The following is a 263362-nucleotide window of genomic DNA, read 5'->3' on the forward strand; positions in this document are numbered from 1 at the left end:
ACAGTCAGCCCCTGAGCTGGTTTTCATAGCCCCTCCCCGATCCTGCCCCTTCGTGCTGAAGCCCCACTTCGCAGAGGATGGACAACAAGACTGCAAGAGGCAAGGAAGTGGCTCAAGGTCACAGTCAGTATTCTGGACTTCCAGAGCCTGCACCCTTCCCTTCAGCCCCAAGGCCCCCGCACTGCCCCGATAACAGGCTCCCAAACCCTCTCTAGTTCCTACCACCTCCCCCGTTCCGATCTTTCCCCTGAGGCTGTGGCTGCCACATTCAGGGGACATTTCAGGAGGCAGCATTGCACCCCCATGGCCTCCCGGAGGCTCTTCTCACCCACCCCCAAGATTCCTCCTCCAATCCTGGTAGTCTGTAGATCAAAGCCAGCCCCAGAGCCAGAGGGTTAAGGACCTGCCCACTCCTTCTTGTCCTTGGAGAGGAAGGCCAGGCCCGCTGCAGTGCTGTGAGTTAATGGCTGTCAGGCCCCTGTGGTGTGGGGTGGGGCAGACAGGCGAATAGGAGTCTTTCCCGACTCCCTCCTGTCCTGCCCAATTCCTCCCAATCTATCCTTGTCAGTTTAGCTATTCATTGTCCTCTAGGTGCTGCTTTAGTTGCATCCCAGTTCTTCGTTGCTATTTCATATTTATTATTTATTTATCTATTTTTAATATTTTATTTTTACAGAGAGGGAAAGGGAAGGAGGAGGGAGAGAAACGTCAGTGTGTGATTGCCTCTTGCCCCCAACTGGGGACCCGGCCCTGCAACGCAGGCAGGTGCCCTGACTGGAAATCGAACCTGCAACCCTTTGGTTCATAGTCCAGTTCTCAATCCACTGGGCCACACCAGCCAGGGCTCTATTTGCATTGAAGATGTTATATTTGGGGTGAATGGGTGGTCCCATTTATTTACATTTTAATTTCATTTTTCTTAGATTTTATTTATTTATCTTTAGAGTGGAAGGGAAGGGGAGAAGGAGAAAAATATCAATGTATGGTTGCCTCTCATGAGTCCCCTGCTGGGAACTGGCCTGCAACCCAGGCATGTGCCCTGGCTGGGAATCGAACCGCGATCATGTGGTTCGCAGGCCCGCGCTCAATCCACTGAGCTACACCAGCCAGGGCTATGTTTTAGTTTCTTAAAGTCACTTTTTTATTGAGGTATAACTATTCACCAAAGTGCCCTAACCTTAGGCTAAATGAATTTTTTGTGTGTGTACACCTGAGTAACCACCACCAAGGCCAAGATAAAGAACATCTCCAGCACCCCAAAAAGCTCTCTTATTCTCCCTCCTAAGCAACGTCCCTCTCTTTTTCCAAAGGAACCAGTATCCTGCCTTTTAACACCATGTATTTGCTTTGCCTGTTATTGAACTTCATATAAATAGAATCATACAAGAAGCTGTCTCTTTGGTCTGAATTTTTTTGATCAACATTTGTTGAGATTTGTTTATATCGTCACATGCAGCAATAGATTGTTCTTTACAGGGTTTTTTAAAAAAGATTTTTTATTTATTTAGTTTTAGAGAGAGCAGAAGGGGGGAGAAAGAGAGGGGGAGAAACATTGATGTGAGAGAGAAATATCAATCACACGCTCCTGACCAGGGACAGAACCCGCAATTCAGGCGTGTGCCTCGACCGGGAATCGAACTTGCGACCCTTTGTTTGCAGGATGATGCCCCACCAACTGATCCACACCTGTCAGGGCACATACTCTGATTGTTGGTTACTTCTAAATACTTTATAACTTACATTTTCATTTCTTCTTTGTCTTGTGAATGGCTTTTCAAAAACCTTTATATTAATGGCCCCAGCTGGTGTGGCTCAGTGGATTGCGCGTGGGCCTGTGCACCAAAGGATCGCGGTTCGATTCCCAGTCAGGGCACATGCCTGGGTTGCAGGCCAGTTCTTAGCAGGGGGTGTATGAGAGGCAACCGTACATTGGTATTTCTCTTCCTCTCTCCTTCTGTTTTCCGCTAATAATAGATAAATAAGATTTCTTTTAAAATGTTTATATTAATGGATAAAAGATGAGCCATCCCCCAAAGGAATAATATGCAGCTGTTTAAAAGAATACAACGAATCCATATGCACTACTTTGGGACAATTGCCCAGTGTCTTAGTTCTTTTGGGCTTCCGTAACCCAGAGTGAGCGGCGTATAAACGATAGAAACCGTTGCTCACAGCTGTGGAGCCTGAAGTTCAAGATCAGGGCGCCAGCACAGTCAGGTGAGAGCCCTCATGGGGACGGACTGCAGACTTCTTGTGCCCTCACGTGGTGGAAGGGACACGAGGACATTAATCCCACTCACGAGGGCTCCACTGTTACGGCCTCATTGCCTCCCAGAGGCCCCGCCTTCTAATTCTTACCTTTGGGGGTTAGGGTTTCAACTTGGGGTTTTTTTGGGGGGACACAAATATCCAGACTATAACACCAAGATACACTGGTAAATGGGGAAATACCTATCGCCACAAAAATACTGTGCAACACACCATCTCAAAATGCAGTAGCTTTAAAATGGATGTGAGTTGGATGAGAATTGGCTGGGCTGGGCTGGGCTCAGCTGGGCAGCTCCGTTTCACACTGTTAAAAACAAGACCACAGGCCCTGGCCGGTGTGGCTCAGTTGGTTGGGCGTCATCCTGCAAACCGGAAGGTCTCAGGTTCAATTCCCCACCAGGGCACATGCCTGGGTTGCAGGCATCGATCCCCCATTTGAATGCCTACAAAAGGCAACTGAGGATGGTTCTCTCCCACTTCAATGTTCCTCTTTCTCCCTCCCTTCCCATCTCTCTTTTTTAAAAAAGACGCGGGCCTAAAATGGACTTCTGCTAAGCCCCATGTCCCTAAGACTTAGTGACAGTTTTGGTTCTCCCAGAAAGGGATTCTTGAATCAGGCAACCAGGAATCATCTGCTCGGCACTAGTTAGGTCATCTGCCTGACACTCCTACCATCTTTTTGTTTCTTTTTGTAATCCTCACCCGAGGATATGTCTTTATTGATCTCCGAGGGAGAGAAGCGTCCATCAGTTGCCTCCAATACATGTACCCACCCACAAGGGATGTGGAACCCATGACCTTTCGGTGCGGGGACGACACTCCAACCAACACAGCCATCAGGACAGGGGCTCCAGCCATTTTTTAAAAATTCCCTGGCTGGTGTGGCTCAGTGGGCTGGGCATCGTCCTGCAAACTGAAAGGTCACCAGTTCAATTCCCGGTCAGAGCACATGCCCGGGTTGTGGTTGCGGGTGTGTAAGAGGCAACCGATTGATATTTTTCTCCCTCTCTTTCTCCCTCCCTTTCTCTTTCTCTAAAAATAAAGAAATAAAAAGCTTTTTAAAATCTTATCGAGCCCTGGCTTGTGTAGCTCAGTGGATTGGGCACGGAGCTGCGAGGCAGGGGGTCGCCGGTTTGATTCCCAGTCAGGGCACATGCCTGGGCTGTGGGCCAGGACCCCAGTAGGCACGAGAGGCAACCGCATATTGATGTTTCTCTCCATCTCACTCCCTCCCTCTCTCTAAAAATAAATAAATAAAATCTTTTTAAAAAACTTATTGAGTTGAGGGAGGGGGAAGGGGGAGAGTGAGAGCAGCATTGACTTGTGGTTCCACTTACCTGGGCATTCATTCATTGATTCTCCCCTGCGTCCTGGCTGGGGATCAAACCCGCAACCTCAGTGTAAGTGGGATGCTGCTCCAACTAACTCAGCTGCCTGGCCGGGGCTCCTGCTATCTTTTAAAGCAAAGTGACTTTGCAATAACTAAGCTGCTTTTCCACCTAGAATAAGTTGCTTGTTCCCACTCCCTTCTGCCTGTAAGCCAATCCTTTTGTATGGCTCCTCGGAACTGCCTCCTGTCTGCTAGGTTGGACGCTGCCCGATTCGAGCCTGTGTGTCTGCTCGCCTAAACTCATGCGATTTGGAACATGCCTGTTCATCTGTTAACAATATGCAGGCAATGTGGGGTGTGGGCCGAGGTGAGCGCAGCCACACGGGGAATCCTTTCTCAGGCCTACGCGTGGACTCGCAATGGGAAAAGCTCGGAGGGGGCCTGCCACTTGTGCCCCTCAGCCAATGTCCAGAGCAAGGTGTATGACACACCCAAAGTCAAGGCTATCGCTCAGTCTACTCTATGGGTAAGATGTTTTTCATTCTTGCTTTTCCTAAGGGGGTGCTCTCGCTCATACATCAACACGCAATTCATACCCACGGAGTGTCTCTGGGAGAAGGTCAGAGAGTGGTGATGCGTTTGCTTCTGGGAGGGGCGTCTGGGGCTCAAGGGTTACAAAGGCTTTTCACTCAGTCTCTCGTTTGTTCCCTGTGATCATGTTTCTGACAGTGCACTGCTTTGTAAATTAAAAGAAGGACAGGGAACCCCGGCTGGTATGGCTCAGTCGGTTGGACCATGGTCCTGGAGAAGGTTGCAGGTTCGATTTCAGGTCAGGGAACATCCCCAAGTTACAGGTTCAATCCCCAATCAATGTCTCTCTCCTCTCTCTTGCCCTTCTTCTCTCTTTTTATGGGAAGGAATGAAGGGAGAGAAACATCAATGTGTGGTTGCCTCCCTTGTGCCTCCTAGTGGGAACCTGGCCCACAACCCAGGCATGTGCCCTGACTGGGAATTGAACCAGTGACCCTTTGGTTCACAGGCCGGAACTCAATCTACTGAGCCACATCAGCCAGGGGCCCCTTCCTCTCTCTAAAATCAATGAAAAAAAATGTCCTCTGGTGAGGATTCAAAAAACAGAGTGGAGCTTTTAAAAAATCATAGCCAAGAGGTGAAAATAGGAAAGCTTACAACCCATCCACCCATTTTTATGACCTGGCAAACTAAGGCCTAAAGTGATAGAACAGAGTTTTATTGAGCGCCTTCTTGGCTGTGGTCTTGGGTGAGGGATTTCTCCCCTCTGAGCCTCAGTTTCTCCCTCTTTCTATGGGGCCAGTCATAGTGCTCACTTCAGGGGGTAGCTGTGTGGCTTCAGGGACTTTGCCACACCTTGATCCTGTCATCTCGGACGACTCCCTTGACCTGTCTGTGCCTCATCTTCTCCTGTGAAATGGGGATAATCATAGCATCCTACGGGCTCATGTGAGGATTAAGAGTTACAAGACTTGGCATAGGGCCCATCCTGCGTAAGATCTCAAGATACTCCGGCCCTCGTCAGTGTGCGAAAGTGCTTGGCCTAAAGAACCGGTCCCCTTAATTAACATTTTATTTCCACCTCTGGGTCCTTTAATATTCTCTGCAATGTAATGAGTGTGATCCTCCCAGTTTTAGAGATGAGGAAATAGGTGTCAGAAAATCACCCCTTACCCCAGGTTACACGGAAAGAAAATAGCAACAGAAGGATTTGAACTCAGATCTTATCTGGCCCTGATTCCCTCCCACACACTGTGTCTTCCGGGGCCATTCCGCAGCTGGACCTTTTAGGAGATTACCCATCTATCCCCACGTCAGTCTCCCAGAGTAGGTTGCCTTTGTGAGTCCTGTGCTGCAGGCACACCAGGAGCCCGAGGCCCAGACAGGTTAGTTCCTGGCTCCAGGGCTGCCCAGCCAGCAAATGGCGCAGCAGGGGTGTGCACCTGGGCCGCCTGCCTGCAGTCTCCGCACCTGCAGCTTCCCCATCTCTTCTGTTCCCTCAAAGTAATCAGGAGAACCCTGGCTGGCATAGCTCAGTGGATTGAGCGTAGCTCTTCGAGCCAGACGGTCACAGTTCGGTTCCCAGTCACGGCACATACCTGGGTTGCAGACTAGTTCCCAGCGGGGGACACATGAGAGGCAACCACACATTGATAATTCTCTCCCTCTCTCCTTCCCTTCCCCTCTAAAGATAAGGAAATAAAATCTTAAAAAAAATAATCGGGAGAATTTGGAGCGTGAACTTGAGTTTCATTTTCTATCATTCAATCAACACCCACTGTCCCGAGGGCCTCCTTCTCTGTGTTCAGCACTATGGACACAATAGTGAGCCCAGTGTGGGAGCCCATGACCCACGGTGGGCGGGGCTGGGGTGTGGGAGTCCAGGAGGCGGCAGGATCCCGGAAGGAGCGTCTCCTGCAGCCTGTGGGGTGTCAGAGAAAGCTTCTCAGAGCTCCAGAGCAGGGAGCATTTGCACTGGAGCTTGGAGAACCAACGCGGAGCTTCTGGCGGTCTGGTGCACGGGACAGTAGCGCCCTCTGCCGGATGTATTTTGTAGTGCAGAGACTAGGGTACTTCAGGGTTTCGGAAAAGCTCCAGGTGAACCAAATTCTCTGATTCGAGAACCCGTGAACCCAGTTTTGGGCCAATTTACTTTTCTAGGACTTGATTCAGTCAGCCAGTCACTCGACAAATATTTAGGGAGCACCTACTTTGCGCCAGCTCTGTTTTAGCGCTAAAGATACAGTACTGACCACACAGGGCCCTGCCCTCAGGAGTTGGCATTCTAGTATGGGGTGAAACGATAATATAATACACAACCAGACTAAAATATATGTAAAACAATAATAATAATAATAATAATAATAATATGCAATCGGTAGTTAATATTTGCTAAGTGCTTCCTATCTTTTTATTAACGCATTCGATCTTCACAGCCTTTGACTATCTCCATTTTATAGATTAGGAAAACCGAGAAATTCAGTTCCTTGTCCAAGGCCTGCACAGCCAGTAAGTGGCTGGAATGAGATTTGAACCCAGAGCCCAAATTTTAGCCATTACATTCCGTCGCCAATAACGCGATGTGACATAAAATAGTTCTAGGCCCCGAAAATTTTGTGAACCAAATCCAAAAGGGAAAGTGTTTTGGTGGGGGGGGGGGTGTCATTTAGAAGGGGCAGTCACGGAAGGCCTCTCGGAGGAAGCGGCCTTTGCGAAGAGACCAGACAAATAATGAGCTCCGTGAGAAGAGAGGTCCAAGCAGGAGGCACAGCCAAGGCAAAGGCCCATAGGAAGAAACCTCAAGAAGGCCATGGGTCTGGGATCCAGAGTGTCCCGGATTCCGAGTTCTTAAGGTTCTAGGTCGCCAAGGCCCGGGTTTCCAGCTTCGCGCACGCGGGACTCATCCTGATTCGAGGGGCGCTGGAGGCTCCGGGCTCTGCAGTCGAGGTGCAGAAAGTCCCTCTGGGCTCTAGCCGCCGGCCTAAACTTTCCCCGGGCCGTGGGCGGGGCCAGCCTCACCTGCGGGGGGCGGAGCGCCAGGCCGCCCGGCCTCTCGGAGGACCCGCCCACGGCCCGGGACGCCGGGCACAGCTGGGAGCGGCGGAGCGTGCGTGGCTTTCGGGGCGCCGCCGGGCACCACGCAGCGGAGTGAGTCCCGGGACCGGCCGCGGTCAGGTGGGCGCCGGGTGAGCGGGTCCGGGGTCCCGGGGACCTCGAGGATGGAGGCAGGGGCGGAGGGTGAGGTCTGGGCCTGGCGCACCCCTGGGCCCGCTGTCTTGGCAACAGGGACCGGCCCGGGGGGCCTCTGGACCGTCCCTGCCCCGTCCTGGGGCTCCCCGGGCTCTGGAGGCCCAGATGGGGCCGCGCCCCCTCCCCCGTGCTCAGGTAAACAGGAGAGAGGGCGGAGCTTCGGGGGAGGGAGGGGGCCCTTATGACGGCTGCCGGGAAGCTGGGGTGCGCGGGGCTGGGCAGGAGAAAGTTGAGCTCTTTGGGTGGCTGAATGTGATGGAGATAGCGTGTGCGTGTGTAGGAGACGGTACAGGAAGCTGAGGGGTGTGTGCGATGGTGTGGGAAGCTCAGGGGTGTGCAGAGATGTCAGGCTGTGAGTATGGGTGTGAAGGGGAGAGGGACGTCTGTGGGACCCGGAGTCACTGTGTGAATGATGTGGAAATGTGGGTACCCTCTGATTGTGTGTTTGTGATCATGTGCGTGTGTGTGGCTGTGTGTATGAGAGGGACCTGAGCTGTGCATTAGGTGTGAGGGCGACCAAGAGGTGGTGTGGCTGTGGTTGTCTTTCTCCCTGTAAAGTGGGATGAGTGGCAGCGAGGTGGCAGTGTGTGTGACAGGATAGCCGAGTGGGGCATAACTGTCGCTGTCAGCCCTGCGGTTGTGCACACAGGGCTGAGCACGTGCAGAGAGCCTCACTGACTGGGGGGCTGTGCAAGTGTGGAAGCCGTTGTGCGTCCAGGAAACAGCCCCAGCACTGTGTGGCCGGGCAGGTCCCTAAGGCTGGTACTGTGGTGTCAGTCGGACTGTGGGTGGTGCAGGTGAGGCTGTGTCTGGAGCACGGGGCTCAGCTGCCTGAGGTTGTGGGTTGGTTGTATGTGTCGGCGGAATTGCGTGGATACTGTTGTAGTGGTCGGTGGTTCTTGACCTTGTGTGGTTGTGTTTGGCTGTTTCTGGGACTCCTGTGTGACGTATGGCACTAAGGATAGTGTGACACACACACATACATATAGAAAAGGACTGACAGGTGCACAAACATATACGAAGAGAGAGACTGAGGGTGATGACGGTGGTGGCCCAGCTGGTTGCCGTGTCCTCCCGTACATGGAAAAGGTTGCAGGTTTGATTCCCAGTCAGGGCGCATACCTAGGTTGCGGGTTCAATCCCTGATTGGGGTGTGTATGGGAGGCAACCAGTCGATGTTTCTCTCTCACATCAATGTCTCTCTCGTCCCCCTCTTCCCTCCCTGCCCACTCCCTTCCTCTCTGTCTAAAATCAATAAACGTATTCTCAGGTGAGAATTTAAATCGTTAAAACAAAGACCCACAGGATTACAGGCTGCCCTCCTGTGTGTCCAAGTGCATATGACAGTGAACTTGCAAGCAGGGGCGGAAAGCTCGGGCAGCTCAAGGTGCACACCCCGGCCTGAGTGAAGTGCGCCTGAGAGGGCGTGTGTGGAAACCAGGGCACCGCCTCTGCGTGTCTGCACAGCCACCTGTGCCCTGGGCACCCACTTGGGACAGGGTAACTGAGTCTGAGTTCAGGGGGCCATTTGCATGCCCGTGTTTGGAGCTCTATATGTATATCTGTGTGCGCGCCGCATATGCAAAACCCTGGCGTTGGAGGAAGCTGGGAGACAGTGGCCTGTCCATCATCTGGGAGTGTGTGGGGTTGGAGGAGGCGCCGTGGGGCGACACACAGGGGTGACTGGGCTGCGCGAGCGTGGGAGGGGCCGTGTGTCGTGGGCCTGAGCGAGGAGACAGCCTGGATGGGACACATTTCGGGTTTGGTTATATTTTTGCAGGTGGAAGAGTTCGTGTCTGCATGTGTGGCGTGTTGGCGTTTATTTCTGAGAGGAAATAAAATGTATCTGTGCGTTGGGTCGTATTCCCAGGAGGGGAGTGTTTGTGCGCGTTTGCCCAAGCTAGTGCGTTACATACGTTAGGTTGTCCTTTGAAAGGGGAGTGTGGCTGACGTGAGTGTGTTCATGGAGTCGTGTGCTTCTCAGGGGAGGAAGAGTGTGTCCGGACTGTGTTGTGTTTCTGAGAGAAGGAGGGTGTGTCTCACGTTGTATTTCGAGAATCCCTTCCGAGGGTGCATGTTGAGTCGTATTTCCGAGAGCGGGGTGTGTTTGTGTGTGTGGGTGCATCCGAGGGTTCCAGAGGCACGGCCAACTGTGTCATTGGCTTTGTTACCCGCACACAGCCACGTGAAGTCCCACGTGCCAGACCCCCACCCATTATGATCTGGGCCTAAGACCCTCAGCTGTCACATGGCCAGTGACATCCATGGGCCATGCCTGCCACACGTGTGTCCCAACATGCCTTGGGCTGCCTGGGCCCCTCCATAGTGGAGGGCAGAACCCCCATTCCCTCAGGCTCCGTCAGCTCCTCAGGGCCCAGGGGCCCACACATGGGGCCCCCCTCTCTGAGCCCCGCCATTGAGAGGCCTCCTCTGCTTCCGGCCCCCAGTCCCTCGGCCCTGTCCTCCTGTCCCAGCCCCCAGCCCCAGTGGTCTGACTGGTTCCCAACAAAACACCCTGAGAATGAGCTCACAGTGAGGCTGCCGCCTCCACACACCCCGCCCCACACACCCAGCAGTGAGGCGCCTCCAGTGCCAGGCCACCCAGCCAGGAGGGCTGGGCCAGGGTACCCGGGGCCCTTGGGGCGGCGAGGGCTGGCCAGGGGGGGCTGGGGCGGGTGGGAGGCCGCAAGCCAGCCGTTTGCCCCCTTTTGGTTAGTCACACCTGGGTCTGGGAGCTGTTCTCAGGGCTGGGGACGGGCAGATAGACTAGCGTGTTCCCAGCTGAGGGCTGGCCAGGATGGGTGTGGGCCAGGATGTCGGCTGGAAGGCGGAGGGTACGGAGGCAGAGGGCTGGCTGGGATGGCCAGAAAGGGAGAGAGCTGGGGCGGGGGGCAGGGGGCGGGGGGTGTTCTGCTGCCTGCAGTGGCTTAGAGGCTGAGGGGCTGGCTCGCCCGGCCTTGACAACGATTCCACAATCCTGGCCGCCCCCAGGAGCAGCGATGTCTGTGCAGGTGGCAGCCCCCGGAAGCGGGGGGCTGGGCCCGGAGCACCTGAGCCCCGAGGAGCTTGTGCGGCAGACGCGGCAGGTGGTGCAGGGGCTGGAGGCCCTCCGGGCAGAGCACCGAGGCCTGGCCGGGCACCTGGCGGAGGCCCTGGCAGGACAGGACCCGGTGACTGGCTTGGAACTACTGGAGGAAAAGCAGCAGGTGGTGGGCCACTCACTGGAAGCCATCGAGCTGGGGCTGGGCGAGGCCCAGGTATGAGGGGCCCGGCCCTGGGGGAGACACAGACCTGGGGGGAGGCCTGGGAGGAGGGCCCACATGTGCAGGGGATAGCCTGGGGTCGGGGAGACCTAGAGAGCTAGGTCTGGGAGGGGGCAGCTCTGGGCCAGAGATGGGGTCCCTGAGTGGTGTTGGGGGTGGCTTTGGATGTGACAGGAACCCCTGAACCATATGGGGGGTCCTTCCACAGAACTGTGGGTCCTGGGGAGACTTTGGGGTGCATGCATAGGACACGAAGTCCCTGGGTGTGTAATTTGTGTGCCTGGGTGAAATCAGAGGGGTCCCTGGGCAGGGTTTGGGTTTGTCCCTGGGGGTCTCTGCACATCCTTGGAGTCACCCCAGAGGGCTCTCTGTCGCATCTGGGGGGTCCTTGATGGAACGGGGATGCTCTGGCCTGAACCTGAGCCCCGACTCTCGCCACCGCCAACCCCGGGCAGGTGCTGCTGGCCCTGTCGGCGCACGTGGGCGCGCTGGAGGCCGAGAAGCAGCGGCTGCGAGCGCATGCCCGGCGGCTGGCCCAGGAGAACGCGTGGCTGCGGGAGGAGCTGGAGGAGACGCAGCGGAGGCTGCGGGCCAGTGAGGAGGCCGTGGCCCAGCTGGAGGAGGAGAAGAGCCACCTGGAGTTCCTGGGGCAGCTGCGGCAGTACGACCCACCTGCAGAGAGCCAGGTGCTGCGGGGCCAGCTGCTGCGGGGGCCAGAGTTTGCTAGGGGCCCCGACCCTCCTTAGACACCCCATAGTCCCCCCAACCCTCCAGGGAGCCCAGGGCTGTAGGCCCTCAGAGAACCCCCCCAACCCACTAGAACCCCCACAGAAGCCCTCAGCTGTACCACAGAACCCCCAGATCCCGCCCCACAAACCCTCAGGAGACTCTGGAGGCCCTGACTGCCATCTCCCTCAGACCCCAAGATTCAGGCACCCCATCTCTGAAACTGCCTGCCAGCCCTCCTGACTCCCCCCTTTCCTGTCCTCTCCACAGCCGCCCGAGTCACCCTGTCGCCGAGACAGCCTGGCCTCCCTGTTCCCCGTCGAGGAGGAGAGGAAGGGTGGGTGCGGTGGGGGGTGCGGCACGTGACTGTGGAGGTCAGCCGTGCAGGGCGCAAGACTGAGGCTGGGGAGGGACTGCGGGACCCCATGGTCTCTGAGCAGGGGACAGGGGAGGTCAGTGCAGGGTGTCAGGAGGATGCAGGTGGGTGTGGGAGGTGACAGCGGTCAGGTGAGGCTAGAAGGTGTGAAACCAGGCAGGTAGGCACCTGTATTCGTGTCCCAAGGGCCACTTAAATACCCGGGGCCCCACGATCCCGAGGGCCAACTGGACAGTGAGGTGGCTGTAGCTCTTGGATGTTCCTGTCCCCTCCTGTGAGTCTTGGGCGGGGGTTGGGGGGGTAGGAGGCCTGCAACAACGGGGTCCCCACCACCCCCAGGTTCTGAGGCAGTGGGGGCAGCAGCAGCTCAGCAGGGCGGCTACGAGATCCCAGCGCGCCTCCGGACGCTGCACAACCTGGTCATCCAGTATGCAGGGCAGGGCCGCTATGAGGTGGCTGTGCCGCTGTGCCGCCAGGCCTTAGAGGACCTGGAGCGGAGCTCAGGCCACTGCCACCCCGACGTGGCCACCATGCTCAACATCCTGGCCCTGGTGTACCGGTGAGGGCCGCAGGGGGGCTGCAAGGGTGGGAACCGTCGCCAGGTGCAAGAGAGGAGACCCCGGGGTCTGCTCCGGCAGCGGCATGGGTTACAGGTGTGGTGGAGAGCAAACAGAGACCTGGAGGCCACTTGGATCCAGGCAGAGGTCAGGGAGTGTGGGTGGCAGAGATCCCAACCGAGTGGGGCCATACAGAGGGGGGGCGGGGGGAGCAGAGGCTTGGCGGTGATCTGGAGGTATGGGGACCCCGTGCTAGACTTAGGGGGTGTGGGGAGACCCAGATGGGACCCCCAGAGGGTGCCCGCACGCTGGGCTCGGCCCAGGCCCTGCTGCCCCACCCCGGCCAACCGCCTCCATCCCCCGACCGCCCCACAGGGACCAGAACAAGTACAAAGAAGCCACAGACCTTTTGCACGACGCCCTGCAGATCCGGGAGCAGACACTGGGCCCCGAGCACCCAGCGGTGAGTGGGGCCCTGGGAGGCCTGGGGGCTCTGCCTTCCTGCCCCTGACCTGCCTCTCCCGACCCCACAGGTGGCCGCCACCCTGAACAACCTGGCTGTCCTCTATGGGAAGCGTGGGCGGTACCGGGAGGCGGAGCCCCTGTGCCAGCGAGCCCTGGAGATCCGTGAGAAGGTCCTGCCCCTGCCCAGCCTGAGTCCCTTGTCCCAGGAGGCCCTTCCCACTTCGTCCTGAAATGCTCCGCTCCGTGGATCCCACAAGGATACTGACCCTGGGCTGCCCCAGTGACCTTTTATGCCCTTCTCACTGGGTGTTACGGTTCCCGTGACCCACCACACTTGACCTCCCCTGAACTCCATTTGATCTTGACCTTTGACCTCTCCTTACAACTCACCTCACACACCTCCAACTTTGTACAACCCCCTCCCTGATCTACCTATTTGACCTTGTACCCCAAGGTCAGGGTGGTTTCTGGACCATCATGACCTCTGACCTGACGACTCTCCAGTTTGGTGGAACTTTGGTCCACTGGCCCAATCCCCCTTCGATCCCATAACCCCTAACTTGTGATCCCCCTTATGGCTGCTGGGTCGTGTGGCCTGCCAGTTCTGGATGACCCCAGTGACCTGTGACCCCTACAACCCCTAGGTCCTGGGCGCCGACCACCCGGACGTGGCCAAGCAGCTCAACAACCTGGCCCTACTCTGCCAGAACCAGGGCAAGTTCGAGGAGATGGAGCAGCACTACGCTCGCGCCCTGGGCATTTACGAGGCCCTGGGCGGGCCCCACGACCCCAACGTGGCGAAGACCAAGAACAACCTGGTGAGGGCGCCGTGGGCCCTGGGGGCACTCACAGGTCACGTGCCGGGGAGGCCCCTTTGCCTCAGGGTGGCACGCCAGAGGCCAGGAGCACCCCACTCTGCCAGGCCTATGAAGGGGTTCCGAGCCTCGGCTTCCCAGCTGGGCCCGGGACCAGGGCAGGCGGGAGGCACAGAGCACATGCAAGTGGCAGGAGACAGGCAAGCGGTGGCAGCGGAGAGACTGGCCTGGCGCAGATGACAGCATCGGACATTTATTAGGTTCCAGATCCCCTGCTCGGTACTCTCTCTGTAACATTCCATTTCTGAAAAGACCCTGTGAGGTAGCGTTCCTGTGGCCCCCATTTTGCAAATGAGGAAACTTAAGGCACAAAGAGGCTGTGTCACTGGCCTAAGGTACAGCAGGGACGGGGCTGAGCCAGAAAGTCCCCTGGGGTCAGGCTGCAAGCTGGGCTGTAGGTGAGGCCTGGTGTGGGGGTTGGGTCACGGGGGGGGGGGGGCCCTCCCCCGCTGTGCTGGGAGGCGGTGCTGGGGGCGTTCCCAGACCTGAGCCCGGATCAGCCAGGCCCCACCCCCTGCAGGCCTCAGCCTACCTGAAACAGAACAAGTACCAGCAGGCGGAGGAGCTGTACAAGGAGATCCTCAGTGGGGAGGACCTGCCTGCCCCTCTCGGTGAGCCCCCAGTCCCTCCCCACCCCCAGGTGGCTTCTTAGTGTCCCCACCACAATGTCCCCCATCTGTCCCCCAGGAGCCCCCAACACAGGCAGAGCTGGCAACGCAGACCAACAGGTGAGGAATGACTCCGCTTCGGCTCCTGGGGTGGGCACGGGGACTGGGCGGGGTGTGGGGACTGAGTGGTGTCCCGGGGTCCCCAGACCCTCCGGCGGAGCAGCTCGTTCTCCAAGTTCCGGGAGTCCATCCGGCGAGGAAGTGAGAAGCTGGTCTCCCGGCTCAGACGCGAGGGCACAGCGGGAGCAGCCGGGTGAGTGTCAGACTGGATCCACGAAGAGCCCCGGTATCTGCATCCCCTCCCTGTGTCCTGCTCCAGAGCTGTCCATGGCTCCCATCTCCCCTGAGCCAGGGTGGTCTTCCCAGGGTGGGAGCCAGGCCCCCCTGGGCTCACTCATCCCCCTGCAGGATGAAGAGAGCTGTGTCACTCAACACGCTGCACACAGATGGCATCCGGGCTCCTGGGACCCAGGTGAGGGCGGTGAGCTTGGGGACAGAGTGGGGGCCACTCTGACAGGCCCGGAGGCAAGGGAAGGGGGCGGGCAGGCTGGTGCTGGGAGCCAGGAACTGGTAGGTTGGAATGGACCCGAGGACAGAACTGATGGGTTTTCCTTGGGAGTCGGGTGGGGACGGGAGGGTGAGGAGCAGCCACCGAGACGGACACGCCGGCAGCCAGGCCGCTGAGGCAGCTCCAGCGGCAGCTGAGGCAGGCAGGTCCCGCCCTCACCCACCCCTGTGCTTGTCCCCAGCCCCCCAGCCGGCACCTGAGTGAGGCCTCTCGGGCCCTCAGCACCAGCACCCAGGACCTGGGCCCCCGCTGAAGTCAACAGGACCAGCGGCTGAAGCTCTGGGGGCACGTGGGGGAGCAGTGGGCACAGAGGGGTCCTTTCTTCTCCCCGCCTGGCCCCACGCCTCTTGGGGACGGCCAGTGGATTGAGTTGCCCTCCCCTCCTGCAATTAAAGGCTGTAGATTTGGCTACCCAGAGTGTCTGCCTGAGGCTGCCTTCCTTGAAGGGCCTTTCGGCGTCTCCCTGAGGCCCCTCCACGCCCCCGGGACTCGGGGCCAGGTGAGACACAGGAGCACTGGGGGACAGCTGTCATGGCCCTGCCCCCACCTGGTGCTACAGCTGCTGTGCGATCTGCTCGATCCTCCGCAGCGTCTCCTCGGACTCCAGCTGCTCCAGGCTGAGCAGGGACAGGCCCAGCTGGTCCTCCTGGAGGGGAGGGACAGAGGGTGGGGTCAGGCCAGGCCGGGGGACAGCTGCTGCACTTCCTCCCACGCCCCCACGAGGAGATGGGGGTGCACAGCGACAGGAGGCAGCTGGCACACATGGAACCACACGAGGTTGGGGGGACGGCGCGCCGGAGTCTGGACGTACACACAGGACGCAGGGCGTGCTGTCCCTGCAAACAGCAGGGGGACCAGGGGTGGCAGCCAGACAGCCCCGTCCTGGCTAGAAGAGGGTCAGCTGCGTGGAGGCTCCACCTGCCTGCTCACCCAGGTGCCCCCGCCCCCCTCGGGGCTGCCACACACTTGCTTGGCTGCAGTCCTTGCCTCCGGGCACTTCCCAGGCCGGGCACGTGGGCATACACACAAGCCTCTTTGTCGGGGGCAGGCTGGGGTTAGGGTGTGGGGAGGAAGCCCACCTTCCCAGAGGAGGAGCTCTGTTGGGGGGGTGAAGGGAAGTGGGGGCGGCCACCTCCAGCTCACCCTGTGGAATGGCTGCGCCATCTGCCGCAGGAAGTACTTGGCCACCTGGACTCCCTCGTCCACGGTCAGGTTGAGGTTGGCGTCTGTGAGGTGCTCCTGGATCCAGCGGGGCAGCTTCCCCCGCTTGTCGGCCCGGGCAAACCGCTTCCAGGAGGAGGGCGGGCGAGGACGGAGGGCATCAGGACCCCGGGGCGGGGGCTCAGGCCACCCTGCCCAGCCCTGCCCACCTGGACCGTGATTGACGGGGGGAACCGCTGGGTTGGAGGGGCCCCGAACCCACACCTTGTCTGCGAAGATCATGAGGCCGTAGTCCGTCTTGCCCCTGATGGCCCGGCCCACACACTGGGCTGCGTGGCGCATGGCATCGAAAGTGAGAAAGTCGTTCTCTCGGATCTGGAACTGGTCCCGCAGGTACTCCAGCCGTGCCTGGAGCGGGGAGGTGGGGAAGCCGCCCTAACTGGACGCCTGCCCTCTGCGCGAGTCCCGAGGGAGGGCCCGAGGGAGGCCCTGACACCCGTGACCCTCGGCGCGGCTCACCTTGAGGATGCGGCTCTGGGTGTAGACGTAGGGGACACCGAACATGATGACGGCCCGCCCAAAGTGGTGCACTGTGTGGGCAGTGGGGGGACAGGGGGACAGATGAGACCAGCTGCAGAGAGCCACCGCACATAGCCCAGGGGTGGGGGGAGAGGGGCGTGCTGAGGGCCCCGCCAGCACCCGGGGATGCAGGGGAGTGGAGGCCCCTGGGGACGCAGGAAAGGCCAGAGCCCCAGGAAGGCTCTTGGGCAGGGGAGAGCCCAGTCTACTCACCGAAGTCGATCCCCTCGGACACTTTGCCCCGAGCCACTGACAGAAGGATGGCCCCGCGGCCGTTCTCGCAGGCCTGTGGGGGGAGGGGTGGCCAAGTCAGGGCTGCAGCCCTCAGAGCTGCTGCTTTGGCCCCCACCCCTGAACCCCACACTCACCTCCTGGTACTTCTCCAGGGCGACACTGGTCTCGGCCCCATCCTGGGTCTCGATAAAGAGCAGCTTGTTCCTCTGGATGTTTTCGAGGATGCCCTGGGGAAGCACACTCAGCCGGTCGGGGTGCGGGGCAGGGGTCCTGGCCGAACGCAACTGTGCAGATTCCCAGGAAGCAGACCACCTCCCTCCCCACTGGAGACCCACAGGGAGGAGGCACAGGCCAGGCTCGCTTCTTTCGGGGGAAACCCCATGATCCTGGTAGGGAACTGACCCCCATGGGTCAGAGAAGGACAAGTGGGGCAGGCACGTGGCCCAGGACGGCCAATCGGGACGCCCTCCCGCCCCCTGCAGTGACTGGTGGGGACGCTGAGGAAGGCCAGGCAGAGCCCATCCGAGGCTGCCAGGAGGCTGTGACAGAGACCTGTGACCCAGGACAGAACCCAGGGTCTAGAACCACACCCCCTCGCAGATGGACACCTGTAGCCTTCAGTGGGGAGAGCTCTTTGGAGCAACTGGCTTCCCACATGGGAAAAAAAAACCCAAGGTACTCAGACCTTGATGTGACGCTGAAACTACAGAGCTTTCTAGAAGCAAACACACGAGACCGCCTCTGTGACCCTGGGGCAGGCAATGCTTTCTTAAACAAAAGGCACTCCGGACGGGGGCTCCGGCTGTGTGGGGAGAGCCTGTCTGAGGACAAACCGAGGTCGTGGCCACACATGGAAGAGATGCCCACCCCCACCACTCTGTGGAGTGTGGATCAGCCACGTTCACCCACCTGACCCCACAGGAGTGTTTGCTTTCACCGACCCCCAGAGCTGGGCTGCTTCCCTCCCCACCTCCCACCGCCGCCCAGTGCACGGGACCTGTCTCCACAATGCCCTGTGACCTCGCATATGTGCTCCCGGGTGCAGACTCTGCCCCGAGTCTCTATCCTGTTTTAATTCTCTGAAACCTTCCCCTAATGGCACCCAGCTAGGGTCACGCCTGCTACCCAGTGTCTGCAGGTCAAGCCATATATGCTAGGGGGACAGCCATGGTGGTAACTCCCCCAAAAAGCAGCATGGGAACAAGGGACCAAGAGGGTAGGGGGTAGTTACCTCCCCTGAGGGGTGGCCTTTGAGGGAAGGGCCCACAGGGGCTGCTAGAGTCTCTGGTCTTGACCTGGGTGTCGGGGGAGGGGCACAGGGTCACACACTCACTTTTTCAAACTGTTCATTTCGTACACACACCTGTCGCCATTTACAACACAGGTGATGCCAACACAGCAGCAGGGCCACGACCTGAGAAGGGAGCCTTCCCTGGGTGCCGGCGCAGGGCGGTGGGCGTACCTGCTCGTACCAGGAGGCCACAGTGCTCTCCATGTACTGGTAGCTGGTGAAGAAGGCCACGATGCCGTCGGGGACCACGGCGGACATCTCCAGCAGGAGGTTCCCGTAGTTCCGGATCACCGCTGGCAGGGGTCAGAGGTTGGGCCCTCCGCTGGCCTGGGCCCTCCTCCCCACTCACTCCCTACCAGAGCATTCCTGTGTAATGCCCAGCCTTGAACCCGGGCTTCCCAGAACCCCAGTAAGCCGCGTTCGGGCTGTTCGCACACACATTCCACTTCTCCGTGCAGGCAGGTGGGAGGAAGGCACCCCCTGCCCATCCCCCAAAGCTAGGCATGGCCACGTGACCTGCCATGGCCAATGAAATGAGTGCAGAAGCGGCCGTGTGTCACTTCCAAGTGAGCCCCTTTGTGAGCCAGTGTACAGTCCACCGTGGTCACCATGCTCCCTTCGGCCACATCTCACCCACAGCAGTGACGTGTCCAATGGCGGGAGTTCCCAGGGAGGTGACGTTGAGCAGACCCCCACCAATCCACGATGCACAAACCGTGGACAAGAAGCAACCCCTGTGTGAAGCCATGCTGACTGGGGTGTATTTGTTACTGCAGCAAGACTTACACTGTACTGACTGATAACCCAGCCTCTCAGAACCCACATAAACCACCCCCAAGCTTGGCATACCAATGTCGTCCCGGGTCTCAAATTTGGAGCTGATGGCCACCTGGTCGTTGCCGCGGCCGATGATCTGGAGAGAGCGAGAGAGGTCACAATGAGCGCAGCAGCAGCAGTGACCCCTCCAATGTGTGTGTGCCGGCTGCCAGCTGGTGCTGGTCTGAGCTTTTTAGAGATGCGGTATCACTGAATGAACCCTCGGCTACCCGTTATCTGTGCTGCACAGAAAAATGACCTCAGGCTCCAAGGAGGTGGGTCGCCGACCCAAGGCTGAGCGGCAAGTAAACGCCTGAGACAGAACTGCACCCGAGCCTGCCTGAGTTCCCAGCCAGCCAGCACACTGCAGCCGGCCCCAGCCTCCGGCCAGTCAGTCCCAGGATCACACCCCTGGCCATGACCTTGAGGGACACCGGTGCACCCTGACCACCACCTCACACACCCATGCTGCAGCGCATGGTGGCTCCAGCCGCAACCCCTGGAAGACAACTCCCAAAGCCACCACAGTCTGGGAGCCCAGATGTTCTATGCGGCACAAACAGAGCAGCGAAGACTGCCCTGCCCTGAGTCCATTCAGAGCCTGACTGATGTCCCTCTGTGACCCTTTAAACCATCTCGCTGCTGACACAGGACTCTGACAGGATACTGCTCGGGCCCCGAGGGGCTGCTGCACAGCAGGCAGCACGCGCCTGGTTTCCCACTTTCCCCGAAAAATACTTGGTTGGCAAACACACCTGGCCCCGGGCTTCGGATGAGGGACTGAGGGCTGGTGCTAAGCTGCCCAATTTACAGAGACCGAGGCAGAGCAGGAGGGTCACTTGCCAAGGTCACAGCCAAACAACAAACCGGGCAGAGCCAGGTTAACCAAGGGCCGGGCACTGGCCCACGTGAGCCTTCCACACCCATTGGCTCGCTCACCTCCGCCGCCTTGGGAGGCGCAGAGGCGGCACCCAGTTTACAGACGAGAAGCTGAGACTGGGGGAGCGCGCCCACGGGGAGCAGCAGCATCCTTCCCGGGCCTGGGTGACCCCAGAACTGGGCCCTGAGCAGCAGGACTCTCCTGCCCGATCGACAGACGGAGCAGATGGAGGGAAGCCAGACCCTCACACGCATCTGCCCACCCCAGCACCCAGCTTCATCCCACGCACCATGGGGCACAGGCAGACCCGGGCCAGCGTCATGGTGAAGGTGGCCATGGTGACAGGATGGAAGTCCAGGATCCGGGGGTAGATGTCCAGTGGCGACAGCGTCTGTGGTGAGGACAACAGGAGGGATCTCAGCATGACTGGGCGGGTACTGGGGGCCCCACAGCAGCGGGCTGAGGCCTGGGCGGCCGAGAAGGGCCCTCACCCCAGACGTGATGATGACGGACTGGAAGCGCTCGAACACGGGTTTGATGGCCAGCGAGGCGTCCATGCAGCTGCGGGAAGCAGGCCAGGGTGGTGACGGCCGGGCCAGGGCCAAGGCCAAGGCCCCAGAGCCCACTTATGTCCCCACTGGGGTCAGCTCTCACCTGAAGTGCAGGATGGGGTTGGCGATGGTGGGGGTCCTGTCGTCGAAGGGCTCAATGATGATGGTGAACCCTGCAGGGGCCAGGGAGAGTCCAGGGCGCCGGTGATAACTGCGCCCACCTACCCGGTCCCCTCCCCCGCAGTGAAAGAGACCAGCCACCTGCAGCCCAAGCCTTAAAACCCAGGCACCTGAGTCCAGAATACACCACAACCTGCCCGCTCCTCCCTAGGACCAGAACCTGTGCAAACTTGCATGGAGGGTCCTGGGCAGAGAGCACCCAAGGGTCCCGCCTCAGTCTCTCCGAGGGCCACAAGGGACCACCCTGCCGCTCAAGCCTCCTCCCTCGATCTTTCTGTCCAAGCTGCCAGGAGGCTGTCAGCTCTGCCTGCCCCGACCCCGTCCCCAGTGCAGCCGCCAGCCCCTCCTGCCCGAACCACTGTTGTCTCCTCTACACGGGGCTCCCAGCTCCCACCACCGCTGTCAGGGGGCCCCGTGAAATCCCGAGTCGGGTCACATTTCTTCCAAAGCCCCTCACAGCCCATGCCACACCACACCCCTCCTGGGGTCCAGAATCAACTGCGGGGCCTTGCACCCTGACCCCATCTCCTCCTTGCTCACAGGCCTCCTGCCTAATTTGCAAACACCACCAGGCTCACGCCCCTGCAGGGCCCTTGGGCTTGCTGGCCCCCGGCAGCTTTCAAAGCAGCCGGCTCTGCTGGGTCATTCGGATTCGGCTGGGACCTCAGCTCCTCCAAAATGCCCTCCCTGGCCACTGCCAGTCGGCTCCAACATGGCGGCCTCTTTGTTTCTCGTGAAAAACGATCACTTTCGAGAACTACCCTCGTGGTGTCTTTGCCACCATGCTTCCCCTCCACAATATGAGATGCAGGGGGTCAGGAATGAGGTCTTTCTCCGTTCCTGCTGCTTCCCCAGTGCTGGGCTTGGCCCATTAGTTGAACAAATAGATAAATAAAGTCACATATTGAATTTCACGTCATTAGGGAAAAAAAAAAAGGTCAAGTCTTCTGTGCCCAGCTCTGTGTTGGGGACACAGCAGTGACCAAGACAGTTCTAGCCCTGCCCTCTCAGGGCTCACACCTCAGTGACAGGGACACAGAGCTGCCTGCAGACAGGGAGCACCCAGAGTGGCAGGGCTGGGTTGGGAGAGCCCAGAAGAGGGGCCGGACCCAAGCTGGAAGTCAGAGAGGGCTTCATGGAGGAAGGGACGTTCCTACTAAGCTGGGACCTGAGGATGAGGGGGTAGCTGGGGGCTGAGAGAGTGGGGGAGGAATTCCAGGCACAAGAAAGTGAGGTGCTGGCAGATGGGGAAGTGGGGCCGAGAGGAGAAAGGCAGCCCCAGAGGGAAGGGAGCAGGGGCCGGAGGGACGGACGCTGACGGAAGCTTCCAGCGGGGCTCACTGCGGGTGGGCTGGCCCTGTGGTGCAGGAATGGACTCTCGGCCTCCTGGCCAGGCAGCCGCAGGATATTAGGCAGGCCTGACCTGGTTTCCTGAGAGGGGAATAATCCCCGGGGGATCACACGGAGCCCTGGGCCTGCCTACAGCCGGGAAGGGGAGGGAGGGCTGACCCGTGAAGGCGAGGAAGCCTCCGGAAGGCTTCCCCCTCCCTGGCGAGCTGAAATCGGAGCATCATCCCCAACTGCCCCTTCCCACCCTGCGCTGCCCACACGCAGGCCCCAAGTCCCCGCCTCTTTACCTCCCACATCTCCCTCCACCCCTCCTTGCCTTTCTCTTTCCGGGCTCTCATCCAGCCCTGGCCCAGGCCCGGCTACCCTGCCTCCAGTCCCTGTGGGAAGAATCTTTCTAACTCGAAAATCTGCCTGGGCCTCTCCCTTGCTCAGAACCTGCCACGACTTCCCAGTGCCAACGGGAACAGAAAGACCAAGTCCTTCCCACACCCTAAGTGTGAGGGGACCCCACAGAACTCCTCTGGCCTCGTCTCCTACCAGCACCCGCCCCCCACCGCTGCCTCCCCAGTCTGCGGCCAGAGGGGCCTCTGAAAATGGAAACCTGCGCACGAGACTTGCCCACACAAACCTGTCAGTGGCCCCCCAGTGCCCTCCAAGCCCGAGCCCCTGAGCCAAGCTCTACAAGGTCCTGAGTGTCCGTGTCCCACAGACAACCCTCTGGACTGCTCAGGGACCCTGCTCCCCGTTGCCAGGGGGCCCGGCAGGGGCAGGACGAGGTACACTTACCCTTGGCGTAGGTGCTGACTAGGGTGGCAAAGTTAGCCAGGAGGGTGAGCGGGGAGAAGTCGGCGAGGTCGGCGATCTCCAGGGTGTGCAGGAGGGAGCGGAGGCGCTCGGCGCAGAATCTGGCCAGGGCGGTGGACGGGGTTACGGAGGACAGACGGCACCAGCAGCCCCTCCTGCGCTGTCGGAGTGCGTGGCCATGCCTCTGCCTCCACAGGTGACCGGGTGCTCAGAGAGGGCAGGGACTGGGGCCGTCTCGGCCACCTCTGCGCCCGCAGGCTGTCCAAATGCACAGCAGGCAGAGCCGAGAGCACACGATGGCATGTATAGTGACAGTCACCCACCACCCAAGTCATGGGATCCTGTGTCACACACGGTCACAGTCTCAGACACGGGTTCTCCGTCAAAATAGGAGAGATGCAGCCACACCTAGGATCCCAGACACGTGAATCCTGCACGGCCACACGGCCACACACTCACGCCCAGAACCTCACACCATCTCAGGCACACCTGGCTACCCTGGTGACACATCAGCACCGAGTCCCACATGCTCACTCACCCTCACAGTCTCGCACACACTGCATCACACCCATGCACACACGAGGCCACCCAGCCACAAACAGTGACCATCAGGCTGGAGGCTCACACCCTGGGGACAGGGCCTGGAGCAGTGCCGCCCGCCTCCCCAGTTTGGAACCTGCTTTTGAGTGTCATTCTTCAGGCCCGTCTTCCACGCCCTCCTCACCCCATCTCCACGCTGGAGCGGGTGTCCCTGTGGGTCCCCCACCCCAGCGCTTCCCGATCTGGTTTGTCCCTGTCTGGAGAAGGGTGGGTGTCCCCACTGGACTGAGCCCTGAAGGCAGGGCCAGGGCTGTCTCGGTCCCACTGTGCCTCCAGCACAAAGCAGGCCCTCAGAGAACCTGTGCTGAGTGGCGACGACCCTGTCTCCTGTGGGGGAGACAGGCCAGGTGGCCCCAAGGGCTGCCTCACCCCTCAGAAGTGGAGCAGCCAGGAGCTGCAGGGCCCCTCAGACCTGGCTGTGCACAGCTATCCCCCCAGTATCATGTGACCCTGGGCCACCGTGTCCTTATCTACAGCACGGGAGTATAAAGGGCTTAGTTCATCACTGGTGCTCCAGACAGAGTGGGCACTGAAATCACTGCTTTCTCTCTCCACCCCCGGAGAAAGCTGCATGGAATGGAGACGCCCCCGCCCATGCCCAAAGTGGAAGACAGAAGGTCAGAGAGCACCACTTATCCAAACCAGCCAAGGGAAAGCGGGAAGCCCCGCCCTCTGGCTAGACCCATTCTCTGGTCCTCAGGGTGAGCACCGGGTGGGGCAGTGAGAGGCACTGCAGGGAAGACACGAGGTCCAGGGGGCCTGGGGCCTTTCCTCCAAGCTCCCACCTGCTGGGTCTTGTCAGGAGCCCCTCCTCAGGGCCCCTCTCTCCCCTGCCCTGTGGCCCGGGGTGGAATGACCTCTGAGCGCTTACAAGTGCCCCTGCCCAACCCCTCTGTCGATGGCGTGGTCCATTATACTCTCTTTGGGTGAAGTCTCTGCTCAAACCACATACTGCCTGCCAGGCCCTGCCCAACACGGGGACCCCAGGACCAGCTCTGACCTCGCCCTTGGACCTGCCTGCTCTGGGCAACAGGGGTCATGCATGCTCCCCCCACCCGCTACTCCTCACTTACTCCTGACACCGGCAACACGATGACCCCAGGCCATAGGTGCAGGGGATAAGACTGCCACCAGGGACCCGACCTCTCCCCCACCCCCAGCTGGGTGGGGCTGCACCTGAGGGGCTTGCGCTGGATGCACACGCGCTGGGCTAGGCCGCTCAGGAAGGCGGGGGGGCTCTCCTGCACCACGTGCTGCACGCGCAGCCGCCACTTGACGTACTCCAGCAGGCGCCGCAGGAAGCCCAGGAAGTGCTCCGCCGTGCGGATGGAGCCCGGCACCGCCTCTGCAGGGAGAAGGGGTCAGCCGCCACGCCACGGGAAAGGGGGCCAGGGAGCCGGCTGAGGCGGGACAGCGGCTCACCCTGCAGCACCTCATCGGGCAGCACGGGGTTGGCCATGTGGGCGTCGGTCTCCCGGGCGACACTGGCCTCCCGCAAGCCCTCCACCAGGCGCCGGTACTCCTCCCGCAGACGCTCTGCATCCGTCTGCTTGATCCTGTGGGGAGGCCGGGTGTAGGACCAGCAGGGGACGCTGGGATGGGGCTGGTGTCCCTGGAAGCACGTCAGGCGAACAGGGGCTCGGGAGAGGCAGGGGCAAGGTGGGCCCCAGGGTCTGCAAGCTTCCCGCGCCCCCACCTGAGCACTGTCTTCTGCAGGGTCTCCAGGTTGCCCTGGCATCTGTCGAGGGTCCGGCGGGTGAGGTTGACGCTCATGGAGTCAATGCAGACATTGTCTGGAGAGGGTGGGGCAGAGGGCGGGGCTCAGATGGGCGGAGACTCAGAGGCAGACCAGGGGCTGGCCCCGCCTCCCCGGCCCCACCCTCACCGATGTTGTGGGCCTCGTCGAAGACCACGACGGCCTTGCGGGCCAGCTCCTTGGACACCAGGTCTGCAATCTTGGGGTCCAGGAGATAGTGGTAGCTGTAAACCACCACGTTGGCATGCAGGATCTGGGGGGCCAGGAGGGAGGGTTAGGCCTGCCACCCATAGTCCCTGAACCCCGCTACCTCCCAGCCACCCACAGTACCACATCACTTCTTCACAGGCCCAAAGAGGTGAGGCAAGGACAGACAGACAGACAGACAGACACAGGCAGACATGACACAGGCAGGCAGAGGAGAGGCGAGGACTGATATACACAGGCAAGGCACAAAAATAAGGTGACAAATAGACATATGCATGGACCCATAAGGAGATACAGGCATACAGGCAGACAGAGAGACAGACACAGGCAGTCAAACGGACAGGCAGCCTGGAACCCTCACACACGCCCCCTGCTCACCCCCTGCCAGCCTCCTCACCGAGTAGCGGGCAAGGAAGTACGGGCACCAGCCCTGGCGCCGCCCCATGGCCTTCAGATCGTCCAGGTTATAGATGCCAGCAGGGAGGGGCACCTGGCGCCCATGAATGTCAAATTCCTGGGGCAGGGCAAGAGGGAGCCTGGGGGTCAGGGACGAGGGCTATCACCCGCCGTCTGGCCTGCCCTCCCTCGGCCCTGTCCTGGCAGGCACCTCATAGAAGCGGCAGTGGGGCAGGCTGGTGTCCTGCTGGTACTGCGCCCGCACGTAGGAGGCGGTGAGGCTGTGGCATTTCCCGTCAACATCTTTCCCAAAGCGCAGTGGTGTCACCTGGGGAGTGGGGCGGGGTGCAGCTCAGCACTGAGGGGCCAGGGAGCCCAACCACTGGCGGAACTTGGCACCTGCCCCTCACAACTGAGTCGGGTGGGAGGCTGTCTGGGGTGAGATGGGGGGATTTTTGGAAAACTCGGTCTTTTTCAATAATAGACAGTAAAGACACTTGAGTGGCAAAATCGTTGCCCTTAAATTATTAGTTTTAAGACATTAAGCCCTATATAAAATGGAGTATTATGCAGCCATGAAAAAGAAGGCAATATTCCCATTTTCAACATGGTTAGATCTTCAGGGCATTATGCTGAGATAAGTCACACAGAGAAAGACAAATTACTTGTGATCCCACTTATACATAGAAACTTAAAAAAAGAAAGAAAAAGGAAAGAGAAACAACAGAGCTCATAGATACAGAGAAGAGATTGGTGGTTACTGGAGGTGGGGTTGGGGTGGATGAAATGGGCAGAGGCAGCCCAAAAGTACAAACTCCGTTATAAGTCATGTGGATGTAATGCACAGCATGGTGATGGCAGTTCACACTATATTGCATATTTGAAAAATTGTGAAGACAGCGCCGGTTGGTGTGGCTTAGCAGACTGAGTACCAGCCTGCAAACCAAAGAGTTGAGGGTTCAATTCCCAGTCAGAGCACATGCCTGAGTTGTGGGCCAGGTCTCCAGCAAGGGGTGCTTGAGAGGCAACCACATATTGATGTTTCTGTCCCTTTCTCCCTCCCTTCCCCTCTCTCTAAAAATAAATAATTCTTTCAAAAAATATTTATTGAATAATTTATTGAATAATCATACGCCCCCTACTGGGGACCTGGCCCACCACCCAGGCATGTGCCCTGACTGCGCATGGAACCGAGGACCCCTTGGTTAGCAACTCACACTCAATCCACTGAGCCACACCAGCCAGGGCTATGGCTTAATCTTTTAAAATGCTCACACAACCATGCCTGGGGCAAGGTCTAGGCATCAGAAGAGGGTCTGAGCACACAGCAGGGCAAGCCACCTGGCTCAGAGCTGCACTGCGCCCCCTGAGGCCCTGCCGCGGCCCCCGACAACCCGGAGCTGCCTTTCCCCCAGACAAAGTCTTTCCTTCACTCACTAGAAGGCCCTGAGGTGGCCAGCCCAGCCTTTTCCCTTTCCTACCCCGGCAGTTGCCAAGACCATCATGTGTATTATTTCTCACATACTCTTACAGATAACATTATAGAATGTGTTACCACAGGTAAAGTGCTTAGAAAACAGCCTGGTGCACAGGCAGTCCTGTGGTTCTGTAATGTAGTTTTAAAATAACAACTAATATTCTATATGTCCTATTTCTATTAATATTGTGACAACTTCTAATATTCTTTTAGTTCTTTGTGTATGCTGAGTTACACCTACATGATTTCACCTAATCTTTTTTTTAAAGTAACTCAAGGTAGATTTTGTTGCTGTTGTTTTTTTCAAGATTTTACTTACTTATTTTTTAGAGAGAGGAAGGGAAGGATAAAGAGAGGGAGAGAAACATCGATCAGCTGCCTTTTATATGCCCCCAGTGGGGGACCTGGCCCGCAACCCACGCATGCGCTATGTGCTCCTAATCGAACCAGCAACCTTTTGGTTTGCAGACTGGCACTCAATCCACTGAGCCACGCCAGCCAGGGCGTCTCACCTAGTCTTATCAACAACGGTACGAAGCAGGTACTTATTTATCCTTACTTTACAGAGAGGAAAACTGAGGCCCAGACTGCAGAAATCACCTACCCAAAAGTACACAACTAATACGTTTTAGAGCCAGGAAATCAGGCCTGCTAGACTCCAGGAAGTGCCTTTTTTTTTTTTTAGATTTTACTTATCTATTTATCTTTAGAGGGGAAGGAGAGAGGGAGAGAAACATCAATGTATGGTTGCCTTTTGTGCATCCCCTGCTGGTAGTTAGCCTGCAAGGAACCAGCCTGCAACCTAGGCATGTGCCCTGACTGACTGGGAATCGAACCGTGATTGTCTGGTTCACAGGCCCGCACTCAATCCACTGAGCTACGCCAGCCAGGGCCAAGAAGTGCCTTTTTAACCTCTCCCAGGCTGGGGGAAAAGCAGGAGGGCTCTCTGGAGGAGGTGTGCTTGCCTTAGCCATGAGCAATGAGTGGAATTTAGTGAGTGAGAAGAGGATTCCGTGCGTGGCCCCTGCATACCTTGTGGAGAGCTCTGGTCTCGGGTACTGAGGTCAGATGGAAGAGTTTTCTCAACCCTGGAGCTTAGGGCGAGGGGAGGAAATGGGCGCTCACCTCAGGAGAATACACAGGTTCTTCCGGGAGCTGAGAGCCAGCCCCAAAAACGACAGCTTCTCACCCTCCTGCTTCTCATAGAAGTTGAGCAACTTCCGAAGCTCTTCAATGACCTGTGCCAGTGGAGGAGGGAGGGGGGCTTCGCCTCAATGAAAGCACAAGGCCCTGCCTCACAGGCCCCAGCCTTCTCGCCAACTTCGCCAACACCCACCCCCCAACCTGTGATGGCCACCACCAGGGGGACCAGTGAGGTCCAGCGAAAGTGGAGGAGCATTCGGATTGGCCTCCGCTCACCTTCTCAATCTCGGGCACGGTCCTTGAGCAGTAGATGAGTTTGGTCACCTCCAGCGGGTGTGCCTGCCAGTGACAACCAGCTCAGCCCCTGCGTGGCCCCTTTCCCTCCTCCCCCGCCACAGGCCCAATGGGCCCCTTACCCGCTGGTACGCCATGATCAAGGCCAACAGCGACACTGTCTTCCCGGTGCCTGAAGGCATCTCCAGGACGCCATGACCCTGCATGTTAGGAATAAGAGGCACAACACATAGGCTCTCAGAACTTCAGGGGCACAAACTCTGGGGATACCCCACCCCTTCAGGAGGCCACCATCTGGGAATGGCAGGACAACACAGCAATTGAAAGTCTGGGACCCAGGAGTAGCGGGTTCGAAGCCCGCTCCTGCCACCTCTTTTTGTTGAGCCGTCTTTGGCAAGTACCTTCACCTCTCTGGCCTCAGTATTCCCATCTCTAAAATGGGCCTAATAAACCGAATGAAAAACTGGGTTACACATTTAGCACAGTATCTGATATAAGTGAGCCTTTTTTTCTTTTAACTTAGCAAACCTTTCCACAGCACTTACTCTGTATCTGGCAGTATTTCTAAGTGTCTTACGTAAGGGTTTGTCAACCTTGGCTCTGTTGACTCTTGGGGACGGGATAATACTTGGTTGGGGAGGGCTGTCCTGCGCACTGTAAGATGTTTAGAGGCATCCCTGGCCTCTAACTACTAGATGACAGAAGCACCCCGATTCCCCTAGTATGCCAACCAGGAATGTCTCCAGACGCTGCCAAATGTCCTCTGGGGGTCCAGATCATCCCCAGTTGAGAGCTACTATCTTAGTGAATCAGCTCACATAACCCTTACATTAACCTCTGAGATAAGGTACTATTACTACGCCCATTTTGCAGAGGTGAAAACTAGGGAACAAGGAGGGTGAGTGATTTGCCCAAGGGCACACAGCTATGGATCCAGGATTCCAACTCAGGTAGCCGTCCCCAAATTCTGCATGTTCCTCACCAGGGCGCGGTGCAGCCTTTGATAAATGTCAGCTGCTGCTATTATTCACTATTATTATTTTAGACAACAGGAGGTTCAAATTTCTAGCTAGACCTCCTGCATTTGCAGCCCGCGCGGCAGCCTCACGCACCTTGGCATCCAGCGTGCGTTTGAGCTCCAGCATATAGGAGAACTGCTCCGGGTAGATGTAGTCGTACGGGAAGTAGACCAGCAGCCCGTCCACGTTGAGCCTGGAGGTGTGGGCTGCCCGGTCAGTCCCGCGTCCCCTCAACCCCTCTCCAGCCCGTATACTCCCCAGTCGTCGGGCCGAAGGAGGCTACCTGACGGGCTCGGCCCGCCCGGATATCCTCCAGTTCCCCAGGACCCTGCGGGTCCCCTCGGCATCTCCTCGCTGCCCATCCCCGTTACGGCACCCTGGGTCCCCGCGGCTGTCCCCACCCCACCCTTCAGTTGCCCCTCACCCCGCAGGGGACCTGGGCACGCCCACCGGCCCCCACCATCTTCCACGACCCCTCGCCCACTAGCGAGCCGCGAACCCCAGCCCCCCTCTCACTTCATGGCGCCGGCCGTAGCGAGAAGCAGCGTCAGCCCGCCTCCCTCGTGAATATTCAATGAGGCAGGATCCTTGGGGCGTCCAAGAGGCGCCGCTCCACCTTTCTCCTGATACCATTGGCTGATCGTGCTCGTCACTCACTGGAATAGAGCCAATCAAGATAATGCGCGTGCGCATGGCAATGCGAGGGCGGACTCACGGGAGAGGCAGTGCCGGAGGCGTCACTGAGGATCCCCGAGGACCGAGAACAAAACCTGGGAGAAGGAGAACCGAGAGAGTCGATCCCACTTATTAGGATTCGGTCTTCAGGCATCAGCCCAGATTATCTGAGTAGCAAAGAGAACCTAAGGGGAAGTAACAGGCAAATTGGTGACTCATTTAGGTCCCACGTGTTAGTAATAGCTTCACCACACCAGACAGACACGCACTTAGAAAGAACCTACTGTGTCCTAAACGTCTCTGGGATAAATACCTCCTCTCATTTATTAAGCTCCTGCTATTTGCCAGATACTGTCTGAAGCAGGCAGTAATAAAAAGGCACCGTGGCTTGGTGGTTAAGTGGTGGGCCTTGGAACCAGAATGCCTGGGTCCGAATCCTGGAGTCCCTGTCTACCACCACCTGTGTGACCTTGAACAAATTACGTCACTTCTCCGGTGCTCCGTTTGGCTTTCTGCGCAGTTAGGGTAATTAGGTTATCTACAGAGAGGACCCTTCAACTAATCCACATAATGCAGTTAAAACTGGATTTAGCACATACTAAGCATTCAACAAATGCTACCTTTTATGCATTTGTTTCAGAAATAATGATGGGGCCCTGGCTGGTGTAGCTCAGTGGATTGAGCACAGGCCTGAAAACCAGAGGATTGCGGTTCGATTCCCAGTCAGGGTACATGCCTGGGTTACAGGCTGGTTCCCTGCAGGTGAGCCTCCAGCAGGGGATGCATGAAAGGCAACCATACATTGATGTTTCTCTCCCTCTCTGCTTACCCTCTAAAGATAAATAAATAAAATATTTTTTAAAAAAGAAATCATGATGGGGCATGTACTGTGTGGCCTGACCCTATGCTAAGCCCTGGGTTGCCACTTCATAATTGCCTTGATTTGTTTCATTCATTCATTCATTCATTCACTCACGTATATTCCCTGAGCCCCTGCTTTGCACATCCCGTGGTGGATGGTGGAAGGCACACAGCAGTGACTGACGAGACAGCCTCAGCCATGGCCTCTAAGAGCTCAGTTTCCCGTGGGGAAGACAGGCTCCTCCATAGACGGTGAGGACCCAGTGTGTGCAGGGCTGGGATGCAGATGGGATGGGGAACAGCCTCTGACCCAGCTGTAAAGACAGGCAAGTTTTTCTCTGAGACTGTTTCCTCACCTCTAAATGATACGTACACCAACAAATGACATTTATTATACAGCCACACAGACGAGAATATAATTCCAAAGTCAGACAGAAGCTCTGAAAATAGGTCCTGTGGAGCCAGAACTCATTGTGGTAGTGATGGCGGGGGCAGGTGTTGGGCTAGTTCACGAGGTCACCAACCTGACCTTGAACCTTAGCTGAAGGAATGCTCTGTGGGAACGGCTACACCCAGAGATGCTCCATGCAGTACAGAGTACAAAACAAACTGGGAGGAGCAAACCCACGTGATGGTGGGTGGTTGGGGATAGACCCTGGTGACGCCCTCTGCTTAGGAAGGCATTCCCCCTGCCCCCCATTCCAGCCCTATATCGCTGCTTAGTCCTGTTCTTCACTTGCCTCCTGGTGTCCACCTGCTTGTGCATGGTCTCCCCGACCTTGCCCTGCCTCCTCTTACCACTCACCTTCAGTTCTCAGAGACGTCGCCTCCTCCAGGAAGCCCTTCCTCACCCCTGGGCTGGGTCAGGCAGCCGATCAGGGCTCCCCCAGTCCAGCCCTGTCTACTCCTTTCAAGTGCGGGGAGGGAGGAAAGGAAGGAGGACATCCTCAAACCAAGAATAAAAGAAAATGGATCCAAGCATTGGATTTACAAGCGCCAGGCACTGTACACCTGTCACCTACCTGACATCATTTCCTAATGTCCTCTTTTGAACGCACTCCTCCCAGCCACGCACAGCCTCCTGGCTCTTCTCCCCAGGCACCAGGCCTGCATTAGCCAGATAATCTGTACAACAACTTACCTGCAAATGTAATGGTTGGAGAACAGCATTTATTATGCATGTCAGGAACTGAATAGAGCTGCAGTCACCCGGTGCAACTCGGAAACGGTCCAGTACTTAGCTCCTCTAGCGGTTGCTGGCAGGATTCATTTCCTTGCTGGCTGTGAGCTGGGAGGCCCCTCAGTTCCCCGGCATGTGCGGCATCTCTGGGGGCAGCTGGCTTCATCAAAAGCGCAAGAACAGCCAGAGAGACAGAGATGCAAAGGTGGAAGTCATTGTCCTTTATATCTCATGTCAGAAGGGACAGTCCACCCTGGCTGGCGTAGCTCAGTGGATTGAGCGCGGCCCTGCGAACCAGACAATCGCGGTTCGATTCCCAGTCAGGGCACATGCCTGGGTTGCAGGCCAGTTCCTTGCAGGCTACCAGCAGGGGACGCACAAAAGGCAACCATACATTGATGTCTCTCTCCCTCTCTCCTTCCCCTCTAAATATAAATAAACAAATAAAATCTTTAAAAAAAAAAAAAAGAAGGGACAGTCCATCACTCTTGCTGTATTCCTTTCCTTGGGCTAGATCACTACCTCCAGCGCATGCTCAGGGGACAGGATGCTCCAGCGCGTGAATACCAGGAGGCAGGGTGGTGGGGAGCCATCTTAGAATGACTGCCTCCTGCCTCCCCCTGGCCTTTGCAGTCGCCCCTCCCTCTGTGAGGACCCCTTGTATGGCAAAAGGAACTTTGCAGGGGCGAAGGGAAGGATCTTGAGATATCCAGTGCTCCCTAACTGGAACCAGAGGGAGGCTGGACAGAAGCAGAGGCAATGTGTAACACTGAGGCCAGATGCACCACTGCCAGCTTTGAAGACGGAGGAGGGCGGCAGAGCCAATGAAGGCAAGGGATGCAGCTCTGGAAGCCGGAAGAGGCAAGGGAACTAATGGATTCCCCGCCCCCCTCCCCACCAGATATGGAGGGAGTGAGCCCTGCCAACCCCCTGGTGTCAGCCTGGCAGAAGTGAGTGCTGACTCCTGACCTTCAGAAGTGAAAATAAGTGGGTGTTGTTTTAAGTCACCAAGTTTGGGGTCATTTCTTACAGCAGCTGCAGGGAGCAAATATAGGCATGTGACCTGTCAATCATCAGCCGCATGTATGGCAGGTCCCATAAGATTACAACGAGCCCTGGCTGGTGTAGCTCGGTGGATTGAGCGCGGGCCTGCAAGCCAGAGGATCCTGATTTGATTCCCAGTCAGGGCACATGCCTGGCTGGCAGGCCAGTTCCCAGCACGGGACTCCCTCTCTCCTTCCCTTCCCCTCTAAAGATAAATTTTAAAAAAAAAGACGCTCCAACCAATTGAGTCACCTGTCCAGAGCCCACTAGTCAGTTATTTTAAGGCAAATTCCAGACATCATGTCATTCCATCCATATTTCGTAAAGTGTATCTTAAAGCACAGGCGGCAAACGCAAAGCCCGCAGGCCAGATTCAGCCCTCCACCTCGTTTTATCCAGCCCCGCACCTTGTTTCTACCTGGGGGCAGCGCTAGGCTCTTGCTTAGCTGTTAAAGAGTAGTTACGTTTATATGGTCCTAAAGTTACATTCAGCCCTTTGAAGGCAACCTCGAGGCTGATGTGGCCCCCGGGGAAAATGAATGACACCCCCGTTTTCAAGATTCTTTGTAACAACATAACCACAATATCATTAGCGCACCCCCAAAATAGTACTACTAATTGCTTAATATCACCAGAGATCCCGGGAGTGTTTGAACTTGAGGGCAGTGAGTTGTCTCCTTACTCTCGTGGTCTCCTTGGCTCGTTCGCATGGCAGGAAGGACTTTGCAAATTCGATTAAATGAAGGGTCTTGAGATGAGGAGTTCATTCTGAATTATTCGGGAGGGTCCAATGTCATCACCAGGATCCTCACAAATGAAAGACGGAGGCAGGAGAGTCGGAGAAGGAAACGCGACCATGAAAGAGATGGAAGAGATACAAGTACCGGCTCTTGAAAGGGAGAAGGGGCTTTGAGCCCAGGAACGCAGTCAGCTTCCGGAAGCCAGAAAAGGCACGCATGGACAGGGCTCCTTCCCCAGAGTCACTAGTGGCTCGTGTGATTGTGGAACTGGATCCAAAAAATGTCTCGTTAATTTTCACTAACATAAATGTATTTATTTGTTCATTCATTCTTAGGGAGGGTAGCAAGTGAGAAAGAGAGGCAAACATCAATGTGAGAGAGAAACATTGATCAGTTGTCTCTCATACACACCCCAATAGGGGACTGAACCCACAACCTAGCGATATGCTCTGACCACTAATCGAACCAGCAAACTTTCACTTCGTGGGACGATGCCTAGGAAACGGAGCCACTCTGGCCAGGGCTAATTAATGTAAATTTAAATAGTTACATGGGGTTGGTGGTGACTGTATTGGTCAGCAACCAAAATGACAGTGATGTAGCTTTATGATTCATCAGAAACTATGCAGAAGAGATAGATGCTCATGCTTTGTCAGAAATCTTTAAGGAGCAGTTTAAGAAATAAAGAAGTGGGCCCTGGCTGGTGTGGTTCAGTGGATTGAGTGCTGGCCTGTGAACCAAAGGGTCACAGGTTCGGTTCCCACTCAGGGCACATGCCTGGGATTTGGGCCAGGTCTCCAGTAGGGGGCGCATGAAAGACAACCACACATTGATGTTTCTCTCTCTCTCCTTCCTTTTCCTCTTTCCTTCTTTCGGCTTTGAAGACGGAGGAGGGCGGCAGAACCACTTTTTAAAAATAAATCATTTATCTTTTTAAAAATAAATAAAATCTTTTTAAAAAGAAAGAAAGAAGTGGAGTAGAAGCAAAGGAAAATCACCCTTCAGGGCCGTGTTCTCAGCAAGGCCACATGGATCCCTAGTAGTTGGAGGCCCGACGGAGAGGACCTCACAACCCATGTCAACACGCAGGAGGAAAAAATCCGCCATGATCATAGCCAGCAGACGCAACAAATTACAGAAATGATGGTCCCTAATATCAGATGACTGAGTTGTCAGACATACTATAATATCAAAGAGAAAGGATTGGATTTACAGGAAGAGGTGACTTGAAGGCTGCTTTGCCAAAAATATAGGAACAGTCGGCGATCATTTATCAAGTCAGAATGGAATTCAGCAAACTACTTTTATTTATTAAGAAAAACTTGCCCATTTTGTTATCAAACCGGCACTGTGTGAAGAAGGCACGTGGTTGGGAAGAGCGGGAGCAGGGGTCATGTGCCTCACCTGGTCTCCGCAAAGGCTGCTGGGAGAAATGGGGGCAGAGGTGACTCCCAGGTAAAGCCAGTGGAGGTGGCCCGTGGGTTGGCTTGCTTTGAGGGGTGTGGGGAGGTGTCTGCAGTTGGGGGGCACTTTGGGTGGTAACAGGTTTGGAGGTGTCTGCAGTTGGGGGGCACTTTGGGTGGTAACAGGTTTGTCCAGTATGGGGGGTCTGAGTTGGCAGACGGAGGGGGGGGTCTCTTGCCCCCAAGGATTCCCAGCTTCACAACGAGGTCCCACAGCTAAGGCAGATTTCTATACTTAAGGCTAAAGTTCTCCTCCTCCCCTGGGCTTCCAGGGAAGCAGAGAGCTGGGGGCGAGAATTCTGCTCCTTGAAGGGTTAGGGGCGCAGGGAGGCGCAGCAGTAACGGAGCAGTCTGGAGCAAAGGCGAAGGCGAAGCTGCTTCCTCCTGGATCACCGGAAAACATCCTTCTCTCCGGCTAGACTTTATTCCTCTGGGCCTTCACCCTGGGGAAGAGCTGAGGGAAGACAAGAGTTTCAGGCGCCAGGGGCCCCCGACCCCAAACCGAATGCGGTCACCCATCCACCCCGAACACAAGTCAGTCCCCATCATCCCATTTCTTCCTAAGGGACGGTGTCAGCATCTCCCACACCTCTCTGGAGCCCCCAGAGCCCCTGTCACCGTCAGGCACCGCATAGAGCCAACGAGCAGCCCGGCTAATGGGATGGAACGTTCCCACCGTGCCTCTCCCTACTGCGGCTGTTCGGTGGGGCCCCACCTCCACGGATCCCCAAACCAGAAGAATCCTCTTCTTTCCTAGATACAATGGGATCTTCCTGACCTCCTCCACTAACCTAGTAGAATCTCCTTCAATTCTACTATAAGTTTATTAATGGATTCTTTCTCACCCTGCCCAAGTCAGTGGAATAAAAGTGTCCTGGCCCGTAATACACAGACCTTTAATTTTTTCCTGCACCACTAAAATACATTCCCCTTGCTTAAATACATTCTTTACCTCCCATTAATAAAATTAGGGGGAATAATAAGAATATTTGAGCACGAACCATTCAAATAACCAGTAAGAGAGTATTGGTGAAGGGCCCACAAGTAAGGGGCTCTCCTTTACTCCCCCATTACTATAATGGGCTTTTCCTCAACTCCCCCCCCGCAGATATGGACTCTTCTGACCCCGCCCACCCTCCCGCCCCCTTTTCCTGTGGGAACGCCTCTTTCCTCAAGCGGCCAGCAGGGGGCGCAAAGACAGTTCCTCCGGACTCACCCCGAAGTAATTTCGCGGCACGTAACCCTCCTGGCCGTACAGCGTGGCCCACCACCAGTCCGTCTCCTCTGGCCCGTCCCGCCGCAGCACGGTGACCGACTCGCCCTCGCGGAAGGACAGCTCGTCCCCGAACTCGGCGCTGTAGTCCCAGAGCGCGTACACCACCCCACTGTGCATCAGCCCCATGCTCTGCTCCACATCTGGAACCCAAAATGGGGTGATGAGGGACACGGGGACACGAGGAGCGCTTGGGGACAGGGGCAGGCCCTGGGATCGGCAACCGTCCCTCTGGGGGGTGAGCCACCGGAACAGTCGAGTACTCCTGTCTGCATAGGGGCGCTTGAGCTGGAGTCCGCTGCTGGGACTGGCAGTGTCCAAATTCGAGAACACTGGGGTCCATCACGTTGGGCCACCCCCCGAGGCAGGGTCAGTGGTCCCATTCCCTCTTGTACGTCAGGCCCCCGTGTCACTTCCAGAGACACAGTTGTCTCAGTTGTCTGCACCGCCCCCACTTTGGCGTTACAGTCTCCATAGAGGTCAGCCTCTTTAGCTCCCCTAGGAGGGGGTCCCATCGCCCCCTTTCCAGAAGGTGCAGTCCACCCTGCTCCCCCTCCCCAAGTGATGAAGTCCCCCAAAACGCTGCAATAACTTTTCCAGATGGTACAGCCCACCCACACCTTCCCTCCACAGTCCACCATGCTCTTCCTCTTCAGTGGTTCAGTGCCCGGCCTTCCAATTTCTGCTCCCCCCACCCCGCTCCCACCAGCTGTGCTGTCCAATCTTCATCCTCACTGAACTCTTCGTGTCGCTGACAGGTAGGACGGTAGGCTACCTGTGACGAAGGTGTAATGGCCCAATCCCCCTCCCAAAGGTCACAGCCCTTCCTCTCTTCATTGAACAGTCTACTTCCCCACAGGAGATCAAATCCCAGCCAGCCCCCATCACCTGTGAGGAAGATGATACAGCCCTACCCTGTCACCACAGCCGACCGCTGCTCTTTCGTGTAGCCCCTCTAGGCTCCTCTCTCAAATGCCATGCCCCTCCAGGTGTGCCCTGCAGAACCTGGGCACAGCCCCAGGTACAGCCTACCTACTTCCTCCCATTACCTGGTTAAGTGATGTGCCCCGCCCTCCTGGAGATGTAGGCTACATACAGCTCATGTCTCCCTACAAGTGGAAGAGCCTCCAAGCCCTTCCACAGAAGCCATGGCCTGCTCACCTGCCAGCTGTGTGCTGCTGCATCTCCCCAGGTGGCAGAGCCCACCTGCCCAGCCCCATCTGTGCCAGGTGGGTGGTGTAGGTGGAACGCCCAACTCGCCAAACCCCAGGTGAGAAAGCAGATGAACTGCGCAATCTCCAAAACCACTTTTCTCCCTGCAGGGGCCCAGCTTGAGTGGCACAGCCCCCACGGGCCCCTCATCCTCCAAGGTAGCATATTCTGTTCTCCACCCCTACTTGCACACGTGGTCCATCCCGCCACCCCTTCTTAAGGTACCTGTGCCACATGGTTGGAACAGCCCCCAAGTCCTCTCTCTGGTGAATGTGAGTTGCAGTCCACCGCCTCCCCTACTCCCAACACCTGCCAGATGGGCGCCCAGGACCCCACGACCCCCTCCCCCAGAGGAGGCCCAGCCCACCAGCCCCGCTGCCTCGCACCTGCTAAGTAAGTGGCGCAGTCGGTGTAACCCTCACGGTAGGGGTCGCACTTTTCGATGGCAGTGGCGCCGTCACTGAGCGTGGTGGCGAAGATGGCTGCGCCGTGCTGCACCAGGGCCGTGCAGATGGCCGTGTCGTTGCACGACGCTGCGCAGTGCAACGGTGTCCTAGGCGCGGGAGGCAGGTGTGAGCCGCAGCGCGGCTGCCCGCGGAGGTCTAGGCTGCAGCGCCGCCCCCGCCCTAACCTCGCCCCGCGCGGGTCCTGGCTCACCAGCCGTGGCTGTCGGGGGAGTTGACGTTGGCTCCGGCCGCAATGAGGAAGTCCACGATGGGGTAGTTGGCGCCGCAGATGGCGTTGTGCAGGGCCGTGATGCCCTCCTCGTTGGGCTGGCTTGGGTCATTCATCTGGGCGGGCCAGACCAACAGGCTCAGCACCCAGCCGCCCTCCCGTTGGCGCCCGCGCCCCCTGCCGCGCCAGCCCGGCTCTGCCGCAGCGCTCACCTCCTTCACCGCCTGCTGCACCACGTCCAGCTCCCCGGTCAGCGCGGCGTCCAGCAGAAGCACCAGCGGGTTGAGACGAGCGCGGCGGCCCTTGCGAGGGGATCCGGCTTTCCGCAGCACCGAGCGCATCTCCTGGGGGGGCAGGGTGAGGGACCTCAGTGGCTTGGGGGGATGGTTAATATACCCTTTACTCTAAGCGGGAAACAGAGGTTCAGGGACCAGGCGGCAGCGGCCTCAGCAGGTTGTGGAGAGGGTGGTGGCTCACTCAGTTCTGTGTTCCCTGGTCCCCTACAAGTCAGGGAATCCAGTGATTTGGAAATCTCGGGCTCTGAGAACTCGGGAGGAAGCTGGGAGTGAGTGGGTGATTGTGGAAGCCAGGTGTTCGATCCACACAGTCTCATTTTTTTAATAAAAAATAATAATAAATGCTATGAAACACACGTGGCAAAACGTCACCAAAAGCTAGTTCCAGATGTTTGGAATGGTGTATTTACCGCATATTCCTTGTGCTTTCTTGGTTTTGGTTTTCACGAGGTTCATTTATTCTGAGCAGGAAGCATTTGGGATTCTGGTCTTTGATGTCAGTTAAGTTCCAGGTTCTGGAATTCGGAAATCCCCAAAGCCACCGATTCCAGAACTCTGTCGCTCAGTTATTTCAAGTCCCCACACTGCTGTGAGCCCCAAAATGCTAAGTAGTTCTGTTCCGTACTGCCGAGGACCCAGGGCATGGCATTCCCTGGTTCTCCAGTTGAGAACTTTACCATTATGTTGTTAGAATTTCCTTCCAAAGGAGTGCACGGAAATACTCAAAATGTTGAGTCCTGGTTCTCTCTCCAAGTGCTGTGATTTTTTACCTCTTCATTCCAGTTTTATCTATTTCTTCCAAGTTCCTATGGTGTTGGGTTACTTGATAGTGGAAGTAATCATTTAAAATATAAACCTGCCCTGGCTGGTGTAGCTCAGTGGATTGAGCATGGGCCTTCGAACCAAAGAATCACGGTTCGATTCCCAGGCAGGACACATGCCTGGGCTGCAGGCCAGTTCCCAGCAGGGGACACATGAGAGGCAACCATTCACTGATAGTTCTCTCCTCCTCTCCTTCCCTTCCCCTCTAAAGATAAATAAATAAAATATAAATCTGTGTAACAACATATTACTGCACTAATTTGTGACTTTGTGACTCCAATGATGAGTCTTTCATTTTCCGTTTTGGTGACTTTAAGCACCAGGAATAACCGAGCTCTATATTACTTTTGAATTCTGAGACCTCAGCCTTTGAACCTCCAGCGCTCTCGGCCTCCGGAGTGCCACTGTTCCGGGATCGGGAGGCCAGGGCTGAATTCTCCAATTCTGTGGGTTTGCAAGTTTCTCCGTGGCCAGGATTTATTGAGTCTACACTGAGGCAACTGCGCTATTTCAAGACAAAGTTATCCTTCCATTCTTGATTTCAAGATCCTAAGCCGCAACGGTTTTGGTTCCACCCTTGGGAGTAGGCATTTCGGGGTGCCCCCACTTCTTCTGTGGGAATTGTTCCCCTCCCTCCCTCTCCCCCAGCACTGAGAGATCAGGCCTGCTCCACGTGACCACACCCCCCGCCCCCAGCCAGGATGCAGGGACTGGACGGAGATCCAGCAGGAGCTCACCCCCCACCCCTGGCCAAATGTTAACAACATTAATAGTGGTTAACAAGCCCTGGCTGGTGTAGCTCAGTGGATTGAGCGCGGGCCTGTGAACCAGAAGATCAGGGTTCAATTCCCAGTCAGGACACATGCCTGGGTTGCAAGCGAGTTCCCAAGAGGCAACCATACACTGATATTTTTCTCCCTCTCTCCTTCCCTTCCCTCTAAAGATAAATAAATAAAATCTAAAAAAAAACCAAACAGTTAACACCTAAGTGCTAGGCAGTATTCTACACAGTATGCTAATATATGTAACCCCCACAGCAGCCCTATGGTTATTCTCTTATTCTCATCCCCACTTTACAGATGAGAAAATTGAAGCCCAAAGAGACTAAGTGTCGTGCCCAAGGCTGCACAGCTGGTTAGTGCTGTGGAGCTGGGATCTGAACCCAGGCAACTTAGCTGGACACTTAACCACAGCACCCACAGCACCCACAGCACCCACAGCCTTGGCAGCCAGGGACTTGCTCTCGGAAATTGGAACGGAAGACGCTCCGAATAGACTCTGGGGACCCCGTGGGCTTGAGCTAAGAGGTCATTTTGAGTCAGAGCTGGCTGGGCCATTTCTAGCTATGGTGTGGGCTTGTGCAGGTATCAAAGGAGAGAGGACATCTCCAAAGAAGGCAGACACGAGAGCCTGTGTGGCCACCAGGGAGTGAAGTGGTGACTGTCTTGATTCCGACAGGGTTTCCTGGTCCCAGGATGAACCCTCTGCCTGCCAAGACGCACTTATTTCCAGGGTGTAAGACTCCACAGTTCCTATCCAGGTAGCTCATTTGGTTATGAGTGTTGTCCTGATAGGCCAGGGTTGTGGGTTCAATCCCCAGTCAGGGCACATACAAGAATCAACCAAGGAATGTGTAAATAAGTGGAACAACAAAATGATCTCTCTCTCTCTCTCAAATCAATAAAAATAAAAGACTCCATGATTCCTGAAAGGATGACCTGGCAGCGGTGGAGGGACATTGGAGAGGAGCAGGGAAGGCTCTGGGTGGCCAACACCTTCAGATGCCCTGCACATGTGTTCCACCTTTCTTTTGAACGTGGGCAAAGTAGATTAAAGACTACATTTCCCAGCCTCCCCAGGGGCTGGGTTCTTAGCCAATGGGGTGCAGCAGATGTGGTACGTGCAATTTTCACGTTCTGTCCTAAAAGGAAAGGGGCGCTTCCCTTGTGCTAACATTCCCCACTTTCCTGCTGTATTACTCACCATGCTCTGCAGCAGCTCTGGGGGGCTGCTCTGGGGCGGGGCCGGGGGCGGTACTGGAGCTGGTGGGGCAGGGGCAGGGGGCCCTGCCCTGGCCTCGGATCCTTCAGAGATGGAGGACAGCTCGGGCTCAGGCCCCCCTGGCCCGCCGTGCCGATGGAAGAGGCGGCTGATGATCTGTTGGTACTGCTTCTTGTGGGTGGGGGGCAGGGCTACAGCAGGGCTCTGCTCCATGGAACCCCTGCGTTTGAGGGGCCGCGGAATCTCCGCCAGCACCCGGGCCACCTCCTCCAGCTCGGGCACCGACTGTGCCTCTGGTGGCAGCGCTGGCTGCAGCCGCGTGGGGCTGAGGGGCCGAGCCACAGTGCCTTCATCCACATCACCGGCCTCCAGTACTGGCGCCAGCAGCCCCTCCAGCTCTGGTTCAGGGTCCAGCTCAGCAGGGGCTTTGGGGGTGCCTAGAGGGAACAAGAGCCAGATCAGAGGAAGGGCTCTCAGGAGACCGCCCCCCCCCCCTCCAAGACTCCTTCCCCACAACTTCCACAACCTTCGAGCAGCACCTGATTTGCTGTGTGACCTCAGGGCAGTTCCTTGTTCTCTCTGGGGTACACTTGCCCTGGGCTGTGGCTAATATACAATGACACGTGCCATTTATCAAGCACTTAGCCTGTGGCTGGCTGGTGCTTTACATGCCTGTCTTATTGAAGTCTCACCGCACTGCGCCATAAGGTAGATGTGGCTATCGTCTCATGACGGCAGGGGAAGCCAGGTCTCAGAGACAGCAAACCAGCCACCCGATGACACGAAGTGTGGACTTGGTCACTGCCCTGACTCCGCACTCCTGCCATGGAGACTGACTGACCATCTAAGGTTCTAAGATTTCTCCCTCCTGACACAGCAGGCAGAGAAAACTCTCGCAGGCAGAGAAAACTCTCGCTGGAACTAGGGTCTTGGTTGTGGTAGCCTGTTCCGTCTGTCTGATACCTCTCCTTCACAGCTCTTGAAGCAGGCAGATCACTTTCCATACATTATTATACATCCAATGCCCATCACAGTCTGTGCAGTAGATACTGTCAACCTCTCTCTCTCTCTCTCTCTAGTTTTATGTATTTATTTATTTTTAGAGAGAGAAGGGAGAGGGAGAGAAACATCAATGTGTGGTTGCCTCTCCTGCGCCCCCTACTGGGGACCTGGCCTGCAACCCAGGCATGTGCCCTGACTGGGAATCAAACAGTTGACCTTTTGGTTCGTAGGCTGGTACTCAGTCCCCTGAGCCACACCAGCCAGGGCTCAACTTCCCTTCACAGATGAGGAAAACTGAAGCTCAGATAGTTAACTAGTTTATCTGGAGTCTCACAGCAAGTCAGTGGTGGAGAGGGGCTCAAAACCCAGGCTGCTTACCTCCTAGCCCTGCACTGGTCTCTCACCAGAAAATATTAATAATTATTATAATGAATATGATTGTGATAAGCCAACTATACATCAGGCCTTATTTTAAGGACTTTACGTGGATTAAATAATTGAATACCATATCCCCAATAAGATAGGTTCTATCATCTTTTACACTCAAGGAAATTGAGGTCCAGAGAGGTTAAGTGACTTGCCCAGGTCACAGAGCACCGCGCCAAGCAGTCTGGCTCCAGTCCATGCTTAACCACTGCGCTGTCTGTATCTAGCTCCCCAGCAAACTCCCAAGCTTGTGGGGCCTAGCTCTCTGCAGGAACCTGGTCTGAAAACAGGTGCTCGGCTGTGATGGCGCCCCCTGCTGGTCGGATCCCCAGCCATTTGCCCTTCCTTCACCAAGCCCTCTGGAACCCCAACTGCAGACTCACCTTCACTCCAAGTTTGTTGGGGAATCTGGGGCACTGGGGCAGGGGGCTGAGGCTGGGGCTGGGGCTGAGGCTGGGGCTGTGGTTGTGACTGGGGCTGTGGGGGCAGCTGGGTCTGTGGCTGGGGCTGGGGCTGTGGCTGGGGCGGGGCCTGGGACTGGGGAGGCAGCTTAGGGGGAGGAGCTCTGGAGATGGAGGAGCCAGGGGACATGGTTCTGCTGGCTCCGTGCTCCCAGAAGGCGTTCTGCAGCTTAAATATCATGCTGAGCGGAATGGGGCGCTGGCGGGGGGCACCACGGGGCTGGGGGTTGGAAGGGGGCATGGGGATGCGGCTGACAGGCTGCCAGCTCCGGGGCAAAGTGCCTGATGGCCCCACGGAGCCCAGCGATCGGCGATAGCTGCCCACATCAGAACGCCTGTCACTGGCCAGAGGGGAGACCTTGTAATTGCGGGGCAAGGTGGCGCTGGTGAGGTTGTCCTGGGGGAGAAAGAGGGAGGAGGGAAGGAAGAAGGGGCTCAGGTGGGAGGAAGATAAGGAAATGCTAAGGGAAGGGAGGGCAAAAGATGAGAATGGAGACAAGGAGGTGAGGGAAGCTGGAGAGAGGGAGGGAAGGAGGAAAGGGGAGGGTTGGAAATCCGGGATAAAGAAAGAAGAACTTGAGGAAGGGCAGAGAAGATGGGGGGCACAGCCTGGAGGGGGAGGCCAGACCTGACCCCGCCCCCCGCCCTTGCCCACCAGCCCCCTCCACAAGCTTCGCCTTCTGCTGCTCACCTTGCCGGTGGCCCCCAGTCCATCCAGACTGCTCTCTCTCCACGGTAGCAGCTGCAGGCTCGGCGAGGAGGGCCTCGTGAAGACGTCCAGGCCTGTGATGGGGGGATCATTAGGGTCTGGGTGTCGCCTCTCCGGCACCCCCCACACTCTCCCTGGCCTCCCATTACTGACGTTCGTAGCTAGCTGTCCGTGAAGACTTCTTCTCGTACGCCACGTCCAGATCCGACTCGTTCCAGGCTTTGGGAGGCCGCCGTCGCAGCATCAGATCATCTGGAGAGAGGTGGCAAATGAGGATGAGAGAGGGGTCTAGCCCTGGCTCCATCGCCCCACCCCACCCCCACCCCAGAGGGGTTCGACCCCGGCGTTTACCCTGGGCGCGCAGAGGCGGGGCGAGGGCGCTGCCGCCCATGCCCAGCAGGGGGCTCCCAAAGGCAGCTGGCGCGTCGTAGGTGGCCATGGGGCGGGGCGAGGGCCCGCGCTCCGGGAAGAAGACCTGGGGTCCCTCGGCCAGGGGGCTGCCACGTGGGGAGCTGGCGCGGCCCAGGAAGTCGAAGGGCGTGGGGGGACCCTGCTGGCGGAGCGGGCCCGAGCCGGGCCGTGGGGAAGGCGCACGGCCGAGGGAGCTGCCTGCGCCATCGAAGGCGCGGGGCCGGGACGAGGGCGCGTGGTCCAGGCTGCCGTAGGCGTCAGGCTGCAGGTACAGCGGGGTGCGCGGTGATGACGGCCGGCCCTTGGCGGACAGAGAGCTGTAGGGGAGCAGAGTCGGGGCGCTCTCCGAGCGTCCGAACGGAGTGTCCATGCCGTCACTGGGCGCCCTCCAGGAGGCCCCGCGGCTGCTGAAAGGTTCGGAGACCGGGCTGGAGCTGTACCGGAGCATCTGAGGCTGGGACATGGAGGGGTCGATGGAGACATTAGTAGAGGGTTGGGAGGAGGTCAAAACTGGTCATCGAAAATCAACCCAGGCAGGTCGGACCGGGGTGAGAGATTCGGGTACCGAGAGCCCAGCGAGGGCTGTTGGGAACAGTGCCCTGGAATCAGGACGGAGGCTAGCCCACCCATACAGTGCTTTGGAGCCTCTTACAAAAAGGCCATTTTCCTTCATGGGTCCTCTTGGGTATCCACTTCCACGGGTCCCCTTTTTAAAGTGTCCTTAAATCGCCCACAACCCGCACAACACTACCCACCAGCCTTGCCTGAACTCCAGGCAGAAAGAAGATGACTTGGGGGCGGGGGGAGGGGGTGCCAGGATGGGGACCAGGCGAGCAGGCTCACCCTAAGGGGGGCTCCAGCCTGAGAGCCAGGTGGCGTCGGAGAGTCTGACCACAGCGACTCCAACTGTTTGGTCAGTTCGTCGACCTTGGCCGCTGCCGTGTCCAGCTCCATCTGCTTCAAATCCATATGCTTCATGGCCAGAGCTGGGTGGGCGGGAGTGGTGGTAAGGACTAGGACCTCCAGGTAAGGACCCGACTCCGCCCCCGGCCGCCCCCCACCCTCCCAAGCTCACACTGGAAGTTCAGGTCCAGAATGTCCCCTGCGCTCTGGAATGCCTCGCTGTCCATGGTGCCTGCCGGAGGGGGGCGCCTGCGTTGGAGGGGGGCGAGGGAGGGAGAAGAGCCTTAGACACCGCCCCTCCGGGCGCCCGAGACGGGCGGAGAGGAGCAGGACAGCGCCTTTACCCTGCCAAGTTCCTTCCACTGGAAGCGCTGTGCCCCTCCACTTCCCTGGCTGGGAATGCCAACTCCTTCAAATTCCTCCTGAAAGACGCGGGTCAGTTCGCTCTTTACCTGGCTCTTTGTCCATGCGTTGCAGCCCTAATAAGACTTGAATCCCTCCTTCAAAAGTTAATCCACTGATCGCCTACTGTGTGCCAGGCATTATAGCGAACAGAGGATGCAATGAGACTATCTGTCGATTACTGAATGCCTACTACGTACGGGTCAGGAGGCACTGAGCCAGGTGCTGAGGATATTTTAATAAATAATAACTGTGCTGCCTCCTGAGCACCAGGATCTGGGCTAGTGGCTTGATACAGTAAAGTAAAACAANGGTGGGCGGGAGTGGTGGTAAGGACTAGGACCTCCAGGTAAGGACCCGACTCCGCCCCCGGCCGCCCCCCACCCTCCCAAGCTCACACTGGAAGTTCAGGTCCAGAATGTCCCCTGCGCTCTGGAATGCCTCGCTGTCCATGGTGCCTGCCGGAGGGGGGCGCCTGTGTTGGAGGGGGGCGAGGGAGGGAGAAGAGCCTTAGACACCACCCCTCCGGGCGCCCGAGACGGGCGGAGAGGAGCAGGACAGCGCCTTTACCCTGCCAGTTCCTTCCACTGGAAGCGCTGTGCCCCTCCACTTCCCTGGCTGGGAAATGCCAACTCCTTCAAATTCCTCCTGAAAGACGCGGGTCAGTTCGCTCTTTACATGGCTCTTTGTCCATGCGTTGCAGCCCTAATAAGATTTGAATCCCTCCTTCAAAAGTTAACCCACTGATCGCCTACTGTGTGCCAGGCATTATAGCGAACAGAGGATGCAATGAGACTATCTGTCGATTACTGAATGCCTACTACGTACGGGTCAGGAGGCACTGAGCCAGGTGCTGAGGATATTTTAATAAATAATAACTGTGCTGCCTCCTGAGCACCAGGATCTGGGCTAGTGGCTTGATACAGTAAAATAAAGCAATCGCTTATTGATGAGCCCTGCCTCCTAGAATTGTGACAACTGCTTTGCACCCAATACCCCGTTCCATGGTCAGAGAAGCATAAGCAGGCAAGAAGGTGGGGCCTGGAGACGTCTGTCCAAGGTCACCTTGCAAGAGACTGAGGGTACCAGGATTCACGCCTGGATCTACATTATTTTGGGTCGTCTCCACCGGAATGGAAAGGTCTCAGAGGGCAGGGATCACTCAGCCGCCTGTCCCCTGTCCCGAGTCCCCACCCAGAGGTACTAGTTCACAGGGACCCAGTGTTCACAGGAAGAACAGGGAAGTGGTCGGGGGAGGCTGGGCTGCTGTGGTCATCGGCCCACAGGCCAGCAGGAACCGGTCAGGCCGGCACTACCCCCGTCCCCACAGTAGCTGCCACACCCACCGGCTCTGCCACTTCCCCGGGCCTCACGTACGGCGTGACTTTGGCGGTTCAGGTGTGGGCAGCGGGGCAGGCTGGGACATGCGGATCCCAGCTTCTGTCTGAGAAGCCTCAGAACAGAACCTGTTGGAGCTGGTGGCTTGTTTGGGTGTGTTGGGAGTGTATAACCTTAGGCAACATGTCCCCTTTCCTCCCCGGCCTCAGTGTCCCTAACAGTGAAGGGAGGAGGTACTTCGGCTGTCCTGAGAGGCCCCTTCAGTCTCTCAGCGGTCCAGATTCTAACAATTGAGATTGTTTCAGACCCCAAAACCTTCAGCTTGAGAGTCTACTGTTGGAAAGTTCTGAGTCCCAGATTCTGTCTTTGGAACATTCTAGAATTCTCCAATTTGGCTAGCCTGGGTTGCCCATCCCCCTGCACCACGTTCACTCTGTCCGAGGACCCTACTGTCCCAAAAGTCTGGTGGCTGTGGGATGTGGCACAGTGGCCAAGAGCAGAAGGAAGGATCTAGGCTTCCAGGGCCCTAAGCCGGTAGCCCCACTGCCCCACCCTGACAAGGCTGCCTCTGTCTCCTGATCTATAAGATGAGGAGGAACAGCTTTCTACCCCCGAGAACGGAGGTGAAGATCCCACCGGCCAGAAGGTGCCAAGAGGAATTAAGGCCTCAGGTGGAGGAGACTACGGAAGTCAAATCTCGGGTCTTTTAGAATTTCAGAGACACACAGGAAACATTTGCAAGTGTCTGGTAAAATATAAAAACGGATCAATTCTATGCAGCCCCCGGTGCCAGCACTGAAGGCAGCGAGCGGTTCTTTTGGGGATGTCATAAGTTCCAGATTTCTAAGACTCGCAGGTCCCACGCTGACATCCTCTGGCTCGGACGGAGGAAATGCCTAGGCTGGGCGTGGGGCCCGACCCGAGGCTGGTGCGGACCGAGGCACAGCGGGGGCCGCTAGGGGGCGCTCCGGGTGACGGCCCGACCCCCAGCCCAGCGGGCGGACACCTCCTGAGCTCAGACCCCGGGAATGCGCGGCGGGTCCGGGCAGGTGAGAAACCTCCTGCGGCAGGGGAGCAGGGGGCGGGCGGGGCCTCTGCTCCCGGGCCTTTGCCCTTCACCCCCAGGTCCTCTCCAACCTCTCCCCCACCCCGTCCGCTTCCGCTTCTCCCCTCCCATCCGCCCCTAGCTCTCTTTTCCAGGCCTTCTCTGCACCCCAGGCAGGTTCTTTGGGTTAAGAATCCGGACAGGAGGGAGGGAGTCGGCGCTTCCTGGAGGAATCATCCTCAGTAGAAACCAGGTCAGAATGCCAGACTGGCCTGGGAATACCCAGGCTGTAATGCTACAGCTCTGTGCGCTCAGAATGACGCTGGCAGTGTCCCCATCCTCTCTGGGACTTGGTTTCTCCCTCTGGAGCCAGCTGTGGACTGCGCTAGGACGTCCCCTCTCTCAGCCTCTGTGCCTCAGTTTCCTCGAATGTATAATGGGGGTTTAAACCTTCGCCTCAAAGGGGTGTGAGATGTGAGTAACATCATTTAGGTACAGTGTTTATTTTAGAAGGGTGCAGGTCACCGAATGAAGTGCACACATACAGGATTCTTCATTACGGTCTCCCCGTGCTGGTCACTTACAGTGAGGGCTCAATACCTGAAGTACTATTTTTCTCCCCAAAAGGGCTCTTTCAACTCTTTTTGAGATTCTAAAAGCCCCGTTTGTTGTTTTTTATCTCTGGAGTCTTGACTTCCTGACCCCTTAACGCTCCATGTACATTCCTGAGTCCTGGCCAGGGGTCATCCACAACAATTTAAGTACAGGGACATGAGGAACCCTGGAAGGTTCCAGAGAGAAGGTGGCAAAAGCCCAGAGTGTGGGCTGTGTCTGCTCTCCAGCCTCAGTTTCCCCGCCGGAGCAGGGAGAAGTCATTACCTGAGGTTGGGGGGGGGGGGTCAGCAAACCTTACTGGAATTGACAGCTCTGAACAGTTGCCCGGGACAATGGGAGCCATCCGGTCTACCCAGCGGCCCTGGGCCTGGCGTGCGTGAGCTGTGTCTTGGCAGGGGTGGCTATTATTGTTAACGTCCTCGCGGGCTCTCACCAAATGCCCGTCAAGCCCAAGACTTTTAGGAAGTTCTTACTGCTCTCTCGGGGTCTCCCCCCACCCCTTGTTTAATCCCCTCACACGACACTTGGGGGTGGAGAGAAGGGGAAGACAGAGGGAGGTGCCGGGCCCCACCCTCTGCCTGCTTCAAGGACAGACACTCGCCTCCAGAATTAGCCTCTACCCCTCCCTTATCTCCCACGCTACCTCAGGTCGGAGAGATAGGGGTGGAGGTGACATTTCTCACCTCGGGGTCAGGGCGAGGAACCCCTACGAGGGAGGTTGGTCAGAAAATCTGGTGGGAATGGATGGAATTCCGCACCCCAGAGAGCTGTGGAGGGAGAGGGACCCAAACCCTCACCCCTTCTCGACTCTGACCTCTAAGCCTCGATTTACTTCCATCCTCTCTGGTTAACCACTGTGTACTGGCCGGCCATGCAAGCCTCCCAGAATCCTACCCCACCTTCCGGAATTCTGCCCCTGGTTCTATCTGGGACGCCTGCCCTCTGCAAACCCCAGCTGTCTCCCACCTCCATGGGGCAACCGGCGGCACCACGCCCGTGCCAGGGGGCGCTCTGGGGCGGAGGTCCCATCTCTGGTTAGGCAGGTCTGACGCCTCGGTTAATGACATGTTGGGAATCACCCAGCGGCACAGAAGGGGTTGTAGAGCTGCCGCCCCTGTCCTCCCCCTCAGCCCCCAGCCCAGAGCCGGAAAGGGCTCGGGGGAGGCAGGGACACAGTCTGCAGAGGATGGTATTTGTCTTTGCTCCATTTCAGCGACCCAGGTTCCACTACCCCCACCCCACCCCTAATTCTTCTCCGAGACCTACAGGCTCAGTGGAGAACAGGAAGGCAGTGGGGATGGCCGCCCAGTTCCAGAGCCCCAGCCATCTGAGCCTCCCATTTCTGTCCAAGACTCAGGCATCTTCCGCCCCAATTCTACTCCGGGAACCCCCAATTCGGGGAGCTCTGGAGTCCCAGCCCTAACACACTCCAGGACCACGGCGACCCGGCCCTCTATTCCCCAAACCCTCTTTACTTCTGCTCAGTACATCGAGTATCCGAGTTCTCTCCTTCCACGCACCCTGGCGTGTGCGCACCCCTAACTTCGCGCTAGGACCCCGCGTCCGAGTCCCCTCCCAGTCCTTCCAGAGACGCGGGTATCTGCTCTTCCAGAGCCGCTGGACCCCATGGGGTGAAACTCACGGATCCGGGGCAGATCCTGGCACCAGGGGGGTTCCTCCGGCTCCGGCTCCGACTCCGGCGGCGGGGAGCGGAGGACGGGGCGGGGCAGGCTCCGGGAACAGGTTAGACAACGTGACTTGGGCTGAAGGGAGGCGGGCCCCGAAGGGGCGGGGGAGCCGGGGTCGCCTCCAGCACCTTGGGACTTGTAGTCCCGGAGGAGCAGGGCGCAGAGGGAGCCATTCCCATTAGCAGTCAAGTGAAGTCCATTTCACAGACAGGAAGGGCGAGGCCCAGAAGCCTAGGGCGACCTGGCCACGGAAATAGAGTCCAGCCTTTTTCTTCTGCGGCTGCGGTGACGAACTCCTGAGTCCCTGCCCATTCCTCCCAGCTCACTTTCCCCCTTCTTTTATGGAGATTTGCACACCACCAAAGGAGTAGAAGGTTAAAGGCTGGGGAAGACCCACACGCCACGCCCCTAGAAAAAGAAGAGAGCCTCGCTAAATCGGCATCCCCTCAGGTCTCCGAGCCTCAGTCTCCCCGTCGGTAAAAAGGGTGGTTTGGATCTTTACGGGTTTCCCAGCGACGGCACCCAAGGCTGGGACTACAGTCCCTAGCAGCGTCCGGACGTAGGTCTGGCACCTTCCTTCCTCGCGTCCTCTGGGAATTGTAGTCCGGGAGCCCACAGGGGCGAAGTCCCCGTGTTTCGCCCACGCGCGGAAACTGTCCCACGACCCCAGGATGACCCTCCCTCCGCTCTGGGAAGCTGCTGTCTTTGAGAAGAGGGGTACCCCAATTCAGGAGTAGGATCCGAAATCTCGGCAGAGGGGGCGGGAAGCGGCGCTGACACACCGGCTAGGAATGCAGTTGGGTCACCCTGTCTCGCCGCTGTCTCCCGGCTCCGCCCACCGCCCCACGCGATGCAGTAACTGTCGGAAGGGGCGTGGACGCGTCCCCCAAATCTGGGCCCACGTGTAGCTGTTTACACGCGCCCCAGGTCCGGGAAGGGGCTCTGATCCACTCCCTCTCCCTTCTTCAAGGCCTTCGGAAACGTGCCCCCCGCACGTGACTAAATCCTCCGGGACGTATATCCCTCTCGCTGGACCCCCAAGTCCTACCCTTCAGCCTGCACCACCCCAGTCGGGTCTGGCTCCGGAGTCTGGAGGCTCCGCCCAGAGATCAACAGGCTCCGCCCCCTATGTTTCCCGCTTCCCCAGACCCAGAAGCCCCGCCCCTGGATGATAATTAAAGCCCTCCGGAGAAACGACCCCTTTCCTCCATTTCCCCACTCCTCCCAGTCAAATTCTTAACTCCCGAGGCACCTGGGCCTCCCTAGAAGGGACTGTAATTCAGAAAGCACAGGCATGCCAACAAGACTCTTACCTATCTCTTTAAGAATTTCAGACCAATCGCCCTTCCTGTCTCTTTAAGAGTTAGGTCCCATCAATGTGACTGCCCCTTTAAGGCGACGTTGGCGCAAATAATGTCTGCGAGGCCAAGGGAGATTCCCGCCGGGACCAGGTGGGGCTCTGCCTCCCGCTAGACATCGGATCAGGTGCTCTAGCGAGCACATCTACAGCAAAAGACGTCTTCCTCGGTTGTCTGCTCCGCGCAAAGGGAAATTTCCCCCAGTTCTGCTGTCAGAGTGCACGAGCTGCGAGCGACTCCCCCGCGCTCGCGCGCTCCGTCGGCGCTCCCGAGCGAGTCACCACCCCTTTGGTTCCACGTGGTCGGCGGCGGCGGGGCCAGAGCGGCCCTGGCTGGGGGTGCTGCGCCAGTCGTGGTTACGAGCATGGCAGGGACCCCGTCCGGCGGTGAGTTGCTTCAGAGGGCCGACGGGGTGCAGAGGGCTAGGTGGCGGGAGGAGAAAGGGGAGGCCGGACGGAAAAGGGGGCATTTCCGGAAACAGGACCTGTGAAAAGCACGCCGGTGGAAGGAGGGAACGGGAGGGAGTTCGGGAGGAGAAAGCGTATCTTGGGCGGGGGGGGGGGGGGGGACAGGGGNCAGTGGAGAGAAGGGTCCCCCAGGGGTTGGATCAGTGGAGATGGGGGGATTTCCGGGGAACAGATCGTCGGAGGTGGGAGACCAAGTGAGGCGCTCAAGAGGTTGAGCCCAATGGACCAACAGGCGCCCAGGAGGATCAGACTTCCAGGAAATGTCAGTACACCCCCGTTTCCCTTTCTGCAGGTACTGCTCGGTTCTCTTGTCCCCCCAACTTTACTGCCACGCCCCAGGCCTCAGAGTCCACTCGTTTCTCTTTGGAGATGCTGACAGGCCCAGATACGGAACTGTGGCTTATCCAGGCCCCTGTAGACTTCGCCCCAGACTGGTGAGTGGTCGTTCCCATGTCACCTCCCTGGAACACTCCCCACTCCAGTAGCTGAACTTGGGGGAAACTTAGAGGGGTTTATCCTAAGGGACGTAGACAAGCTGCTTCTCATCTCCCCTCCCCTGTGCGAACAGAACCTGAACCTGACCTTCCACCCCTCTGCTTTCTCCTTGTAGCCTCAATGGGCGGCTGGTGCCTCTCTCTGGCTCCCAGGTTGTGAAAGGCAAGGTGGCAGGGAAGCGCCACCGCTACCGGGTCCTCAGCAGCAGCAGCCCCCAAGCTGGAGAAGCAACCCTGCTGGCCCCCTCCGTGGAGGCAGGAGGTGGCCTCACCTGTGCCCCTGCCCCCAAGGGCAGCCTAAGGATCTTAGAGGGTTCCCACCTGTCCCTATCAGGGACCCCACTGTACCCCATTCCCACAAGCCCTCCACCACAGATCCCCCCTGGCCTGAGGCCTCGGTTCTGTGCCTTTGGAGGCAGCCTGCCAGTTACAGGGCCAGCATCGGCCGTGGCACTGGGGTCTCCGGCCTCAGGGAAGAGGAAAAAGAAGAGGCACATGCTTGAGGCCTCCATTGCCCAGGAGGCAGTGGATGGGCATGGGACCCTGGAGGTGGACACAGCCTGGGGGTCCTCGGACATGGATGTGGGGAAGAAGAAAAAGAAGCAGCAGCAGTTGAGGGGACTGGAGGTGATGATGCCGGTGGCAACAGAGCCCACAGCTGAGATGCTGGAACCCCTGGGCGTGCCGTTCCCATCTGCCAGCAAGAAGAAGAAAAAGAAGGCTAAAGAGATGGAAACGGCAATGCTGGAGCCAGAAGAAGAGAAGACTGTGGAGCTGGAACTCACAGTTAAAACTGAGCCTCTGCAAGAGACAGTCCTGTCCCCCAGCAAGAGGAAGAGACAGACCGGGGCAGAAGGGATGGAGCCAGTGGAGGGGATGAGGGTTGAGCTACAGGTGAAGGAGGAGCCTCAGGAGGAAGCCATCCCATTGCCATCCTCAAAGAAAAAGAAGAAAAAAGGAAAGGAGTGCAAAGTGCTGATGGAGCTGGGGACTGAGGCTATGGAGCCAGATGGGAGACCCCTGCGGGTCCCGGGGGAGATGATGGAGCCTGAATCGGCACATGAGATTGAGCCATGGGCTGAGGCTGCTCTGGCACCCACCCAAAAGAGGAGGAAGAAAGAAAAATGGCAAGACGCAATGATGGAACCCAAGACACAGGTGGTAGATCCCAAGCTGCCAGGTGACCTTGAGCCTCAGGCAGCACCAGCATCCACCAAGAGGAAGAAAGAAAGAGGGCACAGAGTGACAGAGCCAGGGCCTGAGACGGCTGACCCACAGGGCAAGGCGATGGAGCCTGAGGCCAGGGCAGATCCAGCATCCACCAAGAAGCAGAAGAAGTGGCACCTGGAAAGCGAAGTGCCAGCGACAGCTTCCCAGGAGGAGATGCCAGAGCCGCCAGTGAACCCGGAGTTTGGGGAGGTGGCGCCCCCGAGACGGGAGAAGAAGCGGAAGAAGAAGCTTCTGCAGGATCCTGCGTAGTCTCCAGCGCAACTGACCACTGCTGGGAAAAGCCGAGGTGGCCACTGGGCCATCAGAGGACGAGAGCAGAGGACACCTTCCGGGGGTGGTACCAGCACAGCCGCAGGAGCCCACACTGGGGAAATGCTTTATTGTGACTGACACACAGGGCCTCCCTGGCAGCGGAGGTCACCGGGGCACTTTCAGGAAGGGCTCGTGTAGGACGTCGAACAGCCTGCGGGCCTGGGCAGGGGGAGAAGGGAAGGAGCCAGTCATTAAATGAGCATCTGTCTGGTGCATCCAGAGTGGGCTTCGGTTCTTCTCCCAGCCTGGCTGTGTGAGGCTGGGCTGCCCTTCCCCCCACCCCCCAGGGCCCCTCTGAGCCTTGGTTTCCTCCATCTGTAGGGCAGGCGCCGTGGGACTTCTGAAACCTCAGAACTTTGGGATCTGGGTTCCCATCGTTTGGGGGGCCCCCTCCTGCCCCTGACCCCTAAACTCACTGCCAGAGTTCGTACCTTCTGAGGCCCCAGGCCTGGACACAAGGCCAGATCTTCCCTCGATGCAGCTATGAGCTGTTCCAGAGACTGAGAAAGGTGGGAGGGAGCAAAGGGTCAGGGGGGGCGAGCACCAGGACCTACGCTGCCCCAGCTTGGGCGGGGCCTGACACACTCCAGACAGGAGGTGAAGTCGGCGGGAGGGGCGGTAGTCGGGGAGCAGAAGGGAAAGGGTCAGGGGGCTTCCTTGAAAAGGCGCGAGGGTAGAAATGACAGGAAGGAGACACAAGAACCCCTCCTTACCCCGAAAGTAGTCAGGAGGGTCTGACTGTCAGTTTTGTTGACTGACTTCACGGTGGTCAGACAGTCCGTCACCTGGAAGGGGGAGGAGGCAGCGGTGTGTTGGGAGGAGAGCAGGACTGAGACCCTGGGGGCGGCGCCAAGTCCCAGCTGTGTCCCCAGGCTGCCTTGCATGTGGGAGGTGCTCCGGAAACACCTTTTTGGACTGATGAAAAGATCATCTCAGAGTGACCCCCAAGTAGCTGAGAGGGCCGGTCGCATGATGAGATAAATGCCACTCACCCCGATCTGGGTCAACCCTGGGGAAGACCATGGGCTCTGAAGTTGGAGCCATGTTCAAACCCAGACCCCACCGCTTACTCCCTGGGCCATGCTGGGCACAGGAACTGACCTCCCTGGGCCTCCATTTTCAGGCACGTGGGGGTCCTCATGGTACCCACCCACCTCAGAGGCAGCTGCAGGCACCTACCATTACTCCAGTCATTGGAGCCTGAATTCGACAGTTCACTCAGCAAATATCCCCTGAGTGTTGGGGTGCTTGGGGACACAGCAGGGACCAAGAGCCCGGCTCTGCCCTTCTGGGGCTCCCAGGACAGAGTGGGAGGCAAATTAGTTCCAGACAGTGTTGACCCAGGTGGGTAGGGATGGGGAAGTCCAATGGGGGCCCTTGGCCTGGCCTGGGGATCAGGGAGGGCTTCCTGGAGAAGGGAGCATCAGAGCTCAGATGTGTACAAGGGGATCTGGTGGCCCTGACTGGTGTGGTTTGGTGGGTGGGGTGTCGTCCTGCAAAGCCAATGGCTGCTGGTTCGATTCCTGGTCAGGGCACGAGCCTGAGTTGCCAGCCAGGTCCCCAATTTAGGGTGTGTGAGGGGCTACTGATTGATGTTTTTCTTGCACATCAATGTTTCTCACCCTCACCTCTCTAAAAATAAATAAAACCCCCCAAAAAAGAAAGATGGGATCAGACAGACAGCAGAGGGAACAGCATGGCCACACTTAGAGAAGCGAGCTGGGAGAAGGGACAGAGCATGCAAGGGCTGGGGACAGACGGGGCTGGCAGTGCCTGGCAGAGCGCTGGGAGGCCAGGCTTTCCCTGAGGGCACTGGGGAGCCACGGAAGTGTTTGGAGGGAGGGAGGGCAGGATTAGGTTTGCATTTAGGAAAGCCCCTTTCGCTGCTGTACCAGAGGGGAGGCTGGGAGCTAAGGGTGGGCCTGGGGAGGAGAGACCTGACTTGAGATCAGAACTGAAGCTCAAATGCCCAGGAAGAAGCTGGGGGAAGGCCCCGGCAGGGAGGGGACATGGCCTCACCCGGGAGACGAAGTCCTGGTCCAGCTTCTCCATCAGGAGGTCGGCCGGCTTCTGCTCGTAGGCCTTGTAGGTCTCCAGGTAGCGCCCGGCCTCCTCGGGGCTAGGGTCCGAGGACAATTGGGTCAGCCAGGGCAAGGAGGGCTCATGCTGTAGATGCATTCTTTAGGGTGGAAGTAGCTGCTGACGCATATTTCCAATATGTAGAAACATGAACATTCTTGGCCTCCTCTGAATGCCCCGGGGGCAGCAAAGCCTGCTGGGTAGATCGTCACCCATCTTTTCTGGCTAAAGGCCAGAGCTTGGGACCCTGACCAGTTGGGTTCGCGGCCCACTTCTCATCTGAGTGACCCTGGGCCAGTGATTTTAATCTCTCTGGGCCTCAGTTTCTCATCTGTGAAGCGGGATGGTTGGCAGAACTGTGGCAAATACTGGTAAGTGAGTCAACACTGTAAGCGCTTGGCACTTTGAAGCCTGTTGAAGAACTGTTAGCTGTTCTGGAAGGGAGGTCAGCGCCGGGAGCTTTTACATGGGCGAGGGAAACCCAAACTACTGTCTATTTTCCCTGAGGCAGGAAGCCGGCCTCCTGAGCTTGCAGCTTCCTGCCACCAAGGAAAGCAGCTTCTGAAAGCGTTTAGGTAAAGCCCACTTCAAAAGGAAAGCCCCAGGGGCTGATGGCTGAATCTTTTATAGCAACAAGTGTGACTTAACAATCACCATTAATTTTCACAGTGCTTTGTTTGATATGTAATTCACTGTTTCAAAGGTAGTGGAAGCAGCCCTGACTGGTGTGGCTCAGTGGATTGAGTGCCGGCCGCAAAGCAAAGGGTGGCCGGTTCGATTCCCAGTCAGGGCCCATGCCTGGGTTGTGGACCAGGTCCCCAGTTGGGGGTACAGGAAAGGGAACTTCTTCCTCCCTTCCTCTCTCCTAAATAAATAAAAATCTTTTTTTTAAAAAAAATATTTATTTATTTATTTTTAGAGGGGAAGGGAAGGAGAGAGGAAGAGAAACATCAATGTATGGTTGCTTCTCGTGCATCCCCTGCTGGGAAATGGCCCCTGCCGGGAACTGGCCTGCAACCCATGAATGTGCCCTGACTGGGAATTGAACCTCGATCGTGTGGTTCACAGGCTCAATAAATAAAAATCTTAACAAACAGAAACTTGAGAAACAGCTGGCCAGCTACCTCAGTGGGTCTGTCTTACCCAGCCGGCCCTTAACATGACCCTCAGCTACTTCCCCCAAACAGAGTAATTTTTATATTGGCTTTTGTTTTCATATACAACTAATATTTTCCAAATACTCAAAAAGTATAGAGGTAAGCCCTGGCTGGTGTGGCTCAGTGGATTGAGTGCTGACCTGAGAACCCAAGGGTCACTGGTTTGATTCCCAGTCAGGGCACATGCCTGGGTTTCGGGCCATTCCCCAGTGCGGGGCACATGAGAGGCAACCATACATTGGTGTTTCTCTCCCTCTCTTTCTCCCTCCCCTCTCTCTAAAAATAAATAAATAAAATCTTTTAAAAAGATGTATAGAGGTACACACCTGGAGGGAGGGCACAAAATTACAAACACCCTTTGGCCTAATAAACCTATTCCTGCCCTGGCTGGTGTAGCTCAGTGGATTGAACACCGGCCTGCAAACCAAAGGGTCGCCGGTTCGAGTCTCAGTCAGGGCACATGCCTGGGTTGCAGGCCAGGTCACATCCCCAGTGGGGGGCACGTGAGAGGCAACCACACAACCTAGAGAGAACCTGATGTTTCACTCCCTCTCTCCTTCCCTTCCCCTCTGTCTTAAGTAAATAAAATCTTTTTTAAAGTATTTAAAAATTTTTAAAAAGAACACTCCTGAAGTTCAGGACAGAGGTAGGAGTGTTGCTGGTAACAGCAAAAGGCAAAGAGATCCCCGCCCCCCCAGTAGGGGTTTGACCTGATCCGTCTACACAGGGGAATAATACTCAGCAGCTGGAAAAGCGTGTGAGTCCAGACAATGGGATGTTAGTCACCGATTAGGGACAGTCACCAAACCCTGACCGGTGGGGCTCAGTTGGTGGTGGTGTCCCATAAACCGAAAGTCAACGGATCAATGTTTCTCTCCCTCTCGCTCCCACCTCCTCTCTTTAGAGAAAAATCAATAAGCATGTCCTGGGGTGAGGGTTAAAACAGAACGAAACAAAACAGTTGCCATGCCCTGGCCAGGTGGTTTGGCTGGAGCATGGTCCAGTGCACCAACAAGGTTGCGGGCTCGATTCCCGGTCGGGGCACGTGGCTGGCTTGTGGGTGCACCGGCAGGAGGCAACCAGTGGACCTTCCTCTCACACCAACACGCGGGAACCGTAACAGCGCACTGCTGAGTGGAAGGTGCTGATCTGAAGGGGCCACTGCCAGGCAATGGGAAACCTACGCAGACCCTGCCCCTGGTTCCCCGCACGGAGCTCCTGAAACCCTGGTACCTTCCCAAGTGGTCAGAGCACTGGAGCATGTTTTGTTCAAATGAGGTGACTCTCAGTGAGCCCTGAATGGGGGCTGGTCCCCACAAAGTCCAAGCCATGATTAGAAGCTCGGAAGTTTCGGCCCCTCCCTGGTCCTCTAGAGTTCACAGGTCTGCAAATGGAGTTAATAATTGATCGTGAGGGAGCCTCCAGGATATCGAGACAGTGCAGCGGTCCGAGAGCTGGCCAGCTGGTGACCACATCCACACCTCGGGGCTGACTCACCCCTCTCCATGGGGGGGGGCACACTCCTACCCTTGGGACCCTCTGAGATCTCTCTCTCTTCATCTGGCTATTCATCTGTATCCTTCACCATATCCTTTAATGAGCTGGTAAACAGAAGTCAGCGTCCCACTCTAACAGATTAGTCAAACCCGAGGTGGCCACCGTGGGAACCTTCCATCTATAGCCGGTAGGCCGGCTATAGCTAGGTGGTTCCGACAGCGTCTGCAGTGTGTGTGTCGGGAGATCTGGTGGCCCTGGGCCCCTGGATCAGACTCAGTCTCCAGGCAGACAGTGTCCGAATCGGGTTAAAGTGAAGGACACCCAGCTGGGGGCTCAGAGAATGGCCTGGTGAGGGGAAACCCCCACACATTCAGTGGCTCGAGGTGTTTTGTGAGTGGGAACAGGAGAAAGACCCGCAGGGGGGCAGAGCTGGGTTTTTCCCTACACTCGAGAACCGTGGTTTTTTTCTATTGCTATGTCCGCTACACACTGTAGGATCCCAGTGGGACATTCTGGAAAAGGCAAAACTATGGAGGCAGTAAGGAGGCCAGTGGTCACCAAGGCAGGAGGGGGGCGGGAGAGGCAGAGCACAGGGGATTTTTAGGACAGTGAAATATTCTGTAGCATGCAGGAATGACAGGCACGTGACACCTTTGTCAAGACTCACAGAATGAGCAACACAACGAACAAATGTACCACACTAATTACACTAATTAATGCACGATGCGAACAACAGGAGAAACTGTATGTAGGCGAGGAGGGGTGTGTGGGAGCTATGTACGTTCTCATCACTTTTTCTATAACCTTAACATTGCTCTTACACAGTGAAGCCTATAATTAGCTTAGAAATGTGGACACTGTGCTAGGATACTACACAGCTGTTAAAAGAAAAAAGAGGCACCCTGGCCGGTGTGGCTCAGTGGGTTGGAGCGTTGTCCTGGGAGACCAACAGGTTGGGGATTTGATTCCCGGTCAGGGCACTTGAGAGAAGCCACTAATTGATGTTTCTCTCTCACATCAATGTTTCTCTCTCTATAAAAGCAATGAAAAAAAGGTCCTCGGGTGAGGTTAAAACAAACAAGCAAGAATGAGGCTGCTCTCTCTACGTCGACGTGGTGAAGACTTCCAGATAGTGACGCCGCCGGCCGCTGGGCGCAGAGCAGAGGCAGACAGCACCGACCTACAACGGTGACTAATGGTTTTTGGACTTGACGGTGCTGCAGAGAGTGATGCACCCTCAGTAGAAAACGGCCAGGCTAAGCTACGATGTTCTGCAGGGTAGGTGTATTAAACGAATTTTTTAAAATATTTTATTTATTTTTAGAGAGAGGGCAAGAGAGGGAGCGAGACATCAATGCAAGAGAGAAACATTAATCTGTCACCTCTCACAGGTGCCCCGACCGAGGACGGACCCTGCACCCAGGCGTGTGCCCTGACCGGGAACCCAGCGACCTTCTGCTTTGCGGGACAACACCCAACCCAGTGAGCCACACTGGTCAGGGCTCTTAAGTGCATTTTCAGCTTACGACATATTCTACTTAGGATGAGTTTATTGGGTTGTATAACCCCATCATAAGCCGAAGAGCATCTGTACATAGTATGCTTACTCTGTCTAAGAAAAGAAAATGAAAATGTTTTGCACATGCTGCTTGCATCTTCTAGAAACAGTGGAAGGAAACCAAGAAACCAATGACAGTGATTACCTGCGGGGTCAGGGAGAGTGGAATGGGAGGGAAGGGAGGAGAGACTTTGCTGTATATATTGCTCATTTTATATATATATATATATATAAAGTATATATATTAGTATATATATATACTAACACACACACAGCGTGTATGCAGAGGTTGGCAAAAGTTTACAGTTGTGAGTATGCGAAAGTGTGCGTGAGTATAGCAAGTAGACAGTAACAATGTGTAAATAATGAAGGCCAGCCATTCGGGCACTTCCGAGACTGTGCCTCAGTGCACTGTGCCCATGACATTATTTTGAGTTAATAAAGCTACTATAATAATTAAACCTGCATGTCTTCTACCATACGCACAACTGTACACCTACTTTTGCCCACCCCTTAAATATGCCATATATTACACACGTATATATATATACATATACATACATATGTATATATACACATACATTATGTTTTTTATCTTTTTTAAAAATTTATCTTTAGAGAGATGGGAAGAGAGGAAGAGAAACATCAATGTGTGGTTTCCTCTGGAGCGCCCCCTACTGGGGACCCAGCCCACAACCCAGGCGTGTGCCCCAACTGGGAATTGAACCTGCCACGGTTTGGTTCTCAGGCCGGCACTCAATCCACCAAGCCACGCCAGCCAGGGCTGAAGTGTCCAATTCTATACTGCATCATCTGTATACTGCATCGTGCACTCACCACCAAAAGCCCAGTCTCCTTCCGTCACCATGTCTTTGCACCTCCCCCTGCCCCGCCCTGGCCCCGCCCTCGTTACCACCTCCCTGGTTTAACAGCCAATCACGTCCCCTGCCGGGTGCCGCTCCACCCTCTCCACCTTGAAGTTTCCACCAAATCAATGGGTGAAAAAGGGCTCCTCGCGTTTCCATTGGTACCTGTTTCCTGACCATCTATATGGCTGATGAATTTTCCTGTGAGTGTTTGGCCACCTATATTATTAGACTGTTTTAAAAAAAAATGGGGCACTCTGTTCTTATTGACTGGAAGGGTTTTTAGATACAGGGTCCGGCACAAATGACCTTCCTAATTTATTACATAAAATCTTTTACTACAAAATCATAAGCATGCAATTCTGTGACATAACAGTGTCACACTCTAGCACACCATAGGACGTTTTAGGTGACGTGTTCAAATTGCTATCCATTCATGCGAGACACTCACGTACCCCACCAACCACACGCAATGACGCTACTTCTGCCGGACGCTGTAGGGGTGTGTGTGTGTGTGTGTGTAATGAACATTTAAATATGTTCATGAGTGCAAACATTTAAATATAGTTTATCACATAAACATAAATTACATGTCCACATATACATTGGGGGCCTTGAATCTGTTATATATGTAACGAGGCTTTTTTTTGTTTATCACCAGCCTTTCAACTTTATTTACAGTATCTCTTAACTTCTGGAAGTTTCAAAGGATCATTTTTTCAAACCAGCTGACCTTGTCCTTTATGGATTTTGGGGTTTGTGTCTTGCTGTGGGAGACTTTTCCTACCCCAAGATCTCTTGTAACATTTTTCTTGTACTTTTTAAAAAACCGTTTGTCAGGACGGACGTTTTTCGAGCGTGACAAAGGGATTCTTTTCCCCCAGCTGGAGAACCCGTGTCACTGGCCTCTGGAAGCCTGGGCGTGGAGCGAACTGTGCAGCCAGATTTCACATCCCACTCATAAGTGACTAACACGATCCCAGGGGTCTAATCCACACTACCTGCCTTTGTGCCCGAGCCCCTACAAGATGGAGATTAGGGCCTGACTTTACAGGTGAGGAAACTGAGGCCAGAGAGCGGCGGCGCCTGGCCCAGGCCCACAGAGTTGGAGGGAGGCAAAGGGCAGGGACAGAGGAATGACTCAGGGCAGTGCCGGCCCTGGGGCCGGAGCCTCAAGCTCACCTCCAGGCCAGGACCAGTGTGCAGTCCGCCAGGATACACATCTTGGCCAGCTCCTTCAGCGCCTGCTGAGGGTCTTTCTGGGTGGAGAAGAAAATCAGAGTGAGAGATCTTCGAAGAAACAAGGAATTCCAGTGTGAAAACGCAGGAGCTCCGGCGGCCGGGAGCCTTCCTTTCCCCCCGGCCCGCCCTGGGTGCTTGGCCCATGCTGGGCAGGATAGGACCTGGGACAGCCCTGGTTCCATCCCCCCAGGGCTCACAGTCTGCAGAAGGGACACACACCCATCCCCAGACAGTGACAACCACAGTGGCCCAGGGCTGGGGCGGGGGGCAGGGCCCCTGCTCACCACGTCCACATGGACCAGCAGGACCCGCAGGGCGAAGTTCTTCCCCAGGCTCTGCAGACGCTGGTGGATGTAGTCTGGGTGGAGGTTATGGTAGCGGAGGCTGAGGGCAGGGGAGAGGAGGGGATCAGGAGTGCTGGTGTACCCAAGGTCCTGGGAGCCCCTCCTCACTGGCATTAAAATGCAGAGAGCTGAGACGAGGGTGCTGGGACCTGAGGCTCAGAGAGGCAAGCGACCTCACGCTTCCGGGAAGGGGCACAGAGGGGCCTGGCAGCAAGGGCAACCTGGCTCTGGCTTCCTGGAGGGGTGGCCCCGGGCCATGCACTGAGGAAGGGAGAAGACTTGGGCTTCAGAGAGTGAAGAGGAGACCAGTGCCCTAAGGAAGAGTGTGCTCCGCCCCCCCCACCCCCACCCAGCCCTGGCCAGGGAGCCCAGTTGGTTAGAGAGTTGTCCTGATAGGCCAAGGTTGTGGGTTTGATCCCTTGTCAGGGCACATACAAGAAGCAACCAATGAGTGCATACGTAAGTGTAACAATAAATCAGTCTCTCAAATCAATAAATTAGCCCTGGCTGCTGTGGCTCAGTGGATTGAGCACCAGCGTGCAAACAAAAGGGTCGCCAGTTCAATTCCCAGTTAGGGCACATATCTGGGTTGCAGGCCAGGACCCCAGTACGGGGCACACAAGAGGCAACCACATATTGATGTTTCTTTCCCTCTCTTCCTCCCTTCCCCTCTCTCTCCAAAAGAAAAAGAAATGTAAACAAAATAAAATCAATATATATATATATATTTTAAAAAGCGTGACTGGAGACATTGCACAGCTGGTCTTGGGAAGCAGGACCCACCCTAGGACTGTCGGCTTCAACACAGGGGACAGTGGAAGCGCAGGTGTGGGGGGATGGGCTTCTCCTCCTAGGAATGAGGAGACATCTTGGCCCAGGAGCCGCCAGCTCTCCTGCCCAGAGACAGGACAGGAGATTAGAAATTTCACGCCCCCGCTTCTGTCTGGAGAGGGGCCCCTGGGCTTATTGGGAGCAAAGGTTAGAGAAGCCCTGGCCCTCATCAAACACGGTCCCAGAGGCTGGAGTCACTCATCTGGGACATGAGAGAGCCAGCCCCCAGCTCGCTCAGACACAGGAGTCTGGAGCCACGGGGCACCTCCAGGCCCAGCACTGTGCCTGCCACGCAGGGTCACAGCGAGGCCCAGAGTCAACAGGGCCATGCCTGGAGGTCTCTGTGGAACAGCCCCCAGCACCGGAGCATACCCGGCAGGCCCTCCTGGAGGTGCAGCCGCTGCCCACGGCTCACCTGAGGAAGAGGGCACAGGTGCTCTGACCCAGCACGTAGTCAGGAACCACGTCGCCGAATTCCCAGGGCACGTTGCGCACAAACTTCAGCACAGGGTTGCCCCTCTGCGAGGAAGAGCCAAAGCCATCAACAGGGGTGACTCTGGGACCACCACCGCCCCAGGTCCCCGCCCCCACCTCTCCCAACACCTCTTCGCCCTCCCCCTGCCGTCAGCCTCACTCTCCTCCTCTGAGCCTATAATGTCCTTGGCTCCCCAGCTCTGACACGGGTCCCTCTCCCCCAGCCCCAGGCCTGAACTAAAGGGTCCCTGGGTCTGTCTCTAGCCCAGCCCTGCCTTCCAGCCCAACCTGGTGTCATTTGGTCCACCAGGTACTTCCCCCTGGATGTCCGCCTGTGTCCAAACTGCCCTAGACACCCACCCCCACACCTACTCCTGCTCCCAGCCCCATCTCAGGGACAGCCCGACGGCCCAGAGGCCCAGGCTTGCTCCTGGACACTCCCCCCACCTCCTCCGGTAGGTACCCCCCCCAAACATCTCCTCCTCCACCACCAGCACTGCTGCCAGGCCCCCACCCCGATGTCCTGCCCCAGTGGTGTCCCTAACTGACCATCCTCCAAAAGTGGCCACAAGGATCTTCCTATAGCACAAACCTACCCCTCCCCTGCTCTAAATCCTGCTGTGGCTCCCCAGTGCCTCCAGCAGGAAGCCTCATGTGGCTCCACAGGTCAGCACCTGCCCAGCAGACTCCTCTCACAGTCTATTCTGAACATACCCTGTAGCCCCAGACTGAAATTCCCTGAGCAAGCTCCAATCCATCCAGCAAGTATTTAATGAGTGCCAGCTGTGTGTCTCAGTGTGCCCTGCTCTCATGAGGGACACAGACATTAAACAAAATAATCTCAGGGATGAACATGTAGTTGCCAAGTGAGAAGGGATTTAGTTTTGCCCTGGCTGGTGTAGCTCAGTGCTGACCTGCGAACCAAAGGGTCGAGGGTTCGATTCCCAGTCAGGGCACATGCCTGAGTTGTGGGCCAGGTCCCCAGGAGGGGGTGCACAAGAAGCAACCACACATTGATGTTTCTCTCTCTTCCTTTCTCCCTCCCTTCCCCTCTAAAAATAAATAAGTAAAATCATCAGGAAAAAAGGGGATTTGGTTCTAAGAAGAGGTGAGACCCCCTCTCACGGTGGGTGCGGACTGATCGAAGTGGCCGAGGCAGGGAGGGTCTGCAGGGGTCCTGAGTCCCACAAGCCCTGAGCCACCTGACCCATGGCAGCTAGAAGCCATGGGAAGGCTTTGTGCAAGGGAGGGGCGGGGTCCTGTTTTATTTTTTCTAAAGTTAGTTTTTTAGATTTTATTTATTGTTTTTAGACACAGGGGAAGGGAAGGAGAAAGGAGAGAAACCTCAGTCAGCCTCTCACACGCCCCCAAGTGGGGACCTGGCCCGCAACCCAGGCAGGTGTCCTGACCGAGAATCCAACTGGCCAACTTCCAGTTCCCAGTCCAGTGCCTAGTCACCTGAGCCACAGCAGCCAGGACTCCTAATTTAATTTTTAAAAGATATGACCAGTCCTGGCTGGATTAGCTCAGTGGCTTGAGCGCGGGCCTGTGGACCAGAGGATCGAAGTTTGATTCCCAGTCAGGGCACATGCCTGGGTTGCGGCCAGTTCCAGGCAGGGGATGCACTAGAAATATCAACCATACATTGATATTTCTTTCCCTCTCTCCTTCCCTCCCTCTCTAAAGATAAATAAAATCTTTAAAAAAAAGATATAACCAAAAGCAAAAGGACAGACAATGACAGGAGGGGAGAATATGGAAACTGGAACCTTCACACACACTGCTGCTGGGACTGTACAACAATGCAGCATTTTAGAAGATAGTTTGGGAGTTGCTGAAAAGGTGAAATGGAGCATGGTCATGTGACCCAGCAAAGCCACTCCCCAATGAGTTCTCAAGAGAACTGAGAACACACAGCTACACAACAACGCGTACACAAGTGTTCGCAGAGGCATTCTCACAGCGAGCAAAATGGCTGAAGGGCCAAAGGGATTGCCCGCCAATGGGTGAATGGATGAATGAGATGTGGCAAATCTGCGGGATGGAATACTACTCGGCACTGAAAAAGGACGAGGCCCTGACACACACCACAACATACAGACAAACCTTCAATAAGCCAAGGGAAGGAAGCCCAGCCACCAGTTGATGGACGTCTGGGCTGCGTCCACTGCCCGGCCAATATGAATAACACTGCCCTGAACAGCTGTGCCCCAGACTGTGCGTGGACGTGTATTTTCATTTCTCTTGGACACGTACCTAAGAATGGACTTGCCAGGTCAGGTGCTCACTCTGTAATTAAATGTTCTAGAAACTGCCAGACCGGTTTCCGAAGCGGCTGCACCAGTCTGCATTCCTCCCAGCAGTTTCTGAGGGTTCCACTTCCTCCACAGCCTCACAGCCCTTGTTACTGTCTTTTTTCTCCCAGCTGCCCGGCTGGCGGGAGTGGATCTCACTGTGGTTCTGGTCTGCACCTCCCTGATGGCTGACGACACTGAGCACCTTCTCACACTCTCGGGTCCTACTCTTGTCTCTGTATAACCCTAACCCTAACGCCAGCTCCGTCGATTGTAGAGACTTTGTCTATTTCTTTTCCATCACTCCATCCCCACGGGCTATACAGCGCCTGGCAACCTCTGAACATACCTGTGGACTATAAGTGGATGAGCCCCCATTTTAAAAAAAGATTTTATTTATTTATTCTCAGAGAGAAGGGAAGGGAGAGGAAAAGAGAAGGAGAGAAACACTGATGTGGAAGACACATCGATCGGTTGCCTCCCACACACACCCTAATGGGAGACCTGGCCCACAGTCCAGGTATGTGCCCCGACTGGGAATTGAACACCAGGAACTGAACTGGTGACCTTTTTTAAAATTTCTTTAATTTTAATTGTTATTCAAGTACAGTTTTCTATCTTTTACTCCCATCCCAGCCTACCCACCCAGCCCTCCTCCCTCCCTCCCTCCCTCCCTCCCTCCCATTTCCACCCCCCCCAGTCCCTGTCTTTTATACTCTGAACTAGTGACCTTTTGCTTTGCAGAATGACACTCAACCGTATCAACCATGCTGATCAGGGCTAAGCCCCCATTTTATCTTATTTATTATTTTATTTATTTATTTTTGAAGATTTTATTTATTTATCTTTAGAGGGGAAGGGAAGGAGGGAGAGAAACATCAATGTGTGGTTGCCTCTCGTGCACCCCCTGCTGGGAACTAGCCTGCAACCCAGGCATGTGCCCTGACCGGGAATCAAACCGAGATCCTTTGGTTTATGTTTTTTATTTTTTTAAAAGATTCTATTTATCCCCTTAGAGACATGAGAAAGGAAAAAGAAAGAGGAAGAGAAACATCAATGTGTGGTAGCCCCCCCACATCCCCAACTGGGGACTGGCCTGCATCCCAGGAATGTGCCCCAACAGGAATTGAACTGGTGACCCTTTGGTTCACAGACCAGCACTCAATCCACTGAGCCACAGCAGCCAGGGCACAAACCCTCATTTTAAAGGCACAGATGGGGTAAGTCATTTGCCCAAGATCACACAGCTGCTCTGTAGCAGCGCAGGATTTGAACTTGGGCCTGTGTTCAACAAACAGGTTTTGAACAAAGGAACAAAACTGGGACAGGAAACACAGCTGCAGTGACACAGTCACACCCCCACAAGAACGGCGGATGTGCTGTGGACTGAATGTGTCCCACCAACACTGAAATCCTAACCCCCAATGCGATGGAATTAGGAGGTGAGGGGAAGGGATTAGGTCAGGGGGTGGAGCCCTCAAGGAGGGCATTAGTGCCCTGTAAAAAGACCCCAGATCTACCGCACCCCTTCCTTCACTAGACACGGATTCTGCCAGTGCCTTAATCTTGAACTTCCCAGCCTCCAAAACTATGAGAACTAAATGTCTGTTGGTTAAGCCAAGTCTATGGGAGGTTTTGTTATAGCAGAATGAGACATGTGGGGCAGCCTCAACCCACACACAGTAGTTGAATGCATGAATGAATGCATGCATGAATGAATGAATGCATGAATGAATGAATGAACCGGGCTGCTGAGAGTACAATGGCTAGAACTCAGACCTCCTCCCCCTGCCCAGAAGAATGCCATCCCTATTACTGTTTTCTCGCACCAGATCTTCAAAACCCCACTTCTCTCTGCCCCTCCTCACCTGCCGGGGGCTCACAATGATGCTGTTGGATTTTGCCCCTGGTTTGGGAGCCTGGCCAGGGGCCTCCCCTGCCTGGGGCTCTGACCCTGTAGGGTGTGTGGCTCCAGCTCCCCCTGCAGGTCCCGAGATGGCAAACTCAGCGTAGGTCTGCGGGGCTGCCTGGGCAGAGGTCTCCGTGGTGGGACAGCTCTGCGTGGATTTGAATAAGGGCTTGAGCTGTGGGGAGAAAGGAGGGGGTGGGGTCAAAATCCGATCCTACCTACTTCTCCCCAACCCTCAGCCTGTCCCCAGGTCCCAGGCACCATCTTCTCTCCCTTGGACCACTGTCATCACCTCCTCACCAGCTCCCTGCCTAACCCTCCCCCTCCTCCCCAGTCCAGTCCATTCCCCACACTGTCTATCAAGTCCCTCAGCTGCTCACAGCCTGCCTCAGAATAAAAGCCACAGCGGCCACCATAGCCCACAAGACTAGATCTGTCCCTGCCTCTTGCCTCAGGGCCCTCCCGTCACCTCCCCCCTTGCTTTCTCTACTCCAGCCCCACTGGCCTTCTGGCTGCCCTCAAATTGTCAGACTGTCTCTGACCTCAGGACCTTTGCACTGGCTGTGCCCTTTCCCCACAGATGTCCCATAGGTCACTCTATCATTTCTTCACGTCTCTGCCAAGACGTCACCTCTTCAGAGAGGCCGCCCCTGACTGTCCTACCTGAGACTGCACCTTTCCCCCATCACACCCTGTCTTTTTATTTATTTATTTATTTAGTTATTTATTTATTTATCTTTAGAGGGGAAGAGAAGGAGAGAGGGAGAGAAACATCAATGTATGGTTGCCTCCCATGCGTCCCCTGCTGGGAACTGGCCTGTAACCCAGGCATGTGCCCTGACTGAGAATCGAACTGCTGTTGTTTGGTTCGCAGGCCCGTGCTCAATCCACTGAGCTACACCAGCCAGAGCACACCCTGTATCCTTAGCTCACTTTCTCTTCTTCACAGCACATAAGCAGCCTGCCGACTGTTTTCCTTTGGGACGGAGATCTCAACGTTGCCATATCCTTTCTTTGACTTACCAGTTTTGTTTTATTTTTTAATGCAAAACCTTCCATTTCTTAAATGTCAGCAAGAAATTCACGCCTTGCAGGGTGCTGGCCACATAAACACATCCCGGGGCCACTTGCTCTTTGCCAGTTTGCGGCCTGTGCGTTGGCCCTCTCAGAATAAAATGCCCCACGGTATTTTACAGACAGAGAATCTGAGACTCACAGAAAGCTGTCCCAGGCTCCAACATTTCCTAATCCGCACTGTAGCCCCACGCGCCCTTCCCGTCCCCCTTCCTCCACAACGCCCCGCCCCGGCCTCCCAGCGGTCCCCCATCTCCCAGTCCTACCCCAGCAGGAGGGACCTCATCCCCGTCCAGTGGTATGAAGAATTTCTTCCTTGCGGGTGGCCCAGCGGGCTGCCGGGCTCCCTCTTCGTCCATTCCAAGGTTCTCCCGGGGCCTGTAAGTGATGTGGAGGCGGGAGAGAGTGAGACATCAGCGTCTGTCTTTCCATCTCCCAGAAGGGACCGCCACTCACAGCCATTCTCGCCGCGCCACCCCCACCCCCGGGCCGGTAAAAATATATATATCCCAGGTCGCCACAGCATCAAGCTGCAAACACCCAGAGCCCCAGGTTCTACAAAGCCCCGACTGGAGGGAGCCTCCACCTGCGCCCAGCCCGCCCACAAGGCCCATAGGTCCTATTCATCCTGCTCACAGTTTCCCGCCTTCCTGGTGCCGGGCTGGGCTACTGTGCCCACCTTTCGTCCGTCCCGCCCCACATATCGCACCTGTATCCCCGCCCCTCGATCGCTCTGGTCCATCTCTGACACCCAAGTATTGATTGGCTTCTACGGCTGCCAATCGCCACCAGCGATCTCCACCCCTCCACTCCTCCCACTCACCCTCCGCGGCCAGCCTTGCTTTGCCCCCCCCCCCCCCCCTTNTTTCCCCCCCCCCCCCCCCCCCCCCCCCGGTCTTCGAGGCAAGAGGACTCACCTCCCTGCCTCTAAGCGGCAGGGTAAAGACCCAGAGGGAAATCAAAGCGGCCGCCCGCCCTCACGGTGTGCACCGCCCTATGCTCGCCGCACTTCCGGCCTCTCTAGCCCGCCAGCCCGCCCTCACCGTCCCCCAGAGAGCCGTCCCCGCTCAGCTCTCTATGGTCGCGGAGGACTGCCGAGTCCTGGGTGGAGAGAGCTATTTGTTGTTCTTTGTCCCTGAGCGTCTCTGGTTGCCTAGCAGTTCAATTTCAAAGCCCTGATTGAGTGCCTATTGTGTACTCGGACTCCGGACGGGGTTCAGTGAAGAAGAGATGGTGGCAGATCAAACTAAGTCCCTTCTCTCTGCACAACCTTGGGTTTGAACCCCGACTCTGCCTCTGACTTGGTCTCAGTTTCCCCACTTACTCTTTTATTCCATACATGTGCTCCCAAGGGCCCCTCTGTTCCAGGCCCTGAGCCCAGCGGCGGTAGTGACACACAGGTGACTAACGATAGCCCTGAGCCACCCTTCTGGAGCTCGCAACTCAGTGGGAAAGACACACCAGGTTCCGGTGACGACCCGGAGTGGGCAGGGCTGGGATAGGATACCTCAGTGGGCCGTGGCAGGGTGTGTGTGGGTGTGTGTGCGGGAGGAGAAAGCTAACCCAGGCAGAGGGTCAGAAAAGGTTTTTCTGGAGGAAAGGACATCTGAGCAGAGACCTGGTTGATGAGTTAGTATTAGTCATTTCCTGAAAGGATGGTATCACGCTGTTCTAACTTGCAACTCTGATTACTAAGGAGAGAGAACGTGTCTTTGTGGGTTTATTGGCCTTATATATTTTGTCTGTTGTGAATTGCTTGCTCATATCCTTTGCCCATTTTTCAAAATGGCATGCCTTTTTTTATTACTATTAATTTGTAAGAGTACTTTATGGTTTCCGATTCTCTTAGTCAGTTACATTAGCTTCCAAATATTTCCTTATAGTTTGTACTTTGTGTTTTAACTTTATTTTGTCACGGAGAAATGCTTAGTGTTTATTTACACCTATTGATCGATGTATTCTATCCTGACTTTTGCTTTTGGTGTGTTGTTTAAGAGGCCTGCCATACGACAAGGTCATAAATGTATCTTATCATTTCTTTTGAGACTCTCCTAGTTTTGATTTTGTCTTTAACACACATGAGACATTAGAAAATGCGCTGAGGCAGAATTTATGATGAATGTAGCAAATTGTCCTAACGCCATTTATTTTAAGTCAGTCCTTTCCCCGGTCTTAACATTCCAGCTTTTCCTTGTACCAAATTTCCATGTAAATATACAGGTATATGTCTGTTGTGTCTGTTGTGTTTCATTGATTTCTATATCTGTGTCTTGCCTTCATGCCATACTGCTTCATTCTTTTATCTTGATATGTTTTGCTGTTGTATGAGGCAAGTTCCCCCTCTGTTCAGTCTCAAATCTAACTTTACCCTTCTCATGTATTTCCTGTTCTGGCTGGGTTTTTGCAGTTGCTTTCCTAGGTCTGGGAAAAACCCTATTGGGACTGAGGTTGGAATCGCACTGAATTGATGGATTCATCGCACGAAAATCAACAGCTTTTTCATATCCATGAATAGGTTGCGACTCCCTCTCCACCAATTCCAGCTTTTGTTAGGAGCCTACTCTAAAAGATTTTTTTCTAATTAACTTTTACTTATTGATTCGTGAATACATTTCTTATGCAAGGTTCCTAGGACTGCTGCAACAAAGTACCAAAAACTGGGTGGCTTAAACAACAGAAATTTTTTGTCTCACAGTTCTGGAGGCTAGAAATCCAAAATCAAGGTGTTGGCAGAGTCATGTTCCCTGGACCCCCACTAGGAAGGCTCTGTTCCAGGCCTCTCTCCCAGCTCCTGGTGGCCTTCCGTGTTCCTGGGCATGCAGGTGGCCATCTTCTCCCCATGACTCTTCACTTCATCTGCCCTCTGCACGTCTGTCTCGCCACGAGCATGTCAGTTGTATTGGATGAGGGCCCATCCTAATGACCTCTTTTTGACTTGATTACCTCTGAAAAGACCTCATTTCCAAATAAAGTCGCATTGTGAGGTTAGGCCTTCGGTGTATCTCTGCGATGGGGACACGATTCTACCCATAATGATTCTGTTACTTGTTTTAAAGATTTTATTTATTTATCTTTAGAGGGGAAGGGAAGGAGAGAGGGAGAGAAATATCAATGTATGTTTGCCTCTCATGCATCCCCTGCCAGGATCCGGGAACTGGCCTGCACCCTGACTGGGAATCGAACTACCATCGTGTGGTTCGCAGGCTCGTGCTCAGTCCATTGAGCTACACCAGCCAGGGCTGATTCTGTTACTTTTTATAACCTCCTTTCCTCTGAGTTCAGTTGACTTCATGCTAGAGCACGTTTTATTCTTTCACCAATTATTGTGGGTAGTAACTCTCTGAGTGTCTTTTAATTTTTTTTTAAACGTATTGATTTGAGAGAGAAGAAGGGAAAGGACAGGGAAGAGAGAGGAACATTGATCTGTTGTTCCACTTACGTATGCACTCATTGGTTGATTCCTGCTCGTGCCCTGACCCAGGATTGAACCGGTAACCTCGACTGACCTGGAGGATGCTCTAACCAGCTGAGCCACCTGGCCAGGGCCTGTCTGAGTCTTGCTCATCTGAAAATGCCTTTATTTCACCCTCACGACTGGAATCTCAAATTCTGGGTTTCTAGTGATTTTTCTTGCAAAATTAGAAGATATTGGTCCTTCATTTCCCTGACTTCTGGGTTGCTGATGAGAAGTTTACCTGCCCCGACCCCCACCCCCAATTCCCCTTCCTTTTCTAAGCAGTGTCATCACTGGGTGCGATTTTCCCTGGGGTGACTTACTGGCAGCGTGACCTTGGACCAGCCACTCAGCTGCAGCGTGCGCCAGTTTACTCATCTGTAAAATGGGGATGATAACAATAGTATAATTATCGCGAGAATAGAATGAGTTATGTGCAAAGGGCCTAAAATGATACTTAGCATGGTGCTCTCTTTGGGCTTGTCATAGAAATGAAATAGCCCAGGGCCGGCAGGAGCTGTCGCAGAGGCTGCTGTAGCACAGTGCCCTGTACACAGGGCCTGGCACCCCGAAGCGGCGACCAACCTGGATGTTCTGTGAAGGAATAAAAGGCGCAAGCCAAGCCCTAAGGCAAGCAACTTCACCACTGGGAGCCTCAGTTTCCCCATCTGTAGTTGCTGAGGTTGTGAGGATTCAGCAAGACCAAGCAGACCCATCTTGAGATGGATTGGTTCACACATTCCATGAATTGTTATGTATCGAGCACTTACTATGCGCCAGGCACTTTATGAACAAATCAGACCAGGTCCCTGTCCTGTGGAGCTGACACTCTCACGGGGGGTCATAGACCATAAGAAGGAAACATACAAATAAATTTCAGACAGCCATACCTGCTATGAAGGAAATAAGACACAACTCTGTGAAGAGCGGGGGGGGGGGGGGGGGGGGGGGAACGCACTANGGGCACACAGTCACAGGAAGGAGGGCTCCATAAGTTATAAATAACAACATCGACTAGATTACCATCAAAACACAGTAGTTTCCCCTTATCTCCGGTTTTGCTTTCTGTGGTTTCAGGTACCTGCGTTCCGCTGCGGTCTCAAATATTAAATGGAAAATTCCAGAAATGAGCAATTTGTAAGCTTTAAATTATGTACTAGAAAAGATGGTCTCTAATCAATTTTTACTTATACAATTGATTCATGAATACATTTTCTGAAGTGTCCTGCTGTGACCAAGTACCACGAATTGGATGGCTCAAACAACGGAAACGTATCGTCTGTCAGTTCTGGAGGCTGGAAGTCTGAAATCAAGGTGTTGGCGGGGTCACGTTCCTTCTCACCGCTCTAGGAAGAAGGCTCTGTTCCGGCCGACCCGCCCAGACATGAATCATTCCTTTGTCCCGCGGGTCCACGACGTATACGCTCTCCACCCCTTAGTCACTTAGTGGCTCGCTCTGTTATCAGATCAACCGTGAATTATCACGTTGCTTGGGGTCAAGTCACCCTGACTTTACTTAGCAATTGTCCCAAGGGCAGAAGTAGCAAGGCTGGCGAATCAGACAGGCCAAAGGGAGGAGGATTGAGCACTTAATATGAGCTAAGGCCTCACAATCACCTCCCCCTTAGGTGTCCTTAGTTCTCTTGACAAATGAGGGAACTAAGCTCCAGCGACATAGAGGAGGACCATTGAAATGTGTCTTTGAGTCCAAGGGCAGAGAGAGTTTCTCGAGAGTACAGCCTGGGCAGGACTCAGTTTCTCCCGCTGGGGAAAGGGACTTCCAAGCAGACCTGCAACTCACGCCCATTCCGCCAGGGGGCAATGGCGCCCCACGCGAGGATTGGTGGAGTCGGGCCCTCGGCGGCTGCTCTGCCAGGACCCACACGGGACCAGACTGCAGAGAACGCGGCGTGCTTCACTTCTCACGACTCGTTTTCATTTCGCAAAAGTGAGGCAAAGACGTCGCCGTGTGCGGTTAATGTAACTCTGAACCTATTTACAGTAGTTTTGGGGAGGGCGGATAGTTGCCCTCGTTTCAACATTATTTGCAAGTTTGATTTCTACACACGATTCGCAAATTGACCTTTCTCACCCCGGATTCGAATCTTCCCGCGCCCAGAGTTGCGTGTTCGAATCCTCCAGAGGCCAGCCGCAACCCAAGTTCCCCCGCGACTGCTGAGTCTGGCCCCTGACCCACTCCCAAACTTTCCTCTAATCCCAACTTTGAATTTTCTCTGCGCCCGGTGGGGGTGCTGTAGAGATGGAGAATACGGGGACCTCCGCCCCTAATTCCGTCCAAGAGGCTCTGGGCGGGGGACAGACAGAGGCCGGAACGAAGGCTCTGGAAGCGGGGACGCAGCCTAGGGACGCAGTGACCGGGCCGGCGTCCCCTCCCGCCTCTAAACTTAGCCGCGGTGACGCGCGGCCCGGCAAACGCTGCGGGGTTGGAGACACAGGGTGGGGGGGCCAAGCCAGGGCCACAGCTCCGCTCCACGAACCTCTATTTATAGCGCCCAGAGCCCGAAATAGCGCGGAGTGGAGCGGCTGGGATGACGCGGGAGCTGCGGGGACTGACTCACCCGGACCCGAGCAACGCCCCCCCCCACCCGTGAGGGGCAGTAGAGGCGCCTGGCCGGACCCCGCGGCCCTCCCGGGCACCTCTGCTGCTGGGACATCCCAAATTTCTACTGTAGATGAATATAGAGCAAAAGAGAGGATCTGCAGCATGAGAGACTGAGGTTAGATCGTAGGTGGGACTTCCTACAAAGAGCACAGAATCTAGGGACTAACTTACACAAGAACAGAGGTTGGGAAGGAGGAAATGAAGCAGATAGACACACCTCTGTGTCACCAGCAATAGGATAGAGGCATCTAGGGGGACAGAAGAATGGACACAATAACCTGGCCAACTGCCAGGCCAGAGCATGTCCTCTTCTCCACTTGCCATGGCTCCTTGCATGCCATTCCCACTCTCTAGAATGCCCTTCCCTGCCTACTCAGGCTTAAGACCTCATGCTTTCCATTGTCCTTTTGTGAAGGATAATCCCTCACAAAAGAAAACTCTGTGACCCACTAGACTGGGAGACCCATGAGGGCAGGGCCAGGCCTTTCCCAGTTATCACCAAGTCCCCATCACTGCCCATCCCAAGACAGGTCTCTGGAGAAAGTAATTGCAGAATAAAAAGCGTTGGTAATAAAAGAAAATGATGTTTCCCACATTGTAACAGCAATGTGGGTGGTAAGCAGCAGGCCAGGGGGGATTCTGAGAGTTATCTCTTGTGGGTCTCCCTACAACCCTGGCGGGAGGTTGTAGGGAGACCCTCCCCATGTTAGAGATGCAGAAACTGAGGCTCAGAGATACCTGAGGTCACCTTGCTAGTAGTCACAGCTGTCTCTTGGACCAGGTCCCTTGGCCCCAAAGGTGTCCAGTTCCCAGGATACCATCTCTAGACCCTAGAGGACCCAAAGCTAAGGGGGGATTCTCAAAGTGCAGCCCACAAAATCTGGAGCTGGGGGGTGGCGGAAGCCAGCCCTCCAAAAGATCTATGAGGTCAAAATGATTGTCGTAGCAATATTAAGACACTTACCTGCCTTTTTCACCCTCACTTGTTCCTGAGTGTGTGTGCAGCCTGCACAGTATTGTGACATTGCAACAGACAAACCCAGAAGCAGATGTGAGGAGCCAGATATTTTCTGTTGCACCAGACATTAAAGTAATTAAACATTTTTTAAAGATTTTATTTATTTATTTTCAGAGAAAGGGAAGGAGAAAGAGAGGAACAGAAACATCAATGTGTGGTTGCCTCTTGTGTGCCCCCTACTCGGGATCTGGCCCACAACCCAGGCATGTGCCCTGACTGGGAATTGAACCCGGGACCCTTTAGTTCACAGGCTGGCACTCAGTCCACGGAGCCACACTGCCTGGGCAAAAAAAAAGTTTTTAAAGATTTATTTATTTATTTATTTTAGAGCGAGGAGAAGGGAGGGAGAAAGAGGGAGAGAAACATCAATGTGTGGTCACCTCTCACACATCCCCTCCTGCGGACCTGGCCCACAACCCAGGCATGTGCCCTGACTGGGAATGGAACCAGGGACCCTTTGGTTAGCAGTGTGCACTCAATCCACTGAGCTACACCAGTCAAGCCAAAATTTTTTTATTTAGTAATTAAATTTCTAATTATTTCTTCTGGAAAATATGATCTTTTAAAATTTATTTATTTATTTGTTTGTTTGTTTGTTTGTTTATTTTTAGGCAGAGGGTAAGGGAGAGAGAAAGAAGTATCAATGTGTGGTTGCCTCTTGCGCAACCCCTACTGGGGATCTGGCCTGCAACCCAGGCATGTGCCCTGACTGGGAATCAAACCAGTAATGCTGTGGTTTCCAGGATGGCGCTCAATCCACTGAGCCACATTAGCCAGGGCTGGAAAGTATGATTTTTAATTAGAACTACATGATTTATGTTGTCATCATATTAGTTTTTATCACTTTAAAAAAAATTTTATATCCCCTAGCTCTGGCTGGTGTGGCTCAGTGGATTGGGCGTGGGCCTGGGAACCAAAGGGTCCCTGGTTCCATTCCCAGTCAGTGCACATGCCTGGGTTGTTAGACAGGTCCCCGGTGGAGGGTGTGCAAGAGGCAACCACACATTGATGTTTCTCTCCCTCTCTTTCTCCCTCCCTTCCCCCTCTCTAAAAATAAATGAATAAAATATTTTTTTTAAAGATTTTATTTATTTATTTATCTTTAGAGGGGAAGGAGAGAGGGAGAGAAACATCAGTGTATGGTTGCCTTTTGTGCGTCACCTGCTGGGAGTTGGCCTGCAGGGAACTGGACTACAACCCAGGCATGTGCCCTGACTGGGAATCGAACCGTAAATGAATAAAATATTTTAAAAAATAAAATAAAAATAAAAATTTATATTCCCTAAATATATATTTAAGATAGTTATTTATTTTTAGAGAGAGGGGAAGGGAAGGAGAAAGGCAACCAAAGGTGGTTGCCTCTCATATGCTCCCCACTGGGAACTGGCCCACAATCCAGGCATGTGCCCTGACTGGGAATCGAACCAATGACCCTTTGATTCAAGGGCCTGCACTCAATCCCCTGAGCTACACCAGCCAGGGCAGTTTTTATTACTTTAAATGAAGCAATTATTTCTGAACTACATTAGTTTTCATTTCCAACACAGTGAATACGGATAGGTCTAATTCACATCAACAAAACTCTTTGAGGTCCTCAATAATTTTTAAGACCATAAGAGACCCTGTGGCCAAAAAGTTTAAAAATCATGGAACTAATTAGTAATCATATAGACCTGACATTGGCCATGAAGAAGAAGAATGCGGAGATAGGGTTTTAATTGGAGGTGGGGAATGGGAGGGCAGCAAAGTCTTCTCTGTCAAAGGAGCATTTAAGAAGAGAGGTAAGAGATAACTGGAGGGAGAGATTTCAAGGCAGCAGGAACAGCTTGTGCAAAGGCCCCGTGGTAGGAAATTGCTAGCTGAGCTGGTGAAACATAAGCAAGGCCTGTGTAGCTGGAACACAAGAAGAGAGAGAGAGAGAGAGAGAGAGAGAGAGAGAGACAAGAAATGAAGCTATGCAATCAAGGGACCAGATTGCTAAGGACTTAGCAAGGCTGTAGTAAATATTTGGGACTTTATTCTGAGTGGAGAGTGCATGGTAGGGGGCAAGGATGGAAAGAGGAAGCCCAGGGAGGAAGAGACTGTAATTGTCCAGGGAAGATCAGATGGCAGCCTTGACTAGGGTGATGCTGTCGAGAAGAATGCTTAGGTATGAGGGACTAGCAGTAACATGAACCAGAAGAGCAGACTGGGGAAGGAGGCTGAGAATTCTGACAGAGCCCTTGAGGGTTGGAGACACCTTTGGGATGTTAGTGGGAATGTCAAGTACACAGGAGGGAGCTTGGGGCCCAAGATTGAAATCTGAGAGTCACCAGTGTACATGCACATAGTACTTTTACACTTTATTAACTCATTATTTTATTTCTATAATTTATAGTTGATTACTGCTATTAAATATTGTTGGTTGACCCTCTAACAGGCAATATAGCCAAGTTCTCATATTAAAGTAGTTTGTTGATTCTCTTAGGTTTTCCTTGAAAATGGTCCAAATGGCAGTTTTATCTCTTGCTGTCTGATGTTTACACGCCATTTATTTTTCTTTTCTTATAGCATTTGCAAAGACTTCCAGGACTATGTCCAATGGTAAAGTCCATCCATTCTCATATACTCCACATCACAGCTTTCTGAGATAACTTATCTCCTTATCCCCTTTTTATAGAAGGAGAAACTGAGGCACATAGAAGTTAGTCTCTTACCCGAGGCCACACATCAACTAAGCAACCAGACCAGATCTCCAGGCAAAGCTTGTATTCTCAACCACCGCCTTAAAATAAAACTCACTAACCATTCTATTTTTTCTTCAAGAAAAGAATCTTTTATTTTGAAAAAACAAGCCCAGCACAGCCCAGAAGCAGCCCATAACTGTTCAACTGCTATCTTTTTCTTTTTAAGAGTTTATTTATTTATTTTTAGAGAGAGGGAAAAGGAAAGAAACGTGATGTGCAAGAGAAACGAGGATTGGCTGCCTCTCTCACGCCCCCTGCTGGAGACCTGCCTGGCAACCCAGGCCTGTGCCTTGACCAGGAATCCAACAGCCAACCTTTTGGTCTGCAGGCTGCTGCTCAGTCGTCTGAGCCACACCAGCCAGGGCCAGTTGCTATCATTTTTTTTTAATCCTCACCTAATGATATTTTTCTCTTTTGAGGAAGGTGGGGAGAGAGGGGGAGAGAGAGAGAATCGATGTGAGAGAAGAACATCAGTCCATTGCCTCCTGTATTCACCCTTGATTGGGGAGCAACACACAGCCTTTCCACGGACCCGAGGACGTGCCAGATGCCTGGGCCACCCCACCAGGACCGTCATTCTATGTTTTTTTTAAATATATATATTTATTTATTTTTAGAGAGAGGTAAAGGAAAAAGAGTGGGAAACATCAATATGTGGTTGCCTCTCGTGCGCCCCCTACTGGGGACCTGGCCTGCAACCCAGGCCTGTGCTCTGACTGGGAATCCAACCGGCAACCCCTTGGTTTGCAGGCTGGTGCTCAATCCACTGAGCTACATCAGCTAGGGCTCTATGTTGTCTTAATGGGCAAATATCCTGCAAGTTTCCACTGAGACCCCGCGGTGCCTGGTGAGCTTCTGAGGGCCTGAGGTCTGGTTTCCACTCTGCCTTGTTTCCGAGCCTGCTTCCTCCTGTGATGAGGCATCTGAGAGGCGCAGAAACGCTGCCTTCGTGGTGGAGGAGACAGGCCCACAAACAGATTGTATTCATTTCCTGTGACTGCGGTAAGCAATGACCGCAAACTGGGCGGCTTAAAACGACAGAAATGTGTTCTCTCTCACAGTGCCGGAGGCCGGAACTCCGAAATCCAGGTGTCAGCAGGGCCCTGCTCCCTCCAAAGGTTCCAGGGCAGGATCCTTCCTTAATCCATCTCTGCCTCCGGGTCCGTGTTTCCTCGGCCTTCTCCTGCGTGTCTGTGTCCAATCACCTTCTGCCCTTCTCTGGGAAGGACACTGGCCCTTAGGTTTAGGGGCCCAACCGGCTAATGCAGATCTCGTCTCCAGATCCTTACCCGAATCATATCCGCAAAGACCGGTTTTTTTCCCCCAAATCAGCTCACATTCACGAGTCTCAGGTGACACGTTTTGGGAGGGGAGGGGCCATGCTATGCAACCCACTAGACAGATCAAAACAGAAAAAACGAGAGGAGGAAAATATGCGACCGAGTTTAGACTGAGAAGCGTCCAAAGCTTTGCCATTGGCCATGGCCGTTCCAACGCCGAATGTGGGCGCTCCTTGCCCGGAGCGGGCGGCAGAGTGGCCAGCACGATTACGCGCGGTTGTCAGGGGCCACGCACGCCCAGGCTCTCCTGGAAATGTCCGCTTCGAGGATGGGACGTCTCAACGATGGCTTTTCATCCTGCAGCTGTTCAAGAGATTTTTCTCTTTCACAGAACTCCAGATAATAATAAAAGCCAGCACATACTTAAAGCTACTAGGTCCTGTTCTAAGTGTTGCGTGGCTGCGACCGAGTTTGCTCATCAGGAAATACCCTAGGAGGTCGTGTTGGCGACTCCTTTTTACAGAGAGATAAACCGAGGTGCACGGAGGTTGGATTGCGGCTTGCATCCTGGATCCCATTCCAGAGCTATATTTGAAGCCCACAGCTTAGAGAGTCTTGGGCCTTGATGGTGAGCCGTGCTGTCTCCCAGAGACACACTGTCACTCGTTAAGTCCGGACTTTGAGGAACACGCATCCCCAGATCCGTGACCAGGCCATCACCCATGGCTCTGCCACTGGCCACGGGAGGCCCTTAAGTGCTTAAAACACGGCTGGTCCACACTGTGAGTGAAAAAATCCACACCTGATTTCAAAGACTTGATGTGATAAAAACAATGCAAACTATCTCAACCTGGCTGGTGTGGCTCAGTGGCTTGAGTACCAGCCTATGAACCTGAAGGTTGCCGTTTCGATTCCCAGTCAGGGCTCACGCATCGATGTTTCTCTTTCTCCTTCTCTCTCCCTCTCTGTCTAAAAAGAAATAAAATAGTTTTTTTTTTAATGTGGCTTCTAAAGGACACTGAATTTCCTGCTTTCACTCTACCTAAATGAAGAAGGTAATGAACTGAGAGAGGCCACAGTGCCACACAGGACTCGGTGGCTGCTCTGTATGTGAAATCTATTTTTATTCATAAATTACATACCTGTGTGCCCCTACTGAGGATGTTACAAAATAACTTACCAAACTGAGATAAGTAATCACTAGGACTGGCTGAGCCAGGCCGTCGGCGTGAGGGCATGACTTCAAATCCTGACTCTGTCCCCTGCTTAGCCTGTGATTCCTTTGCTGAGTCACTTGTTCCCTCTGAGTCTCAGCTTCTTCATCCAGAAACTGGGAGTGTTTGCTCCCGTCCTCTGAGGGTGCTGGGGAAACTCCTTGGGACAGAGCTGCAAAGGACCCCGCAGGCACTGCCGGGCCCCTCCCCCCGAGAAACCTGGCTGGGTTTCTCCGGGGGAGGGGCCCGGCTTAGGTGGACGGAGCCGCTCTAGGTTTCTCAGCAGAGGGAATGGGTTGAGTTGCACCTTGAAGGACTGAGACCTAGCCACTAGGTGAAGTCAGATGAGAGAGGTATTTCAGAGAAGGGAAACCAAATGTTCAAGAGGCACGCGGGAGCAGGGTGCGTTTGGGAAAAGGCACCGAGTTTGGGTATTGCTTCAGGGCAGAGTGTATTGGGGAAAGGGGGAAGGTGGCAAGTGATGGGGTTGAAGAAGGCAGTCCCATTGAGGTCACGGCGGGGGTGGGGGGTGGGCCTTGTGGGCCAGGGGACTGGAGCACTAACTGGGGAGCCAGAGCAGGCCCTGGCCCTGCTCTGACAGGCACAGCTTTGTGGGTTAGTGAGATCCTTCTGGAGAGACATTGGGACTGGGGGACTGGGAGGGAGGAGTGTAGGACACAATGAAACAGGGCGCGGGAAGAGGGAGAACCTACGAGTGTTTCTCTCTCCCATCGATGTTTCGCTTTCTCCTTTCTTCTCTCTCTCTAAAAGCAATGGAAATAACGTCCTGTGGGGAGAATTTAACAACAACAACAAAAAAGGTCAAGGAGTAAACTCTCTAACTTCAGTCATAGCTTGATCCAGGAGCTCAAAGAGGTTATGAAGTCACTGTTCAATCTCTGGGTTCCATATTTCCCTGATTTCCCCCCCTCAAGAAGACTTTCCCTAAGGTAACAAAGAGGACACCAGCAGCTCTACACTCACACCTTACCCTCTTAGTGACTCCGGAGGAGCCAGAGTCCTGCCCAGTGGGTCCATCAGAAGAAATGAAATGCTCTGATTGGCTGGGCTCAGGTCGAGTTCCCTTCCCTTCCAAATGGCTGAGACGAAAGGGAGGTGGGGAGACAGGTTTCCTCATCTTAGTGAGGCGTGGAAACAGTACCTCATCCCCTAGGGTTAGGGTGAGGGTTCAGTAAAACAAGGCAGGTGAAGAAGCATTTAGCAGACTGCTCTGCAAAGAGTTGGCGCTAGTTAAATGATAGTCATTATTATTTTTTTAATCTATTGATTTTAGAGGGAGAAAGGGAAACATCAGTTTGCTGTTCCACTTATTTTGGAGCATTGGTTGCTCCTTGTATGTACCCTAACCAGAGATCAAACCCACAACCTTGGTGTATAGGGACGACGCTCTAACCAACTGAGCGCCCTGGTCAGGGCTAGCCATTATTTTTCAAAATAGTAATCAGCCCTGGCTGGTGTAGCTCAGTGGACTGAGCGTGGGCCTGCAACATTATTTTTCAAAATAGTAATCAGCCCTGGCTGGTGTAGCTCAGTGGACTGAGCGTGGGCCTGCAAACTAAGGGATTGCGGTTCAATTCCCACTCAGGGCACATGCCTGGGTTGCAGGCCAGTTCCCAGCAGGGAACGCACGAGAGGCAACCATACATTGATATTTCTCTCCCTCTCTCCTTCCCTTCCCCTCTAACGATAAGAGAATAAAATCTTAAAAAATAAAAAAAATAACCTGGCTGGTGTAGCTCAATGGATTGAGCACAGGCCTGCGAACCAGAGGATCCCGGTTCAATTCCCAGTCAGGGCACATGCCTGGGTTGCAGGTCTGTTCCCTGCAGGCCAACTCCCAGCAGGGGATGCATGAAAGGCAACCATACATTGATGTTTCTCTTCCTCTCTCCTTCCCCTCTAAAGATAAATAAATAAATAAAATCTTTAAAAAAATAAAATAGTAATCAATATTACTACTGCTAATGATGAATGGTATCTATGCTCGTATGCTGGGAGGGAACAAGCTCCTGGAACAGGATGGGACCAATCTGAAGTGAACGATCACAAAATATATGTTCATGCAATCTACATTATGCAAGTCCAGTCCCCAGCTGGGTCCTCTCCAGGTTTCTGCCTCCAGAACTGTGAAATGGGACGAAGGGACTGAATTAAACCAGATCTTTTTAGATGCCTGATCTCATCATTCGGGTTACAATTAAGAGTCACCTCCTCAGAGAGAGACCTTTTATCCCCTTTATTTTTAGATTTTATTTCTTTATTTTTAGAGAGAGGGGAAGGGAGGGAGAAAGAAAGGGAGAGAAACATCCATGTGAGAAACGGCCATCGCCAGGCATGGGAACTGACCAGGATCAACCCACGACCTTTCACTTCGCAGGAGGACGCCCAACCCACTGAGCCACATCCGTCCAAGTTCCCTTTTATTCTAATATATCACTACATTTTACTTCCCCCTCAGTGCTTATCATAATCTGAAATCATCTTATGCATTTACTGTCTCCCCCACTAGAACTTCAGCACCAGGAGGGCAGACATCTCCGTCTGTGTAGTTCACGGCTGTGTCCCCATCACCTAGCACAGAGCCTGGAACACAATCGACCCTTGAGAATTTGTTGAATGAGGAGATAAATACTACTAATAAAAAGAAACAGTACCTAGTTTTCTGATAGGTAATGAGGTCTCCATCAAGGGAGGTGTCCAAGCTGGAGCTTGAACGGTCGCACTTTGTGATTCAGATTGCAAGGCCCCAACCAGTTCCTCTCCCGGCCTCAGTTCCCTCATTCGGAAAATAGGTGTGGGCGGTGTCGTGGGGCTAGGGACTGGACTCTCAGGGTCCAGATCCCGCCTGCGATCCCCGCGGGGGCCACCAGGGGGCGCCGCTGCCTCAACGTCCGCCACCAGCCTCCGGAGCCCCCGCGGACGCGTCCCGATCTTCCTAGAACATTCTGAGCGCCGCGGGCTTCCAGGCGCCTGGGAGCCCGGGAGGCTGGAGCGGATGCGAAACGTCCGGAGCCAGCGTTCCGCGCTCCTCGCGGTGCGGGGGGGGCGGCGGGAGGCGGTGACTCAGACGCGCGCCCCCGGACCCCAGTTCTCGCGAGGGGGCGCGCACGGCTGCGGGAACCCGCGCGGCGCCGGCTCCATTTTTACCCGAACGCTGCTAAAAATAGTGGCCTTACTCTGAGCCGAGCCCGAAATAGCGGCCCCCAGATAAGGCAGGACGACTCAGCGCTTCCGGGGAGCGGAAGGGGAGCAGCGTGGGGCGGCGGGGGGAGTGGTGCTGGACTCCGGAGGGCCCCGCCGTGCCCACCCCGTCCCGGCTTTCGGTCCGTCCACAGCAGCGACCCCAACCCCCATCCCACAACCTGTCACCGGCCTTGCTTCTCTCCTCCAGTCTCCCTGCCTTCCCACCTCGTTCTCTGTCTCCTGGCCCTGGGCCTCCATCCTTCATCGCCTACCAGTATGCCCTTCTCTATCCTAATCTTCGTTTCAGGCCATGTCCCTTCCCGCTGAGCCACCCCCCCCCCCACCTCGGTCCCCAGCACACTGACCCGAAACCCTGTCTCTGCTCTCCCTCCCCACCCACAGCACCAAGCTCTTGCCTTTCGGGATCTGACCCTGCGGCATTTCTGCTGCTAGGTGGGGAGAAGGGGAGGTCACAGGAAGAGGTCACAAGACCGGCACGCCGAAGGCTGGGAGTGAGGCTCTGACTTCATCGTTTGTTTCTAGGGTGGACGGGGTGGGCTTAGGTCTGGGTCTGCGCCAGTTTCTTCATCCTGTGACCAGCCTCGGGCTTCAGCCTGGGGCAAGGTGCAGGTCTGCAGTCACCAAGGTTGGGGTCCCTGAGTCACCAGAGCCAGGGCCTAAGCTCTGGTGGAGCCAGGGCCTAAGCCTGGCTCGGAGGGTTTGGTTCACCAATTGCAGTTCCATTATGATTCTTTCCTGCTTTACAAGTCAGTGATTGGACAGAACAGCTCCAGGCAGTGGAAACTGCCAGAACCATGCCCTGGACCTAGGTTCCCTCTTCGAACTTTCCTCTAAGGCACCTTCCCATTCTAATAATCCTGTGACACTTCCAGTGTCTACTCCACGACTCAGCCTCAAGGACCTTACCCTGCATTTCCCTGAGACCAAAGGCAACACTGTCAACATGTCCTAGTCTATGATATCTCATAGGACAGAGGAATGGCCCTGTCCTATGTGTCCCCAGGGAGCAGGGTGTAATAGACAGATATCAGTTCAGGCAAAAGTACTTGGCTGTGGTGGAAAGGAGCCTTAAGGTGGTAAAGTCCCCCTTCAGTAGAGAGCATCTTCTTTCAGCCAGGGGCACAGCTGTTGTGTCAGCTGGGTGGCTGGAGCTTGAACTAGAGGGTCCTTTAAGGCAAGAAGAATCATGTATTTGGGGTCAAGGAATTAGGAGACTGGAAAAGTCAGCAAGGCACAGGCCAAATTGGGCCCTGTGGGCTGTGGTGAGAAGCCTAGACTATTCCCCCAAGGGCACTGGGGAGCCAGAGCAGGTCCTGAGCAGGGGAGGGACAGGATTTGTGCTTTACTAACCTCTTTCTGGCTATCTCCTGGAGGTGGAATGAGAAGTAGACGGGTGACATCTCAGAGACATGACATTAGCACAGCCAGCTCTTGTGATGTCTGANTGTGTTTGGGGTCAAGGAATTAGGAGACTGAAAAAGTCAGCAAGGCGCAGGCCAAATTGGGCCCTGTGGGCTGTGGTGAGAAGCCTAGACTATTCCCCCAAGGGCACTGGGGAGCCAGAGCAGGTCCTGAGCAGGGGAGGGACAGGATTTGTGCTTTACTAACCTCTTTCTGGCTATCTCCTGGAGGTGGAATGAGAAGTAGACGGGTGACATCTCAGAGACATGACATTAGCACAGCCAGCTCTTGTGATGTCTGAGGGATTCGCCAAATCCCTGTTACAACCAGCATCTCTAGTCATGCCTATGTGGGGGTGGTGGTGAGGACAGGAGGAAGTGACTGGCCATGGGGTGGGGCTTGGGGTGACAGGGATGCAGCCACACAGAGACCAGGGACTCAGGAGCTGAGAGGTGTGCCCTGCCCCCCTGCACTAGGGAAGAGTCTCTCAAGGTTGAGTATGAGGATCCACATTTGCTGGCTGTCTGGTGAAAGCATCCTACCTTCACCCAGGTGTGGCTGGGATGGCGTTGGGGCTCAGAGTCAGAGGTCGGTCCAGGGACTTCTATTTGCTGTGGTGTCCCCCTCACCTAGGATGGTAACTGGCACACATTAGGGGTTCGATACATCTTGATTAAATAACTCAAATAAAAGGAATCAGTACTCTTTAGGGCTCAGTTTACTCTCTTGTCTAACAGCCTGGACCATCGGCCACTTCAGTCAACCCCTAACCCTACCCAGGGCCGCGTCCCAGTTTCCAAGGGGGGTGGAGGTGAGCAAGAAAAGGAATTTGCTCCTCTGGTGAACTCCGCCCACTTATGATCTCACAAGCCACTCAGGAATCCCGACCTGTGTCCTTCCCTCGGGACGGGGCGTGAAAAGGAACCCGGGAGTCCTGACTCCGGCCCCTCCCCCGAGCCTGGCGTTGTCGCGTCCCCAGGGGTGTCACCGGACGTCCTGGCCGGCCGGGGACAATGGGCAGGGAGCGCAGGTCCCGCCGGGAGCCTGGAAGTGGCAAGGGCGCCCCCTCCTCTGATTCACCCTTGTTTCCGGCCTCCTCCTCAGGGATTCTTCTGTCCTCCAAACCCTTACTTCTTGTACCCTTTACAATCCAGTTCTTTCTTTGACCTTGCAAATCTGTCCTCTGCCCCTTGCCTGCCCCAAACTCCGTTTTCTTATACCTTCCACTTGTGATTCCCGGATGCCCTACATTTCTAGTTTCCCATGCCTTCCTTCGCCCCATCTCGGGGCCCCTCTCCTGGCTTCTTCAAAATACCCCCCTTTCTATTCCCACCCTTCCCGTGGCACACCAAGCTCCCCCCACGATCTGTCTTTCTTAAACCTTTCCCCACTTCCCTTTAAAACAAACCCCTAGTACTCTTTCTCGTCCCCAGTCCCCCCAGTCCGCCAGGCCCCTCTTGTCTCCCCGAAACTGCCCAGCGTCCCCCAGTACTCTCCACCCCACCCACCGCCCGAAACGACTTCGGGTCCAGGCCCCTCCCAGCATCAGGCCCGGGCCAGCCCGAGCCCCTCCCCGGCCTGCTCTCACGCCCGGCGCAGGTTCCCAGGCCTCCCCCCTCCCGCGGTGGCCTAGAGACCCAGTTTGCGGAGGCAAAACATTGGTCTCCGGGCAACAGGCCCCGCCCACCCCGGGCAGCCCAGAGCGAGTCCCGCTGAGGCTGCTCACGTGGGTGGGGCTGGGCGCCCGGGGCCCTATCCCCGCAGGGCGCGGAGACCGGGAGACCCTGAGACAGCAACGAGGAAGCCGCCTACTTCCTACTTTCTGTGAGAGAATGAGGGGTGGTCCCTACAGGGACCCCCTCCGCCAACAAGAAACTGGGAGACGTTCTGGAGACCGAAGGCACGTGGGAGCTGTCTGGGGCGCAGTGATTAAGAGAGACCGCCAGACCTAGTGAGCAGGGACCCAGCCCGGAAATAAACACGGAGGTAGTGAGATGAGCACAGACAACCTCAGGCCGGCAGGGACGCTCCTGAAGGCAGGACAATCTACCTCTGGTCCTCAGGGCCTTTTTGCTCTGTCACAGGGAGTTCCCTGGACAGTGTTTCTCTCTGAAAAATGGGTAGCATTTAGAGGCTTTTGTGACAGTGGGGGTGTTGAAAGGACAACTCAGCACATCAGCCTACTTAGAGCTCGTAGTACAATTCCTGGCACCTACCATTCCTCGTCCATTCTTTCAACCGATACTTACTGAGCACCTACTATGTGCCAGGCAAGGCACTGTGTGGTAAGTGCTGGGTGTACACAGTGAACATGGCAGACCCCTCTGTCCTCCTGGGAGCTTACACTCTGGAGGTGGGAAGGGGGTGGGGTGCTGAGCGAAACACCAACATAAATAAGCAAATTATATAGCACTTGAAAGTAGTTAAGTGCTGGGAAAACAGTGAAGGAGGCATGGGGTTGGCATTTTATATATATTTTATATCACATGTATATTTGCCATTACATATCTTTTTTTATTTTTTTAAGATTTTATTTACTTATCTTTAGAGGGGAAGGCGGCGAGAGAGGGAGAGAAAAATGAATGAATGGTTGCCTCTCATGCGTCCCCTGCTGGGAACTGGCCTGCAACCCAGGTGTGTGCCCTGACTGGGAATCGAACTGCGATCCTTTGGTTCGCAGGCCCACGCTCAATCCACTGAGCCACACCAGCCAGGTCCATATCTTTATTTTAAGGTATTACTATACAGCCTATGTTCATTACATGTGGCATAAGAGGAAAAAAAAGATCCCGCACTTTCTTTTTTTAAAAAATTTTATTTATTTATCTTTTACAGGGGAAGGAGAGAAGGAGAGAAACATCAATGTATCGTTGCCTTTTGTGCATCCCCTGCTGGGAACCAGCCTGCAACCCAGGCATGTGCCCTGACTGGGAATCAAAGGACCCTGCACTTTCAAGTTGGAAAAATATATAGATGGCTCATTTTGAAAAAATCTTTTTTAAGGCCCTGCCTGGTGTAGCTCAGTGGATTGAGCGCGGGCCTGCGAACCAGAGGATCGCGGTTCGATTCCCAGCCAGGGCACATGCCTGGGTTGCAGGCTGGTTCCCTGCAGGCCAACTCCCAGCAGGGGACACATGAAAGGCAACCATACATTGATGTTTCTCTACCTCTCTCCTTCCTCTCTGAAGATAAATAAATAAAATCTTAAAAAAAAATAAAATAAAAAATCTTTTTTAATTTAATGGGAAAAAAGTTCTGGCTGCATGGTTAGTTCCTGAGAAAATAAATGCACAATGGAATGGTGTGAGCTCACGCGATGGGCAGGAAAGCGATGTGAGGTGGTAGTCAGTCAGAGGTAGCAGTCCTTACACTCGGCCGTTTGGAATACAACTTGAAAAGAAGCCCATTCAGGGCTTGCCATTTAATTTATCCTGTAATAAAATTTTTAAAAGACTATATTTACTTTTAGATTGAGGGGAAGGGAGGGAGGAAGAGAAGGAGAGAAGCATTGATGCATGAGAGAAGCGTGGATCACGCGTGGCCTAACCATGACTGGGCTGCAACCTGCACCTGAAGCCCAGGCACCTGCTCTGACCTGCTCTGACCGGTAATCAAACTGGTGACCTTTCTCTTCGTGGGCACGACACTCAACCAGCTTAGCCACACCAGTCAGGGCCAGGGGTTGCCATTTTAAAGAGGTGGTCAGATCAGGCCTACCTGAGAAGGTCTTGTTGGAGCACGGGCTGGAGGTTGGGGAGGGAGAAGCCATGCAGGTATATGGGCCAAGAGTGGCCCTGCCCAAGGGAACGAGCAGCAAGTGCAAAGGCCTTCAGGCAGAACATGTCTGGCGCGTTGGAAGAACAGGGGAGGCGGCTGGTGTGGCTGGAGCAGAGAGAACAAGGGGAGGGGAATGGCAGAGATGAGGTCAGAGAATAAGGGCAGAGTGTGCAGGACCCTAGGGGTCACCGTGAGGCCTTTGACTTTGACTCTGAGTGAGTCAGAAGCGATTGGAGTGTTCTGAGCAACATGAACTGACCTTGATTTTAACAGCAACCCGCTGGCTGTATGTGGGTGGGAAGTCAAGGTGGAGGCCCCAGGAACAGCCAGGACCCCAGGCAAGAGGGGGATGGTGACTGGGTCTAGGGGTAGCAAGGATCGGATTCCAGAGGCGCAGAATTGGCTGACGAGCACATTCATGGCAAGCCCTCAACAGATGGCAGTAGTTACCGTTATGGTAGGTGGTGCTCACAGACTTCTTCCATAGAAGTTTCTATCATCCGCATTTGACAGATGCAGAAACTGAGGCCCAAAGAGGCCACTCAGCTTGCCCAAGGACTCACAGCTCAATCTGGCACCAAAGATGGTACCTCTCTCTGAGGGAGGCTACTCCCAAGTCAATACACTCAGACACAACACCTTTAGTACCTAGAGGTACACCAAACTCTTTCACATGGGCCTTGGGACCGCTGGATCAATTCCCTGGTCAGCCACACCCAGTGGGTGTAGGATGTCGTGGCTCAACAGGAGAATGTTGCCTGGCTGGTGTTCAGGTTGTCAGGCAGTCATCCACACCAGCCTGGGACACTGGTTCAGAGGCAGGTAGGTACTCGTAGAGAAGGTCCACCCAGAACCTCCCAGCCCAACGCCTGCCTCCCACACTTAATCCCAGCACTGGACCTGGCACACCCCAGTGCTGCATGCAGTGACCTGTTAAACAGTCACACGTTTGCACGCAGATGGGTACGTGGCCCCCCACTGTGAAGGTGTGTTTTCAGGATGTGTGCCAAAACCACACACTTTCTCTATCTTTTTAGGTCTCTGTATCTCCCTGTCTCTGTCTTGCTGTCTCTGTCTCTCTCTGACCCCGCTCTTACCCAAAGCTCTGTCTCACTCAATCCCCACCCTCAGCCTTGTCTACCTGCAGTAGAAACCACTCTTATCCCTGGCTCTGTGGCTCTAAGGAATCTCACTTATTATGTGGCATCAGAACCCGGCAGCCAGCGGAACAAGTGTGTAGAGGCCCCGGCCAGCAGATTCTGACTGCTCAGAATCACCCAGGATCTTGGAGGATCTGGGAAGCTCTTGCGGCTGGAGAAATCCGCCTTTAAAAAGCTCCCTGGTGATTGGGGCCCCTGGGGCTTATGTTAGTTACTGCACTTCATTTTGAAGATGGAAAAACAGAGGCCCAGAGAACAGAGAGCACGCCCCAACTCCTCACAGCAGTTAGCTGCATGGGGCTCCATGCTTCCAGAGCCTCCTCTGAATTCCTTCAGGTGTAAGTTGGGGAGTTAAGTTAATCAATAGAAGGGAATCACAGAGGCAACACAGAGAGACCCAAATGTGTATAGAGACTTGGAATCTAGAGACCCAGAAAGGACTCAGGGAAACAGAGACAGAGGTGCACAGAGAGGCTGAGACAGACGGAGAGACAGGGGTTAGTAAGGTGCAGCATGAAATCGAAACCTTTTAAGAGACGAAGAGAGACAGGTAGCCATTTAGGGGGATAGACCCCAAGGGGTCTATTTTCTTTTCAACAAGACAATATGTACTTGGCCCATGTTTCACTTTCTAGAAGCAGGTGGCACCATAGCTTGGCAGTTGTCCCCTTCCCAGGCCCAGTTTGTAGGATACACATTAAATACGTTTATATAACGTGCCCTCTGTTCAGAACCTAGGAGCTTTACATAACATGGCCCCATGAGTCATGCTGTAGACACAGGGCACCGAATGGACATGCCCGAGAAAGCGACTTTGTGAGATGTGAGGGATCGCCGGTTTCACTGAAGAGGAAGCAGAGGGTCAGAGAGGGCAAGGCACTTGCTCCACATTGCACAGCTAGGATCCCAGCAAGAGAAGGATTCCAGCCATTTCGGCCTGATTCTATAACCTTTGCACCCCAAGACACCAAGGCGGAATGGCTGCCAACAACCCATCACGTGCTCCTTCCCAGAATGGGGGTAATACTAAAGCACCAATAACAAAACAGCCCCTATGTATGGAGTGCACTGTGCAGCGGTAAGTACTTTAGAAGTAAAGACAGAACTCGGTAAATAACATAATTACACCAGTTGTATACAGAGCGCTTACTATGTACTACGTCCTTAGCAGGATTTCATACGGTTACAATCCTGGAGGTCAGTGATGTTATCACTCCCATTTCAGGAAGGAAAGAGGCCCAGAGAAAGGAAGGCACGTGTCAAGGTCACAGAGCGGGTATTTGAACCCAGGTCTTGTTAGCCGCGTATTTCTGCCACCCATTCCCCTGCGGACGTGCCCACAAGCATGCCTACAATCTAATTATCTAACAGCATCTCAAATACTTTAGTTCAAATACCAACAGCTTCGGCCTCATATTCTTTCTCTGCTCCGGGGGTCTAACCCAGCCTGTACTCCTCTACACCTCCCTGACGTCTAGGGAGCGACCCTCTACTTTCCCCTAAACACTCAGTCCAGCCGCTGGGCGGAAGACGGAGCCTGTAAAATGTTCCTGCCGCTTTAAGAAAACGAACAGTCGGCCGGCATTGCCCAACAGTGCCTCGATGGTTGCCAGGCAACGTCAACAAACGACTGGGCCGCCGTCTCCGCGCGGCACCCTCCCGCCCGCGTAGACGTGGTGACGCTACGGGCTGTGGAACGCCGTCGCCTAGCAACAAAAAGGCTGTTTGTCCCAGGCTCTGCAGCCCGGCCGCACGGGGCGCAACCAGAACCGGCCCCGGCAGACGGAAGGGCCGACGGGGAGCCCGGGGTTGGGGGGGATGGTCTGCGGTGATGGGAGTGGGGGAAAACTGGATCCCCAAATTGCCGGTTTCCCTTTAGACAGCCGCCGTCTGCTTGTCGCCGGCTCCTCCTGTCTGACCCCGACCGCCTCCGCTCCGGTATCTGTCCGTCTTGCGCCCCCTCCTCCCCAGCATGTCTGTCTGTCCCCCAGTTTGCCGCGCCGTGGCTGTCTCATATTCTCCCAAAGAATAACAACCAAAATAAATATAAGCACACTTGTCTGGTCTGCCGCTTTTGCCTCAGACTCCTGGTTGCGATTGGAGTCCCAACCAGTGGAGACACAGACGCATGGGGAACAACCTGTACCCACACACATACTAGGGGGCACTGCCCCGAGAGCTCCCTCCTCCCGTTCCTCTCCCCCGCTGTCCTCGGGTTCTCTTGCCTGTCCTTCTGGAGCCTCCTTCATCAGGCAAGGCAGTCGGCGGTCCTTCCATCCTGTGTCCGGGAAGCTGTCCACAGCTGGGAGGTTCTCATAACTCATCCCCAACACACACCCCCACCACCCCTATCCAGTAGCTTCATGTGATCAGGGCCGGGGCGAATCTCCAAGCACAGAGAAGAAATGGGGTGTGTGACAGTGTGAATGGATGTGACTGTAGGTGAGTGACTCTGCCAGTGACAGTGTGTACATCTGGTATTTCCTGTGTGGCAGCGTGATCGTGAGGGCTTGCTCTGTGTGAAGGAGCAACTGCCAGACTGAGCAAGTGGTTTCTGCAGTTTGCATTTGGGTGTCTGGATGTATTTGGAGCCCTGCTGACTGTGTGTGTGTACGGTTGTGAGGCTCAGAGTGGTCCTATTTGAAACGGTGAGTGTGTAAGTATCACAGATGTGTGTGGTTTTGCCCCTAGCTGGCCTTTCTGGATCTCTGTGTACTCATCGGTGTGTAACTTTTCAGGTACCTGGGTTTGTGAGCCCATTATCTCTGGGTTTTCTCTTTATCACTGTTACCGCATTTATCACAACCTCAAATCCTGTGTTTGTTTGTTTACTGTCTGTCTGCCCCACTGGACTCTGTGCCCCATGAGGACAGGGCCCAGGGCAGTTGTGGTTCCCAGCACCACCCTGCACACAGTAGGTACTCAGTAATTATTTATTGAGTAAATGAATCAATGACTCCTGTGTACAAGTTAAGTGCACATGTCTGTGTAACTGTGTGAACCCTTCTGTGTTTCTCGTGGATGGTCTCCTGTGTGTGCCCTTGTGGCTCTGAGCACAGGGGGTGTCGAGACAGCTCTGTCTAGCTGTGTAGCTCTCAGTCCGGCGCTCTCCTTGCTGTGACACATTACAGGGCTTCAGTCAATGTTTGTGGACTTGAACTCTGTGGCTTCCTTGGTATTAGCGTTAGGACCTCTCCATACCTTAGTTTTCTCACCTGTCAAATGGAGATAAGAATCATACCAATTCGAGGGTCTGTGAAGGGGACTAAGTAAGTTTCATATAGAGAGCATTTAGAAGTGTACACAAACAGTTACAAAATCTCACTTTGGATTGTCAGCAGTATTCTTACTTCCTCTTTGTGTCCCCTGTATACATGTGTCCAGAACTCAAGTCACGGGTCCAGGCGTTAGCTGTGTGGTCCAGAGCTAGTGAGGACCGACCTCCTTCCGGGCCTCAGTCTCCGTTCCGTTCAATGGGCACGATAACAGGCCTCCTCCAGGGGTGCTGGTGACCGAGTGATGCCGCGTCTGGAAGCCTCGACCCTGGTGTAAGTATGCAATGAGCACTCAGTGTCTACAAGGCCCAGTCATGGTCATCCCTGAGCTGTTCAGATTCCAGGGAAGGCAGACTTGGGGTGGCATTTGGGGGTGGAGGGAGAGTCACATGATTCCCTGGCACTGGAGGTGGCGAAAGTCAAAGAGGGAAGAGCGAGCACCGAGCACCGGCTGAAGCTGGCTGGCTGAAGATCACATTCCAGGAGGGACAACCTCCAAGGACCCTCTGGGGCCTGAGGATGAAAAGACACTGGAACTGTTTGGAGAGCTGCCTGGTGGGAGAGAACCCAATCTGAGTCTTGCAGGCTGGTGGAATTTGAGGCACGGATAACAGTAGCAATAATAATAACACGCAGTGTACAGACTCTGCTGGGTCTTTCTGAGGATTTTCTGAGAGCTTGTTCCCAGCTCTGTCCCCAGGGCCTAGAGTGCCTGACACAGGGAAGGTGCAGAGTAAATATGTTTGAATAGCTGATTGATTGATTGAATAAATGAATGAGTGAGCTTCATCCCAAGACAATCTGTGAGTTCTGGTCTTGGGGGCAGGTGGGGAGGGCCTGTCAGGCCTAGCAGGGGGGCCCTAGCCCCCAGGATCTGCCTCCTGCCTCTCCCCCAGCCCTCTCTGTTCCCACAGTTCAGGGCTGCAGAGGGTGTGGAGGGGGCCAGGAAAAGAGCAAGAGAGCTGAGAGGCCACCGCCTGCCCTGGATATTTGCCCAGAATGTCTTCAGGATACAGAGAGTAGCTCAGGCGCCTGAGTCACCTCGGAGAAAGCAGAAACCCCAGCCGGCCGCATACCTGGCCTCTGACATCATCCGGTCAGGGCACCCCCGGCGGCCCAGACAAGCGGACTGAATCACAGGCAGAATTCAGCCACAGTGGGAGCGGGCACGTGGCCTATTGTGACCTCCATAACACCCCCGCGTGGCCGTCTGGCCGCGGGGCCTGGGCAGGCCGCATTGGGGTCAGTGAGGGGGCAGGGGGCCTGAGTCAGGGAACCGGCTGGCTACCGTGGAGACCACCAGCTTCAGGCGCCTGTAAGGAGCCTGTGGTAGGAGAGCCAGTGGGGAGGCCCCGGGCCCAGAGGAGGAAGTCCTTGTGGGTGTGACCCGGAGGCTGTGGGTTGCGGGTCCCGGCCGGATGACCTGCTATTGCGCAGAGAACCACGGGGTCCGCGAAGGATGGAATCGCCATAGAGTGCGTAAACGCAAGCACTGCACGCACACTCGGAACCAGAGTGAGAAGGCCCCGCCTCCCTCCACCCCAGGCCTCTGTCGCCTCACTGCCCGGTTTACCTCGGGTGTTGGGGGGGCACTCCTTAGAAGCCTGCAGGTTGGGCAAAATCCCTGAGGGCTCAGCCCCCCACACCCGTTTCCTACCCTGTTGAATGGGGGCAATAGAAATCATCACTGCTCAGCGTTGGCCAGGTTGATGGAGTCTCAGATATGGCAGCTGATTGCCTGCTCTGGGCAAGGAGGGCTTGGGGGCAGGGTGTGGCGGGGAGCTGGTGGCCTCTGCTCGCCTTGATGACAGACGCTTCAGTTCCTCCCAGTGTGCCACTGGTACCTTCCAGCTGCTGCCCCGCTGCTGGAGCTCGGAGGGAGTGAGCCCGAGCTCTTAAGGGGTAAAGTCTGAGCCGAGGTCTAATGAACGCACTTGCTGGATTCCATGGGAAAGAAGAGGAGGAGATGGGCCCAAAAGTCCTTATGGAAAGGGCTTGAAAGCCACGATGTGAGCTCCTTGAGAGCCAGAATAAAGCCTTGAATTGTCGTGGCAGTGCAAGCCCAAAATGGTCCTACAAGACATAGAGTTGCTTTCCAGAGACAACGGCCCCAAAGCACCTGTCCTGCAGCAGAGCCCGTGTCGAAGAGAGAACTTCAGCCTCCAGCTGCACCCAGACTCGAAGTCTTGTGCCCACTGCCCACCCCTCAGCCACTCCTACCAATCAAAGTGCTGAGACATAACCCTTTCAGAGGCAAAGGCTCCGGGTGTCCAGAAAGATGCAATGCTGATGCCCCTTTACGGTAAATGGCCAAGTTCCAAGGTCTTCCCATGGAGACTTGCACACCAGCACTCCCACACGCCTGTCCCCACGCATTAAAAGCCCTTCACCTAGTCCAGCGGGTAAGGTCAATCTGCAGCACTATTAGGCCTTCTGTCTGGTCAGGTGGCACGTTCACAATCAATAAACCCTTCTTTACTCGAAAGAAAGAAAAGTGAGAAAAAAAATGAAAGAAGAGAAAGAAATTGTTGTCGCTGTCATAACGTACACTCGCAGGGGACATACTTTCAGGCAGGCACTGCTTCAGGCATTTTACACATAAACTCATTTACTTCTCAAAACGAGGCAAGGGGGGATGCTGTTATTATTCCCACTTAACAGATGAAGACACTGTGGCTGAGAGAAGTGACCTTATTTGCCCAGGGTCACACAGCTAGTGCCATCCTTATAGGTAGTGTTATTGGAAAGGTTAAGCAAGAAATATGGATCTGTATAATGTAGCCCCTCACATATAATTTTCTCAAGTGACTATCAGCTATACTGTTAACACAACACATATTTTCTTCATCCTAAGACCGGCTGCAAAGATCTCCAAGACAGTTTTCCTCACCACTGGGTCTGGTCCTTCCTCTTAGCTTCCCGTGGCCTCTCCAGCTTCCACTTTTTTGGTCTTGCATGTCCACATTAGGCAAATAATTCTCTTGCGGACTTCCTCCTTAACTAAATTTTTTCAGGACTTGACATAGTTGGCCAGACCCACCTCCACCAGAAAGCCCTCCAGGCTTGCTCCAGCCTTACTGAGCTGAGCAAGTGAGTGAAGGCTCTTTGTTCTCATGTGACTGTGGGTGGACCTCACCTCTGCACAAGTGTGGATACCTGAGAAATTCTAGAAGTCCACAGCGCTGGGGGGTCTCACTGTGGCAGCAGGGGTGCCTGGCTCTGCCAGTTGTGAGTCTCTGCAGACAGAGGTGTGTGTCTGTCGGTCGGTATATGTGTGGTTTGGTGTGCATACACCTCTGTGATGTATATGCACGGCAGTGTGTGTTCAGCTGTGTGTGTGCAATTAAGTGTTCACTTAGTTATCCATGTGTTGGTGCAGACAAAGGTGTAAGGTGTGTGAGTGTGTATCTGTGTTTCATCTGACTTTCTGCCTCCCTGGTTTGGACTGTGCCGACCATGCCCCCTTCTTCCCACCCCTGACAAACACACCCGATCCCATCTCACTCCACTCCTGGGAAGAAAGACCCTGGGTCACCAGCTCAGCTCATTTCCTCCTTGGGAACAGGCAGGCCGGCTGTTCATCAACACCTGGAGCCACACCCCAACATCCACATAGAGACTCCGTGCCTGTAACTAGTCTCTCTCCCCCATCAACCAAATGTGATGGCAAAGAAACAGAGAGGTTGAGATAGGTTTCTCTCTGAGACCATCTATCATGAGTTCATAAAAGAATAAATGAGTGAATGGAGATTCATTTAACCGAGTATTTATCGAGCACCTACTAGGTGCTAGCACTGTGTGAGGGGCACGGTGTGACTAGGACAGCCACAGCCCAGCAGGGGAGGCCAGCCTCTCGCCATGATGAACCCAGATTGACAGAGCTGGGAGGGGGATCCTGGGAGGTGGGGAACTGCCCCAGCCTGGGGACCAAGGGGATTTTGGAGGAGGGGATACAGGAGCTAAGACCCGGAGGAAGACAGCAGGAGCCAGAGGAGGCAAAAGGAAGTATTGGAGGCAGAGGGAAGCGCATGTGCAGAGGCCTGAAGACAGAGGAGAGCTACCATGGCACTGAACACCAGAGTGGAGAGAGACGAGACCAGAGTGGTCAGCGCTGGCCAGAACATGCCAGGCCTCGTGGACCCTGGTGAGTGAGGAGTTTTGATGCAGAATGCTGGGGCACTGGGAGGGTCGAACTCAGAGAGGCACCAATCTGAACCATCCTGCTGTCCTGAGACTCCTGCAGACACCCCCGACAGGAGGCCTCCAGGATTGCTCAATGGGGAGCTGGCCCAGCCAGCCAGGAACGCTCACTATTCAATGCTGGGCAGTGAGGGGCCAGTAGTCAGTACTAACCAGCCTGGTTCTGCCGTTATGGAGGTCACAGTCACGGCAGCAAGACACAAACCTGCACAGCCCCTCCTCTCATGCCTTAGAAAGGCTCACAGACCGTTCTCTTGGAGCCAAAGCCTGGGCATCACCCAGGGGCTTGCTGGGAACACAACAGACTACACCAGATCTGCGGCGCTGCCAGATCCCCGGGTGCCCGATCATACTCACAGCTGAGAAGCACCGCTCTCGGTTTCCTCCTCTGTGCAATGGGTGTAACAACAGAGCCCGTCTATGGGGCCGCAGTGGTGTGAGGATGACCTGAGGTAGTGCGTGCAGAAGCACTGAGCATCGCTTACTAAGCGTTTGCTTTCAGCAGCTCCTCCTCCTCGTCATTCTCGTTATTAAATCTTAGAGCCCGCTGTCATCCAATCTCCACGCCCTGTGGATGGGGAGGCTGGGAAACAGGGGAGCGGGCATCTGCCAGGGGTACGGTGGAAGGACTTGCTGAGGCCTGCTGGTGGAATTGGCCCAGGGCTATTTACAGCCTGTGCTGAGTAAGCAGGGCTGGCACTGCCTGCCCCCCACCTGTGGGGGTGGAAGGCGCAGGGTTTTCCCTGCCTGCTCCCCACATGAAGCCAAGCCCTGGGGAGCCAGAGCAGGGGTCCTGCCCTCTCTCCTATAGTCAGGTCCTCCTCCTCCTGGGAGCCCCCCAAATTGAGCTCCATGGAGAAAGACTTGCTTTGCCCACCCCATGCTCTGCGGGTGGGTGCGCCTGTCTGTGTGTTTGAGTAAGAGAGAGTGTGTGTGTGTGTGTGTGTGTGTGGCCAACTTTTCCCTCAGACACAGTTGGTGCAATGCTAGGGCCCACAGCAATGTTTGGGGCCCAAGGAAATGTTCAATGTATTTTAAAATCTGAAAAAAAAACCCCTGAATTTATACAGAAGAGAAAGTGTTTTAATATATAATGTTATTTGACTTTATATCATTGCAGTCATGAAATATAATTTTAAAGATTGTTGTTTTGTTTTTGAGGAAGAGACCCACGAGGGAGGAAGGGCCAGGGGCCTGTAGGAGTTGTAATACTTACCGATTTTAGAGAGGAGAGAGAGGGAGAGAAACAGCGATGTGACCAACTGGACCCATAGCCCAGGCAAGTGCCCCAGCTGGGAATGGAGCCCGCAAGCTTCCGGTCTGAGGGACAATGCTCCAGCCAACTGAGCCACACCAGCCAGGGCAGGGTGGCGTGGTTTTGACAACAAAACAAGCCCCTCCGATGTGCCATGTGTGTTCTGGGAGTTTTATGGATATTCACACAATCCTCCCACCAGCCCCACCAGCCAGGCACTATTCTGTCCTCTTCCCCAGTGAGGAGACAGGCTCTGGACAGCAGTAGCCCAAGTGCACCCAGCCACTGACTGACCCGTGGGGCCCGAATGTGAGCTCGGGTTGCCGAGACTCCGGGCCAGTCTGTTGGGTGTAAATGCCCAGTGTTTACCTGAGTGTGACCATCTGGGCGTGCCTACACTGACACACATAATGACTGTTAACTCCTTTAACAATCATTAAAACCACGGGCTCTGAAGTCCTATAACACTGCGTTCTTATCCCAGCTCTGCCGCTCGGCCGCTGTGTGACTCCAGGCATGTGACTCTGACTCTCTGGGCCTCCCAGACTTGGCCTGTAAAATGACCGGTCCTGCCTCACAGGAACGTTAAATAAATGGATATGAGCGCTCATGGTTACTGTTGTGTGAAGACACCCATGTGCACCTGCAGTGAAGGTGTACCTGTCGCATGTGTCCTGTGTGCTGGCAACCATGTAACACTGTGTGCTTCTATGTGCGGGCATGTGTGAAGCTGGTTCTCCACGTGGCCATGCAGGTAGCTGGCTGCGCATGAATGTCTGCGTGCCGGAGTGTGACTCTGGGAGTATACACCAGGGGTCTGTGGGCGTACGCGCCACCTGGGCGGGGGTGACGGTCTTTGGGCAGCCAGGCTACATATTTGAGCATCTCCTTTATTCCACTGAGAGCAGATGAGGGACTTAGACGGGACAGGGGAATGAGGGATCACTCCCTGTCTGATGCCAGGGCCGAGTCACTGCCTGCTGGTGGTTGGTGTGTCATCTCCTAGTCCCCGTCCCTACTTCCAGACTGGTAGCAGACAGAGGAGGCGTGGAAGAATAAGGTAGAGGGCAGCCTCGAGGCTGGGATTTGGTCTGGAAACCTCTGCCTTTCCCTATTGCCCTCTGTGCCCCTCCAGCCTTCCACGACGTCTCCGCACCTCCTCCCAAGGATTGAGGCAGACAACCGAGATTCTCCTGGGAATCAGGAACCACCCCCTCCTGTTTTGCCTCAGAGGTTCGGTGTGACTCTGAGCCAGACCCTCCCCTTCTTGAGCTTCTGGGATTCAACAGTTTTAAGGTGATTCTCCCCTTGTGCGCTGCGCTGAGCCAGGCTCTGCACTTGGAGGGAAGTGCCGGGATCTCTGAGGTCTGTGAAGCAGCTGCTGGGGCCCTTTCCGGGGGGCGCTTAAGAGTTGGGCCTGTAGCTTCCAAAATACCCAGACTAGACTCTCAAACTGGGCAGCCTCAGGTAAGCAGCTTTACGGCTCTGAGCCTGGAATGCAGGAATGTACACTGGAGGCAGACAGGGGTGGGTCTGCAAGGCTTATAGCTCAGGAGGACTGGAAGCGACTATTACCACCATCGTCACTTAAACAATCCCAGCACCCAGGTTTTTCAGGGAATTTCACTGAACCCAGCAGCTTTCGGAAAACGGGAACAGAGTAGGAGTTCTGGAATTTGACAATTTTGACTGTCTTTCTATGGGACCTTGGACAAGTCACTTAACCCTTCCAAGTATCATTTTTCCTCTTTCAGAAAATGAAGATTTTCCTCCTTAAACCTTCAAAAGTTGTTTTAAGGAGTACAAACCTCGTCTTTAAAGTTTTCATATAGGAGCTAGCACTTGGTTAAATAACAAATGGCATTATTATTATTATTATCATCATCATCATCCTTAATCCCATTCTTAGTCTGTGGATTAATAATAAAGCGAGTAGTCGAGGTTACCAAAACAATCAGCAGGGACGTGTCACCCTTCGTTTCATTACCTGCCCCTTCCACGCCTTCATACCTCCCTCACTCCGGACCTGGGAGGCCTGGAGGGTCCCACACACACATCCTTTGTCCAAGCTGGGAAAACTGAAGCTGAAGCTTAAAGACGGAAAACATTTTCCCAAGCTCACACAGCTGGTCCGGGCAGAAGCTGAGCAGAGCCTCGGAACTCCACCTCACCTCCACTTTCATCTGGATAACCCCAGCCCCTCCCACCCGGCTCCGGACTCAGTTTCCCCGCCTACGTTACTACAACACCCTAGCCAGAATCTCCTTTTGGGGACCTGACCTTTCTGTCAAGTGGGGGCGCTGCACCACTAGGAAAGTTGGGAGGGGCTGCCAGAGGGGAGGGGGACCCTTTAGCTAGGGTCTCCCCGGCCGGGGTCCTTCCCAGGACCTTCCCGGGATAGTCTAGAAGCCTATTAATACCAGTACCCCGGGCGACACTGCACTGCGCAGGCGCGGGCGGGTTCCGCACGCGCGAGGGGTGAACGCGCCGGGGAGCGAGGGATTCCCTCTGACGTAATTGCTAGGTTACCAAACAAACACTCAGCCTCGCCGGCCGAACTCCTTATATGGCTAATTGCGTCACAGCAGCTTCGGGGAAGGCGGGGCCGGAATCCCCTCCTGCTGAGTGCTTGGGAACGCAGCCCCCGAGACCCCCAGGGCCACAAAGGTGATGCAGGTGACTAGACCGAGGCTAGGGCAGACCTCTTGCCGGGCGGCACGATCTTTAGTTCAGCCAGGCCGGAGATATAGGGAAGGTTCTGAGCGCTGGGCGGGTGACGAAAGCAGAGGGGAGGCGGGTCCAGACACATAAATACAGGCTGGCGGCTTTGGGGTTCATTCATAACACAGAGAACTACGGCCACCGCAGGGACACGCGGAGCTGGGACTTGGGGACTTTATTGTTGTGGTTTTTGGGGCTGTGGAATTCAGTTTGTTATTTTTTTTGCCGAAGAGAAAGTTTTTGGAAGGATTCTTCTCGATAATTCTACATTTTATTTCGGAGGACCCACTTACTTCTTTCGTCCTCTTTATTACTCCTCGACCCCCGTGGGACCCGCCGGACGCGTGGAGGAGACCGCACCCGAAGCAGATTCTATACAGCAGGACAGCGCTTTCCGCCTCTGGGGGAGCGATCTCCCCCGACCCCCGCCGCGCTCCTGGGTCCTACGGAGCCTGGACTTTCAGGAGGCATAGCGGCATCTTGTGGGGGGCCTGGACGCCGCAGAGGAATTGCACAGAAACTTTGCCATAGTTGGAGCGGGACGCTGCCCCCTACCCCGAATTTCCCCGGACAGCGCACTTTAGGGACGCGCTCGGCTCATCCCGGACTCGCATCTTTCTTCTCCCACCCAGCCATAGCCTTGGCTTCCCGGCGACCTCAGCGTGGTCACAGGGCCCCCCCTGTGCCCAGGGAAATGTTTCAGGCTTTCCCCGGAGACTACGACTCCGGCTCCCGGTGCAGCTCCTCGCCCTCTGCCGAGTCTCAATATCTGTCTTCGGTGGACTCCTTCGGCAGTCCGCCCACAGCCGCCGCCTCCCAGGTAAGTTCTAACGGGTTGTGGGGTGTAATTTTTTAAGTCAAGGGGGAACAAGCAATCTCCCCGCTCCAAATAAAGACGCATCAGAACCCAGGATTTGCGAGGGCATAGGCTCACAATGCACTTTGCAAACTGCAGAGTCGGGACTTGGCAAATGGTCGTGTGACTGAAGCGCGGGAAGGGAACGCGGAGGGGTAAACTTTGGGGATGAGGAGAATGTGCCGTTTACAGTGCGTGTTTGCGGTAGCAGGGCTGAGAACTTTTAGCTGGTTCCGGGACTGTCCCCGACCCAGGTCCCCAACCTGAAGCTAGCGCGATTAGGCAGGTGGGGGAAACCCCGGGGAAGCTTCCAGTAGCCTCCTTCCTTTACCTCCTCCACTGGAGCGCCCACTCCAGCGCTGGGTAACTCTCCATCCAGCGGGAAGGTGGGCCTCGAAATCTCGGCTCCGCTGCCTCCGCCTCCTGCGCGGAGACGTAACGGGGGACCCGTGCGTAACGGCTGACGTGCTGGAACCCTCCGTCTGACGCGGGGCACGCACGGCGCGCGGCGCCCCCTTCGTCCGCCCCGCCCCTGACGTCCTGGGAGCGTTCTATTTTGGAACGCCGGGCCTACGTTGCTAGGGAGGGCGCAGTCCGGCTTTATGATTGGTCGCCGTGCTGCGAGCTTTAGCCAATCAACTTTCCCTTCCTATTTGCAGACTGCAGTTCCCTTCCCCCGCCTCTATCCTGGGAACCCGTGGGTCCTCGGCGCTAGGGTCTTTTTTATGGGTCTCTAGAGGCAGATCGGGAGGGTTCCTCTGACGACAGGAGCAACACGATGGGTCCGCGAAAACCAGTCGGGGTCCCGGTCCCTCCGGTCTCAGGGGCAGGGAATGTCCGCTTGCGGGTCGGGGTTTCTTCGGGAGAAATGGTGACCGTCACCCTCTTGTCCAGGCACACACTCCCACTCCCACTCCCTCAGCGCCAGATGCCGGTCCCTCCAAAGTGTCCAAAGACAGGACTAGAACCCCTAACTCTCGGAAAAGCAGCCAGGTGGTCTCCGGGAGCTCCGCCCCTTCTGGGTTTCCAGAACGCTGATTGGCCAGCGAGCCAGCCCATCCCTCACCACGCCCCCTGGGAGAGTAGTTCGGCGCTGCGAGCAGTTCCAGGATTCCATCTGGGGTTGGGGGAGATGAGCGATGCTTGGGCTTGGGGGCTCAGGATCCACACCATTTTCCCTCCGCGTCGGTCTGAGGGGTCCCGAGTTGTCACTTTCTCTTACCTGTCCATTAACCTGTCATTGTCAGCCTCACTCTGAGAAGAGACGATTACTTGAAACGTTGTTCTAAACTCCTAGGCCCGTCTCCCAATACCCTTTTAACTGGGACCCCCGGCCCCTGCACGGGGGCGTCTCACAGACCCTGCAATCGCTCACCCCCTCACGCAGAGGGTTGTGTGCATGTGTATGATTGTAGAGGAAGGCTTGGCCTAAGGCCTCTCCCTCTCCCTCCCCTTGCCTCTGTGGTGGGGGTGGGGTGTTGTGGCTGTGTGTGTGGCTGTGACTCCTTCCCGGGAGTTCTGTCACCCGGCTGTGTCCAGCCTCCCCCCAACCCCCCACACCTAAGAGTCACCAGCTCGGGGTGTGATTCACCACCCGCTGGAACCGTGCAACCTTTCCCCGAGGAAGAAGGAGGAGGTAGAAGCCAGTTGAGCAGAGATCCTCTCATTAACCACTGCGTCACGGTGTAGTGGAAGGGTGGGTGTTGTGGCTTTTTGCCTGTGACACACACATCCACACCTGCTCACCCTGTGCTCACTCACAGGGTCGGTGTGTATATGTGTGCTGGGTGCGTGTGTGTCGGTGTCTCTGTTTGTGTGTATACGCCTGTGTGTGTATGTGTCACCCCGTAGGAGTGCGCCGGTCTTGGGGAAATGCCCGGTTCCTTCGTGCCCACGGTCACCGCGATCACAACCAGCCAGGACCTCCAGTGGCTCGTGCAACCCACCCTCATCTCTTCCATGGCCCAGTCCCAGGGGCAGCCACTGGCCTCCCAGCCCCCAGCAGTTGACCCCTATGACATGCCTGGAACCAGTTACTCGACGCCGGGCATAAGTGGCTACAGCAGTGGCGGAGCTAGTGGCAGTGGCGGACCTTCTACCAGCGGAACCACCAGTGGACCTGGGCCTGCTCGCCCGGCCCGAGCCCGGCCTAGGAGACCCCGAGAGGAGACGGTGAGTAAGAGGCATCAGAACTTCATCTGGGGGAAGAGACAAAAGAGGCAGGAACTTTCTCACTATTGGGGTGAGGGACCACTCAGGCCTCAGTAATGCAGAAACCCTATAGTCCTTGCCACAGTTGGTGAGGACTAGAGGGTCCTTTCCTGGCTTCTGGAAGAAGAGGAGGTTCGGGATGGGTGGAGGAGGTGCACCGTGTTCCCAAACCTCATGGCCTCTATCTGCCTTACTCAGCTTACCCCGGAGGAGGAGGAGAAGCGAAGGGTTCGCCGGGAAAGAAACAAACTGGCAGCAGCTAAATGTCGGAACCGTCGGAGGGAGCTGACTGACCGACTGCAGGCGGTGAGGATGGGCCCTGGGGTGGGGTGAGGGTGTGCTGGAGGGGGCGCTCTCTCCCCACCCTCTGTCACTGCTCCACCTGTGCCCTTATCCTGGGCTGAGAACCAGAGGTTCCCTATATGGAGCTAGGGACCAATGTGGCTACATGGGGTAGCCCTGTGCACACACACAGAACCTCACACGTTCGTGTTGGCTCCTGGCCCCTCTGCCCAAGTGTGTGGCCACCCCCACCCCCTCCACACACACATACCACCCTCCCAGCCTTCACTCCTCCCCGAGGAGACATAGAGGGACCTTTAACAGAGGGGAGCTCCAGGCATTTCTCCCTTTTTGGTCTTGGGCAAGCAATAACCCATTTTGCCTCAGTTTCTCCATCTCTTCCACCCTTCACTGAATCTCCCAGGTTTCTCCCAGCCTTAACAGTCTAGAGGGTCTGTGAAATGATCCTCTCTTATCGTAGGCCAGTTCCCCACCACCGGTCCCAGCCACCCATCATTCTCGGACTTGGGCTGACAGCACTCGAATGCCCCTCCCCTTTACTATCCTCCCTCAGTCGGGGGATTTTTAGTCTTAGACTTTGCAGCGTGACTTGCTGCTCCCAGAGGACCTCAGGGCAATTCTGTCCTTTCCCGCGCCACCTGTTCTCTTCCCTGGGAGACAGGGGGGAGTGGGGAACTGAGGTGGCATTAAAAACCTATAACACTCACGTGTTCATTCAACAAACCTCTGAGTGCCTCCTGCAACCAGAGGCTTCCGTGTGCCTTGCGCACCTGGCTGCTTCCCGGCCATCCACCGGGCACATGGGGGAACTGTGGCTTCTAAAGGGCCAGACCCCAGCCCCGAGTTCCACGGCACACCGGGACTCCACTTCAGAGAGACTTTCCTCTCAGTCCGGGGCTGCCTCCCAGCCCTGGGCCTTGGCAGCAAGCCTAGGGGTGACGGCTTTTGCCACGACCCACCTTCTCTAGTCGCTCATGGTCTTCTCCTTCCTTCTTTCGTCTCCTGCATGGCCTGGCAACTGGGGGCTCAGGAGACAGATCAGCTGGAGGAAGAAAAGGCGGAGCTGGAGTCGGAGATCGCCGAACTCCAAAAGGAGAAGGAGCGACTGGAGTTTGTGCTGGTGGCCCACAAACCGGGCTGCAAGATCCCCTACGAAGAGGGGCCGGGGCCGGGCCCGCTGGCGGAGGTGAGAGATTTGCCGGGGTCAGCATCCACTAAGGAAGATGGTTTCAGCTGGCTGCTGCCGCCCCCGCCACCACCGCCCCTGCCCTTCCAGACCAGCCAAGACGCACCCCCCAACCTGACAGCTTCTCTCTTTACACACAGTGAAGTTCAAGTCCTCGGCGACCCCTTCCCCGTTGTTAACCCTTCGTACACTTCTTCGTTTGTCCTCACCTGCCCGGAGGTCTCTGCGTTCGCCAGCGCCCATCGCCCCAGCGGCAGCGAGCAGCCTTCCGACCCCCTGAACTCGCCCTCCCTTCTTGCTCTGTGAACCCTGTAGACACAAAACTGACAAACACACAAGGGAGAGAGACTTGGAAGAGGAGGAGGAGGACAGAGAGGGGATGAGACTAAGCGGGTGTGTGTGTGGCTTCCCCGCCTCTCCTGCTGGACTCTGCAGCCCATGCCACATGCCACCGGCCAGGAGGACCTCCTTGTGTTCTTGCCGCCTCTTGTTTGTGTGGCCGCTCGAGGACAGGAAGCTGGTGACTTTGGGGGCAGGGGGCGGGGCGGGAACGGACACGTCCAGCTGTGTGTGGGTCTTCTCACTTCAACCCGATGTCTGGGGACGAGCGGGTGGGCGGGGGATGGGGGGTGCCCACCGGTGGGCTGTGGGGTGGGCGGGAGGCTTCTCCAAAGAGGCCCAACTAGGAAGTGCCACAGAGCTGCCCCCCTAGGTCTCCACGCCCGTGCTCCTGGGAGCTGATTAGGCTGGTTCTCCCTGCTCCGCTGACCTGAGCTTTATTTATCCAACATTTTCATGTGGTTAGCCTGTCCTCTGAATTGAGCCCCGATTTGGAGGGAAGTTGATGTCCCCCTATGATATATAATCCCCGCCCCTCAAACCCAGACTTAGTCTGAAATGTGAACTACCCTCGCTGACTATCCAGCGGCTCCCTCCCGGCAGAACCAGCTCTGATTGAATTTTTCGCCTCCTAAGAGTCTCCCACATTCAGCCCCGGCCCTCCTGTGTGATTACAGTATTATTGCAAACCGCACCCCCCCTTCAGCCTCCCCTCCTGGCCTTCCTTGTTGGGCCTCTCTGATTCAGGCAGCAGGGGGCGCTGTGATGCCTGTCCTGCTGGAGTGTTTATACTGTGAAATGAGTTGGCCGACTGTGGGGAGAAGGGGGGCAAGAGCCCAGTGGGACAGAACCCTTCCGGAGGGGTTGTGCATCCCCCCACCCCCAAAGCCTAACCTTGATTCCTCTCTTCCAGCCCCCCATCTGCCCCCTCCCTACCCTCAAAAGTGAGCTAGACTCGAGGGGGTGACAGATTGGAGGCAGGGTGGGGCTGGTGACAGTTTTCCATCCCCGTGGCCTCTCTCCTCAGGACCCCTCGCTCCCAGACCCGGTCTTTTTTTTTTANTGAAATGAGTTGGCCGACTGTGGGGAGAAGGGGGGCAAGAGCCCAGTGGGACAGAACCCTTCCGGAGGGGTTGTGCATCCCCCCACCCCCAAAGCCTAACCTTGATTCCTCTCTTCCAGCCCCCCATCTGCCCCCTCCCTACCCTCAAAAGTGAGTTAGACTCGAGGGGGTGACAGATTGGAGGCAGGGTGGGGCTGGTGACAGTTTTCCATCCGCGTGGCCTCTCTCCTCAGGACCCCTCGCTCCCAGACCCGGTCTTTTTTTTTTTAAGGCCTGTCACCCCACCCCTGCCTAGGACGCCAATTTCTCCTTTCCCTTGGCATACCCACATTCTTTCTAGAAAGGGAGATTGCCAAGGGAGCCCAACATTATTCCGGAGAAGATGTAAAGGCTGAGGCTTTGGCCCCCAACCCTCAATATTTTTGGCCTGGAGAACTCAAAGGGGCTGGGCTCCCCATGCCCCCGGCTCCCTCTCCCCGTCGCCCCCCAGTCCCAGATCTTGGTTTTGGCCCCCATCCCCACACTTCCTTGAGGTTCACCTCATGAGAATTTTCTTGTGAGGCAAAATGATATTTTTTCGAGTCGGGTGGGCCAGGCCGCCCTCCTGCTGCATGGAGAACATTCCACGTGCCCCACCCTGCGCCTGCCGCCCTGAACCCAAACCCCTCCCACAGCTATTTATCCCTTTCCTGGTTCCCAAAAGGAACTTATATCTATTATGTATAAATAAATATATTATATATGGGTGTGTGTGCGTGTGTGTGTGTGTGCGCGTGCGCGCGCATGTGTGAGCGCTTCTGCAGCCTTGGCCTAGGTCTCGTTGGCCCCAAAGCCATGCCCTTGAATTGGAAGCACGGCTTCTGGAGACTTGGAGGCAGCCTGTCTCTTAGAGACAGCCAGCTCTCTCTATTGGCCTGTCTCTAGCTGTGTCTCTTCTGACTGTTTCAGCCCATGCGGTTGTTTCTGGCGTTCTCTGGCTGTCTCCTTCCAGAGTGACTCTCCCCTCTGTCTTTTATCTGCCTGTGTTTCTCTGACCATTTCCATCTGTCCCCTTTCTGACTTTCCCCGAATGTCCAGCTGCCTTCTGACTTTGGGTTCCCTGGGGACATGAGATTTTATTTTTGTGAGCCCGAGGGATCATAGACTTTTACAATCTGTGTCTTTGAGAATTCTGGGTGCAAGTGTGAGACTGTGAGCAAGGCCTGCTTCTGCAGACCTTGATTTATTGAATTCCCCCACCCCATTCTGTATTTGTGATTCTCTTTTTGTATTTTGCACCTGACCCCAGGGGGCTGGGACTGGCTGGCCCTGGGCCACTGCCCTCCCCCCACGGTTCTGCACTGTCGCCAATAAAAAGCTCTTAAAAAAATGCATCCACCAAGCCTCAGCATCTATTTTCTCCTGATATCCATCGCCTGCCTTCCTTTCAAACTGGGGGAGTGAGGTTCACTGTGGGGACTATATATACATAGTCCAGCATACATATATATCTCCTACTAGCGAATCAGCCTACAGCAGGATGGAGGGAGGGTAGACAGTCAGGAGGACTTTCCACACACACAGGGTTGTGCCACCTGCTGGAAAAAAATAAAGAGACAGAATATTAGCTCTGAGGTGTGTAGTGCTGGAATACTAAAGGGCCATGGTGGTTTCCTTGTGAGGGAGGAACTTATATTGGACCCTGTGTGCTCTGGGGATGGTCTAAGCCAAAATTTCACAGGTAGAGCAGCTGGAAGTATACATCCTGATTTCCTGAAGAACTTAAGTTGGGCTTTGGAAGTTTACGGACCATAAAAATATGGGTGACGACAAATATGAAGATGAGTTTCCTCTTGCGCTTTGCATGACTACTTCTGGGTTATGAACATATCAGAGTCAACCCAAGATGGACTGAACCAGAAATATTGTCCCTTTGTCAAAAGATGCAGCCGAGCCATTCCCATAACAAAATTCAAGCTTATGTACATAGCAGCAAGCGCTCTGGAAATGGAACTGATGGTCCAGAGGTCATTTCAATGCCTAGTGACATAAATGACCAGGCCAGGGACACTGTCATGGTGGAATCACTTAATTTACTAGTTCATTTTTTAAAATCTGCTGAGCACCTGCTGTGTAACCCAGCCCTGTGCTGGGCGGTGCTGGGGACTCTGCAGGGACTGAGGCAGGCCCAGGTTATCCCTTCCTGGGGTTCACAGTCCAGTGTTGGACACTGTCAGGTATGATCCAAAGTTATAGGACTGGGAGAGTCCATGGGCCTGGACTGTGGGAGGGGAATCTAACAGGCAGGGGAATCTAACCTGGTCCGGGAGTCCAGAGAGGTTTCTGGGAGAAAAGGACAGCAAAGCTGAGTCCTAGAGGATAAATAAGGGATACAGAAGGCAATATGAAAAGACTGAGGCTGCAAAACACTGAGTGCAAAGGGCTGGTGGTGGAGAGAAGGCTTGATATGTTGAGAAAGCTAGAGATTCATGGTGGCTGGGACAAAACCTGCAGAGAAAGAGGTGAGCAGGGACTGCATTCTGCAGACATCGATCCCAGACAAAGAATTTGGAGCTTCTTTTGAGGGAACTGGGGAGCTGTGGCAGGTTCTGAGCACCAGAAAGGCAGGGACAGGTTCATGGTTTAGGGAGGCCCCTCTAGCCTTCAGCTTGAGGGTAACTGAGAGAAAAGGGGATAAGACTGGTACTGGAGACCAGGGAGAATGCTAGGCTGGGGACAGTGGGGTCAAGAGGATCTTGTAAGAGGGTCGGGGCTGTGGGAGAGAGAGAAAGTGAAGAAAGTCATTTAGGAGGCAGGAGAGACGGGACTTGGTGAGGAGCTGGCTTGGGAAAGACAGCGCAGGGAAGTGGTAAACAGCATGGACCAGGTGTCTGCGAGCCTGGGACTAGAGGTCTACCAAAAGTTGGGTGACCTTGGACAAGAAACTTCATCTCCCTGAACCTTAGTTTCTTCAGCTGCAGAATGGACCTGGAGTGAGGAGTCAGGGAACTCATGGGTAACAGCGCTTAGCAGAGTGAAGGGGCAATGATCACCATTCCTGTCGCGAGTACTGGGGCCACCCAGACTGTGACCAGGAATATCTATCTCTCCCTCAGCTGGGTAATCAATCACCCCTCACCCTTCAGGTGTCTGCTCAGATGTTACCCTGACACCCCACCTGAACTCAGGTCTTCTTATTTGATAATCCCATATGATTCGGACTTTTCTCCCCAGCAGTCATCACTTCCTAATTGTTAATCAAATATATAATGAATGATTGTTTAATGTTTGTTTTCTCTACTGGGCTGGGGGTACCATAAGGCCAGGGCCACCAGGGTCGTCATCACCATTGTGTCCCAGCACGGCCCAGTGCAGGTCCGGGCGTAGAGCAAGTACCTGTTGCATAAGTGAATGAATTAATGAACAAATGAATATGTATATGACTGGTTAATAAAGTGCATGTGTGATTAAGTACGTGAGTAAGCAAAGAAGACAGAGCGGGTGAGTAAGCGAACGAGAGAAATCCAACATAACTCTCAAATTAAATATCCTAGAACAGAGGGTAGAGGAGTATTTTTTTCGTCTGTTGGAGTCGTCTTTGATATTCCCGGGAAAGATGTAACCACAGGAAGAGACCCGAAGAGCTTGTGATGCGAAAGACTGCAGCGACCTCTGCAGGCACTGGCGTCAAACCGCACTGTAAGGTCCAGTTTTGGGTGAAGGAAAAGTTTATCTACGCGCTGGTTTGACGCCCGAAAGGTGGAATTGAACCACTCTGTCGCCAGACAGCTACAGGTTTGAAGCCTGCACCCCAGACCACTGAGGATCATCCGGGCAGTTAAATGGCGTACATACTCAGCTATATAAAGACCATAGATTCATTATTTTTTAGATTTATGGTGGTTTAATTTGGCAGGATATGCGATTATTTACTTTAATATCTACAGATTATTTCCGTTTATTAAGGCAGATAGCCTTCCAAAATATTATGTTTGCTCACATGCTACAAAGTATCTTCTCTTCAGAAACCTCTCATTTGCATAGCGCTGCGCATTCTGGGAACTGACTCCAGAGATCCTGGCTCGTGCCTGTAGTTGTTAAAGGGCCAGAGCCTCTTTTTCCATGTGAGAAATTAGTTTCTCAAGAGAAGAGATACATAATTCAGCCTTCGGAAACTCCTTACCCTGGGAAATCCGAATTCGAGTGAATGGGTTCCTGCTCGAGTCTGACTTAGTCGAGCCCTGGAGGCTCCGGCAGGCGGTTATAGGGCTGGTGCGACACCTGCTGTTCTTTTGTGGAACTTCAGCGATTTACGGGACCCTGTGTTAATTCAAGTATTCACTGAGTGCCTAGAGTCCCAGGCACTGTCCTAGGTACTAGCGATGACAGAGATTCCGTTCCCATTCAGTTTAGCCTCTAGAAATAATCCATTTCTGTGCGTGCATTTTATGGTCGGGGAAGATGAGGCTTAGAAACAAACAGTACCGTACTTCCCGCAGCCCACCCACTTGGGGGAATCGAACTTGTGGCATCAGAATTATTATTACCCAAAAGGTTATCCTTTTATTACCAAAGTCAATGATCCTTTGACAACAATATCTCTCCTAGACTTGAAACCTTCCCATGGCTCCCATCTCAGAGTAAAAATCAAAGTTCTCACCACAACCTTACAAATAAATCCCTACAATCTCACCCCTTTCACGCCTCTGACCCCATTCGCTGCTCTTTCCTCAATACTTGACTTCTGGCATAAATATATTCTGCTACACACAGCACGCATGCTCCCTTCTCAGGGCCATTGCGTTTGCAGATCCCCGGGTCTGAATCTCCTTTCCTCCCCATGTTCACGTGACTCACTGCCTCCCTTCACTCTGGCCTCTGCCCGAAAATCACCACTTAGTGAGACCTTCCCCGACCACCCGTTTAAAATAGCAAGTCCTGTCATTCTGTCCCATTACCCTGCTGGCCTCTTCTCCATCACGCTGCCACAGTCTATGTCTACTTGCTTCCTGTCTGTCTGTTCCCAGTAGAACATTAGTGTCATGAAACTATGGACTTCATTTTGGTTCATTGCTGAATCCCTAGTTCCTAAAGAGTGCTTGAGCATGTAGCATACATACGCTTAGTAAATATATGTAGGATGAGTAAGAGATTATTATTACTATTCTTCTCTGAGCCTCAGTTTTCCCATCTGGAAGACAAGACTAGTACAAGTGATCTTGCTGGAGGAATGGTAATAAGCAGATAGATATAAAAGTATGGCACAGGGCCAGGCAATTAGGAGGCTGCTCAGTAAGGGCTGTTCAATAGGCAACCTGTTTCCTGCCCCCCAGATGGGGATGGTGGTGGGGGTGCCAAGGATGGGCTTGGAGACTTCAGCCATTCCTGGACCCATAATTTCAACTGGTCCTGCTGCTTCCATTCTTTGATATGGACAAAAGAACACTTTGTCTAATTGAAAGTGTGACTAGAAGTATGTTATTCTTTTTATTTGGGAATTTAAAAACATTGCCTCTGCTTAGCAAATCCAGATTCGAGAAAAGCATCCCCCCAACCCCCCTTCCTTTTAGTTAGATAGTAATGGCTAGGCAACCCCTGTATACAAATTCTGGGGCTGAAACTACTGCTCCTGTAACATCATCTCTCTCCTGAAATGTAACGCGTTGCTAGAGGCAAGTAAGACAATTTTAGGTGATGTACAACAAACATTTAAAATAAGAACAATTTTGTTTGTTATTACTGTTACCTTCTATTTCTGACAAGTGATACTGAGGTCCTTGGTGGTGAAGTAACATTTCCTTTAAAAGGATACTTGTTTTGCCCTGGCTGGTGTGGCTCAGCGGACTGAGCATCTGCTCTGCGAAGCAAAGAGTCTCTCGGGTTTAACTCCCAGTCAGGGCACATGCCTGAGTTGCAGGCCGGATGCCCAGCAGGGGGCGCTTGAGAGGCAACCACACACTGATGTTTCTCTCCCTCTTTCTCCTTCCCTTTCTCTCTGTCGAAAAATAAAATCTTTAAAAAAATACTTTAAAAAAGATATTCGTTTTGTCTTTTTAATAAACCAAGTTAAAACAATTGTAGGTAAATAGGACATGTGACATCGTAATCGTGAAGGTAGGAAGAAAGGACTGAGGTTTGGGAAAGCATGCCTAAGAACAATAGCAGCTTCTGTTTCATAGACGTATATTACATGGCAGGCCCTGTGACAAGGGCTTCACATGTAGATATGGTTGTGGTGACCCTTTTTCATTTGAGGAAACTAAGGCACTAGCTCAAAGTCACACAGCCAAGAGGTAGTAAAACTGTAAACCTTTAGACTCTGGTGTCTTTTCTCTTCCTCCCTCAGGTTCCACGAACCTGAGGCCCAGAGAGGCCATGAGGCCCGGTGTTTGGTCCCAGCGCGGTTGGAATGGGAAGAAGAGGATGGCTGAGAGAGGTTTGGGAGATGGAATAGACATGGCTTCCTGACCGATCAGATGTGGGAGGTGAGGGAATAGAGGCCCAGGACCCAACCCGGTCTCAGGCCTGCTGACGATGTGGGCACAGAGAGCATCCCTGAGTTGGAAATCAGGTAGGATAATTTAGGGATTTGGTTGTTTGCAGGGCAGTGGTTCAGAAGGCAGTTGGACGGGTCTGGATCCCAATGAGATGGCTGCGCAGCGGGCAGATGTGGGGATTGACTAGTGATGTCTGCCTTCCCCACACAGGTATTGAAAGTGGCTGCCAATGCGCAGTTAGCCCTGGGATGGGCAATTTCTCAGTATCCTCCCCTCAATCATTTCATAATCTGAACAGACAGTAGAGGGGGCTTCTTTCGCATAGATGGGTAAGGGTCCTCACTGCATATTGCTTCGGTACTTTAAGTGAAGGAAGGTAAAAGCTGGAGGGCGCTTGAAGCACAGGAAGCCTTGGGTTTTCCACAGAAGTCTTTATTACAGTGTAAATCCAAGCTCTGCCCTCCCCTGAGCCCCATGCAAAGCCCCGGCGGCGTTGGGCCCAGTGGCGTCCAGAAAACACCAACCCCTCACGGCGCCTCCATCGGCGGGTTCGCGTAAGTGCAGGGCAGGTGCCCTGGCTAGGTAACTACAAGTCCCAGCAGGACCCTGGCCAAGGTGCCTCGTTTTCCCTGGACTCTTAGAGCACAGCCTCATGGGAAATGTAGTCCTGACCGCTCAGGCAATTTGCGCTAACTCCCTGGTGGGAGTGATCCAGACACCCACCCGGAAATGGCTGGGGCTGAGAAGGGAAGAAGAGGGTGGAGATGAAAGGGAGAATGAGGGGAGCAGAGGGCTGTGCAGGGGGTGGGGGCAGGTGTCCCGCAGGCAGAGACACCCTCTTCATTCGGCTTTGGCTTTGGATCCAGAGACTGTGGCTGCTGCCGAGGCAAGGGCTCCGGTCCCTGGGATCTTAGCTCGGATCCTGAGGGAAAACACGCAGAGTCAGGTGGGGCAAGAGGCGGGGTCGGTATCTGACAACGAGGGGAAAGCATGTTGGAGGAACTTGCCCAAAGCCAGCCCTGCCCTCCATCTAATGGCCTGCGTTGGACTTGTGTGGCACCCTCCCAGGAGATTTAGGGACAGGGAAAGCGATGGGGGTTCCCAGTTCCCTGCTCCCCATCTCATCCTCCTCCACCTCAAGCCCTTACTTAGCTTTGATGTGGCTCAACTGATTGGTCACCAATCCCACATACTGGTCGATCTGGGCCTGTGGGCACCAAGAACATCAAAGGAGAGATTAGAAGGGAGTTCCTCTCCCTGATCCACTCAGAAGGCTGCTTCCTCCAAATCAGGAGCTGGGGGAAGTGGCCCACCTTTAAACCTGATACAATACCCTGGAAGACAGAAGTTCAAGATGAAGCGTCAGCTGGTTGGGCCTCGCTCTGGGTGGGGAGTGATGTCAGAATTGGACAGTGAGTCTGTTACGGAGGCCTGACTGTTAATCTCTGGGTGAGCGATGTGTATGTTTAGGGGTAGGGTGAAAGTAGAGGGCGTTGGCGCTGGCTGTCATTAATCTAAATACTAGATTAATTCAGTGTTAGTTGACTCTGAGGTCTCGATGCTTCCGGCATGGGAAGGAATTAGAACGATCTCGCTGGCTGGCACGGACGTGTGCTATTGGGCCCTCAGCCCCCTGTCCCTGAATAGGATGGATGTGAGCTGGCCTTGGTTCTGTCGGCATTCTGGACCATGGTCATCCTCCCGATTCCAGCTGACAGGCCAGTCCCTGGGACTGGCCTCAGGGAGTGAGAGCATCAGTCGGTTCAGCTGTGTTGGCTGGGATGGTGTCTATCAGACCCAGACTAGGTGTAAGGATAGATAGCATCAGTTTGTCTGTCTGTCTGCAAGTGGAATATGTGTTTGTCAGTCTCTGCGGTGTCAGGAGGAGAAGGCATTCAGCTGTCTGCTTGTTTCTGGCTAGGATGAGTGTGGTGCCATTTGAGTCAGGGAGAGAAGACACCAGTTAGACTGTCTCTGTGGCTAGGACATGGCAGCCAGACTTTGGACGCACTGTCGGGGAGGAGCACCGGTTGGTTTCCCGGTCTCAGGTCAGGGCGCGTCAGCCAGATCCTGGCTCTGTTAGGGGCCGCCAACCAAAATGCCTGTCTTTGGCTGTTGAAACATATTAGTTAGATTTTAGCTCCATGGAGGGGCAGCAGCCTCACCACCAGTGTCCGGTTGGGACACACGTCAGTTAGATCCTAATTCCTTCAAGGGAAGAAACACCGGTTCATGCTCTGTCTCTGGCTGGGACATCTGTCACTGGGACCCTGGCTACAGAGGTGGGGGTGGGGCAGACAGACCACCCACGCTTGGCTGGGGCGCTGCTACCCAAGGGCCCATCACACCCACCTGGTGCTGCCGGTATAGCAGCGGGACGGTGAATACACAGATCACTCCTGTGGGCACAGAGACGGAGATCAGGGTCCTTCCAACAGATTCACAATTCCACCCAGAGCCCTGTTCACCATCCACCCCAGGGCCCACTTGTCCGCCCAGCCCCCACAGCCTTCCCAGCTCACCCAGGATGAGAAGAGTCAAACCATTGAAGACGGCACCCACGAAGGTCAAGATGTAGAAGAGAAGGGCCAGCTGGGGGTGAGGGTCAGGGTCAGCAGAGCCTATAAAGCACTCCCCAGGCTGTGAACTTACCCAGAAGTGACCCTCTTACCCCCGACCCCTGCCAGGGGCAGGGAGGTGAATGTTGGGAACCCAGGAGGGAATGGGGGCTGCAGAGCACCTTCAGAGAGTCCACGAGGTCTTCTACCAGGAAAAAATGACGCAGCTGGGTGGCCGCAGAGACCACCTGGGAGGCCATCTGCTGGGACAAATGTTCTGTCTGCTCCCGAGTCAGGGTCAGGTCCACGTCCAGATAGGCCCTGAGAGGACAAAGAGGTGTGAAGTGACTCACGGGGTGGATGGGGCCCAGGCTGAGAGGTGTGGCTGGGACAAGGGCAAGAAATGGGGGTGGGGGAGAAGGCCAGGTGTACAGGGCTAAGGTCAAAGTCAGGATCAGGAGATGGGATCAAGGATTCAGGATAAGAGGTTAGGATCAGAGGTTAAAGCCAAAAGTGAAGGGTAAGAGTGCCTTTTAAAGTCAGGGTCAGGTTGGAGTCGGAAAGAGGAGCAGGATGGTTCAGGACCAGGGTGGGAAGTCGGTGCCTGACCTGAGGTCAGGGGTCATGACTTAGGTCTGGCAGTGGGGTCTGGACAGAGTCAGGGTGAGGGGCTAGGGGTCCTCACTGGAAGGGGTTGGCACCGTCCCCCCGGTGCACGGCCTGCAGCACTTTTCGGTAAACCCTGAGAGAGATGGTGCCACAGAGCAGCAGCAGGGCCACGTGGGCGGCCACGGACACGATGCTAAAGTGCAGGAGGCACAGCAGGGAGACCATGAGGCCCGTGAAGACGGCTCCCGAAGTCCTCGTGTCCTTCCAGTACAGCAGGTCCGCCACTGTGGAGGAGGGCAGCAGTCAGGCCGGGGCTCCACCTGGCCTGGATGACCTCCTGACCTCCCATTTCCTGCCTCAGGGCAGCCCGGAGACCCCCTGACACAGTCCTTGTTGCCTTCCCTCTTCTCCTCTCGGAAAACCCAAGTTAACCATCTAGCAAGTCTCTTTCTTACTCCTACCCATAGATTGAGTGTGGACATAATTTTGGGCATTATGTATGAAGAATGGAACCATATAGCCCTGGCTGGTGTGGTTCAGCGGATGGAGTGCCGGCCTGCAAACCAAAGGGTGGCTGGTTCGATTCCCGGTCAGGGCACATGCCTGGGCTGCTGGCCAGGTTCCCAGTAGGTGAGGCAGGAGAGGCAACCACACAGTGATGTTTCTCTCCCTTACTTTCTCCCTCTCTTCCTCTCTCTCTAAAAATAAATAAGTAAAATTATAAAAAAGGGAACCATATATTTTTCTGCTTCATATATATCTCATTCTACTTCCCCTCCTAGAATTCTCTGCTAATCAACTGGAATAGCTTTTAATTCATTCTTTTTTTTTTTAAGAGAAACTTTTTAAAAATAAATTTTATTTATTTATCTTTAGAGGGTAAGGGAAGGAGAGAAGGAGAGAAATATCAATGTATGGTTGCCTCTTGTGGGTCCCCTGCTGGGAACTGGCCTGCAACCCAGGCATGTGCCCTGACTGGGAATCGAACCGGTAACCCCTGGTGTTCGCAGGCCAGCACTCAATCCACTGAGCCACACCAGCCAGGCCAAACTCATTCCTTTTAAGACCACCGTGATATTCTGTAGTGTAGCTACACTACCGTTCATTGCATCCAATCATGTATCTATTGTTGGACCGTTCATTTTATTCCATACCCTTCTTCTCCCGATAGTACTTGCAGGCACTAACCTTCTACAGATACTCTTACCTCCCAGAATTTCTTAGAAGATAGAATTCCAGGGGTGGAATGGCTGGGTGGACTAGTTATGGATTTATGAATGTCATATTCTCAGATTGCTTACTAGCAAGACCGTAAAGGATTCTTATCTCCATGAGCAAAGTGAGAGTGATGCTTTGCCAGCATCCTGCTCAGGAGTGGGCGTTACTGTTCTTTTTATTTTGGGGCAAGTGTAAAATGGTATCTCCTTGATACCCCTACCAACATATTTTTCTAAGTCCTCAAGGTATTCATAACACCATCATTGGTTGCTTCTTGCATGTGCCCTGACTACAGGTGGAAGCTGCCACCTTGGTGGACCGGGGCCGTGCCCTAAGCAACTGAGCCACCCAGCCAGGACCCAGTTCTGGCCTCTGTCTGAGCCCCTAAACTCAAGCCTGAGCTGAGCCCTGACCTGTGGCCTCTGGCCCCCTATGTTTCATCTCACCCAAATAAACTTTAGCAACCCTCCCAATAATCCAATCCCATCCGAGCCCTGAACCAGGAACCCAGAACCCCCAATTCTTCCAGACTTTTCCCATCCCCTCACCCTCATTCCAATGGAACTGACGGTCTGACGCCCCTCCCTTCCATAGCCTCCCAGGTACACATCCTCCCATCTACATCTAACCAGGGCAGGCCTCTCCCCAACCCCAACGCGTCGGGCCTTCCCCCGCAGTCTCCCCGAAGCCCCATGCCAATGGGTGGGGGAGGAGCCGGGTCGCCTGAGGCGGGGGCTAAGTTTAGGCACGCTGGGGGGAGGGGGCCTCGCCTGCAGCTGTGCTGGCCCATCCAGCTACTGAGTGACAGCGCCGCCTGGGCCTGCGGCTGGGGGGAAGGGGCCTCCCCGCCCTTAGGCTCCAGAGCCCTGTCTTGGGGGAGAGGGTACCCCACGCTCCCTCCACGCTCTCCCTAGACAGCCCCAAAGTCCCCCAGCCCCAGTCTGCAGCTCTGGGGAATCTGTGACCAATAAGAAACATCCCCCTAGATTTGAAGGCTAGAGCGAATCTAGATTCCTTTCCGCCGTCCCCCAGCCCCCATCCCATTCGGCCCCGCAAGCCCACCTTTACTCCCCATCTCGGCTCCGAGTGAGAGGCTGCGGACACCGTTGATTCTCGGGGATTTTGCCCACTTCGGTGGAACCCGGAGGGCGGGAGCGGGGGGGCGGGGCCCCTTTCTATCCAGCCAATGGCTCTCCATAGAGGTGGGAACAATTCCAAAAAAGGGTGGCTTTCTTTGTAAACAGCCAAAAGCAACGAAGTCCGTAAGCAACCCTTGGCGGTTCATGGAGGATGAACACATTATAAAGTAAGGCAGGGTCTATTTGCAACTGACTAATTGCTGTGGTCAGGGTAGAGGGGAGTTTTTAAAAGGCACGGAGTTGACTTATCAATGTCTCACAGTCAAGTTTAGAAGACGGCCTTATTTTTTCAGGGATTTGGCCTATCCAAAACCAGCCCCTAGGGGGAGCACTCCAGATTATTTTTTTAGCAACTACCCCGTCTTAATGTTTGCAGGCAGGTGGAGTTTATATTGTCTAGCCAATAGTAATATACCTTCTTCCTTCTCCACTCTCCTCTGTTCCTTCCCGAAGTTGGTCCCTTTAAACTCCAGTCCTCCCACCCACGCTGTAATCCAAAAATGCACTTCCACTCAAATAGTTTACCTAGAAGGTGTGGTTCCAATGTGAATTCTGATTGGTCCGTGCAAACGAGGCATTGCCCCGTGATTGGCTCCCGATCCAGCGGCCCCCATGGCTCTTCCTCTTTCTGGTCCAGCGACGGCTCATCAGGCCAAGAGTTCGAATCCCGGGATCCGGGTGGGGAAGGGGTACGGGCCTGGGGGTTCCCAGAGCCAGGGCTGGACTGTGGAGTCAAGTCTTCGGGCGGCGAGGACTGAGCGAGTCCGAGTTGTACGTCCAGTTCTGGTGCGTTAGAGAGAGAAGGCCGTGAGCTTTTGCTTTGGAGGTGCCCTGAGAAGAGACTACCCACCCTCGTGACTTTGGTCCCAGCACCTCAGGACATCTCACCTTTCCCAGCCTCTCTTGCCTCTGATGCTTCGGGCTCCTCGTCTTCCAGCGGGGTGGAGCTACCGGTGGCAGAGTCCTCCCCGGATCCCGCTCCCCGGGCCGCCCAGTCCAGCTCGCCCAGCTGGAGCCCCAGCTCTTCCAGAGGGTGCTCAGCCAGAGGGGCAGTGTCGGGGTCTCCCCGGCGCACGGGCTCCGGAGACTGGCTCAGGCTGGGGATACTCTCCAAGCTGTCGCCCAGGCCAGGCTGAGGGTGTGGGTCCCGGGGTTCAGACACTGAGCGGCCCTGGGGTCGGGGCCGGCGGGTGGCTGAATCCCGGCGCGCGCCGGAGCCCGCCGCGCCGTCGAAGGCAATGTAGGAGAAGGTCAGCTCGCGGGGGGTGCCCCAGTCCTGCGACGTGGTCTCTTCCTCCTCGTCCTCTGAGAATTCCCGGGCTGTGTGCAGGTCCCGAAAATCCGAGTCGTCGTTTCCTCCTGCAGAGTGCAAAGGAGGGCGTGAGCTCCTCGCGGCAGGACTGGGACCCAGTCTGCTCAACCCTCCTACCCAGCTGCGACCGCCTTTCAAGTTACAGTCTCTCGTCCGCCCCCTCCACTTACCTTCCGTGGAGTCAGGGGTAGAGGAGGCTGTTGATGGAGCTTCTTCTGCAGGAGGGGAAAAGTCAAAGACTCTCAGAAATTTAGACTCTCTGAATCACTGACGTGTTCAATTCTGGGAACTTGGATGGCGTAAATTAAGGAATCGTAGAATATTTGAACCGCGGGGCCTTTGAGAGCATTCTGCATACAGGCTGTAGAACCTGTCACTTCTAGCAGAAACTCAGTCTTAGAAATTCAAATCCAGGAGCCCTAACCTCAGAATCTTCAGGTGAGGAATTTTAGGAAGTTTCAATTCACTCATTCTTTCAACAACTGCTTGTTGAGGGCCCACCACGTGCCAGGCAGTGTTTTAGACCCCAAGGACAAGACTGTGAACAACACAGACAAAATCCCTGCCCTCATAAAGCTTACTTTCTATGGAGGAGGCGGGCAATAAAGAACTAAATACATGACGTTGGGTGCTTTAGGGGTGTGAAGAAAAATAAAGCTGGGTTAGGAAACAGTAAGGGAGAGGGCGCTGTTTCAGACAGCGTGGTCAGAAGACTTCTCTGATAAGATGGCATCTGAGCAGAAGTCTGAATGAAGTGAGGAATCCATGCAGATTCTAGGGAATCTAGATATCTAGGGAAGAGTCTTTTGGGCAGATGGGAAACTCAGTGCAAAGGCCCTGAGGTAGGCATTGGTTGGCATGTTTGAGGAACAGCGTGGTGCAGAGGGGAGGGGAGGGAAAATAAGGTGGAGGAGGGAGATCCCGTAGGGCCATCCTTTGAAAGCCAAGATAAGGACAAGATCTTAGAATTTGGGGATGCTACTCGAAAATGTGGAAATAACAAATTCTTAGGATTTTGGCATCTGGACTTCCCAGACGTGCAAGTAGCTAGATCTGCAGGTGTCGAACCCCCCAGCTGTCAGAACCCCAGTGGGTATGGGGCAGAGAGTTAGAGAAGGGATGTTAGAGCTCTGGCCTCAGAGATCTCGAGGATCAGACCAGGCGTTTTTGGGTGTAGAATCCAGCCTCTCAGAGCTACGGAGCCTGGGGCTTTGCGTGTGGGAACCGCTCAGTGCCCCTCAGAAATTGGAATCAGACGCCTTCCACCGCCCCCCCCCCCCCTTTCCTTAGCCGGGGACCCGAATGCCGGGAATCCGAGGCCCGGAGCAGAGTGAATCTCCTCCAGGATCACTCCTAGTCAATGGTAAAGCCCGCTGTGGACCCAGGAGCCTTGGCGCCCCCCCCAGGAATGGATGCTTCTCAGGGACAGGAGGTTGGGCAGTTTGGGCGAGGTCGGGGCTGCCTGCGAGTCCGCGCATTAAATAGAGGTGGGATGCGAAGGTGGGCGGTGGCGGGGGGGTCCGACCCCTTTTCTCCATCCTGGCTCTTCCCCTCCGGCTGCGGCCAGCACCAGGGAAGGGGACAGCTCCCGGGGAACGTGCTCATCCCAGGGCGGGGCCCGACCGCCCAGCCCGGCACCCAGGGCACCCCACGCCGGGTCTCTCTGCGCCCCCAACTCCGCCCTGTCTCACTCGAGTCCTCGGGGTCAGGGCGCCCCCGTCGCCACTACGTCGCGGGGGAGGGGAGAGCTTCCTTTGTCTCCTTCGCTTCCTCCCCCTTCCCCGCTCTTCCGCGGCGGGACGCGGAGAGGAAGCCGAGGACGAGCCCTCCCGAGCCTCTGGGCCCCGCACCAGGCCCGAGCCTGCCCCTACTCACTGCAGTGGGCGAAGACCGGCAGGACCTGCCCCATGGCCCCCCTTGGGACTGCATCGGGACCCCCGCCCACTCCGGCCGCGCCGCCCTGGGCCTGGGGCCGCGGGCACTCATCTCCACCGAGCCCACGCCGCCGCCGCCATCCCTGCCGCCTCCTCCTCCCGGGCTGCTCCGGCAGCCGCCGCCACTGCCACCGCCCTCTACTCCGCTCGGCGGCGGGAGGGGCCACCGTGGGGAAGGCACTGCAGCGCGGGGCTGGGGGCGGGGCCAGAGGACAGACGGGGCGGAACCTGAGGGAGGGCATAGGGCGGGACAACTCCGCGGAGCAAGGGAGAAGGGGCGGGGCTTTTCTACGAGAGAGGCGGGGCTCGGAGGAAGGCTACGGAGCCCAGAAGTGGTAGAAGGCGGTCTAAGGGGCGGAGTCTAGGTGGAAGGGGGCGCGGCCAGTAGGGGAAAGGGGGCGGGGCCTAGGGTTGGGTGTGGGTCTCGGGAAAGGATGGAGGGGCGTGGATCTCAGAGGGGCGGGGTTAGGGATGGCACTGAGTAGAGGGTATAAAGATTACTGCTTTGAAGTAGGAATCGAGCCTAGATTTTCAGAGGGAGTGAGAAAGAGGGCGGATAGAAACTACCCAGAAAGTTCTGAGACCAGTGGAGAATCTCAGACATGGGTGGTGCTTAAGCCCATTTAGAATTAAGGGTTCCGTAGCAGGGCAAGTGGAGACAGAGGAGCTAGAGGCGTGGCTTAAAAGAAATAGAACTGGCACGGAAGGGGCGTGGTCCAGGTGGGCGTGACCTGAAGGAAGGAGGTAAGCTTTGGCTAGACAGAATGTGGGGTCTGGCCTATAGTTAAGAGGTGGGGCCAGAATTGAGAAAATTGAGAGTTTGAGGCTGTCGGCTTGTGTGAGTGGCAGGACCTGGAAAAGAAGCAACCTTAGCTAGGGGGCGAGACCAAGAAGGGGTGGGGTAAAACTAAAAACAAATGAAGGATTTAGAGATTTTAAAACGGGGGGCTGGGCTCACTGAGGTGGAGAGATTGGGCAGAGCAGAGCTGGGGACTGAAGCCAAGAGTGTAGAGTGAATCCCTGGCTGGTGTGGTGGATTAAGTGCGAACGGATTAAGTGCGAACCAAGGGGTCGCCGGTTTGATTCCCAGTCAGGGCACATGCCTAGGTTGTGGGCCAGGCCCCCCAGTGAGGGTTGTGCGGGAGGCAACCACACATTGATATTTCTCTCTCTGTCTTTCTCCCTCCCTCCCCCTCTGTCTAAAAATAAATACATTAAATAAATGTATTTATTGACTAATAAATAAATGTAAGTAAATTATATTTTAAAAAGTGTAGAGTGGAGAACAGGGATTCTAGAGTTCGTGTTCCTGCTTGTTCTGCGACTCAATTTTCTCTTCGGTAAATCGGAAATGGTGATGTACAATAGTGTGTAGCACATGGTAAACGCTAATTTTCTACTGTTATTTTTCCGTGACCCTGATCCCCAACCTCGCTTTGAAGGTGAGAGAAAGGCTACCCACGAGTCCAATCTCTTCTAGTGATTCGACCTGAGTGCAGGTCAAGGGCACAGCAAGGAGATTTTGGTGGTTTAAAATCTCACGGTGGAGGGGATTAATGCAGTGAGGGGGGGGCGGCAGGTGCGGAGGGTGGAGCCTTCCAGGGCGGAAGGATGGCGGCCCTTGCCCGCTTGCTGCAGGCCTCCTCTGTTCAGCTCGCAAGGAAGAAGAGCAGGAGAGAGGGCGCTGGGGGAGGGGGGGCGCAGGACTCGGGATGGGTCTCGGTTCCTTCCGGACGCGCCGCAATGCGCCTAATGGCCGCACGGGGGTGAAGCAGCATCTTGGGGCCTGTGCTTCGCGAGCGCAGCTCAAGGCTGGCGCGCGCACATGGAGGACGCGCATTGCGCGTGGCTCCAGTTACCCTGGGTGCCCGCGGGCTGGGCTTTTTTTTTTTTTTTCTGTTCTCGACGGCCACGGCGGGGCTCGACCTGCCCTCTTCAGCGCGAGCCACTTGCCAGGCCACGTGCTTGAGGAGCTGGGCCCGGCGCCTGGCGAGCCCGAGGGCCTGTGCGGGACGCTCCCCGGTACCTTCTTGAGCGCTGACGCACACCTGCGCTTGCTCAGGTCACGCGGCGAGTCCGGAGGCTCCACCGCGGTGGCGTTGCTCGTCTCCCCGAGATTTTTGTAACTGGCACACTGCGGTGACTTTCGCGCAGTGGTGAGCCGCGCGGGAGCTGTGGCCTTCAGCACCGAGGACCATCGACCCCTCCAGCCCCAGGAACGTGAACGTATCCAAGACGCGGGCGGCACCATCTGCCTCCGGAGTCTCGAGGGCTCTTTGGCAGTGTCACAAAGCACTGGGCAACATGACAAAGAGGCTCCGGGAGGGCCTCCTGAGCTGCAGCTTGTTTCCGCTCAGCCTGAGGTGACCGCTCTGGCACAGCGTGCGGAGGACAAGTTCATGCCCCTGGCCTCCGGTGTGTAAGACGCGAAGTTTGGCCCTGCCCTGGCGGCACTGTTGACATCACGCCTCTGCTTGGGCCTGGCCCCAGAGCTTCTCTGCCCGCAGCTGTTGGACAGTTGCCTGTGCGCCGGCCTGAGGCAGGGCTTGGGATTACCGAGGGGAAGAACCTAATGGTTTTAGGGAGGAAGGGCTTTAATGGAGAAGCGAGAGGAAAAGTAGAGAGGGGGTGGGGCCCTACTAAAAGGCGCCTGCATTAATAGGACAAGGCCAAAATATGGAGAGTGTGGAGGCTGAGGAATGCCTTGAAGCAAGACGGGAAAGTGGTTGGAGGAAAAGAGGGACCCTAAGAGGCAAGACATGAAGAGCTAAATAAGTAAGTGGAAGGGATTTAAGAGAAAGGACGTGGTCTTTAGGGATGGGACCGAATAGGTCTTGAGCCCTGATTGGCAGCTAGATAGCAGAGTAGGAGGTGCTTTGGAGAATGGGCGTGTTTATCTCGGATGGGGCGGGGCTAGAACAGTGAGGGGCGTGGCCTAGAGGATTAGTACGGGTGTGATGGCTAGGTTTAGACCCACAGATTGGAGGGACTTGAGAGACCTGGGCCTAACTCAGCTGGGGAGAGAGGCACAAGAACACGAGGACTGTTGGAACTGTGCTTCCAAGGGGATGGAGCCCCGTGCTGGGGCATTCAGCCACATTCCACCAGGCGCTCGTTTCTCCACCTGCTTCAGGGCAGCCTGGACATGACTTTGCATCCTGGTCTGCTTCCCGGCGGGGGGGGGGGGGGGCGGGGACACCAGGCCTTATAAGGAGGTAATGTTGTATGAAGCCCTGGGCCGGCAAACTCTAGCTCAGCGGGAAGCATGGTCGGCAAGCAGGGGCGCTCCCGTAACCCTTGTTTCCCTCTCGGAGCTGGGTTCCTCTGCCCAGGAGTCCCCATGCTGGAACACGGTTTTCAGGGCTCTGGCCTCTGAGGACATCCCGGATTTACCACCTGGGAGAGGGCTCTACTGCATGTGAGTCTGAGTGGGTTGGGGTAGAAAGTGGAAGAGGTGGCCAGAAGAGTCCCCTCCTGAGGGCCTCTGTCTGTTCTACGGGACAACTGTCCTTGCTGAAGTTTATTCTCAGTTCTCTCAGACCTTGGGGGAGTGCTGAGAAGTAAGGACCCTATGATTTAAAAAAAAAAAAAACTTCACCCAAGGATATATTTATTGATTTTTTGAGAGAGGAAAAACATTGGTGTGAGAGAACTTTCCACCGGTTGCCTATTTACTTTTAGAGAGGGGGAAGGGAGGGTGAAAGAGAAAGAGAGAAACATTGATCAGTTGCCCCAGCCCTGCCCCACCCCGACTAGGGACAGAACCCAAAACCTGGGCGTGTGTTTTGATGGGGAATCAAACCCGCCACCCTTTGCTTTGCAGGACAACGCCCAACCAGCTGAGCCACATGGGTCAGGGCAGGACCCTGTGTCTTGAATGTTTCTCTCGGCAGCATGTAATCCAGCCCACTCCCTCCTCCTTTAGTGATAGGGAAACTGAGGCCAGAGAGTGGACAAGGGGCTTGCCTAGTATAGTAACATTCTCACTCCTGTCCTGAAGCATTGTGCTAGGTACGATGGAGGAACAAGCGGGAGCAAAAGAGACCAAGCTTCTCCTCCAAGAAATATGGCCCCTGCCATGCTCCATAAAGCCTCATCATTCCAAGCGACACCCCCTCCACCCAGGAATTAAGGCAGAAAAATTCAAGGAATGTTGCTGACCAGGCCTGGATGTGCTGCAGACCAGGACATCCCGGAGGATGGTCTGGATCTTGGAGAGATTGTGAATTGGGCCCTGAAGCCTAAGAGCATTGGAGACTATGTCCAAAGAGGCCATGGGTGGGGCTCAGGGAGGAAATGGGAAGGAGGAAGCTGGGGTCAGAGCCCAAAGATTTTTCCATAGCAGAAAAGAGTTTGGTTATTCCCACTTGCAAGAGGGGGTTTGTTGGTAGTTTCTGAGCAGCAGAAGGAGGTATTTGTCAGCATTATTTGAGGTGTGAGGGACAGAGACCCAACTAAACCTGGGAAAGCAAAACGGGGAGTTTACTGAGCCATGTGACTGAAGAGTTCAGGGACAAAAGGCAGGACAGCGTTCAGTTGTCAGTTGATGTCATCAGGAACCGTCTCTGAGTTCCTCCGACTTGGCTTCACTCCCAGGCAGGGTCTCCACAGGAGGCAGCAGCTCCAGCCTCACATCCCACAAGCCTACCGTCCTCAGGGCAGAGAAGGCTCGCGTTTCCCAGTGGTTGCTGCAAGGGTTCCAGAGCTGGTGCTCATTGGCTGCACTGGGTCACATGCCTGCCAGTCACGATGTTTCTGGCCAGACTATGGCCACAAGCCCACCCCCTAGAGCTTAGGGTTGGGGTCCAGTGCATCCAAACCTGATGGACTGAGATGTGGGGAACAGTGGTGCCCCGGATGGAAATATAAATGGTGTTTCCAGAATATAGGGGAGCAGACACTGAGAGAAAAAAGGGGAGCTTATTTACCGTCTATTATACCTTGTGTTACAGAAGGTGCAGAACGGGGCTGGGAAGGCCACTGGCACCCATTCAAGCTCTGCCATGGACTTCCAGGCCTGACAGCTGTCGTCCTTTGGGGCCCCAGTGGAACTTAGAAACCACCCCCTCCGCTGCTACAAAGCAGCGGATGGCGGAAACCCAGAATGTTTATTTCCCCTTCTCCTACTTCCCTCTCACAAAAAGGCTTATGAGAGGGGAAATTCCACCCACTATCTAGACAGAAAAAAAAAAAACCCAAAACCCCAAACCGAATGTTTGTGAAATATTTAGAGCTGAACAAACGATGAGAGCTCACCCAGTTCAAACACCTCTTCCCTTTCCCTTTTTCATCTGTTTTGGGTAGGAGGAAGCAGAGAGTTTTATTAAATATATTTAACTTGTAGAAAAAAAAATACCCCAAACAACGTTTGCCCAATCATTTGGCAAATATATTGAGCACCTGCTCATAGCCATCAACTGGGGTAATCGCTGAAATTCCTGCTTATTTGAGGGGCCCAGCTCCTACTGTGTGTGGGGAGACAGCACAGGAAGGCTAACTAGCCCTGGCTGGGGGGGAGGGGCTCAATGGATTGAGTGCTGGCCTGCGAACCGAAGGGTCAGCATGTGGATTCCCAGTCAGGACACATGCCTGGGTTACAGGCCAGGTGCCCAGGAGGGGGCGCGCAAGAGGCAACCACATTGATGTTTCTCTCCCTCTCTTCCCTCCCTCCCCCCTCTCCCTAAAAATAAGTAAATAAAATCTTTTAAAAAACAACAAACCCTGTACTTACTTATGCATGCACTGGCTGATTTCTGCGTGTGGCCTGACCAGGGCTCAAACCCACAACCTTGGTATATCAGGACAATGCTCTAACCAGCTACTCAGTTGGCTCTAGGTAGTGCAGGGTTCCTGTTTTGCACGACACTTAAGCTAAGAATGGTTCTTACATTTTAAAGGGCTGTGAATAAATAAATATATAAATAATCTAAAAAAAATTTTAAATTTAACACCCTGGCTGGCGTAGCTCAGTGGATTGAGCATGAGCCTGCGAACCAGAGGATCGGGGTTCTATTCCCAGTCAGGGCACAAGTCTGGGTTGCAGGCTGGTTCCCTGCAGGCCAACTCCCAGCAGGGGACGCACAAAAAGCAACCATACATTGATGTTTCTCTCCCTCTCTCCTTCCCCTCTAAAGATAAATAAATAAATATATAAATAACCTAAAAAAAATTTCAGGGGCTGTGAAAAATATGTAAGAGACTCTCTACCTAATATGCCTAAAGTGTTTACTAATTGAACCTTTTAAGAAAAAGTTTGCTGACTGTAGTGCAGGTGACACAGAAGCACCATCCTTCCCATTTCACAGATGGGAAAGCTGAGACCCAGAGAGGAGAAAGTCCTCGCCCAAGGTCACACAGAACGGGGGTTCTCTTTCAGTCAAATAAACGTGTGTTGAGTATCTGTTCTGAGCCTGGCTGGGTCAGTGAGACACAGAAATAGATCAAATTGACCCCTGTTCCCAAAGAATTCATAACCCGAGGAGACAGACACACAGAGAAACCATTATAACCCAGGCGGAGCAGGGTTCAAGGTCTCCCAGGATGAGGTGGAGAAGGGGTGCGGATCACTCGATTCCGCAGAGAATGATTAATGTCAGAACATGTCCTAGAAGCATGAGGTGAGGTCAGGACAGCATCCAAGCAGAGGATTTGGCTTGGTTGGACAAAGGCTGGGAAGGCTGACTTCCTCACCTAGTCAACGGGACCCTGAGACTTATTTGACACTCACACCTTGTCCCAGGCACCACTGGAGTTCTGGGAGTTCAGACAAGAAGGCTTATAAGCCCAGATTTATTCCCTGCCCCCAGGCCTCAGTTTACCCATGTGTAAAACTGGTGATTTCCCGGGCTTCTGTCCCTCGCTAGGGCACCTTACCTAGGCCAGGTGGCGCTGTGCCGGGGAGGCGGGGCCATGTGGGTGACGTCACAGGGGCGGGGCCGGGCACCCGCCGTCGGAGCTTCGGAGGGTGTCTGGGTTCAGCCTGTAGCCCGCGCGTGGGGGAAGGGGCTTGCGGGAACCGGTGCTAGGGAGGGTCTCCCCACCTCCGTGCCCTCCGATTGCAGGAAGATCCTGCCATTCCCCGCAGGCAAAACGGAGGAACCTGCGGGGCGTACTTGGGGAGGGAGCCTGCGGCTTTATCCGCACTGGAACCCGGAGTCTGATCCCCACCCAGGTCCAGCGCCGCACCCCCACCCCCTGCGGCTGTGAGTCAGCGGCCGGCCGCGCCCCCTCAGCCCACTTCCTCCTCACCTTCTCGGCCCGGGCGGGGGGCAGTGAGAGGAGTGGGGCCCTTCCCACTGCCCCCCTCCCGCGCCAGGGAGACGGTTCACCCTTAGTAACCCCTCATACATCGGCAAAGAAATGTTGGGGGTCAGAAAAGGAGGATTTAACGAGAAAATTTGAGCGAATTTATGCTTAACCAGAGGGTCCTCCGCGCCCCCTCCCCAAATCGAGCAGAATATTAAGAAATGGAGAAATACAGGGAGGATGAGAACAAATTGTGTCCTCATTGAGATACCCCTAAGGATTCGCATCATGGGGGAGAACTAGGTGAAGAAAGGACCCCTCCACCTCCACCGAGCTTCCTCCCCCTGAGGTGAGGGTGCCCCCCGGCATGCACACCCAGGAAATAACGTTGGGGAAGAGAGGGATAGCGGGTCAAGGGTTCCGCGTCGTCCTTTTAAGCGCCCTCTGCCGCGCCCCTCACCGCTCTGAATGGCTCGCGGCCCCTTTAAGGCGCAGGGCATTGTGGGTGCGGGGAGTGGAATTTTGGAACGAAATGTAGCGAAGAGAAGTACAGTAGTAAGAGTACCAGTGCAGCCGCCGCCGGCCGAGGGGGCGCGCCGCGGAGGGGACGCCGCACTCCCTTCTGCCGCGGGGACCCCGATCACCGCCCCCCCTCCGGAGGGAAGAGGTGCCCCCAGGACCCGCGTTGGCCGCGTCCACGTTTTCCCCAGGAAGCCGGACTCTATGGGGCGGGACCCCGGGGGAGACTGAGCGGAACCTGGAGCCGACCCCGAGCCCCTGAACCTCGAGCGAGGGGCGCCCCGGGAGCACCCGCCCTGTGGGCGCGCCGCCCGCCTGCGGAGCAGCCATGAGGTGAGAGCCTCCGCCGCCTCCAGACCCTTCCACCCGGCGCCGCTACCCGCCCCGCCTTTGTCCCCTCCCCCCAGCGCGCTCGGGGCTAGGATTCGGGGACTGGGCGCCGGGGGCCTCGGGGGGGAGGCCGGGCCCTCTTGGATGAGCCCCAAATACTGACCCTTCCCCCACGACTCCCCGGGCCCGGAGTGTTGCCTGGGAGGTTCTCCTGGGAGCCCTCACATTTGGGGGCGTTCCGAGGACTCCCGCATTTTTAAGACTTTTTCAGACAACCTCCGAGTTGGCGGACACTCCCCGCAGCGGGGCCGGGACGGAGGCAGGGCTCAGGACCCCCGCCCCGTCCCGGATCTCAACTCGGGCGCCTAGAAGGGCTGTGGGGGCCGGTTGGAGGGTCCCCGGCACCTGGGGCGGGGACGGGACGCTGGACCCTGGTGTGCGGGGCTCCCCGTCGCGCGACGCCGGAGAGCGTCCGCGTGGGACCTCGCTCCTCTTCAACTTGGAGACACTTAAGCCCCGACGTTGGGCGGGTTCCCGTCCTCCGGGGAGGTGGGCACGGACGGACCCTGACGCCGCCTCGAGGGTGTTGGCAGGACTCCCATCCCCCGCCGCTCCGTGCCCACCGTCTGCTCACACCAGGCCGTGCCCAGGACCCAGCGGTTCGCTCGGTGCCGAGGGCGGTTCCCCGGCCGTGGGCCAGAAGGGCGGCCCCTCTCCCCCACCTGCGCGGCCCGGGGAGCGAGGGGGCGCGGCAGCTGGGGGAGTGGGGGGGGGTCTTTGTCTTCCTGACTCACCTGTCGAGACAGCTGGCGTTGGGGGGGGGAGGGCGGGGCGGGGGCGCCGCGGGCCGGCTGCTTCCCCTGCGCCGCGCCTCCCCCTCTCCTGGCGCCCTCCCCTCCCGTCATCGAAACTGGGGGGGTTGGAGAAGGGGCGCACTGGGAGCGTCAAGGTCATAGCCCACGCCCCTTGGGACCCAGGCTTCCCAGATGGTTCCAGCTCTCTGCCCAGGAATTTAATCCTGGGGAGGAGGGTTCAAGGGACCCAGGGATCTTGTCTTACCCGGGCCTCCCTCAAAACTCCCGGGCTCACCTGAGGGCAGGGCTGGTGCGGGCTCGGGGATCCCGTTGGACCCACCTCCCCCTCGCCTCCCCATGACCCCCCCCATAATCTCTCCCGAGTGGCCTGAGCCTGACAATACTATCTCCCTTCCTCCACTCTCTCAGGGACTTCCTGCCCCAAAGACCCCGGCTTGAGGGGGAGGCCCCTGGGGACAGCTGGGGATTAACCCCGTGGTGCCCACATCCTCCCACTTCCCCCGCATTCTCCGTACTCTTGCCCTCTGACATGCAGGGTGGGGGCGTTCCTTTTATACAACCCACCTCCCGCATGTGTTCATTCTGATGGGAAAGGGACGGTTGGAAAGTTTGGAACAAGGGGCCCCCACAGACACTATCGAGACTTCCCGCCTCCCCTCTCCCCCAGTACAGCGATAGCCCTTCCAGGTCTGCTCCGGGGAGCGGCCAGTTTTGGGGGGGGCCAGGCTGTCTTCCTTCACCTTCTTCCCCGGGGGAGTCTCCTCTCCTACTGGCCCCAGCCACACCCCTTGCCCCTGCACCCCCCGCCCCCCCCCACCCCGCCACATTTCCGGTCCCAGGCACCGTGGAAGGCGGATGGCGGATGTCCGAGTTAATGCTGCTTCACTCAGTGAGACCGTAAAAGGGCAGGAGCTATGTCTGGGCCGGCCTCCCACCCCCACCCCCAAACCCAGGCCCGAGGCCCCAGCCCTCCCACTGGCCCCCTACTAATGTTCAGGGGCTGAACCTCCCCACCTCATGGGGGGCAGGCAGAAGTGGAGCAGTAGGCTGTACCCCCAGGGGTTACTAACACTTCCTGAGAGGTCTTCCCTGTCAGTGACCACACCCGACTTTCTGCGCTGTTCCTCCAAAGGCAGCTAGGATTCAAATCGACCCATGCCCCCTGTACCCAGCTGGGGAAACTGAGGCTCAGAGAGAGAAAGGCCTGGCAGCAAGATCCCTCAGAAACTCCTGGGCAGTGTTGAGGGAGGGGAGGGGAGGGGACAGGGATCCTTGGATTTCTGGCTGCTTTGGATGGGGGCAGTTGGAAGAGAGGATGTTAAGATGGAAAATTACAAGATAACAGTTTTCTTTCTCCCAGTTTGACAAATATTTGCTGAGTGCTCTGCCTGGGACTCTGAGCTGGGATTCCGGGAAAGCTGGCCAGCCAGGCAGAGGTCTGAGGCACAGGGCGGGGGGAACCCCAAAGGAGAAGTTGAGTCCATTTCTTGCCTCTTCTCGTAATAGTAAACACTGTTATTGATTTTACTTAAAAAATAAGAGACCGTTCAATCAAGTATCTCCTTTGCTCAGGCACTGTCCTGGGTGCCCGAGTCAGTCCAATCCCCACAGCAAGTCTGAGAGATGGATACCATGTCACCTGGGCCCCCGCCCCAACCCCAGTTTACAGATGGGAAAGCTGAGGCCCGACAAATGAAGCAACTTGCTTGGAGTTTGGAAGTGGGCAAGTCTGCATTTGAGCTCAGGGCTGTCTCCAGAGTATGATGCTATTAAAGAAAGAGGAAAATAAAACCTTTAATGACCTTAAGAATCCATAGGTAACATGCTTCCACGGTACAAATAATGAACAGAATGGAGATGCGAAAACAGAAACCCAGAGCGGGAACCTTTGCCTTCGGGCTAGCTTATGGGAAACGGACGCTGGTTGGTCAGCAGGGATGGTGGAGCCGCGTGAGCCTGCACCCGCCCCATGGACACTAGATCTGGTTCCCTTTGCAGGGTTGTTTCAAAGGTTTGTGGCGTGGAGAGGTTGTGTGTGCGTGGGGGGAGTGTGGATCACGGGTTTTGTGGTTGAAGGAAGCTAGAGGGTAAGTCTTAGGATGGGAGTGAGGGGTACAGGGAAGGGCAAGCCTCTGACTTGGAAGGTCTGAGTAAACCAGAATGACTGTGCTTGATTGCCTCCGGTGATGAGAAGCCCTCTCCCCTTGTTTTGCCTCGCAGCTGCCTTGTATGGAGATTGTGCCAAATTCCAGAGCTTTAGGGCTTTTCTTATCTCTTTGAACCCTTACAAGGAACCTGTGAGTTCTGGTTTTCTGGGCTGGAAACAGGCTCAGAAAGGTGAAGGCACACTGCAAGCGGTCAACTTGAACCCTCTCTCATCCACGGCATGCTTGAGTTTTCCAGAATCCGGGGACTCGTGTGGAAGGGTGGACCCCGGGCTGGCCAGGGATTCAGGCTCTCTTCTGCGAGACCCTGCAAGACTGTGCAAGGCCCTGGGCCGACCCCCTGTGAACCTCACTCTGTAGCTTCCTGGTGGTGGGATTTTCCATGGCAGATTTTGCCTGGTTTATAGTTTTCTTTTTTGTACTTAAGGAATGAATGAGTTTTTTATAGGTAACACACCGGCCCATGGTGGGGGAAAAAATAATAAGCAAGCGGTTCTAAACAGTGGACATTGCACCCCTCCTCAGGTGCCCAGGCCCATCCTGAGAGTCAGTCACCATCAGTGCCCTGAGAAGCAGCCTCCGCGTCCGTCACCTCTGTGTGCGGATGTGTTTATAACCTCCCACCTTTCCTTTTTTAAAACCTCTGATACACACCACTTGGCTTTTTCAAATCTCAGCCTCGCTGTTTCCTCACCTTTCAGTGAGGTGAAGAACTGGGGCAGACTCGGTTTCAAATGGGAGCCCCTCTGCCCTACTTGCTGGGTGACCTGGGGCAAGTGTCTTCCGCTGTCTGTGCCCGAGGTTTCTCACTGGTAAAAAGGGCAGGGACTGGAGTCCCTCCCGTGAGGTCGTTGCAAGGTTCTCTGTGGCAATTGGCGCTCAGCACCCGAAACAGTGTCTGGGACACCGGCTAACTAGTCACCGGCAGCTGCCATTGCTAAGCGTTCCCTTTTTATAGATGGCTAATTTGACAATAGTGGAACATCTCCTCTGCTGGGCACCATTCTAGGTTCTGGGGACACAGCAGTGAACAGTAAGGATGCAAGTCCCTTCCCTTGCAGGCCTGACGTTTCGGTGGGGGAGACGGGGGTCTGTCAGGTGGGACGTGTGGCGAGAGGGAGAGGAACTCTTCGGGTGGTCAGAGGAAGCGCTGACCACCGAGTGGAGACCTGGGGGAAGCGAGGATCCAGGCTGAGGAAGAATGAGTGCTTAGGCTGCAGGCTAGGGCCTGCGGGTCTATAGACGGAGCAGCTCGGGGGCGAGGCCGGAGGGGCTGGAACAGCGAGCTGGGGGAAGGGAAGGGATGAGATCAGAGAGCACAGGGGTCGTGGAAGCCACGGAGTGCTCTGGGCTTTCTTTCTGCCTGAGCCAGGCGAGCTTCCGAGGGACTCCTTCTGACTGGTGTTTTAACTGAACTCTTCTGCTGTAAGGGGGACACCGTGGCCAGGGAGAGGGGCAGGACCAGCCTGGGGTCACCCAGCAGCAGGCGTCCTCGGGCCAGGCCAGAGCCTGCAGGGCAGGGCAGCTGGGGAGAGCAAAGTGCAGCTCGGGTGGGGCAGTTGGCTGGCCAGAGTCTGCCCCGGGGGTGGGTGGCAGGTGTGGGCGAGGCCTTAACCCTGCCCCCCCGCCAGGGGCAGTGGGAACCAGATATGGCCCCCGAGGCGGTGTTTGTCTGGGAACCGCACCTGGTGTGTGGGCAGGGCCCACACAATCCCTGGTGGTTAAGACTGTGGGCTTGTCACCCAGGTGGCCAGGGGACAGATCCTCACTCTGCTCCTTGTTGGCAGCTCTGTGCCCTCTCTGGGCTTCCTTTCTAAGTCCTCCCTTCCAAACTGGAGGAAATGGTGCCCGTCTCCAAGTGCTGCGGTGAGAATAAAGTGAGATAGGAGAGGGCTTCGGGGGCCTGATCAGTGGAAGCGCCTCCTAAGAAGGAGGTGCCACATTATGTAAGCCTGGGGATGTCCAGGGCCCAGCTTCCAGGCCGGGGAACCCAGAGCTGGCTGTACCGAGGGGCTTTCCCTGCCCGGCCTTCCACAGACTCCGCATCACGCCCCAGCCCCCAGGCCTGGTACAGGCAGAGCCATTTGGGGGTGTAATTTCTCTCCCCGGAAACCTCTGACCACCAACTTCCCCTTTTCAGGAAAATAGGGGGGAGTGGGGGGGTGGCGACCATTGCTTCCCTCTGGTCTGTGTGTGACCTTGAGCAAGTCACTTCCTGTCTGGGAATCCGAGTTTCCGCATTGGGGGAGGGGAGATTGAATGCCCCCCCCCCCCCCCCCAAGGACTGCTGCAGGGTCTGGAGGGATCCTGGGTGTTCAGGGTGCCTGGGAAAGGGATGGTGACGGTTACCGAGTGCTCCATACGTGACAGGCACTGGGCCAGGTGTTCTGCTTCATGTGCCCAGACTCATCTGCTCCCACTGTCCCGACAGGGGGAACTGTCATTTCTCCAGCTCGCAGGTCTCAAGTGGGAGGGTGGCTTGCTTGAGTCATAGGGAGTATTTGAACCCAGATTTGTAGATATCAGATCCTGAACTCTGATCCAGTCTCTTGACCCCTCCCCCCAAGGCTGAGTCAGATGTCCCTTGTTCCAGGAGTCCTCTGTGACCCCGGCCCAGGGAAGGTGTTCCTGGGCCCGCATGGGCTGTCCCTGTCTGGGGACCGGAGGGCCTCCTGCACTTGAGGGTGGAGGCCAGGAATGCTTACAGTCCTGGGGGGTTGGGGTGGGGGGTGTTTGGGGGCAGGAATAGGAGAATCTAAGACAGGGGTGTCAAACTCATTTTCACTGGGGGCCACATCAGCCTTCCCGTTGCCTTCAAAGGGCCGAATGGAATTTTAGGACTGTATACATGCAACTACTCCTTAACTAGGGGCAAGGAGCTCAGTTCTGCCTTGAGTAGAAACCAGGTGCCGCGCAGGATAAAACAAGGTGGAGGGCTGTTGGCCTGCGGGCCTTGTGGTCGCCACCCGGGAGCGGGGAGGGGCGGGGGGTTAGCCGGGTGTTGGGGAGGGTAGTAGCGTTGTGCCCCAGCTTACTTCGGGCCTCACGCTTCCCCTCCCTGCGCCTCAGCTTCCTCCTCTGACCTGAGCGGGGGGGCGGGGCAGAGGTCCCAGCACCCTGGCAGAAACAGGGAAACTGAGGCTCCAGGAGCACCAGGCAGGGGCCACCTCTGGCTCCTGCTCTGTACTTCCTTGCATCTCTCCCTGACTGTCCAACTCTCTGTCTGTCTGGTTCTCCACCCCACACCTTTCCCTCACCTGCCTCTCCCCTTTGTCGATCTGAACTCTCCTTCTCTGACCTCTCTCTGTTCATCGGCCGTACTACGTTCGTTTGTCCCTTCCAGTCGGCCTGTCTGACTTCCTCTCCCTGTCTCTTCCTCCCGGCTGCCTGTCCTCTCTTTCCTCGTCTGTCTCACACCCCCTGTTTGTGCCCGTGTCCCCAGTGTGCCTGTCTCGCTCTGCCCGGTGTGTTTCTTCTCTCTCCCTCTCACACCGTCTCTGCATCTCCGAGGGGGACCAGCCCCTGGGGTGGGGTGCCATGCTCCCCTTGACTGACCGGCCTCCCTCCCTCTCTCCCCACTTCCTGGCAGTGAGTCGGTCATCTGCTCCAGCCGGGCCACGGTGATGCTTTATGATGACGGCAACAAGCGGTGGCTGCCTGCCGGCACGGGCCCCCAGGCCTTCAGCCGAGTCCAGATCTACCACAACCCCACAGCCAATTCCTTCCGGGTGGTCGGCCGGAAGATGCAGCCAGACCAGCAGGTGAGGCCCCTCTGCCTGTGCCTCCGAGGGCTGCCCCCCCCCCACGCCTTCACCCCGACCCTCACCCACGTTTCCCCTGCTGCCAGGTGGTCATCAACTGTTCCATCATGCGGGGTCTCAAGTATAACCAGGCCACCCCCAACTTCCACCAGTGGCGCGATGCCCGCCAGGTTTGGGGCCTCAACTTCAGCAGCAAGGAGGACGCCGCACAGTTCGCCGCAGGCATGGCCAGTGCCCTAGAGGCGTTGGAAGGTTAGACTCGTGGGCTGAGGGGATCTGCCCGGCCCTGGGCTGCCCCTTCACCACGCAGGGCCTCCCCTCTCTGACAATGGAGCTAATGCATTGCTGCTGTGACTGTGGACAGTTATTCTAAGGATTTAAAAAATACATATTTTAGCCCTGGCTGGTATAGTTCAGTGGATTCAGCACGGGCCTTCAAATCAAAGGATTGTGGTTGGATTCCCAGTCAGGGCACATGCCTGGGTTGCAGGCCAGTTCCCAGCAGGGGGCGCACAAGAGCAACCATACATTGATATTTCTCTCCCTCTCTCCTTCCCTTCCCCTCCAAAGATAAATAAATAAAATCTTTAAAAAGTATATATATATACTGCCTCCCAGACAAAATGGAGCTATTTCCAGCCCTCAGAAGGCTCCCTCCATGCCCTTGGCCAGGTAGCCATTGTACTGGCTGATTGGTTTTAGACATCGAAATTAAACCATCTCCAGGCGGTAGTTCCTAGCCTGAATGTGCCCGCCAATCGTCTGGCCCGCTGGGTAGAATGCAGATTCCAGTTCAGTGGGGCGGAGGAGGGGGCCGAGCCTCTGTGGTTCGAATGCGCTCCCTGGTAGTGCCAGGTGCGTGCACCAGGGTCTGGGGTCCCTGCTGCAGGGGACTTCAAGTCACCTAACGGCCCAAGTGTTCACTTCCAGGAGCCACTTCAGTGCACGTGGGAGGGGCTCCCTTGTCTGAAGGTACAGAGAAGAACATGGGGTGTGGTGTTGGGTCCAGGGGAGTGGGAGGCCTTGAGGGGCGGTGAAGGGTGCGCTGTCAGCCCTCCCGGGGTTCTCAGGCTTGGGGGTCTGAGCAGCTGGGTCAGGGGTTTACACTAGATGCTGGGTTCAGCCTGATCCTTGTTCCCGCAAACTCAGCGTCTGTGGGGCTTGGCGCCGTTGACTGCTCGCTTTGGGCCTTTGGTGTCGCACCTGCCATTTGGCCAGCTCCCCAGCACCCACCTCATATCCGCTCAGTTAAGGGAAGCTGGTGCTGACCCTCGTCCCAGAAGTTTGCCTGGTGCCCACAGCCCGGCCCGGAGTGTCAGGGTCGAGGAAGAAGGAAGTGAGGCCTCTGGACGGGGCATCTGAGAGCCCTGGGAGATGAGGGAAAGTGCCCAGAGGCGGGGCAGGTTCCAGGGAGGATTCACTGCCCTTTTCTCTTCTCACCCTCCAGGAGGTGGGCCCCCGGCACCGCCACCGCCGCCACCGTCCTTGCAGCCACCCGCAGCACCGGCCACCTGGTCTGTCCAGAACGGCCCTTCCCCAGAGGAGGTGGAGCATCAGAAAAGGTGGGGCCGGGCCCTGTGTGGGGAACCTGGCCGCTGTGGGAGTTCTGGGATGCCCCACAGCCCTGACTCCTAGAATTCAGAACTCTCCAACCTTCAGTTTCCAAAATGTTTCAACTCCCGGGGACTAGAAATTGACAGCCTTCAGAAACTCCTGCCTCCTGGGGTTTGGGAAACTCCTGACTCCCGGGAATTACAGAATCTACTGACCCTTCAAATCCCCCCTCCGCCTCACCCCACACCAGATTCTCAGAGTCCAGAATTTGGTTGTTTGAAGTGTGTCGGGCATTTGGTAATTTAAATGCTTTTGACAGTCCGAGGACTAGCATGTTTGCATCTTGGCCTCACCCTGCGCCCCCAGCCCCCTGCCCTTTCCTGGGCCCCTGGGGGAGGAAGCCAGGGTAGGGATGAAGAGCAGCCTAACTGGACACCTCAGGGAGAGGCCAGGGGTTGCTGGCCGTCCTCAGGGCCCTGAGCGACGGGAGCTCCACCTTCCCTCCTCAGGCAGCCAGAGCTCATGGAACGGGAACGCCGGGTCTCCAATGCAGGTGATTGTTCACAGGCCTTGGAGGGAGTCAGGGGCCCTCCCCGGAGGAGGGGGTGGGCCAGCTGGATAGCAATGAATGCGGCTTCTCTCTCAGCAACCCCCTTTTCTGTGTCTGTTTCAGGAGGGCCACCTGCTCCCCCAGCTGGGGGACCACCCCCACCTCCGGGACCGCCCCCTCCTCCAGGTCCTCCCCCACCCCCTGGCCTGCCCCCATCTGGGGTCTCAGCTGCAGGGCATGGAGCAGGGGGAGGCCCACCCCCTCCACCCCCTCTCCCCACATCATCGGGCCCCAGTGGTGGAGGGACTGGGGCCCCCGGCCTGGCCGCAGCCATTGCCGGAGCCAAACTCAGGAAAGTCAGCAAGGTGAGGGGGCCAGACATGGCAGGGTGTGGGGAGACTGGGGCCCTGATGGAATAATGGGAAATGAGGCCAGAATTGCCTGAGAGCATCACAGGAGGGGAGGGCCTGGAGGCCAGGAGGCCTGCCCGTAAAGCCCCCTCCTCTTTGTAATTTCTCCAGCAGGAGGAGGCCTCAGGGGGGCCCTCAGCCCCCAAAGCTGAGAGCAGTCGAAGCACAGGTGGGGGACTCATGGAAGAGATGAACGCCATGCTGGCCCGGAGGTGAGCCTGAGCGTGAGACTGGAGCGCTGTGCACCCCTGGGAAACCCTGAACAGCCCCCCAGACCATCAGTGATCACCTGGTCTGTAGAGTGGGTGGGGAAGGGGGGACCGAGATTCCCACTTTCTTGTTTCCTTGGATGAACATTCCCCTTTGGTAGCCAGGTTTGGGACCGAGTGCTGGCGATCTCCTGAGTTGTCTCAGGTTTGCGGCCACCTGGGAGCATCTAGAATGTTCCAGATTCTAGAACCTTGGAAATTCCTGCCTTGGCCCTCCTCGGGTGGCTGGGTTGGTTGGAGCATCATCTGAACACCAAAAGGTTGCAGGTTCAATTCCTGGCCAGGGCACAGACCCAGGTTGTGGGTTCAGGCCCCACTTGGGGCGCATACAGGAAGCAGCCGGTCTATGATCCATAAACATATTCTTGGGTGAGAAAATAAATAAATTTCTGCTTCAGAATCTGGAAACTCAGGTTCCTAGAAGCCCGGCATCTAAGATAGAGAGCCCTACGCCCTTAGTATTTTGTAATTCCCAAATGTGAGAATCGTAAAACCCCCACCTCAATTCGAGAATAGCACTCTCTTTAACTTTTTAAAAAATTTATTGATTGGAGAGAGATGGATTTGTTGTTCCACTCATTCATGCATTCATCGGTTGATTGTGCCCTGACCGGGGATCGAACCCACGACTTTGGCATTTCCAGACAGTGCTCTAACCAACTGAGCTACTCAGCCAGGGCTTACATTCTCTTTAACTCTAAAACTAAAGTGTTCTTACCTTTCACACATCCCGTAACTCTGTACCTAGAATCTTGGGAACCCCGGGAAGGGGAATTGTTGAATGGCTGAAGGAGGGCTGAGGCTGTCTGTTTTGCCTTGCCCTCCTGCAGAAGGAAAGCCACCCTGATCGGGGAGAAAACTCCCAAGGATGAGTCTGCCAATGTGAGTTGGGGCTCTTCCTGGGCTATATCTACACCTTGGGCTGTATGTACCATTCCGGCTGGGATACTGGGGAGGTGGTGTGACCTCGGTGGGCTGGGTTGAACCTGGAAGAGGGAAATGAACAAAGGTGAGGCAGGGACTGGCTCGTGACACTTTTTTTTTTAATTTCCCACCAGCAGGAGGAGCCAGAGGCCAGAGTCCCAGCCCACAGCGGTGAGTGAAAGGCCAGGCTAGCCACAAGGACTACAAGTCCCAGGATGCCTTGTCCTCACTCCTAAAGCATACTCTTGAGAGGGTCTGTGCAAAGAATGCTGGGGACTGTAGTCTCCGGAGATGGTTCTTTGAACAGGGGCTGATGAGGCTTTGGGAGAAAGATTGAGGTGGGGCATTCTTTGTCCCTTATCTTTCTGACTTATTGCCTGTCCCTCAGAACCTGTGCGGAGACCCTGGGAGAAAAACAGCACAACCTTGCCAAGGTGGGCCATCAATGCTGGGGCCCCACCTGCCCAAAGTAGTTGGATTGGCCGACTTTGTAGGGAGGCAGGGGAGGCAGGCCCTCTCTAACCTCATTCGTGTCCCAAACCACCCGCCTGTCCCAGGATGAAGTCATCTTCTTCAGTGATCACTTCCGAGGCCCACCCCTCTACGCCCAGCGCCAGTGATGAGTCAGACCTGGAAAGGGTGAAACAGGTAGGGGAGGGCGCTGCGGGGGGGCAGGCTTGGGGGTGAGAAAGGAGCCACAGGGAGAGAGGAGATCTAGGTCTGAATTCTGCCACTGACCTCCCTGATGATTGGAGAAAAGGCCTCAGAAACACTCCGCTTTCTAGTCTGAGGAATGAAGAGATTCGACTGGGTGAGGGCTGACCTGTCTGTCTCATCCACAACCCCCCTCTCCAGTGCCCTCGATGGACCTTACTAGTCTGTCACTGCACACATTTCTGATGGTGCCCAGAGTTCTTTCGGGCGCACTGGCCCCACACATCCGTCATCGGTTGGAGTTGGCAGCGGACGGGACTGTATGTGCCAACCCTGGTACTGGATGTTCTCCAGTACTTTTCTTCTGGCTTCTAAGTATCTAGAATTCTCTAGAGTTCTCCAGTCCCTCCATGGCCTTGTCAGTGATGCCATGGTGTGTGTGTGTGGCCCTTCAGTCACTAAGAAAGGAGAGATTAGGATCAGCAAGTCCTTGTACCCTTCCTGATTGATTGTACCCGATTGTTTTCAGGAGCTTCTGGAAGAGGTGAGGAAGGAATTGCAGAAAGTGAAAGAGGAAATAATTGAAGGTGAGGCTTTTTAAAAAATATATTTTATTGATTATGCTATGCTATAACAGTTGTCCCAATTCCCCCCCCCCCTTTGTCTCCCTCCACCCAGTTTCCCCCTTCCCTCCAGCAACACCCATGGGTTAAGCATATAAGTTCTTTGGCTTCTCCATGTCCCATACGATTCTTAACCTCTCCCTGTCTATGTTGTACCTACATTTATGCTGCTTATTTCCTGCACCTTTTTCCCTATTCCCCCCACCCCTGCTGATAATCCTCCATGTGGTCTCCATTTCTGTGATTCTCTTCCTGTTCTGGTTGTTTGCTTAGTTTGTTTTTTTAGATTCAGTTGTTGACAGTTATGAATTTGTTGCTCTTTTAATGTTCATAGTTTTTTTTTAAGATTTTATTTTATTTATCATTAGAGGGGAAGGGAAGGAGAGAGGGAGAGAAACATCAATGTCTGTTTGCATCTTGTGCATCCCCTTCTGGGACCTGGCCTGCAACCCAGGCTTGTGCCCTGGCTGGGAATCCAACCACAATCCTTTGGTTCACAGGCCTGCACTCAATCCACTGAGCTGCACCAGCCAGGGCTAAAGTTCATAGTTTTTATCTTTTTTTTCTTAAATAAGTCCCTTTAACAGTTCACATAATAATGGGTTGGTGAGGATGAACTCCTTTAGCTTTACCTGGGAAGCACGTTATCTGCCCTTCCATTCTAAATGCCAGCTTTGCTGGATAGAGTGACTTAGGTTGTAGGTCTTTGCTTTTCATCATTTTGAATACTTCTTGCCAGTCCCTTCATACCTGCCAAGTTTTTTTTTTTTTTTAAAGCCAATGAAAGCTTTTTTTTTTTTTTTAAATATTTGATTTATTTATTTATCTTTAGAGGAGAAGGAGAGAGGGAGAGAAACATCAATGTATGGTTGCCTTTCGAACGTTCCCTGCTGGGAGTTGGCCTGCAGGGAACCGGCCTGCAACCCATGCATGTGCCCTGACTGGGAATCGAACCGCGATCGTCTGGTTCGCAGGCCCGCGCTCAATCCACTGAGCTACACCAGCCAGGGCCCCTGCCAAGTTTTTTTGAGCAATCAGCTCATAGCCTTATGGGAACTCCTTTGTAGGTAACTATCTCCTTTTCTCTTGCTACTTTTAAGATTCTCTCTTTATCTTTGACCTTTAGTATTTATTCATTCATTCATTTACTTATTTACTTTTAGAGAGAGGGGAAGGAAGGGAGAAAGAGGAAAAAGAGAAGGAGAGAAAAATCAATGGGACAGATTCAGTTGCCTTTCACACGCCCCTACCCCAGGGACCTGGCCTGCAACCTAGGCATGTGCCCTGACTGGGAATTGAACCAGTGACCCCTCAGTTCATAGGCTGGCACTCACTCCACTGAGCCACACCAGCCAAGGCAACCTTTGGCATTTTAATTATGATGTGTCTTGGTGTGGTCCTCTTTGGATCCATCTTGCTTGGGACTCAGTGCTTCCTGGACTTGCATGTCTATTTCCTTCATCAAATTAGGGAAGTTTTCTTTCATTATTTTTACAAATAAGTTTTCAGTTTCTTCCTCTTCCTCTTCTCTTTCTGGCATCCCTGTGATCTGGATGTTGGTATGTTTAAAGTTCTCCNGCTAAAGTTCATAGTTTTTATCTTTTTTTTCTTAAATAAGTCCCTTTAACAGTTCACATAATGATGGGTTGGTGAGGATGAACTCCTTTAGCTTTACCTTACCTGGGAAGCACGTTATCTGCCCTTCCATTCTAAATGCCAGCTTTGCTGGATAGAGTGACTTAGGTTGTAGGTCTTTGCTTTTCATCACTTTGAATACTTCTTGTCAGTCCCTTCATACCTGCCAAGTTTTTTTGAGAAATCAGCTCATAGCCTTATGGGAACTCCTTTGTAGGTAACTATCTCCTTTTCTCTTGCTACTTTTAAGATTCTCTCTTTATCTTTGACCTTTAGTATTTATTCATTCATTCATTTACTTATTTACTTTTAGAGAGAGGGGAAGGAAGGGAGAAAGAGGAAAAAGAGAAGGAGAGAAAAATCAATGGGACAGATTCAGTTGCCTTTCACACGCCCCTACCCCAGGGACCTGGCCTGCAACCTAGGCATGTGCCCTGACTGGGAATTGAACCAGTGACCCCTCAGTTCATAGGCTGGCACTCACTCCACTGAGCCACACCAGCCAAGGCAACCTTTGGCATTTTAATTATGATGTGTCTTGGTGTGGTCCTCTTTGGATCCATCTTGCTTGGGACTCAGTGCTTCCTGGACTTGCATGTCTATTTCCTTCATCAAATTAGGGAAGTTTTCTTTCATTATTTTTACAAATAAGTTTTCAGTTTCTTCCTCTTCCTCTTCTCTTTCTGGCATCCCTGTGATCTGGATGTTGGTATGTTTAAAGTTCTCCCAGAGGTTCCTAAGACTACTCCGTTTTTTTTATTATTCTTTTTCCCCCCTGCTGTTCTGATTGAATGTTTTTTCCTTCCTTGTGTTTCAAATTATTGACTTAATTCTTGGCTTGATCCTCTCCTACTTGTTGGTTCTCTGTAGCTTTTCCTTTATTTCACTTAGTGTAACCTTCATTTCTTCCCCTTATGTTGTTGCCGTACTCAGTGAGTTCTCTGAGCATCCTGATCACCAGTGTTTTGAACCCTTCATCTGATAGCTTGGTTATCTCGGTTTCATTTAGTTCTTTTCCTGGGGTTTTGTTCTTTTCTTTCATTTGGGCCGGATTTCTGTCTTTTCAAATTGGCAGCCTCCCGATGTTTGTTTCTGTTTATTAGGTAGAACTGGTTAGAAAAGGCATCTGTGAATTGTGTGGGGCGGAGCCTTAGGTAATCGCCGGGACAGGGCGATCTGCCTCACTGGTTTGTGGCTCTGTGTGGGGGAAGGGCTTGGAGAGCGGGCAGTGCCGCTGCCTGGCTTCAGGAGGTTTGCCCAGCACGTGCCCTCATTTCCAGTCACTTTACCCACTTCCCGTATGTGACTGACGCCCTTCCAGCAGTGGCCCCGGTGGTGAATCCCAGAGTAGGTAGATTCGCCCACGTTCTAAGGCCATGTAGGCCCTTTAAATGGACTGTCCTGAAAATCCGGCAGTTTTTTCCACTGCCCCAACCCCCACTCGTTTTTACGGCCAGAAGTTCTGGGGATTTATCTTTCTGCCGCTGGAACCCTGGGCTGTGATCTGGCCTGGGACTGGGATCGCTGCCTCCCAGGATATCCCTCCGGATTTTTATCCACCACCACTCGTGAGCGTGGGACCACATACTCGCCGCCGCTCTGCGCCACATCATCCCTGTGCGCCTCTCCACCCATCTGTCATTCTGCCCCTTCGACCCGTCTGGATGAATGTGGCTTCTTTAAATCCTTGGTTGTGGGACTTCTGTAGGGCTCAGTATCCTGACAGCTGTGCTCATTATTTGTTTTGGGATATAGTCGTAATTCTGTCTGTGACTGGGAGGAGGCAAAGGGTGTCTACCTACGCCTCCATCTTGACCGGAAATCGAGGCTGTTTTTTACACACTTATTTTGGAGGCATCCTGAACCTTGGAAAGAGCCCTGTTTTGGAAGGGAAGGGGGTAGAGGCTCTGCCCCTGACCTCTGCCCTTTGTTTCCTTCCAGCCTTTGTCCAGGAGCTGAGGAAGAGGGGTTCCCCTTGATCACAGGGCCCCAGAAGAGCGTGTTTCTCCATTCTGCACACCCCGCCTGTCACCCTGCTTTCCCTGCCTCAAGTAAACTTGGAACTGGCTGAAGAATACAGGAATGCGGCTTCCCCACTCCCGAGGGGGTGTGGCTTCTGTCATGCCCCCGCCCATACTGGCTGCTGATTGGCTGGGGAGGCCCCCACCTTTTGCTCCCTTTGGTCCTTCTCCTCTGCCATCTCCTTGGGGCGGGTTCCTTTGCAGGGGGGATGTACCGATTAACCCCACAGCGAGAGGGAAGGGAGGAGGGAATTTCACATTCCCTTGTTCTAGATTTCACTTTAACGCTTAATGCCTTCGAATTTTTGGTTTTTAAGAAAAAATATATATATATTTAGGTTTTGGGGGGGAGGGAAATTTTTTTCTCTTTGGTTTTGATAAATGGGGCGTGGGGAGTTTTTAAATGCCGTAGCCCAAGGCTTGTTCCACTTAGGGCAGCTATTTAAGTGGGGGGGATGTCCCACCAGGCTGGGGGCACCTCTCCTGACCCCAGAAACATCCCTTCCCTTTGGCTCCTTCCCCTTTTCTATGAGGAATTAAGACGCTGTAACTTTTTGGAACCTCGGTTTTTTGTTTTTTGTTTTTTTTTTTTAATTGGGGTAGGTTCTGGGGTCCAGGCCATTTTTACCTGCTCAGGGAAAATAAGATGAGGGAGAAAGAAGAGGGGGAAGAAAGCTCCCCTCTCTCACTTGCACCTGGAGCTTCTTGAAAATGGGCCCCTGCAGAATAAACCTGCCGGTTTTTATAAATGCTAAGATCTCAAGTGATTTGAAGGGCTGCTCTGATGGGGGCGGGGTGTGCCCGCCCCCTCCCCAGCCACCCACTCGCCCCTCCTCTACTTCCTTCCCGCCTGTTCCTTCAGGCTCTGCCCGCTCTCCGGACCTCTCACTCAGCACACCTCCCTACCTCCCCCTCCATGCCCCTCACCAGGCAGCTTCCTCACTCCTTCCTCTCCCTGCCTCCCCCTCCCCGGGCCAGCCAGCTCACCATCTCAGAGAAAGCCCAGGGCTGCCCCACATGGGTGGTGTGGCCTGGGGAAGTCCTTGGCTTTCCCATCTGGAAGAGGACCCATAGGAGGACTCTTGGCCCCTTCCCATCAGAACCTTCCTAGCTTCTAATTTCAATGACCCCTGGAGCCATGGTTCTCAGACACATTAGGGTGACTCCTTCACCCCAGAGCTCCTTTAATTATAAAACACTTACAGTCTGAACAAGTAGAGTTTGGAAGTCACAGAGCTCAGACACACCCTTTTCGGTGATTCCGTGGCTTGGTGGGGGGTAGGTGGTGGAGCTAACACTGCCTGGTGGAATACCCCCTTCGGGTAGGTGGGGTTGGGGAACTCGGAGCTGAGGGGCCTGTGGTCCCATGGAAGAAGCCTTGCATCAAGGGGGGGATCCCTGAGTACTCTGAAGTGCAGGAAGACGGGGGTCACCACAGTTACCCATGTGTGGGGGCAATGGGTCCCTGTGAGCAGCGCTCAGGAGGATGACGGGGAAGGACAGCGGTGGACTAGAACCACGGGTGAACAGGGGCTCTGACTGAGATGACTGTTCAGCTGCAGAGGGCCAGGTCCTGCTGGAAGAGATCAGGGGAGTGGGGGAAGGGGCATCGGGTGGGACTGCCTGGGAGGACCCAGCATGGCCTTTCCATGGGCTGTGCCACAGATTGGGGTGGCAGCGGTGTTTCCATTGGAATGAGCCACTTCTGGAGGGGGGACCCCAGCAGAGGTACCCAGGGTGGACTCAAGTCAGGCACTACGGAATGACTCATTGGGGCTAAAACTTGACACCATCCATCCTTGTGTTTCCCACTGCCACTTCCAGCCCCTAAAGGTGAGTCAGACAGAAGTGTCTATTTTCATTACAGTCGTCAAAGAAGGGACAACGAGTGGTCCAGTGTCCCGGGGGAAGGACCGCTCCTCAGGTAAGTGGGGGTGTGAGTGGCGGAATGAGCGTTAGCTGGGTCTGTGTGTCCTGCTGGCCCGTCTAGTCGGGGCAAGTGACCAAAAACCTGCTCAGATCACCCAGTGTATGGTCGGTTCTGCTTCTGAAGGGACTGGGCGGGGTTAATGGGACCGGTTCAGGAAGGGACAGGGCAGACGAGGCCACGTCGGAGGAGTCACGTCGAAGGCCAGGGCCCTGCTGCTTCCTATTCCTCAGACGGGGGCTCTGCCTGGGGCGAGGACGGCTGGTCCCCATCTCGCATGCAGAGCTGGGCTCGCACCTCCTGCATCTGCTTCCGCAGCTCCTCCAGGGCGGGCGGGGCAGCCGCCGCCGCCTGCTGCACCCGCGCCTGCAGCTCCTCCAGCACCAGCGCCAGGTGCTCCACCTCGTCCCGCATCGTGTCCCAGGCGACACGCTGCTGCCTCTTCTTGAGACGGTGGTGCGACTTTTGGCGCCAGTACTCCAGCATCAGGCAGCCGCCGGCCACTAGGAAGATGGTGGCCTCGCCCAGCAGCTCGGCGCCCAGCTCTGCAGCCGCCGCCTCGTTCAGCGGCTTCACGGCTTCTGCGTTGAAACCCATGATGCTCATCTTGGCCCGCATCTCCGCCCAGTGGTACACTGTGGGGGAGGAGGGGGGTCAGCGATCCGCTGCTGGGGAGCCCCTGCCAGCCCCAGCCCTCGATTCCTGGATGTCCTGCTGGGAACGATGGGGAAAGGCAGCCAGAATCTCTGTCGTTGGGGAGTGAGCGCCATCAAGGAGACACGCGCGCGAAGATGATGCCGGCGCTCCAGGGGGCGCACACAATGCTGAGTTAGTTACTTGGAATGCTGTTAGATGCCCGGAAGGCATCCTTTGAAAGTGTCTAGAAGATTCTGGCAAGCAGCTGAGAATGAGAAATGCTGCCTTGGAGGGGAGGTTCTGAGGTGACAGTCCAGAGCAGGAGTACATTTTCCCTTTTCCCTCACCCCTGCCCACTTCAGGGCCAGACCGGCACCTTCCCCTTCCCGCCGCCCCAGAAGGAGGAGGTGACAGCTTCTGAAAGGTGTTCCCTGTGTGGTTTGGGAAGGAGCCTAGGGCGTGAGCAGCATGGCTCTAATGACTTCTGTACCTAATCACTCATTCGGATGAGCAATGACCAGCGTCGGCCTTCGCTGATAAATGTGCCACACACCCAGAGTGGGTGCTGAAACCTGACTCACTCCAGTAATAATGAATATTCACCCTTGATACATGAGCTGCCGGAGAAACTAATGAGCCTTTTGGGGCTCAATAAGAGATGAATTCCTGAAAGCATTTTATACTTTCCCCTTCCCGCCACCCTCCGCAAACGCCAGGCTGATCTAATTACATTTTCTTCCCCTCAGCTGGGGTTAGTTCAACTTTGCAAAAAGGGTTGTAAGATGAAGGGAGTCCATCTCCCCACCTCCAGCTCTAGTCCTGCTCTACAGAAAACTTTTTTAAAAATTTATTTATTTTTAGAGAGAGGGGAAGGGAGAAAGAGAGGGAGAGGAACATCAATGTGTGGTTGCCTCTTGTGCACCCTCCACTGGGGACCTGGCCCACAACCCAGGCATGTGCCCTGACTGGGAATCGAACCACCGACCCTTTGCTTCGCAGTCCGGTGCTCAGGACTGCGCAGTCCACAGCCAGGGCTGCAGAACAACTTTTGATTTCTGTGCATTGATTTTTTTCCACATTAACCCCATAATGCTAAAATACCAGCTTATACCTCTAGCTCCTGATTCACTAAATTGAATCTTTACATACGTTATGACATGACTTTCCACTGCCATCCCTGCTTGTGTGAAATTAAACACATATTCTACCCCCTCCCATGGTTTGCAAGTGATTTTTAGTTTGTTTCTATTGATTGGTAACAAATACAATAATTCTAAACTATTTTAAGTAACATGCCTATTGCCTCAACTTCCTGACATGTGCAAGAGAGAAACAGTTGCCTGTCACACGCCCCCACTCGGGGACCTGACTCAAACCTGTGATCCCTCAACCTCTTGGTTTGCAGGCCAGCACTCAATCCACTGACCTACACCAACCAGGCCTTCAGATGTCTTCTTGAGGTTATTAATAAGTGTTTTACTATTCTTTGTCCACTTTCACACTAGAATAAATGATCATTTCGAGGCCCAGAATTACAGGCTCAAAACTCAAGCTCTGGCTGGTGTGGCTCAGTGGATTGAGCACAGGCCTGCGAACCAAAGGGTCACTGGTTTGATTCCCAGTCGGAGCACATGCCTGGGTTGTGGGCCAGTTCCCAGCAGGGGGCGCATGAGACAACCACACACTGATGTTTCTCTCCCTCCCTTTGCCTGCTCTCTAAAAATAAATAAAATCTTTTTTAAAAACCTCCAGAGTTGGAGGCCTGGTGGCATCGTGAGTCCTGGGCAGGGCCCTTTTGTCCCCCTGTGGCACCGATATTGCACCAGGGTGGGTTTGGGAAGGAGTTTCTCTTGCTTCCGTCATTTCACACTTTTCTCTGAACCTCATTTCTCTCCTTAATTCTGGGAAATTTTCTTGCCCGTGCAGTAAAGGGTTAGCCTTACCCTGTAAATAGGGGCCTGGCCTTGGCCCTTGGGTCCTGAGAGGAAGTCTCTAAGTAAGTCCTTGGAACGTCCTGTCTGAGAAGGGTGTCTGTTTACTTGGGGCCTCCGTGCTGGATAATGGACACTCGGCAGTGTGATTCGTGGTGACCACATCGTACCCACTCCACCTCTGGCGGGGGGGGGGGGGGGGCTAGAAACTAAGGTCAGCCGCGTGGTTCCAAAACCTTGTCTGTGTGACCCACCCCCACTGAAAAGCCTGCAGAACGTGGTTTGGGCGAGCTTCCCAGTTGGCAGTGTTCCATGCACCGGTCATGCGGTGCTGCTGGGAGAAGTTAGTGCCGCCCACCATTCCACTGGTTCAACCGGAGCTCACTCGCACTGGGAACTCTCCTGGGTTCTGCCCCATGCTCCTCTTGCCTTGGCTGATTTGAAACTATACCCTCTCTCTGTAATGAACTGGAACAGGGAGCCCTGACCAGTGTCGGTCGGTTGGTTGGGGGCTCTTCTGTAGAGCGAAAGGTTGCGGGTTCAATTCCCTGTTAAGGCACACGCCTGCGCTGCAGGTTCGGTCCCCAGTCAGGCACCTGCAAGAGGCAGCTGATCCATGTTTCTCTCACATTGATGTTTCTTTTCCTCTCTTTTCCCTTACCCTCTCTCTAAAAATAAATAAATAAAATCTAGCCCTGGCTGGTGTGCCTCAGTGGATTGAGTGCCAGCCTGTAAACCAAAGGGTCAGCAGTTCGATTCCCAGTCTGGGCACATGCCTGGGTTGTGGGCCCGGTCCCCAGTTGAGGGCACACGAGAGGCAACCACACATTGATTAATTTCTTTCCCTCTCTTTCTCCCTCCCTTCTCCTCTCTCTAAAAATAAATAAAAGTCAAAGTGTTTCTTTTACAAAATAAAGTAAAAAGACACTGTAACGAGTCTTGTGAGTCCTACCAAATCACTGAACGGGAGATTGTTTGGGGGCACCCTGAACTTGCAGTTGCTGTCAGAGTGAGGACACAGTGGGGTTTCGGGGCTCCTTTGGCCCCGTCCCCTGTTCCTCCTGGGGGTGTGTTGAACTGCTCTTCAGGACTTGCTCACTCCCGTCTAACTGTGCGGCACTTCACAGAGAAGCTTGCGTAACCCCGGGAGTCAGAGTTGTCCTTGCGTAACCCGGGGAGTCAGAGTTGTCCGGCCACCTTTCCAGCCTCCTCCAAGGCAACTTCGCTTGTGGCAACAGGGAGAATAGGCGATTCTCATTGTTGTCTCATGACTGTGCCAACTGGCAGGCGCGCCCACTCCGCCAGGACTGTGCTCCCACTTACTGCGGGAGGCCCAGGAGGAAACCAGGGTGTGAGAATGACCCAGCGTCCTCCGCGGCCCGTCCGCCGACGCTCGGGGAGAGTGGAGCGGGGCTGCACAGAGGGGCTCAAAGAAACTGGGGAGCAATGAGGTGCGTCCACTGTCTTCAGGGTGGTGGTGGTTTGACACATATGTCAAAACCAGACTATATCAGTCCTGGCTGGTGTAGCTCAGTGGATTGAGCACGGGCTTGTGAAGCAAAGGGTGGCCGGTTCAATTCCCAGTCAGGGCACATGCCTGGGCTGCAGGCCAGGTCCCCAGTAGGGGACACATGAGAAGCAACCACACACTGATGTTTCTCTCCCACTCTTTCTCCTTCCCTTCCCCTCTCTCTATAAATAAATAAAACATTTTAAAAAGCCCCAAACTATATCAAATTTTTCACCTTCCATACATATGTTACACTGTATGTCACTGATACAAGAAAGCCGCTTTGGGAAAAATGCGCGATGAGACAGAGTAAGTGTCTACTTAGACACAAAGAAAAGGGACTAAAAGAGGCTGTGACAGGAGAAAGGATACAGGAGGGGCCCTGCTGATATGGCTCAGGGGACTGAGTGCCCAACTGTGGACCAAAGGGTTGAGGGTTTGATTCAGAGTTGCGGGCCGGGCCCCCAGTAGGGGGCGCGCGAGAGGCAGCCACACACTGCTGTTTCTCTCCCTCTCTTCCTCCCGTTCCCTCTCTAAAAATGAATAAATAAAATCTTTTTAAAAAAGGGTACAGGATGGGAACTGCTAGGTTCTTCTAGGTGGGGGGAGAGCGCAAACGCAGTCCCCCACTACCACACATTATGCATCGAGTTTCCCACGTTCGGGGAAATTGCAGGGAGTGGGCGAGCCCCGCCCTGGGAGAACCACCGTGGTGATCATGGCATCCCCCCTGCCTGCCAGGGGGTATAAGCAAACTTCTAGTTTTTACTACAAACCTCACAGAAAGAAAGGTTTCATTCTTTAAGTGGAAAGTAAAAACACATTCATGTGATCACGCCATGTTTGGGGAACCTAAGCATTGTCTTGGATCGGCATCCCCACCTGATTAGTGGCCAGGTTTGCAGTGGTAACATTACCGTAAGGTTATTACAGTCTAATTCTCACAGATACAGAGGGTGAGGCCTAGGAGGAGCGCGGTGATGGGAAGCACGCCGGCGGCTCCCTGAGGGCAGGAGAAGTGGAATGCACAGACCAGGGGAAATTGGAGAGGGAGGGAGACTGTACCCTGACTGTGGTCCTGGCTTCCTGGACTGTGCCTCTGATAAAAAAAACTGCTTTACACAGAAGCTCATGACCCCCCTCGCCCCCACAACCCATTAATAAACTTGCTTTTTAGTCATTAGTTTTCTCATTTCCCACCCAAGGCGAATACCCGGCGTAGACTGTGGGGCACAGGCGGAACGTAGTTCGCAGTCCACCCGCTCTGCACTCCCAGGGCCGCTGGAGGAAGGGGGCTGTGTGGAGCCTTCTGATCGGGGAGGGCGAGCCTCTAAGTGGCTCCTATTAAAACGGGCACTCATTTTTGTCATCTCCTCCTCCCTCTCCCTACTTTTCACCTCCTCCTTGGCTTTCTTCCCTCATTTGCAGACCGCTCATTTTGAAATACTTCATTTGAGTCAATTCCTCCAACAATTGAGGTGAAACATTATTAAGAGGGGAAATCCCGTTTCCCCCTGACAGTTCAATAAATGGGCCCTGTGCCTGTCAACCAGGAAGTGTCTTGGCTTCCGAATAGGCAAGCGAGATAAAATCACAGGTCAGGAAGACAAGATTGTGAGAGGTCAGGACGCTTTCCCAAGGCCCAGACTGCTGATGACTCAGTCACCCCAACTCAGCTGATAGCCCGCCACTCACCTGACCCTCCGGTACCGGGGAACAGCCCGGCCCTTTACCTGACCCACTGTCCCGGCTCACATCCTGGGACCCTGAGGCACCCACCCCGAAGAGCAAGAGAGTAACCCCTCCCCTGTGCCCTCACAAACCCCGAGCTTTTTCTTTAAAAACCCCATTCCTGCACACACACCCCTGTTCCCCCAGCCACCCCCCACACTGCAATTGGTCCCCACATGGCCAGCATGTAAGCACAGCATCAAATAATCAATCAAAGGCACTTGGACCAGATCATCTGGTTCCTTCTGCCTCAATTTCTCTCTCATTTCTAACATTTTGGTGCTGAAACCCGGGAGGACCTTGACTGGGGAAGCCCGAGCTCCGCATCCACACAGGCAAAATCGACCAGGTAAGGAGTATATCCGTCTCCTTCATCCCGACACTCTCCTTCTCTGTTCTGTGCGTGTCCTGGACATGATGGTTGGAAAATCCCAGCGCGGGGTAAGAGTCACTGCCTGCCAGGTCCTGGACCCTGGGGAGTGACAGGAAGGTGGGATGCTTCCCTCCTCTCCTCCCTGTCTCTGTCACGACCCTAAGACGGCTCCTCATTTGTCCTAGGGGAGGGAGACTGGGCTTGTTCCTTTCCCCTCTCAATCCTATTCCTCATAATGGGCAAGGACACATCGCTACCTTCTGTGGCACCCCCTTGGGGTGTCTGCTCAGGAGTCTAAGAGACCTGGGCTTAGAAATGGACTTAAAACCCAAGAGACTTCTTTTCTTCTGTAACACTGCCTGGACGCAATAAAAGCTGGATAATGGGTCCATCTGGCCAGGAAACGGGACACTCAACTCTCAAATCCTCCCAGACTGTGACAATTTCTGTCTGCGTCTCGGCACGTGGAGCGAGGTCCCATAGCCCAGGCTGTCTTTGAGCTGCGCAGGTGCTCCTCCCCGTGAAAGCCCCGATCCACCTACCAAATCCTTCCCCTCTGCTCCCCCATTCCCAGCAGTGTCCGCCCGTTCCCAGCGTCCGACAGAAACACCCTCTGAGCCCTCTGAGGACTTTTCCCCTCACTACACACCCCCTCCCCCTCTGTCTAGCCAGAGCCTGGAACACAGACTTGCATCCCCCGCCTTTCCTGACTCTGCCCTCAGGTCCTCCACCCCTCCCCTCCCAGGACCACGTCCAGCAGGCCTGAGCCGGTCCCGCCCCTCTCCCCCTTACCCCTCTCTCCGGGAGGGCGCAGGACCAGAAGGGCCCATCCGAGTCCACATCCCCTCCTCCCTTCCCCATCTCTCCCACACTGAACAATGCCTAGGATTTTCTTCCTCTGAACCCACCCACCTCCTCAAAGAATCTCAGTATCTGTTTCCTATGATCTCACTTGGCGAGACACACCCTCCACCTGGCTGTGCCCTGAGGAGAGGGACAGACGGTATTTGGCTGGCGGCCCAAGCTCCTGCTGACGCCCTAAACAGGCAAAACCCCACCAACAGCCTGGCAGGAGCTCCGTAACTTGCCTTGTGGCAGGACTGCAGGCTGCCGCACCCAGGGCAGTCAACCGTGCGAGAAACTACAGGAAATCTCCCAGGGGGCAGGTGAGAATCCCGCCAGACTGCCGGAAGCCCTCCGACGTTTTACTGACCTGAACCCAGGCTCCCTGGAGGGAGAGTCTACTACTACTACCCTCTACTGCTCCATGTGCATTTTACCCCCTCATCGGCTCCAAGAAAATCCGAAAGCTCCAGAAATTAGAGGCAGGCCCTCCGACTAGCCACAATGAGCTGGTTAATCCAGGCCTTAGACATTTCAACAACGGAGACGAGGAGAAGGCCGGGCAGGAAAGACAAAGGGGGGAAGCTAAGGCCAAGTCCCATTCCCAGGCCTACCAGCTACTTGCCTCAGCATTAAGAGAGACCTGAGATTTCCCCAAACAGGGAAACCCCCTTTCCAGGACCTGCTTTAACTGTGGGAAGCCCGGGCACTGGGCCAAACAATGCCCAAACCCCGGAGGCCTTCCGGGGCTGTGCCTGATGTGCAAATGACAGGGCCACCGGAAATCCGACTGCCCCCCGGTCTGTCAAGGCAAGGGGGAAAGGCTGCCCACGTGGATCAGACCTCCTGGGATCAGCAGCAGAAGACTGAGGTGCCGGGGAACTGCACATGGCCCCACCATATTCAGCGGGACAGAACCTCACGTAACTATCAGCAGCAGGAAGCCAATCCTTTACTCTGCGACACGGGGACACTTGTTCTGCTTTCCCTGAATACCCCGGGCCAATGGTCCATTCCTCAGTCTCTGTTGGAGGAGTCAACGGCACAGTCTCANGCCCCCGGTCTGTCAAGGCAAGGGGGAAAGGCTGCCCACGTGGATCAGACCTCCTGGGATCAGCAGCAGAAGACTGAGGTGCCGGGGAACCGCACATGGCCCCACCATATTCAGCGGGACAGAACCTCACGTAACTATCAGCAGCAGGAAGCCAATCCTTTACTCTGCGACACGGGGACACTTGTTCTGCTTTCCCTGAATACCCCGGGCCAATGGTCCATTCCTCCGTCTCTGTTGGAGGAGTCGACGGCACAGTCTCACAACCGTTAGCCACCTGTTTTGACCCTGTTCACTTCAGGGCCACTGATTCACTCACTCATTCCTGGTCTTCCCCCACTGCCCTCCACCAATTCCTGGAAGAGACATACTTGCCAGGCTTAAGGCCAAATACTCATTCCTTTGCGAAACTCCCAGGGTATGTTCCTTCTCTCTCTCACAGATGCACCCCTAGCCCTCTCCCTCTTCTCCCCCACCCCCCACTTAGTTAACTGCCCTTACAGGGACCACCACTGCCTGGGAAGCCCATCGAAGGACTCTCCTGGGACCTAAAGGGGGTTCTCACGAAAGCCCCTACTCTGGCCCTCCCCGACCTCAATAAATCCTCTGTCCTGTACACAGATGAAACCCAGGGAGTCACCCTGGGTCTCTTAGGACAGAAGTCAGGCCCAGACCTGAACAGAATAGCCTGTTTATCGAAATAGCTAGACCCCACTCCCCAAGGGTGGCCCACCTGCCTCACAATGTCAGCCACAGCAGCAGCTGTCCTTACCCTCAAGGGACAAAAGCTGACCTACTCTCTAGCCCTGGCTGGTGTGGCTCAGTGGATTGAGCACTGGCCTGGGAACCAAACGATTGCTGGTCTGACTCCCAGTCAGGGCACACGCCTGACCCTGGGTGTCTGCAGGCCAGGTCCCCAGTAGGGGGCGCACAAGAGGCAACCACACATCGATGTTTCTTTCTCCCTTCCTTCCCCACTCTAAATTTTTTTAAAAAAAAGGCCTGGCTGGCGTAGCTCAGTGGGTTGAGTGCGGGCCTGCAAACCACACACACAATCACGGTTCGATTCCCAGCCAGGGCACATGCCTGGGTTGCAGGCCAGTTCCCAGCAGGGGACTCACGAGAGGCAACCATACATTGATGTTTCTCTCCTTCTCTCCTTCCCTTCCCCTCTAAAGATAAATAAATAAAATCTTAAAAAAAAAAAAATAAACAGTGTGCTTTAAAAAAAAAAAAGCTGATCTACTCTCAACCAGTAACTGTATATTCTCCTAATTTCTGATCAATATCCGATCAAGGAGAAAAATCTCCGCACCCTCTGCTGACTCCTCTGCCAGACTTCAGCAAACGTTGCTTATTCTATTATAAGCTCCTCACATAACAATTGTGCAAGAGAAACACCTCTCTCCCCTTTCAGGGGTTAGGTACACGTATTTGAAAGGGGCAGGCCACACAGCGTTGCTAGGAGTTGTCTGCTGCCGGGTGGGTACCTCCCTAGGTCGTCATCACCAGTTATTTCCAGAAACAGTGGAGGAACCCACCCTGGGTGCCCTCCGGCTACACCTCACGGGCAGCTCCACTCCCAGCATGGGTAGCCCTTCAAAGCTGGAGAGCCCATGTCTATCTATAAACTTTATCTATAAACTTTCCAGGCTGGAGCAGTTCAAAAAACAAATCGGGCCCTGGCTGGTGTAGCTCAGTGGTTGAGCACGGGCCTGCGAACCACACGATTGTGGTTCGATTCCCAGTCAGGGCACATGCCTGGGTTGCAGGCCAGTTCCCGGTTCCTGGCGGGGGGCGCATGAGAGGCAACCATACATTGATATTTCTCTCTCTCTCTCTCCTTCCCTTCTCCTCTAAGATAAATAAATAAAATCTTAAAAAAAAAAACAAATCGGGATGGAACTTGCCGTGCAACATTATCAGCCAGGGCAGGGCCAAGGGCAAGGCCAAGGGCAAGCACAGCTCATGGAGACAGCTTAGGGACAGTGCTACATCCCTCCCAGCAGGAAGCAGTTCCGAAGACAGACCTCCACACATTCACCCCCAGCCTCACAGAAATAATAAAAACCAGTGTGGGGTGAAAGGGTCCGGCCGGTTTCCCATCCCTCAGACTGCTCATGAGTCAGTTTTCCCAACTCCATTGATAGCCCACCACTTCACGGGAACTCTCGCTTACCTCCTGCCACAGACATCTGGTGCCAGCCAGAATGGCTGGTGGCCAGAGTGACCCTCCGGTACCTGGGAACAGCCCGGCCCTTGACCTGACCCACTGTCCCAGCTCACATCCTAGAAGCCTGAGACACCCACCTGAATGGCAAGAGAGTAATCCCTCCCCTAACCGCCTCACACACTAGAAGCTTTTTCTTAAAAAAAAAACAAAACACCTTCCTGCATGCACACCCTTGTCCCCACCGCCCTCCCCACACCCACTGCTGCTGTTGGTCCGAGGCACCGCACCTATAATAAGCCACGTGCCATCACGCCACACGTGCCATCATGCCACCGGGAAGCAGTGGCCAATAAAGGCACTTGGGTGACATCATCAGGCTCTTCCTGCCTCTGTTTCTCGTGCATTTATAACCGATTGGACTCCATTTTCAGAGTGTCTCCCATCCTAGAGAGCCGGATGATTGAAACTTCCACCAGGATTTCTGATGCTCAGCCCCTAACCTGAGGCACCTCATCAGTAGTGCCTACGCAAACCCGCCCTACGCAGGTGCCGTGGCCTCGGTAACATGTACCAACCTGGGAGAGCTAGAAGCCGGCCGGGGCACAGGGCCAGTGCCAGCGGGCCATCCAGGCTCCTTGTGTTCTCAGGTATGAACCTCCCATCAGCCAAGGTGTGGGGCCTCCCGCTAGCTGCCTCCTCAGGCTGGAACCGCCACCCTTGCGCCTCTCTCCCCTACAGTTCTCTTCCTCCTGCTGTTCCCACTGGTGCTCGGAAGTCACCACCCCTCTGAAGGTGAGCATGGGTGTGGGGGCAGGGAAGCCTGACCCCTCTGGGTGGCCGTGCAGCAGTGAGGGGCACAGCTCCTACCTCCACGCTCCTGCTCCGCTGAAATGCAGGCCTCGGTGAGGAATTCTGACTCACCTCCCACCATGGGGGGCCTGGGCAGGTAGCCCCTGTGAGCATCCCCCAAGCCATCCCCTTGTGCTGCCTGTGGGTGCTGGGGAGAAGGGAGCGCCTCTTGGGAGGGAGCAGAAATGGGTGGTCTGCTGGGCCCAGGAGCGAGAAGGGCAGTGACAGGACGCGGGAGGAGAGCGGGCCTGCACTCGGGACCGGCCAGGCCTGATGCTCAGCCATCTGGCCCCCAGGCGAGGTGCTGGTGGTGAGACAGGAGAAGTGGCGACTCAGTGGCACCGTGGCCCTGAACCCCAGGGACCCCCACTGGAACTGCTGCAGAAAATTCTACCCCTTCCACCGCCACACATAGAGGTGCTGCCAAGCCTTCACCACAGGAATATTCTTTGTCATCCCTAAGGACCACAAAAAGTCAGAAGCTGATGACTGCAAGTCCTATCCCTATGGGGCCCTTAGGTAGGTGCTGGCCCCACCGGCAGCTCCCCCTTCTGGTCCTCCAGTGCTTGGGGGGCCACAGACACCCTTTCTTCTCTCCCTCCTTCCTGGGAGCTCTGTCCTCTGGGGCCGGGGCGGGGGGCGGGGGTTGGGCTTGTCTGCTGCTTGACAGGGGTCTGTGCCATGAACTCAGTTGTGTCCCCACTTCCCACTGTGTGACCTTGGACAGTGTCCTGCCCTCTCTGGGCCCAGTCTGTCCATCACCAGGTGGGGGGTGAGGAGCATGCACAACAAGCTCTCACCCAAAGCGGGAGGCTGGGGCTCTTGTAGCCCCTCCCTTCAGCTTCCACAGTGACACCTGTGGAGGTGGGGGCGGGGGTGTGTGGTCTTTCCCTTTGAAAGTCATCACCAGCACATATGCAGGGGAGGGGTGGGGGCAAACAAAAGAGGCTCCTCTCCTGGTTGGAAGTCACACTGAGGCACAGGTCCCAGGAGGGTCGCTGTTCAGCAGTGTCACCTGCTGTGCCCTTCAGGGGTCTCACAAGGGCACTGCCAAGGCCAGGGGAAGCTGGGTTGAACCTGGGCCAGTGGTGACTTGGGTGTCTGGTTTCCTCTCCCCCACACATTACAGAACAAAACGAAAACGGTGATTAGGTTTGTGCACAGATTTGTGCGTCCTTCTGCAGACTTCCTCTACGGCAGCAGTGATGCCACAGGGCACACACAACAATGCGACTTTGATGAAAAGTGAAAAGAAAAGTGAACTGTACTATTAACAGGCTAGTGGTGTGGGTCTTACTGTCTCTTCTTTTCTTATTGGCTGATTAAATTTTAAATGAGTGTTAGACAAGCAGAAAAGAACGAGAGTGAGCTACGGCCTTTGGGAATAGCAGCGTCTCCAAGGTCTAAAAGGGAATCTCTCGCGAGAGTGCGCTCCACCGGCCCGCGGTACAAGAGGAGACCTGGGGGTGGCGCGCTAACCCATGGTCACCTTGCAGGGCCCCAGTGGTGTCCACGGAAGTACAAGAGGAGATGTGACAGCGGCATCGGAGGCAAAACCCTTGAAACCAGCCAGGTGCCATGGGCGTGACTCTCCGAGCCCAAGATTTCAGAGATACTGCTGGAGGTAAGGAGGCCGAGGCTGGGCGAAAACACTCAGCGCCGCCGAGGTGATGGGCGAGGTTCTGCTGCGGACCGACTGCTCGGGCGGCCGGTTGGGATTGGGGGTTCTGCGCGCATGCTCCTTGGAAAGTTGGGGAACGCGGGACTGTGACACTTTCCTCTGCCCTGAGACCCACTCTCCACTCTTGCCCGCCTTTCTGCCTTCTGTGCTCCCGGGAGACTGAGCGCTGGGAAGGACACTGTCCACTCGGTTTTCTGGTGGGCAGCGCGTCCACCGCCCCCCAGAAAAGGTACAGGTGGGGCTTGGCTCCCCTGCCCGCTTCTTGGCTGGGCCACAGCGTTTACACACGCTCGTGTGGGACCCGCTCCGTCTGAGATCTGAGGGGGAACCAGCCCTGCCCTGTCCAATCCCTGAGGCCCCAGTGCCCCTCCCCAAATCCCTCCTCCCTGCCCACACCTGCCCGCATCCTGCACTGAACTCTCTTCAGTTAATGCAGCTAACAAAGCAGACAAACAGAAAAACCTCCTACAGCTCCCCAGAGCTCTGAGGGGGCTCGTTAGCCTGGCCCCTTAAGGTCCTGCCCAAATCTGCCCTCCCAGCCCATCTGGCCCGCTCCCACCTCTGTGGCAGCCATGTCTTGGCACACTCTGTGCCCTCTCCTAGGACGCCGGCCCTTCCCAAAGGGCTGCTTGGGCCGAAGCTCCTCTGGAGAGCAGCTCATGAATGAACGGATCCTCACCAGGCCAGGGGTTGGCCCCCTCCTCTGAGACCCCTTAAAAGGTGGATACAGAGCACTTTATCGGATGATTCCTGCCTTGTACATATGTATACGCCTACCAACATATATGCAGTGCATAACCTTTTCTCTGCACACACATTTAGGACAGGAAATACAGCTAAAAGCTAACAGTGATCATCTCTGGGTGCTGGGATTACCGGTGATTTGTTCACTGCAGTTTATGTTTTCCAGTGTTTGCTGAGTTTTCCATAGTGAGCCTGCTATGCCTTGAGATATGCAGGAAACAATGGCTGGGAAACAAAGAAATGACCGGAATGGAATTGCCTCCTGTCCCGACTTTGCTAACTCCTGTCTGTTCAGTGCCTTCAGCTCCCTCCTGCCTGGGTTTCACACCACACGCCTTTTCCCTTCGTTGATTTTAATCTGTGCCCTTTCACTGCAATAAAGTATAATCATGTTCATTTCAGCTTTTCTAAGTCCTGTGAGTCCTTCTAGCAAATCACTGAGCCTGAGGGTGGTTTGGGGGACCCCCAACACAAGGATTCAAATATATAACATATATAAAATCATTCACAGAGCCCTGGCTGGTGTGGCTTGGTGGAATGCGCGCTGGCCTGCGAACCAGGTGGTCGTGGGTTCGATTCCCAGCCAGAGCACATGTCTGGGTTGCAGGCCAGGCCCCCGTAGGGGGTGTGTGAAAGGCAACCACATGTTGATGTTTCTCTCCCTTTCTCCCTCCTTTCCCCTCTCTAAAAATAAATAAAATCTCAATAAGAAAATCATTCACATAGTGCCTGGAACCCAAGAAACATGGAATGGAAGAGGGTCATTTCCTCTGTGCCTCAGTTTCCTCCTCTGCAAAATGGGGGTCATAATCATCCCGCACTGCGGGTGGGGGTGCTAATAACTTGGGGTGAAGAAGCTCTTCCCAAACAAGGAGGGAAGAATAGGAGCCAAGATGGGGAAATCCAGTTACTTAACAGAATAGCTTTTGTAGGATGGAAGAGACCACTAATCAGCATTAAGGCCAAGTGCAGGAGGCTTTCCTCACACGAATTCAGATGTCCAATAAACAGCGGAAACTATGCCAAGCCCACCAGAGATCATGAGAGAAGCAGAGACCGCAGCCTCCGTGCTGATTTCCTCACCCCAAGGCTCCAGACACCATGTCCAGAGAGCATTCTCATCTTGCCCTGGGTGGTGTGGCCCAGTGGGCTGAGGGAATCAAAAGGTCACTGGTTCAATTCCTGGTCAGAACACATGCCTGGGTTGCAGGCCAGGTCCCAGTTAGGGGTATGCAATAGGCAACTGATGGGTGTTTCTCTCCCTTCCTTCCCCTCTCTATAAAAATAAATAAAATATTTTAAATATTTATTTATTTATTCATTTATTTTTTAATGAAATATTTTAATCTTTAAAAAAAATTTAATTTATTTATCCTTACAAGGAAAGGGAAGGAAAGAGGAAGAGAAACATCAATGTATGGTTGCTTCTCGTGCGTCCCCTGCTGGGAACTGGCCTGCAACCCAGGCATGTGCCCTGACTGGGAATCGAACTGCGGTCGTTTGGTTCGCAGGCCTGCACTCAAGCCACGGAGCTACACCAGCCTGGGCAGCTTTTTTTTTTTTTTCAAGGGAGTTGAGAAGCTGTTTTTGGAATTTGTTTCAGCAATAAGTGAGTAGATATACAGACAGTGGTATATGCATGCAATGGAATATTATTCAGCAGTAAAACAAAATGAACTCTTAAGCCACCAAAGACCCTGAGGAATTTGAAATGCATCTTGCTAAGTGGAAGAAGCCAATCTGAAAACGACATGCACTGTATGATTCCAACTATACGACATCTGGGAAAGGCAGAACTAGGGAGATGGTAAAAACACCCATGGCTGCCAGGGCTGAGGGGCGGGAGGGACGACGGGGTGCAGCACCATGGGTTTTTAGGGCGTTAGAGCATCCATTGCATACGACGCTGGAAAGGTGGACATGTGTGCACATTATACATTAGTCCAAACAGGTAGAAGCTACAACACCAAGAGCAACTGCAATGGAAAGTACGTATATGTATCTATCTATCACGTATCAGTAATGTATCAGCATTGACTCATCAAGGGTAACACATGCCCTGGACCCGTGGCTCAACTGGTTGGACCACTGTCCTATACACGAAAAAAGGTTGTGGGTTCGACCCCCAGTCAGGGTGCCTATGGGGGGGCAACCGGTCAATGCTTCTCTCTCACATCAACCCTTCTCTCTCTCTCTCTTTCCCTCTCTCTCTAAAAACCAGTGAAAACATATGTTGGGGTGAGGATTTTAAAAAAGAGTGTAACACGTGACCATGGTATTGCCAGATCAACTGTGTGTGTGTGTGTGTGTGTGTGTGTGTGTGTGGCAGGGATATATGGAAACTTTGTTTTTAACATTTTACTTCTTTATTCTTAGAGAGAGGGGAAGGGAAGGAGAAAGAGAGGTACAGAAACATCAATGTGTGGTTGTCTCTCACGCACCCCCCTACTGGGCACCTTGCTCACAACCCAGGCGTGTGCCCTGACTGGGAATCGAGCCTGGGACCCTTTGGTTCACAGGCTGGAGCTCAAGCCACTGAGCCACAGCAGCTAGGGGTATGGAAATTCTTTGTACCTTCTACTTTAGTTTTCTGTAAACCTACAAAGGCTTAGAAAGTAATAATTTTTAAATTTTATTTATTTTTAGAAAGAGGGGAAGGGATGGAGAAAAAGAGGGAGAAAACCATCATTGTGAGAGAAAAAGGTTGATTGGTCGCTGTCTCTTGTACATGCCCCATTTAGGGGTGGAACCCACAGCCCAGGCATGTACCCCAACTGGAATTGAACCAGCACCCTTTTGCTTTACAGGACAACGCCCAACCAAATGAGCTACACAGTCAGGGCTAGAATTAAATTTCTTAAAGATTTTATTTATTTATCTTTAGAGGGGAAGGGAAGGAGGGAAATATCAATGTATGGTTGCCTCTTGTGAGTCCCCTGCTGGGAACTGGCCTGCAACCCAGGCATGTGCCCTGACTGGGAATCGATCTGTGATCCTTTGGTTCGCAGGCCCGAGCTCAATCCTGAGCTACACCAGCCAGTACTAGAATTAATTTTTTTAAATGCTTACTATCAAGGCTCTTGCTGCTGTGGCTCACTTGGTCGGGCCTCATCCTGTACACCAGAAGGTTGGCAGTTTGATTCCAGATCGGGGCACATGCCTAGGTTGCAGGCTCAAAACTGGTCGGGGCATGTAGCGGAGGCAACCAATGGATCCTTCTCTCTTTCTCCCCCTTCCTCTCTCCTTAAAATCAATAAACAGACTGAAAATGCACATCAAGGAGCAAAGGCTCAACAGAACACAAGGAAACTCAGATCATTCTGATGTGAGAACAAGACCACCTGGAAGAGACCGAAATCATTTTCAAACTCTTGTCATTCCAAACATGATGGTCTCAGCAGAGGACAGACAAATAGACAACGCAACAGGACTGAGGAAGAGGGGCCTCTGTCAAGGGAGCGTCCTGGGAGCTGCTGTCCAGTCTCAGGAGGGGAGGGGAGGATGGACGCCCCCCCCCCCCCATACACAATGAGATATTCATTCAGAAACCTGAGAACCCAGACCGGGACCTCATGCTTATCAAAAAAGAAAACAAAACACAATGTGGAATCCTGACGAATGGCTTAAACACAAAGAGGACTGGAATAAAGTATCAGAAGAAAGCAGAGTGGAAGATATATATCCTGAGGTAGAGGCGCCCTTCTCAGATCAAGACAGAAGGAAAAACGCATGAAAGAAAATGGACTAATAGGTTCAGTTACTTCACAGTGAAAAACCTCAGGACTTCCAGCCAAGACGGAGGCATAGATAGATGCACTGTGCCTCCTCGTACAACCAAAAGAAGGACAACAACAAATTTAAAAACAAAAACCAACCAGAACTGCCAGAAAATCGAACTGTATGGATGTCCAACAACCAAGGAGTTAAAGAAGAAACGTTTATACAGACCTGTAGGAGGCGCCGAGACAGGCAGCTGGGTGGAGAGGACTTGCTGCAACGTGGTGGCTGGAGAAGCGGGTGGTCCCGCACGCCTGTTCAGGTAAACCAGGAGGAAAAACTGGGGAGCGAGACGGACTGCACAACCCAGGGTCCCAGTGCAGGGAAGTAAAGCCTTGAAGCCTCTGACTGAAAACACCTGTGGGGGTTGAGGCAGCAGCGGGAGAAACTCCCAGCCTCACAGGAGAGCTTGTTGGAGAGACCCACAGGGTCCTACAAAGTACAGAAACCCACTTACCTGGGAATTAGCACCAGAAGAACCCAATTTGCTTGTGGGAAGCGGGGGAAGTGACTGAAAGCCAGCGGAGAGCTGAGCGAGCAACACAGTTCCCCCTCAGATCCCTCCCCCACAGACAGCACCAGAGGACAGCCACGTGGGTTGCCCCATCCTGGTGAACAACTAAGGCCCCACCCCTTACTACATAACAGGTGTGCTGAGACCAAAAAAAAAAAAGGCCCAAATGAAAGAACTAATCAAAGCTCCAGAAAAAATACAACTAAGCGATGAAAAAATAGCCAACTTATCAGATGCACAGTCCAAAACACTGGTCATCAGGATGCTCACAGAAATGGCTGAGTATGGTTGCAAAGCAGAGGAAAAAAGTGGAGGCCATGAAAAGTGAAATAAAGGAAAATATACAGGGAACCAACCATGACGGGAAGGAAAGTGGGATTCAAATCAACGGTTTGGAGCAGAAGGAAGAAAGAAACATTCAACCAGAACAGAATGAAGAAACAAGAATTTTTTTTAAAAATGAGGAAAGGCTTAGGAACTTCCAGGGCATCTTTAAACATTCCAACATCTGAATTATAGGGGTACCAGAAGGAAAAGAGGAAGAGCAACAAGTGGAAAAGTTATTTGAACAAATAATAAAGGAGAACTTCCCCAATCTGGTGAAGGAAATAGACTTCCAGGAAGTCCAGGAAGCTCAGAGAGTCCCAAAGAAGTTGGACTCAAGAAAGCACACACCAAGGCACATCAAAATTACATTAGCCAAGATTAAAATGAAGGAGAGAATCCTAGAAGTAGCAAGAGATAAGGGGACAGTCACCTACAAAGGAGTTCCCATCAGAATGTCAGCTGATTTCTCAAAGGAGACCTACAGGCAAGAAGGGGCTGGAAAGAAGTATTCCAAGTCATGAAAGACAAGGACCTACACCCAAGATTGCTCTATCCAGCAAAGCTTTCATTTAGAATGGAAGGGCAGATAAAGTGCTTCTCAGATAAGGTCAAGTTCAAGGAGTTCATCATCACCAAGCCTTTATTATATAAAATGTTAAATGGACTTATCTATGAAAAAGAAAAAGATAAAATCTATGAACAGTAAAATGACAACAAACTCACAACTATCAACAATTGAACCTAAAAAAAAACAGAAACAAACTAAGCAAACTACTAGAATAGGAAGAGATTCATAGAAATGGAGATCACGTGGAGGGTTATCAGCCGGGCAGGGGAGGGGGAGAATGGGAAAAAGGTACACGGAATAAGAAGCATAAATGGTAGGTACAAAATAGTGTTGAGAGCTGTCCCTTCTTGTTTCAGGGACTGTAGCCTTTTGTCGCATGACTGGACCTGAGAGAAGAGGTTTTGGGGACATGAGCCACTAAGGAGACAGGACATTACTTTTTGGCAGGAGCACAGCCCCTACCTCCCTCACTTCCCCCTGCTTGGCCCCGGGGAAGATGACAGGTTAGCCAATGACAGGTAAGGTCCTTCAAAGGAGGAGGGACAACCTTTGACAGGCACTCTCATGATGGGCCATCAGGGAAGGACTCAGGGGTCTTCAGAGAAGAGGCAGAAAGACCCTGACTCATTGGCTTTGTCATAGCCTGAGTCCTCAGTCTTTCTGCAAAAGTCTATTGGTCCCTGGCTGCTTTGCTCTCCCTGCCTGACTCAGCCTGGGAACCACGCCAAAGACCTTGAACCAGATCAGACAGCTCCCGGCTCCCAGGGGGAATCTGACCAGATAAAGAATGCATTGTTTCCTTTGAGACCTGCTCTGCCCTGTTGCTATGAATCAGACATTCAGCAAGAGCCAACTCCGAGCAGAGACAATCCCTGTGTTTCTCTAGCTCTTATCTGTAAACGAAGTCAGTAGCATTTCGAGCACCGGTCGATGAGCTCTATGTGCATACTGTGTGCTCTGAGCTGAACCCAATAAAACACAGGGAAGAAGGTATTCGGGTCCTTTCTGCTTTGAGGAATTGGTCACCTTTCCTCCCCAAGCAAATCACACATTGGACATTTTTATTTCTCATCTGCGATGACCAGGGGTGTTCTGCTGGCGGACGCCCTCCCATTAAAATAGACAGGGGGAGAGTAAGAACAGTATGGGAAATGGAAAAGCCAAAGAACTTATATGTATGACCCGCGGACATGAACTAAGGTGGGGGAATCTGGTGGGAGGCAGGTGCAGGGTAGAGGGGAATAAAGGGGAGAAAAAAATAGGACAACTGTAATAGCATAATCAATAAAATATATGGAAACCATAAATACATAAAATAAAAAAACTTCAGTAGGACAGAACACACCGGAGACAGACGTTAAAGGCACAGACAGGAAAAAAAGCCAGTTTTCAAAAGTAATCCAAACGCTCAGTAAATGGCTGGAAAGGGGCTGGACCCGCCGGTTAGCAGCACGGTGGGCGGAGGTGAGGTCCAGCACAGGGGACGCAGGCGGTGGCGCCGTGATAACTGTGTGGGGTCTGGTGGGTACTAGAATTATGGGGGAGTCACCTCCTGAATTACACAAATGCCTGAGCACTGAGCTGTACGCCTGAACCCATCACTAATGTAAAATACGGAGTATCCACTGAAACTGAAGGATATGGACACAATAATGAGGCCCCACCGCGCACTCCTGTGGTCCTGATGAACAAAAAGCATGGTGGTTGCCGGTGCTCACAGTTCCTCTGCTGCCCTAAGCTTCTAGGGCGCATTTTTGCAGTGCATGTACACGTTTTTAACATACTCAGTTCTTTTGAGGCCTTGGTGTCTCCCCGAGGAACGGCGCACACTGGCTGGAGAGGAGTCCTGTGCTTGGCGTCACGACAGGAGAGAAGGGGATGCGTCCCTGCCCAAGGAGTGGGGGTGGTCTTCTGAAAGGGGTCCGCCAAAGGTCCCCCACACCGGTGACAGGATTCCTTCCAGGGAGGGGACTTCGGGTTCTCTGACATGGCTCAACTTTTATGAAGAGATTGTGAGTTTTAGAAAAAAACAAATATTGAGGTGCATGGATGTGCTCAATCTACTGAGCCACACGAGCCAGGGCTGAGATTTTTTTTTAAAGACTTTATTTATTTATTTATTTATTTATTTTCAGAGAGGGGGGAAGGGTAGGAGGGAAATGTCAATGTGCTCCAGTAACATCGATCGGTTGGCTCTTACACGCCCCCTACTGGGGACCTGACCCACAACCCAGGCACGTGCCCTGACTGGGAATCGAACTGGTGACACTTTGGTTCACAGGCCGGTGCTCAATCCACTGAGCAACAGCAGCCAGGCCTCTGGGATATTAATATGCTCAGAATTCTACTTCTCCCCACCTCCACAGTCTCTGCCTGGTCCGGCCACCATCACTTCCCGCCTGGACAGTTACAGCCTCCTCTTCACTGGCCTGGTGGCATTGACCGGCACAGCCTGCCCCCGACGTGGCTGCCACAGGAATCCTGTTAAAAACATTGGCTCACATCCCTCCCCTGCTCAGACCCTTCCTGCCGGCTACTGCCTCACCCAGAGCAAAAGCCCAAGTCTTCACCGTGGCCCAAGGCAGCCCACTTCATGTAGGTTTGTACAGTACATACATGTGAACATGCTTTTATGAAACAGAATAAAAGAGAAAGTAACAGAGTGTTACTTGGTAACACATGGTAAGGAAAAGTACTGCTGAGCACAACCTTTGTTCTAACAAGATATTAATATACAATGTATGACAGCCAAATATAATCCATATTATATAATACAAACAATAGAGTTTATATGCTTATAATACATATTAGGTATATAGCTATACATGTACCTATACATGTAGGTTTCATAAAATGGAATGTGATAAGATAGGTAATCGGCTGCGCATATTAAGGGAATTATTTAGTGAAACCATATGTACACACACAACATAATGTACAATGTTATGCATTTCCTAAAATATTTTCATGAGGGGGAAACTAAACAAACCACATCTTCTGGAAGGTGGGCCCCTGAAGTACACTCCCTGGTTGGGTGAGTGTTCTAGGAACCCGTCTGTGTCAGTGTACCAGCTGGCGTTGTTGTGAGAGGCTGCGTTCAGCTTCAGTGAATTATTTTTGAGACTCAACGTGTTTGCCCATTTCACGATGGGTGATTTATGAGCACAACTGCCCACACCGTATTGAGTGTTCAACAGTTCTTGACCCCAAACGCCTGGACCACCCTGGACCACCCCCATGCCCCACCCTCCCTATTCACCCGATCTCATCCCAAGTGACTTTTCTTCATTTCCCCAGATGAAAAAAATCCTCAAAGGGAAACGTTTTGCAGATGCAGAAGAGGTGAAACAAAAAAAGGCAGAAGCACTAAAAGGCATCAAAACTGACAAGCTCAAATACTGGTTTGAACAATGGAAGAAACGTCTCAATAGGTGCACTGCATCAGATGGAGAGTATGTGGAAGACAACTGAAGTTTAGACATGTAAGAATAAATGTACAATTTTTTATAAATAAATTGTTTTGGGGGGTCTCCCCTCATATATTCCATTATATACGATGTCACATAATGCACTAATCGAGCACTAGTTGTAACACACACCTAGGGGGCACTGTGAATTACTCTGTGAGTACTGTGTGTACGTGGTGGGCTGCACAGACTCGATGGGGCAGACTGAGGGGCAGACTGAGGCCCGTGTGCAGCTGGGTTACTGCGGGGTCCCGGCGCAGCTCCTGGGGGTGGGAGGGAAGGACACAGGCCTGGGCGGGGAGAAGCTGGAGTGAATGCAGTGGCCCAGCGGTCCGCGTGCCGGGGCGCCTGGGGCCCATGGGGCCCTCCGGCTGTGCCAGCTGAGGCAGGGGTGCTGGCCTCTGCTCTCCTCACCCCGTGCCCTGACTTCTCTATTCCAGGGGTCGGTAAACTCTTCATGTAAAGGGTGAGGCAACATGTGTTTTCACCTTTGAAGGCCATATGGTATCTCTAGCAAATACTCAATTTTGCTACTGAAAACAGATAAACGATGCGTGTGGCTGCGGACCCTGGCTTTAGTCCTCTGGTAACAGGAGCTCTTGCTGTTCCAGGAGGAGGCCAACGGCCTCCGTACAAACTAACAGCCCCTTCTCACCCCCAGGCAGCTGCCTTCAGGGCTCATCTCAAACGTTGCTTCCTCTCTGACCCCCTGATCTAAATCAGCCACCCACCATTACTCCTGAATTCTGACACGGGGTTAGTTCTTTACTCCTTCTCCTTCTTGTTTTGCATTTTTAAAAATTGATTTAAGAGAGAGAAATAGCCACTCATTTCTCCACCCATCCATGCATTCACTGGTTGATTCTTGTATGTGCCCTGACTGGGAATCGAACATGCAACCTTGGTGCATTGGGAGGCTGCTTCAACCAACTGAGCCACCACCCAGCCAGGGCAGGTCTTTGTGTTTCCTGTCCCCGAAGCAGATGTCAGCTCCACAACGTCTCGTTCCCCACCAGTACTCATCTACTAGAAGGGGGCTGAGCGTGCAGTCGGGGCTCAGCAAACATCTGTGCGATGTGTGGGTAGGCGATGGCCAATAGTCCTCCTTTGGGCAAGCTTCTCCTCTCCGTCCTCGTCCTCGGGGCTGGGGACCCAACCTAGCCACTGAGCGTCAAGTGGCTCGTACGGGGACGACCACCTGGGCCATGGATCGGGCAGGGGCTTTATGAAGCCCCATTTTCCCCCCGGGGTGCCTCTCTCCAGGCAACCGCCAGCTGACAGGGAAACGGCCAGCCGGGCCAGCGGGGCCTGCCAGGAGGCGGGAGGGGCGGAGCCCTCAGGCGCAGGCTTCTGTTGCCAGTGTGTCTGGGTTTCTGCCTTTCCTCCCGGGAGCCCTGAGTACCTCAGGAGGAGAGGTGTCTAGACCCTAATTCCCAAAAAATCAGAGGCCGGGCAGATAACACTGGAAAAACCCAGCTGTACGTGCCTCTGCCCGCCCCCACAGAACTGCAGGTCCTGCGAGGGAGGGTGGGCTGTCCCGGTCTCAGTTACCCCTGAGACCGCACCCGCCACAGACAGGACAGGGCCCCTGGGGGGTAGTTCCTTAAATGAAAGAATAAACAAAGGGCGTTTTTGCTGACAAGGGAAAAAAACGGAGCGACTTGAAGGCAACCAACTTGAATTACAGATTTATTCTAACCCCTCTCCCCAAGTCACACATGCATACAAAATTTTTGCTAATAGGAAGTTGGAGCCATGAACCGTGCATCCTCTGGCCTTGAGCATTTTGAGAGGGGGTCTCTCCACTGTGCACACCCTGACCCCACTGCCCACCCAGTGGGTGAAGCTGCTGCGTCCCACAGGTCTGGCCACACAGGGGCTGTTGGCAGCCTTGCAGATGTGAGCGCAGCCCTGCCCCTCAGGGTCAGGAAGGCACAGCGGTGAGGGGCGTGGGCTCTGGCCCAGCCTGCCCATCTTCACGATGTCCCACCTGTCTCTTCCCTGCCTGTGACCTTGGGCAGGTGATTTTCCTCTGTGTGCTTTAGTTTCTTCATGAATGAAACAAAGAAAATTCCACGGGGATTACACAAAGCATTTAGAACAACACTGGGCACCTTTCCAGAGCTCAATAAATTCCATGTGGCTGCTCTTTAATGACACCACGGGTCTGTGCGCTGGCAGTCAGTGTCCCTGGCCACCAACAATCCAGAGACTTGACAGTGCTGGTGAACCCGCTCAGGGGTAACCATGGAAACCGGGTACTGAGCGGCTCACCTGGCTCCTCCGTCCACCCCCCCTTTTTTTTGAAAGATTTTATTTATTATCTTTAGAGGGGAAGGGAAGGAGAGAGATGGAGGGAAATATCAATGTATGGTTGCCTCTTGTGAGTCCCCTACTGGGAACTGGCCTGCAACCCAGGCATGTGCCCTGACTGGGAATCGAACCATGATCCTTTGGTTTGCAGGCCTGCGCTCAGTCCACTGAGCTACACCAGCAAGAGCCGTCCATCCCCTTTTCATGCAGTGGTACCTGTTGCCTTCTTCTTCTAACCTGCTCAGGGAACTCCTACATAAAATAAAAACCCAGAACCCACCTCCTTGCTCCCTCTACACCAGCTTCTCCCACAGAAAATTAGACGTTTCAGAAGCCGGGTTTCCTATCAGGTCTCGTGTCCAGGTCCCTCTTAATCCCCTGGTGGAAGTGTGGTGAGGAAGTGAGAGAAACCCCGCCTCTCCCAGTTCTTGGAAAAGGGCCCAAGTGGGATGAACCTAATCCCCTTCATGAGATGCTGAGGTCCTGGGTGCGACCTACTCTGATGGGGGTGGGGGGCCGCCCGCCTGAACACTGCCTCTGAGAGCTCTGTAGAGACCCCCGCCCCTCCCTCTCGAACTCACCGCCCTCTCAGTTCCCCCTGGCCCCGCACCTGCACTCTTCAACACCCCGCACCCAGAACCACCTGGGCTCCGCTCTGGGTCCCCAGCCCTGCCCTGGACTCCACTCCTTCACTGGCCTCATAGCCTTGAGCTTCCCCGGAGCCTGTTTCCCCATCCAGGAGAGTTCACAGGCTGACTCTCAGCTCATTCACCCCTCGGATCCCTCTCAGTGTCTATCCTGGTTTCAGTGAGCTTTGTGTCCATGCAATGGTTCTCAGACCGGTCCTTAAAACGACTTCCTCATTAAGGAGTCTCATTCCAGGCTCCTTAAATGAGGAGACATCTGGAGTCCGAAAAAACAGAAGAGTCTGGGGGTAGCCACACCCCTTTCCGCTTCCGTGGTGAATCCCAGAAGAGAAACTGAGAAGTAAAGGCTGGTTCCTGGATTGTCCCTGTCAAGTGGGGAAGGCCGAATGTCCCATGAGGGTGGCAGGGGTCCCAGCACACTCTTGGGGCGGGGAGGTGAAGTGTGTTGAATGGTGCCTCCCCCCTCAAAAAAAAAAAGGTACGTCTACATCCTTACCCATGGAACTTGTGAATGTGGGCTTCTTTGCAAAAAGGGTCTTCCCAGGTTGAGGGTGTCCCTGAACCCAATGACCGGGTGTCTCTATGGGACACCTGGAGACACCAGGAGCTGGAAGAAGAGACAGGGAAGGGCCCGCCTTCACTAAAGTTTTTGGAGGGAGCATAGCCCTGCCAACACTTGATCCTGGATCTGTGGCCGTGAGATCTGTGGGAGAAGAAATCCTTGTTGTTTTAAGCCAAGAGTGTAGTGATTTGTTCCTGTGGCTACAGGAAACCAGTAAAGAAGGCAGACCGACCAGTGGCCCAGAGTAGGGAGCCACAGGTGGCTCTCGGGGCAGTGCAGGCAGGAGGCACCACTGCGTGAAGACGGACAGCTGGACCAGCCCAGGGCTCCATGGGCAGGGAGTGGGGGCAAGGGCACACAGGTCAACTGGCTGAAGTGCAGCGTGGGAGATGTGGTCATCCAACTCAGGCTGGCAGCTGCCTGAGAGAGGCCACTGAAGGAGACAGCAGGACAGGCCGAGTCAGGAAAGGCCCAGGGGCCTTGGGGACAGGCAGACAGGCCGAGCACCAGGCTGGATTAGCCCTAGGCAATGTCATTCTCTCCTCCACATCAGGGGCGTTGGGAGGGCGCCATGGGGGACCAGCACAGCCATTCCAGTGGGTTGTGCCAGAGACTGAAGGGTGAGGGGGTTCTTTGAAATATTCTACTTGGGGACTCAAGAGAAGGCATCACACGGATCAGGTTAAGGAAAGACAGTCGGAGGATAAATAGCAGGACAGGACCCTCCCCCACAGCCCTGCTCAAAGAGAGGGGAGATGCTGACCTAGAGCCCACCTGAGAAGGGGGCAGACAAGCCCCCTGAAAGACGCGCATGCCTTTCAACGGCCTGCACCAACTGGTAAAAGGAAGGGGGATGCTCAGTGTCATGGGCCAGTGTCCCAGGGAAAGGTACCACTGATCAGGTAAAAAGGGAAGCTGAGTCAGCTCAAATCCAAGTTCTTCGGTTCTTCTGCCAGAAGAGTGGGCACGTTGTCCTGCTGGCTGTGACCTGTGTGGTTGGGCATGGGGTGGAGAGGTGAACACTGAAGACTGAAGCCACGAGCTACAGGTTGGACGGGGATGCGCTAGAACACTTCACAGTGCCAGTGCCAGGTACCACTGGTCAGTAGAGGGTGACCAAAGGCCAAGTTCATCAAGATTCCTGTGGTTTCCCCTGGGTCAGCACAGGCAAGAGTGCTGTTAAGAAGGCCACAGGTGTGCACACATGGCCACACCCAAGTTCAGGCTTCAGCAGCTGCCTATTTCTCTGATGCAGACACTGCCTTGGGTGTGGACCGCGCATCCCGGTCCCTGATGTAGAGCTGGGCTCGCACCTCCTGCATCTGCGCCCGCAGCTCCTCCAGGGCGCTGGGCGACGCCGCCTGCTGCACCTGCGTCTGCAGCGCCTCGACTGCCAGTGCCAGGCGGCCCACTTCGTCCTGCATCGCACCCCAGGCGGCGCGCTGCTCCTCCTCTTTGTGGCGCTGCTGCGTCTGGTGGCGCCAGTACTCCATCACCAGACAGCCGCCGCCCACGATGAAGATGGTGGCCTCCCCCAGGAGCTCGGCGCCCAGGTCCGCGGCCGCCTCCTCATTCAGCGGCTTGATGGCCGTGCCCCGGAAGCCCATGATGCGCATCTTGGTCCGCATCTCCACCCAGTGGTACACTGCAGGGGAAGAGAGGGGTCAGGCCGTGCTCTGGAGCCCCCTGCCAGCCCCACCCCAACACGCCTCAGTGTCCAGGTGGGAGCGATGGCAACGCCACCAACAGAATCGCCAGGGGGCGCATTAGGTAAGAGCTGCTCCAGCCTCGCTTGGAGAATGCCGAGTCACCCGACTCCGGTTGACCCCGAGGGCATCTTTTTAAATCGCTCATAAGATTCCGGTGAATAGCGGGGAAAGAGAAGCCCTGCCCCGGAAGGGAGGTCCTCAGACTGGGGGCTGTGAGCCTGGAGGGTCACCAGGAGGCCCGCCACCCCCTCCCCCAGCACGAGTCCCCAGAAGGTGTAAAGGCTCAGTTGCCAGACGCTTAGCTCCCTCTGCTCCTCCCTCAAGCCATCCGCTGGCTAGCCCGTCCTCCCCGCCAGGAGAAAGCACGACCCCCTTCTTTTCGCATTTTCCCAAAATGCAGCAGAGGAAGGGCAGCTGAAATGTGGGAATCGATGTTAAGTGACCGTGATCGCGGGGTAACCAAGTCTCTGTTGGGCTGGTGGCTCCTACAGTGTCCATCAGCCGCAAAGACGGAACTAACAGCTGTGAGCTCTTCAAGGTGAGGTTCTGGAAACACACCATGGAAGCTCAAGAGTCGTCTGGTGCTGCTGGGACAGAAACCGCCTTGTCCAGCTGCTTCTTTGAGAAGGGAAACTCGGCACTTGAGTCTTAAAAACCAAGGCAGAATGGGTGCTGAACTCTGACTTACGTCTGTAATAATGAGTATTCACTCATCCAAGGACACAAAATGGACAGGGGTGCCCTGTCTAGCTTATCTGGAGATTCTGTTCCAATATATCATTGCACTTTTAATGTTTAATAATTATCCATGAAAAAATAATTATGCATGAAAGACAATACACTAAATGCTTTATATTAGGCACTAATAATAATTTTAAAGGTAATGCAACCCAGAAAAAATATTTTAACATTTAGAACACCTTAGAGCCACAGCAAATTAAATAACATTAAAATTTTAATTTCTGTACATATTTTGGTTGATACATAATTTATGAGGCAGAACTCTTGTCTGGAAGGCAACTGTAAATTAAGTTCAACGAACGACAAAAGGAAGAATGTAAGATTTCTGACTGTAAAAGAGCTTGTTCTTTTTTTCCTTTTTCTTTTTTTTAAACTGGACAGTGGCAGGCAGCAGGTCACCAGAGTAGGTGGACTGCATTAGATACTTCAGAGGAAGGACATGCCAGCTCTGTTTGAAAATGTCGCCCTGGCTGGTGTGGCTTGGTGGATTGAGCGCGGGCCTAGAACTACACGATCACGGTTCGATTCCCAGTCAGGGCACATGCCTGGGTGGCGGGCCAGCTCCCAGCAGGGGACTCACGAGAGGCAACCATACATTGATGTGTCTCTCCTTCTCTCCTTCCCTTCCTCTCTAAAGATAAATAAATAAAAATTAAAAAAAAAAAGAAAATGTCAATATTCACGACACACCACAAATTCTACCCTTTGCAACAACTTGAACTTTGGAAGAGAAGTTTTGGATGTCAACTTGAAAACGCACTACAGGGCATTTAATCTTTCCATTTTTAAAGGGGTGGGCGGCCGCCTTCTACTGCTCCCGGGGCCGCTCCTGTGCCGCTCGGGGTACCTGTTCTGTGAGGCAGAAGTGGAGGAGACCCCGGTGCCCAAAGGAAGGCGTCCAGACCGAGAACAATGGTCATGCTGATCTGAAGGTGGTGGCAGGTGGCTCTGGGGTGAGTGTGGGACCAAGAGGCACGTACCTCTCAGCAACCCAGGGCAGCGTGCTGTGACGGGCGGCAGGGTTTGTTGTGAGACGGACCCAGCTCTGACTTTGGGGGAGGGCCGCCAAAGAAACAGACACACCAGCACTTGGACGTGGAGGATGAAGGCAGAATCGATGTGTTCTGGCAGCAGCCGGTGTTGAGGGAGCTGCTGCTGGACGCCAGGACCCCGCCCCTCCGACCAGGCTCTCACTGAGAACACTGAGTTGGTTCCACACATCCTGACTCCCACAGGAGAGTTCTCCCTATTCTTTCATTTCCCTGCCCTCATTCCTTTATTCTACATCAAATAACTAAAGTATGTGCAGCAGCACGTGCGTGTTTTAACTGAATGGCGGGTGGTACGTTTTGATCGACATTAAATGGAGAGGGGCTGGGGGAAACACTGGTTTCCCCTTCTCCATTAGTGGCATGCACATTCGGCTCTCAACTCTGTGTTCCAGTAAGTTATTGGGCTCTCACTGTTTAACAGAGAAAAGCACGCCCACTCTGGCTGGTGTGGCTCCGTGGTTTGAGTGCAGGCTTTTGAACCAGAGGGTCGCCACTTGGATTCCCAGTCAGGGCACACGCCTGGGTTGCAGGTCAGGTCTCCAGTAGGGGGCACATGAGAGGCAGCGACACATTTAATGTTTCTCTTCCTCTCTTTCTCCTTCCCTCTCCCTAAAATAAATAAATGAAATCTTTAAAAAAAAACCACCACATCATTCCTTACATACCTTGCTTGACTGGAGAATTTTAATATTTTTCACTTATCACTGTAAAACCAAGGACGATTTTGTACATAGCTGTTACCTGGAGGGCGACCTGTCTTTAAGTAAGGAAAAGTTGCTCTGAAGCGTTGGATGAGCACTGTGGAGCCGGCGCAAGCTTGGGTGGGTGTACCCCGGCCCCTCTCAACAACTGCCGGCCGCCACGGTCACGGCCACTACTAACCGTTCCACATGCGCTGGTGTTGTGGGGTTCCCAGGGCCCAGGCTGTGCAGACTGCTCCCCACACAGAGGTCCTAGCATCAGGCCAACCTGGGGTGCACCCGGGTCTCCGTACCTACCACCTGGGTGAAGACAGCCCCCTCTGAGCCCCCTCTGTGAAACGGGAGAGGACAGCGCCTGCCTCAGTCCCGAGGACCACACCCCAGCCCAGGGCCTGCCATGCCTGCTCCTTTCTGTCAGGAGAGCAGCAGAGAGGACAGTCACAAACGGGCTTCTGCGGGCGTCCCTGGAGGAGCGACCAGCATCTCAGGGGAAACGGGGTGTGGGGACCCGGGCCAGCGTGGGTCTGGGTGTGCGAATGGGAGTGAGCACATGTGGGGCGGGGCACACAACCGGCGTGAAGGAAATGACGCAAGGGGGGTGGTGGTGGTGGGTGTGTGTGTGTGTGAGACAGAGAAAAGAGAGGGGACTTTCAGAGCAGGGGCTCATGTGACCTCTCTCGGGCCAGGGGCCAGACTTGTGGTTCAGGAAACGAGGTCCAGGTGGGAACAGAGGGCTGGGAGCAAGGGGTCTGCAGTGAGAGCCAGGACAAAAGAAGACGGACAACTGCACCGGACTGACGGACGGCGGGCCCCTGGACGTCTCCCGGACACTGTGCATCCATCGTGTCCAAACCTGACCCCAGCTCCCTGCACGCTTGTTCCTCCTCCTGGGTGTTCCCCTGCCCACAGCCTCTCAGCCACGTGTCTGACCCTGTGTGCCTCTTGGGTGTCTCTCCCACATCCTCTTCCCCTGTCCCGGTCCAGGCTCCATCACAGCCCTGTCCACTGTCCCCTCCCTGACCTCCCCATTCAGGGACCTTCTGTCCCTCCTATCACTCCGTGCATCCCCTCAGAGCCCCCATCACAACTGGACTGATTCTGTCATTCAGTCGCTGTGTGCGCTCTGTCTCCCACACGGCAGTGTCACCCCCAGAGGACGGAGCCCAGGGCAGTCACAGTGACTGCTGTGTCCCCAGCACTGTCTGTTCAGTACCAGGCCAGGCACAGAGAAGATGCTCAGGACGCCTCGTGGAGGGTCAGTGGGTCCCTGCCCCAGCCTCCTCCCACCCCTGGCCCAGCCCCAGCCCCTGCAACTACGGTCTTTGCGACAGGCAGGGTCTGGTTAGGAGACAACCACCGAAACCCAGGACCCACCACTGACTTCACTAACACAGGGCGTGAGAGCAAAGCACTCAAACTACAGCATTAGAGGTCAAAGTCACCTGCACCCGGCCCTGGGACCCACCTCTCACACACCCCCATCTCCCCCCGATCAGCCTCTTCCCCTCACATCACCTCCCCAACATCTGACCACAGCGCACACTGCTCATCTCTGTTTGAGTTCCTCATCGGAAATCTGCTGTGCGTACACGGTCCTCCTCTACAGACGGGGACTCCGCCCCACGCAGTCGGTCCTCCTGTTCCCTGCTGTGTCCTCATTCCGCCAGGTGACTTATACACACTTCTTATTCTTCTGTTATTCTTTTTGTGTGTGTGTGTCACAACAATACTTTTTGCTGGTTCAATTATAATACTGGTATTGTATATACTGGAAAGATGGAGGGGATGGTGCTAAGCCCTCATTTACAGTAGCATGAAATAAAGAATGTCAGGATTTAATACATGGAGAAACAGTAAAAGTTGGTTAGTCAGGAACAGAAAAGAAGGTACATGAAGAAATAGCTTGAAACGCGTCAAAGGTGCTCGCTTGTGGGGGAGAGGACAGGGCCGGGGCAGACAGGCAGAGGGCAGTCCGTTTCACGACGAGCCTGTGGGGACCACATTATTTTTAATTGTGGCCCCTACAGGCTCGTAGGTTACTTATTGACTTTAATAAGGAACTTAAAATTTGTTTAAGAGCCCTGGCTGGTGTAGCTCAGTGGACTGAGCGAGGGCTAAGAACCAAAGGGTCACCTGGTTCGATTCCCAGGCAGGGCACATGCCTGAGCTGCAAGCCAGGTCCCCAGTAGGGGGTGCACGAGAGGCAGCCACACATTGATGTTTCTCTTTCTCTTTCTCCTTCCCTTCCCCTCTGTCTAAAAATAAATTAAGTTAAATCTTTATTTTTTTAAAAATATTTTATTTATTTATCTTTTAGAGGGGAAAGGAAGGAGAGAAGGAGAGAAATATCAATGTATGGTTGCCTCTCGTGAGTCCCCTGCTGGGAACTGGCCCGCAACCCAGGCATGTGCCCTGACTGGGAATTGAACCGCAATCGTGTGGTTCACAGGCCCACGCCCAACCCACTGAGCTACACCAGCCAGGGCATAAGTTAAATCTTTAAAAAAATAAAAATAAAATTTGCTCAGGAGAGAAAACTCATACAGCCAATGGATTATAATTTACAACAGACCCAATACTATGGAAAAAAATCCATGATTCAGGAAAATCAGTTCATGTGATTATCCCAATCCTTGGAGTCACAGATGATAAGCAAAAAGAGCAGCGAGCTAGGAGTCGCCTGCCGAACAGGAGCCGCCAAAGGAAAGACCAGAGCACACACAGCAAAAGCCACCAGTGAAGGTGCTGCAGGAGGCCGTCCACGGACCGCCAAAGGCACCCGTACACCCCAGAAGGGCCACTGGTCAGCGAAACGTCCGAACAGAAATCCCCACAGAGGGCACCCAGCCTCTCTCCACACCACCAGATGCCAGCAGAGAAAGGGACGCTGGGAAACACGACCCAGCGGGCGGGGGACACATGAGTGACAGAAAGGGCAGGCAGAGGGGAGGAAGAAAGCAAGCCAGCCAACCGCATGACGCTGCCTGCAGCCTGAGAGTGCAGGACAGTGACCCCAACACTCCATCCACGTCAACTGGGACATCCCCCAAGACGTAAGTCTTTGGAAAGTACTGTGGCCACCCCCATCCTTAAAAATAAACGTGTAAATAAATTACCCACAGAACTCCAGCCTCCTGAGAGAGTAAGAAAGGAAACTGTGGTAAGGAATGTAAACAATAAAACAAGCCCCAGAACCAATCAGTGAATGAGAAAATGCAATGTGCAAATGAGATATTAAATAAACTGAGATATCAAATCCAGATCCACAGCAATTTTTTTAAAACATGAAGAAATGCAAATGCCTAATGAGCTCATGAAAGCAAGTTGAACTTCACTAGCAATTCAACTGATAACAACCATCACTAACGGTGTAATTTATGAGTTATTGGTTGACAAGGGTTAAGCCGTGAGAAGAGTCCCTGCAGGGTCTGAGGAAAGATGGCTGCATGCTGGCGCGGCAGGCTGTAAACGTGGGCCGAGGGCGCGCGTGCACATTCCGAAGCACTACCTACATGTACATTATGACCGCCTCCCATTTTACCTCTTGGGACTCAGCCTGTGGAAAATAAACGGCTTACTGCTCAAGGACCCGTGCGAACGGATGCTCACAGCACTGGTTTTTACAACAGTAAAACCTGAGCAGCCATCTGGATACCCAGGGAATTCTTTGAGACATTCTCAACAGATTGATTTCCCATTTGAGGTGCTGCTATGGAAAGTCTATGGTTGCAGTAACCAAAAAGCAGAATTCCCATTTCTTACTTTAAAGTTTTACTTACTGACTGGGGGGGGGAGAGAAACATCGCTTTGTTGTTCCGCTTAGTTATGCCATCATTCACTGCTTGATTCTTATACGTGCCCTGACCAGGGATTGAACCCTGCAACCTTGGTCTATTGGGATGATGCTCTAGCCAACTGAGTCACCAAGCCAGGGCAGTATTCCCACCTCTCCATCATTAAAAGGAGAGCGCCCTGACTGATGTGGCTTAGTGGGCTGGGCGACCAACGTCCTGCAGACCGAAAGATCACTGGTTCAGGGCATGTGATCGAGTTGTGGGTTTGGTCCCAGGTAGGGGGCAGGCATGCAAGAGGCAACCAATGGTGTTTCTCTTGCATGTTGATGTTTCCCTCCCTCTTCCTGCCTACCTCCCCCTCTCTCTAAAAATAAACAAGTAAAATCTTTCTTTAAAAAAGAGAGGAAGTGCATTCCTTCTCTAGCACATGCGCTCTGCCTTTCTTCAGATGTGTATCTTTGCTTCCTTCCTCTACCCCCTCAGGGTCCCCACAAGACTTGCAACCAGGGAGCAGTGGGCAGTGGCAGTTCTTCCAGGCTCACCCCGAACCCATCTCCAAGGCCCCCCTGTTTTTTATTTCTGTTCAAGTAGGGTTGTCTCCATCCCCCCCCACTCTCCCCCAGCCCACCAAGGGTTCTTCTTTTGACTCTGTAACTTGTTTCCTAAGTCTGCGCAGCCCAGGAGGTTGGCTTCTGCCTCTGTGACCTTCTAAAAGGCAGAGGCAGCTCTCTGGGGCCGGGCACTTGATTCTTCTCTTGGAGCACACTTTCGGTTTGCTTGGTTATACACTTCCTCTTGTACTGCTTTGGGTTGGAGACAGCAGCGCTGGGGGCTGGGGGGTTCTGGCTCTAGGGGCGTCGGCACATGGCTCTGAACATGGACTTGCTCATGGGCACCTGACTCGCCATCTCTGATGAGCTCCAGCCTCTACGTCTTGCGTTAGCTGCTACGTTCAGGAAGCTGCTGTAGAAGATCTCGGCTTGCTCCGTGGGCACTGCCACGGGGAAGGTGGGCTCAGGGCCCTTGAGGACACACTGGCAAGTGGACTGGCTGACAGCACCTGGTGCTTCAACTGGTGCTTCCCATTTTCATCTTCAAACACACGTAAGTTTACAATCTTTCGGACCATGCGCTCCTTCTGTGTATCTTCCAGAGAAATCCCCAGCTGCACTGGGATGCCCTGTCCACCGGCACTTCTCTGCTCTCCCCAACTCTGACAGTGGCCCGGGGGGCACGCTGCGCCTCATGGAGGTGCCAGCTGGTGGCACCTTTCACTGTCTGCCTCAGCTCCCAACATGGCCAGGGAAGAAACCAGTGCACCTGACTCCCCTCCCCCCCATCCCTAGGCCATCCTTTCCTTTCCATCCTTTCACATTATGGGGATTTATTTTTAAGGTTGTATTTATTTATTTTTTAGAGATGGGAAGAGAGGGAGAATGAGAGGGAGAGAAACATCCATGTACAAGAGATACATTGATCAGTTGCCTCTCACACACCCCCAACAGGGGACCTGGCCAGCAACCCAGGCATGTGCCCCCCCTTGGAATCGAACCTGCGACCTTGAGGTTCGCAGGCCAGCGTTTAATCCACTGAGCCATACCTGCCAGGGCACATGATGGGGATTTAATACACAGGCCATTGGGTGGCTAGAACACGGCCATTCGTACTCTTTGCATCAGCCCAGTCGGAAAACCGAAACAGCGCAGTTGGGGTGCTGCTTAGGGACACGCCGCTCCTCGGCGTGACTGCCCGTGACTGCCGTGCCTGAGGTTGTGTAGGTTGTGTCAGGATGGCTTTCGTGTGGCTTGGGTAGGAAGGAGCAGGGTTCTCTTAATCAACTTCCTCGTTGGGGTTTTGCTATTTTGATACTAAAACCCAACTACTTCTGCTTGCTGCAGCCTGCCCAGTCCCTGGGGTGGAGTGGGGAGGGGAGGGGGAACTTGGGCAGAGAAGGAGGAGTGGGGGCTAGCGCTGAGGGTGACCATGCAGGATGGGGCCCGCACAGGCCCTGCTGGGCTGGCAGCCAGGCCATTTCCTTGGGGCTTCCTGAGCTGGGTGGCAGGCGGCCATGCTGCTGGGGCCCTGGGCAGACTCCGAGGGCTCTGGAGCCCCAACACTGCAACCAAGATCAATCAGGCCNTCGGCATGACTGCCCGTGACTGCCGTGCCTGAGGTTGTGTAGGTTGTGTCAGGATGGCTTTCGTGTGGCTTGGGTAGGAAGGAGCAGGGTTCTCTTAATCAACTTCCTCGTTGGGGTTTTGCTATTTTGATACTAAAACCCAACTACTTCTGCTTGCTGCAGCCTGCCCAGTCCCTGGGGTGGAGTGGGGAGGGGAGGGGGAACTTGGGCAGAGGAGGAGGAGTGGGGGCTAGCGCTGACGGTGACCATGCAGGATGGGGCCCGCACAGGCCCTGCTGGGCTGGCAGCCAGGCCATTTCCTTGGGGCTTCCTGAGCTGGGTGGCAGGCAGCCATGCTGCTGGGGCCCTGGGCAGACTCCGAGGGCTCTGGAGCCCCAACACTGCAACCAAGATCAATCAGGCCATGGGCTCTCTGAAAAGGAAAAAAAAAAAGCTCACTGGGCTGCGGCTGAGGTCGGCCTGGCGGAGACCAGTGGGGTGGAAGATGGCTTCCCCCGGATACCTGGCACTTCCAGAGGAAGTCCCGATTCTTAAAGCTGCCGACTTTGTCTCATTAGTGGGTAATGGAATCAATGGAGCCACACAAGCCAGCATTAGAACAGGACTGAGAGGCAACAGAATGGCCTGGGAATGAGACGTCTGGCTGTCCCTGGGGTGGGAAAAGTGCCCGGCTCACTGTCTGCAGTAGATGCCGTTGTGCTGCCTCCCAGGGAACTTCTAGAAGACTAGGGGCTGGGGGTGGAGAGTGGGGGGTGGGAGTGGCTTTTAGAAGGTTTTGCGTGTGTGTTTAACTCATCAACTGAGGAATGACGTGTCCAAAATGCACCGACTTTAAGTTCAGCCCCACAACCTCTACCATTGGTACACGCCAGTGGTGCTTGGCTGGGCTCAGTTTTGCCCCCTGCCACAAGCACCCCCAAGTTTTGACAACCCAACGTCTTCAGACACTGCCGATGTCCCCAGGTGGGAGAGGCCGGGGCTTTTTCCCGTGTGGACGTGCAGCCGCACCATGTATTGTAACGCCCGTCCTTCCCGCACTGAGCTGTGGCGGTGCCTCCGCTGGAAACCAGCACACACGCGTGGGTCTAGCTGTGGACAGTCCATTCTGCGCCGTGGCCCATTCGTCAGTCCTCGCGCCAACACTGCACTGGCTTAACCACTTCGGTTTTATAGTCAGTCTTGAAATCTGAGAGTGAAAGTCTTCAAGCTTTGTTCTTCTTTAACACATTCTATTCTAGCACCTCGGCATTTCCATGTAAATTTTAGAATGCACTTGCTCCTAACAACCACAAAACCTCGTTAGGGTATTTGCTGGGTCCACTGAACCCACAGTTCGATTTGGAGAGTCTTAGCAACACTGTCTGGCCTCCCGCCCAGGGGCTAGCTCCCCTTTACACAGGAACGTTTCCTCTCAGGGGTATGGGGTGGTTTCAGAGTGCCTGCACATCTTTTATCAAACTTATTCCTAGAGACTTGAGGGGTTTCGACTGTTGTGAAAAGTTTTAAAAATTTATTTTTGGGGCCTGGCTGGTGTAGCTCAGTGGATTGAGCACGGGCCTGCGAACCACACGATCGCGGTTCGATTCCCAGTCAGGGCACATGCCTGCGTTGCAGACCAGTTCCCAGCAGGGGACACATGAGAGGCAACCATACATTGATATTTTTCTCCCTCTCTCCTTTCTTTCCCCTCTAAAGATAATTAAATAAAATTTTTGAAAAAAAAATTTTTCTAGCCCTGGCTGCTGTGGCTCAGTGGATTGAGCACCAGCCTGTGAACCAAAGGGTTGCCAATTCAATTCCCAGTCAGGGCACATGCCTGGGCTGCAAGCCAGGTCCCCAGCAGCAGGTGTGTGAGAGGTAACTACTCATCGATGTTTTCTTCTCTTTCACCCTCCCTTCCCTTCTAAAAACAAATAGACAATAAATAAAATTCATTTTCCAATTGTTGGTAGCACATAAAAATACAACAGATTTTTGTACATTGATCTTATATCTAGCAGCCACACTGAAAATTATGTACCGGGTGGGCCAAAAGAATGTTCACAGTTGTTTGTATGGAAAACAATACAGTACTCAATAAACAATAATACAAAAATAAACCGTGTTTCACACACTCACAACTGCACACCTTCTTTCGCACCATCCTGTATTTATTTTCATAGTTTGTCTTTAGGCTCTTCTGGCTTATTTATTTATTTATTTTTTAAAAGAATTTATTCATTTATTTTTCAGAGAGAGGGGAAGGAAAGGAGAAAGAGAGGGAGAGAAACATCCATGTGTGGTTGCCCCTCCCACGCCCCCAGTTGGGGACCTGGCCTGTAACCCAGGCGTGTGCCCTGACTGGGAATTAAACCAGTGACACTTCGGTTTGCAGGCCAGTGCTCAATCCACTGAGCCACACCAGCCAGGGCTCTTCTGGCTTATTTATGCACATGGTCATGTTATCAGTCAACAATTGTTTTAATTCTTCCCCAATCTTTCTACTTTTAGTTAGCTGATGATTATTTTTGCCTTATCACACTAGCTACAAGCTCCAATATTATGCTGCTTAGAAAAGGTCACACCTATTCCAAGCACTGAAAGCACGTGTTCAGTTTAACTTCACACATAAATATGCTGTTAACTGAACTCTTTTGGTAAGATACCCTTTGTAGTATTAAAGAAGTTCCTTTTTTCGCCCCCTCACCTTAGGACATTTTTTCATTGCTTTAGAGACAGAGGAAGGGAGAGAGGGAGGGAGGAAGAGGGAGAGAAAGAGAAACAGCAAAGTGAGAAAGAAACACTGATTGGCTGCCTTCTCACATGCACCCCGACCAGGGATTGAACTCACAACCTGGGTAGGTGCAATTCTTAGACTAAGAATCAAACCCAGGACCTTTTGGTCCACAAGATGATACGCCAGCCAACCAACTGAGCCATATCAGTCAGGGCAAAAGGCTCCTTTGTATTCCCAGTTTTGGGGGAGCTTTCATCATGAACAGCTGTTGAACGCCATCAAATGCTTTCCCTGCATGACACGCCTTTTCTCCTGAATGCTACTCCTGCAGTGAGTGAGGGACGTGGGAAAGGGCCCAGCGCCTCTCCCCACCACTGGAGACACACGCACGACGGCTGCTTCCTTGTAAAATGAAGGGAATGTGCTCCTAACACGCGCCATCACTCAACGGTGAGCTGTGAAACGAGTCGTGTAATTACACTACTTACTAACTGCATGTTCACGGAGCCCAGGCCAGTGAACGGGCCATGACAAGACACCAAGTACGACACAACTAGTAACAGGAATTTTGTTGTTTTTCTTTTATTTATTTTAAGATTTTATTTATTTATCTTCAGAGAGGAAGAGAAGGAGAGAGGGAGAGAAATATCAATGTGTGGTTGCCTCTGGTGTGTCCCCCGCTGGGAACTGGCCTGCAACCCAGGCATGTGCCCTGACTGGGAATCGAACCGCGATCATGTGGTTCGCAGGCCCGCGCTCAATCCACTGAGCTACACCAGCCAGGGCTCTAAGTACCTTATTTAGAGATAATGTGGCAAGTGCCCAAAACAGCTAGAAGAGTTCAAGTGGTTTCCTATGGCAAGCAGGAGCTGAGGTGGGAAAGGGGATAGAGATTTGGGGTTTCTTCTTTTTACCATAAATCAGAGACATATTTGGCTCTTTATATACTTGCGCTCCTTGACGAAATTAAAAATTAATGTGATTTTAAAAATACATAAGCAGCCCTGGCTGCTGTAGCTCAGGGGATTGAGTGCAGGCTGCAAGCTAAAGGGTCACCTGTTCAATTCCCAGTCAGGGCACAAGCCTGGGTTGCAGGCCAGGTCCCAGTAGGGGACGCGCAAGAGGCAACCACACACTGATGTTTCTTTCCCTCTTTTTCTCCCTCTCCTCCCCTCTCCCTAAAATTTTTTTTAAAAATCCTTAAAATAAATAAATAAATAAAAATAAAAACACATAAGCACATCAACAATATTGTTATAACTCTGTATGGTGCCAGGTGGGTACCTGATATTTCGGGGGACCACTTTGTAAAGTATATGATTGTCTAACTGCTACGCCATATGCCTGAAACTAATACAAAATTATGCTGAATGCAAACTGTAGCTGAAAAATAAAATTCAAAGAATCACCACCACTCACACATAAGTACATTTTAAAAAAAAACCTGTCCAAGCTGGAAACACAAGCATGGCCTCTGGGTTTCTGGGCCTCCGCCTTGACCTTGACCTGGGTCTCCCCCGCCCCGGCTCCTTCCACATGTGAAGTCACCATATTCAAGCAAACATAAGACCAACGCACTCTCCTGCTTAAAGCCCTTTGATGGTTTCTCTATTGACTGACTTTAGGACAAAGCCCCGATTCCTTAAAATGACCTAAAGGTCCCATATATTCAGCACATCTTTTCCTACCAGCGCCCCCACACACGAGGAATTATTTTCTGTGTTCAAATATCCTGTACTTTTATATTTATATATGCATTTCTTGGCCCAAGGCTCAGCTCAGTGTCCCCTCCTCTGAGAAGCCCTCCCTGATCCTCAGGTTAGGCCAGGTGTCCCCTGTGGGCTCACCCAGCCTCCTGAGCTCCACAGCCCGGCCCTGCCCAATTGGGGCCATTACCTCTGAGGGACAGCTCTGCCTCCCCCGGAGACTCGGAGTCCGAGGGCAGCAGGGCAGAGCTGAGCTAAGCGGGGCACTCAGAGAGGGTGAATAAAGAAATAAATGAAGGACACACACCGAAAACTAACTTTTGGTTATTACTGAACACTGGGATATGGGTGCTCTATTTTTCTTTTCTGCATTACACTTTTTTTTTCTACAGTAAACACAGATTGCCCCTCTATTTTTAAAAGCAAGAAAAAATGTGCCCTGGCCAAATAGCTCAGTTGGTTAGAGCACTGTCCTGATAGCCAAGGTTGTGGGTTCGATCCCTGGTCAGGTCACAAACAAGCATCCACTGATGAATGCGCACGTAAGTGGAGAGACAAGTCAAAGTGTCTCCGTCTCTCCTTTCCTCCTCCCCCACTTCCTCTCTCTCTCTCAAATCAATACATTTTTTAAAAAAAAATAAATAAAATAAAAATAAACCACAGTTCTGATTTTAGGAATGTATCACTTTCTCCAAGAAAGGAAGTAGGCATTTACAAAAAGACTCGGATATGGGAGGAATGTACCCTTCTCCCCACATGACTGGTCCATTTCAGGAGGTGCTTCCTTCTGTTTTCAGGGCAGGGACCTGCTCTGCGCTCAGCCTTGGGGGGCGGGGTGAACCCTGGGCACTCACCACCCAGAGGGGCTGACCTGCCAGGACCGAGTGCATGGTAACACTTGGTGACTCAAAGGTTTCTATGGCCATGTGATAAGGTCACTTGGAATAGCCCTTAAGAGGGTTCTGGGGATGTTATTCAGGAAGTACCTCAGTTGGGAGCTTAGGAGCCTTTGGGTATTTCTCAGGAAGTTTCACTGCTGCCTCAGCAGTGCCCACGGGAGACCTGCGGGGAGACGGCTTACCAGCACCACTGTGATGGGACCTACGGCCGGCTCCGCTGGGAGGACCTGGCTCCTCACCTTCTCAGGTACTGGGACCCAAGGCCCTGGGCCCAGGGCCCCCTGCAGCCAGCCCCTCACCCAGGACCCCCTGCACCCAGCCCCTCACTCTCTTCTCTCTTGAAGCCTTATGCCTGCTGCTGTGGTCATTCTCTAATGGATCACCGGTGCCTGCCTCACCCTCCTGGAGCCAAGAACCCAAGGGTGAGTACAGGGGTGAGGGTCTTCTGAGGGGGGCAAACAAGTGAGTGGGGTGGTGGTAGCACAGCCTCCCAAGTGGGGCTTTTTAAGCTTCAGGTCTGTGATCGTAAGTTGCAAAATCAATTTGGTGTGTTATGACCGGCACTTCTTTAAAGAAAAAGATACATAATTCTAACATGTATAACTCCATTTATATAACATGCTATAAAATACAAACTGATCTCTAGCAGAACAGGAACTGCCCAGGGATTGGGAAGTTGGGGGGGGGCTGGGTTTACAAGGAGCATGACGATGCTTTGTGGGTGATGGACATGCTCGTTCTCTAGATGGTGGGGATGGCTTCACAGGTGGCCATGTCCACTCAAACTCATCAGATTGTACACTTTAAATAGGACCAGACAGACTAAGTAACACAGAAGGAAGAGGAGGGGGTGGGCGTCAGCCAGGTGAAGTGACAAACAGATGTTGAGGGAGGGTGGAGGGTCCCAAGACAGCCTCAGGCTGGGACCCCCACCTTCGGGCTCTGCCAGGCCTAGACTGAGATGCTTCTGGTCCCCAGGCAAGGTGCTGGTGGTCCAACCAGAGGCGTGGAGGCGCTGTGGCAGCGTGGCCCTGGACCCCAAGGATGGCATGTGGAGCTGCTGCGGGCTCCACTACCCCTTCCATCGCGCCTCCCAGCGGTGCTGCTCGACCAACATGAACGGGTTCCAGGTCATTCCCAAGGACAATAGCAAGTCAGAATATGACGACTGCAGGAAATATAACAGGAAGGACCTCTAGGCTCCAGGAAGCTATCCTTCGCTGCCCCAGATCCCCCCACCCCCTCAACCCACCCTTTCCTCCTAAGCCTTCATTCTGAGGACTTGGGAATTGTCCGGTGGTTCCTTCCCTCCAAGAGTCTAAGTTATGGGCCTCAGGTCCCCGCGGTGTGAAGTTAGGTAAGTCACCTCCTATTTCTAGGCCTTCGGCTCCTTGCCTGCAAAACAGACAAAGTCAGAGAAGCTTCCAGCTCTGGTCGGGGGAAAGGATGAGGGCCCAATGGCCAGGGAAGATGAGGCCTGCAGTTCTGGAACCCCTCGCCCTGAATTCTCCTTGTGGACGGGCAGATTTCCCTCTGCTAGCAAGTGAACAGGCCGAGCTGAAGGCCTCATGTGGCTGAGTCCACCCCAAAGCAGTGCAGGGACTTCTCTCTGCACCTGCTGCTCCCTAGCAACTCTCCTGAGCTGCAGGCCTCTCCCTGGTCATCCTCCCAGCGCCCACGAGGCAACAGGTCCAAGAGGGGAAAGATGGGCATCCAAGGACATTCGCCGCAACGGGTTTGAGAGTGGTGAGCTGTGGCAAAAACAGCACGCCTGCCGGAAGAGGACTCCCACTTCGTGCACACTGCAGTCCTGTGACTAGGACTTCCTGTGCCACGAGGCTGCGAAGCTGTCGAGGCGACTCCCGCCCTGGCCCTGCCACACAGACCCCAGATGTGAGCTAGAGTTGGCTGACGAGGCGCATCGCCCAAGATCTGCAAGGCGGAAGAAGCGAGACAGGGCTCTGAACTGCAGCTTCGGCTCTGCTGGCGGGGGTGGACTGGGGATGCTGGGATTTTCCATCGTGAACTCTCAGGGCCTTATCACACACTGCACGCGTGCCATGGTTTCTTGGCCCCTGGGCGGTACTCGGCCAACACGTTTCAGCACACTACTTGGGTGGGCAGCCTCAAAGGCAGGGGCTCCCCTGGGGGTCAGTTCTGTGGCTTCGTTCCCAGATCTAGCCAAGAGCTGCTCCATCCAGCCCTTCCCACCACTTCCCCAAAGCTCGCCGCCCCACTTACTTTGAAATGCATGAGATAGAAGGATGGATAGGCAGAGGGCGGACCAATGGATAGAAGTGCGACTGAGCTGAGTAGAGGGAAAATGTTGGCAGGAGTATCTTTGTGTGGGAATGTGGATGCATATTAATGTAAACTTTTTCCACATTGCTGTACGTTTAAAAATGTTCATAATAAAGTGTTGAGGGGAAAAATCCCTTTCTTAAAAGAGCCTGAGTGTTCTCCCTGGAGCTGGACTGGGATGATGCAGCTACCTCAGAGACGACGACAGCTTTCCATGGCCCACGCGGCGAGTGGCCCTCAGACCACAAGCTCTCGGCCTTGGCTGGGTGCCCAGCACCAAGGAGAAGTCTTTCCCCAGAGATGACGCAGAACTGGGTGCGGTGCAGTGCTGAGGGGAGGCTCCGGGAACAGGGTCCCCCAGAGTCACTCGGCCTCTGACGCCCCTGTGGCCTGAGTGGAGGTGGGAAGCACCACCTTGCCCGCCGCCCCCCCCCNCCCCCCCCCCCCCCCCCCCCCCCCCCGCTGCGAGCAGGAGAACCTTTTGGCTGAGAGTCAGGGTGGGGATTCAGGTGCTCCCGGGGTGGAGCCCCAACAACGCCCCCTCCCCAGTCCTCAGTTTCCTCCTCCATAAAATGGGGTTAGTAGCCCTGGCTGGTGTGGCTCAGTGGATTGAGTGGGGGCCCTCGAAACAAAGGGTCGCTGGTTTGATTCCCAGTCCAGGCACATGCCTGGGTTGCAGGCCAGGTCCCCAGTAGGAGGCACGCAACAGGCAACCACACACTGATGCTTCTCTCCCTCACTTTCTCCCTCACTTCCCCTCTCTCTAAAAATAAATAAGTAAAATCTTTTAAAAAATGGGTTTAGTAATAATCCTCATCCATAGGAGTTGTCTGAGATCCAGCAAGACTGTGTCTGGCTCCATCTGAAGGCTCAGTGATGGGTGGCCATTGTTGCTGTTGTAAATTAGCCCCGGGATAGGGCCGCTGAATCTCAGAACTAAGAGCTGTCACCCACTGCTGGGGACAATGACAGAAAATACACTGGGCTCTGCTCCTGGAGGTCTGGCAGACAAGGTCCCTGTTAGCAACACCCAGAGGCTCCTCCGCCCTCCTGTGACCCCCCCCCCAAGACCACAGTATAGGCGGGACCTAGATTCAGACCCAGTCTCCACTTCCTTGGTGAGCCTCCTGTCCCTCCCCGGGAGAGTGACGGGTGAGACAGCCCCCAGGAAGGAGGGACAGCTCTTCTGACAGTAGGCTTGTGCCTAAAAACAGAGGCAAATATCACAGCAATCGCTGCTTCAGGCACAATCCACTGACGGGTGTGGAAAGGGATGGGCCACCCCTGGCTGGTGGGGCTCGGCTGGTGGGCATCACCCGCCCACGGGAAGATCACCACACATGCCTGGGTTGCGGGTCCAGTCCCTGATCAGGGAGCAGGCAAGAGGCAACTAACTGGTGCTTCTCTCTCACACCGACGTTTCTCTACTTCTCTTTCTGCCTCCTTTCCCCTCTCCCTGGAATTAACAGAAGGAAAGCAAAAATAAAAATAAAGTTTAAAAGAAAGGAGTGGGCACACGTTTGAGGACAAATAGGGTATTTGTGTGGTCTTAAGGTATCTTCCCCAAGATACATATTAACTACAAAGGGAAAACAGTAACTTTACAATGAGTGAACCAAGCACATTCACCCTAAACACGTGACCACGGTCCACAGGACCAAAACTAAGACACAGGGAAGTCACGAACCCTGATGTGCACCGGGAAGGGCGCGGTGGCATTCCCACCCAAGACACGGAGCCTCTCTCCAGTCACCAGAAAGCTTCAGACACTCCTGTCGAAGGACCGTTTGCAGCACAGGCCGAAACCACAAGGCCTGCGAGCGGAATCCGGCCCCTCCACCTTGTTTTATTCGCCCCACACCTTGTTTCCACCTGGCGGCAGCGCAGACCTCACTGAACTGTTACGGAATAGTTACATTTATACAGTCCTAAAATGGCATTTGGCCCTTTGAAGGCACCCGTGAGGCTGATGTGGCCCCAGGGTGAAAAGGAGTCTGACACCCCTGGTCTACAGAATAACTAACCGGTACTCTTCAGAAGGGTCAAGGTCATAAAAGAAAAAGACAGACTGAGAAACGGTCACAGATGAAAGGGGACATGACAGCAAATGCAGTGTGGGACACGGGGTAAGGGCCAGCAGAGGGAAGGGCAAGGGCGGAAATGCTGCAGTCATCCACGCGAGGTCCCAGCTGCGCTCACAGCGCTGCACCCACGTCGGTCCCCTGGGCCTGCTTGCAGCACCAGCCAAGATGCTATCCCGGGAGATGTCCAGCGAGAGGTATGCGGAAATCTAATCTTAGTCCAGAGAAAAGATTAAAAAATAAATCATCTCGGATGGCAAGGCTTCAGGAAATGGACCGTCCCAAACGCAGCTGCTGCTCTGAGTCAGTGACCCTGCCCCAGAAGAGTGATGCCAAGTTCACCACCCCCGACACCCCCGGGTGTGCAAGGCGGGCCTGACACATTAGTCTGGCAGTGTTGTTCATAAAAAGGCCAGGGGAAACCCTGGGAGACTGCCCACAGGCTCATAAATTACAGTCATTCTGGCAGCAGCTGAAGTAAGAGGTTAAGGAAGGTTCCAGCGGCTGATAGACCACTCTCTCCAGGAGAACGTGGTCAGTGAGAAGCAGCGGGACTTGGCTCTGTGCCTGCTGTTGGCTACATTCATGGGAAAAAAGGGGAGGGGCGAGGTGCGTAAAGGCACTTACTTGGAAATGCAGTTTTGGGGTGCTTCCCCTCCCAGAAAATATGCAGATAACCGTGGACATTGAAGGGGCTGCACACATAGCCCGACAGACTCAGGGACTAACGGGGCCCACACAGGAGGGTCTGATGGCAAATCCCTAACTGGTGACAGCAGGGAGTCACGTCCCAGGGGCACAGCTTCCTGTGCCCTAAGCCAGGCCTGCCCATTGTTCTCAGGCATCTTGAAATGCCAGTCATTCCTCTCCCAGACTCCTCAGAGGCAGAGGCTCAGCCACCCACAGGCCAGCACTCACGCTGGGATTCCTCCTCGCTCACTATTTGCCTGCATACCACCTTTAGTCACTATAAATATGAAACGTTAACCACCCCATACCCACCAACGCAAGAGACGTGCGTATCTCCCCAGGATGTTTTCACCAGATCTCAGGGCTTTCCCCACTTTGCTTTCTCCTGCCTCCGCTATCTGCCACCGATGGATTTGCTGTGACCTCTCGTGCATTTTCTCCCTTGATTCTAACGGTACAAAATGAACTGCCCAACTGACATTCTCTGGAGAATCTCACTGTGTTGAGAATCTCGCTGGAGAATCTCGCTGTGTTCTCGCTGTATTGAGACCTTGCTTCTGGGCAGGTCTTCAGGTTGGCTCAAACTCTTATAAGATTTTTCTACAGGTCTGGATATCTTTTGTGGACCTGGAAAGAAAATAAGATGGATCCCTCCCTCACACCTAACACCCAAAATCAATTTCAGATGCATCAAAGACTTAAACACGTGTGCAAACATAACACTGAAATTACTGCAAGAAAACATAAGAGAAAACACTTATAATCTAGAAACTGTCTTCTAAAGATGCCACAAAACTTGAAAGTCATAAAGGAAAAGATGAATAAGCCTAAGTTAAACAAGAAAAGGTTTTACATGATAAACATACAAATACAATAACCAAAGATTATTGCTGGAAAAAAGATTTGCTAATTTTGCCCTGGCTGGTGCAGCTCAGTGGATTGAGTGTGGGCCTGCTAACCACAGGATCGTGCTTCGATCCCCAGTCAGGGCACATGCCTGGGTTGCAGGACAGTTCCAGCAGGAGTCGCACAAGAGGCAACCATACATTGATGTTTCTCTCCCTCTCTCCTTCCCTTCCCCTCTAAACATAAATAAAATCGAAAAACAAACAAACAAATAAATATAAAAAGCATTTGTCAATTTCCTTATAGAAAGAGCTCCTACAAATGAGTTAGATAAAGACCCCAGCACCTCGCTGGAAAAAGGGGCCGATGCCACAAAGAGGTCCTGGCTTCAACAGTCACATGGCTCTTAAAAAGATGAGGGGACAGCCAACTGGGTCTACAAGGAAATGCAAATTAAAACTAAAATGAGGAGTTGATCTCTCTGTCTCAGATTGGCAAAAAGCAACAAATGTCTCAGCCCAGTGCATGGGCAGCGGGAAGGGGCCTCACTGCTGGGGTCAGGAGCTGACCCAGCCCTGGCGGGTGTGGCTCAGTGGATTGAATGCTGGCCTGGGAACAGAAAGGCTGCCAGTTTGATTCCCAGTCAGGGCACAGGCCTGGGTTGTGGGCCAGGTACCCAGCTGTGGGTGTGGAAAAGGCAACCACACATTAATGTTTCTCTCTCTCTTTCTCCCTCCCTTCCCCTCGCTCTAAAAATAATAAATAAAATCTTAATAAAAAAAGGAGGTGATCCGACCCATAACTACAGAGCAATACCCTGGCCTGGGATCAAATTAGCATCCCTCCTATCTTGTTGCCCCCTGGACAACCTCAACACATTTTGAAAAAACTATGCACCCTCTTTATATATTTTGAAGCTGTCATATCTACTTTTTTATCATAAGTTTAAATCATTGCAAAGAGCGTAAATTCTGGCATATGATATTGACATTTTAAAGCCAATCTGTTGTCACTTTCCAGCACACGTGGGAAAGAGCCATAGAAATTTAATACGCTCCATCATTAATTTGAAAAGACACATCAACCAGCTTTCTGTAACAGAGTTTGCATCGTTACTTGTTCTTGAAGTTCAAACTATATTTTACTCTCTGCAAAGTTTTATCCTAACAGAACATATTTTCATACTCAAATATCCTATTATGTTTCTCTGAAACACAAAATGTGTCTATAAATGAAAGCCGGAATTTTCGTTTCTTAAGACCTTACTTAAAAATGTTCTCAGATTGAGTTACCATTACAGTTACTATTTCACTGATCAGAACATCATATATTACATGATTTGATGTATAATTATTGAACATAAAATGATCAAGACACATGCCCTAATAAGGTGGACTGGGGAAAACATTCCCGCCGTCAACATTTCAAATCGTTCCCTTGTGACCTTGGAGATTTGTACGCCTGGCTCATCATCCTACGGCCAGCCAGGGGGGACAGATTTGCCTCCTTTTTTTCTTCCCCACACTTCTGCCATAATTCCTTTTCTAGGGAGGAGAGCCAGGAAAAGACCCAGCGGATGCCTCAGGCAAGCCAGGTGAAGCTGGAGATCTTGTAGGGCGGGCGTGGGGGTGATGGATGGGGCACACGTGTCCCTCAGCATTAAGGCTGCCTGCCCAGTGCCCTGTGGACTGGACACTGACGGCAGCATTCTCTGGGGGAGTGTAACCCAGAAATAACCTGGTCCATCCACGCAATGAACTGACCACCATGAAAAAGAACGTGGGAGCTTTGAATGTGTGCCATGGATGCTGAAGGTGTGCCGCTAAGAGGAAACAGACTGGGCACGATACAGAGTGGACAGTGCGCCACCACACCTGCGATTAAACATATGCACATCTAGGACAGACCTGACTAGGCACAGAACACTTCTCAAAAATGGCTGGGGGTGCCTTTGGTGGCTCCCCCTCTGACCTCTGACCTCCTACTTTCCCACTCACCCCCTGCCCTAGCCACAAAGGCTCGGCCTCATCACCATTCCTGGAACCCAGTGGGCATTTTCTAGCCTCAGGGCCTTTACACTCAAAACACTTGCTGCAAGTATCCACAGTGCTTCGCTTTACTCGGTCTCCAGTCCAAGATTTGTCTCCTCAGAGAGGCCTTCCTGAACCCCACCCAACGTGGCTTCTCCCATAGCACGTGCCTTCTCCCATTGAATCTGTACTGCCTCTCTGCTTCATGCTTTCCCCACTATCTAACACAAAACATATTTTGCTTTCTTGTCTTGTTGATTATCTGTCTCTCACCAGAAAAACCTCAACTCCATACGGGGAGCAGCCTTGGATCTCTTTAAACAGCTGTGGCCCCAGTGCCTGGCAAGTGGCAGACATTCAGCAAGTACGTCTTAAGGAACACAGACAGAAGGGAGACAGGCGGGCAAGGAGGGGCGGGAAACGTGCAGTCTTCTTCACGTTCGCTTTCACGCCGTCTGAATTTCTCTACATGTGCACAATTACTGACAATCATGGAATTAAATTAGAAGTCAATAAAAATAAGGCCCTGATACAGTTCTATAAGGAATTTAAAAGGGCCCTGATATTTGGAAACCAGACAACGCACTTCTAAACAACCTGTGGGTCCAAGGAGACACCATGAGCAAAACCAAGAAGCACACGGAACTGAATGACAATGAAGAGACGCCGTGTCAAGTTTTATGGGACATATCTAAAGTACCGTCTGGAGGGAATTTATGTTGTATTTCAATGTTTGCAAAAAAAAAAAAGAAGAAGAACAAAGATTAAAAGGCAATAATCTGAGACTCTACCTTATTAAATAGGAGCAAATTAAATGCAAAATAAATAGAAGAAAATAATAAGGATAAGAGCAGAAACCAATGAAATAGCAAACAGACAAATGACCGGAAAACAAGCCAAAAGGTGATCCTTTGAAACACTCACTGATAGACCACTACCAGGATTAGTGATCAGGAATAAATAAAAAAAAGCCCTGGCTGGTGTGGCTCAGTGGAATGAGCACAGGCCTGCAAACCAAAGGGTTGCTGGTTCAATTCCCAGTCAGGGCACATGTGTGAAAGGCCACCACACATTGATGGCTCTCTCCATCTCTTTCTCTGTCCCTTCCCCCTCTCTGAAAATAAGTAAAACCTTTAAAAAAAAAAGCTTGGTTTAATATTCTTTAAAAATATCAATCATTTTAATTCATAGTAGCAACAGAATTGTGGTAAGCAGGCCTCCAAGATGGCCCCCAACAATCTGTCTCCTGGTATCTACGCCCATGCATAGTCCCTTATTAAAAAGGAGCACGTTAAACCCAACATGGTATTACATTCGGTCTGTATGACCCACAGAACACGGCAGCACGCCACTTCCAAAGTTACGTTATGAAGACACTGCCTCTTCAGTCTCCGTCACGTTCATTCTCAGATCACCCTCTTTGGGGGATGCCAGCTGCCCTGATGTGAGTGGCCCCAGGGAGAGGTCCGTGGGGAGGGCAACTGAGCCCTCCGGCCAGCTGCCAGGAAAGAGCGGAGTGCGCCTACCGACACCCTCGCAGGTGTGCTGCCCAGGGAGGGGCCTCCGGCGCCACGCTCCTCTGGCCGGAGCACTCAACAAAGCTGCTCCTTAACTCCTGAGCCACAGGAACCGGGTTTACCATCAATGCGCTTTATTATCGTAATTAATCCTCACATCAAATGTTCATTTATTATCACATAACAAAGTGCTCAACACCACCACTCGTCACCGAAAAGCACGTGAGTTGCCATTTTGTACCACCTGGAGTGGCTAAAATTAAACGATGAAAATATTAAATGTAGGCAAAGATGTGGGGCAACTGGAGCCACACTGGAAAACACCAGCCTGTGGGCTGGGGGCAGGAGGAGGGGTGTAAGGCGGATAAATGGTAATGGGGAAAAAAAATTAAAACAAGAAAGAAAACTCCTTGACAGTTTCTTATAAAATTAAACATACCTCTACCGTATAACCCAGAAATGTTACAGCCAGCATAAATAACAAGCAGTGGCCGGGGCCTGGACTGGGTAGTCTCGGAGGGCCCCAGTGGCCCCGCTCGAATGCGGCCATCAGGAATTTCTCAGCTCAGTATGTGTAACCTTGAGCAAAATGTTTTGCTTTCACTTTTTATTGGTGTTTAACACACAGCAGAAAAATGCACTTACCGTAAATGCACAGTCTGCTGAGTTGACAAAGAACCCACCCCTGCAGCAGGCTCCCAGGTGGAGAAACATCCCCAGCCCCCACAATCCCCCTGGTGCCTCCCTCAGACTGGCCAATCAGAGCACTGCTTTCCTCTGGCCACAGGGATTGGCTCAGGGATGGGGATGCTACCTAAGCTGAGGTCCTGCCTGGAAATTCGGGTGGAACCTCCGGGAATAAAGGCTGCTCTATGCCCTGGAGTCCCTACGCAGGTAACTAACACCCTTAAACGTGAGCTCCAGGAGCCCTGGCCGCCTGGCTCGGTGGTGGGATCGTCACCCCGTTCACCAAAGGGCTGCGGTTTGATCCCTGGCTGGGATGCAGGTGTGCACCGGCCGCAACCAACTGATGTTTTTCTGTCTTTCTGTATCTCTCTCTTCCCTCCTGTCCTCTCTCACTAAAGTCAATAAACATACTCTCCGGTGAGGATTGAAGTAAAAGGGCAGCTCCATGGGAATAGGGAGCTCTGTCCCTGTTCTGTGACTACTGAGTTAGTCACACTTCCTAGGGCAGTTCCTGACACACGGAAGGCACTAAATAAAGACTTTCTGACTGAGTGAATTACACAGCCCCTTAATGGATTGAAGCACGTCCTTGTCCCAGAAAAAAATCCCACCTCTGAGCCCTGTCCAGTGTGGCTCAGTTGCTTGGAGCGTCATCCGGTAAACCAGAACGTCATGGGTTTCATTACCAGTCAGCTGGGGGGGAAACACCCACCTCTACACCCCACCCCAGACTGGAGAGAACAACTCAACTCAGTACAAATGGCACCTGTGAATTTGAGAGCCACAAGGGAAGGAGCTAACGGAGGCTAAGAATTTCATGTGCCCTGGAGCAGGGTAGTCCTAGAGCAAGGGGGGTGTATAATATACTGTCACCCAATGGACCCCTCATTTTTTTCTTTGGGGCTCCCCTTGACTAGGTTCGCTATGCCTGCTGCCAGAGGAAAATGTCTCTCAATGCCAGAGATCTGTGAAAAGGAAAGGAATTGTTTATTTAAAAGCGATACACACTTAGAGTAGTGATTTAATGCCTTCATTAAAATACTAAAGTCCTTACCCTGGCTGGTGTGGCTCAGTGGATTGAGCGTGGGCCTGCAAACCACACGATCGAGGTTCGATTCCCAGTCAGAGCACATGCCTGGGTTGCAAGCCAGTTCCCAGCAGGGGACTCATGAGAGGCAACCATACATTGCTATTTCTCTCTTTCTCTCCTTCCTTTCCCCTCTAAAGATAAATAAATAAAATCTTTAAAAAAATACTAAAGTCCTTTAGGATACCCACAGACACACACAATCCTTCCTTCTCCCTCTGCACTAGTCCCGGTACCGTATCTCAGGAAGTTTGTGATTCGGCTCCCGGCCCCATCAACTGTGTCCCCACCAAGATCTCCAGTTAATCCACAGCCACGTGGCACCTTCTCGTGGCCCACCAGCAAGAGTCCTCTCACCTCTTTTCTTCCAGGCAAAGTCTCTCCTGCTTCATAAGCCACGTGGCAAAAGGGAGCACCCCGAAGCCATGGGGTCCCCATTCTGCCCAAACCACGTACTTCTCCCTCGTATGGCTACCGCGCCTGTGTTTAAAGCCCTGGGCCAGTCTTCCTCTGAAGCCCCATTTCCGACCCCTACGATCAGTTACACCTGCCAGCAGTCCCGAATTCTCCCAGCTTTACTGGGCTGCCATCCTAAGTCTGGGCAGGCGTGGCCCCATGGTGTGGAGCCAATCATCTCCAAGCTTTCACGCAGGCGCTGTAACCAGGGGGAGCTGCCTCCCAGTCACATCTTGGGTGGAAGTCACTTCCAACCCCCTGGCTCAAAGCATGGGCACAACTATTTAACATACCCATGACACCAGTTAAAGGTTATAGATATGTTAAATGCCCATGCCAGAGGGTAGCTGCTACACAACACAGCTCTGAATGGCCCTGCCCCATGTGTCCCATCCGCCAGCTCAGACTTGTGGGGGCGAGGACATCATATATAGATATATTTTTTTCTAATATTTCTGGACACATTGAGTTCTGGACCCCATTCCAAATCTCTATTTGGGGGCTCCCCTCTTAGCTGCACCCTGTTACACTAGGTTCAAGTCCTGGCTCTGCACTTACTATGTGACCTTGGACAAGTGACCTTGGACAAGTTTCTCAACCTCTCTGCATCTCCATTTCCTGTGTTTTCAAAGAGGGATCACACACCCTGGCTTGCAGGGATGTTGGCACATTCAAGGCTCATGCACGAATTGATGTCTGCTGGGGAGACTCACTGTGGCTGCCTGCGGAGAACAGGAACCCCCACAGGGCTGAACACCGTGGCGCAAACCAGAACTAGGCGATCTGGTTCTAGTTCTACCACTCAGCACACATGCCCTCGGGTGTTCTATCACTTAACAGCTCTGCTCAGTTTCTCAGTTTCTTCACCCACTAAGGCAGTGTTAATGATGGTAATGTGGTAAGAACAAATGTAAGGACTACAACAGTTAGAACTATTATCACTACTTTATAGTATTCTTTGCTGTTTTTTTTTAATTCCCTTGTCATTAGACTCTAGAAGTGATATTCACTGTCCTGACTTCCCATATAGCAAGGGATGTATGTGACTCAATTCTGACCAACAATCAGTGAGGGGAGTTTCCTGGGGGCTTCTGGGGAAAGATTTTCTCCTTGAAGAGCTCTGTCTCATTTCCCCATCCCCATCCCCACACACGTTCTCCTTTTAAATACTGTAGTATAGAGGACTTCCGCCAAGATGGAGGCATAGGTGGAAACACTGTGCCTTCTCCCACAGCCAAGTTTGAATACAACAAAGGTTTGGAGAATTAGGACACACCCGAAGACCAGAAAACGGAATTATGTGGAAGTCTGACAACGACGAACCATTCAATGGGGACAGTAAGAGGGGTGGAGCCAGCAGCGGAGCTGGGTCAGGCAGGACAGATCCCCCGACCTAGGCGTGCAGGCAGCCCGGAACCAGTCGGGGTGTGGGGCAGACTGACCACGGTCACACATTCGCGCACAGTTAGACGGACTGCGCAGGCCCCAGGGGGCGAACCCAGTGGTGGAGGGCTGACGGCAGTGGCACACTCGCGTGCAGTGGAACGAAACGCATGGGCCCGGTGACGGTGGTAGCTGCGGCGCTGGTGGGGGCCACGGCGGCAGGCAGCAGACAGGACAGCATAGTCCCTCTTTGACCCCGCCCCCACATACAACATCACAACCCAGTGACTTAGTTGCCCTGCTCTAGTGAACACCTTAGGGCTCAGATCCTGCTACATAACAGGCACGAACAGCCCAAATGATGGCACAAGAAGAACTCAAAGTCCCAGAGCCGATAACTCTCAGCGACCGAGAAATTGCCAGCCTCTCAGAAGCACAATTCAAGACACTGTTTATCAGGATGCTAACAGAACTGGTTGATTATAGTCACAAATTAGAGGAACATATGAAGGCTAAACTAATTGAAATAAAGGGAGATGTCCAGGAAACCAATAGTGATGGAAAGGAAACTGGGACTCAAATCAATGGAATGGACCAGAAGGAAGAACAAAACATCCGACCAGAAAGGAATGAAGAAAGAAGAATTCCAAACAATGAGGAGAGGTTTAGGAACCTCCAGGACATCTTTAAACGTTCCAACATCCGGATTATAGGGGTACCAGAAGGGGAAAAGAAACAGCCATGAGTGGAACACTTATTTGAACAAATAATAAAGGAGAACTTCCCCAGTCTGGCAAAGGAAATAGACTTCCAGGAAATCCAGGAAGCTCAGAGAGTCCCAAAGAAGTTGGACCCAAGAAGGAACACACCAAGGCACATCATAATTATATTAGCCAAGACTAAAATGAAGGAGAGAATCCTAGAAGCAGCAAGAGATAAGGGGACAGTCACCTACAAAGGAGTACCCATCAGACTGTCAGCGGATTTCTCAAAAGAGACCTTACAGGCAAGAAGGGGCTGGAAAGAAGTATTCCAAGTCATGAAATCCAAAGACCTACAGCCAAGATTGCTTTATCCAGCAAAACTTTCATTTAGAATGGAAGGACAGATAAAGTGCTTCTCAGATAAGGTCAAGTTCAAGGAGTTCATCATCACCAAGCCCTTATTATATGAAATGCTAAAGGGACTTATCTAAGAAAAAGATGAAAAATATTAACAGTGAAAGGACAGCAAACACACAGTTATTAACAACCACACCTAAAACAAAAGCAAACCTAGAGGACAGTTAGATCAGGAGTGGAACCATAGAAATGAAGAACACAAGGAGGGTTAGCAACAGGGGAGTGGGAGGAGGAGAAGGGGGAAGAAGGCACAGAAAATAGCATAGACAGTAGGTAGAAAATAGATAGGGGGGAGGGCGAGAATAGTGGGGGAAATACAGAATCTAAAGAACTTGAGACAGTTCGTGGTTATAAACGAAGGGGGGCAGAATGGTGGGGGAGGGAGTGTGCGGGTGGAGGGGAATGAAGGGGGGGAATAGAACAACTGTAATGATATAATCAATAAAATAGATTTAAGGCCCTGGCTGGTGTAGCTCAGTGGATTGAGCGCGGGCCTGTGAACCAGAGGATCGCGGTTCGATTCCCAGCCAGGGCACATGCCTGGGTTGCAGGCTGGTTCCCTGCAGGCCAACTCCCAGCAGGGGACACATGAAAGGCAACCATACATTGATATTTCTCTCCCTCTCTCCTTCCTCTCTGAAGATAAATAAATAAAATCTTTAAAAAAAATTTAAAAAAAAATAAATAAAATAGATTTAAAAAAAAAAGAAAATAAATAAAAATACTGTAGTATAAAGGCATGATGCCTGGAGCTCCAGCAGCCCTTTTGAGGTCTTAAGGAAAGTTACGGCCTGAATAACAAAGTTAGTAAAAAAGATAGTATCTTTGTTATAACAAAGATAGTAAAGACACAAAGAGTCCCTGGGTCCCTAATGACATCTCTATGCCACCAAACCAACCACAAAGCTACCTTCCTCCACCAACAATAAACATCCTTTTGATTTAAGGTTTGATTAAGATTTATTGGCTGGGGTTTTAATTCATCACAGATGAGCTCACATTTGTGTTTTGTTCTTTCTTTCATGATAAGCATATATATTACTTTTGTAAATTTAGTAAGTCCCCCCAAAAAACTTCAGTGAAAACCAAAACAAAACAAAATCTGATTCAATTGTAAAAAGAAATAAACATCGCAACACACTTGTCAAGGCACGCTGAGCCCTCAGCAGGGGGTGGCTGCTGTGTCCCCAAAGGCAGGACCCAGGGGGGTCTGTAAGCAGAAGGACAGCAGGACAGCTTAGGGAAGAAGGGAGAGAGCTCTGGGCGAATCACCAGTTTTATGGAGGCTTGGGGATCTGAGGTGGGGGTCAGCAAGGTCCCAGCCAAGAAGCTGGATGTGGGATAAGACACTATTTAGGGGCAGAGGCACCGGGGTAGGTCTGGAGGGGCAGAGACACTGGGATAGGCCTCTAAGGAACTGACGAGGGAATCTCAAAGGGGGGTGGACAAGGTGTTTCTTTGGGGCCTAGGAAGAAAAAATCAGAACTTCTGGTTATGCTTATGTTTTGAAGGAGGAGAAGGGAAGGGAAAGAAGGGAAAGAAAAAGAAGGGAAGAAAAGGAAAAGGAGAAAGGAAGGGGGGAGGGGAAGAAGAAAAAATTAAGTTTTACTGGCTATATAGAGCTATATACCGAAATCAACTACAGAGATGGAGACTCTGAAACCAAGAGAGGGACACGCGCGCCCTCTGCTGACCATGTAAGGTACTGCAGCCAGGACAAACATCCCTAGGGATAGTCTCAGGTTGCAAAGCACCCAGCCCTCACACAGGGGCTTCTTTAAAAAAACCTCCACTGAAGATTTAACAATGTGAGCACGAGCAAATGCCCACTAAGGTCTCCACTATGAGGGGTCGGAATGAAAAATGAGCAGCGGGATTAAATGCAGCCGATGGCACACTGCTCTCCTTTGGATCTCTGTGCCTTAAGTAGGACTTCGCCAGCTGTGACAGGCGAACACAGAGCATGCCGAAACCTGGCTCCCACAGAGGGCTGCCCTGGGACTTTCCAAATGCGTTTAACAATGTCTGAGAGCGAAAATATTTGCGGGTCCATGAACACATGAAAACCAAATTTTATTTTTAAAATATTAATTTCAGCCCTGGCAGGTGTGGCTCAGTTGGCTGGAGCGTCATCCTGTAACTGAAAGATTGAGGGTTCGATTCCCAGTCAGGGCACACACCTAGGTTGCACATTTGGTTCCAGACATGTACAGGAGGCAACCAATCGATGCTTCTCTCTTGCATCGACGTTTCTCTCTCCCTTTCTCTCTCTCTAAAAGCAATTAAAAAATGCCTTTGGGTGAGGAATACATATATATATATATGTATATATATGAAATATATATATGGTACATAGTATATTTTTCAGACCATAAGATGCAGCTAGGTTTTAGAGGAAAATAGGAAAAAACTTTTTGAAGCAAAAATGTGGTATTTAATAACATAAATATCGTAATATCTCACCAACGTAAATGTAAACAGAACTCAACAGTTTTGCACAAACTGCGTGGCTCTTCAGCTGTTCCCAAATTACAGCTCCCATCATCCCAAACGGTCCAAGCATGATGGGAGCTGTAGTTTTGCAACAGCTGCAGGGCCACATTGACAGGTGACTCTGCAGTGGAATCTGCCTGTGTTAATGTTAATGGGGGACCCACCAGTCACGTGATGGAGGCACGTAGGCGCCGCAGGCTTTCTTCTCCTCACGAGCCCGCACCCCCGTACCATCCTCCCTAGCACTACAGTATGCCGCAGGGCGACTCCGCTCCTGCCTCCCTTGCTTCGCACCACAGAGCCCGCAGCATCGCCGCACTCCTGCTGCCAAGGGCTTTCTGCAGCGGCGACCCTACTCCTGCCTCCAGTGACCCTGATCCACCGCCACTGCCCTCCCCCACCACTCCCCCACAGCGAGCCAGGTAAGCTACATTGGGTCTATAAGATGCATCCCCCTTTCCTCCCAAATTTAGGGGGAGTATATCTTATAGTCCTAAAAATATGGTATATATACATATATATGGTACTACATATGGTATATATATATATTTCATATATATGTATATTTCAACCCCTTTAATTTTTGTGTATGTTTTTAATGCACATATTTACAGTATTATATGCTGGCATTATACCTGACCACTAAATAACTGCACACACACACACACACACAGAGGAGAGAATGCTCAAAAATGTTTCCTTAACAGGAAAGCATAATAAAAACTGTGTGGAGGTACTGGCAGCAGCCTGGCTGTCCCATAACTAACTGATTTGGTGCTCTGGAGATTATAAATAGACTCCAGGGAAGTGATTTTCAAACACTCCTGCACACAAGAATCCTCTCTGGAGAATGTTAAAAATAAAAACCTCCAGCCCTGGCTGGTGTAGCTTAGTGGATTGAGCACGGGCCTGCTAAGCAAAGGGTCTCTGGTTCAATTCCCAGTCAGGGCACATGCCTGGGTGGCAGGCCAAGTCCCCAGTAGGGGACACATGAGAGGCAACCACACATTGATGTTTCTCTCCCTCTCTTTCTCCTTCCCTTCCCCTCTCTCTAAAAATAANCGCCGCGGGGGGGGGGGGGGGGGGGGGGGGGGGGGGGGGGNACAGCGAGCCAGGTAAGCTACATTGGGTCTATAAGATGCATCCCCCTTTCCTCCCAAATTTAGGGGGAGTATGTCTTATAGTCCGAAAAATATGGTATATATACATATATATGGTACTACATATGGTGTATATATATGTATTTCATATATGTGTATATTTCAACCCCTTTAATTTTTGTGTATGTTTTTAATGCACATATTTACAGTACTATATGCTGGCATTATACCTGACCACTAAATAACTGCACACACACACACACACACACACAGAGGAGAGAATGCTCAAAAATGTTTCCTTAACAGGAAAGCATAATAAAAACTGTGTGGAGGTACTGGCAGCAGCCTGGCTGTCCCATAACTAACTGATTTGGTGCTCTGGAGATTATAAATAGACTCCAGGGAAGTGATTTTCAAACACTCCTGCACACAAGAATCCTCTCTGGAGAATGTTAAAAATAAAAACCTCCAGCCCTGGCTGGTGTAGCTTAGTGGATTGAGCACGGGTCTGCTAAGCAAAGGGTCACCGGTTCAATTCCCAGTCAGGGCACATGCCTGGGTGGCAGGCCAAGTCCCCAGTAGGGGACACATGAGAGGCAACCACACATTGATGTTTCTCTCCCTCTCTTTCTCCTTCCCTTCCCCTCTCTCTAAAAATAAATAAATATTTTCTAAAATAAATAAATAAGTAAAACAAAAACCTCCAGCCTTCCCCAGACAGATGCAAGCAGGGCCTGCAGTGACACTCCTGGGAAGCTGAGGGGAGCACCCTAGGAAGCGCCCGTTTGTCCCTTCGGATTGACTTCCTTTCAGCTCGCCCATCTTCTAAGCAGCTGTATTTAATCTGGTGTTTGGGTGTTTGTTCAGGCCTTCTACAGAGCTCTGAAGGCCAACTGCTGTATTTGTCATTTCTCGAAGTTCTGTTTGGTCCTTTTTCTAACTTCCAGGTCATTTTTTATTGTACTTACATTTTCTATTCCTCCTATTTTATCCTTTTCACATACAAAATAGGTACCTCATCTCCACACCTGAGCATTCCAATACCTGCAGTGTCTGCAGGTTCTGGGTCTACTGACTCTCACGGCACCCGCCTCCCTGTATAGCACGCCATTTTTTTATCACAAGCTCCTACGTGCCAGAACTCTACCTGAAGGATTCTCCGAGGCCCAGGCAAAGGGGATGCTCCTAAAGACAGGGCTTGTTTGTCCTTGCCAGGAGCTTAGGGGCACACAGTCCCGGATTCATGCTCAGCCTGCTCTTTCTAGGACCTTTCAAAGGGTACAATTCAGGCCCAAACCCACCTGGGGGGACAGTCAATAGCCACAAATTCTCACTTATTTCTAAGGCTGTGTGGCTTTGCAAGGTGGGTTTTCTCTAGTTGGACCTGGTTTTGCACGAGGCAGTGCCCCTGTCCAGCCTTCCCACAGCTCAGCCCCTGTCCCCAAGGCCACATGAATCTGAATGTCTTCCGAGCATCAGGCCACTTCAGTGTTCAGTCCCCTCCTGGGCTCTTTGCTCCCGTTTTCTCCTTGCTCTCGGGAGAGTCCCTTTTCTCCCTTGCAGGTACAACCACTCGTTCCAAAGGGTGCTTTAAAGATTTTAGGCAGCATTTGCTAGTGGGCTCCCTAACTCAGCCACACTGCCCTCTCTCTGGCTGACTCCGTCACGTCTCAGAAATGCAGCCCTAACCCAGGGCCTGCTCAGACAAACACGACTGCCCCGTGCCAGTCAGCCAGAACTTCCTGCTTGTGGCAAGCCTGTGAGGGGTGACGGAGGAAGAGGAACACCACCATCTAGAGGCTTGAAGTACAGACTGCTCAGCTGTGACACACGTCTTGGGAGTACTCCCCGAGAGTCATCACACCGGAAGGCTTAGCATTAGGATGATAATGACAAAAATACCAACAGCATCTGACAGTCAACAAACATTTATGCAAAGGGCCAGGCTTTGGTCCGTGTTTTATGGATATTAACGTATGGAACCAGCATTAACGATCTAATTTACAGACCACACAACTGAGCCCTAAAGAAGTTAAATGACCTGCCCTGCATTCACACACAGGCAGCCCAGCTCCAGAGGCGGGCTTCTTGGCCACTCAGCCACACGGCTGTTCACTGAACTTGTATGTGCCAGGCCTGTGTTAGGGGTGCTCGTGCACGCATCAGACCTAGAGTGAGTGCTGCACTGGACAGAGGAGGAGACGGGTGTGGAAACGCTCTGGGATTTGCCCGGGACACACCAAGTAAATGGCAGAGGAGGGATCCGAGTGCAGAAAGCTGTCATCTGGAAGCAGAGTTTTTAGCATCCCCGGCATGTGATAGGGACAAACTCTGTACGCTCTCGCAGTCAGTATTAATAACTGAATACGCGTGCTCCAGGGCAGGCCTCGGTAGGCACAGTCGCCTGCATCCTTGCAGGAGTTCCAAGGGATGAATTCTACTATTACCCTTAGTTGGTAAGTATGGACACAGAGGCTCAGAGAGATCCAGCTACTTGCCCGAAGTCACCCAGTTAATAAGGCGTGTCAAGGTTCAAACTCAGGCCCTGGCTGATGTGGCTCAGTGCACTGAGTATCGCGCCCTGTGAACCAAATGATGATTGTTTTGATTCCCAGTCAGGGCACACGCCTGGGTTGCAGGCCATGTCCCCAATAGGGGGCGCACAAGAGGCAACCACACATTGATGTTTCTCTCCCTCTCTCCTTCCCTTCCTCTCTAAAAATAAATAAATAAAATCTTTAAAAAAAGAGATTCAAACCAAGCCAGTAGACTGCCTCTGGTGACCCCCCACAACACCCCCCACACCACCCGCTGTGTGGTGCCCTCCCACACTCACTCTGGTCTGTGACAGCCGCACTGGCCAACAGAGTGCGGTGGGCACGGCACTGTGCGGCTCCAGGCTGTGCCCTTAAATGGTCTGCACCCTCTGCTTCTTCTCACCTGAAACTCTGGCTGTTGGGAGCCCTGAGTGACCACGTGAGCAATCCTGCTACCCTGCTGGACACCCAGGTGGAGAAGAGAGGGCCTGAGACAACACTCTCAGCGAAAGAGGGCACTAGCCATCTCTGCGTCCCACACCAGCCCCCTGAGGACTCCAGTCCAGGCCGCCCTCTGACCTTGACCCCTTGTGAGGCCATCCCGCAAGACCAGCAGAAGAACTGTCCAGCTGAACCCAGTCAGGCCACAGAACTGAGAGACAGAACAGAAGGCCCACTGATTTAAAGCCCCTAAGCTTTGGGGCAGATTGCTTAGTAGCAACAGAAAAACTGAAACCAACTACAAGGCCTACACTTGTCAGGATGACCACACAAAGTTAAGCACTTCCGAAAAAATTAGCCCAAGAGCCTGCACATTAATGTGGTATGTTGGTTCCCTGTTGTTTCTGTAAGAAACGGCCACAAACGTGGTGGCTTAAACCAGCACAAATTTATCACCTACGGTTCTAGAGATGATAAGTTTACAATGGGTCTCACAGGGCTAAACTCGAGGCATCAGCGGTGGCGGGGGTGGGGGGTGGGGATCCTTCCTAAAGGCTGTGGGGCAGAACCCACCTGCCTGCCTTCTAGAGGCGCCTGTATTACTTGGCTCATGGCCACTCCCCCACCTTCAAATCCTCCCCTTTCCGGTCTTCCTCTTTCTCTTCTAAGAACCCTTAGGATTACAGGGTCCACGTGAATAATCCAGGATAATCTCACCATCTCCCTATCCCCAATCCTTGATTTAGTCACATCTGTGAAGCCCCCTGTGCTGTGAGGTAACACCTTCAACAAGTTAGGGATTAGGATGCGGCCATCTTTGGGGGGTGTCTGTCATTCTGTCTCCTGTGAGTGGTAAACTAGAAAAATGACCAGTACGCACCAGGGGAATAAGCAGAAATGAATGGGTATCTTCCCTCCTGCCCAGAGACACCCCGCAGCGCCCCCGGGGGCATGTCAACAGCGCACTCTGTGAGAGTGGCCTCAACCTGCCTGGCATCACCAAGCTCTTTTTCTTTCTTTCTTCCCCAGAAATCTTTGTTTAAAAAAGGTCCTTGCCTCCCCAGCACAGTGCATCATCGATGCGTTATGCTCTGGCATCCCCAGTTCTTCCCTCAGACAGACGCACCTACCACTCCAGCCTCTCCTGTGGGGACACACAGCCGGCCTGCCCTGCTGAGTCAGAGGGGCCCCAGCCAATGGCGCGGATGTTGGGTGTGTGCGTCAGCTCAGGAGGCCTGACCTGGGAGAACACGAAGCTGCTGCTGGCTCTGGGAAGCCCTAATCCCAAGGTCCGAGGGCCACAGCCACGGGCCGCTGGCAATGTGAAGACACAAACAACGTAATAAAGGTGTTTAATGATTACAGTCAGTGCGCTCCACTGTCTGAGAGCGTCTCCCACTGAGCCTGTCCGGAACTGAACTCGGGTCCTTTCTGTGCAGCCCGCCCCTCCTCCAGGCTGCCCGGCCACGCCCAGGCCCCAGGAAATCCTGCCAGCTCTACCTTCCAAACAAGTCCACTGGTTATTCACTGCTAAGGGGAAAAGGGAAGGTTCTGCAGTGGTCACCACCTTAACCAAGGGACCAAGTCACTGTAACAAATGACGGAAGCCACAGACATCAGTAGCCCCCTGGGGTGATGTCCTTGGGACACACCGTCTGTAGGGTGTTCCTGCCAAAGACGCTCAACACAAATCAAATCAGAGGAAAGGATCAAAAACCCCAGACTGTGGGACACTCCACGGGGCAGCGGGCTTGGACTCTTCCAAGTGTCAATGTCACGAAAAGCAAGAAAGGACAGGGACGCTGTTACACAGCAGGCTCAGCAAACGTTTTCCGTACAGGGTCACAGAGCAAATATCTTAGCTTTGTGGGCCATGCAAACCTACCTTCGCAGCCACAGACACTATGCTAACAGGTGTGTGTGGCTGTGTTCCAATAAAACTTTATTTATGAAGACAGGGAGTGGGCCACATTGCTGAACCCCATTGTATTAATAGATTAAAGGACACTAAAGAGACACGATAATCAAACGCAGTACATGTTCCGTAAGCAGACCCTAGATTAAAAATAATAATAAACAGCCCTGGCTGGTGTAGCTCAGTGGATTGAACGCTGTCCTGTGAACCAAAAGATCGCTGGTTCCATTCCCAGTCAGGTCACATGCCTGGGTTACAGGACAGGTGCCCAGTAGGGGGTGCATGAGAGGCAACTACACACTGCTGTTTCTCTCCTTCTCTTTCTCCTTTCCTTCCCCTTTCTAAAAATAAATAAATAAAACCTTTAAAAAAGTTCTCAGGTGTGGTGTTGGCACTGTGGTACAGAGAATGTCTTTGTTCTTGGGGGATACAGGTTGAAATATTTAGGAGTGAAGTGTCAGGTCCACGACTTATTTTCGAATTACCCAGGGAAAAAAGTGTGTACGCATACATATGCGCATACAGAGGAGAGCAAAGACAAGGCAAATTTGTTGAAGGCTAATAACGAACAAAATAGGTGGTAAAGGGTATGTCACGGATGACTAGACCATTCTTTCATCCAGCTTTTCTGTGGGTTTGAAGTTTTAAAAATAAGACTTGAGGAAGAAACTTCTTCAGAATCTGACTTCTCCTTCCCACACGCCTCCCACCCGGACTGCTGCGGGTGCCCCCTCCCTGCACCCACCTCACCCTGTGACGGCCAGATGGGCCCTGCTACAACCTAACGTGGATCCTGCCCTCCCTCTGCTCAGCCCCTGCCGGGCGTCCCGTCCACTCAGAGCGAGGCCGAAGCATGTGCAGAGTTTCGGGCAGGAATGCTCTTCCCCCAAACACCCGTACTGCTTACTCCCTCCTCCCCTTGTACTTCCAGTGAGGTCTCCCTCATAACCCTATCTAGACTCACAACCTGCCCCCAAACACGCCCCCTCCTGCATTCCTGATGATTGTCTGCCTCTTCTTCTCTGCTGTATCCACAGTATCTACACAACAGCCACAGCTCGGTGAGAACCACAGGCCTACATTATATATCCACTTACCTCCCACAGTATATTACGCACTGTTCATAGTATAAACACGTATCTAGTACACAAAATGGGAATAGTAATAGTATATATCTCATAATTTGTGAGGATTTCATGTCAGAAGGCCTGTGAAGGCCTGTGAAGTACTTAGCACACTGCCTGGCACAAAGTGACTGTCCATTAAGTGGCCCACTGTATGGAAGAGGGGCCTGAAGCTCTGAGTGGTTAAGTGACCTGCCCAAAGCTACCTGACAGGGAAGGGATGGGGCCCAGATGGGAAACCATGTCAATCTAACTGAAGAAGCCATTTTTTTAAAGATTTTATTTATTTATATTTAGAGAGAGGGTAGGGGGGAGAGAGAGAGGGAGAGAGACATCAATGTGTGGTTGCCTGTTACGTGCGTCCTACTGGGGACCTGGCCCGAAACCCAGGCACATGCCCTGACTGGGAATTGAACAGGCAACCCTTTGGTTCGCAAGCCTGCGCTCAATCCACTGAGGTACACCAGCTGGGGCATCCAAGAAGCCACTTCCTACTCCGTAATGCTAAGGCACGTCACGGTGTTTGGGTGAAAGGCAGTGGCAGGAAACAGAAACCAGCTCTGGGAATCCACAGTGCAGGACATAAGTCCTGACTCTGGCACAAATTCAGGTGCGACCTCAGCAATTCACTTCCGGAAGCTCTCGAGCCTCCTTTCTCTCTTTTATAAACTGGGAGAAGTCATTTCCCTTCCCTGGCGTGGGGACAAAATAGTGTGGGAGGCAAATGAGCTGGTGTGAAAACACCTGCTGCGCAATGCAGCACTTTCCAGCCTGAGGTCAGCCGCTATGGCAGCGGGCCCATCGACCAAACATTGATGGACTAAGAATTGTAGGCCCCGGAGAGCAAACTTAGAGCACCCAGACTTATAAAGAAAGAAAAAAAGATGTGCTCCTCTTAACCTTTTGCTCTTTGTGCATGCTCCTCTCTCTCTCTCAACATCATCCATGTCCCTGTTGTCAGGTGAGGTTCTCCTCACCCTGAAGTCCTCCCTGAACCCCAGGCCAGGTCAGGTATCCAGTGGGTAATCCCGTCCCAGCTCTGCCCACTCTGGTCATCACTCTGCTAGAATGGGTCTGTCCCTACTGGACTGGGAGCTCCTTGAGGGCAAAGACTGGGCTGGCTTGGTGCCTCTGCTGTTTCTCCAACACTGCCCAGCACAAAGCCAGGCACAGAGACGATTATCAGAAAATACTAGCTATCGGTATTTTGTCATGTATAATGTGCATCTTTTTAACCCAAATTTTTGAGGGAAAAATAAGGATGCGCCTTACATATGGGTATAATCATTACATACTATAAGTACAATAATTCCATGTATAATGCACACAACTATATGAGTGTGCATTATACACTGCAAAATATGGTAAATGAAGTAAAAGATGGATGGCTGGATGAATGGTGGTTTCCTGAGAAACGAATTACGTTCATTTCTTTACTCTGTGCTCCCACAGGCCTAGACATATAGTTCATCTTTTTAAAATAGCTCATATTTTGTTCTGGCTGGTGTGGTTCAGTGGATTGAGCACTGGACTGTGAAGCAAAGGGTCACTGGTTCGTTTCCCATTCAGGGCACATGGCTGGGTTGCAGGCCAGGTTCCCCCGTACAGGGCCGTGAGAGGCAAACACACATTGGTGTTTCTCTCCCTCTCTTTCCTCTCCCTACCCCTCTGTCTAAAAATAAATTAATAAAATATTTTAAAAATATCTCATATTTTAAGTGTTTACTATGCCCTTTAGATCTCAGGTCGGGCTGTCCTCCTCTAGACAGACCTCCTGGCACCAGGTCCCTGGGTCAGGTGGCCATTCTGAGCTCCACAGCACCCACCACCCTGACCACTCTGGGTTGACAATAACAGTCATGACTGCGTCTCCCAGTACCCAACAAAAAGCCAGCAGAGTCTGTTTGCTAAATGGATGGACAAACAAACCCGGTATATCAGTGGATTAATGAACAGATAGACGAGTGTCCACTCTAGTTAAAATTACCCTTTTCCAGACTCCCAGGCCCACACTACGCCCACGCTCACACTTCGCCCTGAGCCACGCTTCTAACCCAGTCCTATTTCCCTGAGTATTAACTGGGGCAAACCGATGTCCTAAAAGGATGATATACAAGCGCCTCTCACCTTCAGGACGGGAGGAAAACTGAGGCACAGGACAAAGTTTAGGAAGCCAAGGCGCCTGCAAGTGACCCCATCTAGTCCCTCCTCCTCTTGCCCCTAGCTCCTGTCAGTCCTAGAATACCCCGCTTAAAGTAGTCAATTCTCACACTATTGGCTCTCCTGGACGCCAGTCTCCACGCGCTTTCTTTTTCTACTCGCTGGTATTTTCAACTCCGGACCTGGAGCCCCGCCCCGCCCCTTAGCCCACACCCATCCTTGCAATTGGACTAACGGCATGCCCTTAACCCACAGACCCTCCCTATTGGCTGCAAGACTTTGCCGGTTCAGGCTGTGATTGGTCGTAAACTGAAGTCCATCCCTCGAGCAACCACACGAGAGGGGTTGGCGACTGGAAAGGTTGGAGGAACTGGGGTCAGACTCACATTGAGCCGGCGGGAGGCAAATGTAGGTCTTGAAGAACTCGCTTCGGCGGGCAGCCTCCTTAATGCGGTTGGCAAGCGGCTTGCTGACCTGCCGGATGCCCAAATATAGCAGCTTCGCCATAGGGAACGCACCTACCACCATCTTGCGAGTCCCAAAGGGACGTACCACCCGCCTGACTGGGTGGAGCACCTCCAAACTCTCACTCCTCCTCCGTCCGCTTGATGCCGTGCGTGCGTACGTACGTATGTACGTACGTGCGTTCGCCGGGGGGAACTGCAGGGGCGCTCCTTGATATCACCGCGTTTACGCTGACGCACTATGAATATGCAAATATATGGCGGAAGTGAGGCGGTTAGAGGGTGGTGCCGTTAAACGGCTGCTTGCGGGAGCGTAGATGGGTTCCCACGTCGGAGTCCTCTGCCGCGCTCAGTCGTGACTGCGTATCTGGGTTGCTTCTCTGCCCAAGTGAGGCTCTCAGTCCTAATTATGGCTAGGGAAAACCAAATATACCTACTCCGGCAGGATAGAGCTCTCACTGGGGTTAGGAGTGTCCAACCTCTCGGCGTCTCTGCGCAACACTATAAGAGTTGTCGTGGGCCACACATTAAATACATTGTGACACATAATAACAAAAAACCTCGTAATATTTTAAGTAAATTTACGTTGGGCCGCATTCCCAGCCATCCTGGGGAAACTGGCTTGTAGTCTTACAGACTCGGTTTGAAATCCCTGTTCCATTATGCACTTGCTGTGTGATACTAGGTGAAAGAATTCTTGTTTACAAAATATGAATCATGATAGCATTTATCTTATTGGATTGCTAGGTATGCCTGCGCATCTTGAATGTAAAAACATAGTAACTATGTTATGCATTTAGAATGGGGCCAGTCACGTATTAAACAATCAACAGCCCTTACTAATATGCAAGTATTAGCATCATTATTACTGTAGCAGGAGGGTGAATTTCTTCTCCAGAGCAGCTAATCCGACCCTTTGCCGAGTAATTGACAAACTGAGACCCAGAGATGGGCAGGAAGCTGGCACAAGGTTCCTCAGCCAGCAGAGGTCCACAGCCCAGCATCTTGGCCAATAAAACCACACTGGGTCTCAAGCAGCCCTACTGCCTCCATTGGGGGGTGAGGGTCCCCAGGGAGCAGGCTCAGGAAGTTAAAGGACATGTCCCAGACTGTCCTCCCTTACCCAGCAGGGAGCAAAATCATATAAACAAGGTCAGAAAGGGGCTGAGAGAAATTCCTGGATGGTGGAGTGCTGATGGGTAATTGCGAGATTCTAGAAGAGGCAGAGGGAGAGGAAGCGAGGAGCAGAGACGTGATGTGTAAGAGGAAACAAACCTTCCGGATGCAGAGTCAGGAGACCCTGGGCTTTCCTCGGTATCTACTCTGTCTCCCTGACCATCTTTTGTCAAGTCCCAGGCACCAGCAGACCTGTTTCTTCACCTGCAATAATGATGGCACTGGCATGTGTGAACCCAGATATTCTAAATGATGTATTAAGAATGACAAGACCAGCTCTGCCTGGTGTGGCTCGGTGGACTGAGTGCCAGCCTGTGAACTAAAGGGTCACTGGTTCGATTCCCAGTCAGGGCACCTATCTTGGTTGTGGGCCAGGTCCCCAGTGTGGGGCATGTGAGAGGCAACCAATCAATGTATCTCTGGCATATCCATGTTTCTCTTCTTCCGTTCCCCCCTCTATAAAAATAAGTAAATAAATTTTTTACAAGAATGACAACACCATAAAAACAACCCCTCCCCAGGATCCTTTCTGAACTACAAGTGTGAGAAACTTTGGGGCCTATTTGAGGTCCACATCCACTTGCGACCAACCTCCTCCCCATTTTACAGACTGGCCCACTGAGGCCAGAGAATTTAAATGATTTATTCAGTGTCTCAAGGGTCATTGGGATGAAGCTGAGGCTGGGATTTCTTTAGTCCCAGCTCTGAATCTTCTCCTGATCCCTAGGGGTGTTAGCCTGGGGCCCAAGAACGGACTGTGGGGGAGGGACTAAGGTTCCCCATGATGGTGTTAGGGAACTTCCAAACTTGTACGCGACTTCTTTCTGTGTAATTAATTCACTGCTGTTTCCTTAGCTCCCAGAACAGTGCCAGGCACATAGTAGGTGCTCAATAAATATTTATTGCATAAATGGGAGTGAGTATTTGGTGGATGGGTCTTTCATCTGATTCTCTGAGGAGACTGTTCAAATCATCTGATCCCCTACATCTCCATCCCAGCAGCTTTGCAGCAGTGAGACAGGATGGGAAAATTACTAGGGCCCCCAGATCCCAGGCTCCCCTCCAATCTCTCCATCTCTCCCCCCAACACCAAAGCCCCAACTTCCACCATCTCAGTAACCGCACCCCCCCCTTCCTGCAAAACCGTTTTCTTCCTTAAGGTTTTTTTTTCCCTTCTCATCCCCCTCCTCCCTCCTCTTCCTTTCTCTGAGCAGGGTTTCCAGGAACCTCTTCTGGGAACTTCTGGGGCGCGGGCATGAGTGTAGGGGGCTGGGGGGATCACCGCATCTCATCGGGAGCTTGAGGAAGCCAGTTAGTTATACAGCCAAGGGAAGTGATCTACCAGAAGGGGCGGGGCCTGTCCAGAGCGGGGGGCGGGGCGGGGGCGGGGGCGGGGCTTCCTCCGGTTCTCTAGCCTGGTTATAGAAAAAGGACCATTCCTGGTGACCTCGGAGGGCCTGGGGAGGGAGGGAGACACCAACAGGAGCAGACAGCCTTGGCCAGGGGCGTGGGAAAACAGGCAGAGAGGGGGAGGGGAGAGCTAGCCTACGCTGGCCCCAGGCTGACTCACCGGCTGTGTGACCCTGGGCTAGTCTCTTGGCCTCTCCAGCGACTGCCCTGGAATAGGGCCTGGGACCATTCCCAGAGGCTCTTCCAGCTCAGGCTCTCCGTTACCCTTTTCCCAGGATGGGCACGAGGCTCAAGCTGCACAGTCCCTTGTGCCCGTGTGCAGCTCCCATTACTATATTCCTTCAGAATAAATCCCAAAGCTCACCCCTGCTCCTTGCTCCAGCTGCCAGCACCTCCTGCCCAGACTACCGCGGTGGCTGCTTCACGGGGCTCCGGCCTCTGCCCTGACTTCCGCCATCCTGTTCCCCACTGGGCAGCCAGCCGGATCCTGTTAACATTTAAGTCAAAGCACATCCCTCTTCCTGTGGTTCCCATTCATCTCAGAGTAAAAGGCAAAGTCCTCACCAGGACTTCATTTATCTTATTTTATTAATTTATTTTTAGAGAGAGGGGAAGGGAAGGAGAAAGAGAGAGAGAAACATCAATGTGTGGTTGCCTCTCGTTATCCCCAAATAGGTACCTGGCCCGAAATCCAGGCATGTGTCCTGACTGGGAGTCGAACCAGTGACCTTTTGGTCCCAGGCCCGCGCTTGGTCCACTGAGCAGCACCAGCGAGGGCCCTACCAGGACTTTAGTAGCCCTGAAAGATGGGCCTCTGTCCCCTGGCCAGTCTCGCCTCCCATTCTTGTAACTCTTGTCTGCTCCAGTCACACCATTGTACTTATTGTGCCTCAAAATTCAGGCACTCTGTCATCCCGGGGCTTTGCACTCACTGTTCCTTCTGCCTCCAGCACTCTCGCCCGCCCGGACAGCCACTGAGCTGACCCCCCTCAGCTCCTTCATGTCTTTGTTCAAAAGCCAACATCTCAGCAAGCCCTTCCCTGACCTCATGCAGATCAGACTCCATGTCATCTTCTGTCCCTTCCTTCCAAACCTTATTTTGATTTGCTTATTTACTGCGAGCCCCATGATGGTGGCACCTGGGCTGTCTTAGTCACCCGCCGTGTCCCCAGCCCCGGTCAGCACAGGGCACGTTGTAGGTACAAATGGATCTGTGACTGAATCTTGGTCCCGAGTCCCCTTCCCCAGCCTGCCCTGCTCACCCCTCCTCCAACCAGCCTGCCGTGATTGCTCTTCACTTGGGTTTGGACATTCTCCCCCTTCTTCCTCCGTCCTGACTTGGAGAATGCTATTTATCTAAAACACTCAGAATTGCTCTGTCTTGCTCGATGTCCCCTGTAAGATGGGGGGTTCCCAAGAACAAAAGTGATCACTCCACACTCAGTGAATTTCTCCTTCCACCTGCCCTTTGAGTCATTCTCCTTTACCGTCTTGCTGGAAATAATCCGAACTTTTCTTTCTTTTTGGCTTTACCTTCTAGAAATTTAACTTACTGGCCCCCTCCTCCAGGAAGCCCTCCCTGCCCCCCAGACTAGGTCAGATGTTCTTTCGGGTTCCCCCAGACCCTGGCTTGTCCTGGCTGAGCCCTGCCCACTCTGGGTCATCACTGTCCAGGGACAGATCCGTCGTCCCCATTGGAGTGGGAGCCTGTGAGGACAGGACCAGGTCTCTTATTCGTCACCACTGTGTCACTAACACTGTCCATACAGGGCACAGTTCAGTTGAATTTTTAAGGGGTCACGGTAGAGGATGACAGTTGACCAGAAACACACTGACCTTACCGTTTTCCTGTTTTCTTATATTCTTATGAAGAGTAACACAGCCTTATTTACATACAATTTGTATACACCAGACCAAGAAGGCAGGGAGTGTAGAACCAGATTTAGAGGGGGTTTTGGGGGAGCAGTGTTCTGCTTAATCCGAGGTTCACTGTGGCGGTGGCAGCATCTTCAGCTGCACCTGGTCCTCCTGGAAGGGTGGAGCTGCCACCCAGCCGGCGGCAATGGCCTTGGCCATGCTGCTCCTCTTGGAAGTGAGTGGGGTCTCCAGGGTGATGGAGGCATTGGCCATCTCCTGGGGCTTGTCGCTGGCCAGGAAGTGGAGCAGATTGTGCAGGGCCTTGGCCACGTCGCCGCGAGCGCCCTCGTTGACCAGGCAGTAGAGGATAGGGTCGGCCACGCAGTTGAGACTGGTGAAGGCCAGCGAGCTGTGGTACGCGGCGAAGACACGCTCCTCGAAGCCGCAGTCCCAGGGGCGGCCCAGGTAGACGGCGCTGCGGGAGAGCAGGAGCACGTGGTAGGGCGCAAAGCACACCAGCACGATAGCGATGAGGCTGAGGGCCAGCCGCTTGATCTTGGCCTTCTCCTGGCGCTCGGTGGACACACTGCCCCGCACGGCCCGCAGGATCCCGCGGTAGGACAGCAGCATGAGCGCCCACGGAAACAGGAAGCCCACGAAGACGCGGTAGAGGTTCATCCAGGCCACCCAGCCCTCCATGGGGAACTTCTCGAAGCAGAACGTGTGGTTGTAGCGATCGCGGAAGAGCTCATCGTGGAACAGGGGCGCCGAGTTGGCGCCCAGCTCTGTGGCCCAGACCACGGAGCTCACGGCCACGGCCGTCTTGACCCGGCGCAGGCGGGTGAACCGCAGTGGGTGCGCCACGGCCAGGTAGCGGTCCACTGAGATGCAGCACAGGAAGGCGATGCTGATGTAGATGTTGGTGTAGAAGATGAACCCGAAGAGCTTGCAGGAGCCGGGGCCGTGGATCCAGTTGTCGTGGTGCAGGAAGTAGTCGACCCACAGCGGCAGCGTGCAGATGTACAGCAGGTCGGCGATGCTGAGGTTCATCAGGTACACGCCCAGCTCGTTGCGCTGGCGCACCTGGCGGTAGGCGGCCCACAGAGCCAGGCAGTTGGTGGGCAGCCCCACGGCGATGACGAAGATGTAGAGGGAAGGCGGGAAGAGGTGGTCCATGCGCGAGTCCACGTGACAGCCCTCCCAGGTTCGGTTGCCCATTCTCGGCACTGGGGCTTTCAGGCGCTTCCCATGGCCCGCGGGGGCTGGGGGGCCACGGGGGCCGGGAGGCCATCGGGGCCCCTGAGCCCCCTCCTTGGAGGCTCAGGGGGACATGGTGGTTGCCAGGCCTCGGGGAAGAGATGAGGTTGACCGTGAATCTTGGGCCAGGCTGGACAGGAAGGGGTGGAGCTTGAGAGGGAAAAGTTGGAGGAAGGATACAATTAGCACAGGAGGGAGGTTTGGAGAATGGTGGGAGGAACGAAGAGCTTCCTCAGGCAGGTGTGTATAGACCCGATCAGAAATTCAATGAGGGCCCTGGCTGGTGTAGCTCAGTGGATTAAGCAAGGGCCTGCGAAGCAAAGGGTTGCCAGTTCGATTTTCAGTCAGAGCTCATGCCTGGGTTGCAGGCCAGGTCCCCAGTAGGGGACACATGAGAGGCAACCACACATTGATGTTTCTCCCCCACTCTCCTTCGCTCCCCTCTCTAAATTTATTAAAATATTTCCCTGGCTGGTGTAGCTCAGTGGGTTGAGCGCGGGCCTGCGAACCAGAGGATAGCGGTTCGATTCCCAGTCAGGGCACATTTCAGGGGAGTTCCCGGCAGGGGCCAGTTCCCAGTAGGGGATGCACGAGAAGCAACCATACATGGATGTTTCTCTTCCTCTCTCCTTCCCTTCTCCTCTAAAGATAAATAAATAAAATATTTAAAAAATATATTTAAAAAAGAAGGGAGTGATGGGGTAACACAAAAACTGGCCTATGCTACCGGCAGGAAATATTCAGGGTAGTGTTGAGACAGGACAGGCTACTCTTAAGGGGGTGGACCAGGCAATGGGGTGGGGGTGGCTGCTAGCATTTCCTGGGACCTCCGTAAGAAATGAAGTAACAAGTAAGGTGACCAGTGGTGACCAGTGAAGATGAAGTAACAAGTAAGGTGACCAGTGGTGACCAGTGAAGATGAAGTAACAAGGAAGGTGACCAGTGGTGACCAGTGAAGAGAAGAAGATGGAAAAGGAGGTGTTGGGGGGAGGGTGGGGTGGGGGCGGCAGGGAGGAAGGATTCAGTCTTCAGTTTCAGGAATGTGGAAAGGGTTTTTAAGAAACAGGAAGGAACCCTGGCTGGTGTAGCTCAGTGGATTGAAGAGCAGGCTGAGAACCAAAGGGTCGCCGGTTCGATTCCCAGTCAGGGCACACACCTTGGCTGCNATGAAGTAACAAGTAAGGTGACCAGTGGTGACCAGTGAAGATGAAGTAACAAGTAAGGTGACCAGTGGTGACCAGTGAAGAGAAGAAGATGGAAACGGAGGTGTTGGGGGGAGGGTGGGGTGGGGGCGGCAGGGAGGAAGGATTCAGTCTTCAGTCTCAGGAATGTGGAAAGGGTTTTTAAGAAACAGGAAGGAACCCTGGCTGGTGTAGCTCAGTGGATTGAAGAGCAGGCTGAGAACCAAAGGGTCGCCGGTTCGATTCCCAGTCAGGGCACACACCTTGGCTGCAGGCCAGGCAACCACACACTGATGCCACATGAGAGGCAACCACACGCTGATGTTTCTCTCCCACTCTTTCTCCTTCCCTTCTCCTCTCTCTAAAAATAAATAAATAAATTTTTTGAAAAGAAAAAGAAGAAACAGGAAGGAGGTGAGTAAGGGCTGGATCAGGGGATGGAGGGGGCAGTTTGAAGGGGGGAGGGGAAGGCTCAGGCTTGGTCCTGTGGAGCGGTTGAGATGAGGGGGGCCCCCCTCACAGTTCAGAGCTGACTTTTCGGTTCCTGTGGGGAGAGAGGACTCAGTGAGGGGGTCAGGGCCTTAGGCCCCACCCCTTCTCCCACACTGTTCACCCTTATTCCTATAGTCTGCCTCATTGAGCCCCATTCCAGACAACGGGCCTCTGAAAACACAGATTTGAAGTGCCAGATATCCTTTCCCCTAATAGATGTTAAAATAACAACCCAATTTAGATTTTAGAACTTTCTTCCAGAAACCACATAAAACTGGCATAATGGTATTGTGCTTTGGGAAATGCTGGGCTAGGTTAATGCTGCCGTGTTACGGGCACTCCCCCCAAGGACCAACAGCAAGGCAGAGACCCAACAAGAACAGGACCTGGAACCGGGACCAGCCTCCCACTCCTGACGCAGGGTACCCCATTCTTAATGATAGCGATGATAACAGCTAAAGCTCACGAGTCCCAGTACATAGCAAACTCTGTTTGAAGCACTTTTATGGGTATTACTTCATTGAAATGTCAAGAACCCCATGAGGAAAGTGCTGTGTGTTCCCCCTATTTGACAAACTGAGGCCCACAGCAGTTCCGAGACCTGTCCAAGGTCCTGATGACCGGAGAGGGGCAATCTCGGCTCTCGCCCCTTGTGCTGCAGCCTGTGCTTCGGTTTCCACTCGGAAAAAGCTGGGCAGAGAGGCCCTGGGCTGACAGCGGGGCTGGGAACCGTAGCGGCAGAGGGCAGGGAGAGCGGAGGCTGCTGAATTTGATCAAGGGCAGGGAGCGTGGCCAGCGCCTGCAGTCCCCTCCCTCAGGGACCACAGCCTTCTGTGCCTCCTTTCTGACTTTTCCCAAGTATGAACCTGGGGGCCCATCACCTCCTTAGTCCCGGGAAGACCTGCAAGCACAGCGCAAAGGGCAGTCACGGACCAAGCCCCTCACCATCAGAGAAGAAGAGCGAAGCCTCAGACAGAGGCATCTTCAGAAGCAGCTCCACCCAGGGGATTGTGCAAGGTTTGGTTTTATGGGCTTTAGGGAAAAAAAAAAAAGATCTTAACTGGAAACCCCGCAGAACACAAAGAAAAGGGAAAGCTGCTCTGTGCTCTAGATAGGGTGGCTCGGTTGGTGCATCATCCCATACACCAAATGGGTTCAGGTTCCATTCTGTGCCCTAGGCATGAGGTCAGGGCACATGCCTACGTTGTGGGTTCGATCCCTAGTCAGGGCACATACAGAAGGCAACCAATCGATGTTTCTCTCTTACATTCATTTCTCTCTCTCTCTCCTCACCTCCTCTCTCTCTAAAAATTAATAAAATATCCTCAGGTGAAGATTAAAAAGGGGGGGCCTGGCCGGTGTGGCTCAGTGGATTGAACACAGACTGTGAACCAAAGGGTCACAGGTTCGATTCCCAGTCAGGGCACAAGCCTGGGTTGCAGGCCAGTTCCCAGCAGGGGACTCATGAGAGGCAACCATACATTGATATTTCTCTCCTTCTCTCCTTCCCTTCCTCTCTAAAGATAAATAAATAAAATATTTTAAAATAAATAAATAAATAAAATCAATGGGCATGTCCTCAGGTGAGGATGAAGGGAAGGGGAGGGAAGGAAAAGAAAAGAAGAGAGAAGAGAAGAGAGGAGAAGAACTAGCTTCCCCCTTCACTTCCTCCGGGGATGCCCTTGCTACCCAGAGTCCCGCCCACCTCCACTCCCCCAGGGATCTTTCCTCACAGCACCTGTATCTTGTCTTTGTCTGTCTGGAGTGGAAGTTCCCGAAGGGCTGGGACCTTGTGTCGACTGCTGTAGTGTCCCCAGCATACAGTAGGTGATTAATGAATGACTGTAGACTGAAGGAACATGCATTGGGTACCCTATTCCCCAACACAGGCTCCCTCTCCCCTTCGCATGGCACCAGCCCCCCACATCAGGCTCAAATAAGCCCCTGGGGGACCCAGAGAAAGCGATGAGGGGCGGGCAGTGAAAAGGGCAGGATCCGTCTGCTAGAGAACTGACTTTGGAAGGCCCGGGCTGAGTCCTGCTTCAGAGGGAAGTCATGCCTTCTGCAGGCGGTGGGGGGGGGGGTCCTCAGCCCTCCTACTCCCCCACCCAGACTCTGAAGGGGCCTCCTGGACCCCGTGCAGATAGGACAGAGGGGGCTTGCTCCTGACAGTAATAGTGGGATCCAGTCCCTTCCCTGCTCCACCAAGTCACCCAAAACACCTGTCCCCAGCTCTCTGACCCCCAGTCCCCTCCCCTCTCTTGCCCTGTCTCCCCTTTCTTTTGTAACAGTGAAGGAATTACTTTTTTATTCCTCAGGAGCTTTGGGTCCTGCTTTATAAGGAGGGGAGGGGCACACTTTCATACCAGTCACATCACAGATAGGAAATCCTCTTCAATGTCCTCTGTACAATCTTGAGCTCTTGTTACTCCACAGGCTTTGGGCAGCTGAGACCAGAAACAAGTTTGTAGTGGGACGAAGTCCCGGAGGCTGGGATCTCCCTTTGCCCCACCCTCTGGAGACCACCTGGGTTTTGCTGAGGCTGAAGCAGACGCACAGGATGGAGAAAAATTTCTGGCCCCCAGAGGAAATATACTTCCCATTGCTAATTTCCTCAAGGGGGAACCAGCTGGACACTCACCCCTTCCCCCTCCCAACTCTCCTCCACAGACCACCTGCTTTAGGGGGTGCTGGGCGTCAGGGAGGAACCTCAGACAACCCTCCCTTCTCCCCCCGCCTTGCCACATCCGCCCACCATCGAGCCCCCAAAAGACAGCACAGGATGTCAGACTTGGAATTCCGCAGTGCAGCAGGCCCGTATGTGACCACGGTGGGGAGTGGGGTGGGAGGCAGGGTGCAAGGTTATTTCTGACCCCTCCCTGGTTCAGATGAGGGAACTGAGGCCCAGAGGGGCAAGGCAGTTCTCTCAGTCACATGAGGTGCCAAGACTGGGCAGATTTTTTTTAAAAAAATACAGATTTTATTTACTTTTAGAGATAGGGGAAGGGAGGGAGAGAGAGAGGGAGAGAAACGTCAGAGTGAGAAATATCCACGGGCCACCTCTTGCGCACGCCCTGACCCAGACAGAAACCAGCAACCCAGGCCCGTGCCCTGACCGGGAATTGAACCAGTGACCTTTTGCTTTGCGGAACCACAGTGACTAACGTCCAACCAACGGAGCCACACTGGTCAGGGTCCCGGCAAGTTTGTTCTTAACTGGAAGAACTTCCTTTCCCTGAATGCTTTCTCTCCACACTCCCTGCACCCTGGCGATTTTCCTTAAGTCTTTCCGATTTTCCTTAAGTCTTTCCGGGGTCTCAGCCCCTCTCGAGAATCTTCTGAAAGATACACGAACTTTCTCACCATAAAAGAAAGTCACTTGGAGTGTCCTGGGTGTCCCTACATCACCTGACTCCCTCACCGAGTTCCCCCCCTTCACTCCCAGGGTCAAGACCCTCTTTACTTGGCATCTAAGTTGCTCCCCTTAGTCGGGCATTGCTGGGGACTCGATCCCCAGATCTCATGGACCCCACAAGAAGCTCCATCTGTCTTAGAGGGCCCCCTATTTGGTCCCCGATGCCCACACCCCCAGAGGGACACGAAGAGCGAGAGTCCCAAGTGTAGGGTGATAGTCGGGGGACAAGACAGCTCGGTCAGACCTCAGGCCCCACTCAACCCCTCAGCTGCTCGGATCATATCCGTCTCTAGGTCCGCCTGTCACCCCTAAATCCAGCAAGGGTAAAGGACTGGGGTGGGGTTGAGAGGACTAGAAGAGAGGTGATGGAGCCCCCCACACTCCCACCACCCTCCCCTCCCAGATTCATCCTAGAAGCCAGCAGGCCACCGCTCCCCACTTCCCCCTCTGTCAGCTCTGGCTCCCCCACCCCACCCCGCTCGCTCGCAGCTCCCCTGGCAGCCCCAGGGGACCGGCCAGCTCCAGTCCTCTCATTAGGAGACGAAATGTGATCACCAAGTCTCGCTCCCCACCTGGTGCCCTGGTGGCAGGCGGAAGCCAGGGGACGGTCAGGCCAAGCTGACCGCCTCGCTGGATCTCAGCTCCCCCTTTCCTAGCTCCTGGGTCCCCATCTCCCCTAAAGCCCACTCCGCCAGGAAGGGGCACCAGGGTCCTGGACTCCACCGCTCTGATGATGTTCTATATTCCAGCGTCCCCAAATCCTCAGGTTCTACTGTTAGGCCAGTGCACAGTTCACCGTTCTATTATTGTAAGGACGTTCTAGAGCCTCTACCTTTGTTCTGTTCTATTATTATTACCACTGTGGCTTTCCATGTCCTCACCCAATAGCCCAGGAGGCTTGCCTTCCAAGACTCGAAAGTTCTATTGTTAGAACGCTCTATGATTTTTTAAAAACATTCTATGACTTTCATAATCTATTATTAAACTCTCGGTGATTATTATCTTTGCCAAGCAAAAACATGAACGCGTATTTCCCTGTTGTTTTTGTTAGAAATGAGAGCATGTTCTATGTAGGGTAAACCCCGCTTGCTTCCCCCCCTCGCCTATTCCATTTCTAACGTTCCAGCAGCCTGAAGTTCTAAGATTATACAGAATGCAGAATTCTGAGATACTAAGAATCACCAGGGGCAGAGGTGGGGAGCGCTCTAGGGAGCTGGGGGGAGTTTGGTGACCGCCTCCACCTAGTCCCTCAGTTCCCACCACCTGGGAAGGGGGGGGCGGTACTAGGAGCCCAGGCTGCCTCCTGCCCCTTGCTCAGGGGGCCTGGCCTCATCCCTCCCCACTGGCTCACAGCAGCTGAGTTGCTGAGTTATTATTTGTCTAGACACAAACCAAATTATAGTCCCTGTCCCCTGGGAGCAGTGGGCTTCATGGGGGTGTAGGGGGGTGGGTCAGGAGACAGAACCAGGCGGGAGTTAATCCCTGCCCCCCACTTTTCCTCCTCTCTCCCCTCCTTCGAGATTCCTCACCTTCCCCACAAACGGACTCTTGCCCCCCTCTCCCTGGCCACCACCATGGCTTCAGAAATATTTCCTCTTCTCTGCTTCCAAAGCGCTCCCAGCCGTTCCTACTCGCCCTGGCACTCTCCCCCTCCCTGGGTAGACCTCCTCCTCCCAAATTAATCCGACTTAGTGGCAGCCAAAGAAGCTGACTCTCTGGATTTGGGCTTCCGTGGAACCAGAGCCCCAACCCCCAACTGGCACTGACTCGCTGGGGGGACTTTTGCTCCTGGGCCTCAGTGTCCCCATCTGTAAAGTGGGTGCTTGGCCTAGATGTCTCTGAAAGCACTTTCGGGCCCACAGCACTGAACACTGGAAACGGCCACGATCCCAGCAGGAATCCTTTGGGTTGAAGGGCTTGACTACCTTAAGGACCTTTGACCTTCATTCTCAGTTCTCCCCTGGGATCACTCCCACATTCTGGGGCCTTCCATCCAAAGACCTCACATCCGAGGCTTCTGGATGATATGATTCTGAGTTTGGGAGCCGTCCTAAGTTTCTATCATCTCATCCTAGTGAGGACCCCCCCCCAGAAAGGAAAACCTCCTCACCCTCACCCCAAAGCTGAATTTGAGTCATTCGCAGAGACGAAGCTGGTGGGGGGCCCTCTTGGGGGGTTCAGGAGGAAAGTGGTGGGTGGTGGGTCCTGGGGGACGTTGGAGGGGGTGGCCCCCCATCATCTCCAGCTGTGCCTCCCAGTGAAACTCCCAGGGCACATCCTACCTAAGTGCACAAACACACCCTCAGACCGATGCCCCCCGGGGGTCCAGAGCTGCCCCTCAGCCTGCTTTGGAGGGCGGGGGCATCCAGTTCAAGGAGGGGGGAGGAGGTAGAGGCAGGAAGGAGTTAATGGTGACCCAGCCAAATCCTGGAGGGGAGGAAGTGTGAAAGGAAGTCCACCCCCCAGCCAGGAATTCCTGAAATTGGAGGGTGGGGTGGGTGCGACCTCAGGAGCAGTGGGGGGACTGTGTGAAAAGGGCGCTGGGGTCACAGTGTCACTCAGAGCTTACCTGCCCCAGGTAGCAACCCTGCTGTCCCCCACCCCCCTCCCAAGCAGCTCTTGGGCCCAGAGGGAAGCTCTGGGGACGGGAGAGGATTTGCAAGGAGATGCGGACGGGGTCTAAGACGCAGAGAAATAGGGAGAGACGGCGAGACCGGAAGGGAAAAGGCAAAGAGATGGAGGGAGACAGAAAGGCGTGGAGGTGGAGGTGGAGGCAGGGAGAGAGCCACGCAGACTCAGGGGCGGTCAAGAGACTGGTGGGCAGAGGCAGAGACAGAGACGGACGGAGAGAGACAGGCGGGGACACCACAGAGACCGCCACGGAGCCGCACCGGGACCAAGGGCGAGAGATGCACCCGGAGGGAGAGGGCGCGCGCGGGCACAGGGGCATCGGAGACAGAAGGACAGGTGGGCGGGGAGACAGATCCGGGACGAAATCCACCGTGGAGACGGAGGGAGAGCCAGCACCGGAGAGGGGCGGGGACCGGACGGCACGGGAGACCGAGGCAGGCGGCCTGGGGACGCAAAGCCCCCAGGGGCGCGGAGACCAGCGCGGACCTGGGAGGGGTAGGCTCCTACCTGCGCGCGGCGGCTGGACGGGGCGGGCGGCGGCGCTCCCGGCGGCTGCGAGGTCTCGGGCTCGACGGCGGCCCGGGGATCCAGCGGCGACTCCTCGCCGGCCCAGGCCCCGCCCCGGCCCGCCAGGCCCGCCCCCATTAACCCCTCCTTGGTCGCTCCCCCTTAACCCCTTTCAGTCTTCACCCCACTGAAGCCTCCCAGCGCCGGGGGAATCTCACCTGCGGGGGGACCCCCTGCCTTCCCACATCGGCCCTTCAAAGCCTGCAGTCAGGATGCCCCCGCCTCGTTCACCCCTTCGCCCAGCTCCCCCTCCGGCCCCGCACCTCCGACCCCCACTGGCTGTCCTTCAGCTGATCCAGTTCCTCCCTTCGGAGACCCCAAACCCGAGTCACTACCTTTCTGGTCGTTGCCTGCCCCCCACAAGGGAGACCACGTAGGGTTCTGTTCAGTCCCCACTCCCAGGGTCAGGGCCACCCCTGGAAAAAGTTCCGGGGCTTGAGGTCCCAGCCCCGCCTCTTGTCCAGACCTTAGGCTGGACGTGACCTCGCTGTGCCTCAGTTTCCTCTCCTGTCAGTATGGTCACAGCATAGCCCCTTTGTCACGGGGATGTCATCCCGAGGTGTCAGTATTGTCAAGTTTGTAAAACACACCCACGCCCCTTGCTCCCAGGTTCCCAATTCCTCCTTATTTTATTTTCTTTCCCCCACAGAACTGGTCGCCTTCGAATGTTCCACGTATGCCACTTATTTTTTCCTAATTCTCTGCCTCCCCCCCCCAGGAGGAGCGTCATTTGTCATTGTTGTGCCTGCTTTGTTGACCATTGTGTCTGTTGCCCAGAAGGCCACTGTGCACGGGATAGGTGGGCAGCGCGCAGTTTTCCGGGAGCAAGCACGTGAATGGTGAGGGCTCCGGACACACGTGCTTATTTGTGTTACCGTCGTTCCGACCTGATCATGAGAATTCACTCTTGGTCAGAGCACTGTGGACAGACCTGGTACGGAGCACGCAACAGTGGCCACTATGAGGTTTCCAAAATCCTACTTATTTATTTTTTAAAATAGAATGAATGCCCGGATCTTAAGTACAATGAGCTGTGACAAACAGATACAACCATGTGACTAAGCACCCAAAGCAAGGTGCTTTCATCTGGGGGATGAAAACATTTCCATCCCCCAGACCCTGGTGCGTTGCCCCCTTCCAGACAATACTCCGCATCGCCCCCGGAGGCAACACTGCGCTCTTTTTTTTTTTTTTCTAGATTAGCGGCGTTGCCTATTCTAGAACCTCATATAGATGGAGCGATACAGTTGTTTTTTTGTGTGTGTGGTAGCCGTTAGGGTCATTCGCTGTGTGACCTTGGACAAGTGACTACAGCTCTCTGAACCACGGTGCAGCTCTCCTCTCCTGGCTCTTGAGGACAACAGTAAGTTAACTACAGACCAAGGGACCTGCAACGCACACTGGAATGAAAACTTTCCCTTCTGCCCTCCCAGGGCGGGGGAAGGCCAGGGGCAGATCCGAGGAAGGTAGCGTGGAGGCTTTAGCCCCTCCCCGCACTGAACTCCACAGACACGTTCAGTTTCAGGACAAGCCCCACAGAGCCCTTCCGTCAGCCCCATGGCAGTCCCAAGCTCTTCCTAAAGAGAAATCCTGGGGCCCACTGGCGGGCGGGGGCTCCCCTTCTCTCCTGGGCTCACCCTAAGTCTCTGCTGCGATTCAGGCAGGGTCCCGGCAGGAAATAGGGGCCGCTCAGAGTTTTAAGTGGCAGCGCTTACGAAGGGACGTTTTAGGGGTGTGGGCTGGGTGAAGCACCCTGCAAAGTATGGAGTGGCACCACGTGACCGGCCACCCTTTGGGCAGAAAGCTGGGAGTTTGGAGGCGAGCACCCGGGGGCGGGGGCCCTAGGCACAGGAGCGCAGCCACTTGCAGAGCGCGGGGATCCAGAGAGCGTTGGAAAAGAAACACTGACCCCTCGCTCCTCCGAGCCTCGGGCTTCCCATCTGCGCCTCTGATCGGCAGAACCCAACCAGAAAGCAGAGGCCAAGGGACCTCCGAGGGTGGAGTCCGCACAAGGTAGCCTCCCAGAGCCCTGCGAAAATCTGAGTGGTCCTGGAAGGGGTGGGGGGTGGGGAGGGGTCGCCAAGTAGAGTATGACCAGCAGCGCTATTCACGTAGAACTTTCTAGGCACCTTTTTTTCCATGCAGGTTTGAGGCTGGGCACAAGGGGGCGACAGAGCGCTAGGAGACCCAATGACACGGCCCCAGAACTTGGACTTCCAGCAGCGGGCTTTGCAGGTTTCTCCTGCAGTATTTTCCTCCCGTAGGAAGAGATGGGCTGAGTAACTTGTCACTGTGAAACTGCAAAGCTCTGAGCTTTCCATCCCAGGTGACCGTCTGTAGAGGTGAGAAAAGGAAACGCAGGTGTGTAATGTTCTACATCATTTTTTATGTACTGTTCCGTCCAGGAAAATCCCATGTTTGCTCCCTTATGACATTTCCACTAGCGCAGGGGTTCTCAAAGTGTGGTCGCTGATGGGAATTGGGGCAGCTGTGCCGTATATTATGGCAAGGCCTGTGGGTGATTCTAATGCTCCTTCAAGTTTGAGAACGACTCAACTAGAGAACAGTTGTGCCTCAAACATTGAAATGGCCCTGGCTGGTGTGGCTCAGTGGGTCCTGTGTCATCCTGCAAACCAAAGGCTTGCCGGTTCAATTCTCAGTCAGGGCACATGCCTGGGTTGCGGGCCAAGGCCCTGGTTGAGGGTGTGCAAGAGGAAATTGATCCATGTTTCCCTCTCTCCTTCCCTTCCCCTCCCTAAAAATAAATAAAATCTTAAAAAAATAGAAATAGCCCTGGCTGGTGTAGCTCAGTGGATTGAGCACAGGCCTGTGAACCAAAGGGTTGCCAGTCAGGGCACATGCCTGGGTTGTGGGCCAGGTCCCCAGTTGGGGACACCTGAGGGGCAACCACACATGGATATTTCTCTCCCTCTCTTTCTCCTTCCCCTCTGTCTACATAAATAAAATCTTTAGAATGAATAAATAAAGTAGCTAGGTTGCTTGAGGAAACCCTGAGGATTTTTTTAAAAAAAATTTTAAGAAAGATGTAAGTAGATAGCATCATTATAAATTATATAGGCTGCAGAAGATGAGAATAGCTCAATCCACACACACACACACACATATATATATTCCCTATGGTGTGGTCGGGGTGGTGGTTACTGTGTGGAGGGGCAATGGATGGGATGGGGCACCAGGGAGCTTGTGGGGGGCTAGGGGTGTTTCACCACCTGGGAGCTGGCTGCAGGGATCGGTTGTCAACTCGGCAGACTGTACATTTACAATGAGTGCATTTCTCTGCCGTGTGTTAAACACCAATAAAAAGGGAAAGTAAAACATTTTGCTCAAGGCTACACATACTGATGAAGTTCCTGATGGCCACATTTCAGCGGGGCCAGCTGGGTCGCTCCTACACTCTGGCAACTTTTCATTGTTTATCCGGGTGGAGTTGGTTTTGCCTCCGGCAACCCAGAGTGCTTAGATCCTAACCCGTAGCCATCCTTAGGCCCACTTCTCTGAAAACGTTCCTTGTCCTATTTCAACCTTGTGGGAGATGTGGAGGCTTCCATGTTTTTCATACAACCCTGCGTCCCCAGTCACAATCATTGGTCCAGGGTCAAGTTGATTGATCTGTAGATGGGCCAATCAGGACCTTTCCCTGAAATCTTTGGGCTTGGGGCCAAAGCTCACAAAGATGTGAGCTTTGTAGCGGCTGGGTGCATTGTGTGGGGAATGCTGGTCCCAGAGAGAAACGCTGACTCATAGGTAAGAAGAATGGTGGGAGTGTCCCGTGGGCCCTCAAATCCTTGATTCCCTGGCCCCGAAGCCCAGAGGCACTTACCTGTTTGAAATGAGGCCCAAGTGAGTTCTCTTTTGGCCTAAGTTAGAGCAAGCTTGGTTTCTGCCACTTGTAGCCAATAAAGACCTCCGTAGTAATGGTCCCTCGTCAGGCACTGTAATCCACGCACACACTCACCCCACACCCAACGCCTACAGACACACCCAATCTATGACACACCACATGCGCAAACCCGACTCTCCACCTCAGTGCACATCTTTATTTGTGGATGATATATATAAAAGAATAAACTTAAAAAAACACCCCAAACCAAACATCCTAATGGCTCTCCCAAAACAATGTGACCCCCTCCTCCCACCCCGATAAATAGAGACTTCCGTCTGTCAGCCCAGCCTTCCACCCCCATAACCCTCTCTGCTATAGACACTCTGGGTATATATTACTCTACTCGGCAATAGACATCTCCCGAAAATAGAACTCCAACCCTGCCACCTGACTCCACCCTGGCCCCACGTCTCTGGGACCCCCGCCAACCCACTTCAGACCACCCGCCACTGCAGTATGCTGGTGTCCTTGCCCCCTGTGCTCAGGGCCATGCTGTCATCCCACAAGAAGGCCACGTTTGTCACGTGGCTGCTGTGTCCGCCATATTTGTGGCTGAGGGCCTGTGATGGGGGAGAAAAAAAAGGAAGTGAAAGGTCAGAGGGAACAATGCCACTCCCTGTCTTCCCAAGCTGACCCACTTCTTTGCTGCTTCATAAACCCTTCCTCTGCCCTGGCTGGTGTAGCTCAGTGGATTGAGTGAGGGCCTGCGAACCAAAGGATCGAGGTTCGATTCCCAGTCAGGGCACATGCCTGGGTTGCAGGCCAGTTCCCAGCAGGGGATGCACAAGATGAAACCACACATTGATATTTCTCTCCCTCTCTCCTTCCTCTAAAGACAGATAAATAAAATTCTTAAAAAATAAATAAACCCTTCCTCTAAGAGCCCGGGCAGTGGAACTCAAGCCAATGACATTAAAAAAAAAAAAGCACGGGCTGGTGTGGTTCAGTGGGTTGAGCGCCTGGGAACTGAAAGGCTGCGGTTGGATTCTCAGGCAGGGCACATGCCTGGGTTTCCAGCCAGGTCCACAACTGGGGAAATGTGAGAGGCAACCGATCCATGTATCTCTCACACATTTCTCTGCCTCTCTCCCTCCCTTCTCCTCTCTGTAAAAGTAAGTAAATAAAGTCTTTAAAAAAAAAAGAAAAATGAGTGTGCACCTCAGGGAGGGTATGACAAAATATGATGCACCAACAAATGCAATGCCTGGAGCTTGACTCAAACAAACCAAGTGTAGCAGGCTATTTTGGGGAAGAATTGGGGAAATTTGAATTGCACGGTGGGTATTAGANTCTAAGAGCCCGGGCAGTGGAACTCAAGCCAATGACATTAAAAAAAAAAAGCACGGGCTGGTGTGGTTCAGTGGGTTGAGCGCCTGGGAACTGAAAGGCTGCGGTTGGATTCCCAGGCAGGGCACATGCCTGGGTTTCCAGCCAGGTCCCCAACTGGGGAAATGTGAGAGGCAACCGATCCATGTATCTCTCACACATTGATGTTTCTCTGCCTCTCTCCCTCCCTTCTCCTCTCTGTAAAAGTAAGTAAATAAAGTCTTTAAAAAAAAAAAGAAAAATGAGTGTGCACCTCAGGGAGGGTATGACAAAATATGATGCACCAACAAATGCAATGCCTGGAGCTTGACTCAAACAAACCAAGTGTAGCAGGCTATTTTGGGGAAGAATTGGGGAAATTTGAATTGCACGGTGGGTATTAGAACACAAAAAATTAATGTTAATTTGTGGAGTTTTGGATATGTAAGCATTATCTTTATTGTTGAGATCTAAATGTTAATTTGGGGAGCTAAAAGGTCCGCTGTGGGTTTTGTTTTAAGTACAAAGAGAGAAAAGAACAGAAGAGAGAAGAAAGAAGTATGCCCAATCTGGTCCTAGTTGAACACAGGTGATGAGTACAAGAGAGATCACAGCACTCTCCGATCTGGCTTTATGTATGCAAATTTTGTAATAAATGCTAAAACGAGTTTCACCTCTGTCTGAACCAGAGACTGGTAAAATTAACGTCCAAGTTTTTTTTTAAGATTGTATTTATTTATCTTTAGAGGGGAAGGGAAGGAGAGAGGGAGAGAAACATCAATGTATGGTTGCCTTTCGTGCGTCCCCTGCTGGGAGTGGGCCTGCAGGGAACTGGCCTGCAAACCAGGCATGTGCCCTGACTGAGAATCGAACCGCGATCGTCTGAGTGGCAGGCCCGCACTCAATCCACTGAGCTACACCAGCCAGGACTAACGTCCAGTTTTATGGTGGACACAGGTTATCTGCTGGTGGTCTGTGGACGAGCTGGATACACTCTCAGTGTTTTTAGAAAGACAGCTGCTTACATTTACAAATCGAAGGAATTCACATTAAAATTTGATTTCCAGCCTCTCTCAAGACCTTGCAAGTCTGGCACCAGGGGGTGTGGCTCAGTGGAGTGAGTGATGGCCTTCGAACTGCAGGATGGTAGGTTCGATTCCCAGGCAGGGCATTTGCCTAGATTCAAGGCCAGGTGTTCGGTGAGGGGCATGCGAGAGGCAACCGATTGATGTTTCTCTCCCTCTCTTTCTAAAAATCACTAGAACCTTAAAGTGGCTGCACTGAACCAGCTTCCCAAGGGAAGTGGGGCATAATAGGCCTCAGTCTCTCCCCGCCCCTCATTCAGTTATTCTCACTCCTTGTCTGACCCCCGTGGCCTTGGACTTTGTGCCCCTTGTCCTACTCGAGAATCACAGGTGCTGCAGATGCAAGAACCTTAGACCTGTGGCTACTTGGAACCACCCTGCCACTTAGAAAGGCAGCTGCGTGAGGCCAGTGACCCCATCTGGCTTGTTTTACTGCTGCATCCTCTGTTCACAGGCACAGGGCAGGTGCTCAGTGGATACTGAGTTAATAAGGATACAAGAATCAACTATCTCAGCCCCGGCTGGTGTGGATCAGTGGATTGAGTGCCGGCCTGAGAACCAAAGGATCGCTGGTTCAATTCCCAGTCAGGGCACATGCCTGGGTTGCAAGATGCTCACTTTAGACTCTGAAATTCATCCACCTTCAGGTAAAAAAGGCCCCTGGATCAAGCCCATGACCCTCCTCGCACAGATGGGGAAGTGGAGGCCCAGAGAGGGATAGAGGTGGAGGGATAGAGGTAGATTAGAGCTGCCTCAATCTTGCCCCCATTGCTGCTAAAGACCTCCACCCTGCCAGCACCCGCACCCCCCGGAGGGACTCACTCGAGGCTGACAGCAGGGGTAGCTAAACAGGTGGACTTTGCCAAAGTCGTCGGCTGAAGCCAGCAACTTCCCATCGTGGGAGCGGGCCACCGCGTTGATGTCAGTACCATCTGCTCCCTCGGACCAGATGCCTGTGGGCAAGACGGGAGGTGGTGGCGGAAAGATGTCAGGGACCCCCAAAGAGGAAGAGGTCCCTGCCCCCACCTGTTGCCTTCCTCTCACCCAGCCTGGCTCTAGCCAGGGACAGGAGTCGGCATCTTTTAGAAATGAGTATCACACTTTCTGCCCCGCTGCTCAAAGCCCTTTGTGGCTCCCCGGTGGCCTCAGGACAAAGCCCAGGCTTTTCACTATGACAACCCCGAGCCTTGCCTGGCCTGGTCCCCTCGCTGCTCCAGCCTCAGCCTCACCATTGCTCCCCTGGGGTTCCTCAATGATTTAGCCTTCTTGCATTTCTCCAAATGCCACGCTCTTGTCACCTCTGGGCTTCTGTACCAGAGGTGTGCCATCCATGGGAATGCCATGATTCCCTTTGCCTAGAGACCTCTTCACCGCGCTGGAATGTATCTAATCCTCCAGCCTGCATGTCCCCTCCTCCAGGAAGCCCAGCCTGAATCCCTTTGCAGGCCGAGGCCAGACACCACCTCCGGACTTCCTTGTCCCTGCACGGTCTACTTTGGGTTGTCCAGGGACAGGTCTGTCTCCCCCACCAAACTATAGGTGCCTTGGTCACAAGGCTGGGGCCACTGCAGTCACCGGTGTCCCAGCACTGACCGGCTCAGGGCTGGGCACGGAGGCGCTCAGGAAGTACGTGTTAACTGCATTCCTGCCTGGATAAAGAAGTGGCTGTGACATGGGCCGTATAATTCTCTCAGGACCGGGTGCCACCACCATCTGGTCTCATTTCATTAGAGTACCAGGGACCTCAGCAGTCACCCCACCCTGCCCCTTCCTTGTACACCAATACCACCCACACGGGTAAAAGAGCCAGGTTCCCTTTCTGCAGGTAACCGATGGAAAGAGGCTGTGAAAACTACCAGACAGGGTTATCTCTTGGGACGTCAGCGTTTAGCGAGAACTTCCGCATTCCAGAACTTACCGAACACCCCAAACCCGAGGACACAAGTAGCCGTGGCCCATTCCATGTTCCTCACGGAATCTGCACTGGTGATCTGCTTACACGTGGCCGGGTCCCCTGGGGCAGAAAGTGGGGCAGGGGTGCAGAGCTGAAAGAACTGTGGACTTGACGTCCTCCACTTCGCAGAGGACAGACACTGAAGTCCAAGATAGGAAGTGAGGGTCCCAGGGCTTATTATTCCATCTCTCCGGACCAGCCAGTGGGGCTGGATTCTGGGTCCTGACACCTCAAGACCTGAGCAGGGCCTTCTGCTTAGAAACGGGTACCCCACCCATTCAACCAGAAAGGGAGGACTTGGTGAAAAGTGGGGTCTAGTAGAGAGGAAATCAGAAGCCAGGAGCCCAACCAATCAGAACAGCCACTAAATACAGCAGTCAGGGGAGAGAAACTTGAAGAAGCCGGTGCCCCCCTCCCCGCCCAGAACTCAGGGAAGGCTATGCAGGCCACGCCACGCAAGTAAGGAGGCTGAAGGAGGAACGCCTTTGTGCCCCGGAGAACTCACAGTACAGAATCTCATAGTCCCCAGAGTTGGTGACAAAGCAGCTGCTGTCCTTGGCCCAATCCAGGTGGGTGATAAAACTGGAATGGCCCTGCGGGAGGGGAAGAGGTGGAGTTAGAGCTAGAGGGGGCGGGATTAAAAGAGGAGGGATGGAGAGCAAAATACAGAGGTACAGTGAGAACACGAAAGGGGCTCAGGAAAGGACACACAGGGCTTGGGGGCGGGGAGGCGGGGCCAGACTACCATGGGCGGGGCTAGACAAAAAGGGCTTAAAACACAAGGGGAGTTTAGAACATGTGGGCGGAGCTAGACACAGGAATGGGCTTCCAATGCCAAGGGGCTGCTGGGCTACACAGAGGGGGCTTAGAACGTGAGGGGCGGGGCTACAAGGGGCAGGCTTCGAATGCAGGGGCGGGGCTACACAAAGGGAGGGGCTTAGAACACAGGGTGGGGTAAATGTGTGGGCGGGACCAAGACTCCTTGAGGTGATCAGGGCAGAGTCAGGTGAATGTTGAAGCTGTGCTCCCTTGAGGTAGAAAATTGGTTAATTCTGCACCCCCCAGACGGGGGTGGCGGCACGGGCTGGGGCCACTGCCCACTCACCGAGCACTTGCCCAGGCGGCTGACCTTGCGGCCGCCCTGGTCCACCGTGTACACGTACACCAAGTTGTCGTGGGAGCCCACGGCCAGGTACGCCCCGTCTGGGGGAGGGGGAGGGGGCTATGAGGAGGCACCCAGGCTCAGCCCCATCCTCTCTCAGATTCAGCCCCCCCCACTGTCCCAGACTCCTCAGCAGTCCCAGGTCCCATCCCCACCACACAGGCTGCCCTCCTTCCCCCTGACGGGAACTCTGAGCCTCAGCTCCCACGTCCTGCCCCTTACCTGGGGAGAAGCTGACCACTGAGATCTGTTCATTGCCGTCTGTATGGATAGCCACCAGGTCATGGGTCTCCGTGTCCAGCAGCAGCCATCTTTAAGGAGAAGGCAAGGGAAGGGGGGAGGAGGGGTGAGCTGATCAGATAGGAGGGAGCAATCTGGGGTCTGAGGGAGGGGCTCTGGAAGAGATTTGGAGGAGAGGCTGACTCCAGAGGAATGTTGGGAGATGAAGATAAGTCTTGGTAAACAGTCCCCTGTGGGTTCCGGGGCAGTAGGGAATAAGGGGGAGGGTCAAGGGGCAGTTCAGGGGAGGGGAGAGCAGAGAAGCCCTCCCCAAACACCCAGTTCAGCTTTACCTGCCAGTCACCGTGCCCACAGCCAGGACAGAACCACTGGGGTGGAAGCCGGCAGAGCGGGCGGGGTCCTGGGGAGGGAGAGAAGAGCAGGACTCAGAGCTGGGGTCGCCACCCATCGGCCACTCCTCGGCCTCAGAGCTGACTCTCAGGCAGGCACAGAGGCTCTCCCTCCCCTCTGCTGCCCTCCTGGAGTCCACTGCCTCAGACACGCTGGACACCACTCCACTTTCCTTAACAAGCCAGCTCAGACACAAAACATCCCTCCTGTCCCTGCAAATTCTGAGTCCACCTTGACTCCTGTTCTGAAGTCCCACAGCTTCACTCATCCAAGATGAGGTACTTAAGTAATTTTCTAGAATAAGACTGTTGGGACAAAAGATATTTATATAGAGTTTTGATATACTGCCCTGGCTCGTGTAGCTCAGTGGATTGAGCGTCAGCCTGGGAACCAAAGGGTCACTGGTTCGATTCCCAGTCAGGGCACATGCCTGGGTTGCAGGTCAGGTCCCCAGTAGGGGGCGTGTCACAGGCAACCACACACTGATGTTTCTCTCCCTCTCTCCCTCCCTTCCACTCTCTCTAAGAATAAGTAAATAAAATCTTTAAAAAAAGAGTTTTGACATATAATACCAGTTTACTTTCCATAAAAGCATACCCACTTAGAGTAAATTCCCCTGTTTCCAGGATCATTATGAGCCCTTAGACTGGTCAGCTGGGAAGTAAGTTGGCCCATGGAATGCACTCAGTAAGCGTCAGCTATAATTACAATTCCGCTATGATGATGGGTGAGTGATTTGACCTTTCCGAGCCTGTTTGTCATCCTTGTGGAGCTGGAGGGGGTGAAGTTAAATAGATGACGTGTGTGTGAAGGGCTAAACCAGTTTCTCCAGGCAAGGTCAACAGACCCATCCCCCCAACAGGAATAACTGGAGGGAGTGCATTCCAAACTGCAGATTTCTGGCCCCCAATTCAGACTCCCTGAATCAATACTCTGTGGCTGGGACTTGGAATCCTGTGTTTTTAACAATTTCCACATGACTTTGGTGCCCTGGCAAGCGGGAGAACTGCTGTGTTCAGATGGGACCTGCCATATAGTAGCTGCTCAGTTAGGCAGCTGGGATGAGGATTATTATATATGCTCAGACAATGTCCAGGGCACCCCATCCCAGATTCATAGAAGTCCAAAGGACATCAAGCGTTCCAGGATCAGCGATAACCCTAGATTCCTGAAGCAAAGGCTTAACGAGTATTGGTATATGGGGGGATATAAAGGAACTGACCTTCCAGGGTCTCACACTGCACATGCAGGGGAGCTTAAAAACTGCACTGTCCAGAATCCCTTGCAGCTATGGTGCTGCTGTGATTTGGGTCCGATAACAGGTGGCACTTTTGTAGGTTCCAGTAGGCAAAAGGCAGAAGCCCCGCTTCTACCACTTCCACTGACCAGCGTGTTGTGCAAACAATGGCGTTTGCGCTGCCAAGAAGTAGTCGCCAGCTTTGAAAGGCAAGGGCACAGAGCATCCGTTTTTGTCCAGTTGGGTCACTCTAGGACAGGGGTGTCAAACTCACTTTCTCACCAGGGGCCACATCAGCCTCGCAGTTGCCTTCAAAGGGCCGAATGTCATTTTAGGACTGTATAAATGTAACTAGTCCTTAACAGTCAAGCAAGAGCTCGGTGCTGCCACCAGGTAGAAACGAGGTGGGAGGCCGGATTTGGCCCGAAAGCCTGGTGTTGGCCACCTGTGCTCTAGGACAACAGACCAACAGAACCTTCTGGAGTGATAGAGATTTGTACTTTCCAATATGGTAGCCACTAGCCACATGTTTGAAACATAGCTAGTGCCACCCAAAACTGAATTTTTAATACTATGTACATTTCAGTTTGAACTGGCACATGTGTTGGATAGTGTAGCTCTGAAGCCTATGCTCGCAGCGACCCCAGCTTCCGGGGTCCTGGACTGCAGCTCCCGCGATGGCGTTTTCCACCCCCAACTCAGTGGTTCCTCACTTCCCACCCTCCTGGCAGGGGCAGCGGCTCCCCCTGCAGGTCGGCTCTGCGGTTCCTTCCAGCCAAGGACCCTCCCCTCCAGCCCTTCCGGGCAAGTTTTTGAGGGTTTGGGTTTATAAGGGAGTACTGAATCCCCTCGGCTCAAACAGCCCGGGTGTGGTTTCCACCTGATGCCCTGACACAAAGCGCGTCCATTGGAACGGCGTGTGAGGTCCCTGCGCCCTTACCTCAATGGTCCTGCTCCAGACGGGCTGGTGGGACTCCACGCTCCACAGATGCACCAGCTTATCCTGCCCGCACGTCACGAACTGAGCCCGGCTGGGGTGTGCGGCCAGGCCCCACAGCTCCTCCACGTGGCCCTGGCAGGAATGACAGACGGCAGGTTTGAAACTGAAAATCCCGGCCCTTTCCCCACAAGCCTGATGCCAGAAGGAAGTGCTGGACAAGCCCAACAACACGCCTGCCCACAGGTAACCCAGAGAGACCATTTTTCCAGTGTGTCCAAAGGAAGCTGTGTTGGGGCAGACCCCGGCCAGTGTGTGGGGCTTGAGGCAAATATATCTCCCTCTTTGCTTTCCAGTTTCCACAGCGGGGGGACAAGAGCATGCTGGGTAGGAGCTGGGCTTTGGGAGCCAGCTGACACCCAGAAGGCTGTGGGATCCCAGGAACTCGACCTGCTGGGTCTGACCTCAACTCTCTGACAGTCGCCTGGGCAGGGGGCGTCGCCTTGGAGCCTCAGTTTGATCGTCTGTGAAATGGGGCTCATCACAGATAGCACTGGTGTGCCCGCTGAAACCGTGGGCGGGAAAAGCATGAGGCTGGTACAGAGTACTTACAAAGTGGAGGTGGCTACTGTTATTATTTACAACGCAGATTATTAACATATCATTAATTAACATTAGTCACATTGATCAGTAATGTAACTATAACTGGTATCAGTATAATAATGCTAATAACTAACTTAATTAATAATGTAGTCAATCATGCAAAATATTGATAATATTATCAGAGGTCTCCAAGGTCTCTTCTGAGGACACCTAGAAAATCCCTCCGGCCCTTGTTTTTCTTAGAGCTGGGTGGGGGGGTGGGTATCAAAATGCAGGCGCACAGACTGCAGTTAGCCTGTCTGAGGGAAAACTGCATGGGGCGGGGAAGGAAGGGGGCCAATCTGGACAAGACTCTATGCATTGACTCGGTGCCAGGACTCACTCTCCTTGCTGTTTATGGGCTGGCTCCCCAAATCACCGCAAAACCCCGTGAGGTCAGCTCTGTTATCCTCAAGTTCCACAGAGGCACAGAGAGGTTGCTCACTTGCTTCCTGTCACACAGCTAATGAGCCATGGGGCTACGATTAGATCCCAGACTGTCATACTCCAGAATTCATACTCCTCACGACCACACCGTACCACCTTGCAGAAGGTGGGACTGTCACCCACAGGTGGGGGGGCAGGTTTTGGCACACCAGGAGGGAGTGGTCATTTGAGCTGCAAATAGAAAAACAGGCAGACTCCAGAGGGTCCTCCAAAATCCCTGAACCTGGAGACCTGGGAGGTACGTGGCCCAAGGTAGGTGACAACCTGCCATGCATGGCACTTCCAACAGAAAAGGACACCAGCCAGATCAGAAGAGGAGGGACAGTACAGGTGGAGCAGGGGCCTGAGGACCCCCTGCCATGCTGGCAGTCTCACTGTTGGTTGCTGGACCTCGGGGAGTTCTGGGAGGGGCCCCAGGCCAGGGGTGGGGCTGTGGAACAGGAGCAGGTAACTGGTGTTTCCCAGGCCAGAGGAAAAAAGATGGGGCAGGGAGGTGAGGAAGAACTGGAAAGGGAGCAGATGGTGGGGCAGGGATGGGGGCAGGTGCAGAAGAAAGCTCACCTGCACGAGCAGCGAGAAGCCTGTGTGGACAGAGCCCTGCAGAATGGAGTTGCGGGTGGTCCCCACATACAGCGTGTCCCCCCGGCCCTCGGCCACGGTGCGCACGGGGCCAAAGTCCTCAGGAACCTGGTGGGCAAAAGCAGAGGAGGCAGGCAGGTGAGTGTAGGGCCCCACACAGGGGTGGGGCTGGGAGGGACAGGCTGTGGAGAGGAGGGTCTAGCATTAGGAGCCCGAGTCGGGTGGGGCAGCCTCCTTACCTCCACCTCCTGCAGCTTGCTGTAGTCCGAACCCCAGAGGACCACCCGCCGATCGCGGCCGCCTCCGGACACCAGCGTCCCGTCCCGCAGGGCGCAGAGCCCAAACACGCCGCCATCGTGGGCGCCGGCCACCACGTGTGTGATGCGGTTGCCACCTTCAGGAAGGCCGAGGGCAGGGGTCAGCATGGGGAAGCTTCCCCTGTAATGGCCCCTGAAAGCACCTCAAACTCAACACTATATCCAGTCATTCACCCACCTTGCCTTCTATCCACCCCTCCATCCACCCACCTGTCTGTTCAAATCCCTGTCATCCATCTGATGAGCCATCTGAACTAAGGTCTTCCTAACCACCCACCACTCACCATCCAGTCACCTGCTCACTTACCTACTGGTCTGTCCCTCAGCCACTCACGCACCAGTCCATCCTTCCTTCCCACCATCCTCCCATCCACCAGTCAACCCACCTCTCACCATTCATCCACCCTGTGTTTCACCCAAGTCCCCATCACAATCAATCCATCCTTATAGCCAAACCTCCACCCGTTGCCATCTACCCATTCGCCCATCTATCCACTCATCTGTCGATCTAACTGTCCATTTATTCATTTGTTAACCCATTTAATCAACAATTATTTAAGTAACCTTTACTCCGGGCTTCGCCATGGGTTAGGACAATCGACTCATTTATTCATTCAGTAATGAACCCACTTCCTAGAACAATTCACTCTTCGTATCATACTAACTGACTGGCTTATTCATTCATTCATTCATTCATCACTTTACAGCTTCACTGCTCGGGAAAGACCTATTTATTCATTAACACAGCTATCCATTATGGGCACAGCCATTCAGTTTTAGTTGTCTGTTCACCAAAGCATCCACTATTAAAGAGAACAGCGCATTAATGTACTCAGTTCTTCCATTCACTTACTCATGCTTTCATTCATTGACTAGAGCCACGCCTTCATTCCCTCACTCCCTATTCATTCATTCATTGCTCTGGGAGAAACCACCTCTCCATCTACCCATCTGCGCGCCCACAGTGGGGTGAACCCATTCATTGACAGCTCCGACCTGACCCTTAGCGTGGGATTTGCCGAGGACAAGGGTGGGGAACAAGTAAAAATTTCATGGAGGCGGGATGTCAGAGTCGAGTCGAGCCTTGATGGGAGTGTTGGAGTTGAGTAAGCAAGGGTTTAGCCTGTTTTACCAGACACTCCCCACAAGCAGAGTCAGAGGAAGGGAAACACAGCCAAGGGGGTTAGGGAGGGGGTTTTGGGCTGGGGCCCAAACAGGTGGGGTACACTGACCTTTTCCCCAGACGTAGAGGTTCCCCCCAGAGTCCCCGGTGACCACATCGCCACCCTCCAAAAAGGTCACACACAGTATGTACTTCGGTTTCTCGTGTTTCTAAGACGGGGGGAAACGGGGAAGGTGTCAGGAGGCTGCTAAAACTGGGTGGCCGCCCAGAGTTCAGATGCCGCCGTCCAGGAATGTCTGGTCCAGGGGACACCTTCTGGGCTTCTGCCCGAGGCCCTGCATGGCGCATCCCCATCTCCAGCCCACCTGCCTGGAGTGCTCACCTTGCCCAGTTTCTAACCACATGTCTCTTTCCCATCCCCAGGTGCTTCCTGCCCATTCTCCCCTCCCTGACTTCTGTTCCCCTCTGTCCTTGGCTTCCCCTGCTCTTCCTCTTGGATTCTCCCCTCTCTGACCCTGACCCTCCCTCCCCACCTCTGTCTGTACGTCCCTCTCCAGCCCCATCCCACCCTCTTCTCAGCATCTGTTTCATCTCCAGGGTCTCTCTTTTGGGGGTGAAGCCCCAACTCCCACCAAAGGCAGGGGAGCCCTGTCAGAAGCGCCCCGGGATCTTCTCTCTGAGGGGGGCCTTCTGCTTCGCACTCAGTTTCTCTCGCTGCTTGTTTCTCTCTGCCAGCCAGTCTCTGGCCTCTCTGGGTTTGCCCATAAAATCCACAACCCCCGCAGCACGCATTTCCTGAGCAAGTACTATCTGCTAGGAGTTGCTAAACTCTTCACCCCACTGAATCCTCACACCATGAGAGTTGAGGAGGACCATCCCTGCGGGATGGATGAAGACACTGAGGCCCCGGCAGGCAACGGCTGCGTGATCTGCGGCCCCAGGGACCCTCTGGAGTGTCCTGCTGTCTGCCTGGGTGTCCCTGCCTGCCTCTTTCAGGCCCAGCCTGCCCTCCCACCCCCAGCTCTCACCTCAAAGAGGCCCTGCCGCTTGCTCAGGCTGCCCGCTTCCAGGCTCCAGAAGTAGATGTGGGATTTCCCGCAGGTGATGAGGGCGGTGGGGTCCGTCGGGTGGAAGGTGGCCACCAGCACAGCCTCGTTGGAGCACTTCGGGGAATGCGGAGATCTCAGTGAGGTCCTCCCAGCCACCTGCCCTAGACAGCTGTGCGGGTTGTGCATGGCACACGCAACCTGTCTGTCTCTTTCCAATCCCGGCAAACGGAAGTGCAGGAGACAGGGCCCTCATTTCGAACATGGCAGCAAGACACTCGCAGAGCCCTGTTCTGCATCCGTGCTAAGCACTCAATGTTCAACCCCATCGCTCCTTAGGAGGAAGGGCTCCTTAGTGCCCTCCTCCCCGAGTTACAGATAGAGAAGTGAGGCTCAGAGAGGTGAAGCCACTGGCCTAAGGCCACACAGCCAGGTAAGCACCACGGTCAGAGTCAGCTCACAGGGGTCTGACTCCAGAACCCAGCCTTTCAACTGTTTCTCCTCCCTCAAACCCAGGTCTCCTTCCCTGAGGCCAGAGCGGGGGGGCGGGGGGAACCTCAGGCAAGTTCTCCCCTCTACCATGCCTTGGGTTCTTCATCTGCAAAACAGGCCCCTGCCCAGGGATGGAGTCAAGGTCAGTCCTGGCCATCGCGGGGCTGTACAGTGAGCAGCAAACCCTCCAATAGCGCCCAGTCCATGCACCCCATATCCCAACTTCAAAGCCAAAGCCCTATAAGGAAGATGCTCCTATTATCCCCATTTTACAGATGAGGCAACTGAGGCTCAGAGAGGGTAAGCCCAAAGTCACACAGCCAGCAAAGCCAGGACTTGAACGTGAGTCTATCTGACACCTAACCATTGAGATCCAGCCAGTCCCACTGAGGCACCCCAAGGGTCAGATGGGATGAGAAGGGGCACCCACCTTGCTGTCCACCACCTTGGCCTCCTTGGCCCAGTCCCACACGGAAAGCACGCGGTCATTGGATTCGTCCACTGCACAGAGCAGGTTGCCGCCATTCTAGGAGACAGGGGCCAGGTGGGTCAGGACGCCCCCTCCCCCATACCTTGCCTGCTGGGGCATTTGCCACTCAGGCCTGTTTTCAGATTTCCAAGGGCTCTGGCCCATGGCACCAGAAGCACAGGAAAATCCACTCCCCATCTGGCAGCCATGCACACATTTAAAAGACTTTTATAGCCCTGGCTGGTGTAGCTCATTGGATTGGGCACGGGCCTGTGAAGCAAAAGGTCGCCAGTTCGATTCCCGGTCAGGGCACATGTCTGGGTTGCAGGCCAGGACCCCAGTAGGGGACACACGAGAGACAACCACACATTGATGTTCCTCCCCCTCTCTTCCTCCTTCCCTTCCCCTCTGAAAATAAATAAATGAACAGATAGATAGATAAATAAATAAAACCCCTTAAAAAAAGAGACTTTTATAATTTCCCTTTTGGAATGCCTGGTCCCTGAGAAGTTGACACGTCCCCTCAGCTGCGCTTCCCACCATTGTCACGCAACCTGGCGCTCTTACTGAGACTAGCTCATCTCCGTTTTCCTGTGGACCACCTTAAACGTCTATTTATTAACCAATTAATAAAGCTGGCAAAGTGTTTTTTCATACCTTTAGTTAAGCATGGAATGATTTTGCTTTTGCAGGGTTTACACACACACACACACTTTGGCCACAAAACAGCTTTTTTCCTCCCAGTCCAGGGCCTCTTAATTACCTGTGGGAGGACCGGTTGTTTTCCACTCCCCAATCCATTGCAGACCAACACTTTGGTGATGATAAAAATGTAAAATACGGTTTAAAAAACACCCACTGTACTTGGATGTGTGGAAATGTCAAACAGCTCTCCAAATTCCTAAAGGCTTACTCGCGATTCCTTCACGTATCTTGCCCGGTGCTACTGACGCCCATTAGGTACCACGAGTCCCACCGCCCTGGGCTGAAAGCACCCAAAGGATAAGGACACTCAGAGGGCTAAGGGATCTACAAGGGGTCCCTGAGGACTTTGGGGCAATCAGGACCTACGGGTCCCCCTCATAATGGCTAAGAGAGCAGGCCTGTGAAGTCACAGAGACGTGCGCCCTGCCCGGAGCCTGGGTGTGGCCTACACCTGTGACGTCACAATAGGGGCGTGCACCCATCCCAAAGGGGTGGGTGGGAAGCCGCTATGCTGGTTCCTGATTCTGGAGGTAAGGGGTCGGAGCAGGACTTACCGATTTGGAGAAGCCCACACAGCACACAGCTCTGTCAAACACCCCCAGGCCCAGCACGTGTAAGGTGGAGAGGGAAACTGAGTCCCAGATGCGCACGTGGGGAGGCAGTGGCTGCAAGACAGGGACAGGCCTGTTACCTGGGGGACCGAGCTGCCGGCACCTCTCCTAAGACCCGGCTCCAGTCTCCTGGTCCCACCCTCTTTACTCTGTTACCTTCCCTTCCTTAGTGGTGCCAGCCACCTGTCCAGTGGCAATGGTGACCATATCAGGGTGGACAGCCAGGCTGAGGAGAGGACAGATGGACAGGGCTCAGTGGGAGCAAGGGGACCCAGGACCCCTCCCACAGCATGGCACGGTCATGATGGCTGGTTCCACAAGTTGGTTGACTGACTCAGTCTATAAACATTTATTTCGTCTTTTAGCAATAAAGGGGTACCCAGACAGTACACCAGCTCAGAAGCAACACTTAGGTCTGGGGTCTCTAATTCAAGTCCCCCTAGGCCTGTACCCCCCAGGCTAGGAGAGGGCACCCACTTCAGGGGCTGCCACCTCCTGGTCCCACGCATGGTGGGATTGTCTGAGGTACCAGCTAGAAGTTTTCAAAAGAAGTGGAAAATCCAGGCATTTGGGTGAATTCACCGACGTTTGAAATAGCCTGCAGGTCAGTGCAGGCCTGGCCCTGTCCCACCCCCAATCCTGTCCTACGGGGGACCTTGCTCCGGGCCCCCTTCCAGGCCTCACCATTTGATGTCATCGTTGTGCCCCAGGTAGTGCCGCTGCCTCTGCTCCTCCACGCTGTACAGCACAGCCACCGAGGCCACGAAGTACACGATCTCCCCCGTGGGCAGCAGGTAAAGGTTGGCACGGCAGTCTCGGCCGCGGTAGCCGTAGCTGGAGATGCCCGGGGCTGGTCAAGGAGCCTGTGCGGCAATGCCCATGCTGACTGACTACTCGACTCAATGAGGCACCTGGAGACAGGTGTTCTTGCTTCCAAGCTTACCCCCATGGGGGCCCAAATGACGGTGCCAGGGGGCGGGGCCAGGCACCCAAAATTGTGTCCACCAAAATATGAATCCCCAGCACCTATGAATGGGACCCTAACTGGAAAAGGAGATTAGTAATTGAGGATCTTAAAATGAGATCATCTGGATTATCGGGGTGAGCCCTAAATCCTATAACAAGTGTCCTTATAACACACAGAGGGAAGACTCAGACCAGGGGTGGAAAAGGCCATGTGAAGAAAGAGACTGGAGCCCTGGCCAAGTAGCTCAGTTGCTTAGAGCATTGTCCCTGTACACCAAAAGGTTGAGGGTTTCATTCCCGGTCAGGGCACATACCCAGGTTGCGGGTTTGATCCCCCGTTGGGGCACGTGCAGGAGGCAATCATTCAATGTTTCTCCCTCTTCCTGTCTCTAAAATTAATGAAAACATATCTGTGGGTGAAGATTTAAAGAGAGAGATTGGAGTGTTATAGCTACAAGCAAAAGAACTCCCGGGGTTGTCACAGCCACCAGCAGCGAGGAGACAGACATGGAGCAAATTCTCCCCAGAGCCTCAGGAAAAAGCGTGGCCCTGCTGACACGCTGACTTGGGATTTGCCTCCAGAACTCTTGCGAGATTTTTCTGTTGGTTTTAGCCACCAAGTTTGCGGGAATTTATTAGTGCAGCCCCGAGAAGCCACTATGACCTCCGGCCCACTCCCCTGCCCCAGAGAGATGCTGTTAAAGCCATTAACACTAACTCAGCTCACATCCCTCCTCTTCTCAGAAGCTTCCCAAGGGTGCCATCTCACTCGGAGTCAAAGTCAAAGCCCTTACAAAAGCCCAGGCACGAGGACAACCCAACCCGTTGATCTGGGCCCTGCCTCCTCATCCCCGCTCAGCTCCAGGGGCAGGGGCCACCTCCCTGTTCGCACCTGCTCTGCACCTGCTGTTCGCGCCCCCTGGAGTCCTCCTCCCCTCCATCTTGCCATGGCTCCCTCGCTTCCCTCAGCTCTCTGCTCCTCGGTCGGCTCCTCTGAGAGGCCTTCCGGCCCACGCTGTCTGAAATTGCACACTCATGCCTTCTCACTGCCGCCGCCGTCCCCTTCCCCTTCCTATGTCTGCAGAACTCTCATCAGCACCCCACGTGCTATCTAACTCCGCCCTCTCTCCTCTGCCAGCGTCTACTGCAGGAGCGCAGGGCTGTTTGTCCCGTGTTCGCCGCGTGCTCCCTCGTGCCCAGATCAGGGCCTGATACACAGCTGACACACCGGGGGCGGGCAAAAGTAGGTTAATAAGAATTAATAATTAGTTAATACATAATAATACAGGAATGAATCGTTTTGCATATTCACAACTATCGATCTATGTCTGCCCACCCCTGCACGAATATCTGCTGAAGGAATGACTGACTGACTGTCCCCTGTCCAGAACCTTCTNTCCCTCGTGCCCAGATCAGGGCCTGATACACAGCTGACACACCGGGGCGGGCAAAAGTAGGTTAATAAGAATTAATAATTAGTTAATACATAATAATACAGGAATGAATCGTTTTGCATATTCACAACTATCGATCTATGTCTGCCCACCCCTGCACGAATATCTGCTGAAGGAATGACTGACTGACTGTCCCCTGTCCAGAACCTTCTGTGGCTCCCCAGTACTCCTGGGAGAAAGCCCAAGCTCCTCCTCCTGGCCCACTTGGCCCTTCCCTGGCTCTACTGCTCTCCTTTGCTCTCTGTTTTTGGAATTTCTCAAAATGCCAAGATCAGTACCACCACCCCAGGCCTTGGCGCTAACTTTTCCTTTGCCCAGTTCATTATCTTCTTTTATTTATTTATTTATTTTCCAAGAAAGGGAGGGAGAAGGAGAGGGAAAGAAACACCAATGTGTGATTGCCCCTCGCGCGCCCCCTGCAGGGGACCTGGCCCGAAACCTGGGTGTGTGCCCTGACTGGAAATCGAACAAGCCACCTTTTGGTTCACAGGCTGGTGCTCAATCCACTGAGCCACACCAGCCAGGGCCCTCTACCTAGTACATTCTACTTGCCAACCTTCTTAGCTGTCACCTCCTCAGCTCTCTCCTCTGGCTTACTACCTGAACTGGGCTTACACCACTCAGTAATTATCTGGTTTACCTGTTAGCTGTCCCTACTCCCCCATGAGTCTGAGTTCCATGGTGGGCCACTCAGGGCCGTTTAGTTCACTCCCATAACTCCCCCTCTGAGAAGCCCTCCCCGACCCCCAGACTGGGGCAGCTGCCCTCTCCAGATTACCCCAGGCCAGTTTTGTCCATTCTAAGCTGTCAAAGGAGTCTGCCCCCACACTGGACTGTGAGCCCAGGACGACAAGCAGACACTGTCATAGTGACTACTGGGTCCCCCGCCCTGGGCCCTGAAGATGTTCAGAAGAGACTTATTGAATGAATGTCAACAGGAGTAGGCCGGCCCCGCAGAAGCTGTGCCACCCTGCAGTCACTCCTGAGAGGGGAAACGAGACCCTCACTGCCGTCTGCCATCTCGGCTGCCTCTCCTCGGACGCCATCAAACCCACCCTGGCATGAAAGCTTGGTATTCCTTGCTTCCTTTATTTTCGGCTGCCTTCAGGACACTCCGAGCTCCAATATCCCCACCTCCTCCGTAACAGAAACCAAGGCCAAGAGAAGACAGGCACTGGGTCCCAAGGCTACCGAGCCCAAGACCCTGTGGGCTTTTGGGAAAAACTTCCCGGTCCAGAGTCAGTTCTTGACTCAGATCTGCTCTGACTCCCAGGACAGGGCTCAGTCCTCTTTCTCAACCTCAGTTTCCTCATCTGGGAAATGGGGGTAATAATTTCCAATCTGCAGGCCTCAGAGAACTCCCACTGGTTATAAAAATGCATTCTCAGTCCTACAGGAGAGAAGGATCATATTATTCAACATATTTACACATCGAAGAACTTAGAATAGTGCCTGGCACACAGTAAGTGCTTAATAGTTATTTTATCAATCCCTGTTTCTGGCGTACATATCACGGCTCAGCACCTCTACACACTGTTTCACAGCCCTACGAATCTGAGGTCATGAAACCCATTTTCCAGAGGAAGTAACTGAAGCACAGAGAGGCAAGGTGACTTGTCCAAGATCACACAGCCAGCCAGAGGCTAGTCTAGGGTTTTAACCCATTTCTGCCGGGCTCCAAACACAGGATTCTTAACCATCACTAATTTCTTCTGTTTCTCAAGTACACCAAGCTCACTCTGGCCAGAGCCCTCATACCTGCTGGGGCCTCTGGAACATTCTAGTTCTTCTCATGCCAGCTCCTAATTGTTCCAGTCACAGCCCAAATGCCCCCTCCTCAGAGAAACCCAGTTACTCCCTTCTCCTGAGCTCAGGTTGCAGTATTCCCAGCATTTACTGCTGGCTGAAATCATCTGGATTATCTACCCAGCACCTTCTATGTTATATCATCTGTGTCCCCACCAGCTTTAAAAGGTGAACTCCGGGAACCAGCTTGCAAACAGAAGAGAATCTGACATATGGAAGGCACCCAGCAAACACTGGCTGTTTTAATGAGTCATAAAAGGTCATTTCAGTTAACCAGCCTTCCTGTGCTCTCTAGGGTCATCCCGACCCCTCATGCCCCAGGGGTCTGAGAAGTCCCATCTCCGGGACAGAGATGCTTCCATGTGCCAGAGCCCCACACCACAAGGACTTTGATGGGTTGTGGGGGCGGGGAGACAGGGATGAAAGCAAAAGGATACACCCAGTCCAGCTTGAGTCTGCCGGAAGGCAGCTCGGAGCGCGCGTCCAGGCTGTAGGTGGGCGCCAGCTCGTCCGGGATCAGCATGGGCACCGGCCTGCCCCTCAGGAACATTTTCACGGAGCCTTCCTCTGCTAGGAAACCCCAGAGGTCAGACGCTGACACCAGCCCCCATCCCTATTTCCTCTCCCATCTAGGCTCTACTCTAAAAATAAATAAATAAATAAAGGTGGGGAAACTGAGGCCAGAGAGGCAAAAGCCTAGCAGCCGGGTCCCCTGGCCTTCGGCTCCTGGCCTCTCATCCCAGCAAGCCCCCAAACAAGCCCCTCCCCCTTCCCCCACTCACCCATGCTGAAGATGACTTCTTTGGTTTTGCTGTCAGGACAGAACAAGGGGGAGAGAAAGGACCCTAATTAGAGGGGCAGGTCTGAAAAGGGGAGACACCACTCCTCCACCCCACTGCCCCCACCCCCGGAGGTCTCTGATGAATAATGGGGGCCGCGTAAGGAGCGGAGCACTGCCTCTCTGCAGGCCGTGTGCTTTGCTCGGTTGATCTTGCAGAGCCTAAGACACAGGCCCAGAGAGGCAGTGATCGCCAAAGATCACACAGCACGAAGTGGCGGGGGCTCGATCCTGGAAGAGGGGAGTCACCAGGGGCCCGCCCTCCCTCCTAAACAGCACGGCTTTCCCAACGCTCCCCACCCCCACAGCGCCCCAAACTTCAAGCAGTAAGGAAAGCAGTGAAGGTTTAGGGGAAGGGGCGTGTCCCCATGTTCCCTCCTTCGGCGAAAAGGGATGATGCTCCCGGGCCTGGGTCCCTGGCGATGAGGTAGACCTGGGATCCTGGCCTCGGGAGCCCGGATAGGAGGGGGTCTGCGAGGGTCTCACCCAGCTCCAAAGCTACTCATGGCGGCGGCTGGCGGAGCTTCGGGACCGGGGGTGGAGCCGTGACCGGCCCCGCCGCTTCCGGCCCTGGGAGGTGCCCGCGCCGCCGCGCCCTGCCCCGCCCTCCGTGGCCGACCCCGGGAACTGGCGGGTCACACTGGGTCTCAGGTCCCGGGCTGTGGGGTTCTGATACCGGGCTCTTTTACGGAGGTGGGGAAGAGTGTTGTTTGAGAACGTACACTCGGGGGCGTGTCTGCCTGAATCCAGACCCCAGCCCTGCCCCTTCCTGGCACTGTGTGCAAGTTGCCCAGCCTCTGCCTCGATTTCCTTGTTTTTAAAATAGGGATAATAAGAGTTCCTACTTTCCAGGGTGGTTGAGAGAATTAAATTGGTTAATTCGTGTAAAGCCTGGAGTACTGCCCGTACAGGGCTATGTACGTGTTTGCTACTGTTTGAATGGGGTTGAAATGTGTGGATTTAACCCTGGTCCTGCCTTACTCAGGCTCCTAGACTCTGGCCACTCCCATACGTCACGGACTCCGCCCGGTTGTCGGTATGGCTCCGCCTCTGGGAGATGGCCACACTTAACATTTCATCATACCCACTTGACAGACCCAGCCGCAAAGTTGACTGTCACTTGACAATTGACTGCTCCCTCCACCCTCGTCCCCGCATTCTGACTACGACCGCTGACACGTGATCCCTCCTTCTCCAAAGATTTGATCTCGCCCACCTACGGCCACGCCCATTTCTGCCTGGCCCCGCCCGGCTCCTCGCGTCTGGCACGCCCCCACATGGCCGCAGCTCCAGTGACCCCTGCCCCAGGTTCTGCTTCAGTGCAGGTTTACATTCTGGTCACGCCCTCAAATTCCAATCACGCCCTTCCTCTGAATACCTCCTTCCCTGCCGAAACTCCCCCGAGGTTTCTGCCCTTGGTCCCACCCCTGAGACTCAAGGGGAACTTTCCTTTACAATAATTAGCTAAGCCCACAAACCTGGCTCCTCACTGACCTGTCCTTTGGCTCACCCACGAGACCCTAAATGTCCAGGCCTCCTACATTCTAATCCAGCCTCTTAAGATTTTGGCCACGCCCCTTAATGTTGGCTCCGCCTTTTGGCTTCAGGCCTTCCTCTTAGACCTCACTATCTCAAGATCCGTGCCTCCAGACTTCCGGGACTCTTCCGCCTATTCTGAACTTGATGACCTCGCTCTAAGTTACCACCTCGTGGCCTGGGGCATCACCCTAAATTCCCCATCGTTTCCGATGCTTATCCGAGGTCTTGGACCCACGGAGTCTGGGGCATGACTCCGCCCTCCACACTTACCCTTCCTTTTTGGCGCTACAATTGCTGCTAGAGGATGTGGTGCGGCTGCGGGGATCCTCGCGGCGCACCGAGGCGAGGCGCTCCGGTGACAAGTAGCGGCGGGAACTGCGAAGAGAGATCAAACAGAGTTAGGAGGGGAGTCTGCAAGGACAGCAGGCGACTGAAGGGCATGAGAACCTCTCGGCACCTTTCACTGCTGGAATTCGGGCACAAGAGTCCGTCCGTCTCCATGCAAACTGTCTCTGTTTCCCACAAGGTCTTGGAGGAGGCTGGGGCTGGGGATCCCAGCTTCAATGCCTTACCTGCGCCCGGAGTTCGCCTCCTTCTTGGGGGAGGATGGGGAGGTGGCATAGCCGCCCACGCGTCGCGGGGGCCCTGAGCCATTGAGGGGCGTTCTAGTGGGAAGGCCTTTCAAGAGCTGACACACTGGAGAGATGGAGTTAGAGAAGAGAAGCAGGTGAGTGTAACGCCCGAGTTCCGGCCCTCCCCATCCCATCCCTCCGGTTCTAGCGAAGATACCCGAAGCTGTGGTGCCCAGACGCGGAGGCGCCCGGCCCTTGGGGGTACCCCGCGCGCGCAGCGCAGCGCCCTGCTCTTCGCATGCCCGTAGGCGTCGCAGCGCGTCGGCCAGCGCCGCCTTTAGGACCGCCAGCTCGTCTTCCTGCAGCTGCAGCCGCTGCTCCAGCGCCGACACGCGGTCGTCCACCTCCATGCCGCTCGTGCCCGACAAATTGTCATCTGGAACACAGGGGAGAGCTGGCTGTAGGGACCACCGGGAACTCCAGCGCCCCAATTGTCCCTCCAGCCTTCCCGCGTCTAAGCCGGGGCCAGCCACGCCCCTTCCTCTCTCACAACTGGGGGCTGGGGACGCTTGGAGATGGGCCGAAAAGAGGGCTCCGAGGGGGAAGGAAATCCCCCGCGGCTCTCCTTGCCTTCACACTCTTCTTTGCTCAGCACCCTGGAGGTGTGACCTTAGGGAAGTCCCTTCCTCTCTTCTAAGAGTCTTCGAATCAAGAGCCTCACGACTCTGGTTTTAAGATTCTATGACTAAGATGCTAAATATTTATGTGTGATAGCAACATTTTAAAGATGATATCAATTTATTCCTAGTGACACAAATATTTTAGAATTGATCTCTGATGACTCTCAATACTTATCGCGGGTACTAAAGTTACCCCTCTGTTTCTAAGATTTTTCCAAGCCGAAAAGGTCATGCCTGGTCCCTCCTCTCCCCATTCTCTCCCCACCAACGGGTTCGACCCTAGAGTCTGCCGCAAGGACAGAGTTCCTGCGGCCCCTGGCGGCAGACAGGAGGGTTGCAGGTAGCGCATCGCAGACCCAGGAGACCCAAAGAAGGGAGATGCGGGGAACAGTCACGCAAACTCTCTTCTTCGGTCGGAGCTTCTCTCCTCTCTTGTCTTTCTTTATTTCGCTTCTGTACTCCCAGCCCCTGATAGGTCTTTCCCTCTCCTTCCAGCCCTTGGACGCAGCCAAATAACTCCTTCATCGCCCCTCCCGCCCATTTCCCCGAAACGGACGGGAGTGGGGGAGCGGAGCACCGAAGTGGTTCCCCCTTCCCCGTTCTCCCCAGACCGCTCATACCCAGACTCATTGCTGGCAACAACCGAGGAAGCCCTGGCTGCCGGCCTAGTGAATTTAAAGGTGGTAGCGTTAACAGGGACAGGGCGTGGAGGTCGCACCGGCCACCCCGCAGCGGTAGGCTGCCCCGCCCGTCCGCTGGACTCCGCAGTGCAGCGGTCGGTCCCACCCCTCCCTCCCGCGCTGCCCAATCGCTGGCTGGGCCTCGCCCTCCTTGCCCCCCCACCCAGCGCCTCTGGTCCTGTGCTTGGACCTGCAAAGGTGGGGGCCTCCCAAGGTCGGAAGGAGATAGCTGTCAGAGCCTGGAACTCAAGAGAAGAGAACTCGGGGTCCGCTGGCATCACATATCCAAAGGAGTGAAACTAAGGACGGAGGTTTGAAAGAACGTGCAGAAACTCTCCAAAGACCACAAGCCAATAGGTGAGGGGCAGGCGGGCCCAATCACATCGTTGCATCGAGCCCCCTCTTACCTGCCATGAATAATACTACCCAAAACATGAGATGTGCTACAGCCGGCTTACATGTGGCAGGCGCTATTCAAGCAAAGACGCTTCGTAGCATGTGCCATTTTTATGGTACCTAATGCTCCCAGCAATCTGGTGGTGGTACTGTTATACCCATTTTAGGAGAAGAGGGGAGGAAGGGGACTGAGGCCCAGAGAGTCGAAGTTACTTGACACACAGCCTCTCGGCAGCGGAAAAGGTACCGGACCCAGGCCTAAGCACCCTGTCATCTTGCCCCTCAGAGGGATGAGAAGGGCAAAAGGAACAAACGCGCTGGTCCCCTGCCGTCCCGTGGTCCCTGGCACAGGGGGTTGTGAGCCTCTAAACTGGAAGAGGGTCACTTCTCAGGGCCTTCTGAGTGGAATGGAAGGGGTTTCCCCTTCGCCCTTCAGCCCCTACCCAGAGAAGCCAGCAGCATTCTAGGGCCTTAGCCTGCCTGCCCCCTTCACCCTCCCACCCCCATGATTTAAGTTCTCTGATCTCTGTAGACCATTCCCCCACTTTCACCCAGAGACCAGCCCCCACTTCCCGTGTCTCCTCCCATCTCCCCTCTCCTCTGCCTCCAGCCGCCCTCATCTGGGCCTGCCATCCGCGATGGTCCTCCTGGTATCCTATTCATTTATCTAGGGAGAAGTGCGTCCTAATGGATGGGAGGCGCGGGGCCTAAGGATTTAGGGGGTGGGGGGTTAGCAGAGGCAAAGTCCTCCCGTCCCTACCGCGCCCCACGCCCAGTCCACAAGCCAACACCAAATCCCACCCTCCCCCTAATCTGTCTGTCCGTCTGCCAGGGAGAAGCGGGGAGGGTCCCAGGGGATGGAGAAGGGGTTGGGAGAGCAGAGTTCCAGACCTCCAGGCCTTCTCCTCTTCAACACCCCTGGGGAGAGGAGGAGGAGGGTGGGAGCGGGCGGGGGACTGGGATCAGAGCTTTGGGGATCAGGGACCTTGCTCTGGGGGTCAGGGTCCTTCTGGGGGAGAAATGGAGATCTTCAGCAAGGGGTGAGGATGGGGACTTGGAAGCAGGAGGTTGGGGCAGGAGGAGATGGGTCCAGCCCTGGGGAGGGTCAGGGTCGGAAGTGTGCAGGGGTCTCACCATTGCAGTATTGAAGCAGCGAGGACGTGTCGTAGAGGCCACAGAAGGCCGGGCCTCGCTCCGCCATCGCCCCGCCACAGCCACCGCCGGCACCCCCGGCCCCAGACCGGGCCCGGTCCCCCCCCCAGGCCCTGCCTCCCGTTGCCATAGCAACACCCTCCGTTCCAGCATCCCCAGCTCTGCCCGCCTGGCATCAGGCGCCCGGCGCCGGGCCTGGCACCGGGGTCATCTCTCAGAATGCTCGAAAAGGGGGAGTAAGGACACCCCCTGCAAGGCGACCCCCCCCACCCCAACACAATCTTCGGGCCGGGATTGGTTGGGCTGAGATTCCCCGGTACAGTCTGATCCCGCCCACAATCGCTGCGAATTCTCTCTAGACCCCCGCCTTTCCTGTTCAGGACCAATGAGAGCCTGTCGCGCAGGCCCCTCGACCAATAGGAACACAGGAAGGTTGGAAGGGGCAGGGCCCTCTCTGCTTTGCAGCCTTAAGCTTAGCCCGGATTCGGAGAGGAAGAGGAGGAGGAAGACACTCCCAAATCCCCAAAGCGTTCTCCCCAATATTTTACTGGATTTCTCGAAAGCTCCCTTGCAAGACTAGAACCCGACCCTAGTATCTTAAATCCACCCCGATATCCACTAGCTCCGCCCTGGAACTCATTCCAGCTCAGTTCCTAGAGTCCTTGTTTATTAGATCTAGACCCGCCCTCAGGGGTCTTAACTCCACCCCCAAGATCCTGGGGGAGCCAGCATTCTGTTCCCGCGCCCAGAGCCTTTGGCACCAACCCTTAATCAACCGGGAGCCATAACACTTCGCCCAGAGCCCTCGACCCGGTCTTCTTACAGGATTACCTCAGTCCGCAGAGCTTCGGCCCCTCCCGCAAGTCCGTTCCTCCTTGCACTTTCATATCAGCCGCCCCTTAGTTCCTCCCCTTGCAGCCCGCATCTCCCACAACTTCATTATCCAGTCCGGGTTTTGACACAGGTCCAGCTCTGACGCCAGGCCGGCTGGTGGTGTCAGTCGCAGCCAGCCGCGAGGTTGGGGAGAGAGGGGTGGGTAGAATACCTGACATTGGATCTAAAGAATAATGGACCAAAATCCCCAGTTGAGGGTCAGCACCTAGACACGACCCATGTTTTGTAGGGAGGGGACGAGAGCCCAAAGTGGGACTAGATTTGCCTCTGGAAACACAGGTAGACCCTGGAAGCACAGAGCCTTGGAACCAGATTGATCTGGGTTTGATTCCCGCGGCCACTTTCTCTTTGTGACTTGAGAGTCAGTTTCCAAGTCTGGAAAGCAGGAGCTCCTATGGAGCCCACCTCTTTCATTCATTTAAAAATGTTCACTGAGCCCTGGCTGGTGTAGCTCAGTGGACTGAGCGCAGGCCTGTGAAGCAAAGGAAGGATCGCGGTTCGATTCCCAGTCAGGGCACATGCTTGGGTTGCAGGCCAGTTCCCAGTGGGGGACACATGAGAGGCAACCACACATTGATACTTCTCTTCCTCTCTCCTTCCCTTCCCCTCTCTCTGAAAATAAATAAATAAAATATTAAAAAAAATAAAAATAGAGCCCTGGCTGGTGTGGCTCAGTGGATTGAGCGCAGGCCTGTGAACCACACGATCGTGGTTCGATTCCCGGCCGGGGATCGGGGCACACGCCTGGGTTGCAGGCCAGTTTCCAGCAGGGGACTCACAAAAGGCAACCATACATTGATATTTCTCTCCTCTCCTTCCCTCTAAAGATAAATAAATAAATAAAATCTTTAAAAAAAAATCTTTTAAATAGAAATGTTCACCGAGCCCTGGCTGGTGTGGCTAAGTGCATTGAGTGAGGGCCTGTGAAGCAAAGGGTCGCTGGTTCGATTTCCAGTCAGGGCACATGCCTGGGTTGCAGGCCAGGTCCCCAGTCAGGGGCGCATGAGAGGCAACCGCACACTGATGTTTGTTTCTCTTCTACCCTTTCTCCTTCCCTTCCCCTCTCTCTAAAAATAAATAAATAAAATATTTAAAAAATATTGACATTCAAAAAATGTTGACTGAGTGCCTACCTTGTGCCAAGCTCTGTCCTCTGTCCTGGAATTTCAGAAGTAACCTGGTCTCCTGGATCTTTCAGTTTGCGGAGGAGGTAAGCCACCACACTCGAAACGAACAAGAAATGATAGCTAACATTTATTGAGCATCTGCTTTGTGCCAAGCACTCAGATATCTTCCCCAAGAGCTTTCTTTTCTTTAAAAAATTAAAATTTATTGATTTTTAGAGAGAAACAGTTTGTCATTCCTTGTATGCATGCTCTCACTGACTGACTCCTGTGTGAGTCCCGACCGGGGACTGGACCCACAACCTTCAAGCATCGGGATGACCCTCCCACCAACCGAGCTACCCAACCAGGGCCTAGCTTTATTTTCACCTCCATGTTCCAGATGAACAAACAGGCGCGGAGCTGGGAAGATCATTTCAGATCCCAGTACTACAGAAATAAGTCAGAATGACAGGATCAAAGACAGGAGGAAGAGGATAATTTAGAGAGAGTGGGCCCAAGGAAGATCTATACGAGGAAGTCGTATCCGAGGTTAGATGTGAGTAGCGAGAAGGAAGTAATCACACATGGAGTTGGAAGGGGAAGTTTCCAGGCAGGCGAAACAGCAAGTGCAGAGATCCAGAGCCAGGTGTGGGACGGATGTACCTGGAGTGACAGGAAGCCTGGGGAGAATGAAGCTGCAGAAGATGTGGTCAGGAACGTAATGGGCTTGCCAGATTTCGTAGGGCCTTGAAGGCTACGAGAAGATGTTGGCTGTTCGTCACTGTGCCCAAGCCCCACTGAGGCCACAGATGTAAATCACACATGAGTACAGCGCCTGGCACACAGTAGGCACACATAAATGATAGCAACCCCTATTTCTTTCCCAGTGAATGCCTACTTCGTCCCTCCCAGAGGCACCAAGGTTCTACTGACCTTACAAATAGAAGTTATTTTACCCGCAAAAACAGAAAATGGCTTCATTTGGGAACAGCAAGGAATTGCAGTTTGGGACAAGCAAGCTACAACAAAAGCCAAAAAGCAAGTCCAGCTCACAGAGGAGAGGAATGGTATTCTACGGAGAAA

The 263362-nt window shown here is 54.0% G+C and overlaps 12 protein-coding genes, 1 long non-coding RNA gene, 1 other non-coding gene and 1 pseudogene across 32 annotated transcripts; 6 read left to right on the top strand and 9 right to left on the bottom strand.

The window, feature by feature from the left end:
* The first annotated feature begins 7222 nt into the window (after positions 1-7222).
* On the top strand, positions 7223-15289 carry KLC3 (kinesin light chain 3). Of its 2 annotated transcripts, XM_037058510.1 has the most exons (13): positions 7223-7303; positions 10370-10635; positions 11097-11327; positions 11638-11704; positions 12083-12302; positions 12676-12763; positions 12834-12935; positions 13410-13583; positions 14161-14251; positions 14328-14368; positions 14455-14561; positions 14717-14780; positions 15058-15289. In XM_037058510.1, the coding sequence occupies exons 2-13, from the start codon at positions 10378-10380 to the stop codon at positions 15127-15129; spliced, it is 1515 nt and encodes a 504-aa protein (XP_036914405.1). In that variant the 5' UTR covers positions 7223-7303; positions 10370-10377; the 3' UTR covers positions 15130-15289. The 2 variants fall into 2 exon arrangements, with proteins under 2 accessions (XP_036914405.1, XP_036914395.1); XM_037058500.1 differs by having other exon boundaries at positions 14328-14780.
* ERCC2 (ERCC excision repair 2, TFIIH core complex helicase subunit) lies at positions 13776-30215 on the bottom strand. Its single transcript, XM_037058521.1, has 24 exons — positions 30131-30215; positions 29708-29807; positions 28718-28795; positions 28578-28640; positions 28293-28396; positions 25893-26019; positions 25683-25799; positions 25208-25331; positions 25019-25115; positions 24745-24878; positions 24499-24667; positions 22705-22823; positions 20492-20561; positions 20329-20398; positions 20127-20228; positions 18991-19054; positions 18313-18434; positions 16985-17077; positions 16830-16902; positions 16557-16627; positions 16302-16445; positions 16020-16163; positions 15424-15522; positions 13776-14710 (listed from the first exon to the last, which is right to left on the bottom strand). Exons 1-23 carry the CDS (start codon positions 30133-30135, stop codon positions 15430-15432), a joined length of 2283 nt encoding a protein of 760 aa, XP_036914416.1. The 5' UTR covers positions 30136-30215; the 3' UTR covers positions 13776-14710; positions 15424-15429.
* Positions 30216-35398: 5183 nt separating this feature from the next.
* Positions 35399-52240, bottom strand: PPP1R13L (protein phosphatase 1 regulatory subunit 13 like). Of its 6 annotated transcripts, none has more exons than XM_037058567.1 (13): positions 52170-52240; positions 46569-46645; positions 45709-45851; positions 44806-45319; positions 44608-44706; positions 44437-44528; positions 43668-44142; positions 41839-42293; positions 38950-39081; positions 38720-38853; positions 38449-38615; positions 36794-36993; positions 35399-36031 (listed from the first exon to the last, which is right to left on the bottom strand). In XM_037058567.1, the coding sequence occupies exons 2-13, from the start codon at positions 46621-46623 to the stop codon at positions 35993-35995; spliced, it is 2505 nt and encodes an 834-aa protein (XP_036914462.1). In that variant the 5' UTR covers positions 46624-46645; positions 52170-52240; the 3' UTR covers positions 35399-35992. The 6 variants fall into 6 exon arrangements, with proteins under 6 accessions (XP_036914462.1, XP_036914441.1, XP_036914478.1 ...); XM_037058546.1 differs by lacking the exon at positions 52170-52240 and adding an exon at positions 50811-51152; XM_037058583.1 differs by lacking the exon at positions 52170-52240 and adding an exon at positions 50705-50777.
* POLR1G (RNA polymerase I subunit G) lies at positions 51153-54936 on the top strand. Of its 2 annotated transcripts, none has more exons than XM_037058605.1 (3): positions 51153-51230; positions 52974-53115; positions 53292-54936. In XM_037058605.1, exons 2-3 carry the CDS (start codon positions 53051-53053, stop codon positions 54652-54654), a joined length of 1428 nt encoding a protein of 475 aa, XP_036914500.1. In that variant the 5' UTR covers positions 51153-51230; positions 52974-53050; the 3' UTR covers positions 54655-54936. The 2 variants fall into 2 exon arrangements, with proteins under 2 accessions (XP_036914500.1, XP_036914492.1); XM_037058597.1 differs by lacking the exon at positions 51153-51230 and adding an exon at positions 52484-52600.
* On the bottom strand, positions 54768-73313 carry ERCC1 (ERCC excision repair 1, endonuclease non-catalytic subunit). 7 transcript variants are annotated; one of them, XM_037058648.1, is made up of 10 exons: positions 73305-73313; positions 70309-70420; positions 68928-69143; positions 64707-64810; positions 63401-63500; positions 63057-63133; positions 56737-56836; positions 55431-55502; positions 55149-55217; positions 54768-54876 (listed from the first exon to the last, which is right to left on the bottom strand). In XM_037058648.1, exons 2-10 carry the CDS (start codon positions 70399-70401, stop codon positions 54823-54825), a joined length of 885 nt encoding a protein of 294 aa, XP_036914543.1. In that variant the 5' UTR covers positions 70402-70420; positions 73305-73313; the 3' UTR covers positions 54768-54822. The 7 variants fall into 7 exon arrangements, with proteins under 7 accessions (XP_036914543.1, XP_036914518.1, XP_036914528.1 ...); XM_037058623.1 differs by lacking the exon at positions 73305-73313 and adding an exon at positions 71367-71398; XM_037058633.1 differs by lacking the exon at positions 73305-73313 and adding an exon at positions 70960-71064.
* A 30152-nt stretch (positions 73314-103465) lies between these two features.
* FOSB (FosB proto-oncogene, AP-1 transcription factor subunit) lies at positions 103466-108514 on the top strand. Of its 2 annotated transcripts, none has more exons than XM_037058681.1 (4): positions 103466-104191; positions 106196-106399; positions 106637-106744; positions 107772-108514. In XM_037058681.1, exons 1-4 carry the CDS (start codon positions 104066-104068, stop codon positions 108231-108233), a joined length of 900 nt encoding a protein of 299 aa, XP_036914576.1. In that variant the 5' UTR covers positions 103466-104065; the 3' UTR covers positions 108234-108514. The 2 variants fall into 2 exon arrangements, with proteins under 2 accessions (XP_036914576.1, XP_036914569.1); XM_037058674.1 differs by having other exon boundaries at positions 106079-106399; positions 107772-108513.
* A 4543-nt stretch (positions 108515-113057) lies between these two features.
* TRNASTOP-UCA (transfer RNA opal suppressor (anticodon UCA)) lies at positions 113058-113144 on the bottom strand. The gene has a single exon. It is a non-coding gene; the product is annotated as a tRNA-Sec (tRNA).
* A 3077-nt stretch (positions 113145-116221) lies between these two features.
* On the bottom strand, positions 116222-124724 carry RTN2 (reticulon 2). Its single transcript, XM_037058692.1, has 10 exons — positions 124517-124724; positions 122812-122856; positions 122218-122688; positions 121855-122112; positions 119049-119256; positions 118546-118684; positions 118328-118397; positions 118158-118204; positions 116954-117012; positions 116222-116727 (listed from the first exon to the last, which is right to left on the bottom strand). Exons 1-10 carry the CDS (start codon positions 124548-124550, stop codon positions 116646-116648), a joined length of 1413 nt encoding a protein of 470 aa, XP_036914587.1. The 5' UTR covers positions 124551-124724; the 3' UTR covers positions 116222-116645.
* Positions 124725-125926: 1202 nt separating this feature from the next.
* Positions 125927-129835, top strand: PPM1N (protein phosphatase, Mg2+/Mn2+ dependent 1N (putative)). Its single transcript, XM_037059720.1, is given in 5 exon segments — positions 125927-125934; positions 126229-126457; positions 126459-127127; positions 127791-127994; positions 129483-129835. Coding segments are annotated over 5 exon segments (1224 nt in total). The 3' UTR covers positions 129597-129835.
* Positions 129836-132318: 2483 nt separating this feature from the next.
* VASP (vasodilator stimulated phosphoprotein) lies at positions 132319-148802 on the top strand. 4 transcript variants are annotated; one of them, XM_037058726.1, is made up of 13 exons: positions 132319-132672; positions 139239-139410; positions 139497-139662; positions 140858-140972; positions 141474-141517; positions 141638-141879; positions 142039-142136; positions 143024-143075; positions 143252-143288; positions 143506-143551; positions 143675-143765; positions 144301-144358; positions 147971-148802. In XM_037058726.1, exons 1-13 carry the CDS (start codon positions 132668-132670, stop codon positions 148006-148008), a joined length of 1164 nt encoding a protein of 387 aa, XP_036914621.1. In that variant the 5' UTR covers positions 132319-132667; the 3' UTR covers positions 148009-148802. The 4 variants fall into 4 exon arrangements, with proteins under 4 accessions (XP_036914621.1, XP_036914629.1, XP_036914601.1 ...); XM_037058734.1 differs by having other exon boundaries at positions 143255-143288; XM_037058706.1 differs by having other exon boundaries at positions 132321-132672; positions 142036-142136.
* Positions 148803-149220: 418 nt separating this feature from the next.
* Positions 149221-217737, bottom strand: OPA3 (outer mitochondrial membrane lipid metabolism regulator OPA3). Of its 2 annotated transcripts, none has more exons than XM_037058745.1 (2): positions 217488-217737; positions 149221-150612 (listed from the first exon to the last, which is right to left on the bottom strand). In XM_037058745.1, exons 1-2 carry the CDS (start codon positions 217627-217629, stop codon positions 150200-150202), a joined length of 555 nt encoding a protein of 184 aa, XP_036914640.1. In that variant the 5' UTR covers positions 217630-217737; the 3' UTR covers positions 149221-150199. The 2 variants fall into 2 exon arrangements, with proteins under 2 accessions (XP_036914640.1, XP_036914650.1); XM_037058755.1 differs by lacking the exon at positions 149221-150612 and adding an exon at positions 175461-177319 and having other exon boundaries at positions 217488-217719.
* Positions 154656-154802, bottom strand: LOC118996503 (uncharacterized; annotated as a pseudogene).
* Positions 160653-163727, top strand: LOC118995588 (uncharacterized). Its single transcript, XR_005068308.1, has 4 exons — positions 160653-160872; positions 160964-161017; positions 161371-161593; positions 163666-163727. It is a non-coding gene; the product is annotated as an uncharacterized LOC118995588 (long non-coding RNA).
* Positions 217738-220848: 3111 nt separating the features above from the next.
* GPR4 (G protein-coupled receptor 4) lies at positions 220849-231581 on the bottom strand. The gene is made up of 2 exons (XM_037058765.1): positions 231492-231581; positions 220849-223415 (listed from the first exon to the last, which is right to left on the bottom strand). Exon 2 carries the CDS (start codon positions 223224-223226, stop codon positions 222138-222140), a length of 1089 nt encoding a protein of 362 aa, XP_036914660.1. The 5' UTR covers positions 223227-223415; positions 231492-231581; the 3' UTR covers positions 220849-222137.
* A 4008-nt stretch (positions 231582-235589) lies between these two features.
* On the bottom strand, positions 235590-260477 carry EML2 (EMAP like 2). Its single transcript, XM_037058766.1, is given in 23 exon segments — positions 235590-236015; positions 238668-238798; positions 239764-239859; positions 240305-240392; positions 240905-241002; positions 241184-241272; positions 241534-241601; positions 243769-243900; positions 245416-245541; positions 245673-245827; positions 246983-247082; positions 247902-248036; positions 248842-248937; positions 250140-250250; positions 250353-250422; positions 250881-251030; positions 254860-254989; positions 255205-255233; positions 257070-257174; positions 257372-257495; positions 257589-257807; positions 260262-260384; positions 260387-260477. Coding segments are annotated over 23 exon segments (2547 nt in total). The 5' UTR covers positions 260433-260477; the 3' UTR covers positions 235590-235889.
* Between the last annotated feature and the right edge of the window lie 2885 nt (positions 260478-263362).

The sequence above is a fragment of the Sturnira hondurensis genome, unplaced genomic scaffold, assembly GCF_014824575.4.
Source record: "Sturnira hondurensis isolate 20B ecotype Veracruz unplaced genomic scaffold, ASM1482457v3 Scaffold0001020, whole genome shotgun sequence".
Taxonomy (NCBI): domain Eukaryota; kingdom Metazoa; phylum Chordata; class Mammalia; order Chiroptera; family Phyllostomidae; genus Sturnira; species Sturnira hondurensis.

Excerpts from the sequence above, each read along its gene's own strand:
- ERCC2 (XM_037058521.1), bottom strand. Across the intron at positions 20,562-22,704 it reads AGTCAGCACCTACGCCAAGG|GGTTCACCATCATCATTGAG; the intron begins GTAAGTGTACCT and ends TGGCCCCTGCAG. Across the intron at positions 15,523-16,019 it reads TGGCGCAGCCATTCCACAGG|GAGGACCAGCTGGGCCTGTC; the intron begins GTGAGCTGGAGG and ends CCTCCCCTCCAG.
- ERCC1 (XM_037058616.1), bottom strand. The coding sequence starts at position 70,669 with ATGAATAGGACCTATGGGCCTTGTGGGCGGGCTGGGCGCAG. Across the intron at positions 63,501-64,706 it reads ACCTGTGCCCTCTTCCTCAG|CCTCCGCTACCATAACCTCC; the intron begins GTGAGCCGTGGG and ends CCCTGCCCTCAG. Across the intron at positions 55,218-55,430 it reads CCCTCCTGACTACTTTCGGG|TCTCTGGAACAGCTCATAGC; the intron begins GTAAGGAGGGGT and ends CACCTTTCTCAG.
- KLC3 (XM_037058500.1), top strand. The coding sequence starts at position 10,378 with ATGTCTGTGCAGGTGGCAGCCCCCGGAAGCGGGGGGCTGGGCCCGGAG. Across the intron at positions 10,636-11,096 it reads TGGGGCTGGGCGAGGCCCAG|GTGCTGCTGGCCCTGTCGGC; the intron begins GTATGAGGGGCC and ends AACCCCGGGCAG. Across the intron at positions 12,936-13,409 it reads CCCTGGAGATCCGTGAGAAG|GTCCTGGGCGCCGACCACCC; the intron begins GTCCTGCCCCTG and ends TACAACCCCTAG.
- PPP1R13L (XM_037058536.1), bottom strand. Across the intron at positions 42,294-43,667 it reads CCAACAAACTTGGAGTGAAG|GCACCCCCAAAGCCCCTGCT; the intron begins GTGAGTCTGCAG and ends TGTTCCCTCTAG. Across the intron at positions 38,854-38,949 it reads TGCAGCAGGCGGTGAAGGAG|ATGAATGACCCAAGCCAGCC; the intron begins GTGAGCGCTGCG and ends TGGCCCGCCCAG.
- GPR4 (XM_037058765.1), bottom strand. The coding sequence starts at position 223,226 with ATGGGCAACCGAACCTGGGAGGGCTGTCACGTGGACTCGCGCATGGAC.
- FOSB (XM_037058674.1), top strand. The coding sequence starts at position 104,066 with ATGTTTCAGGCTTTCCCCGGAGACTACGACTCCGGCTCCCGGTGCAGC. Across the intron at positions 106,400-106,636 it reads GGAGACCCCGAGAGGAGACG|CTTACCCCGGAGGAGGAGGA; the intron begins GTGAGTAAGAGG and ends TGCCTTACTCAG. Across the intron at positions 106,745-107,771 it reads TGACTGACCGACTGCAGGCG|GAGACAGATCAGCTGGAGGA; the intron begins GTGAGGATGGGC and ends CTGGGGGCTCAG.
- RTN2 (XM_037058692.1), bottom strand. The coding sequence starts at position 124,550 with ATGGGGCAGGTCCTGCCGGTCTTCGCCCACTGCA. Across the intron at positions 122,689-122,811 it reads TACCCCTGACTCCACGGAAG|GAGGAAACGACGACTCGGAT; the intron begins GTAAGTGGAGGG and ends TGCACTCTGCAG. Across the intron at positions 118,398-118,545 it reads ACCTCGTGGACTCTCTGAAG|CTGGCCCTTCTCTTCTACAT; the intron begins GTGCTCTGCAGC and ends CCTCACCCCCAG.
- POLR1G (XM_037058597.1), top strand. The coding sequence starts at position 52,579 with ATGGCAGGGACCCCGTCCGGCG. Across the intron at positions 52,601-52,973 it reads GGCAGGGACCCCGTCCGGCG|GTACTGCTCGGTTCTCTTGT; the intron begins GTGAGTTGCTTC and ends CCCTTTCTGCAG. Across the intron at positions 53,116-53,291 it reads GTAGACTTCGCCCCAGACTG|CCTCAATGGGCGGCTGGTGC; the intron begins GTGAGTGGTCGT and ends TTCTCCTTGTAG.
- VASP (XM_037058706.1), top strand. Across the intron at positions 141,518-141,637 it reads ACGCCGGGTCTCCAATGCAG|GAGGGCCACCTGCTCCCCCA; the intron begins GTGATTGTTCAC and ends TGTCTGTTTCAG. Across the intron at positions 143,289-143,505 it reads CAGAGTCCCAGCCCACAGCG|AACCTGTGCGGAGACCCTGG; the intron begins GTGAGTGAAAGG and ends CCTGTCCCTCAG.
- OPA3 (XM_037058745.1), bottom strand. The coding sequence starts at position 217,629 with ATGGTGGTAGGTGCGTTCCCTATGGCGAAGCTGCTATATTTGGGCATC. Across the intron at positions 150,613-217,487 it reads TTGCCTCCCGCCGGCTCAAT|TGTACCACTGGGCGGAGATG; the intron begins GTGAGTCTGACC and ends CCTCCCCCACAG.